Here is a 277641-nt window from a genome sequence, read left to right as displayed (position 1 = left end):
CATACCTGGTGTGTAGGAAGTTCCTGTCAGAAGGAGGGGGCACCGCAAGGGCGTCGAGGGGCGGAAGGCGGTGCCTTAGTGCCTCCCTCCTTCTGACATTGTAAAGGAACCCTAACTTTATTATTTTTTTAATAGTAAGATATATATATATATATATATGTATGTATATGTTTTTTGTCCTCAGATGAGGTTTGAAGTGTCTGTGTGGTGCAGCTGGTCTGGTCTGTCTCTGTACAGTCGAGGCTGCACCCACCTATAAAAGGTGGAGGCTCACCAGGACATGCACACCTCACAAGTTCCCGGCTCTCTCGACTCGGTTGAAGACGGGTTTCTTGGAGAAGGGGAGGGCAGTGAGGCACAGTCCCCCGTCCCCCGACGCCCCTCGCGATGCCCCTCCTTCTTCGACTAACCCTCTGCATAGGAGCCGTGAGAGCCAGGAACTTGTGAGTTTTGTATGTCCACTCAGGCATCATTCATACCTGGTGTGTAGGAAGTTCCTGTCAGAAGGAGGGGGCACCGCAAGGGCGTCGAGGGGCGGAAGGCGGTGCCTTAGTGCCTCCCTCCTTCTGACATTGTAAAGGAACCCTAACTTTATTATTTTTTTAATAGTAAGATATATATATATATATATATGTATATATGTATGTATATGTTTTTTGTCCTCAGATGAGGTTTGAAGTGTCTGTGTGGTGCAGCTGGTCTGGTCTGTCTCTGTACAGTCGAGGCTGCACCCACCTATAAAAGGTGGAGGCTCACCAGGACATGCACACCTCACAAGTTCCCGGCTCTCTCGACTCGGTTGAAGACGGGTTTCTTGGAGAAGGGGAGGGCAGTGAGGCACAGTCCCCCGTCCCCCGACGCCCCTCGCGATGCCCCTCCTTCTTCGACTAACCCTCTGCATAGGAGCCGTGAGAGCCAGGAACTTGTGAGTTTTGTATGTCCACTCAGGCATCATTCATACCTGGTGTGTAGGAAGTTCCTGTCAGAAGGAGGGGGCACCGCGAGGGCGTCGAGGGGCGGAAGGCGGTGCCTTAGTGCCTCCCTCCTTCTGACATTGTAAAGGAACCCTAACTTTATTATTTTTTTAATAGTAAGATATATATATATATATATGTATGTATATGTTTTTTGTCCTCAGATGAGGTTTGAAGTGTCTGTGTGGTGCAGCTGGTCTGGTCTGTCTCTGTACAGTCGAGGCTGCACCCACCTATAAAAGGTGGAGGCTCACCAGGACATGCACACCTCACAAGTTCCCGGCTCTCTCGACTCGGTTGAAGACGGGTTTCTTGGAGAAGGGGAGGGCAGTGAGGCACAGTCCCCCGTCCCCCGACGCCCCTCGCGATGCCCCTCCTTCTTCGACTAACCCTCTGCATAGGAGCCGTGAGAGCCAGGAACGTGTGAGTTTTGTATGTCCACTCAGGCATCATTCATACCTGGTGTGTAGGAAGTTCCTGTCAGAAGGAGGGGGCACCGCGAGGGTGTCGAGGGGCGGAAGGCGGTGCCTTAGTGCCTCCCTCCTTCTGACATTGTAAAGGAACCCTAACTTTATTATTTTTTTAATAGTAAGATATATATATATATATATATGTATGTATATGTTTTTTGTCCTCAGATGAGGTTTGAAGTGTCTGTGTGGTGCAGCTGGTCTGGTCTGTCTCTGTACAGTCGAGGCTGCACCCACCTATAAAAGGTGGAGGCTCACCAGGACATGCACACCTCACAAGTTCCCGGCTCTCTCGACTCGGTTGAAGACGGGTTTCTTGGAGAAGGGGAGGGCAGTGAGGCACAGTCCCCCGTCCCCCGACGCCCCTCGCGATGCCCCTCCTTCTTCGACTAACCCTCTGCATAGGAGCCGTGAGAGCCAGGAACTTGTGAGTTTTGTATGTCCACTCAGGCATCATTCATACCTGGTGTGTAGGAAGTTCCTGTCAGAAGGAGGGGGCACCGCGAGGGCGTCGAGGGGCGGAAGGCGGTGCCTTAGTGCCTCCCTCCTTCTGACATTGTAAAGGAACCCTAACTTTATTATTTTTTTAATAGTAAGATATATATATATATATATGTATGTATATGTTTTTTGTCCTCAGATGAGGTTTGAAGTGTCTGTGTGGTGCAGCTGGTCTGGTCTGTCTCTGTACAGTCGAGGCTGCACCCACCTATAAAAGGTGGAGGCTCACCAGGACATGCACACCTCACAAGTTCCCGGCTCTCTCGACTCGGTTGAAGACGGGTTTCTTGGAGAAGGGGAGGGCAGTGAGGCACAGTCCCCCGTCCCCCGACGCCCCTCGCGATGCCCCTCCTTCTTCGACTAACCCTCTGCATAGGAGCCGTGAGAGCCAGGAACTTGTGAGTTTTGTATGTCCACTCAGGCATCATTCATACCTGGTGTGTAGGAAGTTCCTGTCAGAAGGAGGGGGCACCGCGAGGGTGTCGAGGGGCGGAAGGCGGTGCCTTAGTGCCTCCCTCCTTCTGACATTGTAAAGGAACCCTAACTTTATTATTTTTTTAATAGTAAGATATATATATATATATATATGTATGTATGTATATGTTTTTTGTCCTCAGATGAGGTTTGAAGTGTCTGTGTGGTGCAGCTGGTCTGGTCTGTCTCTGTACAGTCGAGGCTGCACCCACCTATAAAAGGTGGAGGCTCACCAGGACATGCACACCTCACAAGTTCCCGGCTCTCTCGACTCGGTTGAAGACGGGTTTCTTGGAGAAGGGGAGGGCAGTGAGGCACAGTCCCCCGTCCCCCGACGCCCCTCGCGATGCCCCTCCTTCTTCGACTAACCCTCTGCATAGGAGCCGTGAGAGCCAGGAACTTGTGAGTTTTGTATGTCCACTCAGGCATCATTCATACCTGGTGTGTAGGAAGTTCCTGTCAGAAGGAGGGGGCACCGCGAGGGCGTCGAGGGGCGGAAGGCGGTGCCTTAGTGCCTCCCTCCTTCTGACATTGTAAAGGAACCCTAACTTTATTATTTTTTTAATAGTAAGATATATATATATATATATGTATGTATATGTTTTTTGTCCTCAGATGAGGTTTGAAGTGTCTGTGTGGTGCAGCTGGTCTGGTCTGTCTCTGTACAGTCGAGGCTGCACCCACCTATAAAAGGTGGAGGCTCACCAGGACATGCACACCTCACAAGTTCCCGGCTCTCTCGACTCGGTTGAAGACGGGTTTCTTGGAGAAGGGGAGGGCAGTGAGGCACAGTCCCCCGTCCCCCGACGCCCCTCGCGATGCCCCTCCTTCTTCGACTAACCCTCTGCATAGGAGCCGTGAGAGCCAGGAACGTGTGAGTTTTGTATGTCCACTCAGGCATCATTCATACCTGGTGTGTAGGAAGTTCCTGTCAGAAGGAGGGGGCACCGCGAGGGTGTCGAGGGGCGGAAGGCGGTGCCTTAGTGCCTCCCTCCTTCTGACATTGTAAAGGAACCCTAACTTTATTATTTTTTTAATAGTAAGATATATATATATATATATATGTATGTATGTATATGTTTTTTGTCCTCAGATGAGGTTTGAAGTGTCTGTGTGGTGCAGCTGGTCTGGTCTGTCTCTGTACAGTCGAGGCTGCACCCACCTATAAAAGGTGGAGGCTCACCAGGACATGCACACCTCACAAGTTCCCGGCTCTCTCGACTCGGTTGAAGACGGGTTTCTTGGAGAAGGGGAGGGCAGTGAGGCACAGTCCCCCGTCCCCCGACGCCCCTCGCGATGCCCCTCCTTCTTCGACTAACCCTCTGCATAGGAGCCGTGAGAGCCAGGAACTTGTGAGTTTTGTATGTCCACTCAGGCATCATTCATACCTGGTGTGTAGGAAGTTCCTGTCAGAAGGAGGGGGCACCGCAAGGGCGTCGAGGGGCGGAAGGCGGTGCCTTAGTGCCTCCCTCCTTCTGACATTGTAAAGGAACCCTAACTTTATTATTTTTTTAATAGTAAGATATATATATATATATATATGTATATATGTATGTATATGTTTTTTGTCCTCAGATGAGGTTTGAAGTGTCTGTGTGGTGCAGCTGGTCTGGTCTGTCTCTGTACAGTCGAGGCTGCACCCACCTATAAAAGGTGGAGGCTCACCAGGACATGCACACCTCACAAGTTCCCGGCTCTCTCGACTCGGTTGAAGACGGGTTTCTTGGAGAAGGGGAGGGCAGTGAGGCACAGTCCCCCGTCCCCCGACGCCCCTCGCGATGCCCCTCCTTCTTCGACTAACCCTCTGCATAGGAGCCGTGAGAGCCAGGAACTTGTGAGTTTTGTATGTCCACTCAGGCATCATTCATACCTGGTGTGTAGGAAGTTCCTGTCAGAAGGAGGGGGCACCGCGAGGGCGTCGAGGGGCGGAAGGCGGTGCCTTAGTGCCTCCCTCCTTCTGACATTGTAAAGGAACCCTAACTTTATTATTTTTTTAATAGTAAGATATATATATATATATATATGTATGTATATGTTTTTTGTCCTCAGATGAGGTTTGAAGTGTCTGTGTGGTGCAGCTGGTCTGGTCTGTCTCTGTACAGTCGAGGCTGCACCCACCTATAAAAGGTGGAGGCTCACCAGGACATGCACACCTCACAAGTTCCCGGCTCTCTCGACTCGGTTGAAGACGGGTTTCTTGGAGAAGGGGAGGGCAGTGAGGCACAGTCCCCCGTCCCCCGACGCCCCTCGCGATGCCCCTCCTTCTTCGACTAACCCTCTGCATAGGAGCCGTGAGAGCCAGGAACTTGTGAGTTTTGTATGTCCACTCAGGCATCATTCATACCTGGTGTGTAGGAAGTTCCTGTCAGGAGGGGGCACCGCGAGGGCGTCGAGGGGCGGAAGGCGGTGCCTTAGTGCCTCCCTCCTTCTGACATTGTAAAGGAACCCTAACTTTATTTTTTTAATAGTAAGATATATATATATATATATATGTATGTATATGTTTTTTGTCCTCAGATGAGGTTTGAAGTGTCTGTGTGGTGCAGCTGGTCTGGTCTGTCTCTGTACAGTCGAGGCTGCACCCACCTATAAAAGGTGGAGGCTCACCAGGACATGCACACCTCACAAGTTCCCGGCTCTCTCGACTCGGTTGAAGACGGGTTTCTTGGAGAAGGGGAGGGCAGTGAGGCACAGTCCCCCGTCCCCCGACGCCCCTCGCGATGCCCCTCCTTCTTCGACTAACCCTCTGCATAGGAGCCGTGAGAGCCAGGAACTTGTGAGTTTTGTATGTCCACTCAGGCATCATTCATACCTGGTGTGTAGGAAGTTCCTGTCAGAAGGAGGGGGCACCGCGAGGGCGTCGAGGGGCGGAAGGCGGTGCCTTAGTGCCTCCCTCCTTCTGACATTGTAAAGGAACCCTAACTTTATTATTTTTTTAATAGTAAGATATATATATATATATATATATGTATGTATATGTTTTTTGTCCTCAGATGAGGTTTGAAGTGTCTGTGTGGTGCAGCTGGTCTGGTCTGTCTCTGTACAGTCGAGGCTGCACCCACCTATAAAAGGTGGAGGCTCACCAGGACATGCACACCTCACAAGTTCCCGGCTCTCTCGACTCGGTTGAAGACGGGTTTCTTGGAGAAGGGGAGGGCAGTGAGGCACAGTCCCCCGTCCCCCGACGCCCCTCGCGATGCCCCTCCTTCTTCGACTAACCCTCTGCATAGGAGCCGTGAGAGCCAGGAACTTGTGAGTTTTGTATGTCCACTCAGGCATCATTCATACCTGGTGTGTAGGAAGTTCCTGTCAGAAGGAGGGGGCACCGCGAGGGCGTCGAGGGGCGGAAGGCGGTGCCTTAGTGCCTCCCTCCTTCTGACATTGTAAAGGAACCCTAACTTTATTATTTTTTTAATAGTAAGATATATATATATATATATATATATATGTATGTATATGTTTTTTGTCCTCAGATGAGGTTTGAAGTGTCTGTGTGGTGCAGCTGGTCTGGTCTGTCTCTGTACAGTCGAGGCTGCACCCACCTATAAAAGGTGGAGGCTCACCAGGACATGCACACCTCACAAGTTCCCGGCTCTCTCGACTCGGTTGAAGACGGGTTTCTTGGAGAAGGGGAGGGCAGTGAGGCACAGTCCCCCGTCCCCCGACGCCCCTCGCGATGCCCCTCCTTCTTCGACTAACCCTCTGCATAGGAGCCGTGAGAGCCAGGAACTTGTGAGTTTTGTATGTCCACTCAGGCATCATTCATACCTGGTGTGTAGGAAGTTCCTGTCAGAAGGAGGGGGCACCGCGAGGGCGTCGAGGGGCGGAAGGCGGTGCCTTAGTGCCTCCCTCCTTCTGACATTGTAAAGGAACCCTAACTTTATTATTTTTTTAATAGTAAGATATATATATATATATATGTATGTATATGTTTTTTGTCCTCAGATGAGGTTTGAAGTGTCTGTGTGGTGCAGCTGGTCTGGTCTGTCTCTGTACAGTCGAGGCTGCACCCACCTATAAAAGGTGGAGGCTCACCAGGACATGCACACCTCACAAGTTCCCGGCTCTCTCGACTCGGTTGAAGACGGGTTTCTTGGAGAAGGGGAGGGCAGTGAGGCACAGTCCCCCGTCCCCCGACGCCCCTCGCGATGCCCCTCCTTCTTCGACTAACCCTCTGCATAGGAGCCGTGAGAGCCAGGAACGTGTGAGTTTTGTATGTCCACTCAGGCATCATTCATACCTGGTGTGTAGGAAGTTCCTGTCAGAAGGAGGGGGCACCGCGAGGGTGTCGAGGGGCGGAAGGCGGTGCCTTAGTGCCTCCCTCCTTCTGACATTGTAAAGGAACCCTAACTTTATTATTTTTTTAATAGTAAGATATATATATATATATATATGTATGTATGTATATGTTTTTTGTCCTCAGATGAGGTTTGAAGTGTCTGTGTGGTGCAGCTGGTCTGGTCTGTCTCTGTACAGTCGAGGCTGCACCCACCTATAAAAGGTGGAGGCTCACCAGGACATGCACACCTCACAAGTTCCCGGCTCTCTCGACTCGGTTGAAGACGGGTTTCTTGGAGAAGGGAAGGGCAGTGAGGCACAGTCCCCCGTCCCCCGACGCCCCTCGCGATGCCCCTCCTTCTTCGACTAACCCTCTGCATAGGAGCCGTGAGAGCCAGGAACTTGTGAGTTTTGTATGTCCACTCAGGCATCATTCATACCTGGTGTGTAGGAAGTTCCTGTCAGAAGGAGGGGGCACCGCGAGGGCGTCGAGGGGCGGAAGGCGGTGCCTTAGTGCCTCCCTCCTTCTGACATTGTAAAGGAACCCTAACTTTATTATTTTTTTAATAGTAAGATATATATATATATATATGTATGTATATGTTTTTTGTCCTCAGATGAGGTTTGAAGTGTCTGTGTGGTGCAGCTGGTCTGGTCTGTCTCTGTACAGTCGAGGCTGCACCCACCTATAAAAGGTGGAGGCTCACCAGGACATGCACACCTCACAAGTTCCCGGCTCTCTCGACTCGGTTGAAGACGGGTTTCTTGGAGAAGGGGAGGGCAGTGAGGCACAGTCCCCCGTCCCCCGACGCCCCTCGCGATGCCCCTCCTTCTTCGACTAACCCTCTGCATAGGAGCCGTGAGAGCCAGGAACTTGTGAGTTTTGTATGTCCACTCAGGCATCATTCATACCTGGTGTGTAGGAAGTTCCTGTCAGAAGGAGGGGGCACCGCGAGGGTGTCGAGGGGCGGAAGGCGGTGCCTTAGTGCCTCCCTCCTTCTGACATTGTAAAGGAACCCTAACTTTATTATTTTTTTAATAGTAAGATATATATATATATATATATGTATGTATGTATATGTTTTTTGTCCTCAGATGAGGTTTGAAGTGTCTGTGTGGTGCAGCTGGTCTGGTCTGTCTCTGTACAGTCGAGGCTGCACCCACCTATAAAAGGTGGAGGCTCACCAGGACATGCACACCTCACAAGTTCCCGGCTCTCTCGACTCGGTTGAAGACGGGTTTCTTGGAGAAGGGGAGGGCAGTGAGGCACAGTCCCCCGTCCCCCGACGCCCCTCGCGATGCCCCTCCTTCTTCGACTAACCCTCTGCATAGGAGCCGTGAGAGCCAGGAACTTGTGAGTTTTGTATGTCCACTCAGGCATCATTCATACCTGGTGTGTAGGAAGTTCCTGTCAGAAGGAGGGGGCACCGCGAGGGCGTCGAGGGGCGGAAGGCGGTGCCTTAGTGCCTCCCTCCTTCTGACATTGTAAAGGAACCCTAACTTTATTATTTTTTTAATAGTAAGATATATATATATATATATGTATGTATATGTTTTTTGTCCTCAGATGAGGTTTGAAGTGTCTGTGTGGTGCAGCTGGTCTGGTCTGTCTCTGTACAGTCGAGGCTGCACCCACCTATAAAAGGTGGAGGCTCACCAGGACATGCACACCTCACAAGTTCCCGGCTCTCTCGACTCGGTTGAAGACGGGTTTCTTGGAGAAGGGGAGGGCAGTGAGGCACAGTCCCCCGTCCCCCGACGCCCCTCGCGATGCCCCTCCTTCTTCGACTAACCCTCTGCATAGGAGCCGTGAGAGCCAGGAACTTGTGAGTTTTGTATGTCCACTCAGGCATCATTCATACCTGGTGTGTAGGAAGTTCCTGTCAGAAGGAGGGGGCACTGCGAGGGCGTCGAGGGGCGGAAGGCGGTGCCTTAGTGCCTCCCTCCTTCTGACATTGTAAAGGAACCCTAACTTTATTATTTTTTTAATAGTAAGATATATATATATATATATATGTATGTATATGTTTTTTGTCCTCAGATGAGGTTTGAAGTGTCTGTGTGGTGCAGCTGGTCTGGTCTGTCTCTGTACAGTCGAGGCTGCACCCACCTATAAAAGGTGGAGGCTCACCAGGACATGCACACCTCACAAGTTCCCGGCTCTCTCGACTCGGTTGAAGACGGGTTTCTTGGAGAAGGGGAGGGCAGTGAGGCACAGTCCCCCGTCCCCCGACGCCCCTCGCGATGCCCCTCCTTCTTCGACTAACCCTCTGCATAGGAGCCGTGAGAGCCAGGAACTTGTGAGTTTTGTATGTCCACTCAGGCATCATTCATACCTGGTGTGTAGGAAGTTCCTGTCAGAAGGAGGGGGCACCGCGAGGGCGTCGAGGGGCGGAAGGCGGTGCCTTAGTGCCTCCCTCCTTCTGACATTGTAAAGGAACCCTAACTTTATTATTTTTTTAATAGTAAGATATATATATATATATATATATATATATATATATATATATATATATATATATGTATGTATATGTTTTTTGTCCTCAGATGAGGTTTGAAGTGTCTGTGTGGTGCAGCTGGTCTGGTCTGTCTCTGTACAGTCGAGGCTGCACCCACCTATAAAAGGTGGAGGCTCACCAGGACATGCACACCTCACAAGTTCCCGGCTCTCTCGACTCGGTTGAAGACGGGTTTCTTGGAGAAGGGGAGGGCAGTGAGGCACAGTCCCCCGTCCCCCGACGCCCCTCGCGATGCCCCTCCTTCTTCGACTAACCCTCTGCATAGGAGCCGTGAGAGCCAGGAACTTGTGAGTTTTGTATGTCCACTCAGGCATCATTCATACCTGGTGTGTAGGAAGTTCCTGTCAGAAGGAGGGGGCACCGCGAGGGCGTCGAGGGGCGGAAGGCGGTGCCTTAGTGCCTCCCTCCTTCTGACATTGTAAAGGAACCCTAACTTTATTATTTTTTTAATAGTAAGATATATATATATATATATGTATGTATATGTTTTTTGTCCTCAGATGAGGTTTGAAGTGTCTGTGTGGTGCAGCTGGTCTGGTCTGTCTCTGTACAGTCGAGGCTGCACCCACCTATAAAAGGTGGAGGCTCACCAGGACATGCACACCTCACAAGTTCCCGGCTCTCTCGACTCTGTTGAAGACGGGTTTCTTGGAGAAGGGGAGGGCAGTGAGGCACAGTCCCCCGTCCCCCGACGCCCCTCGCGATGCCCCTCCTTCTTCGACTAACCCTCTGCATAGGAGCCGTGAGAGCCAGGAACTTGTGAGTTTTGTATGTCCACTCAGGCATCATTCATACCTGGTGTGTAGGAAGTTCCTGTCAGAAGGAGGGGGCACTGCGAGGGCGTCGAGGGGCGGAAGGCGGTGCCTTAGTGCCTCCCTCCTTCTGACATTGTAAAGGAACCCTAACTTTATTATTTTTTTAATAGTAAGATATATATATATATATATATGTATGTATATGTTTTTTGTCCTCAGATGAGGTTTGAAGTGTCTGTGTGGTGCAGCTGGTCTGGTCTGTCTCTGTACAGTCGAGGCTGCACCCACCTATAAAAGGTGGAGGCTCACCAGGACATGCACACCTCACAAGTTCCCGGCTCTCTCGACTCGGTTGAAGACGGGTTTCTTGGAGAAGGGGAGGGCAGTGAGGCACAGTCCCCCGTCCCCCGACGCCCCTCGCGATGCCCCTCCTTCTTCGACTAACCCTCTGCATAGGAGCCGTGAGAGCCAGGAACTTGTGAGTTTTGTATGTCCACTCAGGCATCATTCATACCTGGTGTGTAGGAAGTTCCTGTCAGAAGGAGGGGGCACCGCGAGGGCGTCGAGGGGCGGAAGGCGGTGCCTTAGTGCCTCCCTCCTTCTGACATTGTAAAGGAACCCTAACTTTATTATTTTTTTAATAGTAAGATATATATATATATATATGTATGTATATGTTTTTTGTCCTCAGATGAGGTTTGAAGTGTCTGTGTGGTGCAGCTGGTCTGGTCTGTCTCTGTACAGTCGAGGCTGCACCCACCTATAAAAGGTGGAGGCTCACCAGGACATGCACACCTCACAAGTTCCCGGCTCTCTCGACTCGGTTGAAGACGGGTTTCTTGGAGAAGGGGAGGGCAGTGAGGCACAGTCCCCCGTCCCCCGACGCCCCTCGCGATGCCCCTCCTTCTTCGACTAACCCTCTGCATAGGAGCCGTGAGAGCCAGGAACTTGTGAGTTTTGTATGTCCACTCAGGCATCATTCATACCTGGTGTGTAGGAAGTTCCTGTCAGAAGGAGGGGGCACCGCGAGGGTGTCGAGGGGCGGAAGGCGGTGCCTTAGTGCCTCCCTCCTTCTGACATTGTAAAGGAACCCTAACTTTATTATTTTTTTAATAGTAAGATATATATATATATATATATGTATGTATGTATATGTTTTTTGTCCTCAGATGAGGTTTGAAGTGTCTGTGTGGTGCAGCTGGTCTGGTCTGTCTCTGTACAGTCGAGGCTGCACCCACCTATAAAAGGTGGAGGCTCACCAGGACATGCACACCTCACAAGTTCCCGGCTCTCTCGACTCGGTTGAAGACGGGTTTCTTGGAGAAGGGGAGGGCAGTGAGGCACAGTCCCCCGTCCCCCGACGCCCCTCGCGATGCCCCTCCTTCTTCGACTAACCCTCTGCATAGGAGCCGTGAGAGCCAGGAACTTGTGAGTTTTGTATGTCCACTCAGGCATCATTCATACCTGGTGTGTAGGAAGTTCCTGTCAGAAGGAGGGGGCACCGCGAGGGCGTCGAGGGGCGGAAGGCGGTGCCTTAGTGCCTCCCTCCTTCTGACATTGTAAAGGAACCCTAACTTTATTATTTTTTTAATAGTAAGATATATATATATATATATATATATATATGTATGTATATGTTTTTTGTCCTCAGATGAGGTTTGAAGTGTCTGTGTGGTGCAGCTGGTCTGGTCTGTCTCTGTACAGTCGAGGCTGCACCCACCTATAAAAGGTGGAGGCTCACCAGGACATGCACACCTCACAAGTTCCCGGCTCTCTCGACTCGGTTGAAGACGGGTTTCTTGGAGAAGGGGAGGGCAGTGAGGCACAGTCCCCCGTCCCCCGACGCCCCTCGCGATGCCCCTCCTTCTTCGACTAACCCTCTGCATAGGAGCCGTGAGAGCCAGGAACGTGTGAGTTTTGTATGTCCACTCAGGCATCATTCATACCTGGTGTGTAGGAAGTTCCTGTCAGAAGGAGGGGGCACCGCGAGGGTGTCGAGGGGCGGAAGGCGGTGCCTTAGTGCCTCCCTCCTTCTGACATTGTAAAGGAACCCTAACTTTATTATTTTTTTAATAGTAAGATATATATATATATATATATGTATGTATGTATATGTTTTTTGTCCTCAGATGAGGTTTGAAGTGTCTGTGTGGTGCAGCTGGTCTGGTCTGTCTCTGTACAGTCGAGGCTGCACCCACCTATAAAAGGTGGAGGCTCACCAGGACATGCACACCTCACAAGTTCCCGGCTCTCTCGACTCGGTTGAAGACGGGTTTCTTGGAGAAGGGGAGGGCAGTGAGGCACAGTCCCCCGTCCCCCGACGCCCCTCGCGATGCCCCTCCTTCTTCGACTAACCCTCTGCATAGGAGCCGTGAGAGCCAGGAACTTGTGAGTTTTGTATGTCCACTCAGGCATCATTCATACCTGGTGTGTAGGAAGTTCCTGTCAGAAGGAGGGGGCACCGCAAGGGCGTCGAGGGGCGGAAGGCGGTGCCTTAGTGCCTCCCTCCTTCTGACATTGTAAAGGAACCCTAACTTTATTATTTTTTTAATAGTAAGATATATATATATATATATATGTATGTATATGTTTTTTGTCCTCAGATGAGGTTTGAAGTGTCTGTGTGGTGCAGCTGGTCTGGTCTGTCTCTGTACAGTCGAGGCTGCACCCACCTATAAAAGGTGGAGGCTCACCAGGACATGCACACCTCACAAGTTCCCGGCTCTCTCGACTCGGTTGAAGACGGGTTTCTTGGAGAAGGGGAGGGCAGTGAGGCACAGTCCCCCGTCCCCCGACGCCCCTCGCGATGCCCCTCCTTCTTCGACTAACCCTCTGCATAGGAGCCGTGAGAGCCAGGAACTTGTGAGTTTTGTATGTCCACTCAGGCATCATTCATACCTGGTGTGTAGGAAGTTCCTGTCAGAAGGAGGGGGCACCGCAAGGGCGTCGAGGGGCGGAAGGCGGTGCCTTAGTGCCTCCCTCCTTCTGACATTGTAAAGGAACCCTAACTTTATTATTTTTTTAATAGTAAGATATATATATATATATATATGTATATATGTATGTATATGTTTTTTGTCCTCAGATGAGGTTTGAAGTGTCTGTGTGGTGCAGCTGGTCTGGTCTGTCTCTGTACAGTCGAGGCTGCACCCACCTATAAAAGGTGGAGGCTCACCAGGACATGCACACCTCACAAGTTCCCGGCTCTCTCGACTCGGTTGAAGACGGGTTTCTTGGAGAAGGGGAGGGCAGTGAGGCACAGTCCCCCGTCCCCCGACGCCCCTCGCGATGCCCCTCCTTCTTCGACTAACCCTCTGCATAGGAGCCGTGAGAGCCAGGAACTTGTGAGTTTTGTATGTCCACTCAGGCATCATTCATACCTGGTGTGTAGGAAGTTCCTGTCAGAAGGAGGGGGCACCGCGAGGGCGTCGAGGGGCGGAAGGCGGTGCCTTAGTGCCTCCCTCCTTCTGACATTGTAAAGGAACCCTAACTTTATTATTTTTTTAATAGTAAGATATATATATATATATATGTATGTATATGTTTTTTGTCCTCAGATGAGGTTTGAAGTGTCTGTGTGGTGCAGCTGGTCTGGTCTGTCTCTGTACAGTCGAGGCTGCACCCACCTATAAAAGGTGGAGGCTCACCAGGACATGCACACCTCACAAGTTCCCGGCTCTCTCGACTCGGTTGAAGACGGGTTTCTTGGAGAAGGGGAGGGCAGTGAGGCACAGTCCCCCGTCCCCCGACGCCCCTCGCGATGCCCCTCCTTCTTCGACTAACCCTCTGCATAGGAGCCGTGAGAGCCAGGAACTTGTGAGTTTTGTATGTCCACTCAGGCATCATTCATACCTGGTGTGTAGGAAGTTCCTGTCAGAAGGAGGGGGCACCGCGAGGGTGTCGAGGGGCGGAAGGCGGTGCCTTAGTGCCTCCCTCCTTCTGACATTGTAAAGGAACCCTAACTTTATTATTTTTTTAATAGTAAGATATATATATATATATATATGTATGTATGTATATGTTTTTTGTCCTCAGATGAGGTTTGAAGTGTCTGTGTGGTGCAGCTGGTCTGGTCTGTCTCTGTACAGTCGAGGCTGCACCCACCTATAAAAGGTGGAGGCTCACCAGGACATGCACACCTCACAAGTTCCCGGCTCTCTCGACTCGGTTGAAGACGGGTTTCTTGGAGAAGGGGAGGGCAGTGAGGCACAGTCCCCCGTCCCCCGACGCCCCTCGCGATGCCCCTCCTTCTTCGACTAACCCTCTGCATAGGAGCCGTGAGAGCCAGGAACTTGTGAGTTTTGTATGTCCACTCAGGCATCATTCATACCTGGTGTGTAGGAAGTTCCTGTCAGAAGGAGGGGGCACCGCGAGGGCGTCGAGGGGCGGAAGGCGGTGCCTTAGTGCCTCCCTCCTTCTGACATTGTAAAGGAACCCTAACTTTATTATTTTTTTAATAGTAAGATATATATATATATATATGTATGTATATGTTTTTTGTCCTCAGATGAGGTTTGAAGTGTCTGTGTGGTGCAGCTGGTCTGGTCTGTCTCTGTACAGTCGAGGCTGCACCCACCTATAAAAGGTGGAGGCTCACCAGGACATGCACACCTCACAAGTTCCCGGCTCTCTCGACTCTGTTGAAGACGGGTTTCTTGGAGAAGGGGAGGGCAGTGAGGCACAGTCCCCCGTCCCCCGACGCCCCTCGCGATGCCCCTCCTTCTTCGACTAACCCTCTGCATAGGAGCCGTGAGAGCCAGGAACTTGTGAGTTTTGTATGTCCACTCAGGCATCATTCATACCTGGTGTGTAGGAAGTTCCTGTCAGAAGGAGGGGGCACTGCGAGGGCGTCGAGGGGCGGAAGGCGGTGCCTTAGTGCCTCCCTCCTTCTGACATTGTAAAGGAACCCTAACTTTATTATTTTTTTAATAGTAAGATATATATATATATATATATGTATGTATATGTTTTTTGTCCTCAGATGAGGTTTGAAGTGTCTGTGTGGTGCAGCTGGTCTGGTCTGTCTCTGTACAGTCGAGGCTGCACCCACCTATAAAAGGTGGAGGCTCACCAGGACATGCACACCTCACAAGTTCCCGGCTCTCTCGACTCGGTTGAAGACGGGTTTCTTGGAGAAGGGGAGGGCAGTGAGGCACAGTCCCCCGTCCCCCGACGCCCCTCGCGATGCCCCTCCTTCTTCGACTAACCCTCTGCATAGGAGCCGTGAGAGCCAGGAACTTGTGAGTTTTGTATGTCCACTCAGGCATCATTCATACCTGGTGTGTAGGAAGTTCCTGTCAGAAGGAGGGGGCACCGCGAGGGCGTCGAGGGGCGGAAGGCGGTGCCTTAGTGCCTCCCTCCTTCTGACATTGTAAAGGAACCCTAACTTTATTATTTTTTTAATAGTAAGATATATATATATATATATGTATGTATATGTTTTTTGTCCTCAGATGAGGTTTGAAGTGTCTGTGTGGTGCAGCTGGTCTGGTCTGTCTCTGTACAGTCGAGGCTGCACCCACCTATAAAAGGTGGAGGCTCACCAGGACATGCACACCTCACAAGTTCCCGGCTCTCTCGACTCGGTTGAAGACGGGTTTCTTGGAGAAGGGGAGGGCAGTGAGGCACAGTCCCCCGTCCCCCGACGCCCCTCGCGATGCCCCTCCTTCTTCGACTAACCCTCTGCATAGGAGCCGTGAGAGCCAGGAACTTGTGAGTTTTGTATGTCCACTCAGGCATCATTCATACCTGGTGTGTAGGAAGTTCCTGTCAGAAGGAGGGGGCACCGCGAGGGTGTCGAGGGGCGGAAGGCGGTGCCTTAGTGCCTCCCTCCTTCTGACATTGTAAAGGAACCCTAACTTTATTATTTTTTTAATAGTAAGATATATATATATATATATATGTATGTATGTATATGTTTTTTGTCCTCAGATGAGGTTTGAAGTGTCTGTGTGGTGCAGCTGGTCTGGTCTGTCTCTGTACAGTCGAGGCTGCACCCACCTATAAAAGGTGGAGGCTCACCAGGACATGCACACCTCACAAGTTCCCGGCTCTCTCGACTCGGTTGAAGACGGGTTTCTTGGAGAAGGGGAGGGCAGTGAGGCACAGTCCCCCGTCCCCCGACGCCCCTCGCGATGCCCCTCCTTCTTCGACTAACCCTCTGCATAGGAGCCGTGAGAGCCAGGAACTTGTGAGTTTTGTATGTCCACTCAGGCATCATTCATACCTGGTGTGTAGGAAGTTCCTGTCAGAAGGAGGGGGCACCGCGAGGGCGTCGAGGGGCGGAAGGCGGTGCCTTAGTGCCTCCCTCCTTCTGACATTGTAAAGGAACCCTAACTTTATTATTTTTTTAATAGTAAGATATATATATATATATATGTATGTATATGTTTTTTGTCCTCAGATGAGGTTTGAAGTGTCTGTGTGGTGCAGCTGGTCTGGTCTGTCTCTGTACAGTCGAGGCTGCACCCACCTATAAAAGGTGGAGGCTCACCAGGACATGCACACCTCACAAGTTCCCGGCTCTCTCGACTCGGTTGAAGACGGGTTTCTTGGAGAAGGGGAGGGCAGTGAGGCACAGTCCCCCGTCCCCCGACGCCCCTCGCGATGCCCCTCCTTCTTCGACTAACCCTCTGCATAGGAGCCGTGAGAGCCAGGAACGTGTGAGTTTTGTATGTCCACTCAGGCATCATTCATACCTGGTGTGTAGGAAGTTCCTGTCAGAAGGAGGGGGCACCGCGAGGGTGTCGAGGGGCGGAAGGCGGTGCCTTAGTGCCTCCCTCCTTCTGACATTGTAAAGGAACCCTAACTTTATTATTTTTTTAATAGTAAGATATATATATATATATATATGTATGTATGTATATGTTTTTTGTCCTCAGATGAGGTTTGAAGTGTCTGTGTGGTGCAGCTGGTCTGGTCTGTCTCTGTACAGTCGAGGCTGCACCCACCTATAAAAGGTGGAGGCTCACCAGGACATGCACACCTCACAAGTTCCCGGCTCTCTCGACTCGGTTGAAGACGGGTTTCTTGGAGAAGGGGAGGGCAGTGAGGCACAGTCCCCCGTCCCCCGACGCCCCTCGCGATGCCCCTCCTTCTTCGACTAACCCTCTGCATAGGAGCCGTGAGAGCCAGGAACTTGTGAGTTTTGTATGTCCACTCAGGCATCATTCATACCTGGTGTGTAGGAAGTTCCTGTCAGAAGGAGGGGGCACCGCAAGGGCGTCGAGGGGCGGAAGGCGGTGCCTTAGTGCCTCCCTCCTTCTGACATTGTAAAGGAACCCTAACTTTATTATTTTTTTAATAGTAAGATATATATATATATATATATGTATGTATATGTTTTTTGTCCTCAGATGAGGTTTGAAGTGTCTGTGTGGTGCAGCTGGTCTGGTCTGTCTCTGTACAGTCGAGGCTGCACCCACCTATAAAAGGTGGAGGCTCACCAGGACATGCACACCTCACAAGTTCCCGGCTCTCTCGACTCGGTTGAAGACGGGTTTCTTGGAGAAGGGGAGGGCAGTGAGGCACAGTCCCCCGTCCCCCGACGCCCCTCGCGATGCCCCTCCTTCTTCGACTAACCCTCTGCATAGGAGCCGTGAGAGCCAGGAACTTGTGAGTTTTGTATGTCCACTCAGGCATCATTCATACCTGGTGTGTAGGAAGTTCCTGTCAGAAGGAGGGGGCACCGCAAGGGCGTCGAGGGGCGGAAGGCGGTGCCTTAGTGCCTCCCTCCTTCTGACATTGTAAAGGAACCCTAACTTTATTATTTTTTTAATAGTAAGATATATATATATATATATATGTATATATGTATGTATATGTTTTTTGTCCTCAGATGAGGTTTGAAGTGTCTGTGTGGTGCAGCTGGTCTGGTCTGTCTCTGTACAGTCGAGGCTGCACCCACCTATAAAAGGTGGAGGCTCACCAGGACATGCACACCTCACAAGTTCCCGGCTCTCTCGACTCGGTTGAAGACGGGTTTCTTGGAGAAGGGGAGGGCAGTGAGGCACAGTCCCCCGTCCCCCGACGCCCCTCGCGATGCCCCTCCTTCTTCGACTAACCCTCTGCATAGGAGCCGTGAGAGCCAGGAACTTGTGAGTTTTGTATGTCCACTCAGGCATCATTCATACCTGGTGTGTAGGAAGTTCCTGTCAGAAGGAGGGGGCACCGCGAGGGCGTCGAGGGGCGGAAGGCGGTGCCTTAGTGCCTCCCTCCTTCTGACATTGTAAAGGAACCCTAACTTTATTATTTTTTTAATAGTAAGATATATATATATATATATGTATGTATATGTTTTTTGTCCTCAGATGAGGTTTGAAGTGTCTGTGTGGTGCAGCTGGTCTGGTCTGTCTCTGTACAGTCGAGGCTGCACCCACCTATAAAAGGTGGAGGCTCACCAGGACATGCACACCTCACAAGTTCCCGGCTCTCTCGACTCGGTTGAAGACGGGTTTCTTGGAGAAGGGGAGGGCAGTGAGGCACAGTCCCCCGTCCCCCGACGCCCCTCGCGATGCCCCTCCTTCTTCGACTAACCCTCTGCATAGGAGCCGTGAGAGCCAGGAACGTGTGAGTTTTGTATGTCCACTCAGGCATCATTCATACCTGGTGTGTAGGAAGTTCCTGTCAGAAGGAGGGGGCACCGCGAGGGTGTCGAGGGGCGGAAGGCGGTGCCTTAGTGCCTCCCTCCTTCTGACATTGTAAAGGAACCCTAACTTTATTATTTTTTTAATAGTAAGATATATATATATATATATATGTATGTATATGTTTTTTGTCCTCAGATGAGGTTTGAAGTGTCTGTGTGGTGCAGCTGGTCTGGTCTGTCTCTGTACAGTCGAGGCTGCACCCACCTATAAAAGGTGGAGGCTCACCAGGACATGCACACCTCACAAGTTCCCGGCTCTCTCGACTCGGTTGAAGACGGGTTTCTTGGAGAAGGGGAGGGCAGTGAGGCACAGTCCCCCGTCCCCCGACGCCCCTCGCGATGCCCCTCCTTCTTCGACTAACCCTCTGCATAGGAGCCGTGAGAGCCAGGAACTTGTGAGTTTTGTATGTCCACTCAGGCATCATTCATACCTGGTGTGTAGGAAGTTCCTGTCAGAAGGAGGGGGCACCGCGAGGGCGTCGAGGGGCGGAAGGCGGTGCCTTAGTGCCTCCCTCCTTCTGACATTGTAAAGGAACCCTAACTTTATTATTTTTTTAATAGTAAGATATATATATATATATATGTATGTATATGTTTTTTGTCCTCAGATGAGGTTTGAAGTGTCTGTGTGGTGCAGCTGGTCTGGTCTGTCTCTGTACAGTCGAGGCTGCACCCACCTATAAAAGGTGGAGGCTCACCAGGACATGCACACCTCACAAGTTCCCGGCTCTCTCGACTCGGTTGAAGACGGGTTTCTTGGAGAAGGGGAGGGCAGTGAGGCACAGTCCCCCGTCCCCCGACGCCCCTCGCGATGCCCCTCCTTCTTCGACTAACCCTCTGCATAGGAGCCGTGAGAGCCAGGAACTTGTGAGTTTTGTATGTCCACTCAGGCATCATTCATACCTGGTGTGTAGGAAGTTCCTGTCAGAAGGAGGGGGCACCGCGAGGGTGTCGAGGGGCGGAAGGCGGTGCCTTAGTGCCTCCCTCCTTCTGACATTGTAAAGGAACCCTAACTTTATTATTTTTTTAATAGTAAGATATATATATATATATATATGTATGTATGTATATGTTTTTTGTCCTCAGATGAGGTTTGAAGTGTCTGTGTGGTGCAGCTGGTCTGGTCTGTCTCTGTACAGTCGAGGCTGCACCCACCTATAAAAGGTGGAGGCTCACCAGGACATGCACACCTCACAAGTTCCCGGCTCTCTCGACTCGGTTGAAGACGGGTTTCTTGGAGAAGGGGAGGGCAGTGAGGCACAGTCCCCCGTCCCCCGACGCCCCTCGCGATGCCCCTCCTTCTTCGACTAACCCTCTGCATAGGAGCCGTGAGAGCCAGGAACTTGTGAGTTTTGTATGTCCACTCAGGCATCATTCATACCTGGTGTGTAGGAAGTTCCTGTCAGAAGGAGGGGGCACCGCGAGGGCGTCGAGGGGCGGAAGGCGGTGCCTTAGTGCCTCCCTCCTTCTGACATTGTAAAGGAACCCTAACTTTATTATTTTTTTAATAGTAAGATATATATATATATATATGTATGTATATGTTTTTTGTCCTCAGATGAGGTTTGAAGTGTCTGTGTGGTGCAGCTGGTCTGGTCTGTCTCTGTACAGTCGAGGCTGCACCCACCTATAAAAGGTGGAGGCTCACCAGGACATGCACACCTCACAAGTTCCCGGCTCTCTCGACTCGGTTGAAGACGGGTTTCTTGGAGAAGGGGAGGGCAGTGAGGCACAGTCCCCCGTCCCCCGACGCCCCTCGCGATGCCCCTCCTTCTTCGACTAACCCTCTGCATAGGAGCCGTGAGAGCCAGGAACTTGTGAGTTTTGTATGTCCACTCAGGCATCATTCATACCTGGTGTGTAGGAAGTTCCTGTCAGAAGGAGGGGGCACCGCGAGGGCGTCGAGGGGCGGAAGGCGGTGCCTTAGTGCCTCCCTCCTTCTGACATTGTAAAGGAACCCTAACTTTATTATTTTTTTAATAGTAAGATATATATATATATATATGTATGTATATGTTTTTTGTCCTCAGATGAGGTTTGAAGTGTCTGTGTGGTGCAGCTGGTCTGGTCTGTCTCTGTACAGTCGAGGCTGCACCCACCTATAAAAGGTGGAGGCTCACCAGGACATGCACACCTCACAAGTTCCCGGCTCTCTCGACTCGGTTGAAGACGGGTTTCTTGGAGAAGGGGAGGGCAGTGAGGCACAGTCCCCCGTCCCCCGACGCCCCTCGCGATGCCCCTCCTTCTTCGACTAACCCTCTGCATAGGAGCCGTGAGAGCCAGGAACGTGTGAGTTTTGTATGTCCACTCAGGCATCATTCATACCTGGTGTGTAGGAAGTTCCTGTCAGAAGGAGGGGGCACCGCGAGGGTGTCGAGGGGCGGAAGGCGGTGCCTTAGTGCCTCCCTCCTTCTGACATTGTAAAGGAACCCTAACTTTATTATTTTTTTAATAGTAAGATATATATATATATATATATGTATGTATGTATATGTTTTTTGTCCTCAGATGAGGTTTGAAGTGTCTGTGTGGTGCAGCTGGTCTGGTCTGTCTCTGTACAGTCGAGGCTGCACCCACCTATAAAAGGTGGAGGCTCACCAGGACATGCACACCTCACAAGTTCCCGGCTCTCTCGACTCGGTTGAAGACGGGTTTCTTGGAGAAGGGGAGGGCAGTGAGGCACAGTCCCCCGTCCCCCGACGCCCCTCGCGATGCCCCTCCTTCTTCGACTAACCCTCTGCATAGGAGCCGTGAGAGCCAGGAACTTGTGAGTTTTGTATGTCCACTCAGGCATCATTCATACCTGGTGTGTAGGAAGTTCCTGTCAGAAGGAGGGGGCACCGCGAGGGCGTCGAGGGGCGGAAGGCGGTGCCTTAGTGCCTCCCTCCTTCTGACATTGTAAAGGAACCCTAACTTTATTATTTTTTTAATAGTAAGATATATATATATATATATGTATGTATATGTTTTTTGTCCTCAGATGAGGTTTGAAGTGTCTGTGTGGTGCAGCTGGTCTGGTCTGTCTCTGTACAGTCGAGGCTGCACCCACCTATAAAAGGTGGAGGCTCACCAGGACATGCACACCTCACAAGTTCCCGGCTCTCTCGACTCGGTTGAAGACGGGTTTCTTGGAGAAGGGGAGGGCAGTGAGGCACAGTCCCCCGTCCCCCGACGCCCCTCGCGATGCCCCTCCTTCTTCGACTAACCCTCTGCATAGGAGCCGTGAGAGCCAGGAACTTGTGAGTTTTGTATGTCCACTCAGGCATCATTCATACCTGGTGTGTAGGAAGTTCCTGTCAGAAGGAGGGGGCACCGCGAGGGTGTCGAGGGGCGGAAGGCGGTGCCTTAGTGCCTCCCTCCTTCTGACATTGTAAAGGAACCCTAACTTTATTATTTTTTTAATAGTAAGATATATATATATATATATATGTATGTATGTATATGTTTTTTGTCCTCAGATGAGGTTTGAAGTGTCTGTGTGGTGCAGCTGGTCTGGTCTGTCTCTGTACAGTCGAGGCTGCACCCACCTATAAAAGGTGGAGGCTCACCAGGACATGCACACCTCACAAGTTCCCGGCTCTCTCGACTCGGTTGAAGACGGGTTTCTTGGAGAAGGGGAGGGCAGTGAGGCACAGTCCCCCGTCCCCCGACGCCCCTCGCGATGCCCCTCCTTCTTCGACTAACCCTCTGCATAGGAGCCGTGAGAGCCAGGAACTTGTGAGTTTTGTATGTCCACTCAGGCATCATTCATACCTGGTGTGTAGGAAGTTCCTGTCAGAAGGAGGGGGCACCGCGAGGGCGTCGAGGGGCGGAAGGCGGTGCCTTAGTGCCTCCCTCCTTCTGACATTGTAAAGGAACCCTAACTTTATTATTTTTTTAATAGTAAGATATATATATATATATATGTATGTATATGTTTTTTGTCCTCAGATGAGGTTTGAAGTGTCTGTGTGGTGCAGCTGGTCTGGTCTGTCTCTGTACAGTCGAGGCTGCACCCACCTATAAAAGGTGGAGGCTCACCAGGACATGCACACCTCACAAGTTCCCGGCTCTCTCGACTCGGTTGAAGACGGGTTTCTTGGAGAAGGGGAGGGCAGTGAGGCACAGTCCCCCGTCCCCCGACGCCCCTCGCGATGCCCCTCCTTCTTCGACTAACCCTCTGCATAGGAGCCGTGAGAGCCAGGAACTTGTGAGTTTTGTATGTCCACTCAGGCATCATTCATACCTGGTGTGTAGGAAGTTCCTGTCAGAAGGAGGGGGCACCGCGAGGGCGTCGAGGGGCGGAAGGCGGTGCCTTAGTGCCTCCCTCCTTCTGACATTGTAAAGGAACCCTAACTTTATTATTTTTTTAATAGTAAGATATATATATATATATATATGTATGTATATGTTTTTTGTCCTCAGATGAGGTTTGAAGTGTCTGTGTGGTGCAGCTGGTCTGGTCTGTCTCTGTACAGTCGAGGCTGCACCCACCTATAAAAGGTGGAGGCTCACCAGGACATGCACACCTCACAAGTTCCCGGCTCTCTCGACTCGGTTGAAGACGGGTTTCTTGGAGAAGGGGAGGGCAGTGAGGCACAGTCCCCCGTCCCCCGACGCCCCTCGCGATGCCCCTCCTTCTTCGACTAACCCTCTGCATAGGAGCCGTGAGAGCCAGGAACTTGTGAGTTTTGTATGTCCACTCAGGCATCATTCATACCTGGTGTGTAGGAAGTTCCTGTCAGAAGGAGGGGGCACCGCGAGGGCGTCGAGGGGCGGAAGGCGGTGCCTTAGTGCCTCCCTCCTTCTGACATTGTAAAGGAACCCTAACTTTATTTTTTTAATAGTAAGATATATATATATATATATATGTATGTATATGTTTTTTGTCCTCAGATGAGGTTTGAAGTGTCTGTGTGGTGCAGCTGGTCTGGTCTGTCTCTGTACAGTCGAGGCTGCACCCACCTATAAAAGGTGGAGGCTCACCAGGACATGCACACCTCACAAGTTCCCGGCTCTCTCGACTCGGTTGAAGACGGGTTTCTTGGAGAAGGGGAGGGCAGTGAGGCACAGTCCCCCGTCCCCCGACGCCCCTCGCGATGCCCCTCCTTCTTCGACTAACCCTCTGCATAGGAGCCGTGAGAGCCAGGAACTTGTGAGTTTTGTATGTCCACTCAGGCATCATTCATACCTGGTGTGTAGGAAGTTCCTGTCAGAAGGAGGGGGCACCGCGAGGGCGTCGAGGGGCGGAAGGCGGTGCCTTAGTGCCTCCCTCCTTCTGACATTGTAAAGGAACCCTAACTTTATTATTTTTTTAATAGTAAGATATATATATATATATATGTATGTATATGTTTTTTGTCCTCAGATGAGGTTTGAAGTGTCTGTGTGGTGCAGCTGGTCTGGTCTGTCTCTGTACAGTCGAGGCTGCACCCACCTATAAAAGGTGGAGGCTCACCAGGACATGCACACCTCACAAGTTCCCGGCTCTCTCGACTCTGTTGAAGACGGGTTTCTTGGAGAAGGGGAGGGCAGTGAGGCACAGTCCCCCGTCCCCCGACGCCCCTCGCGATGCCCCTCCTTCTTCGACTAACCCTCTGCATAGGAGCCGTGAGAGCCAGGAACTTGTGAGTTTTGTATGTCCACTCAGGCATCATTCATACCTGGTGTGTAGGAAGTTCCTGTCAGAAGGAGGGGGCACTGCGAGGGCGTCGAGGGGCGGAAGGCGGTGCCTTAGTGCCTCCCTCCTTCTGACATTGTAAAGGAACCCTAACTTTATTATTTTTTTAATAGTAAGATATATATATATATATATATGTATGTATATGTTTTTTGTCCTCAGATGAGGTTTGAAGTGTCTGTGTGGTGCAGCTGGTCTGGTCTGTCTCTGTACAGTCGAGGCTGCACCCACCTATAAAAGGTGGAGGCTCACCAGGACATGCACACCTCACAAGTTCCCGGCTCTCTCGACTCGGTTGAAGACGGGTTTCTTGGAGAAGGGGAGGGCAGTGAGGCACAGTCCCCCGTCCCCCGACGCCCCTCGCGATGCCCCTCCTTCTTCGACTAACCCTCTGCATAGGAGCCGTGAGAGCCAGGAACTTGTGAGTTTTGTATGTCCACTCAGGCATCATTCATACCTGGTGTGTAGGAAGTTCCTGTCAGAAGGAGGGGGCACCGCGAGGGCGTCGAGGGGCGGAAGGCGGTGCCTTAGTGCCTCCCTCCTTCTGACATTGTAAAGGAACCCTAACTTTATTATTTTTTTAATAGTAAGATATATATATATATATATATATATATATATATATATATATATATATATATATATGTATGTATATGTTTTTTGTCCTCAGATGAGGTTTGAAGTGTCTGTGTGGTGCAGCTGGTCTGGTCTGTCTCTGTACAGTCGAGGCTGCACCCACCTATAAAAGGTGGAGGCTCACCAGGACATGCACACCTCACAAGTTCCCGGCTCTCTCGACTCGGTTGAAGACGGGTTTCTTGGAGAAGGGGAGGGCAGTGAGGCACAGTCCCCCGTCCCCCGACGCCCCTCGCGATGCCCCTCCTTCTTCGACTAACCCTCTGCATAGGAGCCGTGAGAGCCAGGAACTTGTGAGTTTTGTATGTCCACTCAGGCATCATTCATACCTGGTGTGTAGGAAGTTCCTGTCAGAAGGAGGGGGCACCGCGAGGGCGTCGAGGGGCGGAAGGCGGTGCCTTAGTGCCTCCCTCCTTCTGACATTGTAAAGGAACCCTAACTTTATTATTTTTTTAATAGTAAGATATATATATATATATATGTATGTATATGTTTTTTGTCCTCAGATGAGGTTTGAAGTGTCTGTGTGGTGCAGCTGGTCTGGTCTGTCTCTGTACAGTCGAGGCTGCACCCACCTATAAAAGGTGGAGGCTCACCAGGACATGCACACCTCACAAGTTCCCGGCTCTCTCGACTCTGTTGAAGACGGGTTTCTTGGAGAAGGGGAGGGCAGTGAGGCACAGTCCCCCGTCCCCCGACGCCCCTCGCGATGCCCCTCCTTCTTCGACTAACCCTCTGCATAGGAGCCGTGAGAGCCAGGAACTTGTGAGTTTTGTATGTCCACTCAGGCATCATTCATACCTGGTGTGTAGGAAGTTCCTGTCAGAAGGAGGGGGCACTGCGAGGGCGTCGAGGGGCGGAAGGCGGTGCCTTAGTGCCTCCCTCCTTCTGACATTGTAAAGGAACCCTAACTTTATTATTTTTTTAATAGTAAGATATATATATATATATATATGTATGTATATGTTTTTTGTCCTCAGATGAGGTTTGAAGTGTCTGTGTGGTGCAGCTGGTCTGGTCTGTCTCTGTACAGTCGAGGCTGCACCCACCTATAAAAGGTGGAGGCTCACCAGGACATGCACACCTCACAAGTTCCCGGCTCTCTCGACTCGGTTGAAGACGGGTTTCTTGGAGAAGGGGAGGGCAGTGAGGCACAGTCCCCCGTCCCCCGACGCCCCTCGCGATGCCCCTCCTTCTTCGACTAACCCTCTGCATAGGAGCCGTGAGAGCCAGGAACTTGTGAGTTTTGTATGTCCACTCAGGCATCATTCATACCTGGTGTGTAGGAAGTTCCTGTCAGAAGGAGGGGGCACCGCGAGGGTGTCGAGGGGCGGAAGGCGGTGCCTTAGTGCCTCCCTCCTTCTGACATTGTAAAGGAACCCTAACTTTATTATTTTTTTAATAGTAAGATATATATATATATATATATGTATGTATGTATATGTTTTTTGTCCTCAGATGAGGTTTGAAGTGTCTGTGTGGTGCAGCTGGTCTGGTCTGTCTCTGTACAGTCGAGGCTGCACCCACCTATAAAAGGTGGAGGCTCACCAGGACATGCACACCTCACAAGTTCCCGGCTCTCTCGACTCGGTTGAAGACGGGTTTCTTGGAGAAGGGGAGGGCAGTGAGGCACAGTCCCCCGTCCCCCGACGCCCCTCGCGATGCCCCTCCTTCTTCGACTAACCCTCTGCATAGGAGCCGTGAGAGCCAGGAACTTGTGAGTTTTGTATGTCCACTCAGGCATCATTCATACCTGGTGTGTAGGAAGTTCCTGTCAGAAGGAGGGGGCACCGCAAGGGCGTCGAGGGGCGGAAGGCGGTGCCTTAGTGCCTCCCTCCTTCTGACATTGTAAAGGAACCCTAACTTTATTATTTTTTTAATAGTAAGATATATATATATATATATATGTATGTATATGTTTTTTGTCCTCAGATGAGGTTTGAAGTGTCTGTGTGGTGCAGCTGGTCTGGTCTGTCTCTGTACAGTCGAGGCTGCACCCACCTATAAAAGGTGGAGGCTCACCAGGACATGCACACCTCACAAGTTCCCGGCTCTCTCGACTCGGTTGAAGACGGGTTTCTTGGAGAAGGGGAGGGCAGTGAGGCACAGTCCCCCGTCCCCCGACGCCCCTCGCGATGCCCCTCCTTCTTCGACTAACCCTCTGCATAGGAGCCGTGAGAGCCAGGAACTTGTGAGTTTTGTATGTCCACTCAGGCATCATTCATACCTGGTGTGTAGGAAGTTCCTGTCAGAAGGAGGGGGCACCGCAAGGGCGTCGAGGGGCGGAAGGCGGTGCCTTAGTGCCTCCCTCCTTCTGACATTGTAAAGGAACCCTAACTTTATTATTTTTTTAATAGTAAGATATATATATATATATATATGTATATATGTATGTATATGTTTTTTGTCCTCAGATGAGGTTTGAAGTGTCTGTGTGGTGCAGCTGGTCTGGTCTGTCTCTGTACAGTCGAGGCTGCACCCACCTATAAAAGGTGGAGGCTCACCAGGACATGCACACCTCACAAGTTCCCGGCTCTCTCGACTCGGTTGAAGACGGGTTTCTTGGAGAAGGGGAGGGCAGTGAGGCACAGTCCCCCGTCCCCCGACGCCCCTCGCGATGCCCCTCCTTCTTCGACTAACCCTCTGCATAGGAGCCGTGAGAGCCAGGAACTTGTGAGTTTTGTATGTCCACTCAGGCATCATTCATACCTGGTGTGTAGGAAGTTCCTGTCAGAAGGAGGGGGCACCGCGAGGGCGTCGAGGGGCGGAAGGCGGTGCCTTAGTGCCTCCCTCCTTCTGACATTGTAAAGGAACCCTAACTTTATTATTTTTTTAATAGTAAGATATATATATATATATATGTATGTATATGTTTTTTGTCCTCAGATGAGGTTTGAAGTGTCTGTGTGGTGCAGCTGGTCTGGTCTGTCTCTGTACAGTCGAGGCTGCACCCACCTATAAAAGGTGGAGGCTCACCAGGACATGCACACCTCACAAGTTCCCGGCTCTCTCGACTCGGTTGAAGACGGGTTTCTTGGAGAAGGGGAGGGCAGTGAGGCACAGTCCCCCGTCCCCCGACGCCCCTCGCGATGCCCCTCCTTCTTCGACTAACCCTCTGCATAGGAGCCGTGAGAGCCAGGAACTTGTGAGTTTTGTATGTCCACTCAGGCATCATTCATACCTGGTGTGTAGGAAGTTCCTGTCAGAAGGAGGGGGCACCGCGAGGGCGTCGAGGGGCGGAAGGCGGTGCCTTAGTGCCTCCCTCCTTCTGACATTGTAAAGGAACCCTAACTTTATTATTTTTTTAATAGTAAGATATATATATATATATATGTATGTATATGTTTTTTGTCCTCAGATGAGGTTTGAAGTGTCTGTGTGGTGCAGCTGGTCTGGTCTGTCTCTGTACAGTCGAGGCTGCACCCACCTATAAAAGGTGGAGGCTCACCAGGACATGCACACCTCACAAGTTCCCGGCTCTCTCGACTCGGTTGAAGACGGGTTTCTTGGAGAAGGGGAGGGCAGTGAGGCACAGTCCCCCGTCCCCCGACGCCCCTCGCGATGCCCCTCCTTCTTCGACTAACCCTCTGCATAGGAGCCGTGAGAGCCAGGAACGTGTGAGTTTTGTATGTCCACTCAGGCATCATTCATACCTGGTGTGTAGGAAGTTCCTGTCAGAAGGAGGGGGCACCGCGAGGGTGTCGAGGGGCGGAAGGCGGTGCCTTAGTGCCTCCCTCCTTCTGACATTGTAAAGGAACCCTAACTTTATTATTTTTTTAATAGTAAGATATATATATATATATATATGTATGTATGTATATGTTTTTTGTCCTCAGATGAGGTTTGAAGTGTCTGTGTGGTGCAGCTGGTCTGGTCTGTCTCTGTACAGTCGAGGCTGCACCCACCTATAAAAGGTGGAGGCTCACCAGGACATGCACACCTCACAAGTTCCCGGCTCTCTCGACTCGGTTGAAGACGGGTTTCTTGGAGAAGGGGAGGGCAGTGAGGCACAGTCCCCCGTCCCCCGACGCCCCTCGCGATGCCCCTCCTTCTTCGACTAACCCTCTGCATAGGAGCCGTGAGAGCCAGGAACTTGTGAGTTTTGTATGTCCACTCAGGCATCATTCATACCTGGTGTGTAGGAAGTTCCTGTCAGAAGGAGGGGGCACCGCAAGGGCGTCGAGGGGCGGAAGGCGGTGCCTTAGTGCCTCCCTCCTTCTGACATTGTAAAGGAACCCTAACTTTATTATTTTTTTAATAGTAAGATATATATATATATATATATGTATATATGTATGTATATGTTTTTTGTCCTCAGATGAGGTTTGAAGTGTCTGTGTGGTGCAGCTGGTCTGGTCTGTCTCTGTACAGTCGAGGCTGCACCCACCTATAAAAGGTGGAGGCTCACCAGGACATGCACACCTCACAAGTTCCCGGCTCTCTCGACTCGGTTGAAGACGGGTTTCTTGGAGAAGGGGAGGGCAGTGAGGCACAGTCCCCCGTCCCCCGACGCCCCTCGCGATGCCCCTCCTTCTTCGACTAACCCTCTGCATAGGAGCCGTGAGAGCCAGGAACTTGTGAGTTTTGTATGTCCACTCAGGCATCATTCATACCTGGTGTGTAGGAAGTTCCTGTCAGAAGGAGGGGGCACCGCGAGGGCGTCGAGGGGCGGAAGGCGGTGCCTTAGTGCCTCCCTCCTTCTGACATTGTAAAGGAACCCTAACTTTATTATTTTTTTAATAGTAAGATATATATATATATATATATGTATGTATATGTTTTTTGTCCTCAGATGAGGTTTGAAGTGTCTGTGTGGTGCAGCTGGTCTGGTCTGTCTCTGTACAGTCGAGGCTGCACCCACCTATAAAAGGTGGAGGCTCACCAGGACATGCACACCTCACAAGTTCCCGGCTCTCTCGACTCGGTTGAAGACGGGTTTCTTGGAGAAGGGGAGGGCAGTGAGGCACAGTCCCCCGTCCCCCGACGCCCCTCGCGATGCCCCTCCTTCTTCGACTAACCCTCTGCATAGGAGCCGTGAGAGCCAGGAACTTGTGAGTTTTGTATGTCCACTCAGGCATCATTCATACCTGGTGTGTAGGAAGTTCCTGTCAGGAGGGGGCACCGCGAGGGCGTCGAGGGGCGGAAGGCGGTGCCTTAGTGCCTCCCTCCTTCTGACATTGTAAAGGAACCCTAACTTTATTTTTTTAATAGTAAGATATATATATATATATATATGTATGTATATGTTTTTTGTCCTCAGATGAGGTTTGAAGTGTCTGTGTGGTGCAGCTGGTCTGGTCTGTCTCTGTACAGTCGAGGCTGCACCCACCTATAAAAGGTGGAGGCTCACCAGGACATGCACACCTCACAAGTTCCCGGCTCTCTCGACTCGGTTGAAGACGGGTTTCTTGGAGAAGGGGAGGGCAGTGAGGCACAGTCCCCCGTCCCCCGACGCCCCTCGCGATGCCCCTCCTTCTTCGACTAACCCTCTGCATAGGAGCCGTGAGAGCCAGGAACTTGTGAGTTTTGTATGTCCACTCAGGCATCATTCATACCTGGTGTGTAGGAAGTTCCTGTCAGAAGGAGGGGGCACCGCGAGGGCGTCGAGGGGCGGAAGGCGGTGCCTTAGTGCCTCCCTCCTTCTGACATTGTAAAGGAACCCTAACTTTATTATTTTTTTAATAGTAAGATATATATATATATATATATATGTATGTATATGTTTTTTGTCCTCAGATGAGGTTTGAAGTGTCTGTGTGGTGCAGCTGGTCTGGTCTGTCTCTGTACAGTCGAGGCTGCACCCACCTATAAAAGGTGGAGGCTCACCAGGACATGCACACCTCACAAGTTCCCGGCTCTCTCGACTCGGTTGAAGACGGGTTTCTTGGAGAAGGGGAGGGCAGTGAGGCACAGTCCCCCGTCCCCCGACGCCCCTCGCGATGCCCCTCCTTCTTCGACTAACCCTCTGCATAGGAGCCGTGAGAGCCAGGAACTTGTGAGTTTTGTATGTCCACTCAGGCATCATTCATACCTGGTGTGTAGGAAGTTCCTGTCAGAAGGAGGGGGCACCGCGAGGGCGTCGAGGGGCGGAAGGCGGTGCCTTAGTGCCTCCCTCCTTCTGACATTGTAAAGGAACCCTAACTTTATTATTTTTTTAATAGTAAGATATATATATATATATATATATATATGTATGTATATGTTTTTTGTCCTCAGATGAGGTTTGAAGTGTCTGTGTGGTGCAGCTGGTCTGGTCTGTCTCTGTACAGTCGAGGCTGCACCCACCTATAAAAGGTGGAGGCTCACCAGGACATGCACACCTCACAAGTTCCCGGCTCTCTCGACTCTGTTGAAGACGGGTTTCTTGGAGAAGGGGAGGGCAGTGAGGCACAGTCCCCCGTCCCCCGACGCCCCTCGCGATGCCCCTCCTTCTTCGACTAACCCTCTGCATAGGAGCCGTGAGAGCCAGGAACTTGTGAGTTTTGTATGTCCACTCAGGCATCATTCATACCTGGTGTGTAGGAAGTTCCTGTCAGAAGGAGGGGGCACTGCGAGGGCGTCGAGGGGCGGAAGGCGGTGCCTTAGTGCCTCCCTCCTTCTGACATTGTAAAGGAACCCTAACTTTATTATTTTTTTAATAGTAAGATATATATATATATATATATGTATGTATATGTTTTTTGTCCTCAGATGAGGTTTGAAGTGTCTGTGTGGTGCAGCTGGTCTGGTCTGTCTCTGTACAGTCGAGGCTGCACCCACCTATAAAAGGTGGAGGCTCACCAGGACATGCACACCTCACAAGTTCCCGGCTCTCTCGACTCGGTTGAAGACGGGTTTCTTGGAGAAGGGGAGGGCAGTGAGGCACAGTCCCCCGTCCCCCGACGCCCCTCGCGATGCCCCTCCTTCTTCGACTAACCCTCTGCATAGGAGCCGTGAGAGCCAGGAACTTGTGAGTTTTGTATGTCCACTCAGGCATCATTCATACCTGGTGTGTAGGAAGTTCCTGTCAGAAGGAGGGGGCACCGCGAGGGCGTCGAGGGGCGGAAGGCGGTGCCTTAGTGCCTCCCTCCTTCTGACATTGTAAAGGAACCCTAACTTTATTATTTTTTTAATAGTAAGATATATATATATATATATATATATATATATATATATATATATGTATGTATATGTTTTTTGTCCTCAGATGAGGTTTGAAGTGTCTGTGTGGTGCAGCTGGTCTGGTCTGTCTCTGTACAGTCGAGGCTGCACCCACCTATAAAAGGTGGAGGCTCACCAGGACATGCACACCTCACAAGTTCCCGGCTCTCTCGACTCGGTTGAAGACGGGTTTCTTGGAGAAGGGGAGGGCAGTGAGGCACAGTCCCCCGTCCCCCGACGCCCCTCGCGATGCCCCTCCTTCTTCGACTAACCCTCTGCATAGGAGCCGTGAGAGCCAGGAACTTGTGAGTTTTGTATGTCCACTCAGGCATCATTCATACCTGGTGTGTAGGAAGTTCCTGTCAGAAGGAGGGGGCACCGCGAGGGCGTCGAGGGGCGGAAGGCGGTGCCTTAGTGCCTCCCTCCTTCTGACATTGTAAAGGAACCCTAACTTTATTATTTTTTTAATAGTAAGATATATATATATATATATGTATGTATATGTTTTTTGTCCTCAGATGAGGTTTGAAGTGTCTGTGTGGTGCAGCTGGTCTGGTCTGTCTCTGTACAGTCGAGGCTGCACCCACCTATAAAAGGTGGAGGCTCACCAGGACATGCACACCTCACAAGTTCCCGGCTCTCTCGACTCGGTTGAAGACGGGTTTCTTGGAGAAGGGGAGGGCAGTGAGGCACAGTCCCCCGTCCCCCGACGCCCCTCGCGATGCCCCTCCTTCTTCGACTAACCCTCTGCATAGGAGCCGTGAGAGCCAGGAACTTGTGAGTTTTGTATGTCCACTCAGGCATCATTCATACCTGGTGTGTAGGAAGTTCCTGTCAGAAGGAGGGGGCACCGCGAGGGTGTCGAGGGGCGGAAGGCGGTGCCTTAGTGCCTCCCTCCTTCTGACATTGTAAAGGAACCCTAACTTTATTATTTTTTTAATAGTAAGATATATATATATATATATATGTATGTATGTATATGTTTTTTGTCCTCAGATGAGGTTTGAAGTGTCTGTGTGGTGCAGCTGGTCTGGTCTGTCTCTGTACAGTCGAGGCTGCACCCACCTATAAAAGGTGGAGGCTCACCAGGACATGCACACCTCACAAGTTCCCGGCTCTCTCGACTCGGTTGAAGACGGGTTTCTTGGAGAAGGGGAGGGCAGTGAGGCACAGTCCCCCGTCCCCCGACGCCCCTCGCGATGCCCCTCCTTCTTCGACTAACCCTCTGCATAGGAGCCGTGAGAGCCAGGAACTTGTGAGTTTTGTATGTCCACTCAGGCATCATTCATACCTGGTGTGTAGGAAGTTCCTGTCAGAAGGAGGGGGCACCGCGAGGGCGTCGAGGGGCGGAAGGCGGTGCCTTAGTGCCTCCCTCCTTCTGACATTGTAAAGGAACCCTAACTTTATTATTTTTTTAATAGTAAGATATATATATATATATATATATATATATGTATGTATATGTTTTTTGTCCTCAGATGAGGTTTGAAGTGTCTGTGTGGTGCAGCTGGTCTGGTCTGTCTCTGTACAGTCGAGGCTGCACCCACCTATAAAAGGTGGAGGCTCACCAGGACATGCACACCTCACAAGTTCCCGGCTCTCTCGACTCGGTTGAAGACGGGTTTCTTGGAGAAGGGGAGGGCAGTGAGGCACAGTCCCCCGTCCCCCGACGCCCCTCGCGATGCCCCTCCTTCTTCGACTAACCCTCTGCATAGGAGCCGTGAGAGCCAGGAACGTGTGAGTTTTGTATGTCCACTCAGGCATCATTCATACCTGGTGTGTAGGAAGTTCCTGTCAGAAGGAGGGGGCACCGCGAGGGTGTCGAGGGGCGGAAGGCGGTGCCTTAGTGCCTCCCTCCTTCTGACATTGTAAAGGAACCCTAACTTTATTATTTTTTTAATAGTAAGATATATATATATATATATATGTATGTATGTATATGTTTTTTGTCCTCAGATGAGGTTTGAAGTGTCTGTGTGGTGCAGCTGGTCTGGTCTGTCTCTGTACAGTCGAGGCTGCACCCACCTATAAAAGGTGGAGGCTCACCAGGACATGCACACCTCACAAGTTCCCGGCTCTCTCGACTCGGTTGAAGACGGGTTTCTTGGAGAAGGGGAGGGCAGTGAGGCACAGTCCCCCGTCCCCCGACGCCCCTCGCGATGCCCCTCCTTCTTCGACTAACCCTCTGCATAGGAGCCGTGAGAGCCAGGAACTTGTGAGTTTTGTATGTCCACTCAGGCATCATTCATACCTGGTGTGTAGGAAGTTCCTGTCAGAAGGAGGGGGCACCGCGAGGGCGTCGAGGGGCGGAAGGCGGTGCCTTAGTGCCTCCCTCCTTCTGACATTGTAAAGGAACCCTAACTTTATTATTTTTTTAATAGTAAGATATATATATATATATATGTATGTATATGTTTTTTGTCCTCAGATGAGGTTTGAAGTGTCTGTGTGGTGCAGCTGGTCTGGTCTGTCTCTGTACAGTCGAGGCTGCACCCACCTATAAAAGGTGGAGGCTCACCAGGACATGCACACCTCACAAGTTCCCGGCTCTCTCGACTCGGTTGAAGACGGGTTTCTTGGAGAAGGGGAGGGCAGTGAGGCACAGTCCCCCGTCCCCCGACGCCCCTCGCGATGCCCCTCCTTCTTCGACTAACCCTCTGCATAGGAGCCGTGAGAGCCAGGAACGTGTGAGTTTTGTATGTCCACTCAGGCATCATTCATACCTGGTGTGTAGGAAGTTCCTGTCAGAAGGAGGGGGCACCGCGAGGGTGTCGAGGGGCGGAAGGCGGTGCCTTAGTGCCTCCCTCCTTCTGACATTGTAAAGGAACCCTAACTTTATTATTTTTTTAATAGTAAGATATATATATATATATATATGTATGTATGTATATGTTTTTTGTCCTCAGATGAGGTTTGAAGTGTCTGTGTGGTGCAGCTGGTCTGGTCTGTCTCTGTACAGTCGAGGCTGCACCCACCTATAAAAGGTGGAGGCTCACCAGGACATGCACACCTCACAAGTTCCCGGCTCTCTCGACTCTGTTGAAGACGGGTTTCTTGGAGAAGGGGAGGGCAGTGAGGCACAGTCCCCCGTCCCCCGACGCCCCTCGCGATGCCCCTCCTTCTTCGACTAACCCTCTGCATAGGAGCCGTGAGAGCCAGGAACTTGTGAGTTTTGTATGTCCACTCAGGCATCATTCATACCTGGTGTGTAGGAAGTTCCTGTCAGAAGGAGGGGGCACTGCGAGGGCGTCGAGGGGCGGAAGGCGGTGCCTTAGTGCCTCCCTCCTTCTGACATTGTAAAGGAACCCTAACTTTATTATTTTTTTAATAGTAAGATATATATATATATATATATGTATGTATATGTTTTTTGTCCTCAGATGAGGTTTGAAGTGTCTGTGTGGTGCAGCTGGTCTGGTCTGTCTCTGTACAGTCGAGGCTGCACCCACCTATAAAAGGTGGAGGCTCACCAGGACATGCACACCTCACAAGTTCCCGGCTCTCTCGACTCGGTTGAAGACGGGTTTCTTGGAGAAGGGGAGGGCAGTGAGGCACAGTCCCCCGTCCCCCGACGCCCCTCGCGATGCCCCTCCTTCTTCGACTAACCCTCTGCATAGGAGCCGTGAGAGCCAGGAACTTGTGAGTTTTGTATGTCCACTCAGGCATCATTCATACCTGGTGTGTAGGAAGTTCCTGTCAGAAGGAGGGGGCACCGCGAGGGCGTCGAGGGGCGGAAGGCGGTGCCTTAGTGCCTCCCTCCTTCTGACATTGTAAAGGAACCCTAACTTTATTATTTTTTTAATAGTAAGATATATATATATATATATATATATATATATGTATGTATATGTTTTTTGTCCTCAGATGAGGTTTGAAGTGTCTGTGTGGTGCAGCTGGTCTGGTCTGTCTCTGTACAGTCGAGGCTGCACCCACCTATAAAAGGTGGAGGCTCACCAGGACATGCACACCTCACAAGTTCCCGGCTCTCTCGACTCGGTTGAAGACGGGTTTCTTGGAGAAGGGGAGGGCAGTGAGGCACAGTCCCCCGTCCCCCGACGCCCCTCGCGATGCCCCTCCTTCTTCGACTAACCCTCTGCATAGGAGCCGTGAGAGCCAGGAACGTGTGAGTTTTGTATGTCCACTCAGGCATCATTCATACCTGGTGTGTAGGAAGTTCCTGTCAGAAGGAGGGGGCACCGCGAGGGTGTCGAGGGGCGGAAGGCGGTGCCTTAGTGCCTCCCTCCTTCTGACATTGTAAAGGAACCCTAACTTTATTATTTTTTTAATAGTAAGATATATATATATATATATATGTATGTATGTATATGTTTTTTGTCCTCAGATGAGGTTTGAAGTGTCTGTGTGGTGCAGCTGGTCTGGTCTGTCTCTGTACAGTCGAGGCTGCACCCACCTATAAAAGGTGGAGGCTCACCAGGACATGCACACCTCACAAGTTCCCGGCTCTCTCGACTCGGTTGAAGACGGGTTTCTTGGAGAAGGGGAGGGCAGTGAGGCACAGTCCCCCGTCCCCCGACGCCCCTCGCGATGCCCCTCCTTCTTCGACTAACCCTCTGCATAGGAGCCGTGAGAGCCAGGAACTTGTGAGTTTTGTATGTCCACTCAGGCATCATTCATACCTGGTGTGTAGGAAGTTCCTGTCAGAAGGAGGGGGCACCGCGAGGGCGTCGAGGGGCGGAAGGCGGTGCCTTAGTGCCTCCCTCCTTCTGACATTGTAAAGGAACCCTAACTTTATTATTTTTTTAATAGTAAGATATATATATATATATATATATATATATGTATGTATATGTTTTTTGTCCTCAGATGAGGTTTGAAGTGTCTGTGTGGTGCAGCTGGTCTGGTCTGTCTCTGTACAGTCGAGGCTGCACCCACCTATAAAAGGTGGAGGCTCACCAGGACATGCACACCTCACAAGTTCCCGGCTCTCTCGACTCGGTTGAAGACGGGTTTCTTGGAGAAGGGGAGGGCAGTGAGGCACAGTCCCCCGACGCCCCTCGCGATGCCCCTCCTTCTTCGACTAACCCTCTGCATAGGAGCCGTGAGAGCCAGGAACTTGTGAGTTTTGTATGTCCACTCAGGCATCATTCATACCTGGTGTGTAGGAAGTTCCTGTCAGAAGGAGGGGGCACCGCGAGGGCGTCGAGGGGCGGAAGGCGGTGCCTTAGTGCCTCCCTCCTTCTGACATTGTAAAGGAACCCTAACTTTATTATTTTTTTAATAGTAAGATATATATATATATATATATATGTATGTATATGTTTTTTGTCCTCAGATGAGGTTTGAAGTGTCTGTGTGGTGCAGCTGGTCTGGTCTGTCTCTGTACAGTCGAGGCTGCACCCACCTATAAAAGGTGGAGGCTCACCAGGACATGCACACCTCACAAGTTCCCGGCTCTCTCGACTCGGTTGAAGACGGGTTTCTTGGAGAAGGGGAGGGCAGTGAGGCACAGTCCCCCGTCCCCCGACGCCCCTCGCGATGCCCCTCCTTCTTCGACTAACCCTCTGCATAGGAGCCGTGAGAGCCAGGAACTTGTGAGTTTTGTATGTCCACTCAGGCATCATTCATACCTGGTGTGTAGGAAGTTCCTGTCAGAAGGAGGGGGCACCGCGAGGGCGTCGAGGGGCGGAAGGCGGTGCCTTAGTGCCTCCCTCCTTCTGACATTGTAAAGGAACCCTAACTTTATTATTTTTTTAATAGTAAGATATATATATATATATATATGTATGTATATGTTTTTTGTCCTCAGATGAGGTTTGAAGTGTCTGTGTGGTGCAGCTGGTCTGGTCTGTCTCTGTACAGTCGAGGCTGCACCCACCTATAAAAGGTGGAGGCTCACCAGGACATGCACACCTCACAAGTTCCCGGCTCTCTCGACTCTGTTGAAGACGGGTTTCTTGGAGAAGGGGAGGGCAGTGAGGCACAGTCCCCCGTCCCCCGACGCCCCTCGCGATGCCCCTCCTTCTTCGACTAACCCTCTGCATAGGAGCCGTGAGAGCCAGGAACTTGTGAGTTTTGTATGTCCACTCAGGCATCATTCATACCTGGTGTGTAGGAAGTTCCTGTCAGAAGGAGGGGGCACTGCGAGGGCGTCGAGGGGCGGAAGGCGGTGCCTTAGTGCCTCCCTCCTTCTGACATTGTAAAGGAACCCTAACTTTATTATTTTTTTAATAGTAAGATATATATATATATATATATGTATGTATATGTTTTTTGTCCTCAGATGAGGTTTGAAGTGTCTGTGTGGTGCAGCTGGTCTGGTCTGTCTCTGTACAGTCGAGGCTGCACCCACCTATAAAAGGTGGAGGCTCACCAGGACATGCACACCTCACAAGTTCCCGGCTCTCTCGACTCGGTTGAAGACGGGTTTCTTGGAGAAGGGGAGGGCAGTGAGGCACAGTCCCCCGTCCCCCGACGCCCCTCGCGATGCCCCTCCTTCTTCGACTAACCCTCTGCATAGGAGCCGTGAGAGCCAGGAACTTGTGAGTTTTGTATGTCCACTCAGGCATCATTCATACCTGGTGTGTAGGAAGTTCCTGTCAGAAGGAGGGGGCACCGCGAGGGCGTCGAGGGGCGGAAGGCGGTGCCTTAGTGCCTCCCTCCTTCTGACATTGTAAAGGAACCCTAACTTTATTATTTTTTTAATAGTAAGATATATATATATATATATATATATATATATATATATATATATATATATATATATATATATATATATATATATGTATGTATATGTTTTTTGTCCTCAGATGAGGTTTGAAGTGTCTGTGTGGTGCAGCTGGTCTGGTCTGTCTCTGTACAGTCGAGGCTGCACCCACCTATAAAAGGTGGAGGCTCACCAGGACATGCACACCTCACAAGTTCCCGGCTCTCTCGACTCGGTTGAAGACGGGTTTCTTGGAGAAGGGGAGGGCAGTGAGGCACAGTCCCCCGTCCCCCGACGCCCCTCGCGATGCCCCTCCTTCTTCGACTAACCCTCTGCATAGGAGCCGTGAGAGCCAGGAACTTGTGAGTTTTGTATGTCCACTCAGGCATCATTCATACCTGGTGTGTAGGAAGTTCCTGTCAGAAGGAGGGGGCACCGCGAGGGCGTCGAGGGGCGGAAGGCGGTGCCTTAGTGCCTCCCTCCTTCTGACATTGTAAAGGAACCCTAACTTTATTATTTTTTTAATAGTAAGATATATATATATATATATATGTATGTATATGTTTTTTGTCCTCAGATGAGGTTTGAAGTGTCTGTGTGGTGCAGCTGGTCTGGTCTGTCTCTGTACAGTCGAGGCTGCACCCACCTATAAAAGGTGGAGGCTCACCAGGACATGCACACCTCACAAGTTCCCGGCTCTCTCGACTCGGTTGAAGACGGGTTTCTTGGAGAAGGGGAGGGCAGTGAGGCACAGTCCCCCGTCCCCCGACGCCCCTCGCGATGCCCCTCCTTCTTCGACTAACCCTCTGCATAGGAGCCGTGAGAGCCAGGAACTTGTGAGTTTTGTATGTCCACTCAGGCATCATTCATACCTGGTGTGTAGGAAGTTCCTGTCAGAAGGAGGGGGCACCGCGAGGGTGTCGAGGGGCGGAAGGCGGTGCCTTAGTGCCTCCCTCCTTCTGACATTGTAAAGGAACCCTAACTTTATTATTTTTTTAATAGTAAGATATATATATATATATATATGTATGTATGTATATGTTTTTTGTCCTCAGATGAGGTTTGAAGTGTCTGTGTGGTGCAGCTGGTCTGGTCTGTCTCTGTACAGTCGAGGCTGCACCCACCTATAAAAGGTGGAGGCTCACCAGGACATGCACACCTCACAAGTTCCCGGCTCTCTCGACTCGGTTGAAGACGGGTTTCTTGGAGAAGGGGAGGGCAGTGAGGCACAGTCCCCCGTCCCCCGACGCCCCTCGCGATGCCCCTCCTTCTTCGACTAACCCTCTGCATAGGAGCCGTGAGAGCCAGGAACTTGTGAGTTTTGTATGTCCACTCAGGCATCATTCATACCTGGTGTGTAGGAAGTTCCTGTCAGAAGGAGGGGGCACCGCAAGGGCGTCGAGGGGCGGAAGGCGGTGCCTTAGTGCCTCCCTCCTTCTGACATTGTAAAGGAACCCTAACTTTATTATTTTTTTAATAGTAAGATATATATATATATATATATATGTATATATGTATGTATATGTTTTTTGTCCTCAGATGAGGTTTGAAGTGTCTGTGTGGTGCAGCTGGTCTGGTCTGTCTCTGTACAGTCGAGGCTGCACCCACCTATAAAAGGTGGAGGCTCACCAGGACATGCACACCTCACAAGTTCCCGGCTCTCTCGACTCGGTTGAAGACGGGTTTCTTGGAGAAGGGGAGGGCAGTGAGGCACAGTCCCCCGTCCCCCGACGCCCCTCGCGATGCCCCTCCTTCTTCGACTAACCCTCTGCATAGGAGCCGTGAGAGCCAGGAACTTGTGAGTTTTGTATGTCCACTCAGGCATCATTCATACCTGGTGTGTAGGAAGTTCCTGTTAGAAGGAGGGGGCACCGCGAGGGCGTCGAGGGGCGGAAGGCGGTGCCTTAGTGCCTCCCTCCTTCTGACATTGTAAAGGAACCCTAACTTTATTTTTTTTTTTAATAGTAAGATATATATATATATATATATATATATATGTATGTATATGTTTTTTGTCCTCAGATGAGGTTTGAAGTGTCTGTGTGGTGCAGCTGGTCTGGTCTGTCTCTGTACAGTCGAGGCTGCACCCACCTATAAAAGGTGGAGGCTCACCAGGACATGCACACCTCACAAGTTCCCGGCTCTCTCGACTCGGTTGAAGACGGGTTTCTTGGAGAAGGGGAGGGCAGTGAGGCACAGTCCCCCGTCCCCCGACGCCCCTCGCGATGCCCCTCCTTCTTCGACTAACCCTCTGCATAGGAGCCGTGAGAGCCAGGAACTTGTGAGTTTTGTATGTCCACTCAGGCATCATTCATACCTGGTGTGTAGGAAGTTCCTGTCAGAAGGAGGGGGCACCGCGAGGGCGTCGAGGGGCGGAAGGCGGTGCCTTAGTGCCTCCCTCCTTCTGACATTGTAAAGGAACCCTAACTTTATTATTTTTTTAATAGTAAGATATATATATATATATATATGTATGTATATGTTTTTTGTCCTCAGATGAGGTTTGAAGTGTCTGTGTGGTGCAGCTGGTCTGGTCTGTCTCTGTACAGTCGAGGCTGCACCCACCTATAAAAGGTGGAGGCTCACCAGGACATGCACACCTCACAAGTTCCCGGCTCTCTCGACTCGGTTGAAGACGGGTTTCTTGGAGAAGGGGAGGGCAGTGAGGCACAGTCCCCCGACGCCCCTCGCGATGCCCCTCCTTCTTCGACTAACCCTCTGCATAGGAGCCGTGAGAGCCAGGAACTTGTGAGTTTTGTATGTCCACTCAGGCATCATTCATACCTGGTGTGTAGGAAGTTCCTGTCAGAAGGAGGGGGCACTGCGAGGGCGTCGAGGGGCGGAAGGCGGTGCCTTAGTGCCTCCCTCCTTCTGACATTGTAAAGGAACCCTAACTTTATTATTTTTTTAATAGTAAGATATATATATATATATATATGTATGTATATGTTTTTTGTCCTCAGATGAGGTTTGAAGTGTCTGTGTGGTGCAGCTGGTCTGGTCTGTCTCTGTACAGTCGAGGCTGCACCCACCTATAAAAGGTGGAGGCTCACCAGGACATGCACACCTCACAAGTTCCCGGCTCTCTCGACTCGGTTGAAGACGGGTTTCTTGGAGAAGGGGAGGGCAGTGAGGCACAGTCCCCCGTCCCCCGACGCCCCTCGCGATGCCCCTCCTTCTTCGACTAACCCTCTGCATAGGAGCCGTGAGAGCCAGGAACTTGTGAGTTTTGTATGTCCACTCAGGCATCATTCATACCTGGTGTGTAGGAAGTTCCTGTCAGAAGGAGGGGGCACCGCGAGGGCGTCGAGGGGCGGAAGGCGGTGCCTTAGTGCCTCCCTCCTTCTGACATTGTAAAGGAACCCTAACTTTATTATTTTTTTAATAGTAAGATATATATATATATATATATATATATATATATATATATATATATATGTATGTATATGTTTTTTGTCCTCAGATGAGGTTTGAAGTGTCTGTGTGGTGCAGCTGGTCTGGTCTGTCTCTGTACAGTCGAGGCTGCACCCACCTATAAAAGGTGGAGGCTCACCAGGACATGCACACCTCACAAGTTCCCGGCTCTCTCGACTCGGTTGAAGACGGGTTTCTTGGAGAAGGGGAGGGCAGTGAGGCACAGTCCCCCGTCCCCCGACGCCCCTCGCGATGCCCCTCCTTCTTCGACTAACCCTCTGCATAGGAGCCGTGAGAGCCAGGAACTTGTGAGTTTTGTATGTCCACTCAGGCATCATTCATACCTGGTGTGTAGGAAGTTCCTGTCAGAAGGAGGGGGCACCGCGAGGGCGTCGAGGGGCGGAAGGCGGTGCCTTAGTGCCTCCCTCCTTCTGACATTGTAAAGGAACCCTAACTTTATTATTTTTTTAATAGTAAGATATATATATATATATATATGTATGTATATGTTTTTTGTCCTCAGATGAGGTTTGAAGTGTCTGTGTGGTGCAGCTGGTCTGGTCTGTCTCTGTACAGTCGAGGCTGCACCCACCTATAAAAGGTGGAGGCTCACCAGGACATGCACACCTCACAAGTTCCCGGCTCTCTCGACTCGGTTGAAGACGGGTTTCTTGGAGAAGGGGAGGGCAGTGAGGCACAGTCCCCCGTCCCCCGACGCCCCTCGCGATGCCCCTCCTTCTTCGACTAACCCTCTGCATAGGAGCCGTGAGAGCCAGGAACTTGTGAGTTTTGTATGTCCACTCAGGCATCATTCATACCTGGTGTGTAGGAAGTTCCTGTCAGAAGGAGGGGGCACCGCGAGGGTGTCGAGGGGCGGAAGGCGGTGCCTTAGTGCCTCCCTCCTTCTGACATTGTAAAGGAACCCTAACTTTATTATTTTTTTAATAGTAAGATATATATATATATATATATGTATGTATATGTTTTTTGTCCTCAGATGAGGTTTGAAGTGTCTGTGTGGTGCAGCTGGTCTGGTCTGTCTCTGTACAGTCGAGGCTGCACCCACCTATAAAAGGTGGAGGCTCACCAGGACATGCACACCTCACAAGTTCCCGGCTCTCTCGACTCGGTTGAAGACGGGTTTCTTGGAGAAGGGGAGGGCAGTGAGGCACAGTCCCCCGTCCCCCGACGCCCCTCGCGATGCCCCTCCTTCTTCGACTAACCCTCTGCATAGGAGCCGTGAGAGCCAGGAACTTGTGAGTTTTGTATGTCCACTCAGGCATCATTCATACCTGGTGTGTAGGAAGTTCCTGTCAGAAGGAGGGGGCACCGCGAGGGCGTCGAGGGGCGGAAGGCGGTGCCTTAGTGCCTCCCTCCTTCTGACATTGTAAAGGAACCCTAACTTTATTATTTTTTTAATAGTAAGATATATATATATATATATATATATATATATATATATATATATATATGTATGTATATGTTTTTTGTCCTCAGATGAGGTTTGAAGTGTCTGTGTGGTGCAGCTGGTCTGGTCTGTCTCTGTACAGTCGAGGCTGCACCCACCTATAAAAGGTGGAGGCTCACCAGGACATGCACACCTCACAAGTTCCCGGCTCTCTCGACTCGGTTGAAGACGGGTTTCTTGGAGAAGGGGAGGGCAGTGAGGCACAGTCCCCCGTCCCCCGACGCCCCTCGCGATGCCCCTCCTTCTTCGACTAACCCTCTGCATAGGAGCCGTGAGAGCCAGGAACTTGTGAGTTTTGTATGTCCACTCAGGCATCATTCATACCTGGTGTGTAGGAAGTTCCTGTCAGAAGGAGGGGGCACCGCGAGGGCGTCGAGGGGCGGAAGGCGGTGCCTTAGTGCCTCCCTCCTTCTGACATTGTAAAGGAACCCTAACTTTATTATTTTTTTAATAGTAAGATATATATATATATATATATGTATGTATATGTTTTTTGTCCTCAGATGAGGTTTGAAGTGTCTGTGTGGTGCAGCTGGTCTGGTCTGTCTCTGTACAGTCGAGGCTGCACCCACCTATAAAAGGTGGAGGCTCACCAGGACATGCACACCTCACAAGTTCCCGGCTCTCTCGACTCGGTTGAAGACGGGTTTCTTGGAGAAGGGGAGGGCAGTGAGGCACAGTCCCCCGTCCCCCGACGCCCCTCGCGATGCCCCTCCTTCTTCGACTAACCCTCTGCATAGGAGCCGTGAGAGCCAGGAACTTGTGAGTTTTGTATGTCCACTCAGGCATCATTCATACCTGGTGTGTAGGAAGTTCCTGTCAGAAGGAGGGGGCACCGCGAGGGTGTCGAGGGGCGGAAGGCGGTGCCTTAGTGCCTCCCTCCTTCTGACATTGTAAAGGAACCCTAACTTTATTATTTTTTTAATAGTAAGATATATATATATATATATATGTATGTATGTATATGTTTTTTGTCCTCAGATGAGGTTTGAAGTGTCTGTGTGGTGCAGCTGGTCTGGTCTGTCTCTGTACAGTCGAGGCTGCACCCACCTATAAAAGGTGGAGGCTCACCAGGACATGCACACCTCACAAGTTCCCGGCTCTCTCGACTCGGTTGAAGACGGGTTTCTTGGAGAAGGGGAGGGCAGTGAGGCACAGTCCCCCGTCCCCCGACGCCCCTCGCGATGCCCCTCCTTCTTCGACTAACCCTCTGCATAGGAGCCGTGAGAGCCAGGAACTTGTGAGTTTTGTATGTCCACTCAGGCATCATTCATACCTGGTGTGTAGGAAGTTCCTGTCAGAAGGAGGGGGCACCGCGAGGGCGTCGAGGGGCGGAAGGCGGTGCCTTAGTGCCTCCCTCCTTCTGACATTGTAAAGGAACCCTAACTTTATTATTTTTTTAATAGTAAGATATATATATATATATATATGTATGTATATGTTTTTTGTCCTCAGATGAGGTTTGAAGTGTCTGTGTGGTGCAGCTGGTCTGGTCTGTCTCTGTACAGTCGAGGCTGCACCCACCTATAAAAGGTGGAGGCTCACCAGGACATGCACACCTCACAAGTTCCCGGCTCTCTCGACTCGGTTGAAGACGGGTTTCTTGGAGAAGGGGAGGGCAGTGAGGCACAGTCCCCCGTCCCCCGACGCCCCTCGCGATGCCCCTCCTTCTTCGACTAACCCTCTGCATAGGAGCCGTGAGAGCCAGGAACTTGTGAGTTTTGTATGTCCACTCAGGCATCATTCATACCTGGTGTGTAGGAAGTTCCTGTCAGAAGGAGGGGGCACCGCGAGGGCGTCGAGGGGCGGAAGGCGGTGCCTTAGTGCCTCCCTCCTTCTGACATTGTAAAGGAACCCTAACTTTATTATTTTTTTAATAGTAAGATATATATATATATATATATATATATATATATATATATGTATGTATATGTTTTTTGTCCTCAGATGAGGTTTGAAGTGTCTGTGTGGTGCAGCTGGTCTGGTCTGTCTCTGTACAGTCGAGGCTGCACCCACCTATAAAAGGTGGAGGCTCACCAGGACATGCACACCTCACAAGTTCCCGGCTCTCTCGACTCTGTTGAAGACGGGTTTCTTGGAGAAGGGGAGGGCAGTGAGGCACAGTCCCCCGTCCCCCGACGCCCCTCGCGATGCCCCTCCTTCTTCGACTAACCCTCTGCATAGGAGCCGTGAGAGCCAGGAACTTGTGAGTTTTGTATGTCCACTCAGGCATCATTCATACCTGGTGTGTAGGAAGTTCCTGTCAGAAGGAGGGGGCACCGCGAGGGCGTCGAGGGGCGGAAGGCGGTGCCTTAGTGCCTCCCTCCTTCTGACATTGTAAAGGAACCCTAACTTTATTATTTTTTTAATAGTAAGATATATATATATATATATGTATGTATATGTTTTTTGTCCTCAGATGAGGTTTGAAGTGTCTGTGTGGTGCAGCTGGTCTGGTCTGTCTCTGTACAGTCGAGGCTGCACCCACCTATAAAAGGTGGAGGCTCACCAGGACATGCACACCTCACAAGTTCCCGGCTCTCTCGACTCGGTTGAAGACGGGTTTCTTGGAGAAGGGGAGGGCAGTGAGGCACAGTCCCCCGTCCCCCGACGCCCCTCGCGATGCCCCTCCTTCTTCGACTAACCCTCTGCATAGGAGCCGTGAGAGCCAGGAACTTGTGAGTTTTGTATGTCCACTCAGGCATCATTCATACCTGGTGTGTAGGAAGTTCCTGTCAGAAGGAGGGGGCACCGCGAGGGTGTCGAGGGGCGGAAGGCGGTGCCTTAGTGCCTCCCTCCTTCTGACATTGTAAAGGAACCCTAACTTTATTATTTTTTTAATAGTAAGATATATATATATATATATATGTATGTATGTATATGTTTTTTGTCCTCAGATGAGGTTTGAAGTGTCTGTGTGGTGCAGCTGGTCTGGTCTGTCTCTGTACAGTCGAGGCTGCACCCACCTATAAAAGGTGGAGGCTCACCAGGACATGCACACCTCACAAGTTCCCGGCTCTCTCGACTCGGTTGAAGACGGGTTTCTTGGAGAAGGGGAGGGCAGTGAGGCACAGTCCCCCGTCCCCCGACGCCCCTCGCGATGCCCCTCCTTCTTCGACTAACCCTCTGCATAGGAGCCGTGAGAGCCAGGAACTTGTGAGTTTTGTATGTCCACTCAGGCATCATTCATACCTGGTGTGTAGGAAGTTCCTGTCAGAAGGAGGGGGCACCGCGAGGGCGTCGAGGGGCGGAAGGCGGTGCCTTAGTGCCTCCCTCCTTCTGACATTGTAAAGGAACCCTAACTTTATTATTTTTTTAATAGTAAGATATATATATATATATATATATATATATATGTATGTATATGTTTTTTGTCCTCAGATGAGGTTTGAAGTGTCTGTGTGGTGCAGCTGGTCTGGTCTGTCTCTGTACAGTCGAGGCTGCACCCACCTATAAAAGGTGGAGGCTCACCAGGACATGCACACCTCACAAGTTCCCGGCTCTCTCGACTCGGTTGAAGACGGGTTTCTTGGAGAAGGGGAGGGCAGTGAGGCACAGTCCCCCGTCCCCCGACGCCCCTCGCGATGCCCCTCCTTCTTCGACTAACCCTCTGCATAGGAGCCGTGAGAGCCAGGAACTTGTGAGTTTTGTATGTCCACTCAGGCATCATTCATACCTGGTGTGTAGGAAGTTCCTGTCAGAAGGAGGGGGCACCGCGAGGGCGTCGAGGGGCGGAAGGCGGTGCCTTAGTGCCTCCCTCCTTCTGACATTGTAAAGGAACCCTAACTTTATTATTTTTTTAATAGTAAGATATATATATATATATATATATATATATATATATATATATATATATATATGTATGTATATGTTTTTTGTCCTCAGATGAGGTTTGAAGTGTCTGTGTGGTGCAGCTGGTCTGGTCTGTCTCTGTACAGTCGAGGCTGCACCCACCTATAAAAGGTGGAGGCTCACCAGGACATGCACACCTCACAAGTTCCCGGCTCTCTCGACTCTGTTGAAGACGGGTTTCTTGGAGAAGGGGAGGGCAGTGAGGCACAGTCCCCCGTCCCCCGACGCCCCTCGCGATGCCCCTCCTTCTTCGACTAACCCTCTGCATAGGAGCCGTGAGAGCCAGGAACTTGTGAGTTTTGTATGTCCACTCAGGCATCATTCATACCTGGTGTGTAGGAAGTTCCTGTCAGAAGGAGGGGGCACCGCGAGGGCGTCGAGGGGCGGAAGGCGGTGCCTTAGTGCCTCCCTCCTTCTGACATTGTAAAGGAACCCTAACTTTATTATTTTTTTAATAGTAAGATATATATATATATATATGTATGTATATGTTTTTTGTCCTCAGATGAGGTTTGAAGTGTCTGTGTGGTGCAGCTGGTCTGGTCTGTCTCTGTACAGTCGAGGCTGCACCCACCTATAAAAGGTGGAGGCTCACCAGGACATGCACACCTCACAAGTTCCCGGCTCTCTCGACTCGGTTGAAGACGGGTTTCTTGGAGAAGGGGAGGGCAGTGAGGCACAGTCCCCCGTCCCCCGACGCCCCTCGCGATGCCCCTCCTTCTTCGACTAACCCTCTGCATAGGAGCCGTGAGAGCCAGGAACTTGTGAGTTTTGTATGTCCACTCAGGCATCATTCATACCTGGTGTGTAGGAAGTTCCTGTCAGAAGGAGGGGGCACCGCGAGGGTGTCGAGGGGCGGAAGGCGGTGCCTTAGTGCCTCCCTCCTTCTGACATTGTAAAGGAACCCTAACTTTATTATTTTTTTAATAGTAAGATATATATATATATATATATGTATGTATGTATATGTTTTTTGTCCTCAGATGAGGTTTGAAGTGTCTGTGTGGTGCAGCTGGTCTGGTCTGTCTCTGTACAGTCGAGGCTGCACCCACCTATAAAAGGTGGAGGCTCACCAGGACATGCACACCTCACAAGTTCCCGGCTCTCTCGACTCGGTTGAAGACGGGTTTCTTGGAGAAGGGGAGGGCAGTGAGGCACAGTCCCCCGTCCCCCGACGCCCCTCGCGATGCCCCTCCTTCTTCGACTAACCCTCTGCATAGGAGCCGTGAGAGCCAGGAACTTGTGAGTTTTGTATGTCCACTCAGGCATCATTCATACCTGGTGTGTAGGAAGTTCCTGTCAGAAGGAGGGGGCACCGCAAGGGCGTCGAGGGGCGGAAGGCGGTGCCTTAGTGCCTCCCTCCTTCTGACATTGTAAAGGAACCCTAACTTTATTATTTTTTTAATAGTAAGATATATATATATATATATATATGTATGTATATGTTTTTTGTCCTCAGATGAGGTTTGAAGTGTCTGTGTGGTGCAGCTGGTCTGGTCTGTCTCTGTACAGTCGAGGCTGCACCCACCTATAAAAGGTGGAGGCTCACCAGGACATGCACACCTCACAAGTTCCCGGCTCTCTCGACTCGGTTGAAGACGGGTTTCTTGGAGAAGGGGAGGGCAGTGAGGCACAGTCCCCCGTCCCCCGACGCCCCTCGCGATGCCCCTCCTTCTTCGACTAACCCTCTGCATAGGAGCCGTGAGATCCAGGAACTTGTGAGTTTTGTATGTCCACTCAGGCATCATTCATACCTGGTGTGTAGGAAGTTCCTGTCAGAAGGAGGGGGCACCGCAAGGGCGTCGAGGGGCGGAAGGCGGTGCCTTAGTGCCTCCCTCCTTCTGACATTGTAAAGGAACCCTAACTTTATTATTTTTTTAATAGTAAGATATATATATATATATATGTATGTATATGTTTTTTGTCCTCAGATGAGGTTTGAAGTGTCTGTGTGGTGCAGCTGGTCTGGTCTGTCTCTGTACAGTCGAGGCTGCACCCACCTATAAAAGGTGGAGGCTCACCAGGACATGCACACCTCACAAGTTCCCGGCTCTCTCGACTCGGTTGAAGACGGGTTTCTTGGAGAAGGGGAGGGCAGTGAGGCACAGTCCCCCGTCCCCCGACGCCCCTCGCGATGCCCCTCCTTCTTCGACTAACCCTCTGCATAGGAGCCGTGAGAGCCAGGAACTTGTGAGTTTTGTATGTCCACTCAGGCATCATTCATACCTGGTGTGTAGGAAGTTCCTGTCAGAAGGAGGGGGCACCGCGAGGGCGTCGAGGGGCGGAAGGCGGTGCCTTAGTGCCTCCCTCCTTCTGACATTGTAAAGGAACCCTAACTTTATTATTTTTTTAATAGTAAGATATATATATATATATATATGTATGTATATGTTTTTTGTCCTCAGATGAGGTTTGAAGTGTCTGTGTGGTGCAGCTGGTCTGGTCTGTCTCTGTACAGTCGAGGCTGCACCCACCTATAAAAGGTGGAGGCTCACCAGGACATGCACACCTCACAAGTTCCCGGCTCTCTCGACTCGGTTGAAGACGGGTTTCTTGGAGAAGGGGAGGGCAGTGAGGCACAGTCCCCCGTCCCCCGACGCCCCTCGCGATGCCCCTCCTTCTTCGACTAACCCTCTGCATAGGAGCCGTGAGAGCCAGGAACTTGTGAGTTTTGTATGTCCACTCAGGCATCATTCATACCTGGTGTGTAGGAAGTTCCTGTCAGAAGGAGGGGGCACCGCGAGGGCGTCGAGGGGCGGAAGGCGGTGCCTTAGTGCCTCCCTCCTTCTGACATTGTAAAGGAACCCTAACTTTATTATTTTTTTAATAGTAAGATATATATATATATATATATGTATGTATATGTTTTTTGTCCTCAGATGAGGTTTGAAGTGTCTGTGTGGTGCAGCTGGTCTGGTCTGTCTCTGTACAGTCGAGGCTGCACCCACCTATAAAAGGTGGAGGCTCACCAGGACATGCACACCTCACAAGTTCCCGGCTCTCTCGACTCTGTTGAAGACGGGTTTCTTGGAGAAGGGGAGGGCAGTGAGGCACAGTCCCCCGTCCCCCGACGCCCCTCGCGATGCCCCTCCTTCTTCGACTAACCCTCTGCATAGGAGCCGTGAGAGCCAGGAACTTGTGAGTTTTGTATGTCCACTCAGGCATCATTCATACCTGGTGTGTAGGAAGTTCCTGTCAGAAGGAGGGGGCACCGCGAGGGCGTCGAGGGGCGGAAGGCGGTGCCTTAGTGCCTCCCTCCTTCTGACATTGTAAAGGAACCCTAACTTTATTATTTTTTTAATAGTAAGATATATATATATATATATATATATATTGTATGTATATGTTTTTTGTCCTCAGATGAGGTTTGAAGTGTCTGTGTGGTGCAGCTGGTCTGGTCTGTCTCTGTACAGTCGAGGCTGCACCCACCTATAAAAGGTGGAGGCTCACCAGGACATGCACACCTCACAAGTTCCCGGCTCTCTCGACTCGGTTGAAGACGGGTTTCTTGGAGAAGGGGAGGGCAGTGAGGCACAGTCCCCCGTCCCCCGACGCCCCTCGCGATGCCCCTCCTTCTTCGACTAACCCTCTGCATAGGAGCCGTGAGAGCCAGGAACTTGTGAGTTTTGTATGTCCACTCAGGCATCATTCATACCTGGTGTGTAGGAAGTTCCTGTCAGAAGGAGGGGGCACCGCGAGGGCGTCGAGGGGCGGAAGGCGGTGCCTTAGTGCCTCCCTCCTTCTGACATTGTAAAGGAACCCTAACTTTATTATTTTTTTAATAGTAAGATATATATATATATATATATGTATGTATATGTTTTTTGTCCTCAGATGAGGTTTGAAGTGTCTGTGTGGTGCAGCTGGTCTGGTCTGTCTCTGTACAGTCGAGGCTGCACCCACCTATAAAAGGTGGAGGCTCACCAGGACATGCACACCTCACAAGTTCCCGGCTCTCTCGACTCGGTTGAAGACGGGTTTCTTGGAGAAGGGGAGGGCAGTGAGGCACAGTCCCCCGTCCCCCGACGCCCCTCGCGATGCCCCTCCTTCTTCGACTAACCCTCTGCATAGGAGCCGTGAGAGCCAGGAACGTGTGAGTTTTGTATGTCCACTCAGGCATCATTCATACCTGGTGTGTAGGAAGTTCCTGTCAGAAGGAGGGGGCACCGCGAGGGTGTCGAGGGGCGGAAGGCGGTGCCTTAGTGCCTCCCTCCTTCTGACATTGTAAAGGAACCCTAACTTTATTATTTTTTTAATAGTAAGATATATATATATATATATATGTATGTATGTATATGTTTTTTGTCCTCAGATGAGGTTTGAAGTGTCTGTGTGGTGCAGCTGGTCTGGTCTGTCTCTGTACAGTCGAGGCTGCACCCACCTATAAAAGGTGGAGGCTCACCAGGACATGCACACCTCACAAGTTCCCGGCTCTCTCGACTCGGTTGAAGACGGGTTTCTTGGAGAAGGGGAGGGCAGTGAGGCACAGTCCCCCGTCCCCCGACGCCCCTCGCGATGCCCCTCCTTCTTCGACTAACCCTCTGCATAGGAGCCGTGAGAGCCAGGAACTTGTGAGTTTTGTATGTCCACTCAGGCATCATTCATACCTGGTGTGTAGGAAGTTCCTGTCAGAAGGAGGGGGCACCGCGAGGGCGTCGAGGGGCGGAAGGCGGTGCCTTAGTGCCTCCCTCCTTCTGACATTGTAAAGGAACCCTAACTTTATTATTTTTTTAATAGTAAGATATATATATATATATATGTATGTATATGTTTTTTGTCCTCAGATGAGGTTTGAAGTGTCTGTGTGGTGCAGCTGGTCTGGTCTGTCTCTGTACAGTCGAGGCTGCACCCACCTATAAAAGGTGGAGGCTCACCAGGACATGCACACCTCACAAGTTCCCGGCTCTCTCGACTCGGTTGAAGACGGGTTTCTTGGAGAAGGGGAGGGCAGTGAGGCACAGTCCCCCGTCCCCCGACGCCCCTCGCGATGCCCCTCCTTCTTCGACTAACCCTCTGCATAGGAGCCGTGAGAGCCAGGAACGTGTGAGTTTTGTATGTCCACTCAGGCATCATTCATACCTGGTGTGTAGGAAGTTCCTGTCAGAAGGAGGGGGCACCGCGAGGGTGTCGAGGGGCGGAAGGCGGTGCCTTAGTGCCTCCCTCCTTCTGACATTGTAAAGGAACCCTAACTTTATTATTTTTTTAATAGTAAGATATATATATATATATATATGTGTATGTATATGTTTTTTGTCCTCAGATGAGGTTTGAAGTGTCTGTGTGGTGCAGCTGGTCTGGTCTGTCTCTGTACAGTCGAGGCTGCACCCACCTATAAAAGGTGGAGGCTCACCAGGACATGCACACCTCACAAGTTCCCGGCTCTCTCGACTCGGTTGAAGACGGGTTTCTTGGAGAAGGGGAGGGCAGTGAGGCACAGTCCCCCGTCCCCCGACGCCCCTCGCGATGCCCCTCCTTCTTCGACTAACCCTCTGCATAGGAGCCGTGAGAGCCAGGAACTTGTGAGTTTTGTATGTCCACTCAGGCATCATTCATACCTGGTGTGTAGGAAGTTCCTGTCAGAAGGAGGGGGCACCGCAAGGGCGTCGAGGGGCGGAAGGCGGTGCCTTAGTGCCTCCCTCCTTCTGACATTGTAAAGGAACCCTAACTTTATTATTTTTTTAATAGTAAGATATATATATATATATATATGTATGTATATGTTTTTTGTCCTCAGATGAGGTTTGAAGTGTCTGTGTGGTGCAGCTGGTCTGGTCTGTCTCTGTACAGTCGAGGCTGCACCCACCTATAAAAGGTGGAGGCTCACCAGGACATGCACACCTCACAAGTTCCCGGCTCTCTCGACTCGGTTGAAGACGGGTTTCTTGGAGAAGGGGAGGGCAGTGAGGCACAGTCCCCCGTCCCCCGACGCCCCTCGCGATGCCCCTCCTTCTTCGACTAACCCTCTGCATAGGAGCCGTGAGAGCCAGGAACTTGTGAGTTTTGTATGTCCACTCAGGCATCATTCATACCTGGTGTGTAGGAAGTTCCTGTCAGAAGGAGGGGGCACCGCGAGGGCGTCGAGGGGCGGAAGGCGGTGCCTTAGTGCCTCCCTCCTTCTGACATTGTAAAGGAACCCTAACTTTATTATTTTTTTAATAGTAAGATATATATATATATATATATATATATATATATATATATATATGTATGTATATGTTTTTTGTCCTCAGATGAGGTTTGAAGTGTCTGTGTGGTGCAGCTGGTCTGGTCTGTCTCTGTACAGTCGAGGCTGCACCCACCTATAAAAGGTGGAGGCTCACCAGGACATGCACACCTCACAAGTTCCCGGCTCTCTCGACTCGGTTGAAGACGGGTTTCTTGGAGAAGGGGAGGGCAGTGAGGCACAGTCCCCCGTCCCCCGACGCCCCTCGCGATGCCCCTCCTTCTTCGACTAACCCTCTGCATAGGAGCCGTGAGATCCAGGAACTTGTGAGTTTTGTATGTCCACTCAGGCATCATTCATACCTGGTGTGTAGGAAGTTCCTGTCAGAAGGAGGGGGCACCGCAAGGGCGTCGAGGGGCGGAAGGCGGTGCCTTAGTGCCTCCCTCCTTCTGACATTGTAAAGGAACCCTAACTTTATTATTTTTTTAATAGTAAGATATATATATATATATATATGTATGTATATGTTTTTTGTCCTCAGATGAGGTTTGAAGTGTCTGTGTGGTGCAGCTGGTCTGGTCTGTCTCTGTACAGTCGAGGCTGCACCCACCTATAAAAGGTGGAGGCTCACCAGGACATGCACACCTCACAAGTTCCCGGCTCTCTCGACTCGGTTGAAGACGGGTTTCTTGGAGAAGGGGAGGGCAGTGAGGCACAGTCCCCCGTCCCCCGACGCCCCTCGCGATGCCCCTCCTTCTTCGACTAACCCTCTGCATAGGAGCCGTGAGAGCCAGGAACTTGTGAGTTTTGTATGTCCACTCAGGCATCATTCATACCTGGTGTGTAGGAAGTTCCTGTCAGAAGGAGGGGGCACCGCGAGGGCGTCGAGGGGCGGAAGGCGGTGCCTTAGTGCCTCCCTCCTTCTGACATTGTAAAGGAACCCTAACTTTATTATTTTTTTAATAGTAAGATATATATATATATATATATGTATGTATATGTTTTTTGTCCTCAGATGAGGTTTGAAGTGTCTGTGTGGTGCAGCTGGTCTGGTCTGTCTCTGTACAGTCGAGGCTGCACCCACCTATAAAAGGTGGAGGCTCACCAGGACATGCACACCTCACAAGTTCCCGGCTCTCTCGACTCGGTTGAAGACGGGTTTCTTGGAGAAGGGGAGGGCAGTGAGGCACAGTCCCCCGTCCCCCGACGCCCCTCGCGATGCCCCTCCTTCTTCGACTAACCCTCTGCATAGGAGCCGTGAGAGCCAGGAACTTGTGAGTTTTGTATGTCCACTCAGGCATCATTCATACCTGGTGTGTAGGAAGTTCCTGTCAGAAGGAGGGGGCACCGCGAGGGCGTCGAGGGGCGGAAGGCGGTGCCTTAGTGCCTCCCTCCTTCTGACATTGTAAAGGAACCCTAACTTTATTATTTTTTTAATAGTAAGATATATATATATATATATATGTATGTATATGTTTTTTGTCCTCAGATGAGGTTTGAAGTGTCTGTGTGGTGCAGCTGGTCTGGTCTGTCTCTGTACAGTCGAGGCTGCACCCACCTATAAAAGGTGGAGGCTCACCAGGACATGCACACCTCACAAGTTCCCGGCTCTCTCGACTCTGTTGAAGACGGGTTTCTTGGAGAAGGGGAGGGCAGTGAGGCACAGTCCCCCGTCCCCCGACGCCCCTCGCGATGCCCCTCCTTCTTCGACTAACCCTCTGCATAGGAGCCGTGAGAGCCAGGAACTTGTGAGTTTTGTATGTCCACTCAGGCATCATTCATACCTGGTGTGTAGGAAGTTCCTGTCAGAAGGAGGGGGCACCGCGAGGGCGTCGAGGGGCGGAAGGCGGTGCCTTAGTGCCTCCCTCCTTCTGACATTGTAAAGGAACCCTAACTTTATTATTTTTTTAATAGTAAGATATATATATATATATATATATATATATGTATGTATATGTTTTTTGTCCTCAGATGAGGTTTGAAGTGTCTGTGTGGTGCAGCTGGTCTGGTCTGTCTCTGTACAGTCGAGGCTGCACCCACCTATAAAAGGTGGAGGCTCACCAGGACATGCACACCTCACAAGTTCCCGGCTCTCTCGACTCGGTTGAAGACGGGTTTCTTGGAGAAGGGGAGGGCAGTGAGGCACAGTCCCCCGTCCCCCGACGCCCCTCGCGATGCCCCTCCTTCTTCGACTAACCCTCTGCATAGGAGCCGTGAGAGCCAGGAACTTGTGAGTTTTGTATGTCCACTCAGGCATCATTCATACCTGGTGTGTAGGAAGTTCCTGTCAGAAGGAGGGGGCACCGCGAGGGCGTCGAGGGGCGGAAGGCGGTGCCTTAGTGCCTCCCTCCTTCTGACATTGTAAAGGAACCCTAACTTTATTATTTTTTTAATAGTAAGATATATATATATATATATATATATATATATATATATATATATATATATATATGTATGTATATGTTTTTTGTCCTCAGATGAGGTTTGAAGTGTCTGTGTGGTGCAGCTGGTCTGGTCTGTCTCTGTACAGTCGAGGCTGCACCCACCTATAAAAGGTGGAGGCTCACCAGGACATGCACACCTCACAAGTTCCCGGCTCTCTCGACTCGGTTGAAGACGGGTTTCTTGGAGAAGGGGAGGGCAGTGAGGCACAGTCCCCCGTCCCCCGACGCCCCTCGCGATGCCCCTCCTTCTTCGACTAACCCTCTGCATAGGAGCCGTGAGAGCCAGGAACTTGTGAGTTTTGTATGTCCACTCAGGCATCATTCATACCTGGTGTGTAGGAAGTTCCTGTCAGAAGGAGGGGGCACCGCAAGGGCGTCGAGGGGCGGAAGGCGGTGCCTTAGTGCCTCCCTCCTTCTGACATTGTAAAGGAACCCTAACTTTATTATTTTTTTAATAGTAAGATATATATATATATATATGTATGTATATGTTTTTTGTCCTCAGATGAGGTTTGAAGTGTCTGTGTGGTGCAGCTGGTCTGGTCTGTCTCTGTACAGTCGAGGCTGCACCCACCTATAAAAGGTGGAGGCTCACCAGGACATGCACACCTCACAAGTTCCCGGCTCTCTCGACTCGGTTGAAGACGGGTTTCTTGGAGAAGGGGAGGGCAGTGAGGCACAGTCCCCCGTCCCCCGACGCCCCTCGCGATGCCCCTCCTTCTTCGACTAACCCTCTGCATAGGAGCCGTGAGAGCCAGGAACTTGTGAGTTTTGTATGTCCACTCAGGCATCATTCATACCTGGTGTGTAGGAAGTTCCTGTCAGAAGGAGGGGGCACCGCGAGGGTGTCGAGGGGCGGAAGGCGGTGCCTTAGTGCCTCCCTCCTTCTGACATTGTAAAGGAACCCTAACTTTATTATTTTTTTAATAGTAAGATATATATATATATATATATGTGTATGTATATGTTTTTTGTCCTCAGATGAGGTTTGAAGTGTCTGTGTGGTGCAGCTGGTCTGGTCTGTCTCTGTACAGTCGAGGCTGCACCCACCTATAAAAGGTGGAGGCTCACCAGGACATGCACACCTCACAAGTTCCCGGCTCTCTCGACTCGGTTGAAGACGGGTTTCTTGGAGAAGGGGAGGGCAGTGAGGCACAGTCCCCCGTCCCCCGACGCCCCTCGCGATGCCCCTCCTTCTTCGACTAACCCTCTGCATAGGAGCCGTGAGAGCCAGGAACTTGTGAGTTTTGTATGTCCACTCAGGCATCATTCATACCTGGTGTGTAGGAAGTTCCTGTCAGAAGGAGGGGGCACCGCAAGGGCGTCGAGGGGCGGAAGGCGGTGCCTTAGTGCCTCCCTCCTTCTGACATTGTAAAGGAACCCTAACTTTATTATTTTTTTAATAGTAAGATATATATATATATATATATGTATGTATATGTTTTTTGTCCTCAGATGAGGTTTGAAGTGTCTGTGTGGTGCAGCTGGTCTGGTCTGTCTCTGTACAGTCGAGGCTGCACCCACCTATAAAAGGTGGAGGCTCACCAGGACATGCACACCTCACAAGTTCCCGGCTCTCTCGACTCTGTTGAAGACGGGTTTCTTGGAGAAGGGGAGGGCAGTGAGGCACAGTCCCCCGTCCCCCGACGCCCCTCGCGATGCCCCTCCTTCTTCGACTAACCCTCTGCATAGGAGCCGTGAGAGCCAGGAACTTGTGAGTTTTGTATGTCCACTCAGGCATCATTCATACCTGGTGTGTAGGAAGTTCCTGTCAGAAGGAGGGGGCACCGCGAGGGCGTCGAGGGGCGGAAGGCGGTGCCTTAGTGCCTCCCTCCTTCTGACATTGTAAAGGAACCCTAACTTTATTATTTTTTTAATAGTAAGATATATATATATATATATATGTATGTATATGTTTTTTGTCCTCAGATGAGGTTTGAAGTGTCTGTGTGGTGCAGCTGGTCTGGTCTGTCTCTGTACAGTCGAGGCTGCACCCACCTATAAAAGGTGGAGGCTCACCAGGACATGCACACCTCACAAGTTCCCGGCTCTCTCGACTCGGTTGAAGACGGGTTTCTTGGAGAAGGGGAGGGCAGTGAGGCACAGTCCCCCGTCCCCCGACGCCCCTCGCGATGCCCCTCCTTCTTCGACTAACCCTCTGCATAGGAGCCGTGAGAGCCAGGAACTTGTGAGTTTTGTATGTCCACTCAGGCATCATTCATACCTGGTGTGTAGGAAGTTCCTGTCAGAAGGAGGGGGCACCGCGAGGGCGTCGAGGGGCGGAAGGCGGTGCCTTAGTGCCTCCCTCCTTCTGACATTGTAAAGGAACCCTAACTTTATTATTTTTTTAATAGTAAGATATATATATATATATATATATGTATGTATATGTTTTTTGTCCTCAGATGAGGTTTGAAGTGTCTGTGTGGTGCAGCTGGTCTGGTCTGTCTCTGTACAGTCGAGGCTGCACCCACCTATAAAAGGTGGAGGCTCACCAGGACATGCACACCTCACAAGTTCCCGGCTCTCTCGACTCGGTTGAAGACGGGTTTCTTGGAGAAGGGGAGGGCAGTGAGGCACAGTCCCCCGTCCCCCGACGCCCCTCGCGATGCCCCTCCTTCTTCGACTAACCCTCTGCATAGGAGCCGTGAGAGCCAGGAACTTGTGAGTTTTGTATGTCCACTCAGGCATCATTCATACCTGGTGTGTAGGAAGTTCCTGTCAGAAGGAGGGGGCACCGCGAGGGCGTCGAGGGGCGGAAGGCGGTGCCTTAGTGCCTCCCTCCTTCTGACATTGTAAAGGAACCCTAACTTTATTATTTTTTTAATAGTAAGATATATATATATATATATATATATATATGTATGTATATGTTTTTTGTCCTCAGATGAGGTTTGAAGTGTCTGTGTGGTGCAGCTGGTCTGGTCTGTCTCTGTACAGTCGAGGCTGCACCCACCTATAAAAGGTGGAGGCTCACCAGGACATGCACACCTCACAAGTTCCCGGCTCTCTCGACTCGGTTGAAGACGGGTTTCTTGGAGAAGGGGAGGGCAGTGAGGCACAGTCCCCCGTCCCCCGACGCCCCTCGCGATGCCCCTCCTTCTTCAACTAACCCTCTGCATAGGAGCCGTGAGAGCCAGGAACTTGTGAGTTTTGTATGTCCACTCAGGCATCATTCATACCTGGTGTGTAGGAAGTTCCTGTCAGAAGGAGGGGGCACCGCGAGGGCGTCGAGGGGCGGAAGGCGGTGCCTTAGTGCCTCCCTCCTTCTGACATTGTAAAGGAACCCTAACTTTATTATTTTTTTAATAGTAAGATATATATATATATATATATGTATGTATATGTTTTTTGTCCTCAGATGAGGTTTGAAGTGTCTGTGTGGTGCAGCTGGTCTGGTCTGTCTCTGTACAGTCGAGGCTGCACCCACCTATAAAAGGTGGAGGCTCACCAGGACATGCACACCTCACAAGTTCCCGGCTCTCTCGACTCGGTTGAAGACGGGTTTCTTGGAGAAGGGGAGGGCAGTGAGGCACAGTCCCCCGTCCCCCGACGCCCCTCGCGATGCCCCTCCTTCTTCGACTAACCCTCTGCATAGGAGCCGTGAGAGCCAGGAACTTGTGAGTTTTGTATGTCCACTCAGGCATCATTCATACCTGGTGTGTAGGAAGTTCCTGTCAGAAGGAGGGGGCACCGCGAGGGCGTCGAGGGGCGGAAGGCGGTGCCTTAGTGCCTCCCTCCTTCTGACATTGTAAAGGAACCCTAACTTTATTATTTTTTTAATAGTAAGATATATATATATATATATATATATATATATATATATATATATATATATATATGTATGTATATGTTTTTTGTCCTCAGATGAGGTTTGAAGTGTCTGTGTGGTGCAGCTGGTCTGGTCTGTCTCTGTACAGTCGAGGCTGCACCCACCTATAAAAGGTGGAGGCTCACCAGGACATGCACACCTCACAAGTTCCCGGCTCTCTCGACTCGGTTGAAGACGGGTTTCTTGGAGAAGGGGAGGGCAGTGAGGCACAGTCCCCCGTCCCCCGACGCCCCTCGCGATGCCCCTCCTTCTTCGACTAACCCTCTGCATAGGAGCCGTGAGAGCCAGGAACTTGTGAGTTTTGTATGTCCACTCAGGCATCATTCATACCTGGTGTGTAGGAAGTTCCTGTCAGAAGGAGGGGGCACCGCGAGGGCGTCGAGGGGCGGAAGGCGGTGCCTTAGTGCCTCCCTCCTTCTGACATTGTAAAGGAACCCTAACTTTATTATTTTTTTAATAGTAAGATATATATATATATAGATATGTATGTATATGTTTTTTGTCCTCAGATGAGGTTTGAAGTGTCTGTGTGGTGCAGCTGGTCTGGTCTGTCTCTGTACAGTCGAGGCTGCACCCACCTATAAAAGGTGGAGGCTCACCAGGACATGCACACCTCACAAGTTCCCGGCTCTCTCGACTCGGTTGAAGACGGGTTTCTTGGAGAAGGGGAGGGCAGTGAGGCACAGTCCCCCGTCCCCCGACGCCCCTCGCGATGCCCCTCCTTCTTCGACTAACCCTCTGCATAGGAGCCGTGAGAGCCAGGAACTTGTGAGTTTTGTATGTCCACTCAGGCATCATTCATACCTGGTGTGTAGGAAGTTCCTGTCAGAAGGAGGGGGCACCGCGAGGGCGTCGAGGGGCGGAAGGCGGTGCCTTAGTGCCTCCCTCCTTCTGACATTGTAAAGGAACCCTAACTTTATTATTTTTTTAATAGTAAGATATATATATATATATATATATATATATATATATATATATGTATGTATATGTTTTTTGTCCTCAGATGAGGTTTGAAGTGTCTGTGTGGTGCAGCTGGTCTGGTCTGTCTCTGTACAGTCGAGGCTGCACCCACCTATAAAAGGTGGAGGCTCACCAGGACATGCACACCTCACAAGTTCCCGGCTCTCTCGACTCGGTTGAAGACGGGTTTCTTGGAGAAGGGGAGGGCAGTGAGGCACAGTCCCCCGTCCCCCGACGCCCCTCGCGATGCCCCTCCTTCTTCGACTAACCCTCTGCATAGGAGCCGTGAGAGCCAGGAACTTGTGAGTTTTGTATGTCCACTCAGGCATCATTCATACCTGGTGTGTAGGAAGTTCCTGTCAGAAGGAGGGGGCACCGCAAGGGCGTCGAGGGGCGGAAGGCGGTGCCTTAGTGCCTCCCTCCTTCTGACATTGTAAAGGAACCCTAACTTTATTATTTTTTTAATAGTAAGATATATATATATATATATGTATGTATATGTTTTTTGTCCTCAGATGAGGTTTGAAGTGTCTGTGTGGTGCAGCTGGTCTGGTCTGTCTCTGTACAGTCGAGGCTGCACCCACCTATAAAAGGTGGAGGCTCACCAGGACATGCACACCTCACAAGTTCCCGGCTCTCTCGACTCGGTTGAAGACGGGTTTCTTGGAGAAGGGGAGGGCAGTGAGGCACAGTCCCCCGTCCCCCGACGCCCCTCGCGATGCCCCTCCTTCTTCGACTAACCCTCTGCATAGGAGCCGTGAGAGCCAGGAACTTGTGAGTTTTGTATGTCCACTCAGGCATCATTCATACCTGGTGTGTAGGAAGTTCCTGTCAGAAGGAGGGGGCACCGCAAGGGCGTCGAGGGGCGGAAGGCGGTGCCTTAGTGCCTCCCTCCTTCTGACATTGTAAAGGAACCCTAACTTTATTATTTTTTTAATAGTAAGATATATATATATATATATATGTGTATGTATATGTTTTTTGTCCTCAGATGAGGTTTGAAGTGTCTGTGTGGTGCAGCTGGTCTGGTCTGTCTCTGTACAGTCGAGGCTGCACCCACCTATAAAAGGTGGAGGCTCACCAGGACATGCACACCTCACAAGTTCCCGGCTCTCTCGACTCTGTTGAAGACGGGTTTCTTGGAGAAGGGGAGGGCAGTGAGGCACAGTCCCCCGTCCCCCGACGCCCCTCGCGATGCCCCTCCTTCTTCGACTAACCCTCTGCATAGGAGCCGTGAGAGCCAGGAACTTGTGAGTTTTGTATGTCCACTCAGGCATCATTCATACCTGGTGTGTAGGAAGTTCCTGTCAGAAGGAGGGGGCACCGCGAGGGCGTCGAGGGGCGGAAGGCGGTGCCTTAGTGCCTCCCTCCTTCTGACATTGTAAAGGAACCCTAACTTTATTATTTTTTTAATAGTAAGATATATATATATATATATATGTATGTATATGTTTTTTGTCCTCAGATGAGGTTTGAAGTGTCTGTGTGGTGCAGCTGGTCTGGTCTGTCTCTGTACAGTCGAGGCTGCACCCACCTATAAAAGGTGGAGGCTCACCAGGACATGCACACCTCACAAGTTCCCGGCTCTCTCGACTCGGTTGAAGACGGGTTTCTTGGAGAAGGGGAGGGCAGTGAGGCACAGTCCCCCGTCCCCCGACGCCCCTCGCGATGCCCCTCCTTCTTCGACTAACCCTCTGCATAGGAGCCGTGAGAGCCAGGAACTTGTGAGTTTTGTATGTCCACTCAGGCATCATTCATACCTGGTGTGTAGGAAGTTCCTGTCAGAAGGAGGGGGCACCGCGAGGGCGTCGAGGGGCGGAAGGCGGTGCCTTAGTGCCTCCCTCCTTCTGACATTGTAAAGGAACCCTAACTTTATTATTTTTTTAATAGTAAGATATATATATATATATATATGTATGTATATGTTTTTTGTCCTCAGATGAGGTTTGAAGTGTCTGTGTGGTGCAGCTGGTCTGGTCTGTCTCTGTACAGTCGAGGCTGCACCCACCTATAAAAGGTGGAGGCTCACCAGGACATGCACACCTCACAAGTTCCCGGCTCTCTCGACTCGGTTGAAGACGGGTTTCTTGGAGAAGGGGAGGGCAGTGAGGCACAGTCCCCCGTCCCCCGACGCCCCTCGCGATGCCCCTCCTTCTTCGACTAACCCTCTGCATAGGAGCCGTGAGAGCCAGGAACTTGTGAGTTTTGTATGTCCACTCAGGCATCATTCATACCTGGTGTGTAGGAAGTTCCTGTCAGAAGGAGGGGGCACCGCAAGGGCGTCGAGGGGCGGAAGGCGGTGCCTTAGTGCCTCCCTCCTTCTGACATTGTAAAGGAACCCTAACTTTATTATTTTTTTAATAGTAAGATATATATATATATATATATATGTATGTATATGTTTTTTGTCCTCAGATGAGGTTTGAAGTGTCTGTGTGGTGCAGCTGGTCTGGTCTGTCTCTGTACAGTCGAGGCTGCACCCACCTATAAAAGGTGGAGGCTCACCAGGACATGCACACCTCACAAGTTCCCGGCTCTCTCGACTCGGTTGAAGACGGGTTTCTTGGAGAAGGGGAGGGCAGTGAGGCACAGTCCCCCGTCCCCCGACGCCCCTCGCGATGCCCCTCCTTCTTCGACTAACCCTCTGCATAGGAGCCGTGAGAGCCAGGAACTTGTGAGTTTTGTATGTCCACTCAGGCATCATTCATACCTGGTGTGTAGGAAGTTCCTGTCAGAAGGAGGGGGCACCGCGAGGGCGTCGAGGGGCGGAAGGCGGTGCCTTAGTGCCTCCCTCCTTCTGACATTGTAAAGGAACCCTAACTTTATTATTTTTTTAATAGTAAGATATATATATATATATATATGTATGTATATGTTTTTTGTCCTCAGATGAGGTTTGAAGTGTCTGTGTGGTGCAGCTGGTCTGGTCTGTCTCTGTACAGTCGAGGCTGCACCCACCTATAAAAGGTGGAGGCTCACCAGGACATGCACACCTCACAAGTTCCCGGCTCTCTCGACTCGGTTGAAGACGGGTTTCTTGGAGAAGGGGAGGGCAGTGAGGCACAGTCCCCCGTCCCCCGACGCCCCTCGCGATGCCCCTCCTTCTTCGACTAACCCTCTGCATAGGAGCCGTGAGAGCCAGGAACTTGTGAGTTTTGTATGTCCACTCAGGCATCATTCATACCTGGTGTGTAGGAAGTTCCTGTCAGAAGGAGGGGGCACCGCGAGGGCGTCGAGGGGCGGAAGGCGGTGCCTTAGTGCCTCCCTCCTTCTGACATTGTAAAGGAACCCTAACTTTATTATTTTTTTAATAGTAAGATATATATATATATATATATATATGTATGTATATGTTTTTTGTCCTCAGATGAGGTTTGAAGTGTCTGTGTGGTGCAGCTGGTCTGGTCTGTCTCTGTACAGTCGAGGCTGCACCCACCTATAAAAGGTGGAGGCTCACCAGGACATGCACACCTCACAAGTTCCCGGCTCTCTCGACTCTGTTGAAGACGGGTTTCTTGGAGAAGGGGAGGGCAGTGAGGCACAGTCCCCCGTCCCCCGACGCCCCTCGCGATGCCCCTCCTTCTTCGACTAACCCTCTGCATAGGAGCCGTGAGAGCCAGGAACTTGTGAGTTTTGTATGTCCACTCAGGCATCATTCATACCTGGTGTGTAGGAAGTTCCTGTCAGAAGGAGGGGGCACCGCGAGGGCGTCGAGGGGCGGAAGGCGGTGCCTTAGTGCCTCCCTCCTTCTGACATTGTAAAGGAACCCTAACTTTATTATTTTTTTAATAGTAAGATATATATATATATATATATGTATGTATATGTTTTTTGTCCTCAGATGAGGTTTGAAGTGTCTGTGTGGTGCAGCTGGTCTGGTCTGTCTCTGTACAGTCGAGGCTGCACCCACCTATAAAAGGTGGAGGCTCACCAGGACATGCACACCTCACAAGTTCCCGGCTCTCTCGACTCGGTTGAAGACGGGTTTCTTGGAGAAGGGGAGGGCAGTGAGGCACAGTCCCCCGTCCCCCGACGCCCCTCGCGATGCCCCTCCTTCTTCGACTAACCCTCTGCATAGGAGCCGTGAGAGCCAGGAACTTGTGAGTTTTGTATGTCCACTCAGGCATCATTCATACCTGGTGTGTAGGAAGTTCCTGTCAGAAGGAGGGGGCACCGCGAGGGCGTCGAGGGGCGGAAGGCGGTGCCTTAGTGCCTCCCTCCTTCTGACATTGTAAAGGAACCCTAACTTTATTATTTTTTTAATAGTAAGATATATATATATATATATATGTATGTATATGTTTTTTGTCCTCAGATGAGGTTTGAAGTGTCTGTGTGGTGCAGCTGGTCTGGTCTGTCTCTGTACAGTCGAGGCTGCACCCACCTATAAAAGGTGGAGGCTCACCAGGACATGCACACCTCACAAGTTCCCGGCTCTCTCGACTCGGTTGAAGACGGGTTTCTTGGAGAAGGGGAGGGCAGTGAGGCACAGTCCCCCGTCCCCCGACGCCCCTCGCGATGCCCCTCCTTCTTCGACTAACCCTCTGCATAGGAGCCGTGAGAGCCAGGAACTTGTGAGTTTTGTATGTCCACTCAGGCATCATTCATACCTGGTGTGTAGGAAGTTCCTGTCAGAAGGAGGGGGCACCGCGAGGGTGTCGAGGGGCGGAAGGCGGTGCCTTAGTGCCTCCCTCCTTCTGACATTGTAAAGGAACCCTAACTTTATTATTTTTTTAATAGTAAGATATATATATATATATATATGTGTATGTATATGTTTTTTGTCCTCAGATGAGGTTTGAAGTGTCTGTGTGGTGCAGCTGGTCTGGTCTGTCTCTGTACAGTCGAGGCTGCACCCACCTATAAAAGGTGGAGGCTCACCAGGACATGCACACCTCACAAGTTCCCGGCTCTCTCGACTCGGTTGAAGACGGGTTTCTTGGAGAAGGGGAGGGCAGTGAGGCACAGTCCCCCGTCCCCCGACGCCCCTCGCGATGCCCCTCCTTCTTCGACTAACCCTCTGCATAGGAGCCGTGAGAGCCAGGAACTTGTGAGTTTTGTATGTCCACTCAGGCATCATTCATACCTGGTGTGTAGGAAGTTCCTGTCAGAAGGAGGGGGCACCGCAAGGGCGTCGAGGGGCGGAAGGCGGTGCCTTAGTGCCTCCCTCCTTCTGACATTGTAAAGGAACCCTAACTTTATTATTTTTTTAATAGTAAGATATATATATATATATATATGTATGTATATGTTTTTTGTCCTCAGATGAGGTTTGAAGTGTCTGTGTGGTGCAGCTGGTCTGGTCTGTCTCTGTACAGTCGAGGCTGCACCCACCTATAAAAGGTGGAGGCTCACCAGGACATGCACACCTCACAAGTTCCCGGCTCTCTCGACTCTGTTGAAGACGGGTTTCTTGGAGAAGGGGAGGGCAGTGAGGCACAGTCCCCCGTCCCCCGACGCCCCTCGCGATGCCCCTCCTTCTTCGACTAACCCTCTGCATAGGAGCCGTGAGAGCCAGGAACTTGTGAGTTTTGTATGTCCACTCAGGCATCATTCATACCTGGTGTGTAGGAAGTTCCTGTCAGAAGGAGGGGGCACCGCGAGGGCGTCGAGGGGCGGAAGGCGGTGCCTTAGTGCCTCCCTCCTTCTGACATTGTAAAGGAACCCTAACTTTATTATTTTTTTAATAGTAAGATATATATATATATATATATGTATGTATATGTTTTTTGTCCTCAGATGAGGTTTGAAGTGTCTGTGTGGTGCAGCTGGTCTGGTCTGTCTCTGTACAGTCGAGGCTGCACCCACCTATAAAAGGTGGAGGCTCACCAGGACATGCACACCTCACAAGTTCCCGGCTCTCTCGACTCGGTTGAAGACGGGTTTCTTGGAGAAGGGGAGGGCAGTGAGGCACAGTCCCCCGTCCCCCGACGCCCCTCGCGATGCCCCTCCTTCTTCGACTAACCCTCTGCATAGGAGCCGTGAGAGCCAGGAACTTGTGAGTTTTGTATGTCCACTCAGGCATCATTCATACCTGGTGTGTAGGAAGTTCCTGTCAGAAGGAGGGGGCACCGCAAGGGCGTCGAGGGGCGGAAGGCGGTGCCTTAGTGCCTCCCTCCTTCTGACATTGTAAAGGAACCCTAACTTTATTATTTTTTTAATAGTAAGATATATATATATATATATATATGTATGTATATGTTTTTTGTCCTCAGATGAGGTTTGAAGTGTCTGTGTGGTGCAGCTGGTCTGGTCTGTCTCTGTACAGTCGAGGCTGCACCCACCTATAAAAGGTGGAGGCTCACCAGGACATGCACACCTCACAAGTTCCCGGCTCTCTCGACTCGGTTGAAGACGGGTTTCTTGGAGAAGGGGAGGGCAGTGAGGCACAGTCCCCCGTCCCCCGACGCCCCTCGCGATGCCCCTCCTTCTTCGACTAACCCTCTGCATAGGAGCCGTGAGAGCCAGGAACTTGTGAGTTTTGTATGTCCACTCAGGCATCATTCATACCTGGTGTGTAGGAAGTTCCTGTCAGAAGGAGGGGGCACCGCGAGGGCGTCGAGGGGCGGAAGGCGGTGCCTTAGTGCCTCCCTCCTTCTGACATTGTAAAGGAACCCTAACTTTATTATTTTTTTAATAGTAAGATATATATATATATATATATGTATGTATATGTTTTTTGTCCTCAGATGAGGTTTGAAGTGTCTGTGTGGTGCAGCTGGTCTGGTCTGTCTCTGTACAGTCGAGGCTGCACCCACCTATAAAAGGTGGAGGCTCACCAGGACATGCACACCTCACAAGTTCCCGGCTCTCTCGACTCGGTTGAAGACGGGTTTCTTGGAGAAGGGGAGGGCAGTGAGGCACAGTCCCCCGTCCCCCGACGCCCCTCGCGATGCCCCTCCTTCTTCGACTAACCCTCTGCATAGGAGCCGTGAGAGCCAGGAACTTGTGAGTTTTGTATGTCCACTCAGGCATCATTCATACCTGGTGTGTAGGAAGTTCCTGTCAGAAGGAGGGGGCACCGCGAGGGCGTCGAGGGGCGGAAGGCGGTGCCTTAGTGCCTCCCTCCTTCTGACATTGTAAAGGAACCCTAACTTTATTATTTTTTTAATAGTAAGATATATATATATATATATATATATATGTATGTATATGTTTTTTGTCCTCAGATGAGGTTTGAAGTGTCTGTGTGGTGCAGCTGGTCTGGTCTGTCTCTGTACAGTCGAGGCTGCACCCACCTATAAAAGGTGGAGGCTCACCAGGACATGCACACCTCACAAGTTCCCGGCTCTCTCGACTCTGTTGAAGACGGGTTTCTTGGAGAAGGGGAGGGCAGTGAGGCACAGTCCCCCGTCCCCCGACGCCCCTCGCGATGCCCCTCCTTCTTCGACTAACCCTCTGCATAGGAGCCGTGAGAGCCAGGAACTTGTGAGTTTTGTATGTCCACTCAGGCATCATTCATACCTGGTGTGTAGGAAGTTCCTGTCAGAAGGAGGGGGCACCGCGAGGGCGTCGAGGGGCGGAAGGCGGTGCCTTAGTGCCTCCCTCCTTCTGACATTGTAAAGGAACCCTAACTTTATTATTTTTTTAATAGTAAGATATATATATATATATATATGTATGTATATGTTTTTTGTCCTCAGATGAGGTTTGAAGTGTCTGTGTGGTGCAGCTGGTCTGGTCTGTCTCTGTACAGTCGAGGCTGCACCCACCTATAAAAGGTGGAGGCTCACCAGGACATGCACACCTCACAAGTTCCCGGCTCTCTCGACTCGGTTGAAGACGGGTTTCTTGGAGAAGGGGAGGGCAGTGAGGCACAGTCCCCCGTCCCCCGACGCCCCTCGCGATGCCCCTCCTTCTTCGACTAACCCTCTGCATAGGAGCCGTGAGAGCCAGGAACTTGTGAGTTTTGTATGTCCACTCAGGCATCATTCATACCTGGTGTGTAGGAAGTTCCTGTCAGAAGGAGGGGGCACCGCGAGGGCGTCGAGGGGCGGAAGGCGGTGCCTTAGTGCCTCCCTCCTTCTGACATTGTAAAGGAACCCTAACTTTATTATTTTTTTAATAGTAAGATATATATATATATATATATGTGTATGTATATGTTTTTTGTCCTCAGATGAGGTTTGAAGTGTCTGTGTGGTGCAGCTGGTCTGGTCTGTCTCTGTACAGTCGAGGCTGCACCCACCTATAAAAGGTGGAGGCTCACCAGGACATGCACACCTCACAAGTTCCCGGCTCTCTCGACTCGGTTGAAGACGGGTTTCTTGGAGAAGGGGAGGGCAGTGAGGCACAGTCCCCCGTCCCCCGACGCCCCTCGCGATGCCCCTCCTTCTTCGACTAACCCTCTGCATAGGAGCCGTGAGAGCCAGGAACTTGTGAGTTTTGTATGTCCACTCAGGCATCATTCATACCTGGTGTGTAGGAAGTTCCTGTCAGAAGGAGGGGGCACCGCGAGGGCGTCGAGGGGCGGAAGGCGGTGCCTTAGTGCCTCCCTCCTTCTGACATTGTAAAGGAACCCTAACTTTATTATTTTTTTAATAGTAAGATATATATATATATATATATGTATGTATATGTTTTTTGTCCTCAGATGAGGTTTGAAGTGTCTGTGTGGTGCAGCTGGTCTGGTCTGTCTCTGTACAGTCGAGGCTGCACCCACCTATAAAAGGTGGAGGCTCACCAGGACATGCACACCTCACAAGTTCCCGGCTCTCTCGACTCGGTTGAAGACGGGTTTCTTGGAGAAGGGGAGGGCAGTGAGGCACAGTCCCCCGTCCCCCGACGCCCCTCGCGATGCCCCTCCTTCTTCGACTAACCCTCTGCATAGGAGCCGTGAGAGCCAGGAACTTGTGAGTTTTGTATGTCCACTCAGGCATCATTCATACCTGGTGTGTAGGAAGTTCCTGTCAGAAGGAGGGGGCACCGCGAGGGCGTCGAGGGGCGGAAGGCGGTGCCTTAGTGCCTCCCTCCTTCTGACATTGTAAAGGAACCCTAACTTTATTATTTTTTTAATAGTAAGATATATATATATATATATATGTATGTATATGTTTTTTGTCCTCAGATGAGGTTTGAAGTGTCTGTGTGGTGCAGCTGGTCTGGTCTGTCTCTGTACAGTCGAGGCTGCACCCACCTATAAAAGGTGGAGGCTCACCAGGACATGCACACCTCACAAGTTCCCGGCTCTCTCGACTCGGTTGAAGACGGGTTTCTTGGAGAAGGGGAGGGCAGTGAGGCACAGTCCCCCGTCCCCCGACGCCCCTCGCGATGCCCCTCCTTCTTCGACTAACCCTCTGCATAGGAGCCGTGAGAGCCAGGAACTTGTGAGTTTTGTATGTCCACTCAGGCATCATTCATACCTGGTGTGTAGGAAGTTCCTGTCAGAAGGAGGGGGCACCGCGAGGGCGTCGAGGGGCGGAAGGCGGTGCCTTAGTGCCTCCCTCCTTCTGACATTGTAAAGGAACCCTAACTTTATTATTTTTTTAATAGTAAGATATATATATATATATATGTGTATGTATATGTTTTTTGTCCTCAGATGAGGTTTGAAGTGTCTGTGTGGTGCAGCTGGTCTGGTCTGTCTCTGTACAGTCGAGGCTGCACCCACCTATAAAAGGTGGAGGCTCACCAGGACATGCACACCTCACAAGTTCCCGGCTCTCTCGACTCGGTTGAAGACGGGTTTCTTGGAGAAGGGGAGGGCAGTGAGGCACAGTCCCCCGTCCCCCGACGCCCCTCGCGATGCCCCTCCTTCTTCGACTAACCCTCTGCATAGGAGCCGTGAGAGCCAGGAACTTGTGAGTTTTGTATGTCCACTCAGGCATCATTCATACCTGGTGTGTAGGAAGTTCCTGTCAGAAGGAGGGGGCACCGCAAGGGCGTCGAGGGGCGGAAGGCGGTGCCTTAGTGCCTCCCTCCTTCTGACATTGTAAAGGAACCCTAACTTTATTATTTTTTTAATAGTAAGATATATATATATATATATATGTATGTATATGTTTTTTGTCCTCAGATGAGGTTTGAAGTGTCTGTGTGGTGCAGCTGGTCTGGTCTGTCTCTGTACAGTCGAGGCTGCACCCACCTATAAAAGGTGGAGGCTCACCAGGACATGCACACCTCACAAGTTCCCGGCTCTCTCGACTCGGTTGAAGACGGGTTTCTTGGAGAAGGGGAGGGCAGTGAGGCACAGTCCCCCGTCCCCCGACGCCCCTCGCGATGCCCCTCCTTCTTCGACTAACCCTCTGCATAGGAGCCGTGAGAGCCAGGAACTTGTGAGTTTTGTATGTCCACTCAGGCATCATTCATACCTGGTGTGTAGGAAGTTCCTGTCAGAAGGAGGGGGCACCGCGAGGGCGTCGAGGGGCGGAAGGCGGTGCCTTAGTGCCTCCCTCCTTCTGACATTGTAAAGGAACCCTAACTTTATTATTTTTTTAATAGTAAGATATATATATATATATATATATATATATATATGTATGTATATGTTTTTTGTCCTCAGATGAGGTTTGAAGTGTCTGTGTGGTGCAGCTGGTCTGGTCTGTCTCTGTACAGTCGAGGCTGCACCCACCTATAAAAGGTGGAGGCTCACCAGGACATGCACACCTCACAAGTTCCCGGCTCTCTCGACTCGGTTGAAGACGGGTTTCTTGGAGAAGGGGAGGGCAGTGAGGCACAGTCCCCCGTCCCCCGACGCCCCTCGCGATGCCCCTCCTTCTTCGACTAACCCTCTGCATAGGAGCCGTGAGAGCCAGGAACTTGTGAGTTTTGTATGTCCACTCAGGCATCATTCATACCTGGTGTGTAGGAAGTTCCTGTCAGAAGGAGGGGGCACCGCAAGGGCGTCGAGGGGCGGAAGGCGGTGCCTTAGTGCCTCCCTCCTTCTGACATTGTAAAGGAACCCTAACTTTATTATTTTTTTAATAGTAAGATATATATATATATATATGTATGTATATGTTTTTTGTCCTCAGATGAGGTTTGAAGTGTCTGTGTGGTGCAGCTGGTCTGGTCTGTCTCTGTACAGTCGAGGCTGCACCCACCTATAAAAGGTGGAGGCTCACCAGGACATGCACACCTCACAAGTTCCCGGCTCTCTCGACTCTGTTGAAGACGGGTTTCTTGGAGAAGGGGAGGGCAGTGAGGCACAGTCCCCCGTCCCCCGACGCCCCTCGCGATGCCCCTCCTTCTTCGACTAACCCTCTGCATAGGAGCCGTGAGAGCCAGGAACTTGTGAGTTTTGTATGTCCACTCAGGCATCATTCATACCTGGTGTGTAGGAAGTTCCTGTCAGAAGGAGGGGGCACTGCGAGGGCGTCGAGGGGCGGAAGGCGGTGCCTTAGTGCCTCCCTCCTTCTGACATTGTAAAGGAACCCTAACTTTATTATTTTTTTAATAGTAAGATATATATATATATATATATGTATGTATATGTTTTTTGTCCTCAGATGAGGTTTGAAGTGTCTGTGTGGTGCAGCTGGTCTGGTCTGTCTCTGTACAGTCGAGGCTGCACCCACCTATAAAAGGTGGAGGCTCACCAGGACATGCACACCTCACAAGTTCCCGGCTCTCTCGACTCGGTTGAAGACGGGTTTCTTGGAGAAGGGGAGGGCAGTGAGGCACAGTCCCCCGTCCCCCGACGCCCCTCGCGATGCCCCTCCTTCTTCGACTAACCCTCTGCATAGGAGCCGTGAGAGCCAGGAACTTGTGAGTTTTGTATGTCCACTCAGGCATCATTCATACCTGGTGTGTAGGAAGTTCCTGTCAGAAGGAGGGGGCACCGCAAGGGCGTCGAGGGGCGGAAGGCGGTGCCTTAGTGCCTCCCTCCTTCTGACATTGTAAAGGAACCCTAACTTTATTATTTTTTTAATAGTAAGATATATATATATATATATGTATGTATATGTTTTTTGTCCTCAGATGAGGTTTGAAGTGTCTGTGTGGTGCAGCTGGTCTGGTCTGTCTCTGTACAGTCGAGGCTGCACCCACCTATAAAAGGTGGAGGCTCACCAGGACATGCACACCTCACAAGTTCCCGGCTCTCTCGACTCTGTTGAAGACGGGTTTCTTGGAGAAGGGGAGGGCAGTGAGGCACAGTCCCCCGTCCCCCGACGCCCCTCGCGATGCCCCTCCTTCTTCGACTAACCCTCTGCATAGGAGCCGTGAGAGCCAGGAACTTGTGAGTTTTGTATGTCCACTCAGGCATCATTCATACCTGGTGTGTAGGAAGTTCCTGTCAGAAGGAGGGGGCACTGCGAGGGCGTCGAGGGGCGGAAGGCGGTGCCTTAGTGCCTCCCTCCTTCTGACATTGTAAAGGAACCCTAACTTTATTATTTTTTTAATAGTAAGATATATATATATATATATATGTATGTATATGTTTTTTGTCCTCAGATGAGGTTTGAAGTGTCTGTGTGGTGCAGCTGGTCTGGTCTGTCTCTGTACAGTCGAGGCTGCACCCACCTATAAAAGGTGGAGGCTCACCAGGACATGCACACCTCACAAGTTCCCGGCTCTCTCGACTCGGTTGAAGACGGGTTTCTTGGAGAAGGGGAGGGCAGTGAGGCACAGTCCCCCGTCCCCCGACGCCCCTCGCGATGCCCCTCCTTCTTCGACTAACCCTCTGCATAGGAGCCGTGAGAGCCAGGAACTTGTGAGTTTTGTATGTCCACTCAGGCATCATTCATACCTGGTGTGTAGGAAGTTCCTGTCAGAAGGAGGGGGCACCGCGAGGGCGTCGAGGGGCGGAAGGCGGTGCCTTAGTGCCTCCCTCCTTCTGACATTGTAAAGGAACCCTAACTTTATTATTTTTTTAATAGTAAGATATATATATATATATATATGTATGTATATGTTTTTTGTCCTCAGATGAGGTTTGAAGTGTCTGTGTGGTGCAGCTGGTCTGGTCTGTCTCTGTACAGTCGAGGCTGCACCCACCTATAAAAGGTGGAGGCTCACCAGGACATGCACACCTCACAAGTTCCCGGCTCTCTCGACTCGGTTGAAGACGGGTTTCTTGGAGAAGGGGAGGGCAGTGAGGCACAGTCCCCCGTCCCCCGACGCCCCTCGCGATGCCCCTCCTTCTTCGACTAACCCTCTGCATAGGAGCCGTGAGAGCCAGGAACTTGTGAGTTTTGTATGTCCACTCAGGCATCATTCATACCTGGTGTGTAGGAAGTTCCTGTCAGAAGGAGGGGGCACCGCGAGGGCGTCGAGGGGCGGAAGGCGGTGCCTTAGTGCCTCCCTCCTTCTGACATTGTAAAGGAACCCTAACTTTATTATTTTTTTAATAGTAAGATATATATATATATATATATATGTATGTATATGTTTTTTGTCCTCAGATGAGGTTTGAAGTGTCTGTGTGGTGCAGCTGGTCTGGTCTGTCTCTGTACAGTCGAGGCTGCACCCACCTATAAAAGGTGGAGGCTCACCAGGACATGCACACCTCACAAGTTCCCGGCTCTCTCGACTCGGTTGAAGACGGGTTTCTTGGAGAAGGGGAGGGCAGTGAGGCACAGTCCCCCGTCCCCCGACGCCCCTCGCGATGCCCCTCCTTCTTCGACTAACCCTCTGCATAGGAGCCGTGAGAGCCAGGAACTTGTGAGTTTTGTATGTCCACTCAGGCATCATTCATACCTGGTGTGTAGGAAGTTCCTGTCAGAAGGAGGGGGCACCGCGAGGGTGTCGAGGGGCGGAAGGCGGTGCCTTAGTGCCTCCCTCCTTCTGACATTGTAAAGGAACCCTAACTTTATTATTTTTTTAATAGTAAGATATATATATATATATATATGTGTATGTATATGTTTTTTGTCCTCAGATGAGGTTTGAAGTGTCTGTGTGGTGCAGCTGGTCTGGTCTGTCTCTGTACAGTCGAGGCTGCACCCACCTATAAAAGGTGGAGGCTCACCAGGACATGCACACCTCACAAGTTCCCGGCTCTCTCGACTCGGTTGAAGACGGGTTTCTTGGAGAAGGGGAGGGCAGTGAGGCACAGTCCCCCGTCCCCCGACGCCCCTCGCGATGCCCCTCCTTCTTCGACTAACCCTCTGCATAGGAGCCGTGAGAGCCAGGAACTTGTGAGTTTTGTATGTCCACTCAGGCATCATTCATACCTGGTGTGTAGGAAGTTCCTGTCAGAAGGAGGGGGCACCGCAAGGGCGTCGAGGGGCGGAAGGCGGTGCCTTAGTGCCTCCCTCCTTCTGACATTGTAAAGGAACCCTAACTTTATTATTTTTTTAATAGTAAGATATATATATATATATATATGTATGTATATGTTTTTTGTCCTCAGATGAGGTTTGAAGTGTCTGTGTGGTGCAGCTGGTCTGGTCTGTCTCTGTACAGTCGAGGCTGCACCCACCTATAAAAGGTGGAGGCTCACCAGGACATGCACACCTCACAAGTTCCCGGCTCTCTCGACTCTGTTGAAGACGGGTTTCTTGGAGAAGGGGAGGGCAGTGAGGCACAGTCCCCCGTCCCCCGACGCCCCTCGCGATGCCCCTCCTTCTTCGACTAACCCTCTGCATAGGAGCCGTGAGAGCCAGGAACTTGTGAGTTTTGTATGTCCACTCAGGCATCATTCATACCTGGTGTGTAGGAAGTTCCTGTCAGAAGGAGGGGGCACCGCGAGGGCGTCGAGGGGCGGAAGGCGGTGCCTTAGTGCCTCCCTCCTTCTGACATTGTAAAGGAACCCTAACTTTATTATTTTTTTAATAGTAAGATATATATATATATATATATGTATGTATATGTTTTTTGTCCTCAGATGAGGTTTGAAGTGTCTGTGTGGTGCAGCTGGTCTGGTCTGTCTCTGTACAGTCGAGGCTGCACCCACCTATAAAAGGTGGAGGCTCACCAGGACATGCACACCTCACAAGTTCCCGGCTCTCTCGACTCGGTTGAAGACGGGTTTCTTGGAGAAGGGGAGGGCAGTGAGGCACAGTCCCCCGTCCCCCGACGCCCCTCGCGATGCCCCTCCTTCTTCGACTAACCCTCTGCATAGGAGCCGTGAGAGCCAGGAACTTGTGAGTTTTGTATGTCCACTCAGGCATCATTCATACCTGGTGTGTAGGAAGTTCCTGTCAGAAGGAGGGGGCACCGCAAGGGCGTCGAGGGGCGGAAGGCGGTGCCTTAGTGCCTCCCTCCTTCTGACATTGTAAAGGAACCCTAACTTTATTATTTTTTTAATAGTAAGATATATATATATATATATATATGTATGTATATGTTTTTTGTCCTCAGATGAGGTTTGAAGTGTCTGTGTGGTGCAGCTGGTCTGGTCTGTCTCTGTACAGTCGAGGCTGCACCCACCTATAAAAGGTGGAGGCTCACCAGGACATGCACACCTCACAAGTTCCCGGCTCTCTCGACTCGGTTGAAGACGGGTTTCTTGGAGAAGGGGAGGGCAGTGAGGCACAGTCCCCCGTCCCCCGACGCCCCTCGCGATGCCCCTCCTTCTTCGACTAACCCTCTGCATAGGAGCCGTGAGAGCCAGGAACTTGTGAGTTTTGTATGTCCACTCAGGCATCATTCATACCTGGTGTGTAGGAAGTTCCTGTCAGAAGGAGGGGGCACCGCGAGGGCGTCGAGGGGCGGAAGGCGGTGCCTTAGTGCCTCCCTCCTTCTGACATTGTAAAGGAACCCTAACTTTATTATTTTTTTAATAGTAAGATATATATATATATATATATATGTATGTATATGTTTTTTGTCCTCAGATGAGGTTTGAAGTGTCTGTGTGGTGCAGCTGGTCTGGTCTGTCTCTGTACAGTCGAGGCTGCACCCACCTATAAAAGGTGGAGGCTCACCAGGACATGCACACCTCACAAGTTCCCGGCTCTCTCGACTCGGTTGAAGACGGGTTTCTTGGAGAAGGGGAGGGCAGTGAGGCACAGTCCCCCGTCCCCCGACGCCCCTCGCGATGCCCCTCCTTCTTCGACTAACCCTCTGCATAGGAGCCGTGAGAGCCAGGAACTTGTGAGTTTTGTATGTCCACTCAGGCATCATTCATACCTGGTGTGTAGGAAGTTCCTGTCAGAAGGAGGGGGCACCGCGAGGGCGTCGAGGGGCGGAAGGCGGTGCCTTAGTGCCTCCCTCCTTCTGACATTGTAAAGGAACCCTAACTTTATTATTTTTTTAATAGTAAGATATATATATATATATATATATATGTATGTATATGTTTTTTGTCCTCAGATGAGGTTTGAAGTGTCTGTGTGGTGCAGCTGGTCTGGTCTGTCTCTGTACAGTCGAGGCTGCACCCACCTATAAAAGGTGGAGGCTCACCAGGACATGCACACCTCACAAGTTCCCGGCTCTCTCGACTCGGTTGAAGACGGGTTTCTTGGAGAAGGGGAGGGCAGTGAGGCACAGTCCCCCGTCCCCCGACGCCCCTCGCGATGCCCCTCCTTCTTCGACTAACCCTCTGCATAGGAGCCGTGAGAGCCAGGAACTTGTGAGTTTTGTATGTCCACTCAGGCATCATTCATACCTGGTGTGTAGGAAGTTCCTGTCAGAAGGAGGGGGCACCGCGAGGGCGTCGAGGGGCGGAAGGCGGTGCCTTAGTGCCTCCCTCCTTCTGACATTGTAAAGGAACCCTAACTTTATTATTTTTTTAATAGTAAGATATATATATATATATATATGTATGTATATGTTTTTTGTCCTCAGATGAGGTTTGAAGTGTCTGTGTGGTGCAGCTGGTCTGGTCTGTCTCTGTACAGTCGAGGCTGCACCCACCTATAAAAGGTGGAGGCTCACCAGGACATGCACACCTCACAAGTTCCCGGCTCTCTCGACTCGGTTGAAGACGGGTTTCTTGGAGAAGGGGAGGGCAGTGAGGCACAGTCCCCCGTCCCCCGACGCCCCTCGCGATGCCCCTCCTTCTTCGACTAACCCTCTGCATAGGAGCCGTGAGAGCCAGGAACTTGTGAGTTTTGTATGTCCACTCAGGCATCATTCATACCTGGTGTGTAGGAAGTTCCTGTCAGAAGGAGGGGGCACCGCGAGGGCGTCGAGGGGCGGAAGGCGGTGCCTTAGTGCCTCCCTCCTTCTGACATTGTAAAGGAACCCTAACTTTATTATTTTTTTAATAGTAAGATATATATATATATATATATATATGTATGTATATGTTTTTTGTCCTCAGATGAGGTTTGAAGTGTCTGTGTGGTGCAGCTGGTCTGGTCTGTCTCTGTACAGTCGAGGCTGCACCCACCTATAAAAGGTGGAGGCTCACCAGGACATGCACACCTCACAAGTTCCCGGCTCTCTCGACTCGGTTGAAGACGGGTTTCTTGGAGAAGGGGAGGGCAGTGAGGCACAGTCCCCCGTCCCCCGACGCCCCTCGCGATGCCCCTCCTTCTTCGACTAACCCTCTGCATAGGAGCCGTGAGAGCCAGGAACTTGTGAGTTTTGTATGTCCACTCAGGCATCATTCATACCTGGTGTGTAGGAAGTTCCTGTCAGAAGGAGGGGGCACCGCGAGGGCGTCGAGGGGCGGAAGGCGGTGCCTTAGTGCCTCCCTCCTTCTGACATTGTAAAGGAACCCTAACTTTATTATTTTTTTAATAGTAAGATATATATATATATATATATGTATGTATATGTTTTTTGTCCTCAGATGAGGTTTGAAGTGTCTGTGTGGTGCAGCTGGTCTGGTCTGTCTCTGTACAGTCGAGGCTGCACCCACCTATAAAAGGTGGAGGCTCACCAGGACATGCACACCTCACAAGTTCCCGGCTCTCTCGACTCGGTTGAAGACGGGTTTCTTGGAGAAGGGGAGGGCAGTGAGGCACAGTCCCCCGTCCCCCGACGCCCCTCGCGATGCCCCTCCTTCTTCGACTAACCCTCTGCATAGGAGCCGTGAGAGCCAGGAACTTGTGAGTTTTGTATGTCCACTCAGGCATCATTCATACCTGGTGTGTAGGAAGTTCCTGTCAGAAGGAGGGGGCACCGCGAGGGCGTCGAGGGGCGGAAGGCGGTGCCTTAGTGCCTCCCTCCTTCTGACATTGTAAAGGAACCCTAACTTTATTATTTTTTTAATAGTAAGATATATATATATATATATATGTATGTATATGTTTTTTGTCCTCAGATGAGGTTTGAAGTGTCTGTGTGGTGCAGCTGGTCTGGTCTGTCTCTGTACAGTCGAGGCTGCACCCACCTATAAAAGGTGGAGGCTCACCAGGACATGCACACCTCACAAGTTCCCGGCTCTCTCGACTCGGTTGAAGACGGGTTTCTTGGAGAAGGGGAGGGCAGTGAGGCACAGTCCCCCGTCCCCCGACGCCCCTCGCGATGCCCCTCCTTCTTCGACTAACCCTCTGCATAGGAGCCGTGAGAGCCAGGAACTTGTGAGTTTTGTATGTCCACTCAGGCATCATTCATACCTGGTGTGTAGGAAGTTCCTGTCAGAAGGAGGGGGCACCGCGAGGGCGTCGAGGGGCGGAAGGCGGTGCCTTAGTGCCTCCCTCCTTCTGACATTGTAAAGGAACCCTAACTTTATTATTTTTTTAATAGTAAGATATATATATATATATATGTGTATGTATATGTTTTTTGTCCTCAGATGAGGTTTGAAGTGTCTGTGTGGTGCAGCTGGTCTGGTCTGTCTCTGTACAGTCGAGGCTGCACCCACCTATAAAAGGTGGAGGCTCACCAGGACATGCACACCTCACAAGTTCCCGGCTCTCTCGACTCGGTTGAAGACGGGTTTCTTGGAGAAGGGGAGGGCAGTGAGGCACAGTCCCCCGTCCCCCGACGCCCCTCGCGATGCCCCTCCTTCTTCGACTAACCCTCTGCATAGGAGCCGTGAGAGCCAGGAACTTGTGAGTTTTGTATGTCCACTCAGGCATCATTCATACCTGGTGTGTAGGAAGTTCCTGTCAGAAGGAGGGGGCACCGCAAGGGCGTCGAGGGGCGGAAGGCGGTGCCTTAGTGCCTCCCTCCTTCTGACATTGTAAAGGAACCCTAACTTTATTATTTTTTTAATAGTAAGATATATATATATATATATATGTATGTATATGTTTTTTGTCCTCAGATGAGGTTTGAAGTGTCTGTGTGGTGCAGCTGGTCTGGTCTGTCTCTGTACAGTCGAGGCTGCACCCACCTATAAAAGGTGGAGGCTCACCAGGACATGCACACCTCACAAGTTCCCGGCTCTCTCGACTCGGTTGAAGACGGGTTTCTTGGAGAAGGGGAGGGCAGTGAGGCACAGTCCCCCGTCCCCCGACGCCCCTCGCGATGCCCCTCCTTCTTCGACTAACCCTCTGCATAGGAGCCGTGAGAGCCAGGAACTTGTGAGTTTTGTATGTCCACTCAGGCATCATTCATACCTGGTGTGTAGGAAGTTCCTGTCAGAAGGAGGGGGCACCGCGAGGGCGTCGAGGGGCGGAAGGCGGTGCCTTAGTGCCTCCCTCCTTCTGACATTGTAAAGGAACCCTAACTTTATTATTTTTTTAATAGTAAGATATATATATATATATATATATATATATATATGTATGTATATGTTTTTTGTCCTCAGATGAGGTTTGAAGTGTCTGTGTGGTGCAGCTGGTCTGGTCTGTCTCTGTACAGTCGAGGCTGCACCCACCTATAAAAGGTGGAGGCTCACCAGGACATGCACACCTCACAAGTTCCCGGCTCTCTCGACTCGGTTGAAGACGGGTTTCTTGGAGAAGGGGAGGGCAGTGAGGCACAGTCCCCCGTCCCCCGACGCCCCTCGCGATGCCCCTCCTTCTTCGACTAACCCTCTGCATAGGAGCCGTGAGAGCCAGGAACTTGTGAGTTTTGTATGTCCACTCAGGCATCATTCATACCTGGTGTGTAGGAAGTTCCTGTCAGAAGGAGGGGGCACCGCAAGGGCGTCGAGGGGCGGAAGGCGGTGCCTTAGTGCCTCCCTCCTTCTGACATTGTAAAGGAACCCTAACTTTATTATTTTTTTAATAGTAAGATATATATATATATATATGTATGTATATGTTTTTTGTCCTCAGATGAGGTTTGAAGTGTCTGTGTGGTGCAGCTGGTCTGGTCTGTCTCTGTACAGTCGAGGCTGCACCCACCTATAAAAGGTGGAGGCTCACCAGGACATGCACACCTCACAAGTTCCCGGCTCTCTCGACTCTGTTGAAGACGGGTTTCTTGGAGAAGGGGAGGGCAGTGAGGCACAGTCCCCCGTCCCCCGACGCCCCTCGCGATGCCCCTCCTTCTTCGACTAACCCTCTGCATAGGAGCCGTGAGAGCCAGGAACTTGTGAGTTTTGTATGTCCACTCAGGCATCATTCATACCTGGTGTGTAGGAAGTTCCTGTCAGAAGGAGGGGGCACTGCGAGGGCGTCGAGGGGCGGAAGGCGGTGCCTTAGTGCCTCCCTCCTTCTGACATTGTAAAGGAACCCTAACTTTATTATTTTTTTAATAGTAAGATATATATATATATATATATGTATGTATATGTTTTTTGTCCTCAGATGAGGTTTGAAGTGTCTGTGTGGTGCAGCTGGTCTGGTCTGTCTCTGTACAGTCGAGGCTGCACCCACCTATAAAAGGTGGAGGCTCACCAGGACATGCACACCTCACAAGTTCCCGGCTCTCTCGACTCGGTTGAAGACGGGTTTCTTGGAGAAGGGGAGGGCAGTGAGGCACAGTCCCCCGTCCCCCGACGCCCCTCGCGATGCCCCTCCTTCTTCGACTAACCCTCTGCATAGGAGCCGTGAGAGCCAGGAACTTGTGAGTTTTGTATGTCCACTCAGGCATCATTCATACCTGGTGTGTAGGAAGTTCCTGTCAGAAGGAGGGGGCACCGCAAGGGCGTCGAGGGGCGGAAGGCGGTGCCTTAGTGCCTCCCTCCTTCTGACATTGTAAAGGAACCCTAACTTTATTATTTTTTTAATAGTAAGATATATATATATATATATGTATGTATATGTTTTTTGTCCTCAGATGAGGTTTGAAGTGTCTGTGTGGTGCAGCTGGTCTGGTCTGTCTCTGTACAGTCGAGGCTGCACCCACCTATAAAAGGTGGAGGCTCACCAGGACATGCACACCTCACAAGTTCCCGGCTCTCTCGACTCTGTTGAAGACGGGTTTCTTGGAGAAGGGGAGGGCAGTGAGGCACAGTCCCCCGTCCCCCGACGCCCCTCGCGATGCCCCTCCTTCTTCGACTAACCCTCTGCATAGGAGCCGTGAGAGCCAGGAACTTGTGAGTTTTGTATGTCCACTCAGGCATCATTCATACCTGGTGTGTAGGAAGTTCCTGTCAGAAGGAGGGGGCACTGCGAGGGCGTCGAGGGGCGGAAGGCGGTGCCTTAGTGCCTCCCTCCTTCTGACATTGTAAAGGAACCCTAACTTTATTATTTTTTTAATAGTAAGATATATATATATATATATATGTATGTATATGTTTTTTGTCCTCAGATGAGGTTTGAAGTGTCTGTGTGGTGCAGCTGGTCTGGTCTGTCTCTGTACAGTCGAGGCTGCACCCACCTATAAAAGGTGGAGGCTCACCAGGACATGCACACCTCACAAGTTCCCGGCTCTCTCGACTCGGTTGAAGACGGGTTTCTTGGAGAAGGGGAGGGCAGTGAGGCACAGTCCCCCGTCCCCCGACGCCCCTCGCGATGCCCCTCCTTCTTCGACTAACCCTCTGCATAGGAGCCGTGAGAGCCAGGAACTTGTGAGTTTTGTATGTCCACTCAGGCATCATTCATACCTGGTGTGTAGGAAGTTCCTGTCAGAAGGAGGGGGCACCGCGAGGGCGTCGAGGGGCGGAAGGCGGTGCCTTAGTGCCTCCCTCCTTCTGACATTGTAAAGGAACCCTAACTTTATTATTTTTTTAATAGTAAGATATATATATATATATATATGTATGTATATGTTTTTTGTCCTCAGATGAGGTTTGAAGTGTCTGTGTGGTGCAGCTGGTCTGGTCTGTCTCTGTACAGTCGAGGCTGCACCCACCTATAAAAGGTGGAGGCTCACCAGGACATGCACACCTCACAAGTTCCCGGCTCTCTCGACTCGGTTGAAGACGGGTTTCTTGGAGAAGGGGAGGGCAGTGAGGCACAGTCCCCCGTCCCCCGACGCCCCTCGCGATGCCCCTCCTTCTTCGACTAACCCTCTGCATAGGAGCCGTGAGAGCCAGGAACTTGTGAGTTTTGTATGTCCACTCAGGCATCATTCATACCTGGTGTGTAGGAAGTTCCTGTCAGAAGGAGGGGGCACCGCGAGGGCGTCGAGGGGCGGAAGGCGGTGCCTTAGTGCCTCCCTCCTTCTGACATTGTAAAGGAACCCTAACTTTATTATTTTTTTAATAGTAAGATATATATATATATATATATATGTATGTATATGTTTTTTGTCCTCAGATGAGGTTTGAAGTGTCTGTGTGGTGCAGCTGGTCTGGTCTGTCTCTGTACAGTCGAGGCTGCACCCACCTATAAAAGGTGGAGGCTCACCAGGACATGCACACCTCACAAGTTCCCGGCTCTCTCGACTCGGTTGAAGACGGGTTTCTTGGAGAAGGGGAGGGCAGTGAGGCACAGTCCCCCGTCCCCCGACGCCCCTCGCGATGCCCCTCCTTCTTCGACTAACCCTCTGCATAGGAGCCGTGAGAGCCAGGAACTTGTGAGTTTTGTATGTCCACTCAGGCATCATTCATACCTGGTGTGTAGGAAGTTCCTGTCAGAAGGAGGGGGCACCGCAAGGGCGTCGAGGGGCGGAAGGCGGTGCCTTAGTGCCTCCCTCCTTCTGACATTGTAAAGGAACCCTAACTTTATTATTTTTTTAATAGTAAGATATATATATATATATATATGTATGTATATGTTTTTTGTCCTCAGATGAGGTTTGAAGTGTCTGTGTGGTGCAGCTGGTCTGGTCTGTCTCTGTACAGTCGAGGCTGCACCCACCTATAAAAGGTGGAGGCTCACCAGGACATGCACACCTCACAAGTTCCCGGCTCTCTCGACTCGGTTGAAGACGGGTTTCTTGGAGAAGGGGAGGGCAGTGAGGCACAGTCCCCCGTCCCCCGACGCCCCTCGCGATGCCCCTCCTTCTTCGACTAACCCTCTGCATAGGAGCCGTGAGAGCCAGGAACTTGTGAGTTTTGTATGTCCACTCAGGCATCATTCATACCTGGTGTGTAGGAAGTTCCTGTCAGAAGGAGGGGGCACCGCGAGGGCGTCGAGGGGCGGAAGGCGGTGCCTTAGTGCCTCCCTCCTTCTGACATTGTAAAGGAACCCTAACTTTATTATTTTTTTAATAGTAAGATATATATATATATATATATATATGTATGTATATGTTTTTTGTCCTCAGATGAGGTTTGAAGTGTCTGTGTGGTGCAGCTGGTCTGGTCTGTCTCTGTACAGTCGAGGCTGCACCCACCTATAAAAGGTGGAGGCTCACCAGGACATGCACACCTCACAAGTTCCCGGCTCTCTCGACTCTGTTGAAGACGGGTTTCTTGGAGAAGGGGAGGGCAGTGAGGCACAGTCCCCCGTCCCCCGACGCCCCTCGCGATGCCCCTCCTTCTTCGACTAACCCTCTGCATAGGAGCCGTGAGAGCCAGGAACTTGTGAGTTTTGTATGTCCACTCAGGCATCATTCATACCTGGTGTGTAGGAAGTTCCTGTCAGAAGGAGGGGGCACCGCGAGGGCGTCGAGGGGCGGAAGGCGGTGCCTTAGTGCCTCCCTCCTTCTGACATTGTAAAGGAACCCTAACTTTATTATTTTTTTAATAGTAAGATATATATATATATATATATATATATATATATGTATGTATATGTTTTTTGTCCTCAGATGAGGTTTGAAGTGTCTGTGTGGTGCAGCTGGTCTGGTCTGTCTCTGTACAGTCGAGGCTGCACCCACCTATAAAAGGTGGAGGCTCACCAGGACATGCACACCTCACAAGTTCCCGGCTCTCTCGACTCGGTTGAAGACGGGTTTCTTGGAGAAGGGGAGGGCAGTGAGGCACAGTCCCCCGTCCCCCGACGCCCCTCGCGATGCCCCTCCTTCTTCGACTAACCCTCTGCATAGGAGCCGTGAGAGCCAGGAACTTGTGAGTTTTGTATGTCCACTCAGGCATCATTCATACCTGGTGTGTAGGAAGTTCCTGTCAGAAGGAGGGGGCACCGCGAGGGCGTCGAGGGGCGGAAGGCGGTGCCTTAGTGCCTCCCTCCTTCTGACATTGTAAAGGAACCCTAACTTTATTATTTTTTTAATAGTAAGATATATATATATATATATATGTATGTATATGTTTTTTGTCCTCAGATGAGGTTTGAAGTGTCTGTGTGGTGCAGCTGGTCTGGTCTGTCTCTGTACAGTCGAGGCTGCACCCACCTATAAAAGGTGGAGGCTCACCAGGACATGCACACCTCACAAGTTCCCGGCTCTCTCGACTCGGTTGAAGACGGGTTTCTTGGAGAAGGGGAGGGCAGTGAGGCACAGTCCCCCGTCCCCCGACGCCCCTCGCGATGCCCCTCCTTCTTCGACTAACCCTCTGCATAGGAGCCGTGAGAGCCAGGAACTTGTGAGTTTTGTATGTCCACTCAGGCATCATTCATACCTGGTGTGTAGGAAGTTCCTGTCAGAAGGAGGGGGCACCGCGAGGGCGTCGAGGGGCGGAAGGCGGTGCCTTAGTGCCTCCCTCCTTCTGACATTGTAAAGGAACCCTAACTTTATTATTTTTTTAATAGTAAGATATATATATATATATATATATGTATGTATATGTTTTTTGTCCTCAGATGAGGTTTGAAGTGTCTGTGTGGTGCAGCTGGTCTGGTCTGTCTCTGTACAGTCGAGGCTGCACCCACCTATAAAAGGTGGAGGCTCACCAGGACATGCACACCTCACAAGTTCCCGGCTCTCTCGACTCGGTTGAAGACGGGTTTCTTGGAGAAGGGGAGGGCAGTGAGGCACAGTCCCCCGTCCCCCGACGCCCCTCGCGATGCCCCTCCTTCTTCGACTAACCCTCTGCATAGGAGCCGTGAGAGCCAGGAACTTGTGAGTTTTGTATGTCCACTCAGGCATCATTCATACCTGGTGTGTAGGAAGTTCCTGTCAGAAGGAGGGGGCACCGCGAGGGCGTCGAGGGGCGGAAGGCGGTGCCTTAGTGCCTCCCTCCTTCTGACATTGTAAAGGAACCCTAACTTTATTATTTTTTTAATAGTAAGATATATATATATATATATATATATGTATGTATATGTTTTTTGTCCTCAGATGAGGTTTGAAGTGTCTGTGTGGTGCAGCTGGTCTGGTCTGTCTCTGTACAGTCGAGGCTGCACCCACCTATAAAAGGTGGAGGCTCACCAGGACATGCACACCTCACAAGTTCCCGGCTCTCTCGACTCGGTTGAAGACGGGTTTCTTGGAGAAGGGGAGGGCAGTGAGGCACAGTCCCCCGTCCCCCGACGCCCCTCGCGATGCCCCTCCTTCTTCGACTAACCCTCTGCATAGGAGCCGTGAGAGCCAGGAACTTGTGAGTTTTGTATGTCCACTCAGGCATCATTCATACCTGGTGTGTAGGAAGTTCCTGTCAGAAGGAGGGGGCACCGCGAGGGCGTCGAGGGGCGGAAGGCGGTGCCTTAGTGCCTCCCTCCTTCTGACATTGTAAAGGAACCCTAACTTTATTATTTTTTTAATAGTAAGATATATATATATATATATATGTATGTATATGTTTTTTGTCCTCAGATGAGGTTTGAAGTGTCTGTGTGGTGCAGCTGGTCTGGTCTGTCTCTGTACAGTCGAGGCTGCACCCACCTATAAAAGGTGGAGGCTCACCAGGACATGCACACCTCACAAGTTCCCGGCTCTCTCGACTCGGTTGAAGACGGGTTTCTTGGAGAAGGGGAGGGCAGTGAGGCACAGTCCCCCGTCCCCCGACGCCCCTCGCGATGCCCCTCCTTCTTCGACTAACCCTCTGCATAGGAGCCGTGAGAGCCAGGAACTTGTGAGTTTTGTATGTCCACTCAGGCATCATTCATACCTGGTGTGTAGGAAGTTCCTGTCAGAAGGAGGGGGCACCGCGAGGGCGTCGAGGGGCGGAAGGCGGTGCCTTAGTGCCTCCCTCCTTCTGACATTGTAAAGGAACCCTAACTTTATTATTTTTTTAATAGTAAGATATATATATATATATATATATATGTATGTATATGTTTTTTGTCCTCAGATGAGGTTTGAAGTGTCTGTGTGGTGCAGCTGGTCTGGTCTGTCTCTGTACAGTCGAGGCTGCACCCACCTATAAAAGGTGGAGGCTCACCAGGACATGCACACCTCACAAGTTCCCGGCTCTCTCGACTCGGTTGAAGACGGGTTTCTTGGAGAAGGGGAGGGCAGTGAGGCACAGTCCCCCGTCCCCCGACGCCCCTCGCGATGCCCCTCCTTCTTCGACTAACCATCTGCATAGGAGCCGTGAGAGCCAGGAACTTGTGAGTTTTGTATGTCCACTCAGGCATCATTCATACCTGGTGTGTAGGAAGTTCCTGTCAGAAGGAGGGGGCACCGCGAGGGCGTCGAGGGGCGGAAGGCGGTGCCTTAGTGCCTCCCTCCTTCTGACATTGTAAAGGAACCCTAACTTTATTATTTTTTTAATAGTAAGATATATATATATATATATATATGTATGTATATGTTTTTTGTCCTCAGATGAGGTTTGAAGTGTCTGTGTGGTGCAGCTGGTCTGGTCTGTCTCTGTACAGTCGAGGCTGCACCCACCTATAAAAGGTGGAGGCTCACCAGGACATGCACACCTCACAAGTTCCCGGCTCTCTCGACTTGGTTGAAGACGGGTTTCTTGGAGAAGGGGAGGGCAGTGAGGCACAGTCCCCCGTCCCCCGACGCCCCTCGCGATGCCCCTCCTCCTTCGACTAACCCTCTGCATAGGAGCCGTGAGAGCCAGGAACTTGTGAGTTTTGTATGTCCACTCAGGCATCATTCATACCTGGTGTGTAGGAAGTTCCTGTCAGAAGGAGGGGGCACCGCGAGGGCGTCGAGGGGCGGAAGGCGGTGCCTTAGTGCCTCCCTCCTTCTGACATTGTAAAGGAACCCTAACAATATTATTTTTTTTAATAGTAAGATATATATGGACAGTGAACATTTTAAGCCCACTCGGCAGCGACAGATGGCCACCCCTTCCTGAGCCTGGTTCTGTCGGAGGTTTCTCCCCGTTAAAAGGGAGTTTTTCCTCCCCACCGTCGCCAAGTGCTTGCTCATAGGGGATTTTTTTGGGCTTTTTTTTTTAAAACCAACTGCTGATAAGTTCACTGGCATCAAGTTTAGGAATCTGCAAACATTTAAATGGATAATTCGTCATCAAGTGAGGAATGATCCATTTAAATCATATTTGAGAGTCACATATATTTGTATATAAATATGATTTGTTGGACAATAAGGCCAATCACAGACTAATTTGGACAATTGGGAAAAATTAAATAACTAAAAAAAAATGGATAAAATGCATGTGTCATTGTTTCATATTGATTTCAAATAACATACCATTTGATTTCAACATATTTTTTTTACACTTGCAGTGGTGTTATTTTGTTATGATCCTGTTCATTTTAAATCTAAATCTAAATCATCTAAATAGAAATGGAAAACTAGAAAAATTAAAAATATAGCTTTACTAATCTGAAAGTTATTTGTCATTGGATCCATCATTCCCACAGTGGAAACACATCATTTCATATTATGTTCAATTCAGTAGTTAAAAGTATAAAATTTAATAATGTCTATTTTTAGTTTACTATTTTAATAAACACATTTTTTAGTCTTTTAGAAACACTAACATCCTACATATCCAAATATGAAGCAATGTTTTAACTCCCATTTACATACAGACCTGTGGCCAACTTTATAAACCATTTTGAATTTTTTCCAGCTGAGGCGTTCAAAATAGATATACTTTTGATTGTCACAGTGTAATTTGGGCAGCTGCCTGCCTAATATAACATAACATCACCACAATATTTTACATTAAATGAGGAAATGTATCTTTGTTTCCTCAGCTAAGACTGCTTTGCTGCTGTAGCTTGTGTTTACATGTATGTTGAGAGTGACATCTGATTTAAAAGCAAGAAGCAAAAGCCACTGAGCACCATCAGTCAGCACAGAGGCAATGCTACAAATTTAAGTAACGAAGGTCAATTCTTTGTGTGTGTACATGCACAGAGCACATGTGCACACGGTTGTGCAGATTAACTCACAGATGTATATGACAACTCACGTTTGTGGCATTGACATTGTTTTCCAATCTTAAATGTAATACATACATTTCCGTCATTGGCCATAATTCTTGCAAGGAAGGGACTCAAAGGTCACAAGTTATTAAATAAAATTTATTAAACACACCATTAAAAGAAGTTCACTATTCACTCCTTAAACATCATAGCTAGCAGCAGTTATTTATATCTATGAAAGAGAGAGCTTAATTGTTTGATTAAGCTTGACTGGAATGTCAGCTCCACACTGTGGCTGGTTGATTAAATAAGTTGGGGGAGCAAAAGTAAAATGAGCTACTTGTGGGATACTATTTAACTTGGGTTGGGTTGGGTAAGCTGCTCATTTTATGCTCATTTTACTTTTCAGATGCTGTCAAGCCTGGCAGTTTGGTGTAATTGTTAGCCTAGTAATTCATAGTAATATATTTCTCACACACAACCTCAACCTCTGCCTCTCCATGTGAGCAGAGACGCAGCAGCATCTTGTTTCTACAGGAAGCCTGATTAAAATGTGAGGCATTTATACGGTGTACAAGATTAATAACAAATATTCACTGTCTGCAAACCATACCAGGGTGGACTATTCGTTTTCCCAGTGGGTCACACGAAAAACTGAGACTGGTGTGGAGGCTCAAACTAATAAGCTGAACTCAGTTCTAATCAGTATTAATTTTATTTCTTCATAAACTGCTACTGGCATGAGTGCATATTACAACTTCACTGCCACAGTATTCCTTGTTTTCCTTACACACAGACCTTATAGGAGGTAATTGAGAGAAAAAAGAGGGGAGGATGGAGTGGGTGAGTAATGTCATTAGGTGAGGTCATTTGGGATATTTTTATGGCAATGAAGCGGAAAATTATTGAACTTTAAACTGGATACATTTAAAATTGCATTGTTTTTCTGATGCAGCTTGTATTTTATGCAAAACATGTTAAATCTTGTGGGAATGTTCACTTTCAATACAGTTCAGTTATGCAGTGCTGAGTGTCAGACATGCTAAGGTAGCGGTCCCCAACTCTCGGACCGGTACCGGTCCGTGAGTCGTTTGGTACCGGGCCGCGAGAGTTGAGGCTCAGGTATGAAATGTGTGGTTTTCAGTGTTTTTATCAGTTTTCAGCGTTATTTTGTTATCGTTTTTATCGTTAACTCAGTTTTCCTGGGTCTTTTCACGTGTGTTATGAATAAATCTTCTTTTTTTCGGTACCGGTACTAGTTTTATTTTGTTGTATTTATCCGCGACACCTTAAAGGCTGGTCCGTGAAAATATTGTCGGGCATAAACCGGTCCGTGGCGCAAAAAAGGTTGGGGACCGCTGTGCTAAGGCACATGTAATGAAATAACTTGTTTGAGCTTTTGTAAAGAGTTCATTTCTAAATGTTTACACAAATGAGACTTCTCACCTTGGTTACTGTTTCAGCTTCACAAAGGCTTCAGTGTTATAATGAAGAAAAAGGAGCATCACTTCAATACATCAGCCGTGTTGTCAGTGATGTAATTTGAGATTTTGCTGGAAGAAGGAGATGTGAGTAAGGTCTTTATGTTTCTGCTTGGACCTTCTGTCCCTGCAACCCAAACCCAGATAAGCAGCAAGATATGGATAGATGGATGAGTAGATGTCCTTCTGACATAATTATGTCATGAAGAAACATGAAAAAATAGTTTAACCAGTGCACTTTAGGTCTTAAAAACATGAACAGTATCTCTTAAATATATGCATCCATTTTTATCTCAAGTCTCAAGCATTTCCTTAAAACCATATCAACACAATCCAGTGAAGTGAATTAACAGTTTCTCCAAAGACAGCTGCTACATGCAAAGGAATCAAAATTCACAATGCCATCTTCTCAATTCTGTTGGAAAAATATGTCCCATAATTTTTTAAATGGTTAAGAGACAGAACAAATAACCATGTCTAATGTAGCATCTGTGATTTAAACAAAACACAAAACTGTATCAGTTTTCAATTGAGTACGTTTTGTATGATTTTGCAAATTAAAAAAAAAGCACCATGATCTACTTTAAGGAACACAAGCAGGATATTTTGGAGTGACCTGACTTGAAAACTCTGCAGGTGGATATTAAAAATGCTGCATCTTCTGCAAAGCAGCCTAAAAATATCCAACAACATCAAAAGTGCTTCACTGAAAAGTGGGTGAAATTTTTTTAATCAGTAATGAAAAGAATGCACAAGTTGATATGAATATCACAAGGTCTGCTAGCTAAGGGTGTTGCAATCTAGAAACACTGTTGTCTCTTCCTCTAACTTGGAGCAGTTATCATCACAGTGCAACTTCACCCTCAGCTCTGAGCAAAACTGCTACAAAATGTGCATGGTGCAGAAAAGGAGAGAGGCGATGGATGTGTGAGGAAGAAAACAGGATTCAGAAAAATGCTGAGCTCTGCAGGCTTCAGGAGTAGACTCAGAGTGCACAACCACAAATGGTTCTTTCTAGTTGGAGCTCTTTTCCCCTCCATACATTACTGAGGTGCTGAACCATGGTGGTGGTCCAGACCTTTTTTAATTTGTGCCCTCAGCCCTGGGGACTTAGTGACTGAAAGACTGCTAAACCTCTACTGGTCACTGTAGATAGTCGCAAAGGAAATAATCTGAACTGTTGAGCTGTTTTATCATAACTGAAAAACATGCAGTAGCTAGGAAGAAATATTCTCCATTAGCATTAATTTAAAAAACTGAGCACAATAAGGTCGGTTGTCAGAAGAAGCAGGCTCCCTGGCACACCGAGCTGAAGACATGGTCTCTCTTCTCATTTGACCTGTGCACAGTGGACCATAAATGAGCTGTTTACTTTTTTATCTCTACAATATCTCAGGTAATATCTACATTTGCATCAAGTGAGGCAACAGTGCAGTTTCTCTCCTGTATGGATTCTCTGATGAACAGACAGGGGCACACTCGGAACAAACACTTGTTATGTCTGCCTGAATGTTTTGTCATGTTCGCATGTATTATGAGGTCAACATCCTCTTTAAAACAAGCACAGCAAACACAGCAGAAGTTTATCTCAGTGTGAGATTGTAAATGATTAGATATTCTTCATGGATGTTGCACATGCTGCCAAGTACTCTTCAGAGACAGCAGCGACCTGACTGGAGGCTCCGCGGCATGCCTTCATCTTCTTATTCTTTATTTACATGTGCAGAAGCAGAGAAGTCTGATTCCAGCAGTGCATGCTGGGAAACGCTGTCTGTAGACTGTAAGCACCATTAGTCAACGCTGTGCGCGAATGCTCCCCTCCCGCCAATTTCCTGAGATAGACTCAGGGGCGTGTGGAGCAGACATGCAAAAAGATCCAGTCGCACCAAAGCATTATAGAATACAGATACATCAAAAGAAATACCATCACAAGTCACAAGACTCAGAACACAAAACTACCAAGAAAATCTGACGTTGGAGAATTATCATTAAACAGTTCGCAGCGTTCCTCACAGCACTCAGTAGCAATTAGTCCACATTTGCTCCGTGTTTTTAAACAGTTTGCTAAAGAGATTTAAAAGCCTTTTCAAGGACATTTTAAAAGTTTGAAACCAGTCAGCTAACTTTTGACAGCTGTACCGACCAGTTTCCTCCAGTCTATGTAGCAGACTGTTTTATCCTAAAAGAAAATGGAGAGAGGAGACGGACGACAAAATGATGTTGGTGTAGGGGTCGATGAACTCCATTTTACACTGCTGCAAATCGTTCTGTTGTGCGGTCTATTGATTGAAGAAAACCTCTGTGTTCTGGGTCAATTTATTAATCGGCTGCCACATGATATTGACGGGGACAACCGTCAGAATGACGAGGAAGAGGAAGATGAGGAGGTGGTTGATGTTCCAGTAGAAGGCATCGAAAGAAATCCATCTCTAATAAAAGCAGCAGGAACAAACCCAGGAAACAAATACTCAGAAGGAAAAAGTGAAAAACAATAGCGTGTCCCATCCAGAGCAACATTTGGAAATTTGACATTTCAAATCTACACATGCTGCTCCCTCTGGTGGTTACTGCACTACATCCAGACCTTTACTGAGTTTACAGAAAATGTTGCACTGATGAATTATGTAAACAAAGTAACACAAAGTAACACAATGCCCTTTCAAATAAATATGCTAACAGTAGACTAAGCTTTCATTTTTCTTTCATTAACTTAACTATAAATTAGCATAAATAAATATCAGACACCTAATTAACCTGTTAAGCCCCAAAGGGCTTTCTGAGCTTCCTGCTCAAAAATGACATGTCCAAAATAAATGGAGTATTTCTCTGCAATTACAAACTGTAAACAATCGTGGTATCAAAACAAGGCTAACACTTGTGAGATTCCATCAGAGGTGTAAATATTACACCAGATGTTACTGTGTGAAAGTTACTGAGGCTGGAACACAGAAAAAGTAAGTAGATCTTTTCCTTCACCTAATTTATTTATTTATTTTTTAGCATATAAACTCTTTAAAATGTGCTTTTGTTCACATTTTAATCCACTAAGTCAGTAATAATCAACATATAAACATCATCTGTGCAAAGATGTATGCTTCTGAAGTGAAACAGTGAAAAATGACTGCACTTTTAATAAATACATATTCAGGCATTCTGCAGTTTGTCCAATTTTGGAAAACTTTGGACACCATGTGTGCTGCCATACAGCAGAAATGATCCCCAGCGGCCTTTTATTATCACACTAAACCTTGAAGAAGGCTAAATCTTGCATTGGAGTAAGTAGTTCGTATCTCTCCCACACGTTTCATTAGATATTAGTGAGTATCAGAAGCATGCCATCTAGTCTAACCTCCCTGGTACCTCTCCTAGCCTGTGCAACATGGGCTTCCTCCCATCTGTAGGGTTGCAGGGAGACCTAATGCTTGCTTCACCTTTACATAATATCACCCCTTATCATAAAACTGAGTGACTTCATGTCTGTCACGTTCCTGGGTCTATTGACCCAGCGTTTTGAGGTTTAGTTTATTTGGATGTTATGTTTAAGTTCTTTAGGTTATCTGAGCTCATTTGTTTATTTCAATTCCCCTTGTGTCTTCTACAGCTGTGTTTTAGTCTCCCTTTGCCCTTTATGTGTTCAAGCTGTATGTCTTATGTCAAGTGTCTATTGTCATGTCTGCGTCGCATGTTTCCTGTTTTATTTTGAAAGTCTGTGTCCTATGTCAGTGTAGTCAGATCTGCTTCCTTTGTCTCCTCATGTCAGTCTAGTGTCAGCTGTTTTCCCCGTGTGTTTTCACTCCCCCTAATCACCCTTGTGTGTATTTAGTCTGTGTGTTTCTGTTCATTCTTTGTCAGGTCGTCTGTCGTTCACGGCATGTTCTCCATACCATGTTTCTAGGTTTTTCCATGTTCTTTGTTTAGTTCTCCCAGTTTAGGTTTATGTTAATTTTGCTTCGGTTTGCCTTGTCCTTTGTTTTTACCTTTTACCGGCCTCATTAAACGGCTCACCTTTTGTTAACATTCAAGTTTTGTTCCCTGTTCCTTGGAGTCTGCGTTTTGGGTCTTTTTTGTCAACCCCTACAGTCTGCTTTGGCCAGATTGTGACAATGTCTAATTTTTACAAACATTAACTGAGCACAAAAAGTGAGACAGTTAGTGCTTGGTCATTTTTTTCTCTTTGTTGTAAACATGCTTCTTGGCAATAAATCTTATACTGCTGGAAAGCCTGTTTATTTCCCCTCAAATGGTGTCACATTTGTAAGGAAAATATGGGTTGTGGCCATGAAAAAGTAGGAGCCTCAGTAACATGTGGAAGAACCATACACAGCCACAACAGCCTGGCACCTCCTCCTCATGCTGGTCACCAGCAGTGTGTGACTGAGGTTGCGTTGGTCACTGTGTTAAGTGGAGTTGAAATCAGCCATCAACATGTGTGGCCTTGTTTTGTTTGTTACATTTTTGGAAAAACCAAACTGCAGGTACAGAGAGTGTTTCAACAACAGCATGTCATCGATATCTATGATTAACTACTTATTCCAAGACCAAACCAAGTTCCCAAATAATATACTAAAAGATATTCTGAGTGTAGATAACATCCGAGATGTGGGGCCTAAATACCCCCATTATGAAGTTTTACCAGAGTATTGCACTCAAGCTTGTATCTTGTTCTGACTTCCACAAGTTCATTTTTAGATCAGATTTATCCTCAAGCCCCAAACACAGTCATTTTATCCTGTTTTCCTACAACAGAAGTTTTCTACACTTACACGACACATTTTGACACACTGAATGCTTTTATTTTCAAACGTGTCAATCCAGGAAAGCCAAATGGAAAACATAAAGTATAGATCTGATTTGAACAATAGAGTCAGCATCTAAGTAATCAAAAGGTTTTTAGCCCATGAAGCAGTTCAGCAAACATGTAAAGCAGCAAAAATGCACTTTAGGTAGTAAAGTGTTTTAAATAACCAATTACTGATGAAAGACTCACCCTAGTTTCCTTAAGTTAATTTATTTTATTCAGCCAGAAAGGAAAAATAAATCATGAGGAATACTTTAAACTTTATATAAAACACTCATGGAGAGGTGTGAACATAAACCAAACAGCCAACAGGTGGTATCTACTAAGTGACAAATGGCGCCATCTTGTGGCCTCTTTCTGTCACTATAATTCATTCAAAGCTTGAATTATGGAATTTGTGGAAAATGCTTCACCTGTAAAAGTTTAAAAGTCACCAGTGACATTTTTCCCCAGCAGAATGTTCAACAGCTTCATCAGAATGAACCAAAGTCGATGACGTCACAAGAGTCAGAACACAGAGCTACCAAGAAAATCCATGACGTTCATCTCTGCATCGTTTAGTTTGGATGTAGTTGGTGGAGAAATATCATTAAACAGTTTGCAGCGTTCCTCACAGCACTCAGTGGACACTGGGCTTGGACACAGTCAAATCAGTATGTGGGATAGCTGGCTGCTCAAATAAGTGTTCTCCTTTTTCATACCAGGCTCATCCTCCAGCTGTGATTCCTCCCCTGTTCCCTTTTTTTTCTTTGTCTACTGTAGTTATTTTATAAACACAAAATTAGCTCAGGTTCAGAGAACAATTCCAAAATCTTGATGGTAACAAAAATACCAAAAAATTGTTCTTTTAAGCTGTATAGCCAAGATCTTTTGCTGTAAATGACCACATCCGTTGATAGAAGTCATTTGTAATGACAGGTAAGAACATTTAAGAAAGATGAGGTGGAAGAGGAAGGGTTAGATCCTTCACCTTTTATCTTTGCATTTTTATTTTCATTTTGTTGTAATTCTGAGCATTTTGTTGTTCCTTTTGGTGTTTTGGGAAACTGTAAATATTGACCAAGAGACAATAATAATAATAACATAATAATCATAATTATAATAATTAATAGTATTAGAACATTTTCCTGTTTCTCTGTTTCATGGGGGCTTTCGTCCTGGGTTTCTCTTGTGTGTCCAGTAACCTGATGTACTGAGTGCGTGCAGCTCTGTTTTAAATCACACTAAAAGTTAGGATCTGTACGAAACACCGGAGATGTTTGACTAAATATCACCCCGATATTTAAAGCCAGCATCTTTAAATGCATTTGCAAGATAAGGATTTTTTTGTGGAACATTACTTCCAAAAGGGAGATGGAGAAAAGACAGAGATTAGTAGATAAATAGAAATAGAAAGTATCTGTACTTACTCCCCCGGCTACAATCAGTCATGCTTGCCATGAGGGTGCAGGGTCTGGATGTGCATGCACACTTTTGATTAGCAGCTGACTCTTCTCTGGCTAGGAGTCAAACTGCCTGTAACAAAGTTAGAAAATGCTCTGGTAATGTGCTGTCTGGGGCAATTTGTCCGTGACAGGGTCGCTGAAGGTACACTGGTCCAGACTGAGTGTTATTCAGAGAACTCCAAAGAAAAAAAAAAGCAAATTGAAGGATGCTGATGCCTGTCTTGTGAGACAGGTACGGGGTTTCAGTGATCCAAACATGACCCTGTGTGCCCATTAAGCCTAATAACTGGTTTTGCCACCCTTGGAATAAAAGAACTGCAGTTAAGTGTTTGTAATAACTGGCAATCAGTCTTTCACATTGCTGTGGATGAATTTTGTCCGGTTCTTCTTTGCAGAATCGTTGTATTGCAGCCACATTGGAGGATTTTTGAGCATGAACGGCCTGTTTAATGATACGACAAAGTGTTTCAGTCTGATTTAAGTCCGGACATTCAATAAAAGCGCTCAAAAACCTTCCTTTTTAAATTTTATTTAATTGTATTTTTTTTCTAGCCATTCAGAGGTGGACTTGCTCGTGTTTTGCATATTTGTCCTGCTGCATAACTGAAGTGTGCTCTTGCATTTTGTATTCACTCGGGTTATTTTTGACCAGCAAAGAAAATTTGTTTAATGATTTGGAAAATAGCAAAAAACTAACAAAACATTAATTAATGAGGAATGGGCCGAATCCTTTTTTTCACACGACTTTATGCTTTGTAAAAATGTTTCTCTTAAAATGCTTAAACCAGAATTAACTGAAGATCACTAAAGACATTACAGTTACAATACAGAGCATGAAACTGATATGGATTTGTTGGACTATTTAGTACTATACCTTACATTACACAAGGACCACCACGGTAAAATCTGCTGCCTGGTAGAAAATAAATTGCATAAATTAGCCTCATTCTAGAATTGGAGGACAACTTAGGCCTAATCTTTGCTCAAATACACCATACATACATACACCATTCAAACTATTGCAAAGGACAATAGATTGTGAGTTGTGAGTTTAAAAAAGCATTCATGATTATTTTGCATGTTAGCACACATATAAGAAACAAATATCGACAAAATTAAAAAAAAAAAAAAAAAAAACAATGTAAAAATGAATAACTTATATAAAAATGATATATTTGGCCTACAACTTTTGGGAGTCCTCAAGAACTTTTTTGTATTTTAAATCATATTTTGGACCAACTTAAAAAAATAGGTTTACATTTTGTCTCTGGACGAGTATAATTTTTTTTTTAAATGTATGTTTTTATTTTTCTGTGCATGGACTGCTTTCAAATTCAGGGGTGGGATACAAATGTTCTGCAACTGTAGAATTAACCATTAATAATCTGATGTACACCTTTAAATACGTGATTCTGTTGCATAAATGACATGTGTTAAATAGCCAATGCAATTCAAGCAACTTTTTTCTGATTTGACACAGAGGAAGTGCAACTGTAAATAAATAAATATTAATGCAGACGGAAAAAGCTGTCTTTTCAGGACAGGTTACAAGCCCAGTGTCTTATTTTGGTAACACTCGGAACTCATGCATTTAATTCCGGCTGGCTTGCACTGGTGTGGAAAAGATGGCTGCTTCGGCGGCAACGGCGAGTTCTTCCCCCGGTTTGTGTCCAAATTACGCTGTGATTTGCTCTTTTCTTGAGCGCTACGGAGCGTTGTTGGACTTGCCGGAGCTCACCTTTCCTCAGCTGGAGAGGTATCTGCAGGACACATCCTCAGGTAGGGTAGTAAAAGGTCCCGCTGCTCACGGGGAGGAGGAGGAGGAGAGACTTCACCGCTGCATTAATGATAATGGTAGCGAGCTAGCACGTAGCAGCTAATGTTAGCTGGCTGTGTGTTATTGTGTTGGTTTTTTAACATTCTCCTTCACTTAAATATAACTTAACTCCGCCCTGAAGCTGCCATTCGAGGTAGAAAACACGTCTGTGCTCATTCTGATCGTTATTCAGCTGCAAACGGGCCGAATTATTCGAGGTTTTCTGTCACTTTTTTAGCTTTTGAATTGGGCTTAATTTTTTTCCAAGCAGCCTTTATCTGCCGTTGTAACGTAAAACAACACAACACGCACACAAACATGCGGCCGTGACAGTGCTCGCGAGGCGGTGAACGTGGAGATAGCTCACGCAGCGCGGCGTGGATTCAATTAAGTGGTCTCCGAAGGTGTCAGTGTGTGAAACGAGCACGGATTTGTGCACTTTATTTACACTTAAAATATTTTGCCTTGTGGTGCTTCGCGCAGCTACCGTCAAGCCACACAAAAACAGAGGACAAATGCGTAGGCGCTTTCAAAATAAAATAACTTAAAGCCTTAGAAACGCAATAGTTTTGCTGGTTACTGCGGAACTATATGCGCGATTTTATGTGAAATTAAATTAACTGTGACTTTTATTGTTTCCAAACTCTTAGCGATAACCACATCATAGAAAACGGTGTTTAAGAATTTCACGGTAATTAAGAAATTGTTCTCTTCTTCCGCTCTCGCTGCTAATTGTGGTCGACTTGACTGTTTTTCTTATCCCGTTGCGTCGATTAGCGCATGCGCGTCCTCATCTGAAAGTGTTCCTGATTGAGTGTGTATTAATTAGCATGTGCCATCACCTCGTGTGTTTTAAAAGGACACCACGGACACATTTTTTCTACGTTCGATATTCCCATTAATTATTGACAGTTTCAAGCTCAATGCTTTTATTTGATTAAAATTAGACTTTTTAAAAATATATATACTTAAAAAGTATATACTTTTTCAAATCGAGGGAACAATATATGTTGTTATAAGGATACAGTGTGTTGTATTTCTCCTAGAGGCCTTCCAGTGCATGTTGGTAAACAGAAAAAGGCAGGCATGTGTAAAGAATAAACTTGTTTTATGGGAAAAACAAAGATAAATAAGGCTCTGTAATGTGTTGACACTGACTCCCGCACAGCGAAGGATAGCAGCAAGAGTGAAAGAGAATGTTTACAAGGCGGTAGTGAGACGTGCTATGATCTATGCACTAACAGAAAGACAGGAAGCAAAGCTGAAGGTGCGAAAAGTGAGCAGGATGGGCAGGATTAGGAATGAGTACATCAGAGGAGAGGCACACCTGAGATGGTTTGGATATGTGCACAGAAGGGATAGTGGATATACAGTGGGGCAAAAAAGTATTTAGTCAGCCACCGATTGTGCAAGTTCCCCCACTTAAAATGATGACAGAGGTCAGTAATTTGCACCAGAGGTACACTTCAACTGTGAGAGACAGAATGTGAAAAAAAAATCCATGAATCCACATGGTAGGATTTGTAAAGAATTTATTCGTAAATTAGGGTGGAAAATAAGTATTTGGTCACCTCAAACAAGGAAAATCTCTGGCTCTCACAGACCTGTAACGTCTTCTGTAAGACGCTTTTCTGTCCCCCACTTGTTACCTGTATGAATGGCACCTGTTTGAACTCATCTGTATAAAAGACACCTGTCCACAGCCTCAAACAGTCAGACTCCAAACTCCGCCATGGCCAAGACCAAAGAGCTTTCGAAGGACACCAGGAAAAGTATTGTAGACCTGCACCAGAGGGGGAAGAGTGAATCTACAATAGGCAAGCAGCTTGGTGTGAAAAAATCAACTGTGGGAGCAATCATCAGAAAATGGAAGACATACAAGACCACTGATAATCTCCCTCGATCTGGGGCTACACGCAAGATCTCATCCCGTGGGGTCAAAATGATCATGAGAACGGTGAGCAAAGATCCCAGAACCACACGGGGGGACCTGGTGAATGACCTGCAGAGAGCTGGGACCAAAGTAACAAAGGTCACCATCAGTAACACACTACAACGGCAGGGAATCAAATCCCGCAGTGCCAGACGTGTTCCGCTGCTGAAGCCAGTGCATGTCCAGGCCCGTCTGAAGTTTGCCAGAGAGCACATGGATGATACAGCAGAGGATTGGGAGAATGTCATGTGGTCAGATGAAACCAAAGTAGAACTTTTTGGTATAAACTCAACTCGTCGTGTTTGGAGGACGAAGAATACTGAGTCTCATCCCAAGAACACCATACCTACTGTGAAGCATGGGGGTGGAAACATCATGCTATGGGGCTGTTTTTCTGCCAAGGGGACAGGACGACTGATCCGTGTTAAGGACAGAATGAATGGGGCCATGTATCGTGAGATTTTGAGCCAAAACCTCCTTCCATCAGTGAGAACTTTGAAGATGAAACGAGTCTGGGTCTTCCAACATGACAATGATCCAAAACACACCGCCCGGGCAACAAAGGAGTGGCTCCGTAAGAAGCATTTGAAAGTTCTGGAGTGGCCTAGCCAGTCTCCAGACCTCAACCCCATAGAAAATCTGTGGCGGGAGTTGAAAGTCCGTGTTGCTCGGCGACAGCCCCAAAACATCACTGCTCTCGAGAAGATCTGCATGGAGGAATGGGCCAAAATACCAGCTACTGTGTGTGCAAACCTGGTAAAGACCTATAGTAAACGTTTGACCTCTGTTATTGCCAACAAAGGTTATGTTACAAAGTATTGAGTTGTATTTTTGTTATTGACCAAATACTTATTTTCCACCCTGATTTACGAATAAATTCTTTACAAATCCTACCATGTGGATTCATGGATTTTTTTTTTTTTACATTCTGTCTCTCACAGTTGAAGTGTACCTCTGGTGCAAATTACTGACCTCTGTCATCATTTTAGGTGGTGGAACTTGCACAATCGGTGGCTGACTAAATACTTTTTTGCCCCACTGTACTTGACGAAGGATGTGGAAGAGGGAGTTTCCAGGCAGTAATTAAACAGGAAGACCACAGAGAAGGTTCACTGATGCAGTGAAGGAGGATGTGCAGATGTTCAGTGTGGTTAGTGAGGATGCTAAGGATTAGGTGAGATGGAGGCAGTTGGGCTCCTGTGGTGACCCCTATAAAGAAAGTAGGAGATGAAAATGAAGTATGTCAAATATTAATCCTATTTATCTGCGCATTTTTGACTTCGTCCTACATTTTATGTTAAGTCAAAGGCTTTTTGCTTTGTTTTTGGTTTAGATGGTTTGCTGCAGATGCTCTGATAAATGATTCTTTTGTTGTCAATTAAAACTCTTCATGAGCATCAATCAGAGCGAGCATCTCTCAGACTTGGTTTGATGTAAATATTACAGAGGGGAAACACTTTCATTGCAAAATAATGTTATAAAATAAAAAATGTATTTAATTAATTAAATGTGAGCTTTTAAAAAATGTAAACGAAGATGAAAAGATGAAGTTAATATCAATAAAATGGGCAGAAGTTCAGTAAGAAAAACATACAAGAATCAGGGTTTTTTCTTCTGCATTCACATGTTAGAAATTGTCAAAAGGGCCATATTTAGCATGAAAAGCCCAATAGCGTTACATAGACATTACATACATTGTTGCCTGGCTGTTTTTGTCTGCACTCTGGTTTTTTTTTGATCAGCTTTTCCCACGATGCAATAAATTTCATCTCCAGTCACAGCAGCTGATGCTGTTACCTGACAGTGTTACTTGCTTTACGGCTGTTTTACACTCTCCTCAACAGTTGTAGCATCACACCTAAAATGCCTTTCGGACGCTAACGGGTTTCTCTGTTTTATTGTTTCCGCAGTTCCAAAGCTGCTGGTTGATCTTCACATTAAGTTGCTGAGGAAGATTGGCAAATCGGTGTCTGCAGACAGATGGGAGAAGTATCTCGTCAAGGTAAGCGGTTGACACGCAGCACAAAAGAAAAAGAAGTACCGCCACAGTGTTTTGGCACAGGACAATCTAGAATATTTATTTAACATTTAAAATAAATAGCGCCATATTCAGACAGCTCCTACTCCATCCAGAGTACCTAAAAGGGCTTCTTTCAGGAAGCTGAAATGTTCTTTCAGACCATTTTCTTTCTGTACTTTCACGGCCATTAAGATTAGCCAGACATCCAACCCCCCGCCTTTTTTTTTTTAAATTTTTTTTACATTTATTTATTTATTTTTTTTGTAAACAAACAGCTTTCCAAAAACGTGCTTTTTAATAGAAAATACTTCCCACATGGTTAAGCAGATGTCTGGTTTTATAGAGATCATCTGGTTATTTAAAAACAAAAACAAAAACAAAACTTTAACGTTGCAGCATATCAACTTTGGGATCTACTAAACTGGGACTAGGTTGACAAATTTGGAAAATAAAACCCAGTTTAATAATCTGATGGACAGGTCTGTTTTATCAGAGAGACCCATCCTGCAGTAACCACTCTAGGAGCCGAAGCTGTTTGCATGAATAAACGGCAGTAATCCCTGCGCTCAGAGTAGAAAAAGGTACTCAGGGGGTGATGTCAGCAGGTAGCATCAGGGTAGCAGGGTGGGCTCGTAATTTTTGCAAGGGGCCGCAGGAGAAACTGTGGCTGTTGTGGAGCCCACACCAATAAGGTGCTCAATGTTAGTGAGATGTAGATGTCACTGTTAGACAATGAAAATGTGAAGCAGGCATAGTAAAGTCATAATTTAATCAACAATTGAGAACAAAATGTGCATGTTTTTGCAAAATTATAAATATGTTATATTATAAATTATGCAAAGTGCTGTTGCTATTTTTGCTCCAATTACATCTTCTGCAGGTATTCAGTTTTTTTGTTTTGTTTTCTTCTTGTTAATTGAGAGAAAATTGAGTTGTTGGTTTTTGTTGATTTTTTTTTTTTTTTTTTTGGCTTTAACAAGTGCTTTAAAGTCAGGTGCAGTGTCTGAGGTGTAAATGTGGGCAGGTGACTGTGACTGAGAGACCATCTGTGTCTGGATTAAACTTCATTACTGAGAACGATTGTTCACATATGAAGGCAAATTCAAAGAGAACCAACATCTTTTGAGAAGGTCTCCTTATGTGTAGAAAGTTTTCGGCACCTGCTGTCTACCAGTTACAAAGATACCAGTTTCATTTATGGTTTCATTTATTTCTCGTTATATTACATCCACTTCAGAAGGCCAAACATTTTCCTGTCAGATTTGAGCAGCCATTGGCTGGAACACCTGCCAGTTTGTCCCATTTCAGCCATAGCCCTTCCAAGCAACCGTTTACCTCTGTGAAGAAGTCACAGTCCCTTTCACTGAGTGCACTGCTGCCAGTTCCTCTGTGATCTTAAGTCTGTTGCTTACCACATATAGAAAGATCCTGTGTAGACAGACAGCACAACTCTCATCCACAGTCAAGGAGAAAAAAGTCACAATAGTCTGTTTTGTTTTTAAACTGGAGTTCCAGATTTCCTGCAGTGTCCTCACCTCAAGCAGTCTTGTTATGGTTCAGCTGGATTGGACACATTCTCAAATGCTTCTTCTGAAAACTTCTTGTATTTCTGGGTGTTTAGTCTCATAATGGTGATTGAAACTGCAGTCCTTAAACCCACCAGTCTGCTGTCCACAGACTAAACTCACAGCTTGACCTCCGACTTCAAAAGTCAGTGTTGTTGATTAAAAAAATCTTTTATTAGAGTGTATTTACAGTGATGCTGCATTTGCTTACTCACACATGAGAATGTAAAAATAAATGATCAGTCACCTTCAAAATCAAAGCAGTAAAAATGTGTTGTCCTTTCCCACAAAACTGCAAAAAACAGTAAGCCATTCTTTGATGGATACTTATCTTTGAATCCTAATTTCACACTGGCTGGTCAGGGACAGCCAAAAGGCCGAATGTGCCCCACAGGATGTACAATGCCCGGGTCTGCTTTTAAGATAATGTTTTTTAGTAGATTTAAAAAAAAAAAAAAGTACAGGGACGGTTGACAATTTAGAAAAAATGAGGGAGAGGAGACAAATGGTCCCAGTAAACCAGCATGTGATGCTCTAAGGTGGTCGCCTCTGTTATTGTTTGCTATAACAATAAAGAACAGTTAAACACAAACATGCAAAAACACATAAGCACAAAAACACTGTGAAATAAAAGAAATGGGCATGACACACATTATGGCAATGTTTATATGTAAAATTTATGTTTTAAATAATCAGAATAGAAGTAACAGTTTTGACTGGCCAACCTCAGCCTCTCACTCTTGCTTTGTGTTTATTTCTCTGACCAAAAAAAGTAACCATTGTTATATTAAGACTTGAGAGCCTGAAATATCATCTTTTTTTTTTCTACTGTCTCAGAAACATGACACTTTAAGTCATCTAAACGGAGGCTCTTATTTATTTTTTACTTTTTGTACTCAAGAAGTAACTGTGTACCCTCTATTAATTGACTAATGTCTCCAGTTTGACTTTTTTCTGAAAATAAAGGTTAAGCATGTGATGTATTTTAATGCCACTTTGTTGTGTTACTTGTTTCCCTTGCAGGTATGTCAGGAGTTCAACACAACCTGGGCGTGGGAACTCGAGCAAAAAGGATACAAGGAGTTGACGGTGGAGTGCAAGACGGGGATACTTAAAGTGAGTTTTTTGTTGTTGGTGGATGTCAGGATGGCCGTCCGGTTTCCTCTCCCCTATTAGATATTATAAATGAACATTTTCTCCTCCACTGGCCCGCTTTTACACACCTGTGTACATGCTGCAGGTATCACCCAAACATAGACGAGTGGGACAGCTGCAAATAGAGCAAAGTTCTCAAGAAGTCAGATTTAAAGATGTAGGCAAACATGTATTTTAACTTAATCTCCACTTGTTGCTTTGTAAAATAAACCAGGGGTGGGAGGAAGCAGCTAAAAAAGATTGCCTTTTGTCTAGCTCGAGTCGAAGTACTGGTTCTTCCCAGTGTAGCTTCATCAGCTCTCCACCTGTTGAAGGTTCTGGTTGGGGCAGAATGCAGACTGTGGCCACATAGTCAAACTTTCTGTAAGAAGTCCCTGAGCGAATGAAGTGACCCAGAAGTAGAAGCGTGGTAGCCTTTATAAGACCTGGTTGGGTTAATACATAGTGACGCAGTATCAAACTGTCAACGTAACTTAAGTGATTCAGTCCATGTAAATGTTAAATAATGGTGTATTTTCCCTTTCACACAGGCTGAGGTTTTGCACCTTCAGCTGAACCACGAATATTCAAGTTTCTGCTCTAAAATCTTTTAAAAATATAATTCTGTGCCTCTATGAGGTAGTTTGACTTTGTTTGTGTTTGAATAAACTTTCCTTTATTGGGCCTTTCTTTTTTCTGCAGTATTTGTGTGAGTGTCAGTTTGACGACAACGTCAAGTTCAAAACCGCCATCAACGATGAGGACCCAGATAAAATGCGCCTGCAGCCAATCGGCCGGGACAAAGACGGACAGATGTACTGGTTTCAACTGGACCAGGACAACAACGTGCGCGTTTATGTGGAGGAGCAGGATGACTTGGACGGGTCATCGTGGAAGTGCATCGTCAGGTAAAACGGACAGAAACGTCCTGCAGGTGTGAAATAAACGTTTGTTTGTTTTTATGTTTTTAAATATGTGTTCGTCTCTCTCCTTGCAGAGATAGAAACGATTTGGCCGAGGTTGTGGCTCTGCTGAAGACGCAGATTGATCCTGCGCTGTTGAAAAAAGAACAGGAAACGAAGCCTGAAGGTAAAAGAGTTTTTCAGTATAAAAACCAGCAGTTACAATTTTCTCTGGATTGCATTTTTAGTTCAGATTGTTGCAGAAATGTTTAGACTTCATTAGGAACCTACACCTGAATATTTGAATAATAATATCTTTGATCAACATGAGCTGCTGGCATAGCGCACGCTCAGAGCAGTGATTATCACACTTCAGTTGACCTCTCTTGTGCCAGTTGGATCATAATTTTCATACCCCCTTAGCAGCCGCCCCCCCCCCCCCCTGTTTGTTTGTTTGTTTAGCGCTTTACTAGTCCCTAAGGACCCCAAAGCGCTTTACACATTCAGTCATCCATCCATTCACACACTGGTGATGGCAAGCTACATTGTAGCCACAGCCACCCTGGGGCGCACTGACAGAGGCTTGGTGGCGTGGTGCCCATGTGCACTTGTTTCTAATTTAATGCTGGTGTATATACTTTTCTCCTTCATAGATGTGTCTTATTATCTATATAATTATATAATCATCATTATCTATATAAATATATAAATTTGGAATTAATCTACTAAAAGTATGGTTTGTGGAGGCCACCATCTTGACGTGCCATCTTGAATACAGTGGCTGTTTTGCTGTTAACGTTTTATGTTTGTTACTAGAGACTGGCCACATGCGTAGTACACCAAAGGTGAAGAGGAAGAAAACTCGTAAGCATAGATATGTATTATCACCTGAGAAGGAGGCCAGCATCTGAGTAAAAGCTCAAACTCATCTCCTGAACTGAAATCAGGGCTTTAAAACAAAACATGCTCGCTTATTCCTGATATTGTCACAGCTATCAGCAGATTAGACCTGTGAGCCTCCCGTCTCTGGTCGTTTGACAATGAGGTGGTTAAACAACAACAGCAACTGGTTAAATGCTAACGTTATGTCAGCTAATGTCAGGCTGGAGTGTCCTATAAACCGCACCTTACACTTTATTTGCTAAGTATCTGATTCCAGCAATGTTAGATCCAGTGGCTAACAGCAGCTAACCGAGGCTAACAATGGCAAAAACAGCAGCGCGTACCAACAGAAGTTCAGGATAATCTCAACAACTCACCTCAGTATCGCTGTCAGAAGTGAGTTCTGCTGACTACTTGACTTGTATCGGATTTTCACATAGTTTTACGTCCCACAGAGTAAATGGATGAGGACACCAGTCTACTCGCACTTAGATTAATTGAAGCCAGAGTTCTTTGTCCTACAGTGGCCACCGTAGTTGGGATTATGTGCTTAAATGGGAGAAGTCAGAAAACAAAACTCTGTTGACTTTAATGTGCAATCTACTGACACCATTGTGTCTTTAACACTAGATTATCTATGTTGATACATTTCACATGTGCACAATGATAAAGAAATTTAATGAAATTCCAAATGATGTGATGGCTTGAAATATTGCTTCAGACTGTAGAGGCAGAAAAGAGGTGTCACAACCAGAGTAAAGCTTTATTTATAGTAAATGATAAACAGACTGGCACTTACTTTAATTAATCACTCAAAGCTTTTACTACAAGTCTTATTCATCCAGCCACACACACACTCATACAGCAGTACTGAGCACCTTGTCTAACACTAATGAATGAACTGGGAGCACCTCAGGGTTTGGCATCTTGCTAGTTTAGACATAAGCAGTTTTCTTGTTTTCATAACTTGGATGACAAGTATAAATGTAAACAAGGAAATCTTATACTCCACAAGGATTTAACGCAGTAAAATAATTTAGCCCTGCGACAGACTGGCCTGTCCAGGGTGTACCCTGCCTCTCGCCTGTGGTAGCTGGGATAGGCTCCAGGCTTTTTTTGTGCAAAGTCTTATATGTTGAATTGAACTGAGTATGTCATCTGTTCAAAGCCTCTCCCAGTCAGTGCTGTTCTTTCTGCCTGTCTCACTGTACATGATGTTATTAGCACAAACACTTTAAAATGATCATTTAGGACTTTAACAATAATACAGACAGCAATGTAGTCAAACATCTCAGTTAGTTTTATTGGGAATTAACTTTAACCTCTTAGGCTCCCAGGAGTTTTCTGAGCTTTCTGCTTGGAAATGAAATGACCAAAATAAATGAAGTATTTCTCTGCTATAACAAACTCTGTGTAAACAGTCTGGGTATCAAAATACAACTAACACTTGTGAGATGTCATCAGAGGTGTAAATAAGTTACTGTGACTCAAACATAGAAAAATTTTGTTTTTTTTATTTCACTCACCTAATTTATTTAAAAGTATTTTAAAGCATATAACACCTTTGAAAATATACTTTGGTTCACATTTAACTCCAGAAAATCATAAATTAAAATATGGATATTACCTGTCCACAGATTCATGGTGACGTAACTGCTCTTTTAACTGTTTGGTGTCTTTGCTTTGTTTGGTGGTTGTAGAAATGGTTTACACGAGCTTTTAGCTGAGATTCAGAGGTTTCTGCAGACACTACTTATGTCAGGACTTATATTTTTGACGTCTTGTTATAACCGATTAAACACAATCTCCTCCCTTTTGCCCCCATTTTTGGGGGTGTGGGTGCTTAACTAGTTACAAACAAACAAACATCTGTCTCCTATTTTTGTGTCATATAGGAAAGAAGCATCAATATCTGATGAGAAGACTTAATTTAGCCTTGCTGTGTATTATTGTGGTGTTTGGGGCAGTTTTCTTGTTTTGTGGGGTGGTTGTGTTTTTTTCCCAAGTGGAGATGAATATCTCTAACAAGTTGATTTGTTCGCGTTGCACATTGTAATTTTTAAGAGAAATGTGTTTTTTGAGTTACACTATATGCATATAAAGCAACAATTTCCCTTTTTTGGTATTTATTTTGTGTGGTGCATTTTTCTCTGTTTTAACAAACGGGAAAGAAAGTTCATTTAACTCGACTTAAGATGATTTGTTTTAATATTTACATGGTCTTACTGAGGTGATGCAAAGTGAAACATGCATTCTTTTTTTAGGTAATGTGCTGGAAAAGCTTGAAAATGGACCTTAAAAGTTTTTTAAAAAGTGCTTGAATTTGACCCTGAAAAATGTGTATGAACTCTGTCAAAATAAACCTCATATTAATCGACATTATTCTACTTACTTTGAGTATTTAAGTACATCAGAGCTCCTAATAGCCATTTAATCTTTTTGTTCTCCTTTTTTTTTTGTATTTTGTTACAGGTGAGACCAGAAAGACTGAAGATACATCAGATGAAGACAGCAAAGACTCCACCAAGTCAGTCTCTCCAAAGCCGGAGAGCATTGAAAAAGTAACACAGAACACGAAATCTGAAAATTCAGAAGCAAAATCTGCACTAAATGGTGTCATTGAAGGTAAAGCGGAGGCAGAGCTCGACTCAGAAAATGTCAGTAAAAAAGCCCAGAACATCAAAGAAGAGCCGATGGAAGTTGTGGACACTACATCTAACTCAAGTGAACAAACACCGGCCTCTGAGACGTTGTGTACATCAGTAAAGGAGGAAAAAGGGGAGGAACCGAAGAAGTCCAGTGCAGAGGAAATGCAGCAAGCCATGAAGAATGACCAGCAGGCCAAGATCCCTTTGAAAAAAAGGGGAATGAAGTTCAGTGAAGACTTTGATAAAAATAATGCCGTTATAGTGCAAAATCCATCTCTTTCTAATCTGAAGGAGGCTGCAAAAGACAACTCGACTCCTGACCAATCAAAGAAAGCATTGAGTATAAATGATCATATTAATGGTGAAGTTACCCAATCAGAAAAAGGGTCACCAGAGCGAGTAACAGAAGCTGTGGAGAAATCTGTCGACATTAAAGAGAACGACGCTCCGACCACCAACGAGGAGGTTAAAAAGGACGAGCCACAGGGAGTCACCTCACACCAAGCGGATTTGGAGAAGAAAACTCAAGATGAAAAGGAAACGGAAAAAAGGGAAACATGCGAGTCTTCGCTGCCCCCGACAGAACCGACACCTTTATCTAAAGAGATAAATAATGCAGCAGAGAAATCCTCTAATCACGAAGAGCACGAAGAAATGAAAGAATCCAAACCAGCAGACACAGAGGAGTCTTGTAAGGTGAACAAGACAACATTAAAGGAAAGTCATAAAATATTAACTGCTGATGAGTCAGGGAACCTAAACTTAAATCATGAAGTCGAATCCAAAGAAGCCGAATCAAAAGTTTCAAAACAACCAGAGGAAAAGCTAGACTGCACAGACATGGACACGTCCGAGTCGAGTCAGACTAAAGAAGCCGAGGCGCCCGAAAATATAACGCACAAGCAAACAGATACGAGTGACTCTAAAGAGACTGGATCATCTGAGGGTAATGTAGAGAAAACTGATAGCTTTGCTCTGGAAGAGAAGCCTGAAAGCTGTAAGACAACAGAGACACAATCTGCAGACACACCAGAGAAATCTGTAGACTCTGAAACCTCGGAATCAAAGTCTGTCACTAAAAAAACAAGTGAGAAAGCGGAGGAAACAGCCAACACTAAGGAGAGTGTGGACCAGCCTGTTATCGAAAAGGTCGACAAGTCAGACTCATGTAAAGCTGCAGAGAAGCACGATGGCATCAAAGATGCAGAGATGGCTCCCACAGTCTGTGAGACAAAGACAGAAAAACCAGAAGATGGTACGGTACGTGATGCTTCCAAGATAAGCGACTCTGTGTCTGGGCCTGTGGCTGCAGAGGCACAGGGCGCAAAACTCGATGTGACAAAACCACAAAAAGATGACAAAGCTGACATGAACTCTGTCGCACAAAAGCCAGCAGAGCAGCCATCTGAAAGGCAGGATAAAACGTCCAGCCCTGTTGAGAAGACGGATACCTCAGATGAAAAACCTGAGACTGAACAAGAGAAGGATTCTGAGAAAAACCCCAGCGCAATCGAGGCAGAGCATCCATCATCAGATAATAAAAAGGATGCTGACAGGGAAAGTGAAAAGGACACTGATAAAGAAAAGCTTTCAAACTGCAAAGAGGACTCCACAGCAGATGAACTCTCAAAAACTGAGGAGAGTAAGGGCAAAAGCGAGGATGTGGACTCTCAAGCGAAAAAAGATGTGGCGAATGGCAGTGAAGCTCCAGCAGATGTTCAGGAGGAGGATGTCTGCCGGAAAAACAAGCGCCCAGTCAACCGAAGGAAAGTTGAGCTCCAGCGGGAGGAGCGACAGGGGGACTCAGAGTCTGACACAAACGTGGGGAGATCCCTGCGAAGATCACCGAGGATCTCTAGGCCGACGCCAAAGGCAGTACAGATCCAGGACAAGAAGCAGGAGAAGTCGCAGGCGCCTCAGAAGCGCGACGAGGAGAAGGGTGAGAAGGAAAAGTGTGAAGACGAGGAGGACAAGGAAGAGGAGGTGGTGAAGGTCGTTAAGAAGAAGCCAAGAGAGAAAAAGACGGATCAGGAAGGCCAAACCAAACCCAAGGTAAGACCATGCATTCATTCCATGCACTGTATACAAAAGATGGACATAGACACTGTGACATTATTCCACATCTGAAACTTAGAGGTGAATGAGAAACTGAGGGACACTCATGATAGTCAGGAGTTAAGCCCACCCTAAGGTGTAACCTGCTTCATCAGCCTTTTTGACTTTTATTGGGGAATTTAAATTGATGACCATAAGAAAAAATATTAAGACTTGAAATGTCTTTCCTGTAGATTTCTGTAGTAGTGGTTTCTACCTGGTGGGCCATGAAGGTCCTGCAGTCCTTAAACTTGGGAATAACCTTTTTTTGCAGCCAGTGGAGTCGCCCTCTGCTGGCCACCAGAAAGAATGGAGGCTTAAGGTACTGCAGCCATGGCTTTGTCCATCTTTTATGTACAGACTGGTCATTTTCCAGATTGCACAGCTCTATTTTTCCTCCGTTAACATTTTCATTACTGCTTGTTTTAGGCGAGAAAGAGGCGAAGGGTTCGGTGGTCCAACACTCGGACGCGCCGCAGAAAGAAAGACTCGGAAGACGAGGACGAAAACAGCGACGAGGAGTCCAGCGAAGAAGACGAGAGCGAGGAGGAAGACGACAGCGATGAAGACTACAAGGTTGAGCGTACAAGAAAGAGGCGGAACCGTAACCGAGAAAGACGAAGCTCGGACTCCTCGACCTCATCCGACGAAGATCTACCTCCCAATGACGACCCTTGCAAACACTGCGGTCTTTCAAATCACCCAGAGCTGGTGGGTAACATCTGTAAAATCTCACCCGCATATATTTATATTGAAAAGAGACTCAAATTATAACAGCAAGGAGAGACTGGAATATTATCCAGTAAGGTTTTAACAATGAGACTTTAAGGGTGTTATTGAATCAGGGGGCAGTTTTTAGCCGTGAGGTTGGAAAAGAAACAAGTCCTGAGGCTCCTCCTAGTGGGGAGAAGGCAGAACAACGCTTTTTTTTTATTTATTTATTTTTGTTAGATGTAAATATAGCCCAACATTTAATATCAGTACAAATATGAGAGGAAACTAGGGCAGCTGGGGAGTTCTTCGTTAAAGTCTGAAGCAGAAAAACGCCTCCTAACCGACAGTGATCTCACATAGAGTAGCATCGTCACTTTTGGCAAGCAGGAAAAAACAGCCACTGATTTATTTCCTCATTACTGTAGTTTGATTCTATGGGTTGTGCTAACTTTGCACTCTTCTTTCTTTGTTGAGAGAAATGCTTTTGTTGTGTTACGATCTGCCTGTATCTCTTTCTCAGATCCTGCTGTGCGATTCGTGTGACAGCGGCTACCACACAGCCTGTCTGAGGCCTCCGCTCATGATCATCCCCGATGGAGAGTGGTTCTGTCCACCCTGTCAGCATGTACGTACCAGTCAGTGCACTCAAAATTAAATGTATAGTTAGCTCAGTGTTTCTACATCTGTGGGGCGTCAACGACCGGGAGGAAAAAGACAGCGTAAACCACAAGTAAATGTGTTTTTAATGTAGATTAAAATAATGCAACAAGAGTCCACTGACGCTGTTTTTCACGTTTTTTTTTTAAGAAGTCTTAATGATGGCTTTAAAACTTGTGTGGTGTTTGATATCATGACGCTGAAGTGCAGTTTGAGAGCTACTGGATTAACTAAAGTTCAAATGTATCACTCGCCCCCCTCTGTAGAAGCAGCTCTGCGACAAACTCGAAGAGCAGCTCCAAAACCTCGACGCTGCTTTGAAGAAGAAGGAGCGGGCTGAGAGGAGGTGAGACAGTTTGTGTTTCAGCTGCTGTTGAATTTAACAGTTTGTTTTACTTTGAAGCCAGTGGTTCCCAGTTTGGGTATGACTTTGAACCATTCCACATTACATACATATTTTTAAGGAAGGTAAACAGTCCTTTAGACGGTCTGCGTTTCCGCTGTGGCACAGACGTAGCAACAGCATCTTCCCACAGAATTGAGTGGAGATGGACAAATATAAATACAATACAATTTGAAAGTAAAATTTAATCAATTTTTGTTCTATTTCCACTCTCTGATTTGAAATCTCTCTGGACTTCAGCAGTGGTGTAACAGGTCTTTCCAGAAAGCAAGAAAAAAAAAAAAAAAGCCTGCACCTGTTAACTGTTAGTTTTTCACCTGGCTTCATTTGGAGCTTGTTGCGGTGGTTTCCCGTTCAGTTGAGGAAGAAGGATTTTGTGAACGCAACCTACTTTTTGCCTACAGTGACGTAACGTGACAGGAATCATTTGTAAGTCAAATGGTGATTGGTTGATAAGTGGGCTTGACAGGAAGTAAGCAGCAGTAGAGTTCACCATAAAGGGAAAGCAATTCACAAAAATGTCACAGAGCTGCTGCAGAGTAAATTTTTTCATTGGTTTTAACATTTTAGAAGCTAAAACAAGAATATCCCACAGGCATGTTTCTCTGTACATTTTTGACACTGCCCCCTGGTGGTATTATACAGCTGTGCACAAGAATAGTGCACACCCATGGTGTTGCCTTGAAGGTGCAGTACTCTCAAAAACCATTTTATTTCCTGTGCTGGAAAAGATCTCAGTGTTATGTAGTGTTATGAAAATCCTGTCCACTTTCTGTAGATGTGTATTCCAGCTTTTACTCTGAAATTGCAGCTCATTAGATTAGATAGAACTTTATTTTTTATATATATATATATATATATATATATATATATATATATATATATATATATATATATATATATATATATATATATATATATATATATATATATATATATATATATATATATATATATATAAAAAAAAAAAAAATAGGAATAAAAATACAAGTGAATTGCACATTTCAAGTATTGAGTCTATTGCACTGTTGACTATTTACAAAAGGTATTGCACAGTGAGGTGAAGAGGCACTACAGCTTAGTTGTTCCCCCCTCCTTTGTCCTCCTGTTTCCCCTCCCTCTCCCCTCAAGAGAGGAGTTAAACAGTCTGATGGTGTGTGGGACAAAGGAGTTTTTAAGTCTGTTAGTTCTTGTCTTTGGGAGAAGCAACCTGTCACTGAACAGACTCTTCTGGTTGTTAATGGCCGTGTGCAGAGGATGCCCAGCATTGTCCATAATGTCCATCAGTTTCTTTAATGTCCTTTTCTCTGCCACTGTCACCAGAGTGTCCAGCTTCATGCCGGACACTCTGCAGTGCTTTGCAGTGCAGTGCAGTGCTTTGCAGTGCAGTGCAGTGCTTTAACTAAGCACTGCAAAGCTTTTACAAGTTTGCACTATTTGACAAACAGAGGACACTCGGATTAACTTTTTTGTGTGATCATCTTACTGTGTTTTTCTTCTCCAGGAAAGAGCGTCTGATTTATGTTGGAATCAGTGTCGAGAACATCATCGCGCCCTCTGTGAGTACTTAGTGAGGTCATGGGGTCTTAAATAAAAACAGAAAAAAACATTGACTGCTGCTGATGTTTGTGAATGTAAGTGACGCTGAACTCTTTCCAGGTTGAGGTCGAGGAGGAAAAACCAGAGATCATTATCAAAGAGAAGAAAGAAACAAAGAAGAGTAAGAGCTGGGGTCGGAGGTCAACGAGGGCGAAGAAAACCATCAGCTACAGGTACGAGACATACTATTTTGCTGCATGTTCAGGCAACCAGTCCATATCAGTTGATGTTGATGACATCAGTGTTTGTAGCTAGTAGCCAATCACGGATAATATATAATTTCTATAGAGCCGTAGTCATCATAAGAAAATCTTGCCTACTCCACAAACAGTTGATGGCCTGGGTTTGTTGGATAAATGGTAAATGGCCTGCATTTGTATAGCGCTTTTCTAGTCTCTAAGGACCCCAAAGCGCTTCACACTACATTCAGTCATTCACCCACTGGCGATGGCAGCTACATAAGCTCGATCTGCCACAGTGTGGGGAGTTACATCTGCCTGCCAGATGTTTTCTTTGGGGGGGGGGGGGGGGGGGTTGTTTTGTTTGTTTGTTTGTTTTTTACCCTAAATAAATCATAAAAAGATTACCTATTATTTCCAGTATCTAGAAAATAAAAAATCGTAAAAGGTTTTGTTTACTGAAAACAGACCCTGGTCGACATGGGGGGTGCTGAATGTGCATCTGTGTGAGATAAATGTTATCACATCTCTTTTGCTGTGAGCCATTTAGGGTGTTTTCACACCTATAGTCGGTTTACTCTGGCCCAAATCAGTTTGTAAACTTCTAGCTTTTTCCTTTGATTTGGTTTGTTTTCACACAGAGAAAATTCTACGTTAATGTTCAGTCTGCTTATTGGCCAGGAGTGTCTGGGCTCGACCAACAAAAGTAAACAGGAACAGGAAGGTGCTGTGTTCTGGGGTACTCAAGAAAACGGAGAATTTAGGTTCATTTCAAAGCTCGTTGCTAGCCTGTAAAGACCTTTGCAGCTCTGTAGTAGTTTTTATTTTTCTTTTCTTTTCTTTTTTTAAACTCAAACTTGTAATGTACACCTAGTCGCACCTAGTAGTTGGTTCGGATCGCAGTCGGATCAGGTTTGCACCATAAACAATTGTGTTGACTTCATTTGAAACTGCATTAATCCCACCCCCTCTAAAAACTCTCCGTGCGGTTGTTTTGGTCAGCACCTGAGTGCGATTGCCAAACCACAGTTTGATTTAAACGGACTAAACGCTGCAGGTGTGGAAACACCCTTGGAGTCAGTCGGCAGTTGGACAGGTGATTGTGTTATTATTGGCAGAGACGCATTTAAATTCTCCAGGCAGCAAAAAATATTCTTGTCTGTGTTGATGTAAACTTTGCAGATTTGATGAGTTTGACGAGGCCATCGAGGAGGCTATCGAAGAAGACATCAAAGAAGCAGAGGGTGGAGGTAGGAGGAGAAGAAACTGTACTGTGTACTTTGCTGAAAATATTTCTGGCTCTGAAGATCAACCCAAAATCTGAAGCTCATTTAACATGTTGTATCCGTCTTGTTTGTAATGCAGAAGAATGTAGCAACTTGTCATATTTACACAAGAAGCGGTTCAAATGTGAAAGATGTGAAGTTTTTAATATAACTGAGGAGTTTTTGCAGGAGCGGGTCGGGGTAAAGATATGGCCAACATCACAGGGCACAGAGGGAAGGATATTTCTACCATCCTACAAGCCGAGGAGGGCAAGGAGAACGGCCAGCCGCCGCGACCCAGCGCCAGCCAGCGCAGGAAAAAACGCCGGCGACTCAACGACCTGGACAGCGACAGCACCGTGGACGAGGAGGAGAGCGAGGAAGAGTTTCGCCTCAGTGAAAGGTACAGTTTGACTTTTGGTTTCCAATCTCATAAATCTGTCAGTTTTGTTCACCAGACGCTGAACTCTCTCTGCGTTCGCTTGTTTGCTCGGATGCAGCTCAGAAGAAGAGTTTGTTGTGACGGACAACGACACGGAAGCTGAATCGGAGGCCGACTCCAACAACAGCGACTTTGGCAGCAACGGTAGCGGTAGGCATCGAAAGTCTTCGCGGAGCAGACTGCTGACATGCAGACGGAGCTCCAGAAAGCGGCGGCGACCGAGAGGGTACTCGGATGATGAGGAGGACGAGACGGATGATGAGGATGAAATAGGTATATCTGTTTTACGTTATACTCTTTTTACTTATTCTCTAAAACCTGAAATAAAGAGATGACTACAGGTTAAAAGGTGCAAGTTGTAGTTGAGTTGTCTGCCCCACAGAGCATCTTTGCTTATAACCAGAAGCTTCAGACCTTAGATCGCTTCTGAAACGCTGCTATTACAGTACTTAAACCCAGAAATTACTCGCAGAGACTTAACACAAATATTTGAGGTTGGAGCCCCCGGTAAAACTATAAACAAGACTAATGATAAGCTCAACTAGTAACTAGTACACAAAACTGCAAAGAAAGTTAAGAGAAAAGACAAGTGCTGGTGCAGGAAAGAGACCCAGCATTAACCCTGCTCTTGATGGTGAGCCTCCTTAGGATGAACTACAGAAACAGAGCAGGTTAAAAAGGGGATGCGTCTGGGTACACAAGCAAGTCAGAATTACAGTTTAAATGTCTGAGCACAATGTCATTTAAAATTTGTTTCTAAGAATATTCCTGCTGCAGGTCATCCTCTGATTTTTAACCGCTTCTTTGTTGTTTTTTGTGCGTTTCTGTGCAGTGACCGAAGGCTCCAGTGAGTACAGCGACAGTGATCTGGATATGAGCCGCCGGCGGTCGAGGCGAAGCCAGAAGAAGCAGGTTAACTACTGCGAGACGTCCGAGTCTGAAGGCTCTCAGGCCGAAACCAACCAGGCCAAAACGAAACCCAGACGTCAGCAGGAAAGCTCCGACAGCGACGGTCAGTCAGAAACACTTGAGTGATTGATTAATCTATTTAGATTAGTAATTAATCAGATGAGTTAAAAGTGTGGAGAGCAACTTTGGTTTCCACTAATTTATCTTAAAATATTTTGTGACTTACTGTTAAAGGTAAGAATAAAAATCAAACTTTCAAACTCATTGGGTCTGTATTAATAACAAATCCTTTAAAACAAATACAAAAGTTTGGTGTCTTTCTAAAAAAGAACTTTTTCATCCAGTTTTGATAATATTCAGCAGATTGCAGTATCTAAGCTTTATTAACTCCTCCTGTACCCATGACATCTCTTTGATCTTAAAATAGTTAAGACCAGAGTCACCACATAAATCACACCAGCTTAGAGACTGGTTCATGACCATCCGGCACACCTGCCATTCACGAGGGAAAACTTCCGTGTAATTGCTCTGGATGCTTGCACATTTACCGTTAGTAGAGGTGATGGACTTACAAACGGAGCTGCTCTCTGAGCTGTAGTGAAACTCAAAAGTATGACCCAAATCATAAACTGAGAAAGTTGCATAACTTTTACTGCGAAGGCGAGCTTTTACTGGTGACCAGGAGTAGTACACCTCAGTCTCCTTGTAGCCACACCTATGGTATCAATTTTAAAAAGTCTTTTTCTTTTTTTTAAGTTGACCTCTGACCTCTCTGAGATTTTAACTCATCCAAGATTTTTGGTAGTTTAGTTTTTTAATAGTATCAATTTGAAACTCCTATGTGGCCTCATTGTTGATTTGGTGAATGACCTTTTATGGGTGAGGTGTTTAAAAACTGCAGGCAACCCCAGCAATCTCCTAGAAACCAAAGCAATTGTTGGTGCTTTTTTCGGTGCAAAACAGTCTTCGCATCCAATTTCACCCTGTGAGATGGCAGACAACTGTCAAGCAATGAGCTCTTGATGTCATGTGAGAAACTTCATTTTTAACCCTGACAAAGTGCATTCACTTTCAGCACCATGGACAGCGACAGCAGAGAAGTGTTGGTTTAATGCAGTCTTTTAGAGATGAAGCTGTTTCAAACTCTTCCTCAATTGATTTTATTTAAATTCTGACTGTTTGACTGACACACACACACACACACACACAGTCTTATTTCATTATTTGCATCAGTTTTAAGTTGCTGAGTTTTAACTGATTGAAAAACAAAACGCGTAAATGAGGCAATGTTGACGTGAACATGATTGATGACAGCAAGACTAAATGTGACTCTTGTTTTCTCTTCCCAGCAAGTTTCTCCAGAGACTCCGAGGAAGATTCGAGGGATTGGAGGTCGAATAGAATCTCATCGGAGGAAGATTCCCGGCAGCGACGCAGACGCCTAGCGCTAAAACGCAGGAGAGCGTCGGAAGATGACGACTCCGACGAGGACTCGGACGAATCTTCGGAGGAGGATCGACCCATCCGTAAACGAGTGAACCGCATCGACTCGGATGACGACGATGACGAGGAGCAGCAGGAGGAGAAGCCGAAGGAGAAGAAAGCAGAGGAGGAGTCAAAGGGAACAAATGCATTGGACTGTGGCCTGGTAGAGCTGCCGCCCGCCAACGGGCAAAGCCCCATAAAGAGCCTCGAGAGTATCATCAACCGGCCCGCTGCCACCATCGCTACCATCACCGCTCCAGGCATTATCCCACATCTGGAGCCGCCCAAAAGCATCAGTGCCACACCGGCTGCTGCCATAGCACCAAACGGGCTGGTGGGGCAGGACATTGCGGCACAGGACGATGACGAAGACGACCTGTTAGGAGTCACAGACCTCGTGGACTACGTCTGCAATAATGAACAATTGTAAAAACAAAAGTGGTGTACTGTTTGTTTGGTTTCTTTTTCTTTGTTCTTTTTTTTTTTTTTTGGTGGTATTGTATTTTTATATTGCTTAACTTTATTATTCCCTCCCATGCCAACAACTCCTCCTCCATGTCCGTTTTTCTCATGTCACCTGGAAGCCTGGACCCCACCCCCACACCTCCAGTGTGACGCTGTCCCCATGGGATCCTGCAGCCAATAAGTCCACCAACATATCATTCCTCATTTGTCTGGAAATAACCAGTTGACCCGCCGAAGCACCGTCGTCCCCCCCGGTTGTCGTCATCGTTGTCCTGTTTTCAGTTTTGGTTTTGATCACTTTTGGCTCTGAAACTGGGGGAAAAGTTAGTCTGTTTGAAAGCTGAATAACTTTAAAAAAAACAAAACAAATCATTCCATAATTGGCACCAAGTTCTGGACATCTGTTTATCATTTTATGGCTTTTTAAAGAAATGCAATCATGTTGATTGAAACGCACTTCACCGGGCAGGGTTAGATGAGATGATAGACGCGGCCGTTTAGCTCTGCACAAACACGGCGCGATGAGCTACAAGAAAGCGGGTTTAGCTTGTTAGTCTGCTTTAATTAACCAGCTGGCACGCTGACCTTTCACAGCAGCTTTTAGCACCAGATGTTTTTTTTAACGTTAACAAACATGCTTCCAACGTTACAATCGACGAAAGCCGGGGCAGTCGTGGTGCGGCACTAATTTAGAGGTTTTTGTTCGTTAATACTTTTAAAACAATGTATGTTTAATTTCCTAAACATGATATTTTCAGTCAAATCCACCTGTGGGCATTTTTAAAGCTCTTTCAAGCTCACTAATTAACCCTTTATGGCCCGTTTGTTGCAGGTGGATTTTCGGTTTTTAGGCTTTGTGCTGCGCTAACATGAGCTACTGCTTCATGTGAGGGATGTATTTGATAAGTTATTGGTTCTTTCTGATCATATCCGGTGTGTATTTTGTTATTAAACCACGCCCCCCCCCCCTTTTTTTTGTCAATGTTAATCAGTCAAATATACCCCCTCCTTTTCATCGTATGAAGGTGTGAATGTATATATGTGACCAACCTTCGTTCGTCCCCCCCTTGAACCTAATTTTTTGTCGTTGAATGTTAGAGTAGCTTTTGTATATTGTATACATATATAATTATTTTAACTACACGCGCACTGCCATCAGCATCAGAGGTTGAACTTTCAGGTTATAGTTTGTTTGGAGAAACCAAATCAAAAGGTGAAACTCTCCTTCCCTCCTGATCCAGACTAGCCTCTTCTCATCGCTTTCATGTGATTCATGGTTTCAGTAAATCTATTTTTTTTTGTATATCTAAGCATTTATTTGTTGTTGTCTCTTTGAGGAAATAATGTAAAGTGTCTTATTTTCTTTGTGGGTGGAGATGCCTGCAGGTCTTTAGATTTTTAGTATCTTTAAATGGATGAAGGAGTGTTAGGGTTTACATTAAAGAATGGGGTTAAAATATCCAGAAAAAGATCACCTAGTTGAAGCAAAATAACTCCCTGGTTTGACTTTTTAAAAACATCCTTTGAATATATATATTTTTTAATGTAGACATAATACTCCTTCGTTATAAACAACACTCGGCTCTGAAAGCCTGTTTTCTCTCTTATTCCACTCCCCTGGATCTTCCTGTTTCCTCTGACATGAGCCGTTTCCATAATCCTGAGCTCAGGTTCGGATCAGATCAGGATCATGAAAACCAAACTGTTTTAAAGCGATGTGTCGGGTTGCAGGGGAACAGGGGGGGAAAAAGGCAAACCAATGACTTCACTGACCTCTGCTGGAACCAGTCTGTGTGTATATCTGTAGTTTTTGCTGTAATATATTTAGAGGCATTTTTTTTAACCATGGAAAAATATATCGAGCAATTCTTTGGGATTGCATGAGTTTCTTATAGTTTTCTTTTGTAGGGAAGTAATATTGGCACAACAGTTTTTGTAAGAAAATCGCAAAAAAAAACCCTCTGGCATGCTTTCAGGATCTCCTGACCTGGTGCATTTGTGCTGAGGGACTCGTGAAGTAGGCGTGTTAATTTGCAGTGAAACTGCATACGGGGTAAGCATGCGCTGACTTGCTAAAGCTCGAGGGGGAAGAACGGGACGTCGCCGTGGAAAATAATCAAGGACTGAGAGGGAGTGAAGCCTGTTTGTAAAATATTTTGTAAATTAGTCTCAGCATGGTCTTCAGAGGATAAACCACTATTTATCATACCGTTTTGATACTGGCCACGGCCAAAATGACTTCCAAGACAAAAACCTATACGTGCTGCTTGCACAGCATAGGCGTCTATACACGATATTTAGCTTTTAGATTAGCTGGGCAGAATATAGAAACCCGGTTCTACAGACGTAACAGAGGTGCGTGTCCTGGTGGGTCGAGACGGAGCAAAGGAGTGTCTGTGTGCTGTGTGTAACCCTGTTAATATTCTCCACAGAGATAAGGAGAATGTATAAATGTGTATCTCATGGTTATGAAATAACCCGTAGCGAGACCTGCATAGGGATGGAGAGAAATAAAAGCTTAATAAAGAGAAAGAGGAGGTCGGTGCCAATGACTGAAGTGTTAACAGTTTCCTATTTACCTCATGATGAATCTGGGAGGAAAGACACCCTGTCCACTGTGTATAGATCCTTGTAGACTGGTTGGTGACGTTTTGTCCGCTCCCTACATTTTATTTTATTTTTTTTGGTTAACTTTACTGTTATTTCTTATGAATCCGATCTTGTACATTTGTCATAATAAAATGGGTTTTAAGCCTGATGTCGACTGTGCTCGTTTTACAAATGCAAAACATGCACAAACAGCTGACCCTTATAACGCTTAAAATACATAAATGATACATAAGAAAATAAAAACAGGCTAGAAACGAGTTGCAGTTGCACCCTTTGTTGTTTGAGCTGCCAACAAGACATGAACATGTACCAAAAAGCCCTTGACCTCCCTGCCTCACAAACACATAAATAAATACTGAGCCCACCATAGAAAAACATTAAAAACTGAATTAAGGAAGAAGAGACTCCCTGAAAACATTAAATAACTGCAATAAAGCACAATGTATAATAAAGCAGTCTAACCCTGGAGTGTTTATCGAACCTTGTGGAAATTTAAAAAAAGTAATTAAATATAAATTTGCATATATGAGCTTTAATTTCTGTCATTTTTGCTACATCTGACATTTTATTGTTTAGCTTAAATAAACATTAATATATAAAGGGGTTAGGGTCAGCTCTTCAGGATGCCTTTTCCACAGACGTAGGTCACAGTGACATAAATTGTCTCACTGTGGGTTTTACCGCTGACTTTGGGGAAAATTAAAAGCCCCGACCTGGAGGTTTCTGGTCCTAAAGTGCAGACGACCAAGGTTTAAAAACAGCTTTGTTAAATCTGTTGTGTTGACGCTTCTAATAGGCCCATAATATAAAAGCAGTTCAGATCCTTCACATGACTGTCACACTATTGACTATTTTATGTATTTTATGACTATTGCTCCTTTTGTCTTTTTTTGCGAGGTGACCTTGGGATTTTGAAAGGCGCCTTCAAATAAAATGTATTATTATAGTTATTATTATTACTAATTATTCCATCTCCAGCTTAAGTCACTTTCTCTTAAACAGGAAAGGCTTCTGAATCAGCACAGATGAGCGTACAGATACTTCACAACTTCTCCCAAAATTCAGAAGTTCTTTATCAGAGAGTTTGGGAGCTCTCTGAAGATCCCCAGTATTAGACTGCACAGCTGCAAATATTTGGTGGTCTGGTTTGTGTTTATGCATTCACTTGCCGACCAAAAGATCACCGGATCAATAGCAGCCAGACACACAGATCCTCGTATCTCTTACATAATAAAGCATGAAAGTCCACTTAAAGCTCAGAGCCACATAAAGCTGCTCGTCACCATCGTAAACGCTGCTGAGATAAAATAATCTCTCGTGTCATGAGAGTGAGGGTCAGAGGAGTTTGTTGCGGCTGTGAACTTTAGCACCACTCTTCTAAAACGGCACACTGTGAGATAATCTGTAACCACGTCAGCAGGAGGAAGCTTGTTTACAAACCATCGAGCACGTGCCGCTCTGTCAACCAAGCAGCAGGTCTAAAGGAACGCCGTGCATTCGTTTAACAGGCTGAGGGGCCGAAGGTCACATGTTTGTCATCTGTTCTGCGCTGACGATGATCCACGCTGAGGAAAAACGGAGACGCTGGTGTTGGGCATTTGTTTGGAGAGTGTGAGACGCCTGAGGAAGAGGAGGAGGCGGCGGAGGAAAGGACACAAAGGTCGTGTTGTGTAACCAGCACCATGTGAGCCATGGTTGGGGGGGTGGGGGGATTTTATTGGATCTCTGTTTCTGATAATCCAAACCTCAGAGAGAGGAGATTAACCGTCACTTGGTTGTGTGTTTCACTGATGAAAAGACCCCAAATGACACATTTACTGTATGTATGATATATAAACTACACTACACACATTCTAGGCAGATTTGTTTGGCTAGTCTTTGTATTTATCCTCAAATTGGATCTAAATGACTACAATTCCTCATCCGAGGACCCACGAATGTCTGCATGGAAACTTCCCTGCCACCTTCCAATAAAAACACAGCATTTAACATTTTTCAGACATATTTTTAATCAAAATACTGCATTTAAATTACAACATTATAGAAAACCACTATACATTTTGTTCACAGACAAATGTTTTTAAACCACATTCTTATTTAAAATAATTATCCCAGTTTTACAATCAGAAACTGTCACTGTAGAAGTTTTTTAAGATCAATTGTCTTTATGCACAGAAACTTCAGATTCAGTGTTGTGCCCCAAAAATAAAACACCAAAGTCCCACCAGCACCACATACAGTATAATTCTAGCACCTGAACCTTTAAATACAGTAAACTACCAGACAGACGCGTTAACGAGCCAAACGTGAGATTAAACCAATAAAAGATCAAAGGTTTAGTCACCCAAAACCAACCATCACCATTAGCATGTCCTACAACTGAGGTCCAGTTTTCTTTAACATGCTACATGAAGTAGAAAAGCAAGACATCTGAAGGTTTAAGGCTTTGAAAACATGGTTAATAAAACCAAACATCTGCAGTCCTTTTCTCCAACAACACCCAGTTTGGCAATAAGAGTGAATTAAACACTTTTATAATGTTGTTTTATGGCATTTGGAGATTGTACGTGGCTGCATGTGTCTTAAATTCTTTCTGCTGCTCTCTTATTAACGAGAGATTGCCACAGCTGATCCATACACAGAATAACCTTCCAGGCACAACCTCAAATGGATTGGAGTCTTCTTCTGGTCTCGAACCGGGGATCTTTCTTCACACCTCTGAAAACATGTCCTGATATCAGTGATATCAAGCTTAAGAAAAGCTTGGAATGTGGCTCCCGCAATCCAGAACAGACCCAGGCTATTGTACTCCTAATGGCGTGCCAAACCAAAATAAATGGAAGGGTCGTGCAAGCCGGATCCATCCGCTGTGGTGACGCTCATGGGAAATAAGGGAGCAGCATAAATAATTAAAGTCATGAATCTACCAGACTTCATAGAGAAAAAGATACATTTTAGTAGGTGCACCATCACACCTACTTGTTTGCATATTAACCACTTAGCTGCTTGTGCTCTGTCCGTATTTTTAAAATCTGTGCGCTTCTGTTGTTCTTCAGCTTCGTCACATGTGCGATGACATAAGCACAAATATACATTCAGCTTAATAGTGCATACATTCATCGTTGTTGTGCTTATGACAATTTTCACGTTATTTTTTGGCAATACTTTAAATATTTGTGCTTAAATCTTAAGACTAAGATTCATGAAAATAACTATTGATAAAAATGGCACTAACCGTGCATATCCAGGGCTGTTTTCCTGTTAAATGTAGGGCAACTAGAAAATTTATGCTTTTTGGTAGCTGCAGTGGTATTATAGCTAACATTTAATTGCACATGAAGAAAGAAGAATTAAGATTTTAGGTCAACCTTAAGCCACAGAATGCATATGTTATTTTTAACATTTAAAATAGTGTTTTAACAGCAGGTTTGAGCCTCTGTATGAAGCACATTTGTCATCTTTTAGTGAGAAACTGAAGCCACTTTTGTGTTCCGATTAGCTGCCAGCTTTCTAACAGTGTATTTGACATCTTAGCTGACATTTGCTGTTCAGTGACAGTAAAAGTGCGTTTTACCCTGACAGTACCCACACATTACAGTGTGTATTGTTTTTTTATGTGTTCACAGACATTTTGAAGGTGAGGCAACCCTGCAGTGCAGCATTAATAACAAAAGAAAAACAAAAGCTGGCTGTGCTGCTGTTATCCGTTAAGACATGAGGAATAAAACAGGCACGGCTTTTCCCCCTCGCACCTACTGGGTCTTCTTTTTCTGGATGGCAGGAACGTCCAGCCCAACGGTACTCCCACCAAACAGGAAAGGGATGATCTTCTCAAACAGCAGGATGCAGCTCACCACGCCTGCACACACACGTTAGACACAGGAAGTTATTTTGGTAACAACAAGCAGACATATGTCAGGTATGAGTCGTGCATTTAAATGACAGGCCAAGCTTCTTTATTTAGAGGACAGTCATCCTAATCGAACCATGGAGTAGCTTGTAGAGCAGGTCGGTCCTGAGCGCTTAGTCAGTTATCTTATTTGCCGAGAGTTAGAAAAGACAACAAATACCACACTCACATCTAAAAGTGGACATGAGATCATAAAGAGTGGACTCCAGTCTGCTGCTTACCTAAAACTGGTCCCAGCCAGTACACAAAACAGTACTCCAGGTAGGTGTGGCCGCTGCAGGGGAACTGAACTGAGAAGGCCAATACTGGGTTGAAAACGGCTCCGGAAATCTCTCCACCTGCACAAAACAAAAGATGGAAGAATAATTAATTTACTTTATGGGCATGGAACCATCTACACTTTTAACCCACATGCTGAGGAGGGTAAATATGCATGCTTGCTGCATTTAATAATTGCACTTTTGCAAGAACAAAGGCTGACAGGATGGTTTAAATTCTGGATTTAGTAGGATTGTGATCAGTATTTTAGTTGTGCCGTTTAGATCTTGATTTCTTGTAGGTCTATGTTGTGGTTCCCAGGACAGTACAATGTTTCTGACAGAAACCATGGCAGGGTGATTGCCAGTATTCATGTGCAGGATTGTTCTTAACATTAAAAAAAAAAAAGAAAAAAAAAGAAAAAAAAAAGTTTTCCGGGTCTGTGCGGTGTACGGGGCACAAACTGTGACCCTTTCTATTTAAAGGGGGTTTCATTTACTTGTTTAGACTTGTGAAGAGTAGGAAGTGCCCCTCATTAACACACCTGCATAAACTGCTGCCGTTACAACAGCAGCGATGAAGTGCACCTGGAGTCTTTCGTCCAGTTTGTGGACGTGCATGCAGGCAGCCTGGAAAACGAAGGCGCAGGCCAGCTCCACCACCGCGGCCTCCAGCAGCGTCCCGCCTAGGGGATCGAAGCACCTGAAGTCAGTGCTCTGGTGCTGCAGGTGAATGTCGGAGAGACCCTGCGACCACACGGAGGCGACATAAGACTGCGAGGCGACGGCAGCTGCGAATTGGAGCATAATGAGGACGCCGGCCGCTCTTAAGCTGCGGGTCCCGCGGCACACACTCTCTAGAGCCGCGGTGGGGTTACAGGTCGCGTCCTGGAAAGTTACCAAGTGGACAAGAGTCACCGTGTAGGTGAGAGCCAGGCCGTAACTGAGCTCCAGGTGGGCCGAGTCTCCCAGCAGTTTGAGTTCATGCGTGCAGCAGCAGAGCTGGAATGTGGACGCCGCCTCCAGCAGGTAAATCCGGTAATCTCTCGGGAACACACGCGCTGCGGAGCGGATCAGCTCGCTGAGGAGCACCGAAACCCCCAGCACCGCTACGGAAACCCACAGGTAGGTCATCTCCCGGCTCTTCACTGCCCCACACGGTCTGACCTCAATGCATAAGCCGCTCCTCGTGACGGGGCAACTTTCAGGACTTATCTGTCAGAGTAAAGTCTACTTGATCCACGCTGCTGCGTCAAGGCGCACGGATTGAGACCGCCTTCAAAATAAAAGTGGGGATTTGAATGCCTGATAATTAAAAGTATTTAGAGTCAAAATACTTAAGTGCCAGCGAGACACCGCTTTGTTCCACATTTTCAGTCAGAATATAAGCATGAAAAAAAAACTCCATAGAGGTGTAATATGTTTTCGTGGTAAAAAGAAATAGATAAATCCACAGTGACTTTAAAGGCCAACTACTAAAAGTGGGCAATAAATGGGGAGCTGCAGTGATTGGCGGGATTACTTACAGCAAGCATCCTTATCAAACCGGCTACAAGAGTCAGCCTGAGGGCACTTTCTCTTTCAGTTTGTAATTCGATGTTTTACAACACGCAGTTCTAATTTACTGTATTATTCTTTAAAAAAAAAAAAAAAAATCTAAACAAAGGAAAACCGGCACATACCTGTGACAGCATTAAAATCTGTATAATGTAATGTAAATGCAAAAAAAAAAAAAAAAGGGGTAAAAGCACAAAAACACAGAATATTAATTATAAACATTGTAAAACATGACTGATCTCTGTATCGAGTCTGTTTTCACCGAGTCTCTCTTTAGATATGATGCAGTCACCATTTCTCCCATTCAAAGCTCAAACGTGGGGACAGTCCTCTTCTTTTGCTGCTGTAACTTTCTATGCAGTTCATGTTCCTGCTGATCACACCACACATGCCTGTAAAGGCACATAGTTCCATGCTCTTTCTGTAAGAAATGCTTTTCCAATATGTGGCGAGGTTTTGTACAAAACCAGAAAAATGTTAACTATACTCACACACTGCTCTGGCTTCCTTCAACAGCCCAAAGACACGAATGTTAGCTTAACTGGTGATTCTAAATTGGCCCTAGACGTGAATGTGAGTGGGAACGGTCTCTTTGTTGGCCTTTAGATGGACTTTTGCAAGTCAGAATTTTTGGATTAATAATGACATTAAATGTCCACCACTTTGGAGGGCCCCGAGTGCCAAAACGAATTAAATAAACGTATAATTACATATTTAATAAAATGCGTCAAATTACAATGGGAAATTGATTAAATATATAATTATGATTCAATTTAATTAAATATTTCCAGTTTTAATTGATACATTTAATTAACAATGTATTTGTTCATGTTGGCACTCATAGTCCTCTGTAACTACGAACTGGTCTGTTCCTTATAGCGCTTGGTTCCATTTCTGTCTACAAAGTGTTAAATAACAAATAACAAAACAAAAAACAGGCATGATTTCATCCACTAACAGGCAGGGTGGAGTTACTTCAGCTGACACAGTTAAAGGTGGGGTGCACCCCAGACCTGCTGACTATTAATTTTCCTGTTTGGCCTCGAGTTATTTTTAGTGTCCCATAGGAACCCATGCTTTATTTTGAAAAGTCAAATCAGGAATGGGGAGGTAAATATTTTGAAGGGCTTAACATTTGACCTCGCTACCAGTGAGAAGTTCAGGCAGAGGCATCGGAAATCAGACAGTTCATTGAAAACCTGTTCTGACAGGTTTTAAACATCATGCAGGTGTGTGCACATGAACTGTAGCAGGAGAAAGGCATTGGAGCACCTTTCATACACCCTGTGCTAATATCCAGGGTGCAGTGGTGGTGATCCTCTACATGTAGAGGGGGGAGTTCCATGTTTTATGGATATGGTGTTACTGTGTAAGAGAGAAGTTTTCAACAGTCATGAAAACTGGTTTTCTGTTTGCACAGCATCCTTTGACCTATATTAACTGGCCACTTTAGTTGGTATACCACGCTAGTGCCTGACATAGACTCAGCAACGTTCTTTGAAACACACACAGATTCATCAGGTGAACATGCACGATGTTAATCTCCTGTTCCCCATCCAAACAGGTCAGTTCTGATCCTACCATCCAAAAGTCACAGCAGAAATGGAGGCCCATCAGATCAGGCAACATTTTTTGTCCAGTGTCGGTGAACTTGCCTTTGAGCTTTTCTTTTTGCTGGCGTGGTCTTCTGCCGCTGTAGCCCCTCTGCTTCAAGGTTCTACATGTTGTGCATTCAGACTGTTGTCTTTCTATTGGCTCAAAGTGGTCTGGCCATTGCCCAGAGAGCTGCCACTCACTGGATAAATGCCAAGCATATCAGCAGGTTCTGAAATACTCAGACCAGCCTGCCACGTGTAGTCACCTTTCTGCCCCATTCTGATGCTTAGATTGAATTTCAGTAGGTCCTCTTGACCATGTCTATGTAAGACTTGCATAGATGAGATTTAAGTAATAATTCTATCCAGCTGTGCTTATTTCTGCTTCAAGGAGTGAATGGGTTAAATGCAGAGAGGAATTTCCCCACGGGGATCAATAAATAAAGTATACATTATCAATATTTGCCCCCAGTGTTCCCAAAAACACTGGATAATTGCTCCAGGTGGCTGCAGTTACGCTAATGCAATATAAAAATGGAGTACACTGACATTGAGATGTAAGATTTGCATAATAAGTAATAATTCAGACAGACAGTAATAATATACCGTCTGTCTACATCCCTCTATCCTTTCTCCAGCTCACGTGGTGAGCTGTACTTCGGTTTTCTGTACTAGCTCCCTTTACAGGCCTCCTGTGTCCACAACCATAATGCTCAGCCATAATCGTTGCCCATTATTCTAATTAGTAACTCACTAACCTCATTCTTCAGATACCAATTTTACCAATCCCTGTAATAAGGGCAAAATGATCACATTTCTACTTCCGGACCTAATAATTTCATTCCTGTGCCCTGTAAATCACAGCCTGACAGTTTAACAGTTATTGGCCTTCTTAACTGCAGATCTTTGTCCAATAAATCTTTTACTCTAAACTATTTCCTTATTTTTTTGTATTAAGCAGATTTGGCTGGGGATTGCTGCCCCCTTGTGGAACTTTGTCCACCCAACAATTTTTAAAGAATTAGTTTGGTCCATTGTTTATCAGCAGCCTCCTAAATCCCGCTCTGAATTCTCAAAGTTCTGAAATCTGCTTTCATCTGATCTTACATTTAATCTAATTCTTCTAATTGTGCAGCTCTTGATAATGTGGCCTCCTTAAAATCCAAATTTGCTCCAGTCGTTCTTTTACCTTGGATCAATGATCATATTTGTCATCATAGATGAGAGAGCAGAAAAGCTGAACCTAGATGGAAAAAACCTCCATGTGGGCTACCAGCACACAAAGTAGTTATTAACCTCGTTCAACTGACTTAAAAGATGCAAGAATATCCCGTTTCTCTAGCTTGATTAGCAATAATAGGCACAACCATCAGTTCCTGTTTAACACCATCGACAGGGTCTGGTGTTGATGATCATTTATGTAGGTTTATTCAACATGCCAAGTATTTGTCTTTCTGTGCAAGAAAAGCCTACACACAGTGTGATACAATTTTCTATATGCATTCAATAATGTGAGAAAATTTATATCAGAAGTTCCCTTCGGGTGCTGCAGTGTCTTTAGAGTCCAAAGGCATGCAAGTTGCCTGAAGTATACATTTTCTAATGGTGCATCAAAAATACATTTCAACCAGGGATGCGGAGTTATTATCTATCATCTGGGTGCATGCCAGATTACTTAAAAACAGCCACTGTCATCTGTTAACTTAAAAGAAAAAGCATTGACTACAGGCCCATTTCCAAACTTCTAATAATTTTTAAAATCCTCAAAAGCTGTGGCCCATCAGTTACTTGGAGTGGTTGAGGGCAAAAACACATTTTCATATATATTCCAGTCAAATCATTGATCATACCATTCACTCTGACAGACTGGAGTTGGATTGGTTTCTCTGACACTTCTTTAAAAAGACGTTTCATCATATTTATCAAATATTTCAGAAATCATATTAATAAATGGATAGCCTCATCAGTGACCCTCGGGGATGAATTTCTGGACACATTCTTTGTATGCATTTCTTACATTACTATGCAGACAATATGCAGTTATTCTTTTCTGTTAAGACACAGATTAGATTACTGACACTAGATTACTGCAGCTCATGTTAAACTGAACAAAGCACCAATTACCTGATTTCATCTGGTTCTGCTGGACTCCTGACTAGTAGCTGGAAATCTGTTTCCATTTTGCATATTAAATGTTATACGTGACTCCCTGCGATCCATAAGATCATTTTATTGTTTATACATGCAGATTGTTTTATACATGATTTTTTTTTTTTTTAATTGTCTAATTATATTTTTTGTCCTTACCATTTTTCTAACTGGTTCTTAATGGTTTTGAAAATGCATTTTATTTTATTTTATATCAGAATCAACCTTTTGGGGCTTAAGGTTAGGACTGATTTTTAATTGAGATGCTGTGGTATGATCCAAAAACCCGTAACTCATCCGATCAAGAGATCCAAACAATTGAACGTATTTTAGTTTGATGGGCAGCAACAATGAATGCCTGGAGGAAGTTTGCAGTGTTGGACATCAAATAGACTTTAATGACCAGTTTCCCTGCATTTGACATTTGCATCCTCACGTGTCGCTCCCTCACATGATGTCTGTAAAAGCTCAGGCCTGCAGTACAGAAGTGCTATTACCATGGTGGGATTAGTTGGGCCGCTGCTGCTTTGGTCTGGAATGTAAAATGAGCTATTCCATCCATTAATTACTGTTTGATTAGCATTTCAGCGATGGAAAGAAAATGAACTTTGACTTAAAAAAAAAATCTGCTAAGTAACATCTCATCAACCTCCGCTTTACATTATATAAAGGCTGAACTCAAGCTGCTTTACACTCTTACATTTTCTTTATGTTAAATTGAACTAGACTATTTCTACCATTGTCCTTCACATGCTGCTGCTTGTGATCTGCCTGACTTGGCATTTCCTATTTGTGCAGAATTTGTTAATATTTACAAAGTCTGTCCGGCAGCTGCAGTGGGAGTCTGCCCACCCAGTGGGAATAAAAGTTCAAGCAAAACAAGATGAACTACTAGACATTTATTCTGTTTATGGTGTAAAAGCAGCTATTTATCTGCTTTAAGAGGTTCATGTAAACAAAGCTCTATCTGCGGGTGTACAGGGTGGGCCATTTATATGGATACACCGTAATAACATGGGAATGGTTGGTGATATTAAAGTCCTGTTTGTGGCACATGAGTATATGTGAGGGGGCAAACTCCTCAAGATGGGTGGTGACCATGGTGACCATTTAGAAGTCGGCCATCTTGGATACAACTTTTGTTTTTTTTCCAATAGGAAGAGGGCCATGTGACACATCAAACTTATTGGTAATGTCACAAGAAAAACAATGGTGTGCTTGGTTTCAACGTAACTTTATTCTTTCATGAGTTATTTACAAGTTTCTCTTTGTTCACAGCCATTGACATGTCGAAGAGGTTAACACGTGAGGAGCAGATCGAAATTGTGTTGATATCTGGTGAACGCAGTAACCGGGTCATTGCAGCAGATTTCAATGCAAGACACCCTACGAGACCACCCATCTCCCATACTACAGTTAGCAAACTGCTTGCTAAGTTCCGTGAAACTGGTTCAGTGTTGGATTTGCCAAAATGTGGACGCAAGAAAACTGTCACTAATGAAGAAAAACATCAGTGGCTGTCCTAGCTTCATTCAGCAAGAGCCCACAGTGTAGCACTCGCCGCATGTCACTGGAGAGTGGCATTAGTCGAACATCCCTTTGGCAGATATTAGCTACTCACAAATGGCACCCTTACAAACTCCAGCTACTGCAGCATCTCAACGAGGATGACCCAGATCGGCGCACAGAATTTGCAGAACGGGCAAAACAAAAATTGGAACAGGACCCTCAGTTCACGCAGAAGATTTTGTTCAGTGATGAGGCAAACTTTTATGTGAATGGTGACGTTAACAAACAAAAACACCACTATTGGTCTGACACTAACCCACATTGGATGGATCCCTCCAAGACTGTTGGACCAACAAAAGTGATGGTTTGGTGTGGTATATGGGGTACGACAATAGTGGGTCCATTCTTCATCAATGGAAACTTCAAGGCCACTGGATATTTGAAATTGCTACATGATGATGTGTTTCCCTCTTTATGCACTGAAGCTGGCACGTTCCCTGAGTTTTTCCAGCAAGATGGTGCACCACCACATTATGGGTGCCAGGTCCGAGCATTCCTAGATGAACAGTTTCCTGGAAAGTGGATTGGTGGTCGTGGGCCAGTTGAATGGCCCCCAAGCTCCCCCGATCTGACCCCCTTAGACTTTTATCTTTGGCACCTGAAACTACGGATACTGGATGCCTGTGCTGGCATTTCTCCTGCGGTGTTGCTATCAGTGTGTGAAGAGTGGGAGAAGAGGGTTGCATTGACAATCCAACACAATGGGCAGCACATTGAACACATTTTATAAGTGGTCAGAAGCTTGTAAATAACTCATGAAAGAATAAAGTTACGTTGAAACCAAGCACACCATTGTTTTTCTTGTGACATTACCAATAAGTTTGATGTGTCACATGGCCCTCTTCCTATTGAAAAAACAAAAGTTGTATCCAAGATGGCCGACTTCTAAATGGCCACCATGGTCACCACCCATCTTGAGGAGTTTGCCCCCTCACATATACTAATGTGCCACAAACAGGACTTTAATATCACCAACCATTCCCATGTTATTACGGTGTATCCATATAAATGGCCCACCCTGTAGATGTTAGTGAAGGAATCACTTTGTTTGGGCTTTAACTTCACTTGATATTCAGAAAGCAGAGTTCCTGTCTGGACCGGAGAGATGACACATTAGCCATTCAGGGGGCGGAAGAGCATGAGATGGAAAGCATGACCAGACTCGGGGGTGCACTGCAATCCGATGAAAACTCTGTACAGACTGTTAACTGTGTCATTAGGAAAAAATGAATCCGGATGATTCAGGATGATTTTTTTCCCCTTTTCTGCTCTCGTATTCAGAATGCATTCACCCCTTAGTTGTGCTGCTGAAGGACTCTCCTCTTGTCACTCCCCTAGTGTTTTTATGCCATCTATTTGTCATTAAATTTTTCTCTTCTCTCTCTCGTGAGGTCTGTGCTCTTTTCCTCTTCTTTACCTTCACCTCCAGATGGAGCAGATCCTGACCCTCACTGAACTTGCTGCTCAAAGATCATCTATTGTTCACTTAATAAAACTAAAGCACCTTAAAGCAACTGCTATGAACGTATGCAAAATCAATATAATTGAATTTCTACAGGTTTGCAAACAGATGACCAGCTATACAGATATTCCAAGACTGTTCATTGATATTGGAAAGGAAAAAAACATGCTCACCTAAATTTTTCTTCTGTTTGTTAATATTTTGTCGTTTATTGTAAGGAGGAGGTGGTTCAGAGGAAGCGGGAGCTTGTTACCATCATGGGCTCATCTGATCAGAATGAGAATGAAGTCATCAATCACTTACAGGTTTCTCATTTAACTGAATAATCAGTATTGAAGGACACACATGGACTGCTAACTCTGAAAAGAAACAAAATTTGATGTAAGTCATTCATTAAATTAGAATACGTGAACTGAGGAGACCCAAACAAAAACTCACCTCAGCTGACACCCATGTGGGAAAGAAGGAGTGAAAGTGAGCTGTAGGTGAGTGCAGTCCTTATATAATGTGTGACAGGTGAGTGCAATTAAGGGCAAGCACCAGACCCAATCAAGTGTGAGGAAAAGAAACAAGGTGAATTTGGTGAAGTGAGTGAGTGCGCTGAAAGGTGAGTCTTTACAACATTTATCATGGTTTCCTCATTTTTTTTTCATATAATGTAAAACAAGCTGATTATTTGTACAGTTTTATGTATAAAATACTTAAACAATAAATAGTGGGTTTGTCTTTCTTGAGACCCCCATCTCTGACATGAAACTGGATGAATCACCTAAATTATAGTGGATAGTAGATGTTTTCATACCAGTAACATTGCTAGCCGGAGTAGCCTGGGATGGACTCGGATTGATCTTTCAGTGACCTGTGAAATTAAAGATTTATACATGTGTCTCTTAGGCAGTATCATTAGAAGTCACAGCATACATTTTCACTTCTATGCAGAGTGACACTAAAAAACTATTTCATGCATTTATGACTTCTAGGCTGGACTACTGTAATTTGTTATTATCAGGATGCCCTAAAAACTCCCTGAAAAGCTTTCAGTTGGTCCAAAATGCTGCAGCAAGAGCACTGACAGGGACTAGAAAGAGAGAGCATATTTCTCCTATATCGGCTTCTCTTCATTGGTTTCCAGTTAAATCCAAAATAGAATTGAAAATCCTGATCCTCACATACAAGTTCTTGAATCATCAGGTGCCGTCTTATCTTAATGACCTTGTAGTACTGTATCACCCCATTAGGACACTTCGCTCTCAGACTGCTGGTTTGCTTGTGGGTCCTAGAACAGACACATCTCTACTTTTAAGGCTAGGCTTAAAACTTTACTTTTTGACAAAGCTTATAGTTGGGGGTGCATCAGGTGACCCCAAATCCTCACTTATGCTGCAATGGGCTTAGACTGCTAGGGACTTCCCATGATGCACTGGGTGTTTCTCCTGTCACCCGTTTTCACTCACTATGTGTTCATACACCTCTCTGCATTTTATTATGAGTTATTATGAAACTATGGCTCTCTTCCACAGCATGTCTTTGTCCTGTGTTCCTCCCCTCAACCCCAACCAGTCTCACCTGATTCTGCTGGAGGTTTCTTCCCACTTTCGCCTAAGTGCTTGGTCACAGCGGGTTGTCTGATTGATGGGGTTTCCTGTTTTCTCTGTGTTACTGTTGGGTCCTCACAATATTAAGCGCCTTGAGGCGACTGTTGTTGTGATTTGACGCAAAATAGAATTGAGTTCCTTTACAATAACTGCCCAAATAAATGTTTAGAAATAGTTCATTCATTTATTTCTTTATCTATTCGCTTATGGGACCCGTGTATTTTAAAGCCCGCCTGCAAACCAAGCTTTCCTTGGGATGACGACGACGATGATGATGGTCGCAGTGTCTTTCCACGACTGCGGCAACAGGTGGCGGTGGATGACACAGAGGTGCAGGACATCAACAGCAGTAAAGCAGAGGAACAGTTACAATCTTCTCATTTCCGTGTTAATTTCAAAATAAAGCCGCTCTGTTGCCTCATACTTGCAAATATTTACTAAATATTCTCGATACATATAAAATCTCGCTATGGAGTGTAAATAAAAGCTAAATGGCGAAAAAATAATGCACAAGATTGTATAAAACCGGTAAAATCCTACTGCAGACGTGTGTGCCTGTATTTTTGAAGGCAGGGCCTTTCCCCTGGTCCCCGTGTTAGTAATTCCCGCTGACTTGACCCGTTTTCCGAGGCCGCCACCTCCGGACGACTGCACACTGCGGCTTCTTCTCTGCCGTTTACCCGGAGGGAGAACCGGCCTGGAGGTAGGAGATCTGTCCTTACGACATAACAAAAAACAGGCTGAAGTGGAAGCTGCACAGTGTTTTTGTAACGATCCGCTGCTCGCTTGAGCTCTGAACAGGTCCTCAGGTGCCGTTCTTTGTTTTATGGAGCGTTCATCACCAGAGTGCGTTAAATAAATGTACAATTTTAATATTTTCATGCTGGTTTGCGAACGCGCTTAGTGTGCTTTACTCATTTAGCACTTTTTATGATGAAATAGTCTAAATCTTTAATTCGGCCACGATACAACACACGAAGGAAAGTGTTAAGTGAATCAAAAAAGTGAGATTTGAGTCTGATTAAAAGTTTGCAAGATTTAGCACCATAATCCCAGATTGGTTGTCTTTAGTTTCGTGATGACTGGTGGATATATTTTGTCATGTCATGTTTTATGATTTCCAGGAAGTGGACCCATGACAATCTGCCATGAAATGCCAGTGATGCTGAAATCAGGAAACAATTGTTTCTTTTTTTAAATACTTGAATCAGTTTCATCTGTCTTCACTTTATTTCAGTCAATACACAAGCGCACTATAAGTAAATCTGTCTTAAAGGGGGGAAACACAACTAGTGAGACTTTCTTTGTTCTCCTGTAGTGATAATGACCCATTTGAGTATCATATGTGAAGAAGCCTGCCAGTGATGGACAAAACCGACCAGTGAGCTGTGTAACTTTAGCTTTCTGGGAGCTGAGCCCAGAGGAGTTAGACGGTTTCTCAGTGTTATCCTATTAAAAAAAAAAAAAAAAAAACCCCAAACAAACCACAAAACAAAACAAAAAGACAGTAAATAATAGCTCAGGTTTAGCTTGCACACATTGTATGCCACAATATACCCTAAAAGTGATGCTTTAGTAGCTATTGGACAATTTCAATGCAAACTTAAGACCCTTTTAGCCTCTGCTTTATACCTGTTTTACTTGATTTGCCTCTTTTCTGATGTTTTAGCTTGGATTTGAATTTGTCTGGTTGTCTTAGTCGATTTTTCTTATTTCTGTGTGCGTTGGAGCAGGATGGAGGCTGTGGCAGTGTGTGTATGAGCCATGGCGTCTACATTGTCGCAGTGGTTTCGTAGCCTTCGTGTGAAGTTGCTGCAACGTTATGAGCACCAGCCTTTCGTGTCATGTTTGGCTGGTTTGTACGGCTGCCAGTGGAAACACTACAAGAGGAGTCAGCCTGAGGGCTGCTGCTGCAACAAGGTCAGGAAGCAGCAACACAAGAGCCACTTCTGCTCCAGCCAAAGTCATCTGTTTATTATCATTGGAATTAATGAATCATACTGTGGTTAAGTTTACAGGAGTTTCAGTGTTTTGGGTTTTTTTTATTTTAAGTTCTAGTGTTCCTACCAAATTTAAAGTCCAGGGAAACTGAATGTTTTGGAATTTATTTTTTAAAGATTGAATATAAGAAATCAGCACAGAACTCTAGGCCCTATACGTAAGTTGTCTCTGTGGCCCCCTTTCCTTTCTTGAGTCATTCAGTGCTCTGAAAAAGCATGTACCTCCTTCCTGTTCTCTTATTTTTTGTTTTGCATGTTTGCACCCTTACATGTTTCAGATCATCAAATTTTAATATTAGACAAAGATAACCGGAGTAAATAGAAAATTCAGGTTTAGGGAAAAAAGCTCTCTTAATCCACAAAGGCTCAAATATATACATACACTCACATATTTGAATAAGTGGTCCTGAAGGTTCAACAGTGTCCTTTAAGCCCTATTAACTTCTAATTGGTGATCATGATTGACTACAGTTGGTAGTTGTGAGCATAAAAAGGATTTGTTTGACAGCACTCAATGGATTGATGAATACTCAAAATAATAGGGAGCTGCAAGAAAATATGAGATCTGGAAGAAGGGACTGTGCAGTGGTTGGAATAGTGAACCTCCAAATTCTTCACTTTCACTTCAAATCAACAACCAACAGGACATTGATCCCAAACGCACAACAAAACTATTTTTGGAAGGGATAAAGCCGGATGGAACAGCCTTCCCAGAGACCCGACCTCAACCCTTTTGAAATTTTGTGGACTATGTCTAAAAGCCAGGTCTGTGCAACAAATTCAAATTAACTCAAAAGAGTTGTCAAATATTTACCCAAAATTGTGCCAGAAACTTGTTGATGGATATCAAAAGGATCTAGTCGAGGTACAACTTGCTAATGGACATTTAACCAAATATTAGTAGGAGTCTATGTTTGAGCTGGTATATATACTTTTGACTCTGTGGGTTAGAGGAACACACTCAAAAATTGAAACCTGTGCACCCAATTCTTTTTCTAAAGCCATCTAAAGTTGAGATGCTGTGTTTGGAAAGAGAGGAGTAAAAGCACTCAAAATATGCTGAAAAAAAAATGCTGAATAATTAAATTTAGAGACACATGTGGTCAGCAACATGAATTTTATCGTCAAACCAAACAGCAAACAGGAAAAAAAACACTAATAAATCGTTGTGGGAGAATATAAGTCAGCTACAGTTGGAGGAAGATGAAACAAATCAATAAAAGGAAATGAGGTAAGGGTGATGTTGATTCTTTGTTTTGTTTTCTGCAGTTATTGATTTCAGTATTTGCATTTCTACAACTGTAAAAGTCACCAAATGAGAAATAATTTTCAGACATTACAGTTAAACAACTTCATTTCGCTTTTTTATTGTGCTGATGCTGAACAGAGCTGTCGGTTGGAGCTCCTCTGTCTCTGTAAAACTCAGAGGAAGTCTTAAAATGCCACGGAAACAGAGCAGTAAACAGTGCGGGGGGCTGGATTTAACTCGGGGAATAACAAAAACAAATTTCTCTCATTGTTTTGTCTCCTCTGTCATCAGTTGGAGGGTGCTAGCTTTGCTGTGCTTGTGGCGGCTTTCTGCTTGACGCTGCTGTTCCTCTACTTCTGGGGACAAGCCAAGAATGACTACAATGACTTTGACTGGTGGGTGGAGCGACTCCTGCACTTATAGTACTGTCGTAGGTAAACATAGAGCTGTTCACATTAATCTGCTGCAGGAATCATTGGTGCTAAATTTACGTTCATATGTCTTTGTTGACTGAACATGTAACAAACGTTTTTCTGCCTTCATGTCTGTTGTGCTTCCTCTCATTTGGCTGAAGGTTTAACTTCGGGAACCTGGGCTTCTGGTTCCCGTGGTCTGTGGTGCTGCTGGCTGTCGCTGTGGTCTTCTTCACCTACGTCACAGTGCTTGTGGTGAGACACAAACGCTGCATTGGCTTTTCATCTCTCATCTCGATTTCTTCTACTTGTCTTTTTAGCTGACTGGATAATTTATCCAAGTGGTGTCAACTTTTTACTGTTGCTTTTTTTGTCTTATTTTGTAGTGTTTTTGGAAAGTTTTTTTTAGAAAAAAGTCTTATTTATTTTTTTTAACCACAGATTGTTCATTTAAGTTCTCTTTTATATTTTATTGATACAACAGCATTAAAATAGGAACCTCAATCACTTTTAGTAATTTCCTTTCAAACACAAATTTGAAGCAACTGATCGATTGTTTAAAACCCGAAAAATGAAAGCAAACACTTAAATATTGTATATATTTAATCCACCATCACTGAAATTAACTTGTAACTGCAATTGTTCGCGCCAGCAGCCGCCCAGATTTGAAACATTCACATTCTGTTCACTTCCTCATCCTCAGGCCCTGCACCGACTATACAGGGAGAGAGAATAATTAGCACTCTGGGTGTACCACTCACCCCAGCTGATGCCATGCCCTTAACCATCCTACCCTATCTCTCTCCCACAAATCATACCCTCCCCCCACCATAAGTGGATTCATGGGAAATCGATTGATCTGCAGCCCCGCAGCAGTTTTATGCTGGTGTTTTCACTCATTTCTGGGCTACTTTGACATTTTGACACCTTTGCTTTGCTGCAGAGTTATGCAAGAGATCAATTTATTATTGCTCTCATAAATATGCAGGAAAAGCTGGGAGGCTGTTAGTCATTAAGAGTGGAAACATGGGAACCAGTAAGCCTGCCAGTAAGCCCTGTTCGTAGTACAAAAATACACCTATCAACATTTCTGCACGCTTCTGAGGTCACTAATCGCTCCTGTTTGGGATTTGCATATTTTCCCAGTACTTTGAATTCTCCAGGTAGACCAGCTTCCTCCTGCAGTCCAAAGGCACGCTCATGAAATCAGTCATAAATCGGCCACAGGCCAGTGAAACTGTGGTTATCAGTCTTTCCGTGAGGTAGTCTAGTTATGTCATGCAACTTGCCTTTCTTTTTTCTTACCCAACAATCAGTCCCTGGTTTTGCCGGAGACCTCCTCCTGTTAGCAGGGAGCTCCTCCCCACTGTAACCATAAAGGGCTTCTGCAGGGTCTTTATCATACAACATAAAGCTGCTCGAGACAGCTGCTGTGAAGTGGTAGATTAGAAAGCAAGTGCGTAAATGGTTCCAACATATAACTCCAAACTGATGTAACACTTTCTTCATCTGCAGATGAAATACATGTTAGTTTCAAAATTTAAGTGGGTGTTTGTAAATTTAAAAGAAACAAGATTCACTGTTTGTGTGTTTACTAAATCGACGAGCTCATGAGAACCTGGCCAGATCATAAGTGTGAAAGCAGTTTTACAAAGGCAATGAGAGGTCAGGTTTTTATATAAACTCTGCTCTGGCTGCTTTAAACTTTGCCAAGCGCCGCCCTTATGCATTCATGTGACGTTCCTGTGTGCAAGAGGAGTTTTATGTGCTCATCTTTTAACCCATAACCATGCCCACTATGTTATGTTGTTATCTTATGTCCTTTCCTGTTTCGTGTGCTACAGGAACGTTACAGTTAATGATAAAAATAGTGCAGAACCAGAACACAAAGAGCACAAAACAGGCTTGTCTGAGCACAAAAGTCAGTTTTATTATGGGAATTTTAAAGCCAGTACAGAAATGCAAGCCCTTTGGTGAATGCATTTATTAACTATATCTCACATAGACTTTGAACTATTCCTCAGACTAGCTCAGGCTTTGCCCAGAAAGTCTCATCATCTCTTCCCAAGTTTATTTTGTCTGTACTTTTCTGTCTCTGCAGCTGCTGGCTGTGTGCTTGCTGTCAGAGGGCCAGAAGCTTTATTTACACTGGAGCCACAAGGTAACTCAGTGATGTGTCTCATAGTTTTTATGGAATGTCGGGTCAATGCAGTGTCACTGGAACTGGTCAGCAGCTTTTTCATAGATTTTTGTTTGCAGACTTCAAATACAATTCTGAGCTCAGACATGAATTTCTGCACAGTAATTATGGTGGATAATTACTGTCAGTCTTAAAGGGACTTTTCTTTATTTTCTCTGTTAATTTTACTAAAGTGGTCATAGGCAATAGTTCTTCAGGCTTTCTGAAGGTCTTTCAAAATTCTTCTTTGAACGCTGGCTGACCTGACATTTTCACAGGGATTTCATTTATTTTTTGTTAAGCCACTTAACATGGACCTATGAATCATTCAAGCACAGTAAAATCACCTAACATATGGGGATGATCTAGTATCTACACATAAAAGAACCGATTTTAAATGATATCTTTTAACACTTTGTTACTAGCAGCCTGTGGCAAAAGCATATTATTTGTGTCCCCATTACTTTACCTGGATCTATGAAAAATTCCAAAGATAAAATAGTTTCCGTGTCTGAAAGTCTTTTCCTTAAGAAGTAGGAAAAAGAGAGAGAGAAATCTGGACCTTCGGTTGATTCATCGACTGCTCATTGAAGTCTATCAGAAAAAGTCTCAGTGGAAAGATGGCCGTAACGAAGCCGTTCTTAAGGAAGGTTAAAAAGGCTGAGATATGCCACATTACACAAGAGCTGGACTGAAAATTAGTGGCAACAGGTCTGATGGAGATACATTTTTGCTTCAAATCGTCAGTAAGTACAGAGGAGGTCAGGATAGAGAGACAACAGCGAGTGTCTTCAGCTATATTTAAAACACAGTGGATGCTCGGTCATGGTTTAGGCTGCATTTGACCATAGTGGTGTTTGGGACCTTTTCAAAACCAGTGGAAAACACCATCAGATTCTAATCCACCATGAAAAACCATCTGAAAAAACACACTGCTAGTGCAGTAAAAACATACTTGGATAGAAAAACACACAGTGGAAAACTATACTATCCATGTTTGTTGTTCTCCTTATATTCACCCAGACATCATCCTTAAAATTGACCTGCTAATTCTTTTCTCTGAGCTTATTAGGATGTTTTATTCACTGGATGCTAAAGAAAAAAATCACCAGAATGAATCAATTCTAGTCAGTGTCGCCAAATGAAGATGTTTTCTATCCATATGAAACATTTTTCATGTTTCTACACGTTGACACTGTTTTTTGCAGATCGGGATCCTGGTGAGCCTGACGGTCTCCGTCATCGCCATGGCCGTCTTGTCCAACCTGTGGAGTAAAGAATGGAGGACGCTGCTGCTGTCCTTCCAGGTGACGCTCTTCTTCTCCTCCTTAACGTAACTTTTTCTGTGTGTCTATGATTTCCACTTCTCGTGTTAGATTTAACTAGATTTTTTTTCCCCCTCTTGTTCATGACCAGGTAACAGCACCTTTCTTACATGTGGGCGGAGTCTTACTGATGACATCACTGGCTTGGCCTGTTGCTTTGCATTTCTTTCGCATGAAAAGCACGGGTGAGTCTCAGACATGCTTTTAAAATATTTGGTTTTATTCTGATATATGAAAAGATGATAAACATAAAAACTCATATTTAAAGTAAATTGAAAAATAAGTTTTCAAGAAACACAAGAAAAGCACAATATGGGCAAAATACACTCAGCAGACACTTTCTTAGGTACAACTGATCAACTAACCAATTACATTAGAGCAACTCAGTGCATTTAGGCATGTAAAGGTGCTTAAGTGACTTTGAGTATTTCAGGAACTGATGGTCTTACTGGGATTTTCCAACTCATCCAAACGACCTCACAACACTTTCTTCTCACCTATACATCCACGAACTGTGAAGCAGGTTAGAAAAATACTGAGGGGAAAAACACACACACACACACAGATTCCTTCATTTATTAGTTAGGAGCAGTTGTTTTTAATTTCTTTCTCTTCGTGTTTATGCTTTATATTGTGTGTTTGTGTTTTAGTACGGCGAGGCCTGATCATGGCCGTGTACCTGACCGTCCTGTTGTCCCTCTACTTGATTCCCCTCGGGTTGTATTCTCCTTGTATCAAAGAGAAGGGAACCCTGGGCCCTGCACCGGCTCTCATTGGCCACAGAGGAGCCCCTATGGTGAGCAAAAACACAGTACACAGTCCTGTACACTAAAGTGAGAGAGCAGCAGTATTTCAATTGTCCTAGTGTCACATGTGACAAAGTAAAACAGAGAATTTTTCTTTCTTTGTAACAGAAATAAGCAGATTTTGATTTTCTTTTCTTAAACAAACAGTTACTGTTCATGAGAGGAAAGGATTTTTTACATGCTGTTGTAAAACCTTTTGGTCTGTAAAAGAGTTTTAAGCCTGAATGTGACACAACATAAATGAGTGTAATGTGAAATATGTTCTTGGGCACCGCTCAGGCCCTGAACTGACACAAAAACAAAGGGAAGCTCACATCCTTCGTGTGTTTTGTTCAGAGCTGAGAGAAAGTCCCCCGCATGCACTGACTGCTACTGCAAGTTGCTGTTCTCTGTTGATCTCATTCTGCAGCTCGCTCCAGAAAACACCCTGATGTCCTTTGAGAAGGCGGTGGAGGCTGGGTGTGACAGTCTGGAGACGGATGTCACCATCAGGTCAGCGAGGAGCTCTCTGCGAAAGCATGTGTGTTCAATTATGGTACAATGGCCCTGAGAGCCCAGTGCAATGCAGCCTAAACAGTATTTAGAAAACATGCTGCAAAGTGACAAAGCAATCACATGTCAGCAGCTTACTTTTTCACATAATCACTGCACAGTCTCAGTTATTGTAAAACACTTTCAAAACTCTGAGCAGAGCACCCTGGGCTTTATTATGCAAACGGCGTCTTATTGACTTTGTTCTGTGTGATTTTTGTTCTGTATTTATTGCTCATTTAGTAACTGTTATGTAAAGTGTATATTTTGAATAACTTGTTCAGCACTTCGGTCAGCTGGGGTTATTTAAAATGTCCTATAGAAACAAACGTGGCTTTAAAACCGCAACCAAATACGCAGATGCTGCAGAATCAACAGTGGGCGTGGCCAACGACTGTCTCGATTGATCATGTGACCAAACATTTGTGGATGTCTTGCCATCTTGTTTCACTTCCTGTTAATTGTGGTGTTTTTTCTGCTGATGACTGATCTGATTTCAGATTAACGTTACAAAATGTGAACTTCTAATTGCAACAGCTGCAACAATGAACCACAGTCTTCTTTATCTAATAGTATAACATTTCTGATTCCTGCAGCGTTGGCTCTATTACTTTTGGTTCTTTTTGTGGCGGACACTTTTCTACCACATGGTATTTAATTATGTGTAAAATACAGTCAGATCCAGTGACATTTTTTGTAGTTTTGCTTCTCTAAACCAGCTCAGATTTAAAACCATTCAAGACTGTTTAATGCTTAGATCCATTTTGAAACGCAGTCCTCCATTTTTGCAATTGGACAGTTGACTGATACGCAGTATCATGGGTGAGAGCTGTTCTCGTCCTTTTAGGGAGATAAAAGATCTGAAGTAGATTCCAAATCTGGTATATTTTCACTGGTACATTCAATATGAGATCCAAAGAGATACTGCCAACGGTTGCTCCTGACTGAGCCTGGTTCTGCCGGAGGTTTCTTCCTGTTAAAAGGGAGCTTTTCCTTCCCACCGTCGCCAAAGTACTTGCTCGTAGGGGGTCATCTGATTGTTGGGGTTTTCTATGTATTATTGGTCTTTACCTTACAATATAAAGAACCTTTAGGCAACTTTTTTAATTGATTTGGACGTCACTCATTAATAAACTACTGTTATGAGTGTTATCCCTTACATTTACAAAAAATATTGTTTATTAAAGTCGAGTATAAAGAATAAGAATCAAAGTATCCAATAAATCTAATGATAATCGACTTTTTGAGGAATTCATTGGCATTTTAAATTCCCCAAGTTTGTGTAATCGTGAATGTAAAGTATTGATAAAAGAATTTGAGCATTTGAGCCAGTAGCTCTCTACATACATGCTCACTGAAGACCAAGCACTTAGCCAGGTCTCAGTGAACCCTATTAAACTTTAAATACAATAACTTTTCAGGCAAGCTGACTTTTCTGTTTCTGAAAAGCTCCCTGCCCCATTTAGAGTCTCATACTGTTGTCCTGTCCTTGTAGTTTTGATGGAGTGCCTTTTCTGATGCATGACTACACTCTGCAGCGGACGACCAACATCCATGAAGTTTTCCCAAACCGGACCAATACTCCAGCTGCCAGGTTTACCTGGAACGAGCTGGAGAGCCTGAACGCTGGGGACTGGTTCCTGTCTGTGAGTCTGCCATTTAATGACCTTTCCCATGATAGTCATAGCTATTCTCTGATGTTTGAAAAATGTAACCAAAGAAAAAAAGCTCTAAAAAAGTAAGGAAGAATTATTGATTTTATTCACTGCATGTTTGAGGGGTCAGCTAATAACCTCTCTGATATTCTTTTACCTGCTGTTTGCCGTAGATGGGCTCAGAGCACAGCTGCTAATCTTTTCTATTCAAATAAGCCATTTGAAGTGTTTTGAGCATGTCTACCTGACACACTGGGGCAAACTCAGGGCATGTTGGAGAGATTGCATCACTTGGTTGGCCTGGAAATGCGTCCCAGAAGAGGGTTAGAGCGGGAGGAGGTAGCTGGGGAGAGAGAACCCTGGCCCAGACTAGAATAAGTGGCAGAAAATGGATGTACGGATGTAATGAAATGCTAAAAAAGAAAAAAAAGATTGCTTGTTTACTATATTCGAGGTTTAAGAGTGTTACTATAACTACAGGAGGGAGTTGAGCATGTTTGGACACAAATGAATTCCTCATGACAACAGCCAAAAATGGGGGAAAAAAAAATCAGCTGGCCAATGAAAAGCATATCACATGTCATATGAAATCACTGTATTGATTGGTTATTGATGGTCACCCCCTGCAGCACAACCCATTTGGCACGGCTGGCTCTCTGAACGCAGACGACCGACAGCGAGCTGGAAACCAGTCGGTCTGTAGCCTGCAGGCCTTCCTCCAGCTGGCAGCTCAGACGGGCAAACTCGTGATCTTCGACCTCTATCGGCCACCCAGAGATCACCCTTTCAGAGACACCTGGATCCAGCGCACGCTCGAGGTCATCCAGAACGAATCATCCATCCATTCCTCACAGGTGAGGCTTATTTATTTCTCTATCACCAGACTCCACTGTGAAATGTTGTAATTTAGCATTTTACCGTTTGAAAAGAGTAAAGAGTGCAGTTACTGTGAGTGAGTAGTAGGTAACACTGCTTGCGTGCCATATCTAGGTGCTTTGGCTGCCATCAAATCTCAGAGCTCTGGTCCAGGAACTCGATCCTGAGCTCCAGCAGACTTCAGGCAGTCGGCTCCCTCTAGAGGAGCTCCAGAGTAACCACATCGTCAAACTCAACCTGGACTACACTTCCATGTCTGCTGAGCTCATCAGGTAACACAAGTGTGTGTGTGTGTGTGTGTCTATACTGTCCTCCTCCTTAGTTTAGAAATATTCATGACTTTCTCCTCTCCTGTGTGTAGGGAGTACACTGCAGTAAACATCACCACAAACTTGTATGTGATCAGCCAGCCGTGGCTCTACTCTCTAGCCTGGTGTGCTGGAGTGCATTCAGTCACCACTAACGCCCCCCAGCTGCTCAGCACCATCAGTTCCCCTTTGTTTATCATGGTAAGTTCAAGCAATGCGCTTCATGTCTGACATCAACCTGTTCTCTCTCTTTCTTACTGCAGATGCTTTTATTTTGAAACACCTGACCTAGTGATGATACCATATAGTTAGGAGTGGGGAGTAAGGGTACCAATTTTGAGGTAGTTTGGATGAGGTGCGGTTGTAGTATCATGTAGTGGGGCTTTACCTTTTATGGTCCAAGCTGCTGAAGCAACCTACCAAATCACATCAGTCATCCAGTATAATCAGGGATTAAACCAAACTCATAGTAACTCCTATTTAACCTTCAGTAGTCCAGTTTCTGGTTTTAATTATTATTTTACCCTATTCCTGCTTGTTTAATCGATTGCAATTTTTAGGTTCTAATAATTGTTCATGCATGCGTGTTTTAAAGTATCCTGCGGTTGAGTGTTTTATGTTTTTTATCTGTAAAAACACAACGTACACTGTGTATATCGTGAGCTTGTGCTACATAAATAAAGTTTTGCTTGCTTTTGTTGTTACATTTGTTTCTTATATCTGTTTTAATACATCATTTAGTCATCTAAAGCACTAAAACACATCTGTAGCATGCTAAATTATGTTATAATACACATTGTTACATATCATTGGGCAATTCTTTACCAGAGAGGTGTTGAAATCTTTTCAAGTGTGTTCTCGGCTTTGATTAACTCTTGATATTTCTTTTTATAGTACTACAGCCGGCAGGCCTCCTGGTCGATTAAGTGCTTGGTTACTTTAACTTGCAGCACCATCTTGTGGTAGAAATGAGTGCTACAAGCTTTATCAGGGAAGCTTTTAAACCATATTTAATCACAGGAATTTGCAGTAATTATCAAGATGATAAAAGGAATGATAAAATGAACTGTGGTTTTATCTGTTACCTTTTTATTATTGTTTCATGTGTGAAAGATATTAATATTCACCTGTTCACTTCCATACGGTCTCTTCTGATCTGCTTCTCAGAGTCCCGATGAGTACAAACTGATGTGGATTCTTACTGATCTGATGTCCTTTGTGCTGATCCTCCTTATCTTCTTCTTCCACAGGTGGAAAACACACACACACACGCACACACACCTACCTCGCATCCAATACATCCAACCTGTATTCTGATGTAATCGCGATGTTTCGCTCTCTATCAAGATGAAAATGTGTTTTCAGATGGAGAGAGAGAGAACTGGCCTTCTGCACGGGCAGCAGGATCAAGTTGGAAGGTGGCACTTACAGCAAATTTAAAAAGGGTAACTTACCATAAAATAAACGTCAGACTTAAAAAAAAAAAAAAAAAAACTAGAAGAAAACTGGAGTCTAGATATGTGATGCACACAGACATTTTCATCTCTAGGCTAAATTAAAATCACCCCATTGAGAGTAAACAATGATTTTTTTTTCTGTACTTATATAAAGAATCTGGTGTTTAAAACCCCATAAATACATCAAATAAAGAATCAACTAAATGGAAATATAACCATCAGATTGGTTAAATTTCTCAATAAAAAATGAATTTGTCATGAACTATGCACTTTGTATTTATACATGTAGAAAATGTAATATAGTATATATTGGGAAATTGCCATTATAAGGTTGTTTACAGACTTAAACTGATTTATTTTCTTACAGTATAGGTTTTCACAAAGGTTTAATTATGAGATGAGGAAGTAGACGTACACTGTAATCAGTGCAAAACAAACAGGTCTAACATCTTATTTGCAATGCAAATGCAATGATTATAAATCAACAATTGTTTTTCACAGTTGCAAAACATTTTTGGGGAGTCCTGTGTTAATACAATGTGATGGAATTAGTGTGATTTGTGATTATTTCTCATCTACCTCCTGTAGTTTAAGGAGCTGGTTTGATGTTTCACTCTGAGGACCGAATTAGAGGACTGAAAATGTTAACAAGCAAAAAGAAAAAAGAAAAAAACACAACCAAGTGTGTGTGTATAATGTTTCCAGCTTGTGAAAAAAATGAGGATTTAAATTTTTTTCATGGGGGTGTTTGAACTTTTGGTCAGAAAAACCAAAACATCTAAGATGCCACCTTAAATTATAGAAAACTACTTTTACATTTTTAATTTATAGTTCATTTTATAGTTTAATACACCCTTTAATAACTCCATGACCTTTTCTATAGCATCTTTCATTCTATATGAAGTCAATCAGTACCTCCCATCTGAACCCCTCAGAATCAGCTGATTGGTTTTTTTTTTTTTATGACAACTTTAGTATATTTAATGAAGCCACACAAACTTTTACCTTCATACTAAGAAAGTATTCCAAGAACACAAGGCTAGGTTGGACTCATTTTTTCAAACAAACAAACTGCAGATAAATCAATTCCCACTGCCACAATATGTGTATCATATCCTGAGAACCTGCCTCTTTGAAGCTAAAAGAGGACACCCAAAAACATGAGATATCATTGGAAAAACCAGCATGTCCTCTATAGAGCACATCATCAGGACTTATTAGGGTAGCTCAATTAAGTCAAAAGATATAGACCAAAAACAAATGTTCATTACAGCGGATATAAATGAATAGGACTCGTCTTATGAGGATATAAGTGCATAAAATTGCCATATGTAGCAACTTAACTTAAAAACTGAAAATTCATATATGCAAATGGGAGTTTCCAGAAGGATTTTTCTGGTCCAGGCTTTATGGGGCTAAAAACCCAACATTTTGACTTATGGACAGCTAATTTTTCTTTCTTCTGACTATATCTTCTCTCTCAGAGCTGAGTGATATCTGGTCGGTCTCCAGTGGGAACTCAGCAGCGGAAAGGATGCCCAGCCTGGCGGCTGTAACAGAGCACTATGTCTGCTGAGCCTTCGAAGCCCAATCACACACTGCCAACCTCGAAAAACTGTCTTAATGAATTAAAGTGTCTGAAACAATGCTTCACTCTTTATTTATCTGGTTTAGCGTTTTAAATAATTTTACGTTAGACTTAAAATGATTAGCAACAGCTAGCAGCTTAGTTTAGCTTAGCACAATAACTGGAAACACAAGGGAACAGCTAGCCTGGCTCTGGCTAAAGCTAACAAAAATCCAGTGTCTTATTAGATGGCACTTGTTAAACCTTTCCCACAGGGGCCGTTTTAGTCAACCTGATTTTATATTCCTCTATTTAAATTAATGAGAAACTCTTTATATTGAGCTGTATTAAACAGTGTCAATTAATCAGGCGCGCTAGTAATGTAAGCCAAAAGCTCAGACTCCAGAGCGGTTAGCTCAACATGCTAACTTTTTTTCAGTGGCAGAAACAATCATCGATACTAATTTGGTTATCTAGATTCTAGGACACAAAAGGTAAGCCCACCTGCTGTTCAAACCTTCTGTTTGTCTTAGGAAGCCAGTCAGAAGACAGTTGGCTTAAATGGGATGAAGCTAAAACGGCATATGAGATGTTTTAACAGAGTAACTACAACAACAACTAAACTGTGGAGCTGAAAATGAGCCAAATAGGACCACATTATAAAAACTTGGACTTAACTAATTTACAGGTAATGAGCATTAACTGAGTAGAATATACATTGTTAAGAAGCGCTAAAATATTATGGAGAAAATTTTGTTTCAGAAGTGTCACAGGTGTATGGTATGATTTTGAGTGCTTATAATTGCCTGTTACATTTCACAAACAACCATTTTAACACATTTGATTATTTAAAATGTGTATGTTAGAACCTGAATAAATACTGATAATGTATGCACACATTTTTAAATTAAACATCACAAATAAGATCATTTTTGCATTCAAATAGCTTTCTGTAAAAAGCTCAATCTTTGAGTATACCTATTTGTATTTGTAAGAGATTACGTTTAATTAAAATGTTGCAATTTATACATGATTGTAAGGATATAGCTTACAAGTAAATATCAGAATGAAAGTTAATTTACAGCTGGTACTTGGATGTCTTTGATCATGCAGGAAAAATTCTCTGGCATCTAAAATCTCATGTTGCAACCACACAGGACTCTTTGGAAAATGTTATTTATTATTTCTACAACATAAGATATGTGGTCATATGGATGAAATAATTTCTGCTTCATAAACATCATCCAGAACAAACATAACTCTGTTATGATTTACAAATTAATACTAAATTCATATATTAAAAAAGGAAGCGACAAATACGAATCATTTACCAGCTACAGTACACATGGAGACACTGAAAAAAAATCCCTACTGGATACAAAGAGTGCTTGAACTTTGTGGCACACACATGGGATGCTAACGATGAAGTAAAAGCAACATTACTCGTATTTCCTCCACATCAGTGCTATGTTCAAGTCCAGATAGTGTTCACAGGTTTGGAGATTGTTCCTGATGTGGTTGAGGTTGACTGTGAAAATTGGCAAAGTGTAACAAATCGATCAAATCAAAGAAGAAGAAAAAAGGAACACATCTGAAATGTACAATTTTTTTTTTTTTAAATGTCATAACGTTGATTTAATAGCCTTGGGACAACTGTAAGCATAAATAAGAACACTACCTACAAGTTAAATAAACAAAAAGAACCAGACGACTAATGTTATGGGGAGATGTTGCTTCAGATAGCCATAGTTAAAAGTCAGGGATGAATGAAGCATCACAGAATCTCTTGGGATTATAAAGATTTGGGTACAATAACGGCACAAATTAATCCATTAATTCAAAAATAATGCAGCATCATTTTGACTTGACCTGCAGTCAGTCCGGTGGGGTTCCAAAGGTTCAAGTAGAGTCATCATTGATATTTATTAGTCCTTTATTTATCTAAAAAAAATCTCATTGAGATTAAAAATCTCATTTCCGAGAGAGACCTGGCAAGTATTAAGTCTACAAACTTGTGAGTTGTGTAAATATCAGATTTCTAATGTTATTAGTCTGCCTAAAAACATATTTTTGTGATGAGGTTAGTGGCATTTTCTTTTGAGCCAACACAGACGCTCTGAGGCGGAACACCTTTTCAAATTTTGAATATGCAGATAAAAAAAGTAGCTCCAGAGAAAATTCTGCTCAGAAAAGGTTTGGAAACGCCCCTAACGTCATCAGAAAAAATATTGTCATGACCAAACTAGAGATGCAGAGGTAAAATTTGGCAGTTTTTCTGTGAGAAATATCATTATTGTAGTATTATTGAAGGGTCTGTACCTTACAATATAAAGCGATTTGAGGTGAGAGTTGTTTATCTAAATGAACTGAAGTGAATTTAGGAAGTATATTACGATCCTTGAATTTTTCAATGGAAAACAGACGGTGAGACTGGGAAATTTTCTTATATTGGATCATTTTTTAAATGTCTGTGAAGGTTCTCAGTCATCCAGGTCATTGTAGTTTGAGGAGCTTGGAAAGAAAAGCATCTGGAGAAACTTAAAGTCCAGATGCTTTTCTTTCCAAGCTCCTTAGATCAGTTTCTAAAGAATGAGTCTAAATTGTATAAATGGGAGTTTGTTCATGCCTTTAGGATTCTAGTTGAACTTTTATGCCATTTTATATTCTTAATGAATTATAATCAAGAATATGATCTATAAAGTAGAAGCAATTCAAAGATCTGAAAAATAAAAACTGTTGATTTGACACAAGAAGTGTGCACGCATAAATCTCGTGCATACCTCTCTGCGTAAATATCACCAGGTCCAACATAGCAAGATTTCTTTGAGACTTTATGGAAAAGTGACCAGGATGCTTCTTCAGATTTGAAACCGGCATGTTAAGATGGAGATTAATAGGACAGAAAATGATCTAACTGCTATTTCTTTTCTAACAGAAACACTAAAAATGACTGGCTCCAGATTTTTAATGTAGTGTTTTAAGGATCGGTTCATCGATGACGCCAAACAAGACATTTAACTGTGCTCCCCTAACACAGTCAAACAAGAACAGTTGCATTCATCACTTTCAGCCTATGTAGGACCAAGTTCCTACTTAGTGACACTTTATAAATACAAGCCCAGCTGTTTCAGTGCAGATGTTAATAGTATAAAAATCTTTTTGCACACTTCAGTCAAGACATGTGAAAAGTGGTTTCATTGAAAGTTGAACGTGTCACACTTTACAGCACAGAGAATAAACGTCACTGCTAATCACTGCAATTACACAAAGTCCAGCTTCAGGAAAAAGTCATTTAAAGGCAGCGGGTGAGTTTTAAGACAGGACCGATGTTATAGTGTGAAAACATTAGAGCGTCACAGTCAGCCATTAGCGCGTTTTTTACATTCTGCCGTGTGGGTGTTTGTGTCCAGCTTCGATCAAATGGGATCAATGACTTTCCAGCCTTCTGCTCACTTGCTGTTGCCCCGGGACGTTCGCTGTTTGGTCATCGTCGTCAGCATCTGGCTGATGTAAGAGGTCAGGAGGTCGTCCATTTTGTAGCCCTGATGGATGAGAATACATTAATGATTGCTTTGTGGGATGTGCGGCTCTTTTCACTGTATAAGGATCTATTATTATTCACACAAGATCACTGATTTGATTTTCTCATAAGTTTTCCTGTGACGTTAGAACTGTTACTTCACCCCTTTTCTCTGAGCTGTAATCAAGTTTGAAGTTAAAAAGAGAGCACAGGTAACCATGCAAAATCGTTTCAGACACCACACTCAAAAAAAACTTGATTACACATGAAATAAATGACTGATTCAAATGTGAACGCAAAGATTTTGCTTCCTGCAGAGCGTGTAATCTTGTTGGTGGAACACGTGATAAACGAGAGAGTCTACAGAAAAGACTGACAATTAAATCTGCTGGCACGCTGCTTTCACTGCTCAGGCTGTGCATAATCACATTAAAAGCAGCTTTGTTTGGAAAGCTAAATGCTCACACTCTTTGTTTCATGTTACAAAAACTTAAGAGCTCACCAGGGACGTTTCACACAGCAGCTTGCTGCCTCGCACCAGGTTTCCAATGGTGATGTGAAAGTACGTGTTGCCGCTGCTCCAGTTGGAGATCTTGGTGAAAGGGTGAGTGATGAGGATGTCCTACAGGAAATTTTGATAAGCCGGATAAGAGAATAATGCAGTGCTAAACTTCACATACAAACAAATATTTGCAGGTTTAAATCAAAAACTAATTGCGAAAAAAAAGTGCTTTGAGTGCTCAGATATTTAATTCAAAGGAACAGCTGCCTCAACGTGCTTTATATTGTAAGGTAAATACAATACAATAATACAGAGAGAAACTACAGTAATAGAAAAAGGCACCAACAATCAGAAAAGCCCCTATGAGCAAGGACTTGGTAACAGTGGGAAGGAAAACCTCTGTTTTAACAGGAAGAAACCTCTGGAGGAAAACAGGCTCAGGGAGGTGCATCTATCTGCTGTGACCAGTTGGGAGTGAGGGGAGGGAACAGAGTAGCAAAGCGCTCTATCAATACAGATCGATTTAAATATCAAAGATAAACGTGTTCCACCTTAGACTTGGGATCAATCAGACTGACTCCATGTTTGTTGATTGCTATCAGGAGGGTTTCTGGGTAATTAGAATCAGTTGTTTGCTGCAGAAAAAGCAAAACAGAAAAACCAAAAATGCAAAGTTTGTCCCAGTGTTGTGCAGCTTTTTTAAAAGTGAAAGTAGATAAAATAGAGCAGGAAACAGTGAATGCAGAAGTTCCAAGCTTTCATAAACTAACGAGTCTCTAGCGTCTTTACCTTGACTTCGAAGAAGGCCGAACCAAACGTGGGCCACTTGTAAATGATTTTGAGGAAGGAGAGTTTGGCTTCTTCCCGAGTCTTCCCTGAGTGCTTGTTGAACAGTGACACGATCGACTGAGACACAAAACAACAGGAAGATGAAACACTCATTCACTCTTTTTGCACACAGACTTGTAAGTGATTACCTGTAAAAGTAGCAAGCAGCTGTGGGATATGTTTTGGATTTTAATGTTTTCGAACTCCCAGAGAGCTCTGAAAACAATAAAGCCTCTTTTTGGGGTTTGGGATGACGTCAGAGAGACAAGCTGACGTGCTGCTACAGATTTAAATCTCTGCATATCGCCTGGTGATTGTCTCGAGTTCTTTTTAATCAGTACAATCAGCACACAACTTTTAGTTTGTTTCAGTTTGATAGATCATTTTAACTCATTTGAAACTTAAGTACCTACGACTGATTAAGGAACGTGTATTTAGCAGCATGGCTCAGGCCGAGACTCCTTTTTCAGGCCTCTAAAAATAACATTTTTCTGAATCCGGTGCTTCAAAGGATCCTATAAAAACACACGAGGTCGGCTCTTTTGCAATAAAAGCTCCTGCATAAAACATCTGAGTCACCTAGAAGTTTTAATGTGCGATTAAAAGTTTTTGTCTCACTAGATTTCCACGACAAGTTCAATGTAACTTTAGTGTTTTTTACTTGTTGGTTAAAACTTTAACTGCCTAGCATAGGAGCCAAAAAGCACCAATCGCCAGACCTTATTTCTGGATTTTTGAACGAAAGCATGAAAACATCTTAAATATGTAACTAGAGAAAGAACTGTGATCACCGAGGAAAGGTTATGAATGAATGAACACCCGAGGATTAAATCCAAATCTGATGTTTTGAATTCTGCATCTGTGGCAACAAACTGAAGAGGAAATTATTTTTGAACATAGTCATCATTAGCCTGAGGCCATTCCTGCATCCAGACATTCAGTTTTTTACCATTTTTAAATCTGCGCGTGCTCACCCGCTTCCAGTCGTCGGGCGACAAATGTCTGATCTGGTCCTGGGGGACGAGCTCCTTCAGGATCTTGGAAATATTGTGGAAGTGGGATTTATCCTCCTCAAACTTCACCCTGTAGATCAGCGCTGCCAGCTGGTGCACCTCCTCCTTTGAGCACTTGTGGTAGCCACGCAGATACTTCGGCAGCTCCTGCAGAAAAAGACAACAGCTGGTAAGAAACTGATACCACACACAGATTTTCTTTTTTGAAGCTTTGCACAGCTGGAGGGAAGATAGAGACAGAGAGCATGATTCAGAGTTTAGTCTACACCATCCATTCTACATCAGGCAAGTTTAAAATGTTTTATCTCAACATTTAATCAAGTAAGAGTAACCAGATATACTGATACTGCAGAGGGACTAACCTGGTAGTAGTGGAAGATGGAATCAGCCATGGAGTCCTTTCCAGGAAGTGTATTAGTCCACAGCTTCTTCATGAAGAACACCTGGTAGGTCAGAGAAGGCACTACACCTGCACACAGCACAAAGGTGAAAAGACAAACTGGTAAAGAAAGAAGAATCAGCGAGAAGATCAAAGATAATCTGAGCTTCAATCTGAATCTGATCTGATGGGCTTTACCATCTTTTACATGTATGGCTTTCTTGATCCAGTCAGTCAGGTGCCTCACAAAGTCAAAGAAGAAGTCGCCGTCAGGCACGCTGATGACCTGGAAGTAAGTGAAGGATTTAATTGTGTAAAGAAGATCCATGTTGAATGGCTTCAATGGTAGGCATGATCCCTTTTTCCTCAAAAATAAAGCTATTATTCAAAGTAAAAAGTTACGACTACATGTAAACTAATCACACGTACAGGCAAAGTCTGTACAGATGAAAGTAAAGCAAAAAAAAAAAAGTTAAATAAAAATAATTACAAGCAAACTGAGCAGTAAAGGACAACCTATGAATACCCCCCACCCAAAGAACTAACGAGTACTGAGAGCTGCAAAACCAGCGAGAGAAAAGCAAAATGACCTCAGACTGAAAACCACCTCAGAATGATTTCCAGAAACAAATCCACACCACTGAAGATGAAAACTTATCATGCAAACAAAAAACAAAATATAAACACAAAAGGAACCAGGAAGTCACGGACTAACAAGAAATCAATTAACTGATTACAGAGAGGTGGTAGAAGAACTTAAAAATCCAGAACCACTGAATAAGTAAATAACATGACTACAAACACACAAAAAGAATGATTAACAAATACAAAATAACACACAAATCAAACATCTGCAACGAGACCCAAAACAACCAAGAGAAGACTCACAATTACCACAAAACAGGAAGAGGGTCAAACCAGTAGGATGCAACATAAAAACAAACTGACTCCAAATTAATGAAAAATGACTAAAAATGTTACTTTTTATGAATCTGAAACAACAAATTCTTGGTAGAGAACCAAAGGTCTACCAGAAATATGACAGCAGAGAGAGCAACAACTACAAACAGCACAACAGGAAAAGAAAAGTCATCAGCATAGAAACAGAAAACTATGGCTTTTTTTGTCTAATCTGTCTATTTGCTGCCCCTGAGCTGAGCTTGTAGTGAATACGTTTGTACGATCGGGCTGCGGATGAAGGCGTCACCTTGTCAGTGATCTTGACGAAGAGACTGAAGCCCTCGGAGGATTTGAGCATCAGACGTCCGGAGATGTTGTGGCAGAAGTCTTTGGCTTTCGTGCTCGACTCCACCTCAAACACCTGTGAACACAAACATAAACCAAAGTCAAGCTATAAGCAGAATATTTAGTACATGTGCAGAAAAATGTGAACGATGCAAGTTCACTGTTTATTTAAAGAGGTGGCACGTCTCAAATTACAGTTTTTTCCCCTTAGTGTACAAAATGCACAGTTGTAAAATACCACATAACAATGTACTTTTTGAATGTTAGTCGTAACTGACCTCGTCTGAATCGTCAGGGAAGTAAACTTTGTGGAAGATTTGAGTCGTCTTGTGCTGGATGGCCTCCACCTCCACCAGGTGAGGAGGGTACTTCCTTGATCCGTTTCTAGCACAAAGGGCAGTGAGGATGAATAATGAATAAAATATAATAAAAAAAAATTACTAGGGGTAAAAATTGTAATTTAAAGCAACCATTTAATCACACACTGGGGTAATATGCACTATAGTTTCTGTAACTGAGCTGTATGAACTAGCTGGAAACTAGAGGCTGCTTGCAGGTGCTTCTCAACTGAGCTAAAAAAAAAAGTGGTGTGAGACTTAAACCTGTAAAAAGCAGTAGTGAAGAAGTTTTAACAGGCGTTAACAACAACTGTGTGCGTTTGTGTTACCGTAAGGCTTTCTGCAGCCGCTGCATGCAGTCTGGAGCCAGAGGATAGTGTTTCTTGGCTTGCAGAAACTTCTGGACGTGAGGCAGCAGGATGTTACTGGGAGGAAACAAACCAGTGCAGAGCCACAGCAGCTCCCAGCCCTTCTCCTCACTGTACCTGCACACAAACACCATGACAAGGTAAACAGTGCACAAACTGAGGGTCAGGATTTTGGCTTTGTGGCACAGGAAAGAAAGTGTCCTTTAGTGAGAAACATCTAGAAGTCAGAAATTTTCTATGCATGCTCATATTCCATCATGCTTATATCATTATTTTCTTGCTGCTACCAGGCATATTTATAAGTGTGCAGGGATTTTGTTTCTGGTGACGGTACAACAGGCGAAAATGTTAAACACCAGTCTCTGTGTGGACAATGAATACAGTTTTGTTTGCTTGTGTGAATTTAATGAATTTCAAGTGGCAAAAAAGACTCTAAGGGTGCTGCAGAGACTGTGAAAGAACCGCTGGGGTTACCAGGAAGGTGCATGTTACAGATGTAAGAGATGCTTTGAGAGTGATCAAAGTGAACACTCACAGCTTAAACTGTGAACACTGAGCTAAAATATTGATTATAGAAGAAGAGATAGAAGAAAAGACTGTTTTTTTCTTGGACTTACTTAATGTGATTGTCTGTTAGCTGTTTGAGAATCTGGCAGAAGATTTCGTCTTTGAGCGGCTCGGCCTTCAGGGCTCCTTCGAATATCTGATCGGTGAGCTCGTTGACAGAACGCACTCGTTTGGACGGGTAGTCGCCCATATACTTCATCACAGGTGCAAACACAGTTAAGGACCATTCACATAACGACAGGCTGGTACAGGTCAGGCAGTATGGCTGACTGGAAATAACCAAGCAGCAAACTTCCTCTGATGGCCACTTGGCTGGCTCCAAAAAACAGAGTTCATCTCTATAAACTCATGTTAAAATTACTAACCTACCAGCATTAAAAAGCATGTTTTCTTTGTATAGAGCAGATTAAATATTACAGTTTCAATCGCTACAAAAACAGCTAAACCTTTGCTAGCGATGGAGCAGTCAAGACCAGCTTATGATTCCCATCAAAATCACAAACAACAGTGAGTAACTTTCATGGGGGGTTTGGTCGACAGGCGTAACTGCAGGCTTGGATGCCTGTAACATCCATTCTTACCAGTAGCAGTTTATAAAGAAACAAAATTAATATTTATCAGAACTGAACTGAGCCCTTCACAACACCTCCACTTTCTCATATGGTCCCTTGGGAAAGTTAATTACCTGCTCTGATGTAACAAAAGCACCAGAGGAAAAACGCAAACGAGAAAGCCAAACATATGATCAATCACGCCCTCTCCTAAAGGATATCTATGAAGGCAAGGCAGGCCTCCTGGGAGAGCTCGTCGTGAGCCAGGACTTTCTTCAATAGAGGCTGTTTGAGAGGCTCGCGGGTGCAGCTCCACAGACGCTCCTTCCCTCGAGCTTTCGAGATCACCACCCTGCTCAGAGTACTCTTTGGAGGAGGCCTGAAGAACAGTGGTTCGAAGAAACTTTCACACATTTTTTTTTAACATCATTTGTACTTAAAACAGCCTCACATTAGACTTAGTTACCTGAAGTAGTCGTAGGAAAACTCCTCCAGAGTGTAGGCCTTAGATTTATCCTCTTGGTCCGAAAGGTTAATCTGGGACAAACCGATAGACTCGCGCCTCTGATCAGGAGTCATGATGACGAGAGCCTGAGAGACAGTAAAACAGGAGGAAGATTGGATTTTTTTCGCATTTGACCCTTCCAACTGGTTAATTCAGCAAAGTACATCAACATATTTCAGAGCATTTTCTAGGAAGAAAAAATTCTTTTGGGAAGTTAATTTTCCTTTTAATGAGCAGCCAATACCTGGAGTTCAACAACCACATCTCTGTCAAAACCTTCCTTTCAGAATCCATGAGTTTTTTGCTTTTAGTGTGTGGTTAAAGCACTTTTTTCTGTTACAGTATACCAAGCAGAAAACTAGTGATGTGCTTTTGATGATAATACAATGTGCAAATTCAATATTTCTGTAATATTTTAGTGTTTGACACTTTGTAGACAGCCATTAAACACAGCTGGCTGCACAGAGAGACTAGCATATATTTATTTTTGTGTTTTTTGTTAATTGGGAGAAAAACTGCTAAAAAAAAATGGTGGACAGCTAATAGCTAACAATTGGAGAGACAGCAGCTGCTCACATGGTGCTTTAATCAGGTTGTTTTCACACGTGTTGAAAATATATGTGCAGTGAGGATTTTTTGTGTGTAAATTTTAATTAGTAGATGACTGGCAGTTTGGTTGACATTAATTAAAAAAAAAATAGCAAAGCTGGAGTGTTGACAGGTCAGATCAGCATTTACACAGTTTAACCGTCATGGTCATTTTTATTTTAAAGGATTTGTTTGACAGCACTCATTGCATTGGCCAATACTTACAATAGGAAACTTCAAGTAACTTCAAGAGAATTTCAGGTTTACACAAGTTGGGAAGGCCTCTTGGAGCCATTCCTGAACAACTGCAGTTTCCAAAACCATCAGTTCACATAATTGTATGTAGGTACAAGTAGGGCTGGGCTATATAATACCGTTCACAGTAATACCGGTATCATGTTGGGCAACGATAAGAAAATAAAATATCGCAATAGAATATGGGTAAAACGCGCATGTGCAGTGCCTTTGTTTTCATACGCATATGCCGGAAAAAGCATGGCGGCAACGGAGAATAAGAAGGGCGAAAGCAGATTGTTGAATGAAACGGATGAACCAGAATTGGTTTGTAAAAATGCTGCAACTTCACAACAAAGCACTATTTTTGGTAGAGTATGCAAGCGGGCCGTCGTTATTACCGTGTTGTTTGGAAAATACGGCACACTTAAAATAAATCCTTTGATTTTTCTGAAAGTCGACAGAGCCCCTTATAATCCCGTGTGCCTTATGTATGAATTCTGGTTGTGTTTACTGACCTCAAAACGATTTTATGTCGTACATGGCGCTCGTAAATCTGTCAAATGCTTTAGTACGACTTTGCTAAGCTACGAAGCCGCACCGCTTGATGGATTGTTGGAGCATTACGGCTACTGTAGGCAAGAGCCTCGTGGAGTGATACGTACTGTGCTTCAACATAATATTACCGTATTGTCTATATAACCTCTTTTTAAGTTTTGTGGATATTATACATGGTTATCCTGAGGATATGTCGGCCAATTTCCACTGGAAATGCCTTTTGGTTAAACTGTCAGCAAGGAATTTGCATTTGCACTGTTAAATTTTTATATAACTTTAATGCACATAAAAAACAGCTGTTTGTTTAAGTGAAACTACATTGTTGGGTTTTTTTGCACTAATAAAAGTTGTGGAGTTGTAAAGTATTTTGTCTAGTGTCAATTATATCGTCAGTTATGTCGTTATCGCAAATTTTCTAATGCATATCGTGATAAATGCTTTTGGTCATATCGCCCTGCTCTAGGTCCAAGTTATTCGGATATGTAACCATGTTGCCAAGTTCTAGAAGAAGACCCAAACTGTCACCCTCAAAAATGAGAGAAAACCGGTCATGATGTTCAGGAACAATCCAGGAACCACCAAGGTTCAACCTGTTTCTATGTGTTAGCCATGCGACAGAGTGGCAGCATGGCTGTGTACCTTGCTTCTCGCCCTAAGACAGCTGGGAGAGGCCCCAGCGCCCCCGGGGCCCTAAATTGGATATGTGGAAGAGAATGGATGGATGGATTGAGAAAGTACCAAACATTAAAGAAGCCCCTGACACCTTCAAGCCTGACAGAAATTTGCTGCTGCACACATGGATAATTCAAATGCCTTAGCTACAATAACCAGGTATATCTACACACTGTTGCACAGGGACATCCTGAAATCACTTACACTGGAAGAACTGGTTAGACTTCTAGTTCTGTCCTGTAAAAACAACCTGCTGGATTAAAAAAAAAAAACATTCCAGCAGAATCTGGAAGACAGAGATTATTTTTCTGACTGCACTCACCACTATATCATACTGTGGTCGGGTGATAGTAGGTAGCACATAGACACAGTCAGCAGGGAAGTCCCCTCTCTGTTTGGTTCTGTCATTGACGCCGTGTGCCCAGCCAGAGTTCATCACATGCTCTCCGTCATGTTCGTCCAAGATGATCAGATCTCCTTTAGCAAAACTCAGGAAGTTGGAATCTACCCCTACTGCCGGGGAGATGACAAACAGATTGACCATTCTGCTCCTAAAAACACCTTTTTATTTCTAATTCATCAGTGAATCTCACGTGGGTTCAGGCAGTCTAGCAGGCCCACCACATATTTGGACCTCTTCCTTAGACCCTCGAGGAAGGAGACCACCAGGTCGCGGATGTCCTCTGCATTGTTGGAGGTGAACGTATACTCGTCTCCTTTGATGGTGGCCAGAGTGAAGCTCTGTCCCTGGAGTTTACCCCCTCTGCAAAGTTAAACTTTGCTTTAACCATGATAGTTCAAAATATGGACAAGATGCAATTCTGACAAGCAGAAGATCCCTAAAAACTTAAAAATGATAAAAATATATTTATTAAGTAATGCTTACAATCATTTGTATCAGCACAGAAGTGAAGAAAGTCTTGTTTGAAATTAAACGTTATATATGTAAATATTTTTTTAACGTATTAAAGAAGTATTAAAGAATGATACCATCTCTGATTATCTTGGTTGCATCCAAAATAGTGTGGCTTGAGAATTAGCAAAACTGAATTTAGCTAGCTAGGTTGAGGAGCAAACCCTGTTTATTCTGGCTAATGTTAGCTAAAATATAGCATGCCTGCTAGCATGTGCTAGTATTCAGTGATTTGAGTCCCCATGACAGAAATGATTGAACACCTTGAATTTTCCACATCTTGTTTTGGGATGAAATAAAACAGATTTAATTTAGATGATGCTTGAATGTCATTTTAAACCAGATATGACAAATCAGAAACCCTTCTTATACTTCAGGCTTACATAGCTTACATGGCTAGCAACTTGTCAATCACAAGCTAGACCTACTCCAATTCATACTATGACCTATTCTCCCATTTTATCTAAATGGGATGTTTACAAAATACACATCATGCTCTGTTCAACCAGAGGTGAAAGCAACGATTAAGACCATGAACTCATCAGGGAAGGTTTTTCTGAGGTCATAAAGCAACACAAGACAGCCATTAGGCTGTTTTCTTATAGACTCTACATAATCAGATTTCTTCAGCTTCAGATTTAGAAGTTGTTGTGGGAAGACGCCATTAATAACCAAGATTTTCCTGATGTTAAGACAAACAAATCGATTGTTTGTTTGTAGAGAACCTTTAAGGTCAATATAAATGCCAAGAAACCAGCAGCAATTAATTCACTTATTAACTTTGTACAACTCAAATATACTTTGTATTTTATTTTGGGGTGCCTGTCATTTGGTGCATTTGTGGCTGTTTGTCATACCTGCTGCTGGACACAGCCATAATCTCTGGGAAAGAGAGCTCGAGAAGGACCTGCTCCTGTTCATCCACAAAGTAAACGCCGGTCCAGTTCACCGCTACGATAACGTCATTCTTGGGCAGGCTAGGCCCTGTGAGCAGATGTGGTCACATCCATTAAAAAATATCCACAACCACTGATGGGAACAAAGCATTTAGTAGTTTAGAAATAGGTACAGTGTTTTACCAACCAGAGAATTTGAAGGCCTCGTAGAAGCGTGAGAAGAGTAAAGGCCACTTTAAACGAGCAAAATCCACCACATCCTCCTTCACCTTCTGCGTGTTTACCCTCCTTTTAATTTGTACTCCCTGCACAGTGAGCTCTAGTTAGATTCTCCCAGAAAACAGCACAAAATTAAGACTGGTTTTCATCACTTGACCAGAAGGTACCTTTTTATGGGCGCTGATGATGAGCTGAACCCACTTCTCTGCAGTCTTAGTGGAGGTGATTTCTCTGTCGGGGATGTAGGACGGAATGAGGCTGAGCAGACGATCCTGGAGGACCTCGGAGCCGTAATCCACGTAGTACTGCTGAGAGGCCAGTTCTGCCAAGTCCTCCTCCTTCAAGACAGATACAGGGTGAAGCAATGGTCAGGAGAAAGCAAGCCCAACACCTGAAACCTGCCATCAACTCTTCTTTCAAGTAGATAAGATCATATCAGGAGAACCAGATGGGCTGATCAATATACAGTACTGTGCAAAAGTCTAGAGCTACCCCTCCATTCTGTATATTTTGTAAATACGAAGTAGTTGTCTGTTACTCTGCATTGGCCCTGCAGAAGACTGGTGCCCTATCCGGCACTGGATGACGACCCTACGATCGGATAATAAAACTGGAAGAACAAAGAAGGATGAGTAGATCAAAAAGCTGCAAAACTAGCTCAAGCTCTTCTGTCACGGCAGCCCTCTGCATGTCCCCCATCCTCTTTGTCTTCAGTCTGGCAGCTCCATCCTTTGTCCAATATCCACTATCCCTCCTCTGTACATGTCCAGACCATCTCAGTCTTGTCTCGCTGATACACTCAAGGCCTTGTCTTATATTGTTATAACAAAATGCAAACCTTGAGGCTTTAAAGTGCAAATTCCAGAAACCAGTGGGTGATACTACTGTCGTTACAACCATACATTACATAATGGTGCTTATAAAGTGCTTTTCTACTCTATTTAAATGCTCAGAAACCTTTCTTACTACAAGACTCATTCTCCCATTCAAGTGGGTTTAATGTAATATTCACACAGTCATACTCCAGTGGATCCATATGGATCCATCAGTATCTCACCCTCTTTTACACAAAGCATGCAGAGTTGCACACAGCTCAGAGGCTCACCCTCTCACAGCGGTACTCTCCGAATTTCACCCCCCGGACGATCTGCTGATAAATGAGGTTTGTGGCAACGTAGTCCTCGGCAGGGTTGTGCCAGGGGCTGAAGATCTCCTTCCTGAAGAACAGCCTCCAGGGAGCATTCCTCTCCTGGGCGCCCTGCTCCTTTGCGTACTGCTCACACTGCGAGATGGCGTCCATGACGTGATCGTTACCGCTGCCCAAAGACGACACCTGATGAACACATACTTGCAGTTAAATAACTCCATGACATCTGAACAAACTGACTAAATGTTTTCATTTTAAAAAATATTGTTTATTTAAATTTAGTTTCAGTTGGTTCCAAGTATTAGTTTGATCATTTCACTTAAGTTTGTCTTCCGTGTTAGATTTAGGAAATTCATAATACACAGGTGCAGACGTCCCAGATGAGCACCAAAGCACGTTTTCTGACAAACGTCTTAGTTATAGTTAACTGTTACAACCTCGCTGTCAGTAGAGCCTGTGTTTTACCTTGTCAAACAGAGCTATGTACAGCGAGAAGCCAAAGCGATCTTTCAGGCTGATTTTGTCCGCCAGTGCGTTGCACAGCTCGCTGGCTGTGGTAGCCGAATCTGCGAGGAGTGTCTTTGTGGTGCCGTCCATGAATGTCACGGGGAGCATGATGGGCTTCTTAGACTTTGTGGCCTGGAGGGAAAAACAATGAGACTCGTGTTCAGACAGGCAACAGTTAAGATGTCCTACAACTCTCTGATGCTCTGAGAGACTGCTATGACACCACAGACTGGGATGTGCTCCTGAGCCCACATGGTGAGGACATAGAGGGGGCGACACACTGTCTTACAGACTACCTCAACTTTTGTGTGGACACAGTCGCCCCTGCTAAGACGGTACGGTGTTATCCTAATAACAAACCGTGGGTAACACAGGAAGTCAAAGCTGTCCTCAACATGAAGAAGAAGGCTTTCAGGAGCAAAGTGAAGGAGGAGATGAAAGCAGCACAGCGGGAGGTGAAACGCTGCCTGAGGGAAGCAAAGGACACCTACAGGAGGAAGGTGGAGCAGAAGTTGGAGAGGAACAATATGAGGGAGGTCTGGAATGGTGTGAAAACCATCACAGGCCACAACACCAAGAAAAGCACAGTGGGGGGGACTGTGGAGAAGGCAAACGAACTCAACAACTTCTTCAACAGGTTTGACCAGCCCACAACCCCCCCACCCTCACCTTTACTACAGAGTCCTCTCCCCACTCTCCTGCCTCCCTCGCTTCCCCCCCTTCCTGACACCATGACACCCCCCTCCTCCAATCCCTCTCTCAGCAGCAAGACATCTCCCCCCCTCCCCTCCTCCCAAACATCTCCCAGTGTCACAGTGGATCAGGTCAGGAGACAACTGAGGAAGCTTCACCCCAGAAAGGCAGCAGGCCCAGACAAGGTGTGTCCTAGGATGCTAAAGGCGTGTGCTGCTGAACTTGGGGAGCCGCTACAACGAGTCTTCAACCTCAGTCTGCGACTGGGGAGAGTGCCCGCCCTATGGAAGACATCCTGCATCGTCCCGGTCCCCAAAAAGAACCGGCCCAATGAGCTGAATGACTTCCGACCGGTGGCACTGACGTCACATCTTATGAAGACTCTAGAGCGGCTCTTCCTCAACTTCCTCTGACCACAGGTACAACATGCCCAGGACCCACTACAGTTTGCATACAAGGCGGGTGTCGGAGTGGAGGATGCCATCCTGTACCTCCTACACAGAGCCCACTCACACCTGGATGGGGGAAAAGGCACGGTCAGGATACTGTTTCTTGACTTTTCCAGTGCCTTTAATACCATCCGGCCCTGTATGCTTCAGGAAAAACTGAACAGGATGGAGGTGGACCCCTGCCTGGTGGCCTGGATCTCCGACTACCTCACCGACAGACCACAGTACGTCAGGCTGAAGGACATCACGTCTGACACTGTGGTCAGCAGCACAGGAGCACCACAGGGAACTGTGCTGTCCCCTCTTCTCTTCACCCTGTACACCTCTGACTTCTGCTACAACTCTGAATTATGCCATATTCAGAAGTTTGCAGATGACACGGCCATCATGGGGTGTATCTGGGATGATCAGGAAGAGGAGTACAGAAGTCTGGTGAGGAACTTTGTCGCATGGAGTCACACAAACCACCTGCAACTCAACACCTCAAAGACTAAGGAACTGGTTGTGGACTTCGGGAGGTCCAGAGAAGGTCCACTGCCGGTTCAGATAGAGGGGGAGGAGGTGGAGGTGGTCAACAAGTACAAGTACCTCGGGCTGTGGGTGGACAATAAACTGGACTGGTCATGCAACACAGAGCACCTGTATAAAAAAGCCCAAAGCCGACTGTACTTCCTCAGGAGGCTGAGGTCTTTTAACATCTGCAGGAAGCTCCTGAGGATGTTTTACCAGTCGGTGGTTGCTGGAGTACTTTTCTATGCTGTGGTGTGCTGGGGGAGCAGCACAGCAAAGAAGGACTCATCCAGGCTGGAGAAACTGATCAGGAGGGCTAGCTCTGTGGTCGGCATGAAGCTGGACACTCTGGTGACAGTGGCAGAGAAAAGGACATTAAAGAAACTGATGGACATTATGAACAATGCTGGGCATCCTCTGCACACGGCCATAAACAATCAGAAGAGTCTGTTCAGTGACAGGTTGCTTCTCCCCAAGACAAGAACTAACAGACTTAAAAACTCCTTTGTCCCACACGCCATCAGACTGTTTAACTCCTCTCTGGAGGGGAGAGGGAGGGGAAACAGGAGGACAAAGGAGGGGGGAACAACTAAGCTGTAGTGCCTCTTCACCTCACTGTACAATACCTTGTGCAATACTTTTTGTAAATAGTCAACAGTGCAATAGACTCAATACTTGAAATGTGCAATTCACTTGTATTTTTATTTTTTATTCCTATTTATTCTATTTATCCCCTTTGTATATTTTATTTATATTTGTCTCTGTATTTATATATGTGTGTGTGTGTGTGTGTATATATATATATATATATATAACAATTCTGTAACTGTAACTTCGGTCGTTGCTGTGCTTTTTGGAAGTCGAATTTCCCAGAGGAACCCACCCGAGGGATTAATAAAGTTCTATCTTATCTTATCTTATCTTATCTTATCTTAGCTATACAGCATTGTGGTGTTATAGGCTCACTTCAAAATATAAATATTACAACCTCTACCATCCAACCACCTGTAAAAAAAAAACCATTATTGATATTAAAGATAATTAACCTGTAGAAAACCACAAAAAGAAGAGATGAAAAAGTATACAAAGTATAAAAATTCAAATTTAATTTCAGTTTTTGATCAGTCATTACAGATTTAAATTTTTTGTTGAGGTCTTTAATTTGTGATGTTTGATTGTGGTTATTTTGTTTTGTAATTATTGGTTTTGTGTGGAATAAATAAACTTTTATCCTTTATTTTTGATGTCTGCCTCATTGTGGTTACTGAATAGGAGAAAGAGCGAGCTGCCTCCTGAGAAACACGAGTCAGAAACTGACAAAGAAGGTCAGAAGGTTGCTGCTACAGTCCTCTTGATCCAAACTTTGATAAATAAATTTAAAATTAAAGAAGGACCAATGGCTTCTTCCGGATCACACGAGTTGATGTTTTAATGAGAATTTAAGAGAGAATAAATATAGTAAAGAACACTGAATTTTAATAAACTAGCTACATTTAGCTGTTTTTTGTAAAGTTTTACAGTTTACGGTAATTTGATGTAAAACATCGTCAGGCTTTCTAGATGTTTCTTCATGTATGTAATGTAACATTTTAAACACCTGAAAAACAGTATAAAAACTATCTTAAAATCATCTCCGTTTTCAAACCAAAGTATGAAAACCAGTGGAATGATATGAAAATATTTATTATAATAAGCTCTCAGTTATTTTCAGCTAATTCTAGTTTCTAATATTTAATGCTGATATTTATTACAGTTATATAGTTATAGATGTATTTCAACAAACAGTTATTATTTAATACAGATTTTAGCTAAACTGGACACTCCCTCAGCACACAGTGAGCTTTGTAACTGTTACTCAGTGATAACAGTGACAGCATTAGCTACATGCTTTGCAAATTCCTAAAAACCACAAACAGAACAACAAACGCTGATAATCCCATCAATTTACTGTTGCAAATGCTTCCAGTTAAAAGATGAGACACTTGACAAACTGGATTCACTGGACTTGACGACACAGAGCAGAAAGATTTTTGGCACCTGCAGTTCCAACCAAGACGGTGGCTGCATCCGAGTGCGGTTGACAAACGTCCTCCTCAACCTCTCCTCGCAGTAGGGAGCATAACCCGGAGGACCGTTTTTCAAAAATGTCCGTAGATACTGATAAAAGAGCAGAGAGAAGAGAAATATTCATCGTATTACTGACATAAAGGCCGTTTACAGCCCTGAGCAGTTTAAAGGTTAAAGGTGTGACATACCAAAGACATACCAAAGGCACTGACACACAGCATTATATTTATTCTGTTTACATAAATGAAATCAAACTCATAACTCAATTTTACTCAAATCAGTCAGGAAAAAAAGTTAATTAAAAGTTTCTAAAGCTAAACGTGATTTTCAGATGTAATATTTTGTTTTGAGTCAGACCAGAAAACTTTTGCTATGTTTTTTTTTTAAATGAATTCTTGCAATGATCAAACTGCAGATGAAATCTTTGAGATTCTCCCTTTGACTACTTTATTTTAAGCTTTTACTTCTTTGAGGACTTAAACTGATTCTCAGCCATCAGACCTGCTGATGGTGATGGTGGAGACGGACAGACTACTGTTTACTGACTGAATGCGAGTGGATCGAGTTATAGATCTGTCCCATCTGCTCTCCTGGACTGAAATCCACTGCCGGAAAACAAAAGATTATATCTTTGTTCGTAGTGTATATGACTTTATCTTTTACACATGTCTGCTTTGGATTAGCTGGCTGACCAACATTAGTAAAAAGGAAGAAACATTGTTAGGTGGCTGATTAGAAACATCAGCCACATTTGAAACCCGGTCGTGTTTTTTTTTTTGTAAATTTCTGTTGACATGCTTATTTATTGCAGTTTACCATTATTTCTTTATTTTATGGTCAAATTTAAATCATCTGTAATATATTATTATTAAATGAATTTTCTTTTTGTTCCTGACCTTTCATGTGCAGTACAATTACATGGATGAAAATAATGGTACTGCAGGCGGCATAGGGCCGAAACAGTGAGTACCACAAAACACTTTAAACAGGCAGTGGTGGGCAAATATCAGTAACGTGAAGATACAAGTGAAAAACTGAGCGTGTAAAAGTGCAAAAATGGTGACACTGCAGTTACAATTGTGGTTATTTTTTTCCCATTTCAGTTTTTAAATGAGTTGCAATTTTCACCAGTTAACCGTGAGGTTTTATCATCAAGTTTCCCATCAGAAATACGTTTCTTACTTTGACGAACTTCTCGGAGGGGGCGAAGCAGCCCACGCAGAGGGACAGCAGGATCCAGCCGCGGGCGTGGCTGCTTTTGGACGGGTTCTGGCTGAGCTGCTTGCAGATCTGACAATAGATCTCGTCTCTGAGGCAGAGGACAACATTCAACAAACAGATCAGAGGCCTTCTTCAATACACGAGACAGTCACCACAGCTAAATCAAATTAGACCCCATTTAAAAAAACTTTCCAAAGAGGATTGCGCAGCATCTGGATGTAGGGACTGTGTTCCTGCAGCGAGGTGATCTATCGCCAAATATTCCATACAGAACATACTCCAGGTCTGCTATGCCAACAGCATAAAATGGTTTCTATTTAACACTGTGTCTTTAAATTGCTAAAGCCCAGTGAACCCGAGCTCAACAGATGCTGAGGCAGGACTCCTCTGGCAGTTTCTAAGACCCAACAAAAAATGGAGAGTGACCAGGTTTTGTGCTGAATCTGAATCATTTCTCTGTTTCTCCAATATTAAAAATTCTTTCTGTTAATAATTTTAATAAATTTTACTTTGGTTTCCAAATTATCTTCCCTTTTTAACTAATCATCCCATTTTGTTTAAATATTACCGTTTATAGCATTAGTTATTAATTGCTGAGTTACAGGAGATTTTCTGTTTTTGCCTTATTTGTGTTCCGTCTTTGTGAGAAATTTATTTTTCTTTTCCTTTAAGTTTCTTAAACTGTGTTGCAGCATCTCGTATGTGGGCTTCCTCTAAGATGTGAATTAGAGTCTCTAATAGTTTACAAAACCATACAGTGGAAAGTGACTCTCTGTGAAGCAGACAGGAGGAGTATATGTCTGCAGATTATGAGACCTTTAATTTTGACTGTTCTGAACGGTTGTAGTAAATGCACAAGCCAGAATCATCTCAATAGCTTTAACTTAATAAGACATACTTTTAATAATCATGGTATGAAAGTAAACCTCTCTCCACACTAACTATTCAAGCTCCACACTCACAGGAGTAACGCTCTCCACACTTGAATTTAGCCGAAAAAGCCATCTGATTTCAACAAACCTATTCATTTCAATTCAAGACAAAATCTACAATCAGAATAAATCTTGAAGTTTTTCATCAACTCCAGAAAGCAAAAACATCAGTGCGTCATTTGCTTGGTCCAAAAACATCGATAAAGCATCGTCATGCTGCCGCAAGCAACATCTTCATCCCTCACTGCTGCTTCTAGGAGCAGCCTCTATTTAGTGCCGATGACACTCATGGGTCACCTGAGGGTGGGCCGCAAGATGCCGTTGCCGATGATGAAGTGAAGTTTCTCCAGGTTGGAGGTGGGTCGGTCCTCCAGCATGCTGTTTCCCTGGAGACTGTAGTCCCCCTCTGTCAGCCGCCTGGTGACCTGCCATCAGCGTTACAGAGAAAAGCATTAATTTGAAGGTTTTGAGCTTAAATTTGCAGAATCCAAGAAACGTTTGGATTTTTTTTTTCACTCTTTGGGCTATAGTGGTAAAAAACTTCCCAACAAGAAGTCTACCCCAGCTGTTGTGGTTAAGAGGTGGGGTACACCCTGGACTGGTTACTGATCCATCACAAGGCTAACGAAGAGAAAAAACATGGGCCCTCACATCCAACTGAGAACCACCAGGTAACCTAACAGGCTTGTCTTTGGATCTCTATGTTATCAAGTCAGACATTATCTATGTAGGTACAGGGAAAATATGCAAACATTACAGCAAATGTAGGATCTGTTCAAGGTGAGGCAACAGTGCAACACTGCACCGGTGTGCCACCTTCAGTTTCCCGGTGTCCAAGTGTCCCAGTGCTTGAAAAAACCCCAAACAGTTATGCCTATAACTTCTGTTCCCCGAAGGAAAGGAATGAGGTACAACACAAATAAGATGGGATATCACACCTCTGCATGTCCTGGCTGAAGAAATCTCTATTAGCAGCTTTAAGGCAGATGACCTGTGATGACTGTGATGACATGCACACAGGCTCATCTGCACATATAGCCCATCATCACAATGATCCCTCAGTTCGATAGCAGTCTTCACCAAGCCAAGTTGGGGCGGGGCATAGCGGGGCAATCTTGTGTTGTACCCCGTTCCTCTCCTTCAGGGAGCAGAAGTTATAGGCATAACTGTTCATTCCCTTTCAGTTGATTGACTCGGTACAACACATATAATATGGGACACATATACACACCCCATAGAACAGCCACCAAACTGGAGTCACCACTGACGGTACTGACTACACCGCCATTTTTGTCCAGGTTCTCCCATTTCTTTTGTTTAAGTTAACACTCTTTTAAGGTTTGGTTATATACTGTTATCACGTCACCCTATGATTAAAAGTGGAAAACATGGGACATGTTAAATAAATTATTTACTTAGATCAGCTGAAAAGAAGTGATGTGTTTCTCACCTCCTCAGTGATCTTGGACTTCCTCTTCAGAGTGAGTGACACGAGTTTATGCCTGACGCTGTTCCTCTTCTGGCTGTCTATGGAGCTGTTCTGTAGGTACAAACAGGAGATGACATTTTGGAGGCTCTGACCTGACAATCTGTAACGACTCATACAATCCCCAGCATCCTCTCACCTCTCCCTCCACCTGCAGCTCCTGCAGCTCTCGCTTGTAGGTCCTCTTGCCGAGGGTTTCATAGATCTTTGTCATGACGGGGATCTTCTCGCTGCCGTCGTTGATGACCATCGGGCATTTGGGTTCCAGGAGGTCGCCCATGAACCTCAACACAGTGATCCATACAGCTAAAGCCGCCTGGAGGACAGGTCAAATATGGCCAATAAGAAAAACTTTTTTGAAATCACCTGATTTTTCATTATACACGTTAGAGTGATTTCAAAATTATTCTACAGCATTATCTCTGATTTATAAAAATAAATAAAAAATCACCAGCTTTGAGACTCTTTTTCTGTAGGTTACAGCCTATATTGTAGCACCACTAGCAGTCAAGAGTAAAGCATTGTAAACATTTTAGTAGGCCAGTGTTTGAAGCCCAGAGGATTTTAGTTGATCATTCACATGTCTGAACTCTGACTTTCTGCTAACGAGGAGTTACAAGGTCCCTTTGTGTAGGTGTGACTGTTTTGCCGTCTCAGTAAGAACTTTCTAAGATGATTGGATTGTGTTATGTGTTATAATAAGAAAATTAACAATTTATTCATACCAAAACTAAACTGAAAAACCAACATTTTTGGTGATATGGTTGTGTTCTCTTCTTTTTCCAGAAAAAGGACAAAAAGCGTGACAGTTTAACTTGGTTTTTTCGCCCAAAACATATTCGTAATCGGCTCAGCAGCCGGTACGTGTGTAAATCTGCTGAGCCCATTAACACATAATACGAATAACTTAAATAGATGATCGGGGGCTGTAAAAGGCTTTGGGATTGAGATCGAAGGTCAGCCTCACCAGCTGGTCTCCTTCGTCCTCGTGGAAAAGCAGAGGTTGTTTCAGTGGCCGTCTGATGTAGGTGTGGATGGAGACACCCTGGAAGTAGGTGGCTGCAAACTTGGAGAATTTATACTCTGACAAATCCTCCTCTTCCTCGTCAGGTAACGGGGGAGCCTCGCTCAAAACCTCCTCTTCAGCTTCCTCACCACAAGGCGTGTTTTCCAAATCCTGAGAAACAAAATGATATGTGAGAGAAATTTCTAGGAGACAAAAAACAGAAGAGCTGAAAGGAGAGTGAAACATTTAAATCAGCCAAAAACCAGAGACCAAAACACTGAACACTGTTCTTGGTGAGGACCAAACAAACCATTCACTTCCTACATCTAAATAGTACTAAAACCCTCAGTGTAGACTAGGACCATGGCATCACTAAGTCTGAGGTGGAACCTGGTGGTGTCGACTGGACAGAAACAGAATGTCTCAGAGGTTTACTATTGGACTCCGGGAACTGCCTGCATACTTTTACCACATGAGCCGGAGCATTTCCGTGGACCAGGAGGAACCCAGGACCCACTACACCAGCATAGGGTCTGACATGGGTCCAAGGATTACATCCTGATACCGAACAGCAGTCAGGGTCCTGTTGCCTAGCCTGTAGAGGTCTGTGCATCCCTCTGTGGATATGCCTTACCAGACCACCATTGAGCCACTGTCATTTGTGAATGATGTTGCAGGCAACATGATTGGACCTTTTCACATCTGTCACATGTGCTCAAAGTGTGCTCAAAGTGAATCTCATCTGTGAAACGCGCGGGGTGCCAGTGTTGGTCCTGCCAATTTTGGCTTTCTATGGCAAATGTCAGTCAGGCGCTATGATGCCAGGCAGTCAGCACAGGGCCCAATAAAGGAAGTCAGCACTCAGACCACTCTCATAAAGTTTTTTCAGATTTTTTTGGTCAGACATTCAATTCAATTCAGTTTTATTTATACAGCGCCAAATCACAACAACAGTCGCCTCAAGGTGCTTTATATTGTAAGGTAGACCCTACAATAATACATACAGAGAAAAAACCCAACAATCATACACTCAACAAAAATATAAACGCAACACCTTTGTTACTGCTCCCATTCCCCATGGGATGGACGTAGAGACCTAAAATTCATTCCAGATACACAATATAACCATCCCTCCCAAACAGTGGTCACAAATCAGTCCAAATGTGTGGTAGTGGGCACATCTGCTATATTGAGATAATCCATCCCACCTCACAGGTGTGCCACATCAGGATGCTGATCTGACATCATGAGTAGTGCACAGGTGTACCTCAGACTGCCCACAACAAAAGGCCACCCTGGAATGTGCAGTTTTTTGCGCTATTGGGGGTCTGGGGACCCAGAACCGGTCAGTATCTGGTGTGACCACCATTTGCCTCATGCAGTGCAACACATCGTCGCATGGAGTCTATCAGATTGTCAATTGTGGCCTGTGGAATGTTGGTCCACAGTTGGTCCACTCCACTTCAATGGCTGTGCGAGGTTGTTGGATATTCGTGGGAACTGGTACACGCTGTCGTATACGCCGGTCAAGCACATCCCGAACATGCTCAATGGCACATGTCCGGTGAGTATGCTGGCCATGCAAGAACTGGGACATTCTCAGCTGCCATCTGCCCTGAACAATGTGAACCATGATTCATCCGTGAAGCGCACACCTCTCCAACGTGCCAGACGCCATCGAATGTGAGCATTTGCCCACACAAGTCTGTTACGGCGACGAGCTGGAGTCAGGTCAAGACCCCGATGAGGACGACGGGCATGCAGTTGAGCGTCCCTGAGACAGTTTCTGACAGTTTGTGCAGAAATTGTTTGGTTGTGCAAACCAATTGTTCCAGCAGCTGTCTGGGTGGCTGGTCTCAGACGATCTTGGAGGTGAACCTGCTGGATGTGGAGGTCCTGGGCTGGTGTGGTTACACGAGGTCTGCGGTTGTGAGGCCGGTTGGATGTGCTGCCATATTCTCTGAAACGCCTGTGGAGACGGCTTATGGTTGAGAAATGAACATTCAATGCACGGGCGATAGATCTGGTTGACATTCCTGCTGTCAGCATGCCAATTGCACGCTCCCTCATTGCTTGTGGCATCTGTGGCATTTTGCTGTGAGACAAAACTGCACATTCCAGGGTGGCCTTTTGTTGTGGGCAGTCTGAGGTACACCTGTGCACTACTCATGATGTCAGATCAGCATCCTGATGTGGCACACCTGTGAGGTGGGATGGATTATCTCAATATAGCAGATGTGCCCACTACCACACATTTGGACTGATTTGTGACCACTGTTTGGGAGGGATGGTTATATTGTGTATCTGGAATGAATTTTAGGTCTCTACGTCCATCCCATGGGGAATGGGAGCAAAAACAAAAGTGTTGCGTTTATATTTTTGTTCAGTGTATGACCTCCAATGAGCAAGCACTTTAGCGACAGTGGGAAGGAAAAACTCAAATTTTAACAGGAAGAAACCTCCGGCAGAACCAGGCTCAGGGTGGGGCGGGGCCATTTGTCGCAAATGGTTGGGGAGAGAGAAGGAAGACAGGATAGAAGACATGTTGTGGAAGAGAGACAGAGATTAATAACAAGCGTGATTCAATGCAGAGAGGTGACTGAAGAGTGAGAAAGGTGACTGAAGAAGAAAAACTCAATGCATCATGGGAATATCCCAGCAGCCTACACCTATTGCAGCATAACTAAGGGAGGATTGAGGGTCACCTGATCCAGCCCTAACTATATGGTTTAGCAAAAAGGAAAGTTTTAAGCCTAATCTTAAAAGTAGAGATAGTGTCTGTCTCCTGAATCCAAACTGGAAGCTGGTTCCACAGAAGAGGGGCCTGAAAACTGAAGGCTCTCCCTCCCATTCTACTTTTAAATACTCTAGGAACAACAAGTAGGCCTGCAGTGCGAGAGCGAAGTGCTCTAATGGGGTGATATGGTACTACAAGGTCATTAAGATGAGATGATTATTTAAGACCTTGTATGTGAGGAGCAGGATTTTGAATTCAATTCTGGATTTAACAGGGAGGCAATGAAGGGAAGCCAATAGAGCAGAAATATGTTCTCTCTTTCTAGTCCCCATCAGTACTCTTGCTGCAGCATTTTGAATTAACTGAAGGCTTTTCAGGGAGTTTTTAGCACATCCTGATAATAATGAATGACAGTAGTAGCCTAGAAGTAATAATGTGTGAACACATTCACACCAGTGGCCTGCGGGAGGTCATTTTGTGGCTCTGGCAGTGCTCATTCTGTTCCTCCTCGCACAAAGGAGCAGATACTGGTCCAGTGATGGGTTAAGAGTCTTCTATGGCCCTGTCCAGCTCTCCTCAAGTAATTGCCTGTCTCCATGTTCTTGACATTGAGATAGGAGACACAGCACACCTCTTGGCAATGACATGTATTGATATTCCATTCTGAAGGAGTTGAAGTATTCATGCAACCTCTTTAGGGCCAAGGATATTATCTTTATACTATTTCCATCATAAATGCATGCAGGGGCATGCACAGATTACCAGAAATTAAGGAAATTACATATTTGACATTTCCTGGAAAAAAATCCCAAGAACCCCATGTGTCCCCCTCAAAAACCGGAGGGGGGAATCCTAGCTAATGGATGATTTAATCAGACATCTTTTCTGGACTACAAAACCCACATATACATACTTCAAAACCAGCTGGTGCCTGTCCATCCTGGTTGGGCAGTGGCCCGGAGTTCCCCAAGAAACCAAACATACGGTCAACCATGTCCGAGTGGTTGACTGGCTGCTCCTTCTCCCTCTCCATCTGCTCCAGCAGCTCCTTCTTCCTCCTCGACTCCTCCTTTTCCTCCCGCTCCCTGTCCTCTTGCTGCTGTGCCAGCTGGATGAGCCGCTCCTGGTGTTTCCTTTCAGCCTCAGCCTTCGCCCGCCGAACTGTCATCTGGTTTCGCAGCTGCTCCTCCTCAGCCAGGCGCTGGCGCTCAGCTTCCAGTCGATGCTGCAGCTGTAGAGGGAGGTGAGAGGAGGAACAGAGGGACAAGAGTTCACAGAGGAAGATGGAGCATTATGCTTACATTTTCTCTGTTATCTTATTGTTTGTCTTGCTCTCTATTAACTGTTAGTCAAAACTAGAGTAGACACTAATCTACCAAATCATTATCATTAGATAATAGTCAACAAAGATTATGAATATTGTTTAAAGCTGAACACGACATGAAGTATGAGCTATTCACAGAAGAATAAATCTAAACTTCTACACACTAACATAACCAACAATGAATAAAAACAGTGCAGAGGTCAACACTGTAACACTCTGACACATGAACATGTTTAACATGATAACACGCAGCAGCAGCCGCCTCTGGTCTGTCACCCGCTCTGCTGCGGTGCTCCTAGAGACCTCACGCTCTTCGCTTGAACTGCAGACATGTTTGAGAATATTACAGTTCCCCGAACATTCAATTTAATAAGAAAATGAGATTAAGCAAACATTTACAAAATACAATATTTTATTTAACAGTCTTCAGGGGAAAAAATCATATAAAAATAGCAATTTTACCCTGAAAAAGTTGAAAAGCTAACAAACATTTCCATAGTTTACAAAAGCAGTTTTCACACATAAATTCTGGACAATTTCCTGAGACTCAGGTCAGGATATTACCCACATTTATGCTCTCAAAGATGTAGCACACAGGGGAAAACAGTCTGCACCGAGCAACTGGAAATACTCTGAGAACCAGCATGTCAGCGCCGGCAGGTTAAAGACTGACCTGACTACATGGGACATTTGCATTCTCACATGTGAATCCATCGAATCGTGTTTATCACAGCTCAGAGCTGCAGTGCATGTATGAAAACAGCTTTACAGACTTTTATATAAAATCGGTGTAACATAATGTGTTAAAAATAGTTTTATGGTGACATAATTTAGGCCAACAGAGTTTAATACAGAAAGAATAAATGTAAGAATATATAAAGACAAGTGAAACAAAACTTTGCAAAAGATCTAAAAAATTATTTAAACTCACACTAACAAATCCTGGCTCAGAATGGGCCTTTGAGCCGTGACTACCCTAAACCCAATGAAGGCCAGCAGAGGCAACTCATGTGACCTAACCAATCACATGATGTGAGGGTGGCTTGGCAACTTCCAGGACCACCACCAAGATGACAACCCCACTCAGAGTTAAATACCCAGGACTAATATTTTCATCTTATGTCTGACCACATGATAAACCAAACTGTCCAACCTTTATTCCAAGACGGCTGGACGCTGTGTAAAATGTAAATAAAAACAGAATCCAATGATTTCTAAATGTCATAATCCCATATTTTATTCACAATAAAACACAAAACAAATCAAATGTTTAAAATGAGACATTTTACTGTTAAATGAAAAATATTAGGCAATTTTTAATTTGATGGAACCAACATGTCTCAAAAAACTTGGAGAGAGGGGGAAAAAAAGGCTGAAAAGTAAGTGGCAATAAAAAGAAACATATAGAGGAAAATCTTTACAACTAATCAGCTTATTTGGCAACAGGTCAGTAACATGATTGGGTATAAAAAGAGCTTCTTAGAGAGGCAGAGTTTATTGGGAGTAATGATAGGCAGATGTTCTCTAAAAATTGCATTTCAAAATAAAGTTCCTCAACGTAAAATTGCCAAGACTTTGAATATCTCATCTTTAATGCACATTATATCATCAAAAGACTGAGAAAAATCTAGAGAAATCTCTGCGCAAGGGACAAGGCTAAAAATCAATAATATGTCTATGATCTTCGGGTCCTCAGGCACCACTTCATTAAAAATATGTATGAGTCTGTCATGGAAATATCTGCATGATCTCAGGAACACTTTCAATAAGTTGGGGTTTTACATTATAACTGAATAAATTACATCCTAACCAAGCATATTTAAAAAAAAACACATACACACACATTAAACATTTTCATTGGAATGACAGGGATTTCCTTTTGAATCAAAAAAAGAAATAAAAAATAACTTACAGTGGTGGGGTGGTCGCTTTTTTAAATAAAGCCTGACATGACTGATACAAAAATCAAAAGGTAAGATTCAATTATGGATTATTTTGCTACTTCATTGAATCATTTTGCTCATTGTAGCAAATAAAATTATTGGTGATTAGAGGCCTTTTATTTATCAAAGGATGAAATCAAAAGATTTTTGTAACGGCACGCTGACGTTTATATCAACTCCCTAATTCTTTAGTGGCTGTTGTCACAATTAAGTTATTCACATAATTGCTATTCTCATGACAATGTGAAGCCAGAGCCACCAGAGCAGCTTAACATAAAGAAATAGTTTTTTTCTGAAGGTAACAAAATCAAAAAGTGTTATTTTAAAAATTATTTTAGCATTAAATAAGATAAATGGCACTAATAAGCGAGTTATATGTTTCTGACTGAGATTCATTTGGATATTGTTAGTACAGACTGTATACAAAATGCTGATCAGCCACAGTGTTGATAACCACTGCTTACTAAATAGGACTCTTAATGTGATCTTAAGTTACAAAATTGACATTATTAAACAAGGCATAAAACTAGTGACTGAGGCCATAAACTCATCAAAAAGGGTTTAATGAGATCATAAATCAAAAGAGGCTATGAGGTTTTTGCAAACACAGGACCCCCTGCTCTGGTCATTACAAAAAAAATATGGAGGTTTAAGGCACTTCTGCATTGGCTTCACTTTTTGGAGCTGGTAGCTATGTAGATCTATACTAAGTCTGTAACTTTTGAACAGAAGCTACAGGTGAACCCTTTTTTTCCACTTATTATGCTAAGCTAAGCTAACTGGGTAGACTTGAAAATGATATCGTCTGTCTCTTCATCAAAGTAACAAACTTGTGTTCAGTTGCATCTAGCACAGATAAAATATAATAAAGACGCCATATTATCTTTCAGCTCCATCTGTCAGTCTGCCCTCAGGACCAGTGTTCTCGTCTTCCTGACCCGCCTACAACATGATTTAGGTAGCAGTAGTAAATGTAGTAACTATTTACCTCTGCCCTGAGCCTCTGGCAGAGGCGTCTGGCTATCATGCCCCTGGTGTAGGCCTGGATGGTCAACACGGCACGAAGACGCCGCCAAAATGCCTGCCGGATGAGGAAACCGCGGCAACGGGCTTGGATGAGAGTCACACGAAGGCGAGTCGTCCGGTAGCTTCGGTAGTACTTCCTCGACCTGTAGACGGCCTGGAGACGCAAGAAGCCGGACTGCATCTGAAGGAGGGGAACGCGTTTGACAGGTCAGGGATTATTGTTATGTATTTAATTTGTTTTTTGTTGGTGTTGTAATTGTTTATATTGGACACCGTGTGCTGAGGCTCGCACATGACTACATCTTGGGGAAGGAATGTTTTCATATGTCTTTAACATTTGCAAGAAGCAAGATTGTAAAAACGACCAGGCTCAATTTTATGCAACTTGGAATAAAATAAAGAAAGAGCTACCACTGCACTCTGTCTCGTTTTAATCTGGTTTAAGACGACCTTGCAAATTTGAAAACAAAAAACAGAGAGAACAGATGAAAATTGGAAGAAACAAATACATACTGAGGCTTTCAGAATATTTCAGTGCATAAAAAACTACAGAAAAACAGGCTGTAGATGTAGACAACTCACAATTTGGTAATTCTTTCTGCACCGGTAACCCCTCCAGACCTTCTGAATAACAGTCACAGCGCCCTTCAGTCTGAGGAAGTTTGTTCTTGGAGGAGTGACAGAAGGAAACAAACTAGATTTCAAACCTTTATCTTTGTAGGTTAAGACAGAAATCTCTTTTCATTACTCCTTTGCTTCACGCTGTGGTAAACCAAAGATATGTATATATCCTGGACCTAATTTTACACTTTAAGGAAGAAGAGAGCATTATTCCAATGAGCTACAAACACTTTTGATATTTGGGAATCGCCTACAAGTCGCTTACCTCTCTTTAAGCCCACGCACAGCCTTCTGGATAAGGATGACCTTGTCGGTGATGGCGTTGTCCCTCTCTATCTCCAGCTGCATGTCGTGGTGATCCTGAAAGGAGACAAAGTGGCAAATAAAGAAAAGAAAAGTTATTAAATTATAATATGCAACAAAAAGGCACAGTAGAGCTCTTTTGCCAAAACTATGTTTAATAACTTAAATAAAACACTTGAAATTATCTTTATAGGAGCTCGTGTTTTTTGCCTTGGGGACCCATACTGAGACAATTCGTCTAGAGGGAACAAACTTGAGCTATTAAAGTAAAAAATGTTCTTGGTCATCAAAGTTTTTGGTGATTTTGCTTTTATTAGAAAAGAACAGTAGAAACAGCCAGGAAGTACAGCATTTCTACCTAGTGTATACCCTAACCACATACAATTGACCTGCTAGGATGGTTTGCCCCCTCAAAGTGTCTGGTTGGGGATGACAGCAGTGAATGTCATTGACTGATTGAGCATGCTTGTGTTTTCTCTTTTTGCTGCTATGCTAAAAAGAACCTGCAAAATCAAAAAAGTTTATTGAGCTGCAGAAGAAATCCTGTGATAAATGAACTAAAGACCTTGTTCAACATTTACACAGATGGACACTGCAGTGAGCTTCATTAAGAAGGTCTAAAACTTTTTTTAAGGCAGAAAAGCCTTTTGCTACATCACCAGGAGCCTAAACTGTCTAATATTCTGCCGAATATTCAGAAGTCTTTGGATCAAGGCCTCAGTAAGCTAACTTTCACATGAGGAAACCAACCTTTAGAAAGATTTTAGTCTTTCCAATCTGCCAGTCATCATGTTTTCCCAGCCGGGCCTGGACTATTTGCTGACAGGTTCCCCGTAAGTCCTCCTGGAAAGAAAAAATGAGAAATAATGACTCCTGACATGAATTTGTACTTTGTTTTAAGGTTTATCATTAAGATTTTCATCAGAATTAAGGAAACGTTGAATTACAGTCAGTTTAACTCTTTCGACCTTAGACACCTACTGGGGTAACCCTCGTTTCTCTTCTCTGAACTTTCTGAGCTGTCATATTAGATTTCCTGCCTATAAAACAAAATGACTGATGTCAGGGGGATCTTGGAAAAATCCAGAACAAACCACAACTTTACTGATATATAGTAAAAAATGTCAAAACTCATCATTAACGCTACAGGGGAGGTCATCAAATGTTGTCTCAATGGGGGAAAGAGTTAAGAAGGTTATGTAGCAATGTGTCAGTTTTAAATTTAACAAACATCTATTAAATATATCCAAATATATTTTTAAGTAAGTTAATTTAAGGTCAAAATTCATTAAAGACAGCTTCAAATACTTTCCAAACCATATTCACATTTTTAAACAAGGGTATGCTGCTGTAAATATACCGTAATTATATTTGATACAAGACTGGAAGCTCAAATAGCCTCTACACCGTGTTTTATATGCTGTATTAATGTGGATATATGCTCTAAAAATCCATCATTCTGTAATCTAAGTAAAAGATTCTTTAATAATAATGATAATATCTCAGCTAAAATAATCTGTCAGGACTAAGCAGTGAAACAGATGACTGATTTTAATGTTGACCTGTATGTGAGCAGGTTTGACGCCAGGCATCAGGACTCGGTAACGATCCACAAATTCGGCGAAGGTGTATCTGATTGGATAACCCGCCCGCCTAATCCGGATGGTCTCCATCATGCCAGAGTAGCGCAGCTGACGAACGCACAGCTCTCGATCAAACAGCTGAGAAGGAGAAACAAGCATCCAGTGTTAAAACGTGAGTTAACCCTTTTCTGCAGTGCCTCCTGATTTGCAAATGAAGGCTTATAAAGGTTTGGGGTTCAAACCAAAACTAAATCTACATCATGCTAAAGTGGGTCACACAATCACTGGTGAGCTATAAGCTATGAATACGTGAAATTAGAAGCTTACAGGCCCAGTTTTATTTTAGTTTCAAACTAATGTTTGTGATGCTTGTGTTTTAGACCATTTCTATAATTTCAGGAGCGTTAGTTAGCTTATCGCAGCTAACTACGTTTCAGGAAGATAGTTTTCCCAGCCAAAATATAGTCCTACTGATAGTCTTATGTTACTGCAATAATACTTTTTATGACTTTTTATGACTGTATGTTCAGCATTACGAGTGTTGAGTTTTTCATGAGTTTACCTTCAGATAGAGCCAGCGTTTTCATGCTGTAATAAGCTTTTATGCCGGGTATATGCTAAGCTAATTTAGCATCATCAGTTTTCTCATTTAACTCCACAACTATGAGAAAGTTTAATATTTATATATATATATATATATATATATATATATATATATATATATATATATATATAGTGTATATAGTATATAGTGTATATAGTATATATATATAGTAAAGAAAACTTTACTATATAACAGAGACAGTCTGTTTTCACAAGGGGGCGGTGCTATGCCGTGGCTGCACTCTGAACTAGGGTGACCAACTCTTTTCCCCCGGACATGTCCACTTTTCACATTCTGTCCGGGGGGATTTAAGAAGTTATATAAGTCATAACATAAGAAGTTATGACCTGCAGTCTATCTGGGTCAGATATAAACCAAGTTTAGGTGGAGTTTATTTTCGTTGTGCTGACATTTTACAGTCAGTTACAATAACTCGTACTGCGTGCTAGCTAGCATGACGGAGTTTCTATACAGCTGGGTGGGTGCTATGTTACTGATAGTGATATGATATCGGTTTGGATATGTGGCGAGATGGAAACATGAAGATGAAACCAGGAGATGTCCTTACTGAATCATCAGAGCTAAACAGGTGATGGAGAAACAGGATTACCTTTTAGGTGACATGAATGAGTTGAAGGGAAGTTCTGAACTGTTTCTGAGAGACAAATAACACCAGGATCCTTTTCTATGTAGCTGACAGCTGGTAACTGTGTCAGGGGCGGGTCTAGCAAAGTTTTGCCAGGGGGCAGGTAGGGCATTAACAGGGAGAGGGGGCACAAGGAAATACTTTTCTTTCTTATTCTCATTTAAAATGTCTCACTTTTATTAAATAATTATCTGAATCTTACAAACAAAGTTCTTATCTGATGTAAAATGTATAGAAATCATACATATACCAACAAGACTGTACATCACTGTCACAACAGTGTTCGTTTTCATTCAAAGGCTTTATGGCTTTTCCTATAATACCTGGTGGGCCGGTCTCTAGTCAAAATGCCCTGGTCAAGTTTTTGTCCCAGTCCAGCCCTCATACCGACCCAGTACTGGTAATTCTTTTTATGCAGATGAGGCATTATTTCTGTACCATTATTTAATTCCAGAGGTTTTTAAGTTATTTTTTTTTGCACTTGTTGACTTGTAAAAGCCTATATGACATATTTTATTTCACAATTAATTAACCACACAGAGAAGGCATCGTTTAAATATGTTAAAAATGTTTCTTTAAGCAAGTTCTTCATGACTGAGCTAAGTGTCCTCTTTTTTTGGAAATCAAAATATGGTCACCCTACTCTGAACATATCTCTGTACTCTGGGGCATCGCAACACAGAAGCGCATACATAGTAATAAATCACGCTCACCATGGGTTTTTTAAGTTCGTTGGGTTTTATACAGCGAACGAAGAACGGCTGACACACACTGAGCGTCCTCATCAGCAGCTCCAGAGATCGTTTGAATTGACTGCTCAGAGTCGGGGAGCGCTTCCTCGTCTCAACGCCCTACGAACGCAAACACATACAAAACAGATAGTTTCAGAATGTTTGCACTGCAGGTAAAGACATGCTATTGATGCTGCTGTAATGGGACATCACAATGGTATATAAAACACCCTAAATGGGAATTTAATTTTGAACCTCTACAACCATAAATAACCAGTGGCTTCAAACTCTTAAGATCCACAAAGCAAACACAGATTGCTCTCACGTTATTTCTATTGCACACGACGGACAATTAAAAGAGGAGACAACACAAAATCTCTGACACCAGTTGTCACTGTGATCCTGTGAGTAAAGCCAAAACAAAATTAGATTTAAACATTTTAAAAGCATGCAGGAGTTTTCGTCTGTATGCAGAACTGCCTACTGTGTCAGAGAGTTTGGAAGATTATTTTTCATTAACTTCACGCCAAATTTCCCCTCATCAGCACAATGTTCCCCTCTGCTTTTGGCACACCTGTGAAATAAAAAGAAGGGCTGAGAGGGAGCAGAGGGATGCTGCTAAGCACGTCATGGATAATTGGACTCGGCTTAAGAGAACACACACGGGGTTGGAGGGACCACATGTGGCTAAAGGCTGGTGATTACCTTGGGAGCAGGTGTGCTGGGCTGCTGATAGCCACATAGAAACTGATTTCAGGAGGAAAAGAAAGAGGAAAGAGAAAAGAGAGCAGAGTGAGAGGAGGTGTTTGTCATTAGGAGAGAAGCCGAAGGAAGGCAGAAGACACGCACGATGTTAACAACACCGGTCTACAGATTTAAAACGCTTCAGAAAGAAACTGAAAATGATGCAATGTGTTAAAGTAGGGTTGCTCGGCTATGGTAAAAAACATATTCATGATCATTTTGATCAATATTGTAATTTCATAAGTACATGGTTAATCTAATTACTTACAAGCTTAAACATCATGCAATTTATAAATCTTTAAAACAAATTAATAAAGAGAGAGGTGGATGCGGTGTGGGACATCGGGTCATCAGGTAGGGAGCTAGGACCTTTAAGCTTGCCTCACAAGGGCAACTCACAGTCCCTGCAAAGCTGCAGCCACACCAAAGACAGGGGGTGGCAGATGTGCACATCGTGGGAGATCTGTGCAGTGGGAGAGTGATGGAAAGCCACAGTCTCATGTTGCTGACAGGGGCCGGGTAAAACAAAGGCAGCTGCTCAGGCTTAATGTCTTTTACTTCTTCTACCTACTGCTCTTGACCAAAGGCTCTCTTTCTGTCATTGTAGCTCAAGCTGAACAAACAATCGGTGAGGCTGAACTCTTCGAGAGGCGTGAAGGTGCGCTGCTGTAAAAGCCTTCATAAGTTTGCAGTGAAAATTAATCCAAGAAAGTAATAATTTCTTCCAGCTCAAAGCCAAAATAATAAATAAAGTGAATGTCGATTATTTACCAACCCAAATAACCAAATAACAAAACAGAAAAAAGATACAACATACAGTGTCATGATTTTAATGCATTTGTTGGTCTCACCATGGCAACATCAGCCTGGAAGATCTGCTTGATGAACTTATTCTTGGACGAGTGGACGAGCTGAATGATGTCAGTGTGGAGGCTGTCTCGGTTTTTCTCCAGGAAGCCTGAAAGGAGGGCGTAATGAGAAAAAGCAAGACAGAGGACTGATTATATCTTATTTGAATCAACATTTTTACTGCACTGATTTTTGCACAGAAATTTATTTACAAAAAAATACCACTATATCTTGGTCATGTTTTCAACACTAAATTGAACTGAAACGTTTTAATCAATATCTTCTGTGAGTGTGACAACTGCTAACTTGCTTGAATGACCTTTTCAGATTAAATGAGAATGCAATGATTTTAAAGGAACAAGCTAAACTTCACACAGCAGCACAGTATCGTGCATGAGCAATATTCAATTAAATTTTATTTATATAGCACCAAATCACAACAGTCACCTCAAGTTGCAATACATGTATTTAAGAGAAGTTTAGGTTTTGCATTCACATCAATTTCCAAACAAACTCAAACAAACCAAGGGATATTTTCCTGAGGATGAAACGACATGTTAGTGAATTCTGTTCAAAGCTGGTCTGCATGTTGTAGCTTAGAGACATTAAACAAAGTGAGGTTAAGTTGTTAAACTTAACCTCCTAGGACCCGAACTCTTCCACGGCATGCATTTTTCATTTCTCTTTGATATTTGGGCATATTGGGAACCAATGAATGTAAAAACAAAGAATTACCAGATTTTTTTTTTTTACCTGATTTTTGTTTCTAAGAAAAATGAGAGCCACGTATGAGGATATTCATTTAAAATTTCGATAGAACAGTAGCATATAATGTCCTCGTAAGTGGATATCAGGCCCTTGTAGAGCAAAATTGAGTATTTTGGTCTAAATAACCCAAAATGGGATGTCCACATATGTGGACGCCAGGTCCTAGGAGGTTAAAATTAAAAAAATAGTTAATCCACACCGGAACCAGCCACACAGGACAAATAAACACTGGGAATGGGGCTGGTCCTGAGTTAAGGAGTGTGTTGAAACTGATGATCAGCCACTAGTGGACATTCCAGGCTGTGGTTGTCTAGGTAACCCTATGTATTTACCATGGTCTCATACGTCAGTCAACACTATCCTTCACTCTCATGTGTTGTGGCTTCAGTGTCTTGTCTTGAAGTTGAGAGGCCAATGGGCGGGTCCCCGTAGTGCCCGTAGTCACTTAAAGTCGCTGAATGTAATTGACTTTCAGTGGCTTCTGGACTAGGGATGGGTACCGGTATCATTCAATTCAATTCAATTCAATTCAATTTCTTTATTGTCCCACAAGGGGAAATTAGTTTAGCAGCAGGAGGATAAGAACAAACAGAACAATACTATAAAACAATAATAACAATAATGATAAAAAATTCAAGGACAATTATTTGCCATTAAGGAGACAAGACGCAGTAGGGATAAAAGAGACCTGGAGTCTTTTAGTCCTCCTCGGAGGTACTCTAAAACGGCGGCCGGAAGGCAACAACTCAAACTCACTGTGAAGTGGATGGTTCACACAATTAATAATAGAATGAGCCTTTCTAAGCACATTTCTATTGTAAATGGCCAAAAGTCCATCTTGCCAGCGCCCTGAAATTTTGCTAGCAGTTTTTACCAGAAGTCCCAACCGATTCTTGTTCTTCACCGTTAGGTTACCAAACCAGGCAGCGATACAAAAAGACATCACAGATTCGATAAAACTTCTATAAAACAAGGACAACATCTCAGATGAGACGTTAAAAGATCTCATTTTCCTTAAAAAGAACAGTCTTTGTTGAACTTTTTTAGTAGTGGCATCAGCATGAGATTCAAAACACAGTTTATGGTCAAGTACCACACCTAGATATTTATAACTCTCAACGATCCCAATATCGGCAGTTTTAATGATAGTGGGTGATGAGCTATAAGAGGACTTCCTAAAATCAATAATCATGTCTTTAGTTTTTGACACATTAAGTGAAAGGAAGGACTCATCACACCAATTCACAAAATCATCTACAACCTGTCCATGGCCTGACTCGTCCCCCACTAGAAGACTGACGATCACTGTGTCGTCAGCAAACTTCAGGATGTGTCTGTTTGTGAAATTGCTGCGACACTCATTTGTGTACAGAATGAACAGAAGGGGAGAGAGGCAACAACCCTGGGGTGATCCAGTAGAGGAGGAGAGCACATCAGAAAAGACATGATTTACCCTCACACATTGTGACCTATTAGTCAGAAAGTCTGTCACCCAGCCGACCAGACTAGTGTCAAGCTTGAAATGATTGTAAAGCCTGTCAGCAAGTAAGAGGGGTTGAATTGTATTAAATGCAGATGAAAAGTCAGCAAATAATAATCTTGCATGGGTGTGGGGGGCCTCAAGATGCTTATACAAGAGATGCAGGAGTGTGACAACAGCATCCTCCACACCTCTCCCTGCTCTATAGGCAAACTGGAAGGGGTCAAGATGGTGTTCAACATGCATTAAAATCTCCTTCTTAATTATCTTCTCAAATGTCTTCATCACTAAAGAAGTCAGAGCCACAGGCCTAAAATCATTCAGTGCCTTAGGAGAACTGCCCTTAGCAACAGGGACAATGATCGCATGTTTCCAAATTTTAGGTACTGTCTGTAGCTCTAAAGAAAGTGAGAAGATATAGTGAAAAATCCCACTCAGCTGATCAGCACAAGTTCTCAGTACCTGTCCACAGATGTTGTCAGGTCCAGGACTCTTGCTTTTGGTATGTCTAAAAAGATTAGCTACCCCTGTCTCATCAATACAAATAGATGGGGGAGTGATGGTCTTTTCCCTCAGTGTGCTGGTCTGCCTAGAACAATCATAGTTCTCAAAACGAAGGTAAAAACTGTTAAGACTGTCTGCCAGATGTTTGTCAGAGGTAAACCCCTCTAAGGTAATGCTGCTTTTACCTTTCGTCTGTAGCCCTGCCATTGTTGGCACCGGTTCTGACATAAACGGTAGTAACCAGACCGAAAAGCAGCGCACATTTCAGTGCTTTTTTCCCTGAGATGTCATACACTTTGGATTCTAGCCAATCATTTTACCTTTCCAAGGATAGTAGGCGGGCCCAGGTACGTACATTCTTTTAGAGCAGAACTACAGCTTAAAAATGCCCAAGACGAAGCAGTCAAAATTCTGGCTGTACTCCACAGCAAAAGATGCAAACTCAGCAGCCTGCAACAAGTGCTTTAAGCTGATACTGTGCAAAGGAGGTAACACCTCGAATCTGATGAAACACCTGGTGACGCATAGCAGGTTTTTTTTAAGCCGAGAAATGCGCCGTATTTGATAGCTTGCTGTGAGACCTCACACCGGCACATCTACTGCCGGTGTGGAGCCTGTTATCGGAACCGGAGTTAGCAACATCCCCCCAAGAACCCGAAGAGGAGAGTCCTGGCCCCTAGCCCTGCCAGTGTAGCAGAAATGATGACGGATGATGATGGCAGCAGCAGCCGTTCTTCTCTGGGTCAGTAGCTTAATGTTGTTCGTGTGTAATTTACGTTGAGTAGGCTAATCACGTTATTAAAATAATGCACATAAGGTGAACTAGCAAACACCATCGTAGTTACATGCGGCTGTCTTCTTGTTTGATGGCAAATACTCCCTTCACCCTGGCCAATAAGGCTAAAATTACCAAAGAAAAAGTGGAAAACAGCTAAAAATGAGAGGTTTTTGGACAAAGTATGTGTTTTTTCCATTGTTTAATCACTGCTTCCAGCCAAGAGTGATACCATATATGACCTATAGCTGCAGAAAAGGCTAACATTGTTATTTTTTTTTACAAACAAACAGCTAAACATAAGAGGTTTTTGGACAAGTTTGTGTTTTCCATTCTTTAAGCACCGGTTCGAGCACCGGTTCGAGCACCGTTTAAGCACCGGCAACGTTTCAAAAGTACCGGTTTGGCACCAGTATCGGATAAAACCTAAACGATACCCATCCCTACTCTGGACGCTACATTGCTGCTAGTCACTTCCTGTGTGGATGCCCTTTTAAACTTTTCTCAACTACCAATGAGTGTGAAGGATATGACATTAACTTATGACAAGTTGGTAGACATGTTAGATGGTTACCAGGCAACCAGAGCCGACTCCCAGCATCAAAACGATGCACGATGAGTGAATCGCTTCCTGTGTCGATATCCCTTAAGACCGGAACATCTGGCTTAAATGATTTCTTTGTAACTATTCTTCTGGCATCTAAACTCTAAATTCTTGCTTTGATTTTTGCAGATGAAGAATTTCTGATTGAAACCGATATTTATCCTTAATATCCTCTTTAATGTAATTCTGAGTGAATCTTGTGAAACAAAGTGTTCATTTTTGGACCAGCTCAGAGTATGTGATAATGATTAGTTTCTCCAGCAGCTGTAAGAGCCTGAGAGGTGAGAGCTCTGGTCAGATGTGATGAAGCATCTATTAAGACTGCTGTGGCCAAACACCCTCCATGAGACCCTCATCCGAACTGTCTGTGCTTCCTCAGAAAAAACTTCTTCAGACCAAAGTTATTTTTTAATCAATATGATCTTAATGTGCCTGCTGGTAACTTTCCCTACTGACCTTTTAAAAGTAATAACTCGGGAAGAACACATTTGTTTTGAGGAAACAAGAAAAATCCTGTCAGGACAGGTTGATTTCAGAATCAATATCCTCTCAGTGTGCCTGCTGCTAACTTTTCTGAATGACCTTTTGATAGAATGTTTATTTCACCCACTTGATTGAAAGACTCGGGAAAACAACCTTCAAAGGCCAAATTAGGGTCTGGAGTTACTGGAAATTTATGCTTCAGCGGGAAATCAACGTTGTAACCTGATGTGCACCTCCCTAGAAATGTAACTACACGTCAGGTCTATGCAACTTTTGTGACTGGTCTGTTCAGTACAGTCGATTCCTGCTGGCATTTTTAAACGTATCAGTGAGAGAATAAAAATCATTGCTTCAATATAAGTTTAAATCAGACAAACCAACACAAACAGAAAAAATCTGATGAACAGGGACGTACCTCTGGTCTCGTAATGTACCACTCCTGCAAAGTGCTGGATACCAAACTGGGTTTCGTAGCAGTTTTTAGGAGGAATGTAGTTGGAGTTGAGCTTGTGCTGAGAGTTGAGCTTATACAGCATCGTAGCATCAGTTCCCTGAAAAGAAAAAAAAAAAAACGCACATCAATCAAAGCCAAATTCAGTAAGACTTATCTTTACAAGTATCTACTAAATATCTGTTGCACCTTGGGAAACTTGCTCTCTTCATCTATGAGGGAGATGATGTTCATGGGTTTGTTGGCGATCATGTCCAATGCATCCTGGTTGTCTGTGAACTCAATGTGCTGCCAGCTGATGTCCTCCAGGTTGTATTCTTCCTGCTCCAGTTTAAAGACGTGGCGGACAAAGAATTGCTGCAAGTTCTCGTTGGCGAAGTTGATGCACAGCTGCTCAAAACTACAGTGGAAAAAAAAAAAGATGACAGCGTTAAACTAATAAAGTAGCATAAATGATCTACAAAAACACTCTTTTACACAACTTCTCACCTGTTGACGATAAAGTTCTCAAAGCCAAAGATGTCCAGCAAACCGATGGATCTTCGGATGATGGTACTCTCGCAGGAAGGAGGTCGGTATATGGCAGCATTAATCTTATCCACTATCCAGATAAACAACCTCCCGTAGATCCCCTGGATGACAGAATTCATGAACTTTGCTGAAGCAGACTCGCTCACCGCCTCCTAAGTGTGCTTCTTCATCACCATCATTGTCTTCGTTGTACGGCAACGTCATTAGCGTCATTAAGGTTCGGAGACTCCCAAAAATATTTTCCCACAGACCCTTTCCCAGACTTCACTCCAACATAAATACTTCATAGTTATTAGGAATGGGAAAATGTTACACAATTACCACCAAAGGTGTAGAAATAACAAGCAGTGTCCCATCCACCAGCATAGGGGGGTAAGTGGAGGGACACATTTTAAGGTAAGCCAGCACCTTCCAGGTCTGTGTGTGTATCGCACCTGTGCAGGCTCTCCTAACCAAGCTCCATAAAACCATCATGACAGTGACAACAAATGTCCATGCCTTGTAATATTATCTAGGGTCTTAAATTCTCGCCTGCTCTGCAGAATAAGTGAGTCTTGCATAGTTGTACATGAACGAGCTCTCCAACTTGCAGGTAATGGCTAAATTGGCTCTTTAGCTCACAGCAGATCTCCTGGAGAGTAAGTCAAGGACTCTGTTACCAGCTATAGCTGTAGAGTGTGTCTGCAGAAAGACAGACTCGTAGAAAGAAGAAGTTGGATTGTCTGGAGGACAATCACAACATGATCTGTGAAAGACTTGGTGATTACGTGTATTACCTCTAAAACAGGACAAAATCTGTACCTTAACAAAGGCGTCCCTGACATCCAGGCCTTGCTCCACACTTAGAGGGGTGACAACACTTTCACCACGTGTGATGAGGGTTCGTGTCGTCAAACACACCATCACATCTTTAGGCTCCACCTACGGTTCACAACGACCAACAAAAGCATCACCAAAAAAACTGCCAGATATCAATTTGAAAGAGATTTAAAGCCACTCTTTTCTAAGGAAGAACAGTAAAATGGTTGTGTGTCAATCATGTGTGTGAGAACAGTTACAGACCTCCATAAGCGACGCAGCGGTCACCAAGTCAGGAGATCTCACAACCACACAGGCGTCTAAATTATCATAGGTACGAGCTGAGGGAAGCAAGACAGAACATCGTTTTCTTCACAGGTTTGTAAAGTTTGCAAATTTTCTGATTGATGCTTTAGATTTGTGTATTCACGCACCCTCGAATCGCAGGTTTCCCATATGCAGGATGGCAGCCAGAAGCTTGGAAATCTCCCAGGTTTCTGTCTCGGTGAACATGAGAACCTTCATGGCTGACAGGATGCTGGAATAATCACTCAGGTCGTTACGACCGTCACACTTTGTGCAGCTACCCTGTGATATAAAAGAAATCCAACTTCAGGTCTGCTGTTTATGAGCAGAACCAGGCCAGCGGCTCCAGGTAACTGCAATGTGGCTTAATGGGTTTCACCTGACAGCTCCGAGTGAAATGCTCTGGGAAGCAGCTACGTGCTGCTCTTTATCGGAAACGGTAAATTAACTTTACATTATTATTATATTACTTATGATCCCTGAAGCTTTGTGCACAACATTTACTGCACCATTTATGTTTCTGTACTTTAGCTTCATTTTACCATCAGGACACAAGGGCACAGTCTTTTTCCACTCACTGTTTTTATTGTAACCTCATGCATTAATTGAGACATACTTTATTATGATTGGTAATTTTTTCTTTTACTAAAATAACACTTTGTTAATCCTTTGGTTGTGGAGGACCGGAGAGGGTGCACTACATACTGGAGCAAGAACATAAAGAGCTTTAAAGACAAGAGAGTGATTTTAAAAGCAACATGTAAGCTGAAAGGCACCAGTGTGTTCTCTCCTTCCAGGCCCAGTAAACACTCAGACTGTAGAGGTTTGAAATATATTGAGGTTAATTAAAAACATTTTTAATAGAGCAGATAGCAGAGCACTGCAGTAGTCCACCCTGTTATAAACAAACAACACAGTGATGTTCAAAGTGCTAAACTCAGCTGTATGATGGGTACATCGATTTCTTAATTACTCATTTTTATCACTAAAAATGAGTAATTAACTGGCGAGACTCACCATAGTGAGGTAGGAGTAGTCTGTGGCAAGGCCCAGGCCCAGCTTTGACTTCATTTCAGGAGCCATGCCCTTCAACATGCAGTAGAAAATATGGTAGTTTCTCTCATTTGGAGCCTGCAGGAGCAAGAAAGAAGCAAACCCTGTATGTCCGACACACAATATGCTATGCACATGTAAGCAGCATCTACGTGATACTGTTTACGTATCATAAAGAGTATATATTATTAATCTTGGACCAGTATTTATTTTTTTTGTATGTAATATGTCCACATATGCAGGGAGACTGAATAGTTCATCTGCCCCTGTTTAATTAATGATAAATAAATGACTAATTACACACTTTGATTCAGCTGTGAAGAGTTTGATTGTAGCTTGCCTCCACCAGTGTGTGAATGTGTGTGTGAATGGGTGGATGATTGGGTGTGTAAAGCGCTTTGGGGTCCCTAGGCAGGACTAGTAAAAGCGCTATACAAATACAGGCCATTTACCATTAAATATAACAACTCCTGTGAGCACCAAAGTGAAGGCAGCTGCTGTATAAACAAATAATAAATGACAAACTAGTAAAACATTAAGACAGGTGAGACTCCCTCCTGTTAAAAGGGAGTTTTTCTGATTGTCTGATTGTTTGTGTTTTCTTTCTACTATCGTAGGGTCTTTATCTTACTACCTTACAACAACTTAGGCAACGGTTGCTGTGCTTTGGAGCTATATTAATAAAACTGAATTTAAATAAATTGAAAATAATCACAAACCCAAACAAACAAAATCACCATCCAACGTCTTGCAGTTTTAGTTAAATTAATAATTTAATTCTTCAATATTTATTGCAAATATGTGCACAATATCTTCTCTATTTGTTTATTATTTGGCTAATGTGTCATTTATTTTAGTAGTAAAAACAGTCATCATATAAACTTGAGACTGTATGTCTGTCATTGATGTCAGACTTTTGATTTTGTAAAAAAATATTAAACTGTATTTATCTAAGGTTTAGAAGCAGGATCACAACTGCTAGACTCGCTGTCAGATAACCTCTACCCAGGAGCAGCCATCAATCTTCACTCAGCCCCATCCCAAACTGCATTCTCAGGTCTAGATCATTGCTTACCATCCATCTGTCTACAAATGTTGACTAATTGTGGTTGGAGTTGTGAAAGATTTAACATATTTAATCTGGATCTGGTTTCTCACCTGTCGACACACGCGGGACTTCTCCAGCAGGTACTGCTCTATTTTGGCTCCTTCAATGGCCCCTCGCTTGTTGAAGTGGATATCTATGTACTTCCCAAAGCGACTGGAGTTGTCATTTCGAATTGTCTTGGCATTGCCGAAAGCTGAAGAAATTGACAAACCAGACGATGAAGGTGACCCATGACACTTTCTTCCATGTTCACTGTCCATTCGTGGACTGAAGGTGATCTTTTTTGGAGTTTAATGCTTACCTTCGAGGATAGGCGTGGCTTCTAGGACTTGCTGCTCTATCCAGGAGTGCTGCCCGCTGATGGCAGCGAGGAACTGCAGAATCAGCTTTGTGCTCTCAGTCTTCCCAGCTCCAGACTCACCGCTGCCTCATAAAGAAAACAGTGACACAGTCATGCAATAAACATGATGATTTCATTACAAATAAACTATTCAAACAGCAGCAGCACACAAAGGATACTAACTATGACCAGCCTTTTTAACCAACAGAGGCTTGCAGATTAACTGCAGAGTTTTTCCTGTTTAGAAATGGCGCACGTCCATCACTTTGAGTTCTTATGAAATGATCAAGCACAAACCTGATGATGCAGCACTGGTCCTTGTTGTTCCGCTGCATGTTGAAGTAACAGTTGTCTGCGATGGCGAATATGTGCGGCGGCATCTCGCCGATCTTCTTATTGGTGTAGAGGCGGATCTGGTCTGGAGTATAGATGGGCAGCAGCTGGTAAGGGTTGACTGCTACCAGTATTGAGCCTGTATACGTCTGCAGACACCCAAAGACAGACGAAAGTCGATGTTTTAAACATGAGATAGATCAAAAACTCAGGGACAAAATATGTGAATCAAACACTACTGACAGGGTATAAAACAAAATTTTATGCTCTCCAAAATATATGAGATGATTATAAAAATAATGTCTCTATTATTCCTATTTAGTGGTCTTAACTTTGACTTACTAGCATTTCTAAGATTGGGTGTTTTACAAGTACAAATGCCTGTTTCTATCGGTGAACCTCCGGTCAAACAGCAAGGAAGGGACGTTCTGTTTTATTTATAGCAACAAGTAAATGCTGCTGTTGCTGGGCGCTTAAGATACAAGTAAACAGATTAACCTGAATAAGACCTTAACTGGGCCAAAGCCAGTGGTTACTGCTTTGCTGAACACGCGAGTAAAAGGCCTGGAAGTTACAGAAACTAATTGCACCTCAGGCGATCGTAAATGCAGCTGCGTTGGTGCCACAAAGGGAAACTTACGTAGATGACGCATTCATTATAGCGGATTAGCAGGTTACGGAGGATGCCAGCTTCATTGAGGTCACCCAGACGGATCATGTCCTCCACCCCATGTATGGAGGTTGGGTGCATGGGTTTGATGTTGGTGGCATTTTGAGGGGAAATCCAGTGCTCCTGCATTGGTGAGGAATGAGGAAGCAGATTAGAGGAACAAAGGCCTCAAAAGCCACATGAAGTCACACTGACTCATCCTTCTTTGACGGAAAGAATTAATTGGCAGTTTTGTGTCATTTTAAAAGGACAAAAAAATCTCTACGGTACCTGTCATATAAACAGATTGAGGGTACAGTGGTGTTTAGACGGGGAATGAAAAACAAAAAACAAAACAAAAAAAACTTAAAAAAAGACAAAACAAAGTTCAAAAGCCAAAGGAAACCATATCGGGAACACACTAGAAACAAGAGATCAGAACACAGTACAACGTAACAAAGAACACAGGCAAACTGAGGCTAAAAATACACATGACACAAGGAGGTAAGTGGAAACAGGAGGGGAACTAAACACAACTGAACACAATTAAGTTAAATGACAGAAACTAGAGACAATGCATGGGAGACTAAGTAAAACACAAACTAAATAGAAACACTGAACATGAAGCGAGAAACTGATGGATCAAACTCTAATACAAACAGAAGCTCGAACTAAGAAACAAGGGCTCAAAATACTAAAGGAACACATGAAGAAAAACGAAAGTAATAAGTGAACTAAGAATGAAGCAAATACTCAAAAAAGTTCAAACCATTTAAAACCCATGATCATGAAAAGCATTACAAATTATTGGACGCAGATTAGGTTTAATGGTCTAATACAATACAAGTGTGCAACAGCAAAACACAGTCTGAGTTTTGGACTCTGAATTCAGGTCTATTGTTAACTATTCGTGATTTATTTAGAATCTAAGCTTGTGCGTTTAGAGCTCTTAGTTTATAAATTTCAGATTTTTTTCCTCTGTTTTTGGCCTTTAGTTCTTATTACTTGTGTTCTCTGGTTTTTGTCGTATCCTGTCATCAAGTCCTCGCTCTGTGTGTGTATATAGCGTCAGTCCACTTTCAGTCCTTATCACAGTATCTACGCAGTCTCCCTTGTTTTCATATTTGAAAAACCTAAATTCTAGTTTCTCTTGTTTATGTAGTCTACCTTGGAGTACTGCTTTCAGGTCCTTCCTGCTTTTCTGCAAACTTACCCGGCCTTCATCATCCAGAACCTGGATCTGTCCAGAGTCGCACAGTTTGACCACGGCTCCCACGGGGACGTCAAACTCCCGGCCCGTTTTAAGATCCAGCCACACATAGTCCCCCTGGATTACAAAACTTTAGTTAAAGACTGCAGGAAGTAATAGAATAACATCATAATATCAGAGTAAACTGAAGCTGAATGATTTTTTTTTATCTCCCTGGGGAAGTTCAGAGCACTTGTTAAAAAAAATCTGTAACCAAAGATGTCAACTGTTTGTAATCATATAATTTCTTATCTCATACTTATACTTTAACTCTTTTTATTCCTAGATGTTATTTTGAAATTTGAGCAGAAAACATCAGGTTTTCCCCGTAACAGCTGCAAAACCTGATGAGCTGCATGTGCCTTAGCTGTACGTGACATTTGTTATGGTCTCCTTGTCTGCATTCAACTATTTGAATATACATGTTGGATAACCAGGAAATATCAGTTGCACCACACACCCAGTTACCCAGTTTTTCAGCTGCCAACTAGTTACATTTTTGAGGATTTAGTCTGAAAAAAGGATTTAAACTTGACCACATCCACCAGGAAGGCCATGATGTAACACTGAGACTTAGGTAACCCTACGTAACAACAAATAAGGCTTAATTTTCCTGAGGTGGAACCAACACTTAGCAAAAACCATGACTGAGCAGGTTGCTACAGGAGGTATTAAAAATCTACAAAACAGTCAACCAATCATGGCACTGACTGTGCCATTAGACATACTATGAAAAGCAAGCCCCCTGGAGATGAACACAGCCGACCCTAAAAAAGTGCATTTATCATCTTAGACGTGTCAGCACAGAGGTCATTTTGTGTTTTGCCAATGAATGACAAACACGAGGTGTCATTTAGATGTAAATCAGAAGGGGAGCTGGTATAAACCTCATCATAACACTGCAGCACGATGCTCAGCGTTCATCCCCACAGTCTAGACTGTGACCTTAAAGATGCTATTTTTGCTTCCATTTAACAACATCCAGATGTCTCCCACTCGAATGAGATTCATAGCCGTGGCTCTGAGCTGAGATTGAAACGGTGCAGGAGTGTCTGAGTCGTGCCCTGCAGGACTCTCGGGGGAGAAAGGCACTGGCATCTAGTTATTGAAAGGGAAACTATTGATGGCCTGATATGAGGTAACTGCCCAGCTTTTTCTATATTTAGTGTGTCAGGACTGTGGAGCTCATGCTGAATAAATCATTCTTGCTCACAATTTGATTTTCGGTTGTTTCTTTTTACATTTTAATTTAATTTAAAATCATTAAACCTGCTGGCTGGCCCACCATAACAAACAAACATTCCCATAAGACACTAAAATGTCAGGTTAAACTGACCTACTTGCATGAGTTGATGCTAAAGAGACCTAAACTATGCTTTTTGTGTTAAAGTAGTAGAGCCACAATCTGGATTTTAAGCCGATCTTTTATGAACAGAGGCACTGGCAAGGTTGATGTAACGATTATGGCCTCTCATAATAATAATATGGAAGAAGAAAATGAACGAGTTCAGTAACCTTCCACCCTCCTTCAATAAATCCCAAATGATCCTTCAGACAGACAGTAAAAAAGTGCTGCCGTGCTCAGATATTCACCTACTGACTTCTGAGCCCTTACAAAATTGAGTTTAATTTTCCCTTCTTAAATAATCAAACACAGAATACTGTGTATCAAGTTTGTGGTTATGGCAGAGGCTTAAGTCATTAGGGAAAGCTCTGTACCTCAGTAGAAAATCAAAAGAAACCATCATAATACAAATGCACTGAAGCGTGATCACCCTAACCTCAACTCTAACCCTCAGCAAAAATAACTTCTCCTGAGTCTCTGCGATTAGACAAAAAATAAAATCAATGACAAACAAAAAGAATTAAAAACACTAGTCTGTTTAGCCTTTCTCTAAAAAATAATATTATGGTAGAGTCAGCATCTAAGAAGACTTAGACCTCAGACAATTAAAGCATCTGATATGAAATAACTTGAAATTTCAAATTATTTTCTCAAAATTTTGAGATAGTAACCCAAACTTTTGACTTATGGATCCATGCAAAAAAAATTTTCTCCACTGGCAAAAACACTGGTCCACTGGTCGCTACGTAAAAATCTTTTGGCGAGTAATGCATTGAAAAGTTCCTTGTAATTGCTTTGTTCTCCAATATATTTTTTGTTATCAACTTGGGTGCAAATACTCTCCAAATACTCGCAGAGAGGTAGGGAAACTGCAAAAAGTATGATGCAAACCAGAAACTGAGACTCATTTCCTTCAAAGTAAAATCTGTGCCTCTCTGCTACAACAAATAAACTGCTGATGTCAATGTCTAACCAGGTCCCATTACAACATGGACACCAACAGAAACTCCACCTAAGTTTAAAAATAATAAATATCAGCAAAGGAAAAAATATTACCTGACTTTTTACATTAATGTCCATCCATAATTCCCACAGAACGTTTGTACAGAAACGAACTTAAGAACTTACTTTTAATACACGGACAGGACAAAGAGGTTGGAAGACATTCAGAACCATTTGGTACAGGACCCACCTGTTGCAGAATGACCATGGTTCAGCCTCGTGTTGATTCCAGGTCATCAGAAGTCACCATATGAGGGCTCTAAAATGAAACCAGTCACAGACATCACATTAACTTTGAGACAACAGACTGCATCTACTTCGTATGTATGAATTACACATTTTTATACACACAGTTTGAGGGAAAGTCACCAAAACAAAGACTGTTCAACAGGTTTTTTTGGATAACGAGATGAGAGAACAGATGAGGGGGGAAAAAAACAGGATACACAAGTTTTTCATGTTCTTTGCCACGTGGGGTTGAGACCAAGAAAAAACAACGTCTACTTTTAATTCATTATGATATATTATGCTTTTTTCCACCTCTATACTATTAACTCTACTCAAAATAGGCACTTCCTCTCATTTTAAGCCAGCTTTCCTTTGATTTGCTGCTTCCCCCAGTCTGAAACGAGCTGAAACATGGATGATTTTTGAAGACTAACAGTTGCCAACACGAGAGTATGTCAGCATTAGCAATGTACACAAAAGATATCTAAGTTTATATTGTTGTCAGCCTGTGCTGCCATCATCAACCCCAATTTATTACAAACCATCTACAGTATTTTTACAGGTGCGTAAGATTGAAGTTATGACTGCGTTCATTTATATTTGGAGCATTTAGGAGCAAATCTAAGCTGTCCTGACACAAACAGCTTCTTATCACCTACAAAGCTGTTATGGTGAACATTTTTGGCTAACTCCCACCAATACAGAGCAGTATTATCATTATTATCATTCTTTTAGATTCATGTTGAATTGTAGACTCTGTTTTAGCTTTGTTTGAGCCTCCACCCATTCCTAATGAAAACATGTCAGTCTATAGCTTCAAAAAGCTCCACTGATCTCAAAGGGCAATGGACTGCATTTGTGGTAGAGCTGTGTGCCATAAAATCACTACAAAAGTTGCAGAGACTGTGTACACCAGACACATTTCGTATTGCACACTTAAATAAACTAGATCAGAGACGTGCTATAGTTCGTGATGGGTTTTAGGAGCCATAAGAGGTCTGAGATCTAATATGAGGAGGTGAACAAAAAGTCTGATCACCATCAGTCCTTTCAGAGCCGAGACACACAGTCCTGTGGTTCAACCAGTGAAGGAAACAGGGGGCGGGTGCAGAGTTTAAAGGGTCTGATAGGGGCTGTTAAAGGCTTACTGGGATTCCTGGGGCTAATCCCATCGCTTAAGTACGAGGCATAGTTGTTGCAGCTATGATTTTCCTTCCACATGAGGCTGTCTTACTGTTTTTGTACTCATTTATATTAAAGGTGATGTGGCTGTTACATATAGTGGGATACGTGTTTATAGTGGCCTTTTTGTTTAAGGAACTATAGAAGAGGAATTGTTAGTCTTTAAAGGTTTGTATTTTGTACTGACTATAGCACACACAGAAAAACTACTAGAGTATGAGTGACACAAGGTAATTAAACAAGGCGAGGTTTGGAGCTGTTAGAAAACAAATAGATTGGTTTGAATTAATAAAGGCAGGATGAATGAGGTGGGCGAATGGAGAAATAAAACTAAGATGACTGCTTCTCTGCTAATTCATTCTGAGGAGAAACAAACACGTTAGTAATATAAATAGCCTGTGTGGCCAGAGAAGAAACACAATGACCCAGAGGATATGAGTGATGAAGATAAACCATGTCACGGGGGAGGGGCTAAATCTACTAAATACCCATTGGAGCACTAATAAATCTATTAACATTTATTTAGACTGCAAAGAAAACTGTATTAAAGTCTGATTATATGCACATAAAAAATAAGCTTCATGTGGTGAAGTGAAGCTACTGAAGGGCAATAGAGTTGATATACAAGTAATTACCAGTCACAATATGTTCAGCTTAGACCAAGACAGAGCTTCTAATCCAGAACCACAGGGTGCCAATCTGGCAACTGTCCCAAACACAGACACTTAGCTCTCCACCTGACTTTACAATGTGGACTGGAGTCATCGTGGCCTCACATTTTTCCAGTAGTTTTTATTTAAATTTTATTTTAATTATAAGTATTTATTCAAACACCTTTTCTCTCTTTTTTAAGAGTGAAAGAGAAAAAATGTAATAAAAAACAGGAACGGGACTTAGTAAAGATATAAATACAATTAAACAATAAAAAGAAAATAAATAAGGTACAGTAAGTAATGCAAAGGTACATTTGGGAAAACTATGATGTAATGTCATGGAGAAGGTGACTCTTCCATTGTAAAAATTAGTCTCACTTTATAATACAGCGAGCAACTAAGGGCGTAATCCCACTGTAATCAGACAAATTTCAATGCATTTTATTTGAAGTTACATGTGATTATAGCTCCTGAAAAGTAGGCAAACTAGAATAAAGGGGTCCTTAGTGAAGTTTTTACAGGAAAAAGGAACTTACTAGACTGTTATGTAAATGTAAGTACTGTGCAAGTTGTTTTAAGTAATGCACATGCAATTTCATGTTATTTTTGCAGAAGAACAAACACTATTTCCCCCTTTTTTTTTTTTTACATCTTTATTTAGTATTCATTATGTTATTGTGCGTGACGGATGTTCTATTATTCAACTGTCCTGAAAAATGCAGTGTATTTACAATGTAAGATGAAGAAATTGTTTGTTTTACTGCAAAATTACCTCAAAATGAAAGAGTACTTAAATTACTCCCAGATTAATTTGTTTCCTTTCCTGTGAAATACCTGAAGTTATACAACATTTAAAGCTACTTATACACTACTAAAAGCATTAACAGGCTGATTTCTGTTGACATATGTTGACAAAAAAAATAAAGAAACCAAATAAATTTCTTGTGTATTTTTATGTTATTTAAATTTTGTAAGTACACACACTGTTTATGTTTTTACTAATATTCCAGTTCGCTAAAATATTTTCCTCACTCAGTTTTAGTTTTTAGTTTAGTTTTCCGCTTACGTTTCTAAAACCTCTGAGGTTGATCTGTGAAAAGGCAGCGAAAGACATCCCTGTTTACTCTGACAATTTAATCAAGTGTTTGCAGCAGTCCTGCTTTTATGACATTTACTTTTCAGGTTTTCAACTCTTGCACAAATATTAACCACCAATTTTATTTTCTGTGTTCTATTGTAACTTTACTCCAAAAGACTTGTACGTCAAATTTTGTGAACTTTTATGTCCTGTTTTCTTTTTAAAATGCTGCTTTGTTTAAATGTACTTTGCAATTCCTGGGTGTAAAAAGCAATATATAATTCAATATTTTTTGCCTGCTTACTAACACTGCCTTGTTTAATAAAAAAGTAATAATAATATAATAAAGGATCCAAACCATTATCACAGTAACCTATGTAACTGACATGCTTTTGCATTGAGCTGCTTATGAAGAGGATGCTGTGACACAATGTGATCTGTTGGAGGTAATCCCCATTTATTCTGATAGCAGCAAAGGATAAGCAACATCATGTAAGGAAACTGCCTGACTTTGAATTTCTGTGCAGAAACAGCGCAAAAGTTGTCTCAATTCACCAGAACCTGAACATATTTATGAGTGAGACATAATACTGATATATTGGGGTAACACTGAAAATAGGAGGGAAAAAATAAGTACAAAAAGTTCCTAAAGTAGAACCTAAATCATTTATAGGGAGAAATAAAAGAGAAGATAAAAGTGCTGTGGAGCTTAGAGGTCAGCCAGGTATATGAAATACTTTAGTAGTTCAACAGATTTTGTTCACAAGAGTACAAGAAATTTTACAACACCACTTAAATCCGTATCATTAAATTCTTCTTCTTTCATTTGCTCCCTGTTGGGGTCACCACAGCAGATCATCTGCCTCCACCTCACCCCTGCCTCACACAAACCCTCTGCATGTGCTCCTTCACTACATCCATAAATCCATCCTTTGACCGACATATCCACTCTCCCAACTCTGTACATGTCCAAACCATCTCAGCAGTCCTTCCCTAACTTTGTCTGCAAACTGTTCAACCTGCAAACATTAGGCTCATAAACAGGTGAGAAAATTGATCATGAAACCATGAAAAAGTAGGCCAGTCTTGAAACTACAGCCTCTTAAGAAACAAACAAAACAAAACATAACAACCCTCATTGTTGATATATTTTACCAGATCAAAAGCCGAAGTTGCATAGCGTATAACAATCATTGGGGAAAGGTGTGTCCATCATGCATCGTGTGACAATTCTAAGAGTTTAATGTGCTAAAAAAATAAAAAATCATGTTTTTGTATTACTCTTATGGGTTGTGATAGATCTCCGCTGATTGCTCATTTTAAAAAATGCACCATTTTTAACTACTGGTTACTACTGGATAACATCATTTCACCATGATGCTGGTGAAAAACAAAATCACTTCTTCTTAAATAAATGACATCAGCAATAGTGTATAAAAAAATGTAAACGCTCTTATCTGTTCTTTTGTTTATTATTATACATTTTCTGCCGAGTTTGTTCTTGACTTTTTTTTTTGATAGTCCCTCGACTTCTCTTCCATGATTACCTTCAGCTGTGTTCCCCTGATGTTTCCCATCTTCCCTTTTGTATAATTAAACCCTCAAACTGCTTGTGTTCTTATTCTGTAACACTGACTGTCTGAGCTTTTTATCTGCCGGTGAGTTTTCCCCTCATCTGCAGTCTGGAGTTTTGGACTCTGCCTTTTGTGATAGGGAGTACTGCGGCATCCCACCTTCCCACAGCCTTGCTGATAGATGCTAGGATATTTAACTAAAACTAAAAACACGAAGCTCATGTTTGTGGCTTCAGAGGAAAACGCTTAAAAATTCAATGCCAATGTTGAGATATTCTAATCTGCATGAAATCAGGGCACTGAATAGAAAACCAACATTAGCGTCGTAGTTAATGAGGCTACAAACCGGCTGATAGGCCACAAAAGGCTGACAGATCTTGATTGAATAATTAAGCACCTGCCAGGTGTTGTTTGTGTCTTAGTCTTATAATCAGCTGTCACTGGGCAATTTTTTCTCTTTTTTTTCACTTGCCAAAATCTAAAAAAGTTTACTAATAGAAATTGCACATAACATATTAACTTTCCTGCTGTTTTTCTGCCTAACAACTATTTCTTCAACCTCTTCTTCTTACGAGACCCAGAGTCACTCTGGTCTGAGATTTTCATGTAACGGCTGAGAGAAATCTTTAAGTCCCCGGCTGCTAATCTGTGTGTGTGGCCTCTAATGCTATTCGAACAAGTGTTTGCACAGCACATGCGTCCGCTGTGACTCACATGGCAGGGATTCACAGGCTCCGGCGCACAGGGGCGCGCAACGTTCATCATTGATCAAGAGAGTTCAGGAGACTCATTTCCATGAGGTCAAGTGCTTCAGTGTCTGCAAAACACAACATAGGAGAACCTCAAAAGTCAATAAAAATACTCAAACGGGGCACGTCAGCAACATCTAAAGGTACTTTTTACTCAGCTGTTTCCCTACTTCTAGGATCTACCTTTTATATGTCAAACATATGGTGAGCCAATAAAATTGATTAAACTGTGTACATTGGTGCCAATTTGACAAACCGCAATCATATAGTTCTCTAAAGACTGCAATCTCTGAGAAGGCTCATGTGTGTTGTATGTGTGCACAAATGATTTATGTGGTAATGCATTCAAGCATGGCCCAATCCAACCCACCGTTGGGTCACAGGGTGACAGGTACGGTTCACCCTAGAGAGGTCACCCGTCTGCCGCTGGTCTTCTAACTTCATATTTAAACTGACCTAAATCTAAAGCTATTTAAACTCTTTACAATGAAGTTGTAAAGGCCCAACCCTTTGGTTTGCTAATAAAAAATTATTTTTTTTCATATAATAGTGTTAGATATGTTTGCTCTCTTGGATCACAGGCAGACTCGCTGGTTCAACTTTGCAACTTCTTGGTGTTTTCCTCACGTATCCCATCTTGATTTTGCATAAAAATTAAATTATTGAGCTCTGAAACAGCTGTTAAATCCCCCCCAACTCAGAATATCTACACTTGTGGTTGAAAACCATCCAAAATGTGCTAGAAAAGGAGCACCTTGAGTAAAGAGCTGAAACAATCAATTAATAAGTTTGGGGATTATCAAATTAAAAATGCCATTCTCTAGTTTCAGCTTCTTCAATGGGAGAACCTCCTGCTGCCATAATTGAGTTTGAAAAGCTCTCAGCGTTTGACGTTTGTATTCACTGCTCCTCTCTAACCTGCTGTAATGCATGAATGATGTTCCTCTGTGCCGCTTTCATTGGTTTTTGCTCTCAAAGAGACACTTAAAAACGTTCCTATGTGACAAGAGGTGATCTCTAATCTAATTTAGAAGAAACCATCCAGACTTCATGGAATAAATACACAGTGCAGCCAGATCTATTTATTTTGAGGGAAACACAATGGCTGCTTTAAGTGCTGGCACAGGACAAAGTGAGCAATAAGAGGCTTTGGTCTAAAGCTATAGCAGAGCAGCGGCCCTCTGGCCTAATAAGCCCTCAGGCCTCGACCCATGTTTGTCTGCCCCACTTACCTCTCAGCACAATTCATAAGATCCACTATTCTTCTCTTCTATCCTCTGTTGTCTTCTGCCCAAAGTTAACAGGATGGCTGAAGAAGGGCTGGAGAAGAAACTGGAGAATTAAGTAGTTTTCTCTGCTCCTGTCGTTTTCTTAGATCTTTCCAACAGACTTCTGCTCTTCTGGTTGCGTTGTGGTCGCAGCCTCCTGCAGGTGGCTTGCAGCCCTCTCACAGTCTGATGTCTGGGACAGTAACAGGGCTCTCGAGACTCTCTTGCTGCGTCTCATTCATGGCTGCTGATCCTGATTAGCTGGGAGGGTGGAGCCTGTTGGTGGCACATACTGTACAGGGATCAGCTGGGGGAAGGAGGTGAAGAGGGAGGTGAACCAGGTCATGATTTCCAAGTTCTGGTTCTGGAATGAATTTTAAAGGGAATGCAGATCGTCTGATGCGCAGGTTTTAAATTGTGTAGATTATCTGCCTTTTTGTGTCTTGTTTATGATCAGAACCTCCCCTGTGTCCCTTTGTATACTGTTTAGACCCATTCATCTAACCCGAGGGTGCAACACACAGTGGTGGGTGAGGTCTTTCAGGTTTGTAATGAATCTCAGTGCTCCATGACAGATGCATGCATGCAAATAACACTGCTTTAATTCAGCTCTTAATAAATATATTATATATGGCAGGGGTGTCAAACAAAGTCCAGGGCCAGAATCAGCTCAGCAAAAACTCCGATCTGGCCCACTGGAAGGCTTTGGAAAATATGAAGTACATGGATTTTGCACTTTGAACTGTATTTTCTTAAGATTTACAGAATTTTCATCACCAAACAGGTACATGATGGATAAACAATTAAATGACAGAAAATGCTAAATAGGTAATTTCTACCATAGGAAAAAAAGAAAAAAAAAGATTATAAATACAGGCCAGTGTGGGCATTTTACACATCATGTAGCAGAGGCACACTGTTGAAATTGTACTTAATTCACTCATATTAAGATATTTCAAGGATTAAATGTTTAGTTAAATTTCTGCACACTGGCATAAAGTGGAGTTTCACTAGTCCGCCCACCTTAAGGTCAAAGTGGGCCGTATGTGGCCCACGATGTAACATGAATTTGACATCCCTGATACATAGAGTAACATTGTTACACGTAACTGTATGAAGGGATTCCATCATATTTTAATCTGAAAATATCTGGCTTTTTAAATTTCCTGTTCTGAAAACTCAGTTTTTAATTTCTGTCATGGAGAATAAAAATCAGGCACCGGGTGAGAGCTCAGCCTATACTTTTATATAACACAGTGAAGTTCAATTGATTATTCACAGATTTTGTTATTAATTATTCATAACATAGGTCCAAGTTTTCTTGTCTTCTTCCCCGTTTGCCTGAGTGTGTCAGAGTGCGCCGAGCTGATATCAGGCCACTTTTGTGTTTCTTAGCAGAGAGACCTCCTTAAATGATCATGTGTCACAACTTCACCGTTTATTTAGATTTATTTTAATAGTTTAAATATATTTCAGCAAAACTTCTGCTGTGTGATGATTTCAGGAATCATCAACAGCTGATACAGAGTGTCTGAAAGGACCCTAAACTAAGAAACTATGACTCAGTGTTCAAAGGACTGAATAATCCACTGTATCAGTAGTGTAGATATCAGTGTCAGTATTGTGTTGGATCGATATTAGAGGAACAGGATCGATGCTTTAGTTTGGTCTTTTTAGTATAGACATTGCTCTTTTTTCATGAAAAGGCAGCTCTGTTTGTGCAAGCATCGATCCCCCCATGCATTCACACGTTCTTTACAACAGATTTTCTTTACTTAAGGCTGTAATCTTTTTCGTATTTTATTCTCCAGAGCAGGTTTTGTTTTTATAGTGGCTTCCTATCTGCCTCTTTTTTCTAATTAAATTGGTGTAATGTGATGGAGGTCTTTATCATTCGGAAAATCTATAAAATTTACAAAATTACAATTGTATTCCGTTACGTTACTCAATGAGAGTAACATATTGTGAATACTTTGGATTGCTTAATATTTTATCATGCTTTTTACAACTACATGAATGCACTATTGCTGTGGTAAAGGGACCTCTGGCTAATACGATTCGGTGTTGGGTTTGTAGCCGAAAACTAGCTTTACTTTGTCTGGGTCAACTTTGCTAGCGAGAGACAAAGGCTGCTTATTGTTTCGGAGGAAAACACGAACACAGTGTACAGTCGAGTCTTACTTACAACTGGGCTCGTCAGGCACTCTTTTTGGCTGCAGTGGTTATTATTATATTTACATTCTTCCGTCTCCCCTTTCTAGTAGGTCATTTGTTGAATAATCATTTAAAAAAAATATTTCTTCACGTCATTATGCGTGAAGTAGGGGTGACATGGGCTGCGAGATTGAGACACAGGCATTATTAGCCTCTAAATGCGTGTTTCGTTTGGGTTTAGACCAGCGTGAAATTACCAAAAATAGACAGGGCATAGCCTACCATATGAAACAGGAAAAGACCGCTGTATAATCTATCAGTTTCAACAACGTAACTGTATTCTGAATACCACCTTTTTAAATGGTAAGTGTAAATACGTAACGCCGGTACATGTATTCCGTTACTCCCCAACACTGCCCGTGTCTATTTGTTGTACTAAACTGAATTTTTAAATGCTGTAAACAAAAAAGAAAAAAGAAGAAGTACTCACCTTTGAGTTAAATTTGCAAAAATTGCAAAAATTATGACAGACCCAGAATAAGTTTTCCCGTTTTATTTCAAAGTCATGCCACAAGTTGACATTAAATACAAAAGAAAAAATAATAATTTCAGATCTTAGCTATAAAATAACCACAGTGTAACCGAGAACCAAATTAAAACGAACAAGTGTTAAAAAAAACAGAACAAAAAGTAAAGCTCACGCTGAAAAAGAAGACACAGACAAGCACACAGTACAGAACATACAGCACGGCTCTCTGATACCTAGCTATCAGTAAACACGGTAGTTGGGAGTGGATATATAAAATTAACAAGGTTATAAAATACTGATAAAAGATACTTGTTATAAAGACCATAGCATTTTCTAGAAGAGTCACCATGCAGTAGGTATTCCAGTCTCCAGTTAATAAACAGCAGAAAAATACAAGAATCACAAGCTCATTCCTTGAGTGGACAAGACTTCGAGCTCAGATTAAAAATGTCAGAGTGTCAAATTCGGTACGGCCTACATGATGCTGTCGTTAGGATGAACGTGATATCTGGTGCAGCCGCTTCTCGACTCCAATTTAGACTCATGCAGCAAGCTGACGAGGCTGTAAGATCAGCACGCAAGCAGTCGTTCTGTCTAGAAATGATAAGCGCTCTAAATCCAACATGTTTTCACTTGATTCCTACTTCCATTGAACCTTGTGTGCATCATGACTGCAGGTGTCTTCGCTCTTCTTAAAGATTTGGGAGCCTTAACTGCTTATTCATACCAGAGAAGAAGAGAAGGATGACTTAAGAGATGAGGCTCACTCAGGCTCTTTTGTGCTGAACCATCAGCAGTCCTGACCTCTCATCTTCATTTTCCCTCTCTCCGCCTTGCATCTATGCTCTCCTAAACCTTCTTTATCTCTGGATTGTTCCCTTTCTGCATGTATGAAAGGTGTGCTTGATCATTGTGTAGTCCTTTCAATTTCACAAAACACCTGCAAACTGCTTGAAGTCCCCAATCAATCTATGTCATAAGTTTCTTATGCCCCTATTAGAGGCAGGTGACTGGCACTTGGACAATGACACAGATTTTGTAATTTTGTTTCTCTACACCACCTCAGTGAATTTCTACATCAAATAATCAAGATGTGACTAAAGTACAGACTTTACTAAAAGGGCTGTATTAACTGTTCAGGACATTTTTATACATAGTTCCTCATTTCAGAGGCTCAAAAGTAATAGAACAGTTGATTGATGAGCTGTTCTGTGGTTTTTCATGACAAATCAAGCAGATAAAACATCCTAAGAACCTCCAAACTTAGGATTCAATCAGACCCACATTTTTTTGTCACTACTTCTTTTTTTTAACCTATCAAAACATGACTTCAGAAACCAGTGGGTGATCATCACATCACAGAAGCTACATTCATATTTTTTAATCCTAAACGTGTTGGTAAAACTACTGTGCAGTGGGCATGTCTGACTTCCAGAAGAATCGAGGCCCTGTAGTTTATTGATGATGGGACTGCTGATAGAAGTAGCAGGATGATATAGTCTCTGCACGAATGGATAATGGCTCAAAGCAAACCCCAAGAGTAAGAAAAGTTTCTGAAATAATGCAATTCTGTTGTTAAAACTCTTGAACTAAAGCTTAAAGTCTGCACTTCAATCACACCTTGTTTGCTTGATTTTAATTCCACTTTGGTGGTGTACAGAAGTAAAGAAACAAGATCCGAATACTTATGGATCTAACTGTAACTCACACAAGGCATTATGGGAGAAGGAATAAGGGAAACAATCGGATTCCTTTACACATTCTAGCTGATCACTAGAGGTTGTGAACACAAAGTGCATTCACTTGAAATGAGTGTCTAGGATATAAGCATCCACCAGAAAGATGGATCTCATGATAAAAACTAATAAGTCAAGTTCCTGCTACTTTTATATACATACTGTATACTGCTGGATACTAAATACAAAATATTAGAAAACTGGTTACTGTTTCCATGCATGCAAGTGTGCAACACAAGCCTTTTACTTCACACAGTATGTTTATCAAAGTAGCAAGTGGGTTTTTACGGCACTCTGAGAACTGAAAATGAACACTCTGTGATTCGTGGTGGCGCGAGCAGATCTGAAGTGTTTTTGCTACATGCACTGGCATTTTTGGATTCGTACAAAAGTCGCCGCCGCTGTGACTAATTCGGCTTCATTCAAACAGTTTCTTCAAACCTGCTTTGGCGTGGCCATGCAGAAAATCTACACAGAAGACTGATACGCTTTACAGCAACTGTCAAAAAAAAGGTCCAGACACTCCAACAAAGCCTGGTCTGTGTAAGTGTGTGCTTGTGTTTGTGTGTGCGTGTGTCTGTGTGGTGGTTAACAGTGAAAGCCATTAAACACTTTTGGCAAAAGGATTACAATGTGCAACAATTACAATGATCGACACGGTGACAAAAGGCAGAAACAAAACTGAGCATGTAGTGAGGAACAAAAGCATTTGTCCAACTCAAACACTCCATCACCCACAATGCATCTCTTCAAAATAAAACACCTTTTTTTTTGGCACATGAGTTGGGGCTCGGACTCCGTACTCTTATGATTGCTAAATCTAGTGCCTAAATACTCACATGTGTCGCAGCTGTCAACTTCAGTGTTAGCCGTTATATTTCTGCGTCACTTCTGTATGAATAAAGAAACAGCCGGAGCCGCGAACCATTGATTGGAAACCTCATAGTACAGAACTGGCATCACCTGAAGGGACACTCAGAGGGAAATAAAATCCAGGTTGGCTGATGGGAAACTTGTACTTCTGAATAAAAATAATGTCCTGTTCAGTCCCTGTCAGAGTTGATGAAAAATAATCTCCCTTCACTTATCTGCTGTTATACTCAACAACAAAAAAATAAGGGCCATATCTATCCATCCATTTTTCCTAACTGATTATCCGAATCCCAGCTCTCACTAGGTGAGAAGCGAGGCACACTCTGGACAGATGGCAGGTCCATCGCAGGGTTAACAGAATCTACAGACACGCTGAGGAGCTCAGGCATTTTTAGGAATTAGACATAAGAGTAGGAGAGAATCTGGTTTGGTCATTTCTTGTCTTCCAAACACATCCACAGTCATCCATTTCCCATTTAACATACACATTTGTGCAAGAAATGCCAAAGAAATAGGAATCATAGATAAGGAACACTGCTGGGCAACAAGCAATGCATTTCGTGTAACCTGCAGTAAACAGACTGATGATTGGAGAGGGGGAGGGGGACCATATGGGCTAATTGAGTCCCATGTGATTTGTCTGTAAGCAACCTCATTGGTTAAAACACCAAAACTACAGCCCGTCACAGCGACATGTTTACCAGGAAGAGGGTATTTGTCTGATTCCAGCTTATATCTTTGTATCTTATATCTTTCATATCTGACAACTACATTTCACTCATAGAGAAGAGGCTGTGTTTTCTGAAAAATAAATCCCAAGCAAAAAATTTAAGACCCAGAACACTGACATTTGAGGTTGCAAAAGCATTTCCAGAATCCTCACATCTCGAACCATTTCAACAAAAGATTTTTAGTCTCCTGCACAGTAAAAGAACAATAAAAAATTACTTTCAAGCTATTTTCTTTCGTGAAGCCTTGCCAATTTTGTTACTCAGCATCAGCATAGTTTCTTATGAAGTCTGGTTAATTTTGCATTTATTTAAGAAGGATGCAGGTCATTTACATAGTCTGTATATAAAGATGGAAATGGACACGGTTTAGTTTGTAGATTCAGCATTTTTGAAGCCTTCACATCAGAGTTTTGGCCACGACTATGGTATTTTATTGGAGCCAGAATTTAGAAAAGACGATGGAGGGGAGCTTTTGGATAACCCATTAAAATGCATCAAAAGGCACCAAGAGCAAAAACAAGGTCGAGTGATTTAGTTTGGTGGCGGTGAAGTCAGACAGCTGCTGACTACAGCTGTTGTCTGCAAACAAAGCGACCACATCCCTAAATTTTAAGCATTACCAAATCCAAACAGGTGAGTTGAACATTCACCTCGCATTCATTCGATATGAAGACAGAAATCGTGTTCTGGACTATACACACTTTCTTTTTTAACTCTGTAAACCTGGGCATTTTTAACAGAGCACAATGACTCGTTTTGGAGCCCCAAGTGGCCGATATATGAAATGCAGTTTTTGCCTTAATGCTTTTTTTCTAATTTACATCTGCAACTTAAAGGTTGAAAATTTTTATCGTGTGGGAAAAACAATATTTGGTGGTTAGAAAATACTTTAAGGATTCAGAAAATACCCAAAAGATCAAAAGATACTTCTTTTTCAGGAAAAATAAAAGCTCTGTATCACAACACCCGTGCACACATTTGGCACTGATAATCTTCCGCAATAAATTCATTTATCTGAGCTGTCTGATTTTTTTTAGCACATAGACAAAAATGATCTTTACACTGTTTTGGACAAAGAGAAACTCATTTTAACCAAACTAAATTAACCACAGCTGGGACTTCACTGCCTTGCAGTAGGCCACTCTGTGTGAGGGAGGGGGAAAGCCTTCTTTGTTTACCCAAACACCTCTTTTTCACAGTAGGTGTTGGTTAGGAGGGAACTCTGCATCGATACCACTGAAGAGCCTGCCTTTATTTAAACAAGTTCAGGAGCCAAACATAAAGTGGTGAAAGCTGGAGTAACCTCTGCTCTTCCCATAGTCACAGGTTCCAACTTCAGGATCAATTTTATGTTGCAGAGCTTGCCTGTTTTCAGAGAAGTGCATGGAACTGATTGGCAGAATAAAGAGGAAATACTCTGCAAATAAAAACCGGCAGGCTGTCTAATCTCACACTGCTCTGCACTTACAGTCTCCAACACTGGCTGTTTGCACTGTTAACACGCTTCAGATTCAGTCTCATGTTACATGACGTTCACTTTCTCTCTGAGCGAAACCAACAAAAAGACCACAAAGAAGAAGATAAATAGCACCTAAATAGTTGTTGACAACTGCTGCTAATGTTCACAGATGCTAGAGGCATTATGAATGCATCACTGTAGTACAAGACACAACTGCTTCAAACAGACTGACATGATCAGACTGACATGAGGTGCATTTAAGTGTAGACATGCTCACTGCTCAAAACTAGCATTTCCAAGACTTCTGAGATAGAAAGAATAAATATATAGAGTAACAATTGAACAGTACAATACAAGGCTGTGGATATCTTGGAAAAATAACCCATGCAAGACACATTTATAAAGATGCTGTACACAAACATGTGTGACCACTTAAATGCCATGAGTGACAGTTCAAGTCATGGAAAAGGGCACTGAAAAAAAAGGGGGTGGGGCTTGATATTTTTTTTCTGAGAGATTAGTCCACTAATGGTTTACATTCAAAGGAAAGGTCTTAAAAATAACCATAAGTTACATTTTTCAAATTTTAAGGGGAAAAACATAATAACCAAAAGTTTATAAAACTTGGATTGCACTTTTGAAGAGAAACAAAAAACACAGGCTGTTATTTTCTGTCACAAGAAGCCGACTGGATGGTAAAAGGTCGGATCGGATGGCCACATGATCTACGCGAGAAATGTCATCAGAGAAAAGATTAAACTGTACCAGTGTTGGTTCAATATTCAAAACCATCTGAATTCAACAGTTCGTCCGAGTTGTTTTCCTGCTGTGGAGGCAAAGCCAGGAACAAGGCGATGGCACAGGTTGTTTGGCAGGACGTCTCCTCTGCTAAAGCACTCCTTTCTCTCTCCGTAGTCTCCGAGGGTTTTTCTTTTTACCCCTCAAAGCTAAAGAAATAAAGTGCAAGGTGTGTTTTTTCCCTTCAAAAAAGGTCCCTTTTACTATTCGGTTCACACCTTTCCTTTGTGATCTTTTTCTTTCAGGTATAACATGACATTCACTCAAACACACACACACACACACACAGTCTCACACACTCACGCTTGCAGAGCTGCTGTCTTTCGGGATCACGTGGCGTGAGTCTTTGGCCCGGGCCGACAGACTCAAGTCAGAGGAAGCGTCAGGCAGTGGTGTTGCCGTTAAGAGATGATGTGGCACAGGGGGTGGCGGTTTGTCGCTAGGCTTGGGCCGGGCCGGGCCAGGCTAGGCCGGTTTGAAAAGGGGGCCTGGCTCCTCTTTGGTCCCATAAAGCACTTGATTTATGTCAGGGTGAATCTTTGCACTCCACTGGACAGGAAAGATGTTTGCATGGGGAGGAGGAAGGGGGTAGCACTATCGGAAGCACCGGCTGCTAAGCTACGACTAGAGAGATGTGCAGCACAGGCAGAGAGTTTCGGGGTTTTTTCGTTTTCTTTTTAAAAGCCATGCAGTTTAGAGATCGTCCATAGCAGCCGGCGACGGAAAGCATTCTCGAATGATGCTAGTGATGGAAACCGGGAGGCAAGACTTCACACACGCGGGTGCGCTCACAGAACAACACAGAAAAAGCACTGAGTCGAGGGGAGAGAAGAGCTGCTGTTGGCTTTGAAGTCCAACGCAAAAAGTGACAGACTGCTGCATGCTCTCCAAAGCACCAGCAAACTGCTGAAGACTTGAGGTGTCTGGGTGGTTGGGCTGGCTGGCTGGGCGGGAGGATTATTCACAGTCATAAAAGAGCATTTGGGAGACAGAAGCTGATAACACGATGGCAAAAAGCAGGGCTTAATGCAAACTTTTAGAGACAAAGAAAAAACTAAACCAAGGCTGTGCTAAGATAAATAGTATTCAACATAACCCACCTCCCCTCGTCTCCTCAAAGAGGTGAGACAAACTCAGCCTTAAGGCAATGCATAGCCCTTGGAAACAGTGGCACATGCATGGAGAGTGCAGAGATGTCTGCATATGTATTATATTCATGTATATGTGTGTGTGTGTGAGTATAAGAAGAAATAAAAACAAGTCTGTAATTAAGGGTCAGAACAGCAAAAAAATCTGATAAAACTTCATCAGTTTCTTAAACTGTTGCTCTGATAGAGATTTCTGCTACTTTAAGAACAAATTTGTGACTGATGAACAATTTTGACAGGAATGTATTTAAAAATAGTCTGTACAACCCCCTGTACAGCTTCCATCAGGATATACAGTTGCAGGCCTTCAAAAATAAAACCCTGTGAAGCTAAAGGAAGCAAAGGAAAACAGAGACACACAGAGCACGCAAGCGGCAGGAAAAAAAAGACACAGTGAGCTCCCGCGACGGTTAAAAGATGAACGGCGAAGGTGAACGGCGGGCACGGTTCGTACGCCACCTTGAGCTTCGATCATTGCAATCGTATAAACTGCCGCTTCAGATGTTGGTGAGCGTGGTGGACGTGATGAGGCGCACAGTGAGCGTGCCCGGGAGGTCATTGTCCTGGCGGCTGCCTTTGTCGCGCAGGTGAAGCGTGTGCTGCTCCTGGCGCTCGTTGGGGTCGCTGAACAAGATCACCTGACCCAGGAAGGTGTCCACGATCATGTTCTTGTTGTAGATCTGTTGGCCACTCAAGGGAGGAAGTCAGAAAGGAAAGAAGGAAACAAAAAGACAAAAGGCAGTAAGCACAAAAAAGGAGGAATCAGCAAAGGAAATACACCAGAGAGAAAGTGACAGAAGAAAGAAGACACTAGGAAGGAGAGAAGTAAAACACTGAGGAAACAAGGCAGCACGAAGAAATATTGAACCTTTTTTTCCGTTATTCACTCACACAGGTCGTTTGAAACTTATATGTCAGAGTATCTGTTTAAAAATTAAACCACATGTCACAAACAGCGGTCCCCAACCTTTTTTGCGCCATGGACTGGTTTAATGTCAGACAATATGTTCACGGATTGGCCTTTAAGGTGTTGCGGATAAATGCAACAAAATAAAATGATACGACCAAGACAAAAACTGTGGTATTTTGGAAATATAATAATAAAAGTGAATTCACTGTGTAACTGTGTAACTTTATTAGCAGCATCCTGCTGAAATGCGCCAAAAACATTGAAAGTAACATCCTCCTCTCTGACCCTTAATGCTCTCTGGTCGCTATGGTAACGTGTAAATATTTCGTTCAAAATAAGACACACAACTACAACACGGGAAAAGACCCAGGGAAACCGAGTTAACGATAAAACCCCTGAAAAACATACATTTCACGACCGAGCCTCAACTCTCGTGGCCCGATACCGGTCCATGGCCCAGGGGTTGGGGACCGCTGATTTAAAACAATAAAACAAATATTTCTGAAATCTATTAAAAGCTTGTTTAATAGTAAGAAAATGTCATTTATTAAATAACAAAATGAAATGAATAAACAGTCCTTATTCACACGTTAACCAATAAACATAAAGGTAACTGTCTCTCAGTGATTGTTTGACATTTTATAATAGTAAAAAAAGGGATACTGTATTCATACATATACACACATTACTATGTAATTACATCGTATGAGAGTTTATTAGTTCAACAAAAGGTACAGCCACTTCAACGACAGTTTCACTAACCTGGACTAACAGCAGCTAACATCAACAGAAATGGCAGTGCTACCAACAGTTCACCAAATCCTCAACAGGTTCTCTAACTCTGCTTTCAAAAAGTTTTACAGCCTCTTCACAACTGAGGAAAACAATGGAGTGACAGCCTTCAACAAACAGGGAAAAGCCTAACAGTCAGATCCATTTCAAACAGTAGTACAAACAGGTCAGCCGGCCACAGCCATCATCTCTCGTCTGTCTGAAACATGTTTGTCCTATAGCAGCCACAGTAGCTAAGATTATGCACTTAAATTAGAAGGGCTAAGAAAACACCTCAGTTGACTGCAATCTGAAATCTTGAAATCCTGAAAACGTGGGATGTGTAACTGGGATTAGAATGACTGAATTTCCAAAGTAAAAGCGAGGGGACTGGCCACGGATGAATAGTGAAAATGATAAAATGAATCATTAAGTACACTTGGGTTTTTAATGGAGCTCTACTGGACAAATTAATAAGCTCAATGAAGGTCTCCTTACTCAGTTTTGAATTGATCTGTCCATCTTTTAGATTGTTTGGTGAAAAACAACATGAAGGATACCTCATGTGATTGTCTAACTCTCTTATTTATTTAAATGAATGATGTCTCTCTCTCTGATGCTAACAGTGTGTAAATACAGATGATTTACCAGCTCTAATGCCCACTCATGGTTTCATTTCACTGTGTTACAAATAAAACAATTTCACAGCTCTAAACAAGCAAATCCAACATCGTATTACTATTAATAACCTCCCTCACAAATACACTGGTTTACACGTGTCGCCTGATATGGAGCCTGTAACTGATTAGTTATGGATGCTCTGCAAACATCCTTAGCAGCCTCATTCTCACGTCCCGTAGGCTCAAAGAGAGAGTTGATAAAGGGAAAAAGGACTGAAAATGAGACAAGCGATGAAACGCTGTGAAACTCTGCATGAAGACGTTGCCGCGGGACTATCAACCCAAATTATTCCTGCAGCTAGCTCCCACTTTTCTGCAGCCGTCACTGTCGACTGTGTATTTAGGTTCTTGCTTTCACTTTGCGAATACTTAAGATGTTTTGACATATCTACAAATATAAAAAATATATTATTCATGCCTAGTAGATCGTCTACATCATGTACTGAAGGAGTCAATTTTTTTTCAACTTACAAGACTCAAATTTCCCACGTGTTCGGTTACAAAATGCTAAAACACACACACATACAGCGCTGTCACACAGGATGTCAACGTGAGACCAGAGAGCGATGAATGTGGCGAAACGTAAGGTTTTGCAACGTTTTATTTCAACATATGTAACAGCTGTAACTCCTGAACCACTTGCTCGATAAAAGAATTCCAACAGTTCCCGAAAGCAGCGGGGAACTGTTGCTTTTCAGTGATATCAGGATTATTACAATAATTCCAGGAACAGTGTCGCAGCAGCCTCGCTGAATGTGGCGCCCTACCTGGGATTACCATCACGACCCTCATATCACTGATAAAGCACAGAGTTGATGCTTTCAGGAACCGTTGGAATTTTTCAATTGCACCAATGGTTCAAGAATTACGGTAGTTAGATCTAAATGTTTTACCTAATGGGTTAATAACAGTTTGATGCCCCTGAGGAAAACTTAAAATTTGTGATTATGAACATTTATTTCTCAGTAAATGTGATCAATTCTTAGTATTGGATTTTTACTGGCTGGATAACCCTGTATTTTGAATTCTACTGCTACTTTTTGTTTGTGTACAGCGTATATTATGTCTGCATAATAACATGTTTGTTCTGTAGGTTTATTTTTATTTTCTTTATATATAAATTATTTTACATGTAGTGGCAATATGAACATGAGCTTTTTCCCTTTTCTGGAACATTGTTATTTTCCTTTTATAAAACACCTGCTGGTGTTTAAGTTTTTGCACATTTTCCTTTGATATAGGTGAGTTTATGCTTTAATCTGATGATTTTTAAGACCCTATGTGGGTTATATAACAACTCAAATGGCTAGTATTTAATTTAGAGTGACCATGTGTTTGTCAGAGCCTGATGAAAAGCGGTTACAAAATGGTCTGATCGCAGAATAAACACACAGTATATAGCAAGACTTCCTAGACTTTGTTTTCTCATCCTGTTACCTTGATTTGAGTTTAGTGAAACTATGCAATGAAATCCAAAGTAAGCAAACAGTAACCTTTTAGTAACCTTATAGCTACTGTTCAGAAGATGTGCACTTTACATTTTGGTGCCATGTATAAATGTGAAAGTTGTCAAAGGCCACTGGCCAAAAGCTGTAGTTTCTGAGGGATAAAGAACAAATCAAATTTGAAGTTGCATTTTTTCTTCTTCAACCTTTCACACTACGGACTGCAGAGTGACAGCTCACCTCGATGTGGATGCCCTCCTTGGGCTTCTTGCGGTAGAACAGGCCTTTGATGTCAAAGTTTGGGCACCGTGTGTCCTTATGAACTGGTGAACGAACCCTCTCTCCTTCACAGGTGATGATGACGTAGGGATCTACAGCTGTCAGAAAAAAATGAACAAATATCTAAAAGTTTAAAATAGCTCTGCCGGGATAAAACCAGCAAAATGTCAAAAAATGTATTAATATAGTACACTGATAAATAAAAAACAGCCACAGAGGACATTTTTATTAACAATGTGCATTTTGCTGATAATACCTCTGGACTTCTACATTTGAAAATACTATTTAATTAAAAAACAGCAACAAAAAACTAGTATTTCTGCCTCCACTTATGCTTTATAAGTATGTACAAAGCAGTTAAAGTGGGCGCTCGATGATAGTATTGATACCAATGTTGGTATTGGTATCGGACTGATACTGGCATTATGAATTGATACTTTGTTTCTATCCTCTGTTCAGCATGTAGCCCACTGAACTGAATAATTTTGTGGGAAAATAAAAACATGCATTATGAAAAACATCTGAGCCCTTTTGTACTGACTGTCAAATCTAATTTTATTAAGAGAGGTGGAACTAAAGTGCTTTAGAGACAGACACATGGTGGTCATTAAATGTGTTCAGGATTTGGAAACTCATTGATTTATCTCTTAAGTCATGACACACTGCTATCCCCTACATAAGCTAACTTTATAAATTTAAAGTAAAACCAAAACTGGCCCTTGTATTTACTTGGTATCGGAACAGTTAATGACCCCCTGTCGAGTGGCTCCTTACTGTAGTGGTTTACACATTTGCCTAACAATTAAAAGATTTGAACAGTTTTATCTCAGGAAGGGTAAAAATAAAGTAAAATCTGTCAAATCAAACATGAGGAGCTGCTCGCTCTGGTGGCTCTTTGTGGAGTAAATGTAAATAAAGCTCGACTTTTTGGGGGATGGTGTACACTGACTGCTCAGCGCTGATTTACTTATTTAACAGAAGCATACTATAAGACGCTACAATCACATGAACCTTTGTGTTAAAGTTACAGCAGTTAGTTCACACGCACGCACAAACACACACATGCACACACACACAGTAAGAGATTTAAGCCATAACTGCGGCACACTACAGGCTGTAGACACTACACTAGCTAAATAATCTCAGCGGGTGGTGCTGAGGTACCTCGTGCTTTGCTCTGGGCTCTCGCTCTCTTTTTGGGATTGAGGCAGTGCAGCTCTGTGGGTTTTCACAGCACTTCATCATTGACATGCAAATACAAAACACAGCACTCAATGTCAGGCAAGGTTACGTCTGCTACGCACCGACTGGAGTCCTCATACCGACCTCCATTGGAGTCCTGTCCCTGCAGACCCTCAGCGTTCAGTACATGGACCTGAGTGACCAGCTGAGGGTAGCCACACATCCCCGTCCAACATGTCTGAGGAGGCTCGTCCAGGGTCAGCTCTCTGAGTAAGATGAAGACAGCACAGGTACATGGATGTATGAACACAGATATGCCTCATGTTGGAGTGTGACAGGCCTCTGTAACGCTGCCAGTGCTTCAGCAGCAGGTTCTGGTCGGCAGTCCCAAAAGCAACAGGAAATAATAGGTGAAAAATTATCTACTATCTGTTACTGTGCTGATGTATCAACGCAGCGTGAAGCAGTCCTTCTCTTAAGCTAACATGAATGAATTCCTTGGCAGAATTTCTGTGGTTGTGTTATTACAGGAATCAATCTGGTTTAATGGGTGTAAATGTAGGACTGTAACTGTCCTCATACACTGTATAAATCATTTTTAAAATTAAAGACAGGAAAATATTATATATAAATTATATATATTTTATATTAAGACTTAAACAGTGTTTATAATGGCTGAAATACAGACATTCTGGCTTTGAGCGGAAGAGTATACTCTAAGCAGGACACCAGCTTCAAACGGCCTAAGATAAAACTGGAAATGTGCAAAGCACCTAACAGCAACAGTGGGTCTAAGACTGATATGAACAAAGTGCATTGTCCCATACAATTCCACTATTCATTCACTCTCACATTCACACAAGCTACAATTGTAGCCACAGCTACACTGGGGCAGACTGACAGAGGCGAGGCTGCCATATCGCGCCATCGGCCCCTCTGGCCAACACCAGTAGGCAAGTAGGGTAAAGTGTCTTGCCCAAGGACACAACGACCAGGACAGAGAGCCCGGGGAACGAACCGGCGACCTTCCGGTTACAGATGCGCTTCCCAACCCCCTGAGCCACGGTCACCCCGACCTTGGAAACCTAAACCAAGGTAGCAATCAAAATAAGCCGGGGAAGATACCTGAAACCCAGGCATAAGATGATTGAAATAAGCTAGACAGGACAACACTGGTATGAGAAAATCAAAATAAGCCAGGCAAGGAAGGAAGCTGATAATAAACAGGTCAGAACAACACAGAACCAAGCATTAAGCATTGTTCCCCTCATTAAGCCCATGATTTGTCCAGATGTGTAGGCAGATGTTTAGTGTTAACTATTGATTAAATGGGAGGTCTTGGAGCGAGTATTCAAAAAAATTACTTCTTGCAGAAGTAACTGTGTAAAGTGACTGACAGGAAGTACAATTTCATCCAATAATGTATCCAATTGCATCAGCCTCTGACGAGACTCTAAAGATGTAAAGCCTCCGAGTGTAGCTCTTTACATCCACATGTAAGACTATCATACACTTACTTGCAGTCTGAAGGCACATCAGTGAAGACACGGAGCAGGAAGTCACCCTGCTGCCCGGGGTCAAAGGTTGTGGGAATGATGACGTAGCGGCCCTCCTTCAGCTCCTTCCTGAGGAAGACGCAGCGTGAGTTGATGTAGATGGAACCTGCTACTTTCTGCTGGGCTGTGTGCATACGGTACTTCCGATTTAGCTCCACCTGTGAAGGAGAAGATCCAGATCTATCACAGGTTTACTTCCTGGTTCCGCTTTGTGAAGATTTCTCGGTTACGTGTGGGTGTTTCTACCCTGTGGATATCGAAGCCTATTGCGAGATTTTCTGATTTGCCCTCTTTTGGTGTGGCTCTCTTCTCTTTTTGCTGTAAGCAGATCAGCACCTCGTCCTCCACCTTCTTCACATCAAACACATACTAGGAGGAGAAAAAGAGGACGGTGCATCACAGTCCAGCACTGATCACACAGTTCTTAAAGACAAAACCACGACATGTACCGACCTGAGGGTTCTGCAGGAAGGTGGCTTTGTGATTGATGCAGCCTCCGGATCGGTTGCGTAGGGGATCCTGCCGGTGGACCCAGGAGCCCCTCATCACCTCCTCCTCCCAGGTCTTGTGGATGCTCAGGTAGGAGGTGTTGATGAGGCGGCACAGGATCAGGTCAGTGAAGTACTGGCAGAAGTCATCAAATGTCATCCTGCAGGAGGGCAGCAGGAAAAGAGGAGAGAAGAGAGCAGAGAGAGTGGATACCAACTAGAGGAAAAAGCTTGAAAGAAGAAGATCTTGAACAGGTACAAAAGCAGAGGAAACAAAACCAGGAGCAAAGCAAATGGTTAGGATGTACAGAGCTGAGATAAAATGAGCCTAAAGTTTGAGTGCCGAGGGCTTCTGAAGAAGAACTGCATCATTTTATTTGACACGATGAAGATAACCTTCTTAATCTTATTTCTAATTTGACTTCTTTCTTTAGTGATACATGCAACAAAGCAACAAAGTAATAAATAAACTAATAAATGAGCTTAAGCCAGGCTAGCTTATACTCTTGATGCTTGGCTAAACTACCCACCTGTAGGTGAGATACAGAAATTCATTAGTTTCACTGTAAGAGCTATTCATATATCAGAGGTGATTTGAAGGCCTTATTCATGTCTCTGCCTTCCCCTCATCATTCTGAGGTTGGTGCCAAAGAAAAGGACAACACAGAAATGCGTATACTTTTAGACCATGTTTAATTGCTTAATTATCTTTATGCGGTTCATTTACATCACAGGGAATTAAACAATGAAAAACAGGAAGAAGTGCGTTTCACATTCTAGTCTTCCCAGAACAGCAGTTCTGAAGTTCAACCCCTGAAACAGATACATTTCACATTGGTCCTAACCTTGGGTTTGTCAAAAATATAATGTCCGTAGTATGAGCATCTACCTTTGTGACATCAAACATGATAGGCCATCTGCTTTAGCTTTGGATCAAAACATCAAAAATCTCAGCAGGAAGTAAAATAAGCTCAAAATGTCAAACTGTTCCTGCGGCCCAAACATCAGTGCCTGAAAATAAAAGTGCTGTAGCCTTTTTTTAATGTAACAAAATGACTGTGGGTGTATTTTTTTCAGGCTCTCACCAGAACTCGCCGTCGTCCTGTACGGTGACGCCCAGCTTTTCTCTCTCACTCTTGCTCACCTTGTTCCACTCCTCCGAACTGCAGGGAGCAAAAACAAAAGAGCAAACAGGCTTTTATGTGAAATGAGCTTTTGTTAGAGGTAGACTTTAATTTTGTTGTATAAGTGTGTCAGATTTTAGTAAAAGGCCTCACTGTTTCATGACCTGAACCCATTTGGACCTGCTCTGGGTGACGTCTGTAGTTGACACGTTATCTTCTGTCTCATGTGTTGGTTTTACACAACCCCTGCAACAGAGCCCGGGGGGCTCAGGTGCTGCACATGGAGGGGGGATCCTTGAGCATTATCTTTTTGAGCTCATCATTTGTGACAGCTAATTTCCCCCTGCTCATCATCAATTTATTTCCTCTGTGACGGCAGCACACATTACAGGAGCCTTCACAACCTCTTGCTGGATAAACGGCACAAACGAAACACCTTTAAGCCTCTAAAAGACCAACTATAAATGGACCATTGGGCGAGCAAAAATCAAGCCTACAAATGAGACCTCAAAAAATAATGTCTGAACACGTAATTATACTTTCAAGTAACCAACATCCAAGATTGTTTTACTGTTCTCATTCAGCTTAGGTGCTGCACAGAGCCAACTGCTCCCTGTTGAAGTCTAGTATGACACTGCATTCGTAGTGTGGAGATGAAAGCCCACGTCTACCTGTCAGAGCTGCTACTATCAGCAGGGGGAAGTGCCAGAAATATGTACAACAATCAGTGGGAAGACAGAAGTCGACATCCATAAAGAACTTCTTTGTAACAAATGAAAATTGTCCCTGCAAATGCTTCTTAAGCACGATTTATTGATCATCCCTTTCCTGGTCGAGTCAGCATTTGACTTACATAAACCATGTTGTGGTTAATACTATAATCACCCCAAAAGAGCACTTTGCTCTCAGACTGTAGGCTTACTTGTGGTTGCTAGGATATTTAAAAGTAGAATGGGAGGCAGAGCAATCAGGTTTCAGGCCTCTCTTCTGTGGAACCAGCTCAAAGTTTGGATTCGGGAGACAGGCGCCTTGTCTACTTTTAAGATTAGGCTAAAAACATTTGTCGTTAGGGCTTAATCAAGTGTATCTGAATCCTCTTTTAGTTAACAGGCCTATTAACTAGGACTGTTTCTTCTTCACGCTTGTCTTCTCCATCACCCGTGTTTAGACATTTCTCTGCATTTAATCATTAGTTATTATTAAACTCTGGCTTTCTTCTTGCCCATAGGGGGTCGTCTATTTGTTGGGGTTTTCTCTGTATTACTGACTTTACCTTACAATATAAAGCAACTCGAGGTGACTGTTGCTGTGATTCAGCGTTACATACTGTAAATAAAACAAAACAGATCTACTCATCCCTGCGTTACCATACTGTTTTATAAATCCTGCCCAAGTCTTTAATTGTGAGGAAAAACCTGCAATCTGTTGCTTCAAACATGTCTTTGTCACTCGAAATATTTCAATTTTTATTTTCTGCTACTTTCAGTGCAAAATTTCCTTTCATAGCTAACCTTAAGTTACCCTCAGAGTACTGCAAATAATCCCTAAGGGTAATAGTAAACACATTTACACAAGATTAGCAGATTTAAACCATACAACTTTAATTTAAGATGCGTACAGTCATACTAGTAAAATAATATAATCAAATCAAATCAAATCACTTTTATTGTCACATCACATGTGCAGGTACATTGGTACAGCACATGTGAGTGAAATTCTTGTGTGCGAGCTTCACAAGCAACAGAGTTGTGCAAAATACAATAATGTAAACAAGCAAAATACAAGAATGGCTACATCTGAAACTAATAAATATATGTACAATATATAATATAATAGTATATACATCTGCCTGCTATGAAAATGGTGGGACCTCAAATATGGGGAAGAGGAAAAACATTTAAATTATTAACAGAATATTATAAATATTAATTGCAAGACTTATAACGACCACAGCTATAAAGTTTATTTCTGAGTAGCTGTATCGAGTTCAGACAAATGAATTGCGCGCGCGTCTCTCCCTCCTGAGCTCTATTTTACAGCACCAGTCGTGGTATTTATTACCGTGTGAATCATACCTGCACATCAAGGTTTCCTCTGTATTCAGTGCTCAGGGGAAACACAGGTGTTTTACTGGATGCATTAGCTCTGTGTTTATGTCTCTGTTTATGATGCCCTGACAAACGTCCAGCGGTCTGTCAGCCACCATTTACAGTAACGGGTTTTATCAAACCATGAATGAATTATTCAGCGACAGTGAGTGAATGATGAGGGATGACTCACGTCTCTTTAATAACAGCTGTCTCTCTTTCAGCCTTATCAATAATTCAGAGTCTGTTATTATCCGACTTTACCGGCTCCCTGTTTGTTTCACCGAATTTGCCTGTGCACGATTCAAAGACAGAGACGAGGAGCAAGCACATTTATTTTTCCGTTTTACCCACTCCTGAGCTGAAACATTTTTCTCGAGGACGTCTGAGCTGCTTTCATAAACAAGCGGCTCTCCGACTGGGCTGAATTTAGCCGTTCTTCTTTGCTCAGCGGCCCATTAGCTTGATTGCATTTCCATTTTTCATTGTCTACATGACATTTCCCATTGTCCTCTTCTTTTCTCTGTGTCCTGGACCTTATGTATGGATTGCTTTCTGTTCGGTCGTTTGGCATTTAATCATTCGTCATGTTACGTCTCTTAGAAACCTCGTGAGTCAAATTCTGAGGGACTGGCGCACTTTGACATTTTCAATTTATGTAATTGGTTAAATTGATCGTGACACGGTCACGTATCCTATTACGGGCAAAATACATTGTTTTGGGAATGCTCCACATCTGACTCACAGAGGTAAGATGTCTGCTACGAGTAATGATAGATGAAGACAGCTCAATTACCTTTAACAGGGTAGGATTAGAGACTGAGGAGCTTCAGTAGTTTATCTTCCTGCCTGCAGGTGGCAGTGTTGTGATTACCTGTCACTCCAAGGGCCACTCCACTCCTTCTCCCCCCAAGGGTTCCTCATGCGGATCATGTGCAGCTTCTCCGACTTGAAGAAGGCCAGCAGTCCGTGACCTAGCCGCACCTTCCGTACATCTGTCACGGCGTAGGCGTGGCCTTTGACCAAACCGCAGTCCAGCCGCGCCTCCATGTCTTCTATTGTGGTCGCCTGGAAAGCAGAAAACACAGATGCCTCTGTCAGTCTAGACAAAAGAAAAGAATGCTAACAAACAAAGCTAACACACAAAAGCAGTTCCTCTGGTGGCCACTTGAGGCAGTCTACAAAACTATTTAAGGGACCTCTTAAATGTGTGTTTGTGCTGTTGTTCCTTTAAAGTCTTTTTAAAGGAATTCTCACTAGTATTATCCCATCCCTGAGGTTTGTGCTTCAGTTTTGGTTAGTTAAAAATGTATTTTCTAGTATTTAATAGTCTGTTAATTAGAACTAATTATCAGCAGTGGTGATAAACAGGGTGATAGAAGAGGTCAGGCAGGAGTATCTGTGGACTACGATGTTTGCAGATGACACTGTGATCTGTGGTGAGAGGAGGGAGCAGGTGGAAGACAGCCTGGAGAGGTGGAGGTATGCACAAGAGTGATCGCCCCATGGTCGGAAGGTCGGCGGTTCGAATCCACTTAACGGCTACCCTGAGGTACCCCTGAGCAAGGTACCGTCCCTACACACTGCTCCCCGGGCGCCTGCTTAGTGGGCTGCCCACTGCTTCACTGAGAGAATGGGTCAAATGCAGAGAAAACAAGTAATTTCCCCATGGGGATCAATAAAGTATCCATTAAGAGTATGAAAGTACGTAGAAGCAGGTTTGAAAGTTGAAGATGCAAGGAATAGAGAGATTTTAAATACCATCCAAAACAACAGACAGTGCACCAGAGAGGTGAAGAAGAGAGCCGAGGCAGGGTGGAGTGGGTGAAGATGATTGTCATGGGGGATTTGTGGCAAAAGAAGAAAGGACAGTTTGCACATACAGAGGGCTGGTGTCACAGAGGAGCACGGTAGAAATAGGACAGGGTGAGATGGAGGCAGATGATCTGTTGTGGCGACCCCTAAATGAGGCAGCCGAAAATATTTAGCAGATGTGTGTGTGTGTGTGTGTGTGTGTGTGTTCCACCTGTATAGTTTATGAATGCAGCTTTGTTAAATGCTAGGTGGTGTTAGCTGATTTATAAGCTTCTGGCTCTAAACCCCCCCATCATGGTGGCAGACAAAATGCTAACGCTGGAATGTGGAAATGTAGTGCAAAACCAATGGGTGACATCATATAGGCTATGTCCGTCATGTATACTGTCACGGACCGCCATGTCAGTATGTTCAACTTACATACCAAATATGATCAGTTTTGGTTAAAAAAGAGCGACGAACAAAATAAAGCAAGCTGCAGGGGCCAAAAAGCTAGAAAAAAAGGCAAAAAGGTGAGACTTCAAAAAGCTCGAGTAACCAACATCTGTTATCTTTTACATGAAATCTATGCTCGCAACAGCTTTTACTATTTTGTTCTTGCATAGAGGTGAGTCGGCTTAATGTTTTATTGGAAGAACTGAGCTTTGTAGAAAAGCTGCTATATTGATGTCTTAACAGATGGTGGCAGGAGAGCAGTAATTCTCAGTTTACTGGAGGTTCAGACAGCATAAAAGATGGACGTAGCCTCCTGGTCTTAAAAGTTAAGCACCTGAAACCTGAATTCTTAGGTGCATCTTGTCCTGTACCCCCCAGCCGGCCCCGACAGATGGGAAAAGGAGGTTTCTCCTTCCCGCTTGCTCACAAAGGGTCGTCTGATTGATGGGGGTTTTTTTTTCTGTTATTGTGAGGTCTTAACCTTAGAATCTCAATCACCTACAGGCGACTCTTGTTGTGATTTGGCGCTATATAAATAAATAAATAAATAAATGCAATTGAATTTAATCTTTTTAAAAGGCCAGCAGGGGGCTGCTTATCTTATTGTAAAAAGACTTGGTTATACAGAAGTTCATGGGAAAATGGCCCTCAGCTCCCTCTGGGACCTCAGTGAGCACTTTCCTGATGGCTTTATGGGCTCGTGCTCTAGTTTCAGATCACACTGAATAAAACATTAAGATCATCTTGCAAATTACAGTAACCCACTGCTACTTATATAGTATCTTTCTACTCCGTTTTGAGTCACTTGCTGATATCTATACCTAAGCACTTTTATCTAACATTTACACACACCCACATTACAATGAATGCATCAGGGTATTCAGAGTTCAATATCTTGCCCAAGGATACATCAAAATGTGGACTGTAGGAGGCGGGGATCGATCCACCAACGTTCTGATTGGTATACGAACCGCTTTAACACCTTTTAGTGTCAAAAAGACAGGATTATCAATGCTATCCTCATTGGCCAATGACTGCCGACGTCAGTCAGATCCACACTTCATCATCTTTAGTTTCAAAACATCAAGATGTCAACGGTGAAAATGCTCAGCTCGAGGTGCAGAACAGGATTTCAGTAACGAGTGGGTGACATCAGAGTGGCTACATCCATGTTTAAGGCTGTCTATGCTTCAAAATGACAGTCCTAATAATAGTGTCTTAGCATAGACTCTATTAAGATTTATTTGACCCATTTATTGTACTCAAATTAGTCTGACTTTCTACTTTCCAATGTTGCAAATAGCTGCAGTGAATATTTGTTATTTTTCCTCCTGAATATTTTCAAGGGCTTGCTCAAAGGGAATGTAAAGTGCCCTGAAATGAATGTTGTTGTAAGGCTGGTGCTATTTAAGTGAAAATTAAATTGACCCTAAATGAGTTCCAAGAATAAATTTTACTAACAGCAAAAAAAAAAAAAAATAGGAATGAAAGACCGATTTCTGTCTCCTTAAATTATTCAAATAAAAACAGAAGCTCTTGCAAAAATAATAATTTCCTGTGCTCAAACACATATGAGCACACACACATATAACTTGTAAATTAGAGCCAGAAAATAAATACATAAAATAAAATAGAGACTCAAAGAAACTTCATACACAGCCCTGAAGTTTGACTGTTGTTGCATTTCCAGCACTAGTACCTTACAGCTACAGTTATGTGTCGTCAGGGTGCAAAAACCTTGTGTGTCATTTCAGTATAACTAACAGCAGAAAAAAACCCAAATTAGTAACAGAACGTGATTTTAACTGACTATTCACGTCTTTACATTATAACTTTAATACAAATGGCCATAAATTTGTCCTGGTTTATAAGTGAGTTTTTATTGGCTTCTCTTTTTCACTGGAATGGACCGTTTATTAATCCCCACATTAAAACCTGCTTTTGCTAACAGGAAGCCTATAACAATACCCGGGTCTGGTTCTTCAAATGCTGAGGACAGGAAAAGACACACAGGCAAAAATCTGAAATGTTGCGCACAATGGCACCTCGTTCGCACATTAATTATAGCACAAAGTTGAAGAGCCTTTGAGAAGAGCTCATTCGGAGATTCTGAGATGGCTGCTATCTTTGCCAGACAATTGAATGTCTTTGGAAAGTCAGTCACGACAGGCAGAGGTTGGTTATTCATCCCTGGATTTTAAATCAGAATAGAAAACGTTCTAATTATTAAAGGGCTCTGGGGAGGTCAGCTGTGGGTGATTACACAATTTTCAGACAGCAGGGTTTTGAATGCTGTTGAAATGCCAAGTGCGAGCTTCTCGATGGCTTTGTTTCAAAAGTCAGGTGCTTGAATGCGTCTTTAAATTGCACTCTACTTCTGTGCTATTGCACCTGGATAAAGTGCGAACAGCAGAGACTGACATCCTCTGACTATTGGAGTGGGATGAGGTTTAAGTTCTGACTAAAATTACTCCATCAGCCGGTTGAGCTGCAGTTTAGACCAACATCTTTGACTCTGACCTCCAGTAAGAGAGTTTTTGTGCAGTAATTAGCGCATTAATTACTGAAGTATGGCCAGAAATTGAACTGTAATCCAAATTTTAGTCTTAACAAAGAAAATCAGCTTTGCTTTGAGGGCTGTGTTCAAGGTTTTCTTTTGGTGCTTCATATTCATATATGTACATCCAACAAACACAAGCATGTTAGAATAACTGGTGATTCTTAGCGTGTTCTTTAAGCTGAACCTTTCGCACGGTTCTTACCCTGATGGAGCAGCTGATGAGGCCGTCTCTGTTGTGGACTTTGAGCACGCGTTCAAACAGCTGGTTACGGGCCGCCTCGTCTGTGGCCATCTGACCCTCCAGCAGGTCCACGGGCTCAGAAACACCACCCGTGAAGTCCACCAGTGCGTCAGCCGTGTTCCCCCCATCCAAAGCCTCGTAGCAGCCGTAAACCCTGCAGGAAGAGGGAACTATTTCATATACAGTTCCTATTTTTTTGGGACAGTCGCAAAAACAGGTTACTTCTGACTGGTTAAATGTGGTAACAGAGATAAGGCCATGATGTGTTTTGTTTTTGTGTTATTTATTTAGAGAATTTTCCAATTTAAAATCGAGTTACAGATACCGGTTACAATTAAATGACTAAGTGTAAGCAATAAAAATAGTTCAGCAAATCTATAAAATCAAACTGACGTACAAAATACTGAGAAAATGGACATCACATCGAACTGTGCAAACACATCTTTTAACCGATTTATCTTTTTTCCATGAAAGAACTAAAAGAGCAAACTTGTGCATATGAATGAATGTTGATCTCTGGAGTAATCTGCCCACAGATGTGACTCATAAGAACCTTTTTAATATGAAAGGCACAAAAGAACCGCTGACCTTCATAAAGTAATGCACTTTTATTTCCAGTCTGTTTTTTAGCTGTCTTATGCTGTTGACTCTACAACAGATTGTAGAGTTTTATGTTTTTTGTTTAAAAATCACAAAAAATATGCCATATTCACAGGTGTAGCAACAGAAATTTACACTTCATTGTTTTACACTTAATTCCTGCATTTTATTTAAATTTTGCTTTCAAGCTTATGGTAAAAATGTCTATTTATTAATGTCCAAAAAAAGGCAGAGAGTGTTTTCCGCATAGCTTTAAAATTATTTTTGTTATTTGATATCAATGCTGAGTCATCCACGTCTAAAAAATGATGTACTCTTGTGTCATCTTGTGTTTTATGAAGGACATAATAAATCTTTGTATCGGGCTGCTTTTGGTGTTTTTGCTTCGTGGACAGAAACCTGCTGAAATGTGCTCGTCTCGCCTGTTCACTGATAAATGATAAACGTTCAGCACAGTTTAACACATCTTACAAATTTCTGTGTTATGGGATGATTTCTAGGAATAATGAATGTATCTGTGATGTTAAAAAAACTGTTAATGACACCAATATGTGACCACACCCTTGGTGACTCTGTACAAGCTTCATAAATCTGACTCCGATGGATTTATAGTCGAGTTTAAGTAAAATCTGCTGCCTCTGATGCTCACTTGGCATAGGCTTTCTCCACCAGGGCGCTCCAGAACTCGTTGCTGTCGTTGGAGTGGCAGTAGACCAGCTGGTTGTCCACCGTCGGTAGCCGGTCATCAATCACCACGTCCACCCACTCCCCAAAGCGCCAGAAGCGAAAGTGGAAAATCCCAGCGTAGGAGTCTGGTTTTTCTGTATCCCACTCCTGCTCCTTCCAGTCTGGAATGACCTACATGGTGGAAGAGGACAGGGGAGCAGAGGGGCAGGTAAGCCAAACAAATAGCCGTTGGTCCATGGAGCACAAATAATATCATAGTGGAGTGGGCAGGTGAAGCGAGACCACCGTCCCCCTCATGTCTGCTGTTGCGTTCAGGATTAGGGGACAAATTTATAACCTTGGCTTTCACAGTCATAAATCCAGCTGTAATAGGACATGGGTGAGAGGTAATAACTGTTTGACTGCAGTGTGTGTGTGTGTTTTGGCTGCCTGCATTTCCTCTGGCCCAGCGAAATGCCCATAACCAGACTCCATTTTGTGAACTGTAGTTAGTTTTTTCACAGGGGAGGTAAAACAAATACACGTATCAGGAATTTCTTGATGACCTCAGAGCCCAGAGCAGACACAGAGCAGTGTTTCCTGCACAGAGACGTGGCTCGGTAACCCAACTTTGAGAACTTTTAACCTCCTTTTGACCAAGAGAGCAACATTACCTGCAACTCATTTATTAGTTTACAGTCCTCTTATTTTCAAAGTTCAAAGTTTCAAAGTGCTCTTCCAGGCTCAGGTCCCTCAGGTCTTTGATATCTTTCAGCTACGGTGAGAGACACTGACTCCACCATACTGGACTGAAACCGGTCACGGCAGTCGTCCTTCTGCTCTGGAGAGCCCCTGTGTGCTGGAGGGTCCCTTTAACCACACCTGCAGCAGGTGAAGAAGTGTTGCACCTACAAGAAGCTCACAATGTCTGCCACCACCACCTTGCAGTCTGAGACAGTGGCGCTGGAGTCAGTCCACACAATGGAGAGGCAACTAAAAACTGCCCTAGTATCACAAAGTGCATATAGTTATCACTTAACTGATTTAAGAAAGCATGCACACGTGTATGAATGCAGGACTGCACATGTAAATATGTATTTGATATATAACTCGCCATTTACAATACTGACTCAATGCAGGCAAAAAAAGCTTGTATTTCAGTCTTTCTTTAATAATGAAACCATCTATTATCTTAATCACACCCAAATTTCCTAAAAAAGTGCAAACCAAAGTTAAATGACAACATTTTTTGACTGATATCGATTAAAATAAAGAAATATCTGCAGCAGACAGGTTACAGCCTTTGTTAATATTATGGTATTTCTATTATAGCCTCTCACTTCCTGCTGCAGGAAATCAGTCAAACAGCCAAAATAATGTTAATCCCAACAGACTGCAGACAGCAGAAATAAACATGTTTACATCCTGGTACAAAGAAGAGCTTTGTTCTCTCCTCCTCATCAGCTGCTCTCAGACTGATTTGGTTCTATAACTCACATATTTAAATGATGATTATCTTCATACTTTCTGCAATGAAATGAAATCAGTGACCGGACAACATCCAGAAACGTACAAGGGGACACAAGTGATTTCTGAACTATAGCGTGGTGTGATTGCTCTCATCTTTTATGAAATATCATTTCACTGTGATCCCACTGCGGCTCAGAGTCATAACGGAGCACCTTATGGACACCAGAAGTGACCTGCAAAAAGGGTGTCTGTGAAGCCTCTATCAGCATGAATACAGTCTCCAATAAAACCTGCAAATGATGCAGAGAGCGACAACATGTGTGACTGACTGTCCCAGCGGGAGTTCTTGGAGATGTCAGGGTGCGCTAACTGAACAGCAGTTACTGTCAACCCTCTCTGCAGGAGGTGACACCCACTGATGGAGAGAATCTGGCCCCTCCAGAGCTCTGAGAGGCAGCAACAGCTCCTTTTTACAGGCGAGGAGAAGGAAGAAACAAAAAAAACTAAGCACCACACCACAGAGTCATTTCGTAATCCTTCGGGAAGCAATCTCTCTTGCACTCCACCTTCGCTGCTACTTAGTCTCTGTCTCTGCAGTGTGCATCTATCTCAGCTTTCAGCTGGGCAGTGCTGCTATACAGCAGCTGAACTCTGGAGGGAAAGTGACCCAACGACTGACCAGAGACACAAGCACAAAGCGTCGCGGGTTTCCCCTGCTGCCACATAAGAGGAGTGAAGAGGCTTTCTTAACACTCCCTTCTTCTTATCCTCAGATGATAGAAGCCCACCCATTACATGCGAGGGACCACCTGACTCTTACTTCTGGCATTCACATTTGTTTTGCCACTCATGCAGGCTTCCAAAATCTAGACGACACTTCATGCAATAAATGTGTTACAGTTAAGAATCTGTATCTAAGGAAGCAGAGACACAAACGAATGTGACAAACACTATTAAGCACAGCTCCCTGAAGGCTAACCCTGCACTGTGGTTGCATCTTGTTTTCTCTATCTCCTTCTGTAGTTCTAAGTAAGACCCGCCTCTACTATCAGTAGTACACACTCATGTGTAAGCCAGCAGAAAGGAGCGGAGCACAGGAGAGCCTGGACAGAGATAAATTATCTTCGACACAGCTGCCGATCTAATCCAGCCTTGCAGTTGGTATTGACCTCTCTGCCTGTCAAGGTGTGCCCTCTGAGCATGTCTAAAGAGGTGAAGCTGCCCTTCCGGCTGGACGTGGAGCTGACGGAGGTGATGCGCCTGCGGGTTCAGTCCCTGCAGCAGCGCGGCCAAAAAAGGCAGGAGGGCGAGCGCCTGCTGCAGGGCAATGAGGCCGTGTACCGGCTGGACTTCTCAAACCAGTCCCTCCAGTTCTTACACTGGAAGTTGTGGCTGGCCCAGCCGGGCCGCCTCACCATCATGGGTACCTCGCAGCTCTGGACGCCTGACCTCACCAACCTGATGACCCGTCAGCTGCTCGAGCCGGCAGGTGTTTTCTGGAGAGCAGCGGGCGATGGGGACGACGCGCCGGTCCAGTGCTACGAGGCTGACGCTGACGAGTTCGGTGAGAGGATCGCGGAGCTGGCCAAGGTGAGGAAGGTGATGTACTTCTTGTTTGCATTTTCAGAAGGCTGCAGCCCAGAGACGGTCGACTGCTCCATCACCTTCACAGTGGACAAATAAGACTTGGCGTGTATGATCTCGGACAGATACTTGGACTCATCTTCAGTCCTTGTGTGCTTTCAGTTGAGGAACCCGCTACTATAAAGCCAGCCCTCTGTCTCCTTTCATGATTCCTCCCCTCTAAAATATCGACACAGGCCATATGACATCCTTTAAGGACTCAAAAACACTTTAGTGATCAAAACAGGTTGTTGTTTCATAACTTTGTATCAGATCATTGAAATAAATCCAATCATTCTAAAAGGCGTATCTGCATTTTCTTAAGTGCTTTGGGTTTGAGTGTTGAACAAAATTGTTATCCCATCTCTAACTCACAAACAGCCAGCCCTGAAGGGTTTGCTGGAGCCGATTCCCACACGAGATAATGCATAGAGACAGTGTTTACTTCTGTGGATGGGTGCAACTATTCCCCAGCGGACGAGGGGAACAGGTTCCTGCCACCTCATCGGTCTCTGTCTTACATGGTGACCCTGACAAACAAGTGAGGAGATGCATGTGGATTTCACCTCTCTGCCTCCTCCACTTCTTCCTCCTGCAGGCTCGCCCTGACTGCTTTCAAACTGCCTCAGGGGATGAAATGCTAACTGTGAATGAGAAGACAAGTGTCTGGAAAAGTGTGAGAGAAAAAGGAAAATAACCCAGACGACAGGAGGATTTAGACTCGTTTCTTGTCTGTACAAAGCGTGTGACTAACATGCAACTCAGAGGCTCGGTTTTGCTTAAAAAAAAAAAAAATCTAACTCTGCATATTCTCAAGAGTCTCAATTAAATCGATCTTGCCAACAGTGTTGAATGCATGAATATGAATTTTCACCGACTGTCCTCGTTGGTATGTCTTCTCTGCTCACTCTTTCCTGTCGCCCTGTGACTGAGAGGTAAACTAATGCACCAGAGAAATAAGCCCACCGGTCATCCCATTATCAAGTGAGGATTTTTCTCATTAACACAAATAAAAGAACATCAAAAATTACAAGTTAAAATATTTCCAGAACTATTTGAAAGAACTTTAAAAGCTGGCAGCTTTTTGCAGGTAATTAACTGGTACAAAAGTACAAAATGTTTTGAAGTAGGATCTCCAGGGAGATGTGTCTGCTCCTGGGAGACTTGGACCATTTACTTGTTTTGCTCTCACAGGAAGTAAAACTAGCAGGAAACTAAGTAAATGAGGATGTCTATTCTCGCTTACAAGACCTGACACTGGCTACTTAATGCATTCAAAAACTGTGAATTAAGAATAAAGGATTCTAAGATTAAAGCCTAATTTTTCATGAATTAAATGAATTATCTTGCCCAAAAAAGAAAAGATAAATAAACCTGTTACTTTGTTTCCTGCACATTTACATTTAAATTCATGACATTTTTATATGGTTAGCTTTTAGATGGCTTGAAAGATGTCCCAGCTATACTTTGTTGACATATTTTGGTTTATAGGGAAAACTTAAACTAAGCATCCACCTGGAGCTGATCTGGACTTCCTGTGTGACGACCGGTTAGTGTTTCGGCACTAGAGCCCAATCAGGTTGTGCGGTATGCCTATCACCCCCCCCCATGAGATTAGTAATAACTGCTAACCACAGGTACAGAGGGAGTCAGTAATGTCTACTCATTAATGTGGCGCTATCCACCCTCCATGCTACACGACAAAACCAGAACAGGGCTACTGCTACTGAGAGAGAGACTAACAAGGGATTTTTTTCCACATTGAGCATGAAAAAAAAAAAAGAATGTAGACTATATGAGTGGGAGCACCCCAACAGCTAAAACGGTACATAGTAACAACTAGCTCATTCAGTCTCTTGATATATGTGTAAAATGGTCCACCTGTCTCTCCTCCAGTCTCCACCACGACCTCCTAACACACAAACACAAAAAGCACAGGAAAGGACACAAACCTGTATGTCTGTGGAAGCACAACCGCATTAAATCTCTATTAAAAAGAAACAAAAATCCTCCTCCTGTTTACACTTGTTTTGAGGCAATGACTGCAAGTGTTGGTTATATTCAAAGGTGCCGACATGAAACCATAGCAAGGCAGATTATTTCAAATAAGAATAATGAATTTCAGTTTACTTCAATAAGTAAGGAATCACATGAACCCAAATAAGTAAAACACTTGTTGACAGTGGGAAGGAAAAACTCTCTTTTAACAGGAAGAAACCTCCAGCAGAACCGGACTCAGGAAGAAGAAGGAAGACAGGGCAAAAGCCACACTATGGAAGAGAGCCAGAGATTAATAATAGCTAACGATTAAATGCAGATGCAATGTGTATAAACACACAGTGAGAGAAAAGGTGAGTGAAGAAGAAACACACAGTGCATCATGGGAAGCCCCAGCAAAATGTGTCCCTATACATTTTTACTCAATAAAATGTGTCCAAAATGAGGAATGAAGAAACTCTGGTTCCACGACAGAGTCAGTAATAAATGTTTTAAAACCTGGATGTTTTTTTTTTTTTAAAAAGTGTATTATAATTTATTATGTAACAAATTCTAATGACGAAGAACAAGAAACAAGAAAAGAATGAACAAGTGGCAACATCTTGGAAAAAAAACAGCGGATGCTGATTGGAAGGTTCCTTTAGCAGCTGCAGGCGACGCTCACTGAGGGGTGGCAGCATGGAGCGGATATTTTCCAAATGACCCTACGTGTCTGTTTTCTTTTCTGTTGAGCTGTACTTTCTTGCAGGTGCTGATTGGAGGGTCATCTGCGGTGTAGACGACACCTGGGCCTGTGCTGAGTATGCTCCACTCCATAAAAACTTCCTCCTGCCTGCAGATTATTTCACGAATTTACTTCCTTTTTTCTCCACGTTTACCATCACACAAAGCATATGTGCTTTACATTACTAACATACTGTTATTTAAACACTGCATCTTCTTGTGGTTTTTTGTAAGAAAAAAGAAGAAGATGTTTTTCTCAAGTCAAGGTGCAAAAAAGAATTTTAAAACCTCAGTGTGACAGAAAACAGACAAAAATCACAAAAGAAATGTTAACCTGGTTTGAATATTTTGATACTGTTTTGAAACTGAAGGTGCTCTAAAATTAGGTGCAGTTACCTCGTACCGTGCCCGAGTATGATGGACCCTCTTCTGGTCTGTGTTTACACTGACTACACTTCGTTTTGCATCTGAAATAGTCTCTCCTGTTCAGGCAGGACACAGTTGAGTTTATGATTTACAGCATTTTGTGGCTTTACAGGAGCAATTCTGGAAGAAGTGCCACACTTTTATATGCCTACAGCAGCCCTGAGAGGTCAAATACACTGGAACTTAAACACCTTGTTTATTTTGTAAGTTACCTGACGTGTCCAGTCTGTCCTAGTCTTTATGTTTTTGTCCTCAGCATCTCCTGTGAGAAGTCAGTTGCGTCCCCGTGTCTGGTTTCTGTGTCCCTGTTTAGTTCTGTCAATTTAGTATGTCTTAGTCCTTGTCCCAATGTTCCTGCTTTACTTTGACAGTCCCTTATCTCATTAGATTCAGTTCATCTGTTTCCCCAGATGTGTTCACTCTGTCCCAATCTCCTCTTGTGTATTTAAACCCTACCAGTTTTCTATTCTTTGTTGTTTCATCCCTTGCAGTTTGTCTTTTGGAAGATTTGAAGGTTTGGTTGGATTATTTGTTCTTGGCTTTCATCTTGTTTGTTTTGTAAGTGGCTCAGCAATAAAAGTTTTAGTTTTATAACTTCTTTGCCATGTGTACGTGTGTAGGCAGCACTCCGAAAACTCTATTTTAGTAGAACTAAAAGACCGGGTGGGCTCCAGAGGCGAATGCAGGGAAAGCTACAAATTTCACACAAAACGTAATTCCTGTACTTGTGTGCATGCATTTTAAAATTGCATTAAACAAGCCTACAAGTGCACCTATCATTTCAGAACGCCACCTGGGACTTCAAAGAAAGGCCTACTGTGGTGATAATGCACCTACAGGTGTCTGATAACAACTGCAATGCACCAGAAAATGGCCTGTGAATTTTAGCTGTTAAATTACAGGAACAATTACACTGCAGGTGGATGGCAATAATCAACACAAACATGCATTCAACAAGCTCAGGTGGATTAAGGAAGATTTACAGTGATTCTAATCAGACATGTGCATCATTTAAAAAAAAGAAAAGACATTAACAAAGTAGGAAAAACCAGAACAAAATAATCAGCCAAAACTAAAGACCTAAGAAGGGAAATAAGCAGAAGACATGCTGTTCCTTGAGGATGGACCTGATCAAGCTGCCATGTAAGCATCCCCATGTGTACTCGGCCTAGTTCCACAATACAGCATTTCTCTAGAACAGGCTGAGGCATCTTGTTTCAAATCCCATTAAACCTCACTAATCATTTTGTTTCCTCTATCAGCACGTGAAAGAACATCTCAGAATCATTCTGACGCCAGAGACTTCAAACCGGCTCAGCACAGTTCAAATAAACTGCTCTTTATTGACAAAACGCTGCAAGTTTGTGTGCTCGAGCTGGTGATAGTGGATGTGTGATGCCAATCAGGATGCAAACACTTGTTTATTTAAATCTGTGTTTAAAAGGCTTCAAATTGACTTTTCATTGCAGCGAACTACATCTCTGAAAGTAAGGACAGCTGAATGAAGCTCTCTGCGGTCCATTTAAAGATCTCCAATGCACCTTTATTCAATTAGCAGAGGTAGTAAACATTGGATGAAATCTGTTAAAGCACTGTTGCATCTCCTTACAACAAACCACACTGCTGGACAACAGCTATGACTGATTAATAATGACATCCACTTTGCTGCATGTCACCCCCCCCCCGTCTTTTTCACCTATTACCCATCTTATCAAATAGAATCAAAATGCCTAAAAATAAATCTTGAAAAAGACACCTGCTAAGGCTGATCACAATGCAAAACGAACACGAGAAAATCAGAAGAATATCCGATTTTTTTCTGCATAAAACTTTTTTTTTTCCAAATTATAAATCTGCCATAGATGTCACAAAAACAGAAGTTCCACTTGTGAATTAATTCTGGATTTTTATTACAGTGAAAAAACATACTAGCGGCTGCCAGTGCTACCCCTGAGCCTCCTAGTAGATGCACCAATGAAAGTCTTAGGTGACACACAAGAGCACAAGATTTTCAGAAAACCTGACCTCTGACCTTATGAATTTTAGTAGATACACATATGGTTTTTTGATGAATTTGAAAGTCCTACGTTGCCTCGTTTTCGAGTTATCGCATTCACAGACTTGGATATCCACACCGCCTGCCAGTCACAGCGCCAATAACACTCCATCAGCGTTTATGGCTGAGGGGTACAAACGTCTGCATTCACTGGTGAAGTAGTCGCCACTACAAGCTTGAATAAGCCTCACCAGAGCTAAAATGCTAATATTGCTACAGAGCAGGAACCTCTGAAGTCAAAGTGGAAACGCCAAAAACTGCAGTTCCTTCAGTCAATTCTAAATTTTTAGATTACTCACTGATTTAAACTGTATTCAAATCAGGGCTATTTTGAGTGTCAGTTGCATACCTTTTGAAGCATTCAAACAGGTAGGTGTATTTGAATGCTAGCTAACCAGTAACATTTTAAACTGCATTATAAGAGCATTATAAGTCTTGTTGCTTTTCCTTTTATGAATTGGCTAAAAGGCAGACAAGGCACTGAATCCCGAATAGTAGTCTATGTTGTAGGTTGTGTAGGCTCTGTGATAGCAGGTTATATAATTGTTATGTGAGTGTATTTCGAGCCTTGGCCTCTTCTCCATGGTTTGATCATTCAGGTTAGCTGAGGGGGTTTACCATGCATACATTAATGGAGTGCCAGCAACTCTCCATAATGCACAACGTGTGGTCCAAACACAAAAACCACAAATGTACTCTCCAAAGCTGTTGTGGTTCTACAGCACAAACACACACCCAGAAGAGGAAAAGAAACAAGAAGAAGAGATAAACAAGCAAAACAGGTTCCTCTGATTTAAATTGAAACCACTGGATGCAAATCGTGTCTTTCTGTTTTTATTTTTGTTTTTGTTTCCATTTAAGTCTTACTTTGGGGAAAATGTATCACACCTCTGAGCTGTATTGAATAACTGCCCAGACACATTGCAAAGATGGCTGCTAAGTGACAGGATTTGGTGTTAGAAGGGCTTACACTGATCAGGCATAACAAAACCGCTGTCAGGTGAAGTGAATAACATTGATTATCTTCTCATCATGGCACTTGTGGCACATATATCAGGCAGCAAGTGATAATTTTGTCCTCAAAGTTGATATGTTAGCAGCAGGAAAATAGGTAAGTTTGACAAAGGGCCACACTGAGATGGCTAGACAAGCTGGAGCCCTTGTGGGGTGTTTCCAGTCTGCAGCTATCAGAGGCAAACCAATGACAGGGTTCTTTTTATTTTTAGTTATTTAATTTGTCCAATCACCTTTGAGCCCCTGAAATGAAGGGACTGTACTAAAAAAGATGCTTTAGTTCCTCACATTTTATCCACTCTTTGTTCAACCCACTGAATTAAAGCTGTAAGTTTGCACTTCAACTGCATCTTAGTTGTTTCCTTTAATAATTCAGTGTTGTAATGTATGGAACCAAAATTAGATAAAAGTTGTCCATGTCCAATGTCCAAATATTTATGGACCTAACTGTATTCTGTCTTCTTACGGCTAAGTGTGCCCCTGCTTGCTTTAGCAGTGCAGAAACGCCTCTGCTGGTTAACCATGTAAAATAATAATAAAAAACCCCTCACTAATAAAAACCCATTCAGAGGACATCCATCTAGCCTTAGTGCTTCCAGTCTGTCCTCAGAGACTCCACATTAGACTCCACCATTCAGACGTCTACTGACTGATGCAGTCTGGTGTTTACTTCTTATAGTAATGTTTCCTAATGGATGCTTAAACACAGTCGAGCATATGATGCATCCCTTTTTTCCAATGTACTGTGCACACTTTTGCACAGGGACTTTCTCTCTTTAACTATGCCTCCATTACCTGGCCGATCCTCAACCAAAGGGTTGTGTGTGGTTTGTTTGGTAATGCTGGCAACTGTTCAGTGAGAAGAAGTTATCTGACAAAAATGGACACTCAGCCATTAGAGGGAGCAAAAGAGTACAGCAGCTTTCAACTAGCAAGCAGCTGCAGTCACTAGTTTATTCGGTTTTAAAGGAATAGTTCAATATTTTCACAAGAGGTGGAGAAATGCGTGGGGAATTGGAACTTGAAAAATTACAATTTATAACACTAAACATTTATAAAATCACAAATCTGAAAAGCATGCTGGGTAATACTAGCTAGCTAGGTGGGTTTCTTGCTACATTCAAGATCCAAAAAGACATGGATGAAAATCAATCGTGGCTCAACTTGGACTGACTGTAAACAGTTTGCAAACACACTGCAATCAGTTTGAATCTGAACAATTTGTCTGCGACTCGTCTCTTTGCATTAAGGAACTCAAATTCAACTATCACAAACCGATAGCAGACCGACTCCATCTTATTGCTGTTTATCGCCGTCTTGATCCACCAAACTTGCTTTGAAGATGACTGAGTGGTTGAAGCAACGATTTCAAAGTTACATTTCCATAATCTTAAAAAGATCCTAAATGTATACCACCCATAGCTAATAACAAGCTTGGTCTGGAGTTTAAAAATACCCCCACCCACACTTTGTTTAAAATCATTTAAGTGCAGATTTACAGTAACAACAGACACAATGCAAACCAGAAGTGTTTCATCGGTGGGTTTATGTCTTCAGGGTTTAATACAACATTAATCCAACCTTGTAATCAGGAAAAAAGGCAGAGGAAAAAACATGTTCTTACCTTTTGCCACAAAGACTCTCGGGAGGCCAGGCTGGAACACGCTGCGACAAACCAGCAGTTACCCAGCTGTCCCTGATGCAGATCGTGTGCACTGATGCCATCTACAAACAGGTGAGGGTCCTCACACAGCTCCTACACTCCCAGAGAAAGACAAAAACACTTATGAAACACGCTGCACAGCCAGTACATGAGTAAAACCCTTGCAGGAACTCATACTATTATTTATATGTGTTTAAAAAAAAAAATTTTAATGCGGGAAAAAAAAGCAAGTTATTGTTTTGAGGTTGAACCGCCTCTAAAATGAGGTTTCTGGTTAATAAACTGTGTGTACAGCCCACAGTACAAGGCACAGAGGTGCATAAATAGGTTATTGAGTTCATGAATCAGAAAGAAACCATCTGTCCTTATGCATCCATGTTTCACAGTCATGATCTTCTACCCAGGAGTCGGGAGTGGGGGGGGGGGGGGGTGATGGGTGGGCTGTGTGCATTTGTGAAATCACATTTGCTGCGGCTGCTGTGTCGAAGTCCATTTTCTGGCACAGTGTGTACAGACAGCCTATTACCACTAACAACACGTTCAATGAGCTGCTCACGCTTTTTCTCCTGCATGTAAACTGGACTCTGCACATCTATCGGCACGCACAGCCACATCTTCTGTGGGGCGATTACAAGAGGCTGTGTGCTGTCAGTGGACACTTTTACTCTCGTCCATACACGCTGGCTACACAAGGTTATCTGCACCTTTTAAAAATCAAATGCAATCCCGTTTCCAACAAATCTGGGTCGCTGTGTAAATGGTGAATTGAGTGGCATTTATGGAGCTTTTCCACTCTCACTCAACACTCACACAGTTTGGAGTTCAGTATGTTATCCAAGGACACTTTTTTTTTTTTTTTTTTACTTTTTATTTTCATTTTTTAAATTGAAAACGAACAACAAACAAACAGAAACAAACAATAAAAGACATTTACAGTTATGGGACAGAGTAGGTATCATCAACTAGCCAAAGCTTGACTGGCCATTATGACCAAAAAAAAAAAAAAAATTCTCAGGAACACACTCTAGTATCTTTATCTTTCAAACATAGCCTCCACCCTCTGAGGACCGAACACAGACGGGCGTATTAATAATAATAATAAAAAATAATAATTATAATAGTAACAGTATTGGTAATTACAGAAATTTAAAACAAAAAAACAAAACAAAAAAAAAAACAAAACAAAAAAAAAACAAAGGAAACAAAAAAAGAAAAGAAAAAAAAAAAAAAGAAAAACATATCGTGTGAACCCCTCCCACCATCCCCCCACCCCTTTACCCCTGTATGGCTCTCAACTTCATCACATTCGTGTATACAAACAGCCCATATTTACACCCGTCTATACACAAGAATCAGCACAACATTCAAGAATTCTGATCAGAAGGATCAATCAGGGTAAACCCAGAGGAATTTACATCATCTCTATATTCTGTCAAGTCCAAAGACGATAATACTGAAAGAAATGGTCCCCAAATTTTTTTAAAGGTTCCGTATTTCCCTTTTACACTATGCGATATCTTCTCAGGTGTACAGTAGGATGCTAACTCATTAATCCAATATCTCAGTGTTGGAGAATTTTCAGATTTCCAATGTGTCAGAATACATTTTTTAACTGCAGTACTCGCAAGTAAAATAAAATATTTCTTGTGGTAATCCACATTTATAGAATCTATATCACCTAAAATCCATAGTTTTGGGTCCATTTCGACTTGGATCCCAATTACCCTTGAAATTATTTCAGTAGTCCGTCTCCAGAACTCCTCTATTACTGGGCAATTCCACAGCATATGAAGAAGATCACCATCTATCACCTTACATCTCAAACATTTGGGAGAGTAATTAATATCAATTTTATGTAATCTGTAAGGTGTATAATATGTCCTGTGGAATATATTAAATTGCATTTGTCTATGATTTGTAGAAATTAACATGGTCTGTGCCTGTTCCATTAGATGGTACCATTCTACCTCTTCATAAACATAGCCCAGATCTGCCTCCCATTTTCTTTTCAGTGACGTTTTGTTGTAGTCAGGTAATTTTTCATTAATAATAGTGTATATTGAAGATACTATTCCTTTTATTGACTTCCATGGTTTGGTGCAAAGATGCGTTTCAAAAGGACTTTCTTTAGGAATCTCAGGGAATGTTCCTTTAGTTTTTTCTTTGATCCAGTCTCTTATTTGTAGAAATTTAAAAAAATTTTGGTCTGGAAGTTTAAATTTTTCCTTTAGTTGTTGGAAGTCAATAAATGTATCATTATTATATAGATCGGCAACAGTTCGAATATTTCTATCCTTCCATCCCCGCAATATGGAGTCGGAAATATGATGGGAGAGATCAGGATTGCCCCATAGGGGTGTCCTTCTAAGAAAAGAAATATTTATTTTTAGAAGTGAGTGGGATTCCTGCCAGGCACGGAAGGTGTTTAATATTATCGAATTATTTGTGAGCTTAGATAAACATTTTTTCGTACCTAGAAATGGGACGTCTTTTAATGATATGGGATTCACCTCATATTGTTCTATTGGAACCCATCGAACCTCACTCCTCTCTGCATATAACCAGATCAATATTGATCGATATTGGGAGGCCAGATAATAATTCCTAAAGTTTGGTAGGTTGAGTCCTCCCCTTGAATAAGGGGCCTGTAATGAGGAGAGTTTAACTCTTGGGTTTTTCTTTTGCCATATGAAGGAGGTTATAAGTTTATTTAATTCTTTGAAGAAACTTTTTGGAACATTTATAGGGAGACATTGAAATAAATAGGTAAACTTAGGCAAAATGTTCATTTTAACAACATTAATTCTCCCTATAAGGGATAATGGAAAATCCATCCATCTCTGTATATTAAATTTAGTTTGCTCCAACAGTTTAATATAATTTAGTTTGAATATTTTATCCTCAGATTTACCAATTTGTATGCCCAAATATTTAAATCCATTGTTACACCACTGTAGTGGATCTGTAAGAGCTCTAACACGATTATCTTGTATATTTAATGACATAATCTCACTTTTAGTATAATTTAACTTGTATCCTGAAGCTGCACTATATTCTTTAAGACAATTCATTAATGAGGGAATTGACTTGAGAGGGTCCGTTATATACAGTAGGAGGTCATCTGCATATAGAGAAAGTTTATGTTCACTTGTACCGAATTTGATTCCAGATATAGCAACATTAGTACGAATGGCCACTGCTAGTGGCTCGATCGCAATCGCAAAGAGCAAGGGAGAACTTGGACAGCCTTGTCTACAGCCTCTGGTTAAGGAGAGGGTGTCAGAAAGCACATTATTTGTTATAATATTGGCTTTGGGGGCGTTAAAAAGTATCCTAACATAGTGGGTGAACTTTTCTCCGAAGCCCATGGCTTCCATTGTCTGAAATAGAAAGTTTGGTTCAATCCTGTCAAATGCTTTATTAGCGTCCATGGAAATTATTAGCAATGGTTCTTGATTTTTTTGAGCGGCATTCAATATGTGGAGCAGGCGCCGCACATTAGCTGCTCCCTGTCTGTTTTTAATGAAGCCTGTTTGATCGGCATTTATTATCTTAGGCATAATGTCTTCCAATCTATGTGCAATTATTTTAGATAATATTTTATAATCTGCGTTTAAAAGGCTAAGTGGTCTATAAGAGTCACATCTCTGTTTGTCCTTGCCCGGCTTTGGCAATAATGTAATTGTTGCATTTTCCAGTGATTCCGGTAATTTCTTATTTTCTAAGGCTTCTTTAATCATATTTGTAAGTGGTGTCAATAATTTGTTAGAAAAGGCCTTATAGTAATCAGCTGAGAATCCATCTGGTCCAGGGGTCTTATTATTTTGTAAACACTTGAGGGCTCGAAGAACCTCCATCTCCGTTATATCTACATCAAGCAGTTCTTTGTCCTCATTATATAATTTAGGAAGGGTTATTCCATCTATGAATCTTTTTGCAGCAGTACCATCGACCCCTTGCTCAGATTTATACAGATCTTCATAAAACCGTTTAAACTCTGCATTTATAAGTACTGATTCATCAAGAAGTTTATCATCTTCCGTTAGAATTGTCCGTATAAATTTCTCCGATGTTTCTTTCTTAATTTGCCAGGCCAGTAATTTACTTGTTTTGTTTCCAAATTCATAGTAGTGATATCTTGTTCTGGCCATAGCTGCTTCTGCTCTATTGGTGCATAAATTATCATACTGCAACCTTGCTTTTATTAATGTATTAAGACATTCTTCCTTTTTGGTGGCAATATATTCCTGTTCCAAGTTTTTAATGTCGGTCTCCAATTTAGATATCTTCTCTCTGACCTTTTTAGCCTTATTAGCCCCATATGACATAACCATACCTCTCATATAAGCTTTAAGCGCTTCCCAAATATTAGCATGTGAGGAAGAATTTGAATTAGCATCTAGAAATATTTCAATATTAGTGTTCATGTATGAAATAAAATCAGAGCCTCCTAGCATATAATTCTTGAACCTCCATCTGTAGGTTATATTTTGCGATATATTGGTAGCCCAGAGAAGTTTAATGGGATTATGGTCTGAGAAAGTAGCTGCTAAGTAAGAGCAGTCTATCACTGTTGCCATCATATTTTGTGATATAAGAAACATATCAATTCTTGAGTGCGTATTATGTACTGGAGAAAAAAAAGAAAAATCCCTTTGACCTGGGTGGAGGTTTCGCCATACATCAATTGCGCCTATATCCTTCATACCTTGGTTCAATGCAGTTGCTGCTTTGGATAAAGAAACTGTTTTAGGTGAGGACCGGTCCAAGGAGGGATTTAGGACCATATTGAAATCTCCACCCACAATATACTGTCCCTCAATTGTAGCCACTTTCATTATTAAGTTATTGAAGAATAAAGGGTCATCATAGTTGGGCCCGTATATATTTACCAAAGATATCTTATTTCTATTTATTTCACCATTTACAAGTAGGAATCTGCCATTTTTATCCTTTTCAACTGAGTTTAGTTGAAAGTTCAAGTGTTTATTAATAAGCAGGGTGACTCCTCTTGCTTTGGAGGTATATGATGAATAAAAAACATTGCCTACCCAATCTCTTCGTAATTTTAAATGTTCAGCGTCTGTAAGGTGGCTTTCCTGGATAAAAGCGACATCTACATTTTGCCTCTTTAAATATGTCAACATTTTTTTTCTCTTAATAGGTGAATTGATCCCTCTAATATTCCAAGATATACAGGTTATATGACCCTTAATTTAAGTTCGGTATAGTAAAATTCTGTACATGGGTGTAATGGTAGGATATAACCTAAGCCAATGAGCTATCTGAACAATTATATAAGTATAAGAAGAATTTTTTGTAAGAGACCATACATAACCCCAAAACATTAAAATAAAAACCTGCCTCATAAAACCCCTATAACAAAACCACATAAGGTAGGTAATTCAACAAAACAATGGTGGTGGCCCAGGCAGTTGTTAAAGTTAAAGTTCTAGCCACTCTCGGTAATATATAAACAGCAAAGTATTAAATTTTAGCAGTCGGATACAGAACGTAATTACGTCGAAGGACTTTCTCTTTGTCTCTGAGGTTCAGAAACTTAGCAATGAAGGGCCGTGGTCTATCAGACTTCTTCCCGACACGGTGTGCTCTTTCAAGGGTAATGTTTGATGTAAAGTTGTCATTCCCCAGGATTTGTGGTATAAATTTCTCCAAAAATCCCACAGCGTCATGGCCTTCTACTTGCTCGGGAATGTTCAGTATCCTTAGGTTGGACCTTCTGCTGCGGTTCTCCAAGTCGTCGATTTTGTCCTTGAGTTGAGTTGTCAATTTCTCCACTTTATCGGTGCGGTTATGCATTTCCTTAATGTCGTCCTCGTTTGTACTTACTCGTGCCTCCATCTCCTCAACCTGCTCGGAAAGCGTGTTAAGAGAGGATTCAATTTTCGTCAGGGTTATTTGTATATCAGCCGTTTTTTTGTCAATATGTTTTGTAAGTTCCTCTTTAGTTTCTTTGATAGCATTGAGTAATTTGCTAATTGGCAATTCCTCCTCCCCATCCGCCATATTTCTTGCTGCCAATGCGTGCTGGTATCCCGTAGTTTTTGTCGTTTTCTTTCGTTTTGAGTGTCGCAAATTATAATTTGCCATGCAGAAGTTTCTTTTGTTACTTTGCCTCTTGTTATGGTCAAAAATTATATAAGGGCAAGTTAGGATAAATGTAGATTCCTGGGCCCACCGCCGGGAGCTCACGAATGCACGTCTACTCTCGTCTGCTGTCAGCCATGATCTAATCTGTCTTTCCTATTCAAGGACACTTTGACATGTGGACAAGAGGAGTTGGGGCTGAAACCACTGAGCTTTCAAGTACTAGAACACCAGCTCTACCTGATGATGACAGCAACATGAGATGGGCATGTTTACCACAGTGTTGCCTCACCTCTGCTTTTAAAGACTCTCTGTAAGCGTTTGGGAATTTACTGAAATGGGTGCCAACACATAGGAAACACTTAAAATAAGGCAACAACAGTGTCAAATTCTAGCAAGCTTGAGAGTTAATGTGTAGTATGATCACCTTTATTCTTCAGCACAGTTTGAACTCTTTAAGACAAGATTTAAGACAAGAATTTCGTTAAGTAGTCTTCAGGAATAGTTCTCCAGGGTTCCTGAAGGGCATTCAAAGATCTTTGGATGCTGGCCGCCTTTTGTTCTGTTCTCTGTAAACATGATCTCACACTTCTTCAACAGTGTTTAAGATTATTTTCATGTTGAAAAATGAAGCTGCTGACAATCAGAGACTGTCCAGGGAGACTGTGGATCAAACGGTGTTGTTTTGTTTTATTTTTTTACTGGGATTTTAATTCCATCAATTTTCACAAGAAGATGGAGGCCCTCCTGAATCCTGCTGATCCATGTTTTTTCTTTGCATGGTAGTTGTAACTTTTACAGCAGCAAACTAAGTTCCCTGACACTCTTTCTATTGCAGCTCAATAATAATGTAGTGATAGTGGGGTAATAATATGGAAATAGGAAGCTATTACTACTTAATTATCAGGACAATGCCTGAAGATAACGATATGGAAACAAATATGTTAGTAATAGCAGAGTAACATTTTTGTAACAATATGATAACCAGCTGGCAAAGAAATGGTAATATCAGTGCAGCACTGAGCTGTTGAATGCAGGCTTTTGGCTTATCAGCCTAATTTAAGTGGGACTCTCTTTATCTTTTAATGATACTATGCACCATAGATTTTACAATTTTCTCTTACTTCATATTATTCTAAACATTTTCTGATTCTAACCTGGCGTTCTATATAATATGGCAAAACAAAACAGTTAAAAAATTATTACACAAGGAAACAAGCTCAAGTAAATAGAAGAAATAAAATAATGGAGCACAATAACAAAAAACCTAAGACAGAATAAAACAGAAACAGGTGTTTCATGGAAATTCAAAGAAGAGTTTGTTTTGTATAAAATCATCTAATGCACTAACTCCAAGCTTTAATTTAACCTGATACAAAATATGAGCCAGCTTCATTTTTACTGCAGAGCTGTGCTTGCAGTGTTCTGGGTGTGAAGCCTGTCTGTTCTCTGCTCTCTGCTTTATGGGACCAGAGGGTCGATGAGCACCTCGGCCATTACTCAACAGGCAGCAGCAAGCATGGGACCACTTAGCAGCTCTTTATCTTTACACACTGGCAGCACTCAACTAGGGTTAGAAAAGTAAAAGAGGGGCCAGGAGGGAGAGAGCATGGTGCAGGTTGAGCTTTTAGATAGGCAAAATTTAGAAAACGGTTACACTCGTTTTACACCTGCGTTACCAATTCTGCAGAATCCACATTTAGGAAAGATGTGACTGATGCTTTTTAGTTCACAGTAACTTGTGTGCATCTGCTCGCCAGATCTGACTTTAATCATTGTTAGTTTTCCTTGACCGTATTTAGTTTTCCACTTTGCTTCAGTCCATTTTAAGTGAGCCCAGAGAAGATGGTGGTGTTTCTAGATCATGTTCACATCTGGCTTCTTCTTCGCATGATAGAGCTTTAACCTGCATTTGTGGACAGCATGGTGAACTGTGTTCACAGACAGTGGAAGTGTTCCTCATTTCATGCAGTGATTTCCACGACAGAATCATGCCTGTTTTTAATGCAGTGCCAACTGAATGCCTGAAGATCATGTTTATCCGATATTGAATTATAGTAAGTGTGGAACTTTGTGATGTTTTGGACCTTTGTTTGAGAAAATTTTCTCTGGACCTTCTTAAATTCTAATTGAGTATCCCTGTAATAGATTAATATTTAATATATTACCAGGTTAAGTTCTATTGATCTTGTTTATAGTCACAAGGTATGATTTTTTTGAATATGTAGACTTTTCTGTGAGCCACACTATGTGGACCACCTACACATTACACCTACAGGAAACCCATGCCATGACGCTCCCGGCACACAGTTTCTGTGCTGATGTTAATGTCATAGGACGTCTGGAGTTCTGCAGCTCATTTGGAAGTTAAAATATTTACATGCAGGTCTTTTGGTGATACACATACCCAGCCACCAAGAAGAGACTCTAAACCTGAGGCAAATCCCGGTAGTCTGCATACTGTTTTACAGTCTAAACATGGCAGCTGAACAGAGACTTAAAGCGTGTGCCCTAGGGGTGATTTTAAGTATGACTGAATCAGCCCTCTAATAGCCCATCCAATGTGGGCTGGGACGGCCTCAAGCACACCATTTGACTTTAATCATAAAGATTAGTGCTATTATCAGCCTTCACGGCTCATGTGCATGTATATAAAGGCAGATCACAGCATACAGATACACACAAGTGTGTGAAGCTAAAGCTTGCAAGCGTGTGCACACACACAGGACACAATAAGGTCAGTCATTTGCTGACTCTGCAAAGCTGTATGCTGCAAAAGCAAACTTTTAATCTGAAGCAGAGGCCACTGCAGTGCTCCCCAGAGGCCTGCAGTCTCTACCAGCAGGATCCTCTCACCTTACACTGACCAGCACCAGAGCTTCCTGTCTGAAATCTCTCTGTACGTGCAAGTCGGCAGAACTTTGTGAGGCAATGTTTTGATGTTGTTCTGTGAAACTGTGTCGGAGTTAAGATATCTAATCACGTTTCTTCTCCCTGTCCGCAACAACATTGATTGGTGGAGTCTGAGCAGCGGCGAGGGCTCCCTGTGGTGGCCTGCCATCCAGGGATTGGCTCAGGTGGAAAAGTAATAGAGTATTGATCAGTGCCCAGCCCTGCAGTCTCTGAAGTAATGTGAATATTGTGGCTGAGCACAGCCTAATCATTTACCCTGCCATTGAGAACCTTTCAACCGGCTTCATAGCCCTCCTCAGCGCCATTCATCAGCTGGTAAAGGAGACATGAGCCACGAGTGCAAAAACCCAGAGAATAAAAAGTGCAATCCAGCAGTGAGAATCCAAAGTAACCCAACATTTTAGAAAAAAATGAAAGCTTGGATTATTTACACACAGTTTTTGCCAGTTTACATTCTTCTTCCCTACCTGCATTCCTTGGCACTACTAAACTGTCACCACTTGTAACAGTAACGGCTGCGTCCATCACCACCTGCTTTGGCAGTTTGGACCAGCTGAAAGGACAAACTCGTGTATGAAGTTTGAATTATTAGCAGTTATTGATGTTCAAGGATGAGAAATAGCAATGGTTCCTAGTTACCCCTGTACAGGAAGTCAGGACCGAGGTCAGCGTTTCTGATGCTACGATTATTACCCTAGGTTAGGCTATGCAGAGACTAACTTAAGCCGGTATCAAGGACTCTCACCTAGATCTGCTTACATCCAAATGCCGACCCGCCCCCCACAATCCTCTGACCCGCCCCCCACAATCCTCTGATGATAACAAACTACCAACCCAAACAGTTAGGTACAATGCCTGCTAACAGCAGCTTTCCTCATTATAGAAAGATAAATTGGCTGAAAGTTATTACAATAGTTATTCAAATAGGCCCCAGGGATCTTTTCATTTTCAAGGACCAGAATAACCTGTAAGAATTAGAAGACCATTAAAATACTCCTATACATTCTAACCTTACATGAAGACTCGAGAAGGGAATGCCCACAAATTCAAACTTTAAATGAAGAGTTTAAATAAAATATCCTATGTGAAAAAAAGCTTACTGCTAGATGTCAGTATATTGTGAATTGTAGTCAAGTGAGTTCTGCTTGCGTGCCCATCCTAATTCCTAGCTACAGTGGGCGCTGTAGGACAAACATGTTTTAGTCCCCCAAGAGAAATCAAAAACACTAAATGTGAACTGTACCTCGTAACAGCTGTGGCCAGCCGGCGTATTTCTGCTACTGTTTGGAACAGATTTGGATCTACACAGGAGTTTTTCCCTATCTGTGGAAGCCAGTCAGTCCACTGTTGATCTCAGATGTCAATGCATCCACGTTTACTCTAGGAGAGGCAGTCAAACATTGTGAAAGGAGTCCGATATGGATCAATGAGTCAGAGAAGCCATACTGAAGTGAGTTGTTAAGGATATGCTGAACCTATTGCATATAAGAGAAAAGGTTACTCGATGCAGAGCTGGGTCAAAAAGACCGAATCAGAGCAGAATCAGGAGATGATCAATTATAAATAACGCTAAAAACATTCTAATCCTAAACAGCGTCTTTGACCTAAATGTAAACTTGAGTTTGCAGAAAAGAGCTCAGTACAATGAGTGTGCATACAGTATTTTAAATTAGCTTTTGTCTGGAACCTCATACATTTTGATTGCTCTGAACATTTCATTCTCTCATAGCCACTCTGCTCCTAAGTAATTTGATGTTTAACTTCATTATCGTGCACTCTCCCTTGAACGAAATGCTGCACTAAGAGCTTGCAGAGAGAACAGAATCAGCTTTTGTATTAACAAGTTAAAACAGAGCTCTGCTTTGTCTTGTAGATTTTTGGGTCAGCTACATTCTTTACTTTTTTTTTTTTTTTAAAGGATAGATTGCACCAAGAAAAACCACAGCAACAATCACTGGTAATGCTATGGGAGATATTGATCTGCAAAATTGGTGGTGAAGTCCCAACTCTTTTGAATGCCGCTGCACTCATTAATTCAAGTCTGGCTCTATGCAAGCACCACCCACTGGCAGGTAAAAATACTACTTTATCAGATAGTACTTCATAAGGGGACCTATCATGCTCATGTTATCTCGTACTCAAACAGCAGGCATTGTGGAAAGGTTAGTTTAGGACTTAGAAAAAGATGATCAGTGTTATTCACTGCATCTGTCAGTGTTTTAAATGTTTAATATTAAAGGATGATTGGTGTACAGGGAGGTGCTTTTACAGATTCTTGAGCAAAATTAAGAAAATCCCCAATAAAAATCACTAAAGCACATTATTTTTGCTTTTTGTGAGCTTCAATAAAACCTTTAAAAATAGCTGGGCTAAAAATGTCCTGCTCCGGGTTCCTAACCTTCTCACATAAACCGCTGTCAGTGACGACACAAACCGTGTGCTGGCAAAAATGAAAAGGATGCTCCTCCTGCTTTCTCTCCCTTTGACTTCTTCCAGTTTTCCGTCTGCATGACTGACATCAGCACAGACCAAAACATATAATCTGTGTGACCCAGTTTCCATGGCAATGCACGCTGGCTGCATGCTGCAGCGGTACACAGGCAGAAGGAGGTTACAGCATCCAGAACCACGACGTGCTGTGAGAGGAGGATAACAGCGGCAGGGGACTCGGCTCAGTAAATCCTGAGGCCCTACATCTGATATCATCCACCACCGAAAGACACACGCGGTGCCAGCTTATACAGGAGACTAGAGAGTGCAGTAGAGCAATGACTGATTACAACTGATGTTAGTGTTGAATTATAAATGTTTAGTCTTTCTCTATGTCACAAAACTCTTGTTCTGCAAGCACCTTTGGCACTGATAACTCCCCAATGCGAGTGTTTTTACAGGTGCAAACACTGCTCACTATTTATGTCCAGAATAAAATATTGCTGCAGGGCATCGGCTGTGCCTCACTGACTGTCCAGGGAATAGGTTGTTATTTACACGCATGTATGCTGAGGAGTAAATTATTCTGAACATATAAACTGTGAAGTTGTGGGTAAAGTTTCTTGTATAAGAATTGAATTCAGATTGCATTTTGTAGATTTACCAAATTGCATGCTCAGACCCCAAATTTTAGCTCTTGTTGTATTTGCAACAAGTTTGCAGACGATACGATAGTCATCGCACTTATAACTGCTAACAATAGGCATGCATACAGGGACATCATCATGAATCAATAATAACTTGGTCTTAAACATCACAAAGACCAAAGAGATATAGATGTAGGGCTGCAAAAAAAAAACAAAAACCCACACACAGAGCTCATGGAGTCTTCAGCTTTAGGTTTCATCTTGCCTGGAATGACAATACCTCAGCAGTCATGGGTAAGGCACAACAGTGCTTTCATTTCTTAAGGAGGTTAAGGAGAGCCAACTTCGCCTAAAACTGCTTGTCAGCATTTACAGATGCACAATAAAGCGATCTGTGTGACAACCTGGTACAGTAGCAACACCAAAGCTCACAAAAAGGCCCTCCAGTGTGTCATGAAATAGCACAAAACATCGCCGGCACAGACCCATGCATCGCTCGCAAATCTCTACAAGAGATCTCTACACACCCTCGGCGCCATTCGGGTAAGCTTCTCCCCGTCTTTTCAGAGCGCTCCACACACACACACTGAAACACAGCATCTTCCCAAAAATCTGTGACACTGCTGAACTGTCAGTGACTTCAGTGCAACCCCAACGTGCAGTATGTTCAGTTTCACACGTTTACTTCCCTGATATGTATATATAAACTGCACAAAGAAATCAAACCACAAATGTCCATTAATGAAGTTAAGGAAGCTCCTTTCCATGCATGGAGGGTTTCACCTCAAGTCCAGGGCCCTGAGACTTGTTAAGAGGAAGGAAGGTCTAGTGAGTATCAGAACCACTATCCAGGATAAAACAACAACGATCTATGAGTACATTAGGAAAGCGGCCATGGCTGATAGTGTGCTTAGTAAATACCTCAGGCAGCAGAAACCTGAGAAAAAAGAGGAGTAAGAACAGGAACCATCAAGGAAGAACAGGTCCCTGCAAGGCATGTACCACTGACAAATAGAAGAAGTAGCTGACGTCAAGAAATCCTACCAATGACTGGATAAAGCTGGACTTAAAGACAGCACAGAGGCACTAATCATGGCAGCACAGTAACAAGCTCTAAGCACAAGATCCAGGCAAAACCTCAGGTGCAGACTGTTCAAAGATCCCCATGAAACAATCCAGCACGTACCAGCAGGGTGAAAGATGCTAGCTAGCAGGGCATACGTGGAGCGGCATAATCAAGAGGCTTACATGGTAAGTCCTGAGGTCAAAATGGGATAGGGTGGTTGAGAATGTCTTGTATCTAGAAGGATTTTAGCTCAGTCAAAGTGGTGATGGCTAACCAACATAGTACATAGTAGTTGTAGATAAGCAGAGGAAGATGGCTGTAGTGATAGATGTAGCGATACCAAGTTAACATCTGGAAGAAGTTACACAAGAAATGAAAAAAAAAAAACTACCAAGGGCTGAGAGCGGACCGATAACAAAGCAATAAAATCAATGATTAAATTTGATTATTAAAAATCTGCTATCCATTACAGAACCATTACAGAAACATAAAAAATGATTTTGACAAATATATACACGTCTTTTTATATAAGTCAATAATTTATACTTATTTAGATGTTACACATCATGTGAGGTTAACAGAAATCTCATTTTATTAATACCATAATATTTTGAACTACAATGAACTGCGTATAATTAGAATTAGAAAGTAGAATAATTTAAACTTACATTTAAAATGTAAGTGTGGAAAATGATAAAAAAATTCAATAATTCTACCGCATTAAGAGTTAGCAAATAGAGCTTGTAACTGTGGGTTAACACATAGATTTACTGAAACTACATGTAGCACAATATTTATAGAAATAGTAATTGAATGAAAATATATCAATAATAAAAAATAAGAAAGAGTTAATATGGAGTTAATATTTAGTAATGGTAGCTAGCTATATAATATCCAATGCGCAAAGTAACTCAAACACTTGTATTTATCTACTGCAATCATTCAATATTTACATGTATTTAGTTGCATTCACACTTAGACAGTTCATCCTCATTTCATGAAAATCTGGGTCAACCCCATGGAAATACAGTGATAAATGTTACTACTACCAAGCACCAACAACAACAGTTAGTTAGCAACATCTTAGCACAAATTATTTCCAGAGATTCAAATGCACATTGCTCCCACATGTCTTTCAGTGGGTGAACTGATCTTGGACCAAGAATAACAGCTTGTTACTCCTTCTGTGCGAACATACATGTTAACACAGGTGTCGAACTCCAGGCCTCGAGGGCCGGTGTCCTGCAGGTCTTAGATGTGTCCTTGATCCAACACAGCTGATTTAAAGGCTAAATGACCTCCTCAACATGTCCTGAAGTTCTCCAGAGGCCTGGTAATGAACTAATTGACCCAGGGTGAGATCTAAAACCTGCAGGACACCGGTCCTCGAGGCCTGGAGTTCGACACCCCTGTGTTAGAATTACTGGAGCTGCTTTTCTACAGGCATTTAAATAATACAGGCAAAAAAAGAGGTCAAATTTCAGTGAAGCTGAAGCTTATTGAGACTTCTTACTGGTAGAATTGGAAACACTGGCCACAAATGCTGATTGGTTGAGTCCAGAAATGTTTGTTGTATTTAGTGTGCCTTAAAGGAATGAAAGAGTTAACTGTAAAAAAGTTAAAGTGGTGGTTAGGAGTGTTCGGTACCATTTATCATATTTGAATCTTCTCTGATATTGCAGAGTTTGTATTCTACCTAAACCAGCTTGAGTCTGTCTTTTTTCTTCTAACGAAACTTAATAATATCTACCATCGTGGTCAGAAATGTACATTTTTTCAACAAGACGAATGTCTTGGTAATTTGAGGCTTTTAATGATTTGTTTGAACTGTTCTTTTTCCATGGTGGAATGATTGTACAGTTTTATTATTTATTGACAATTCATATCTGGACACAGACACTTTACGCCTTAGCAGTTTTAAAACTAAACAATACCTAAAAAGCACCAAATGTGTTACTCGAAACCAAGTTTTTATGTCATTCTTTATGGTAATTATATTATTAGCCAATCAGTAACCAATCCATGAGGTTTGTTTTTATCAAAATATAAGTACCGAAAGTAAAAGTAGTAATTACTAAGAATAATATGCATTACAGACTATATTATTTAATCTTTAGATAATTATTACATCACTTTTGATTTTCAGCTGGAGATTATTTTAGTTTCTTATTAACTGCTGGGTACTTCAGCTATAAAAATATAGTGTAACATATTTTTAGATCATCTTATCCAAGGGGCAGTGCCCCTCTGTTCGCCCCCCCCCCTCTCCCCCCTCTGGACACGCCCCTACAATCCAGTGATTTCATCCAGTACAGCACAGATATCAACACTCTTGTTTGGTTCAGTGCTTACCTGTAGATACTTTTCCTCATACAAAAATAAATAAATGGATTTAAAAATGCTAAAACACATTTCATTAGCAGTTTGGTGAACTGTAAAATTAATACCTGTATATTTATATTCATCAGCAGCAGTAAACCTTTAATGCTGCACTTTTAATCAGATTTATCAGTTTTTGTTTTGCTGAAACAAGCCGACCTACCCGAGGCCTCTTCCAGACGACACGTCCGATCCTGTTACCCTGGTAAAAGAGCGAGTCGTCTGTGGCGGGGAAGCGGGGGTCCTCGAAGAGCAGGCCACTCTGCAAGCACTGCCTCTTCAGGGTGGAGTACTGCTGCCCCTCGAAGGCCTTCACTGAAGTGAACATGCTGCAGCCCTGGAGGACACAACGCAGATGGCAATGAAGTACAGATCTGCATCCTGTCATCACACCACCCTCCTCTTCTGTCATTGACTTTCACACACACATTTCAGCATCCTCTCTGAAAAAGCACCATCTTGTGTAATTTCTGAAAATAAATTTCCTTCCTGCTCATCTGGTTTTCAACTCACAGTCATCCCAGCAGACTGACAGCCGAATCCAGCAGACGGTAGTACCTTAGCAGCGAAAGCTCTCAGTGGAAACAGAAAGTCGATGTGCGCTGCTGCCTTGAGCACAGCCAGGCTTCACTGGGTCAAAATGATTAATCTGTCAATTCACTGATATCCTCCTGGGCCTAATTATCACTGCTATGCATTAAAGGAGTCACATATACATTGATCAGCTTAGGGCAAGCAGGGGAACCGGTGAGTGAGGGAGGAGGCAAACTAAGAACTATTGAAGGGATAATCAATACTGAAACACTGAATAAATGGCACACCGTTCCACATATCACTAACTGCTTACTTAACATACATCACTAGGCTACACATCGATACAAAATGAACAAAATAAAACACTTACACATTTATTTACACATTAAGCAAACACAAAACAATGTTATAATTTATTTGGAGCCACATTTCTTCCATACTAATGAATAAAATACTTTTCTTCATTCTTTTTAGCTCCATTTTGGTCTCCACCAGCGATTTAAAAATATCTTGTTTTCTAGCTGTTCGGAGCTTCCACCTCACACTTCTGTCTGTTACGCATTCACACTTCAGATTAATATTATTCACAGTGAAAGCAGTCAAATATCAGTATCAGCCCCAAAATGTGTGGTATCGCTAAGCCTCAGAGCTCAAATTTCTGAGCATCAGCACAAGTAAAAATATAATATATGCCACTTTCAGGTAGATATGGCCCCTTATTGATAAAAGACACAATAACCAAAGGTGACATCAGTCACAGCTAGAAGTGCATGTTTTCTTAGCAAATTACTTATTAAATGTGATCTATTATTATCGTATCCACATTCTTATTTTTGGAGTTTACTAGAGTAGCTTTGCATCAACTATGTGCCTGAAATAGTCATATTAGCGATATGGCTTCTTAATGACATCATAAAGAGCCAAGAGTAGAAAAGAACTGTCTGAAACAGAGCCTTTTTGACTCACAGAGATTACTTACACATACATTGTACATATGTGTAACTTGAGCCTCCGCCACTGTAACATATGTACATGATAGAAAATAAAACAACAAAGTACACAAGGTCAACTTTAAAAGTCTGACTTTTAGGACAAATCAGCAATATCTAATAGGGTTTTAATCTTACCGACTGTTTTTAAATAACTCATCATATTTATTAGTTTTACTGTCAGAATGTCAGAAACAGGTAGCTATCCCTTAGCACTGGACTCAACACAACTGACAACTCTTTATATTTAATTAAAACCTCAGAAACAGTCAATATGCTTTTCAGATGCACAGAATTATTCATGTCTGAACTTTTCATGGTCAGCAATTTGCATATGTCCTTTTCTATCAGTGTCACATCATAATCAATACCTCTGCCAGCAGAACTATTGACAACTTATGAAATCAGAGCCTCGCTGTAAGGCATTTAAGGCAAAATCATACTGGCTGATTAGAAACTGAGTTTATTGACTGGTGATAAAAATATATTTTCTTATTTTGTCTGACGGCAGAATTTTTAAATTATTATTGATTAACTCACCTTATTATTTACCCAGTTACAGTGTCACAAAGTAGTTCCTCTAATGTTTCCTGAAAACACTTATCGTTGCCAAGTTCTTATATTGTCTCACGTCACATGTCTAATCATAATAAGCTAATCTAATATTTCACACATTAAGAAAAGTTTGGAAATAAATATCCAAAGTCTTAATGGTGCAGCTTAACCCTGCGTTATTAGACCCTGAACACTTATCAACTAATAAAATGACTGCTGGCAGGAAGAAATGTAAACAAAGAAATATCAACACCAGGAGAAAAACACAAATATTAATAATTACAGTTGATGCTGATAAACACTGGATTAGTGTTACTATGGTTGTGGTCAGAAGATAATATGCACTCATCATGGACATGAAGGTCCTGATAATTTGGGGCTTTTGATTTGATTTTGATTAATTCCTTGAACTGTTCTTTTTTTCAAGGGTGCAATGATTGAACAGCATACATCTTTAGTGACTTAAAATAAAATTGGGTGCACAAGTTCAAATTTATTTTGGATTTTCTATAATCCACACAGGATCAAAAGAACACAGACTCAAAGATATGCATATACTTCCACATATTTGGTTAAATGTCTCTGTGCATAGACCAGACACTTATGGTAGCCATCACCAAGTTTCTGGGTGGCTATCTGACCTTTGACCTCTTCTTGGCGGAATTAATAGAATTTATTGAATTTTGTTTGTTTCCTAGCATAGATGTGGCCTAGCATGGTTTGGGGCCTTGGAAGTGTTATTCTGCAAGCTTAATGTTAGCCAGTTGTATCCATTCTAAAACCAGTTTTAATACGTGTTTGGAATCATTACCCTGTCTGAACAACCAAATCTGTTCACATTTTATCGAGCTGATGAGCTGAGGGGAAGCTGAAGTGAAGAATTTGGAGGTAGTCCTTATGAGTGGGTTTTGATAATCGATTTTCCGATTAAAATCGATTCTAGCTTGAATAACGTGATATCGATTTATTAAAATTTTAAATAGAAATTTATTTTGCCGGAAACGCCAGAATCTCAGGTTAAATTTTGACAACCACCGAACAGCTAAAACAGTAAATGAGACACGGATACACGGTACACTGATTCTGCACAAAGAGGTTAACACAAAGCACAGACCTGCCGACGCATCAGAATCAGTGAGATGTCGGCTTTCTCACCCGATGGCACATACACGGACACGCCATCGGGGCTGAGAGCCGACATCCCACTGTTTCTGGTACGTCGGCAGTCCGGTCTTTGTGTTTACGTCTTTTTTGTGCTAGATTCTGAAGCTGCAGGTTTCATCACTATCCAACCAAACCAGCAGCAAAAGAAGATTCAAACTATGCTTCACATTTAGCTTCACATAAACATCGCAATGAATTCCCTCTTACTCTTGCTGTTTTGCTTCCACCACAATAAAATAACACTTCATGCACAACTCTCTCTCTCTCTCAGTGTACTTCAAGACAGTTTCCCATCTAAAAATCTCTGTTTTCTGCATTATTTGCTTGCTTATTACCCGCCAGTCTACCATTATGTACAGCGCTGTCGGCCACTGTTTTTTTTTTTCTTTTAATTTAACTGACTTCCGACAAGAAAATCTCATGTCTGCTGTTCAATACTGAAGAAATTTAACAATTTTAAAATTATGCGAAATTGCAAAACGCTTAGCCGTGTCTCTAATTAAACCTCTGTAACTTTGCTCTGCTTCACTTCAGCAGCATCTGGTAATGTTTATATGTTGATTCATGGTTTTCATTAGTTTTTGTTGTATTGCAGAATATTTTTAAGGGTTTCTGCTATAAAAAGCCAGGCCAGGAAAATCTCCTTCATGTTTTTCTGTTTTATGCTCAGTTACTTTGACGCAACGGCATCTGCTGTGATGCTTACACCTTTGATAAAGTCTCAGAAGTGTCAGCTTTCTTTTTATAGATATAAAAATATGGATATGTACTAATAAATGATCAGAATTATAATATTTCTGACTGTCTGAGGCAAAATTTCCCCGATTCAAATCGAATCGATCGAATCAAATCGGGACCTTGTGAATCAGAATCGAATCCAATCTAGAAATCAGTGACGATACCCAACCGTAGTAGTCCTCCTTCATTTATATACTGATACTAGCGGCTACAAAACAGCCCCAAAGCATGATGCTGCCAATACTATGCTTGACAGTCGGTACAGTGTAAACCTAAAGCATCACTCTATAAAATATTTAAGTGAGGGCGTGCACATATTTGAGCCTGTATGTTTTAGTTGCTTATACTTGGCAAATCAAACAATACACATAACCTGTCAGATGCACTCTCGGGTGCATTATGAGAGCCTGCTGTTTTAAAGCTAACACGTTCTGAATGCTAAAAAGACACCAGTGTATTTTTTTTTTTTTTCTTTTTTAAATGACATCAGAAACAGCAGTATGCGACATTACGTGATGGCAGAGCTTCAGTTCATCCTTTGTCTTTTTTTTTTTTTTTTTTTTTTTTTTAATAAATAGGACAGGGGGAATGAATGAGAGAAAGAGGGGGAGAGAAAGAAAGAAAACCAAAGGGGAGAAGAGACGGTGAGAAGGGGGGGGAAGAGAGAGAGAAAAAAAAAGAACTCCTGGGTCACCTGTATGGAGAAAAAAAACAAACAAACAAAAAAAACAAACAGAGGAGACAGCAAACAACAAAGAGCAACATAATAATAGAGAAAACAAAGCACCATCACAATAAACTAGCTAGTCATAGATATCAATATTTACTAAATAATAAACGATATTGTGCAGCACGCAAGATAGACAGCGCACAGTGTGCTTTGAGACAGCAGCCAAGAAAGCTTTAGTCCGCGTCTGTGAATACCCATGTGTGCATACCTGTGTGGATCAGCATGCTTGCATTCCAAAGGTTTCTCCATGTAATGATCTGCTAGGGAGTGTGGGGGGGCCACAGCCCCGTCCTCCAGGGTGTGAAGTGGGTATGGAGGAGATCAAAACTCCAGACATCCAGAGGCCCCCAGAACACAAGAGACCATGGAAGACCAACAGAGGGGCAGCCGCGCCACTGTTCCAGTAAGAGCTGAGGAGAGTCCCAGATGAGGGCTCGCCCAGCAGCCGCGGAGCAGAAGTCAGGGGGAGTTGCAGTGACGCGCCCGTGAGCTCCGCCGGCCCCCAGCTGCGCCTGAGTGACCGAGCCCCAGGCCGAGAGGCCGGGGGCACCCCACCTCCAAAGGGGCCCGAGCGAGCCCCAGGCCCCAGGCCCCGACAAGCGGCCGCCAAGGAGTGAGCCGGTGTGTACCTGGACGCCCACCCCCAGACACAAAGAACCACCAACACACCGACACCTGAGGGAGTCCGCCACCGGCAGGGGAAGTGGTGGTGGGTGGAGATAGGCCTCCAAACCTTGGAGGGCCTGAGGTGTCCCCAGAGAGGTGGCGTCTGATACCCAACCTGACATATAGACACAGACATACGGGCACACACAGGCTCAAACATCCATTCCCACCCTCATACTCTCATATGCACTCACTCCACACTCAACCAACGTGGAGACAGACATAAAGAGACGCTGTACACACAATCACACTCCCCAAGCGTACTCTACAAACCGGGTCTAGGTACCCTTGCCCCTGGAGGGGGGAATTGCACCCAGACCCAGGTGGTGTTACCCTTTTCCCTGCGGTGGGGAGAGGCAGACCACCCCGACTCCGCAGCAGCAGGGAGGCCCCACACCCCAGACCGCAGTCGGACGGCCAACTCCTCCTACTAGCCCTCCCGCTCCAGCAGGCCGCAGAGAATGGGGGTGAGAGAAGACTCCAAACCTCCCTCCACCCGCTCATTGTAGTGTTGATGCATATGTGTTCTAAGGTGCAATTAAAACCCAGGAGGGCATGGAGCTACCTGCCAAGGAGCAGCAGGTAAGCGCATAGTCCCTCCTGCTAGCCCTCAATGACTAAGTGTATTTAAAATTGAGAGGTGGGCAACGACGCCAGGGGTGAGGTATACACCCTGATGGTAATTTGGACTCCGTGATTGTGCCCACCCCCAAGATCCTATATGTATGTGTAATGAGAGTGTGAATAATGTGAATGTCTAAGTTGTGGGATAAAATTGAGGCAGAGGCAGCCAGAAGGGGACAGGGGGGGGGGGTAGCCTCCTCTGCACCCTGGTGACATACCCCCACTCCAAGGCCCTGCATGTGTGGGTGGTTGTGGAGGAGCGGGAAGAGGGAGGCAGCTGGAGATGGGGAGGGAAGGAAGGGAGGGGCAGGTAACCCCTCCCTGGGGCCAGCTCCCCCGCTGACCCCAGTAGGCACTCCCACCCTTCGCGACCCGCCAGGGAAGGGGGGCCCAGGCCCATCAGACCGGGGCCCAGTGCAGTAGCGCCCTCCGGCTCCACAGAGCCCTGGACAGTCCACCCAACCCCACCACAGAGAAAACTGCACCCACCCCACCATCCACACATCTTCCAGACTACATAAGACGGTAAACGCCCAGGCTGAGATCTTCCTCCACCTCTCCTGTATCTCCCCCTCCTGCAGAGAGTTCCTGAAGAGAAGAAAGCTCCTGCAAGATGTGACCATCCCCCCCACCAGTTGAAGAGCCCCCCAGGCGGCTCGACGCACCGGCGGCAACCTGCTCCAGGGCCGGGCCCCCATGCACCCACCCGCCCACAACCCCGGCAACACACCAACCAGGACCCAAGCCCCCGAGGCACCAGTGTATAATCCGGCTGCTTGAGGCACTCGAGTCTTTGTAGGGCTCAGCTTTTAAGTGACGCTGTGCTCCAACACAGAGTCAAGGGGGAGATGTTCAGATTAAGTGGGAGGGCTTATTCCGCTACAGCTTTTCAAATTCATCTTAAATCATCTTGAAACTCACAGATGAAATGCTCTTGTGATGTTGTTTGGATCATACTGCAAACTGAAGTGTGCGGAGAAAAACCTGCTCAGAGAAATGGAAATGTATCCCTGTTAAACTTGGTACTGAACCAATCTGCATCTGAACAAGGTCAACTCTGAAGCAGTAAATCAGCATTTTCTGCCGTAAAATTACCTAATACATTCAACAACAACTGAAGACTGGAGAACAAAACATGTGTGCATGTGCCGGTGGTATTAATGTATAATGTAAAATGTCTCAGTATTTCTCAGTATAGTATAGTAATAAAACCAAATCCTGCTTATGTCTCTTTATGCCAGATTACTACGCAGCACTGCTATTAACATAAAGTGTTTTTTAATTGGGCTGAGATGACCTGTTCACCTTCCAGCAGTGCTCAATGACATCTAATATCTTTGGGAAAATGAGGAGAACAGAAAATTGAAAGCAGCCCCACTGAAAGTACGTCAGCAGCTAAATGAAATCTAACCACAGTACCTTTCAAACATTATTAACCTGAAGGATTTAAGGACTAACTTTTTCTGACACTTTGAGAAATCTCATGCTTTCAGCAGACATTCATGTGTTCAAAGCAAACTTTAAACATCCTGCTGCAAGTGTGGTTTTCAGATATGTCACATTACCTACAGCCTGTATCTGATTAGTCTCTAACCTTAATTAAAGAAAATAGCCAGTAAGTTCACTTTACAGGAATTAACAAGCTATCTCACTCTTGAGTGAGTGATAAAGTAAATTCCTGGGGGAATGAGGAGGTCGCAGTTGGAAGCAAAGTCTGACAGATGGCCTGGTGACTTGGCTCGTGACTGCAATGGGGAAAACCATGCTGTCATCTGGCCTCTGTGGACTGCCAACAGGATCACCTGCAGAGAACGAATCCTGAGAAGCTGCTGGGCTGCATTTCTTCACTACTGTGGCAAGAACAGCAACAATCACTGCTGAAAATTAAAGCTGCAAGGTTTCTACTATGATTATCTGTCAGTATGTGGCACATTTAAATCTAATTTTCAAACAAATTCTCTGTTCCATGAAGCAGGATGATCCATAAACTTGATGCCTGCACTTCCCATACAGTCTCCTATGCTGGTACATTTGCTATTTTAGTACTTTTGCTTCTTTTTATTCATCTGAGAGAAAAACTACTGCTTTAATCCGCTACTGGATAATCCATCCATACATTTTCTGCCGCTTATCTGGGTTCGGGTCATTGGGGGACACCAAGACGTTCGCAAGCCAGCTCAGACATAATCTCTCCAGTGAGTCCTGGGTCTGACCCTTGGCCTCCTCCCAGTAGGACATGCCCAGAATACCTCACCCAGGAGGCTATCAGGTGGAATCCTAGTCAGATGCACGAACCACCTCAACTGACTCCTTTCGATGTGGAGGAGCAGCGGCTCTACTCCAAGTCCCTGTCGAATGACTGAGCTCAGCCACTTCTTCTCCTGGTAAGACGTGCCCAGAACACTAAGCCATCCTCGTCAGATGCCCAAACCACCTCAGCTACATTCAGCTCCCTCTTCACCATAATGGGCCGTATCTAATGCCCCTATCACAAAATCACTTTCCAATATAACTATATGCACATATACACTCACAAATACCCAACCCATTTGATAAATACACTCTAAAGCTGCAAAAATCTCCGTCCTGATGGCAGTACATCACCATCACTTAGGGTGGCTCACCCCCTTTCCCACCACTCTGGACTAACATAGTTGCATAGAGGGATCTCTGTGTTGTTGTCTTGCTGCTCCTCCACATCGAAAGGAGCCAGTTGAGGTGGTTTGGGCATCTGACAAGGATGCCTCCTGGGCGCCTCCTGGGTGAGGTTTTCCGGGCATGTCCCACCGGGAGGAGGCCCCGGGGCAGACCCAGGACCCGCTGGAGAAATTATATCTCTCGGCTGGCCAGGGAACGCCCTGGTGTTCCCCTGGATAAGCTGGAGGAGGTGGCTGGGGAGAGGGAGGTCTAGGCTTCTAACTGCTGTTTAACTGACACAGGTAGCAGGAACTGAAAGGTGAGGACTTAAGATTTATTTCAAAAGGATCACTCTGACTGGTTTATTGGAATCGCCTCTTTCTCTCTGATTGATAAATGATGAAGATCATCATTTATCAATGCAGGTCTGGTTCTTTTCAAGCTCCCACAGCTTTTACTTGAAGTATAAGCCTCGGGATCCTTTCTTGTAAATGACACTTGTGGTTTTCATCAATTGCTAAATATATATTTTAATTTACATCCTTGGAACAATCCTGTGTTGCTGTGTCTTCCTGATCAGTCTAAAATTAAAACTCATCTTCTTTGTTTGTTTTTTGGACTGTTACCTATACACACATCAATCTGACATGAAGCTGAACTGAGCTGAACTCCAGTTCTGGCACAGATAGAGGATGAGCTAATGGGCCACTGTAGCCCCACTGTAAAAGTAAATCAGGATTATTTAGTACTGTCAATCTTGCAGAGCTCTCTAGCAGAAGAATAACAATATGAACCTAAAAATGAGATTAATAGGCCTCTCTTTAACAGTGGTTCTGTTCCATTAAGTGTCCCCCTGAGCAATGACAGCGAATCAGTGTACACAATAGCAGGGCCCTCCCTAAGTGGAGCGCAACCACCATTAATGCACATGTGATTTTCCCGTAATGACATTTGAAAACGTCTGCTTTGAAAAAGGTCTACTGGTGGCCACAGGAGCTCTGATGTGGAAGAAATGCTGTTGGACTGCAGGCAGATGTTTGGGAAGACGTGCTTTATGATGATTTAAGACTTCAGCCCTCCTACGAGTGCGGAAAGAAAGCAGATGGGAGGTTTCTCCAATGGAAACTCAGTAAGAACTGCCTACGCTATGGGAACAAAGGGTGAAGCAAGCAAGTGGAGGCAGGGCAGACTCTGGTAGTCATCAAGAGGCTAAAAGCAGCCCATTTGGTTTCTCTGCCTCTTCAGAAATTACAAAGACAACACAACCAAGAAACTGTGAATATTAGGAAGATGGCATTTCCATCATTCAATAGAATTATCAAAATTTAACCATTAGAAGTGACCATGGCAGATTTTGTTTGGAAGTGAAAGCAGTCAGAATGAATAAATGAGGTAAATCCTGATGCAGCTGAGGAGGAGTGTGGAGGAGGAGGAAGACTTTTGAAAGGACAAAATGACAGTTAAAGAATTCCCAGCTGACACAAAGCACAAATCTCTCCCCCAAAACAATGGAGACATGATTAAGAAAACGACGGCTCATGCACTGGAGAGAGGTGAAACGCTGGAGGGAAAAGTCATCCAATCAGCGATCAATAAGAATGAGGAAACAAAGGGCCCTTTCTGACAAATGTGAGCAACGCTGATGTAATAACAACATGTTGTTTAATGCATTGCTTCCAGCAGCAAATATTAATCTTCAACTGCGCTCTAAACTGTTGATCTCGGAAAACAAATTATTCACAATGCTCGCTTTTTCCTCATTTCTGACACTGGGCTTGTTCCCCTGTTTGTTTACACAACAGTGTTAGAAGCCTGACATCTTGTGAGGTTACAGATTTTGGTGGAGAGGCCGCGGAAGTGATAATAAACTGATTGCAGTCCCAGAATGATCTATGATCTTCGCTGTGAGTGAACAACACACATGAGCAAATGGCTGAATTCGAGCAAAGGTGCAGACTGCCAGCTGCCCTTGCTTCATTGTGCTATGCCTGCATTACTGAGCAGGAAGAGCTGCTGGTCAGCAGATGTCAACATTGATGTCATTCGACTGGTGCTGCCCAGTGCAGGCTGAGGTATCGCAGAGTATCGATGATGGCAAAATGGCAAGATTTTGACATATGTGAATGCCAAACTAATTGAAAAAATAAATCTGCGGTTGGGTTATTATTGTAATCCACACTTATTGATTATTCATTAAGTTACCAACATCATGCAGATAACTGAATTCAACAACATGTTTTTTTTTTTGCAGTAATTTTCTTAAACTTCATTTATAAGAAACACTGTTAGGCTTCCCCCAGATTGATCTTACTGTAGGAATGCTCTCTTCTGCTTACATGAACCAAAACATTAAGCAAGTTTGAGCTTTAAGGAGGGGGTGAAAGAGCACCGCTGTTAAAGAAGCAGGGGCACTGGATTTATAATGAGAAAACACTGACAGCCCTCTAGTGAAAAATGAATGCAAAGAGTATCGCATTATTTTGTTTTCTGACTCGAGCCTCCTTCTGTCGAGCCTCTTCTGCAGCACCACGAAGAGTATTCGTCTAAGGACCACGGAGAGCTCCTGTTACACAGCACTGGGTGGGACCATTGCTGTGAATCAATCACAAAAGAGTCAATCTTTGTTCGCGTTCCTGGACACAAAATGTCACGTGTTTTTCTTGATAGTCAACAGGGATTTGTGGGTAATGTATTTTTAGCAAAAAGTCTGGCATATTTTCTTTCTGCAGCTTGTCCAGATAAATTCGGGGGCTGTGTCACCATGTCAACCAAGAAATCTGAGCTTTCAAATCATGACATTTCTAAACACTAACCCGTTAGTGTTTTAATCCATAAACCTAACCTAAATTTTTAATAATCACAGCAACCTATTTTAAGTTAATAACATATTAAAAATAATCAATGCAGACTCATATTTTTTAATTTACTAATTTCAGTTTTGTGGCAGATGCATTAAGCCAGACAGAAATATCCTTCACCAGAAGAATTTCAGGACTTCTGCTTAGGAAGAAAGTCAAAACTTCCAAAGATTTAAAACTAAGAGATATAAAACTCATTTGTGCCATCTGCTATAAGTAAATTCATTTCATTGGAATGAAATAAATTAACATTTTTGTGCATTGTTGGTTTTAATCACACAAGCTGCTGCGCAACAAGTTTCCCTACTTGGGAAAATAAAGTGAAGTCAAGTCAGGTTCTACATGATTTTTGAGTCCTTGAACACGTTTTCTTCAGCAGTACGCCCTCATATCTACAGAATGCACATTTTCCACTTGCATAGGAAAAAAAAAATCTGCATTTGGAGGTTTGGTGGGTTGGTGATGGAGTGAATCGCTTTGACGCTCATGCCAGAGACAAAAGTTTACTTTTTTGATAGCTTATTAATAAAAGGATTTCATTTGGTTTCAGGACATAAAACAAAGCTTTACAATGTACAAAAAGGACCACTTCAGATATTTTCAATTATAGAATAATATCTAAATTATACCAACAATGAGGAGAACAGGAACTACAGCACTATATGTTAAACAGAAATGGGAAAAGTAACGCGTGAGTATTTCTGAGGATGAACGGTTGCAAATACGGAGACACAACAATCCACTACATCATCACATACTTCAAGAGAACGCGGTTTTCGAGAATTCAGTACAATTTTTTGAAATTTTGGTGATTGCCAAATACTGGGCTTTCATATACCAAGGTACCATATTTAGGTAATATGGAAGGAAATATTGTGTCAGTAGAAGAGAAGACAGCTTTAAAATCTTGTTAGTAGTAGTAGCCTGTAAGAAAGCAATCACAAAGCGATGCCACAAGCCAGATCCACCAAGGCAAGATGAATGGCTGAAAACAGTGAGTGAAATATTTGTTTTGGAGCGACTGACTCTGATCAGTCTGATAAGACGGAGACTGAGAGAAATGGAAGAGCTGGACCAAATTCAAGTATCAGTGACACAGTGAGGGATGAAAAACTACACAGTCAGGTTTAGGAAAAGATAAAGGTTTGGCTTATAACACGGTTATAAAGTAGTTATCAGGTCTTATAAAGCAAAAAATACTTACACATTCATGCTAAATGATAAAAAAAATGTTTGTTTTTATCACCACTTCATGCTTTGCTACAAGTCTGTACTAAAACAATTCAAATGAAGTCATGTGTAGATCTCGAAATGCAGTCTTTGCACTCCTACAACTTCCAAATGAGAAGTTTTCCTGTGTGTCAGAGTAAATTCACAAACAATGACTCTACTGTACGTTTTGCTTAACCTTACCCACACTCAGGTTCTTCTTACTTTTAGGTAAGCTGTTAAGTCTGTAGGCATATTTCCATTTAATCTGTTAGCAAATTAGGAGCTTGGGGCACGCCTGCCTTCTTCTGTGGATTCTTGATAGAGGAACCAATGAAATTACCTCCATATTATACCAGCAAAGAGACAGAGAGTTCCTTTAAGAGCATTAATGGTTAATGTTAAATAGACTGGTTTTTATATAAAGCTTTTCTACTCTACTTAAACACTGAAAGCGCTTTCCGCAAAATGTCTCATTCCCCCATTCACACCCAAGTGCTAGCATTTACGCACAGCAATCTAAGGACCACGGACAGCTCCTGGGACACAGCACTGAATGGCAACGAGTCTTCTAAGCTAGTCAGAAAAACACGTATCTAATCAGATCTGGGGGGAGAAGGCATCACTGAATAATGATGTGCAAATGAGTCCACACACACCCAGGAATCACAGTAAGAGGCTGTTCTTCTGTTCTTTTAGCTGTTGCTCACGACGCATGCAGGAAATTCACACACTAGAGATGATAAGGGTGTATGTAGAGCAGAAATGCAGTGTAGGTGGGCTGTAGCGTAGTTAACTTAAAGAGTGATGTGAATATTGCACGTTTCCATCTGGTTTTGTATGGATAGACAACACTTTGAGTCACAAAAACAAAAACAACAACAACGGAAAATAAAGATTATTGAACCGATTTGAGCTTAAGGCCGAGGCACCCCACAGGAAGGATGTGGTGAATGTGTGGTCAGATATCAGAGTGTGTTCAGGTGGATCTGGATGTGGTGGTGGTGGTCAGGAAGTGACTGATTGAGTCTGCTTCTGCTGACAGACTGATTACGCTCTGAAGTGAACAGGGAGGAGTAATGCACCAGAGCACCACGGAAAGAGAGGGAGAGAGAGGAGAGGGAAGGGTGTGCCAGACCATCCTTCATCCACCGCCCCCACCTCTCTCCTGCATCACGGAGGAGGGCTATCCCAGCTTCCCCCATCCTCCCAGCATCGTGATCTCCCCTCTGCAGTATCTCCTTGTGCTTCTGTGGGCTTGGCCGTAACACACAACACTTATGCCCAAAGTCTACCCAGGCCAGACTGTTTCACTTTTAGCTACTCATATGACACTTATATGATGAGATAGATAAATGTTACATTATGTGGTTTTTAATTATTATAAGGTGTTAGTTAAACCCGACAAAAAGCTGACATTTTGACCATTATCTTCTCTTTAATGAACAATAATGGCACATATGAAGTAGCGATTATTGGGTTTACACAGTTTACCTGGCATGAATCGGATTAAGGGTGAATGCCAGTAAAAACATGCTGAGAGTGTCCACTTTTAGACCCTGAAAGCTGGCAAGTGGTCCAAACATAGACTATTAATGTGCATCCACTCCCCTCTGGGTTCTCTGCAGAACAATATAGTTGTGCAATTACTAATTTATTACTCCGAGTGGAGTGGGGGAGAAAAACAGGCAGCACAGAGTCACGCAGAAAGTCCCTGTTTGAGAGGTAAACTTACTGAGAAAGGCTTTAATTTTCCAGCAGGAGCCATTACTACTGATGTGAGTGATATTTGGTGAGGGTAACAGCAGCTCGCTCAGATATGGCTCCCACACAGATTTACTGCAACTGTGGCTGTGCATTGTAAATATGAAACGAGAAGGTAAAAGACTAAGCACCTTTGAAACAGTGGATATGCTGCAAGCCCTGAAATGCACAGGCAAGACCAGTAAAGCCTGGAAGAGCGGCTCTCCCGTCCAAGATGCACAGTATATAGCGCTCTTTTTGCGCAAAGTAAAAGCTGCTTTCACACCGGTGCAATACGAGTTCACTCCCACCCCCCATCCTTACCTCTTGTTATCGGCTCGGCAGCCCTGGACACAGAGGCCGTGTAAATCATACGACAAGTAAGTAACAGGATATCGAATCTACCGAGATTTAACTCGCTGATCGCCGACTCTCCATCTCCGGCAGCCCTTCACACAGCGCCTGCCTGCCAAGGGGGAGAGCAGCCTGAAGCGGCTTAAAACAGCACCCTCACCTGAACCGAGGCCTCTCCCGTGGCAACGTGGGTCTCTCTCGGGTCCTCCTCCGCAGGGGGGGAGCGGGCGAGGGAGGAGGGGGATCCAGCCGGTCCGGCTCTCGCTCTCCGGGGCTAGGGGGGGTGGGGGCTGCTGGGATTCCTCTCCACGCGCTCCCTGGTCCGCCGACGGAGCTCCTCTCTCCTCCTCTCCTCTCCTTACCCAAGCAGCGTCAAGCTGCGGATGGAAAACGAGAAGTTCCGCTCTCTTGATTTCAAAATAAAAATTTTTTTTTAAAAAATGTACACACATGACCTGTAATATAGCCAGCGAAACAGCAGGGGGCGCCATAAAACAACCCCCAGCCCCTAATTAAGATGACCAGGAGCTTAACGTTTACTTCTAAAAAATGAATTAATTACAAAATAAAAATATGTAATTTTTCGCACATTATATTGTGTATTATATTGTGTTTGATTTAAATAAAAGGACACTTAGTCTTTAGTTCCTTGTCCTTTAGTCTTTCTTTCACCAAAGCAAATTTTGCCCATAAGTCGCTAGCAAGTGCATGCTAATTGGTACATTGTGCCATTTCCAAGCCATAACTCGACTCAAAGAGCAGTTAAACCATAACATTAACTACTAACTGAGTAGAAGCTGATTACCGTGGTCGAAGGCGACTGTTATCAAGATGGTAAAAATATCCTGGACAGGTGCCAGCTTCATGCCTGAAATCAAAATGGCAGATACTGTGACGTCCATAGAGACAGGTATTTTTACTTCCCTATTCGTCGGCTTAGTTATTGATATTTTAACTTTGAATTATTGTCTGTATATATTGCGCTTTTGGGATCTTTTAAAGTGTTTATCTTGAACTGACAACTTTGGTTACACTCCGTACTCACTTCTGTAAAACACCAAATTTTTAGCTGAATTTCCTTTTCTACCTCATTTTCCACATTTAGCCGACTTTTTCTCGGGAAGAAATAGCACCTGATTTGTTAGTTCTACCAGAGGGTTTGTTAACACCGCGCTTCAGTGCGTTTTATTTTGAAGGTACAAATGGGAAATTGTGTATCTCCTTTGCTTCCTCGTAACGGGAATCCTCAATATTGGGCTGTACACAGTGCGCATGCGCTCAGTTAACGGGCCTGCTGTAATCCCCTTTGTCACAAATAACAAGAGGACGCAATCTGCTGTAATTAAGGAAACCTATCCGCCCAATTACAGGTTTCCACTTATGTAACAGTTAAGGTCATTAAAACAAAAATAAACACAGCTAGGTTTATTTGATATTTCTCTTTACAAATTAAAACACAAGATCTGTGCTTTGCAAAGTGCAATCGTTTCATCAAAAAAGCAACAAATTCACGCAGTAAGCCCTCAATTTCAAATGTAAAGCAAAAGTATTGGCGAGGAAACTTAAT

The 277641-nt window shown here is 43.9% G+C and overlaps 6 protein-coding genes across 16 annotated transcripts; 3 read left to right on the top strand and 3 right to left on the bottom strand.

The window, feature by feature from the left end:
* The first annotated feature begins 98362 nt into the window (after nucleotides 1–98362).
* On the top strand, nucleotides 98363–122643 carry rsf1b.1 (remodeling and spacing factor 1b, tandem duplicate 1). Of its 2 annotated transcripts, XM_086309450.1 has the most exons (17): nucleotides 98363–98552; nucleotides 102433–102524; nucleotides 105131–105223; nucleotides 105944–106149; nucleotides 106239–106330; nucleotides 109498–111725; nucleotides 112042–112089; nucleotides 112197–112478; nucleotides 113002–113106; nucleotides 113405–113484; nucleotides 115046–115100; nucleotides 115201–115313; nucleotides 116502–116569; nucleotides 116774–116987; nucleotides 117085–117299; nucleotides 117859–118038; nucleotides 119285–122643. In XM_086309450.1, exons 1-17 carry the CDS (start codon nucleotides 98399–98401, stop codon nucleotides 119848–119850), a joined length of 4791 nt encoding a protein of 1596 aa, XP_086165576.1. In that variant the 5' UTR covers nucleotides 98363–98398; the 3' UTR covers nucleotides 119851–122643. The 2 variants fall into 2 exon arrangements, with proteins under 2 accessions (XP_086165576.1, XP_086165575.1); XM_086309449.1 differs by lacking the exon at nucleotides 112042–112089 and having other exon boundaries at nucleotides 98364–98552.
* A 1842-nt stretch (nucleotides 122644–124485) lies between these two features.
* Nucleotides 124486–127890, bottom strand: LOC147321156 (aquaporin-11-like). Its single transcript, XM_086309464.1, has 3 exons — nucleotides 127208–127890; nucleotides 126627–126743; nucleotides 124486–126354 (listed from the first exon to the last, which is right to left on the bottom strand). The coding sequence occupies exons 1-3, from the start codon at nucleotides 127794–127796 to the stop codon at nucleotides 126248–126250; spliced, it is 813 nt and encodes a 270-aa protein (XP_086165590.1). The 5' UTR covers nucleotides 127797–127890; the 3' UTR covers nucleotides 124486–126247.
* A 9239-nt stretch (nucleotides 127891–137129) lies between these two features.
* On the top strand, nucleotides 137130–152567 carry gdpd4b (glycerophosphodiester phosphodiesterase domain containing 4b). Of its 2 annotated transcripts, XM_086309462.1 has the most exons (16): nucleotides 137157–137291; nucleotides 138322–138508; nucleotides 140129–140232; nucleotides 140412–140505; nucleotides 142352–142411; nucleotides 143638–143736; nucleotides 143846–143939; nucleotides 144405–144550; nucleotides 144970–145052; nucleotides 146587–146737; nucleotides 147376–147600; nucleotides 147737–147894; nucleotides 147984–148131; nucleotides 149098–149180; nucleotides 149296–149375; nucleotides 150872–152567. In XM_086309462.1, the coding sequence occupies exons 2-16, from the start codon at nucleotides 138353–138355 to the stop codon at nucleotides 150961–150963; spliced, it is 1773 nt and encodes a 590-aa protein (XP_086165588.1). In that variant the 5' UTR covers nucleotides 137157–137291; nucleotides 138322–138352; the 3' UTR covers nucleotides 150964–152567. The 2 variants fall into 2 exon arrangements, with proteins under 2 accessions (XP_086165589.1, XP_086165588.1); XM_086309463.1 differs by lacking the exons at nucleotides 149098–149180; nucleotides 149296–149375; nucleotides 150872–152567 and adding an exon at nucleotides 148825–149077 and having other exon boundaries at nucleotides 137130–137291.
* On the bottom strand, nucleotides 152115–208709 carry myo7ab (myosin VIIAb). 4 transcript variants are annotated; one of them, XM_086309451.1, is made up of 50 exons: nucleotides 208455–208709; nucleotides 207188–207290; nucleotides 201949–202017; nucleotides 199376–199489; nucleotides 198154–198306; nucleotides 197478–197662; nucleotides 197142–197263; nucleotides 196891–197033; nucleotides 195697–195810; nucleotides 194808–194961; nucleotides 194638–194714; nucleotides 194377–194496; nucleotides 193534–193676; nucleotides 193234–193444; nucleotides 193009–193144; nucleotides 187982–188088; nucleotides 187092–187133; nucleotides 186369–186506; nucleotides 184385–184543; nucleotides 183573–183665; nucleotides 182785–182879; nucleotides 182481–182565; nucleotides 181861–182079; nucleotides 178519–178836; nucleotides 174830–175039; nucleotides 174002–174178; nucleotides 173827–173916; nucleotides 172674–172801; nucleotides 171406–171532; nucleotides 170194–170313; nucleotides 166463–166636; nucleotides 165956–166183; nucleotides 165018–165188; nucleotides 164819–164936; nucleotides 164593–164719; nucleotides 163416–163585; nucleotides 163145–163335; nucleotides 160732–160856; nucleotides 160487–160644; nucleotides 159765–159918; nucleotides 159109–159264; nucleotides 158720–158825; nucleotides 158404–158517; nucleotides 157395–157482; nucleotides 157180–157286; nucleotides 156779–156964; nucleotides 155766–155882; nucleotides 155528–155611; nucleotides 154977–155096; nucleotides 152115–154496 (listed from the first exon to the last, which is right to left on the bottom strand). In XM_086309451.1, exons 3-50 carry the CDS (start codon nucleotides 201964–201966, stop codon nucleotides 154404–154406), a joined length of 6585 nt encoding a protein of 2194 aa, XP_086165577.1. In that variant the 5' UTR covers nucleotides 201967–202017; nucleotides 207188–207290; nucleotides 208455–208709; the 3' UTR covers nucleotides 152115–154403. The 4 variants fall into 4 exon arrangements, with proteins under 4 accessions (XP_086165577.1, XP_086165579.1, XP_086165580.1 ...); XM_086309453.1 differs by having other exon boundaries at nucleotides 163145–163332; XM_086309454.1 differs by lacking the exon at nucleotides 187092–187133.
* A 2473-nt stretch (nucleotides 208710–211182) lies between these two features.
* Nucleotides 211183–277264, bottom strand: capn5b (calpain 5b). Of its 6 annotated transcripts, none has more exons than XM_086309459.1 (16): nucleotides 277120–277264; nucleotides 276880–276942; nucleotides 276235–276451; nucleotides 261437–261610; nucleotides 245692–245823; nucleotides 234741–234949; nucleotides 233453–233645; nucleotides 229315–229508; nucleotides 226315–226392; nucleotides 225195–225390; nucleotides 224988–225110; nucleotides 224703–224899; nucleotides 223330–223451; nucleotides 223168–223221; nucleotides 221965–222101; nucleotides 211183–218598 (listed from the first exon to the last, which is right to left on the bottom strand). In XM_086309459.1, the coding sequence occupies exons 4-16, from the start codon at nucleotides 261599–261601 to the stop codon at nucleotides 218416–218418; spliced, it is 1983 nt and encodes a 660-aa protein (XP_086165585.1). In that variant the 5' UTR covers nucleotides 261602–261610; nucleotides 276235–276451; nucleotides 276880–276942; nucleotides 277120–277264; the 3' UTR covers nucleotides 211183–218415. The 6 variants fall into 6 exon arrangements, 3 of the variants coding, with proteins under 3 accessions (XP_086165585.1, XP_086165587.1, XP_086165586.1); XR_015131316.1 differs by having other exon boundaries at nucleotides 218462–218598; nucleotides 223308–223451; XM_086309461.1 differs by lacking the exon at nucleotides 223168–223221.
* Nucleotides 237322–238127, top strand: ompb (olfactory marker protein b). Its single transcript, XM_086309465.1, has one exon. It carries the CDS (start codon nucleotides 237428–237430, stop codon nucleotides 237908–237910), a length of 483 nt encoding a protein of 160 aa, XP_086165591.1. The 5' UTR covers nucleotides 237322–237427; the 3' UTR covers nucleotides 237911–238127.
* Nucleotides 277265–277641: the final 377 nt, after the last annotated feature.

Source organism: Aulonocara sp. 'chitande type north' Nkhata Bay, linkage group LG10 (assembly GCF_057382095.1).
Source record: "Aulonocara sp. 'chitande type north' Nkhata Bay isolate Kocher_YH1m ecotype deep benthic linkage group LG10, A_spYH_male_GT1.1, whole genome shotgun sequence".
In the NCBI taxonomy this organism is placed as follows: Eukaryota; Metazoa; Chordata; class Actinopteri; order Cichliformes; family Cichlidae; genus Aulonocara; species Aulonocara sp. 'chitande type north' Nkhata Bay.
Note: the sequence above shows the minus strand (reverse complement) of the source record. Positions and strands in the feature narration are given on the sequence as shown.

Excerpts from the sequence above, each read along its gene's own strand:
- ompb (XM_086309465.1), top strand. The coding sequence starts at position 237,428 with ATGTCTAAAGAGGTGAAGCTGCCCTTCCGGCTGGACGTGGAGCTGACG.
- rsf1b.1 (XM_086309450.1), top strand. The coding sequence starts at position 98,399 with ATGGCTGCTTCGGCGGCAACGGCGAGTTCTTCCCCCGGTTTGTGTCCA. Across the intron at positions 106,331-109,497 it reads ACAGGAAACGAAGCCTGAAG|GTGAGACCAGAAAGACTGAA; the intron begins GTAAAAGAGTTT and ends ATTTTGTTACAG. Across the intron at positions 116,570-116,773 it reads CAAAGAAGCAGAGGGTGGAG|GAGCGGGTCGGGGTAAAGAT; the intron begins GTAGGAGGAGAA and ends GAGTTTTTGCAG.
- capn5b (XM_086309459.1), bottom strand. The coding sequence starts at position 261,601 with ATGTTCACTTCAGTGAAGGCCTTCGAGGGGCAGCAGTACTCCACCCTG. Across the intron at positions 225,391-226,314 it reads CAGGACGACGGCGAGTTCTG|GATGACATTTGATGACTTCT; the intron begins GTGAGAGCCTGA and ends GCCCTCCTGCAG. Across the intron at positions 225,111-225,194 it reads CCTTCCTGCAGAACCCTCAG|TATGTGTTTGATGTGAAGAA; the intron begins GTCGGTACATGT and ends TTCTCCTCCTAG.
- LOC147321156 (XM_086309464.1), bottom strand. The coding sequence starts at position 127,796 with ATGACCTACCTGTGGGTTTCCGTAGCGGTGCTGGGGGTTTCGGTGCTC. Across the intron at positions 126,744-127,207 it reads AACGGCAGCAGTTTATGCAG|GTGGAGAGATTTCCGGAGCC; the intron begins GTGTGTTAATGA and ends TGTTTTGTGCAG. Across the intron at positions 126,355-126,626 it reads CTGGCTGGGACCAGTTTTAG|GCGTGGTGAGCTGCATCCTG; the intron begins GTAAGCAGCAGA and ends GTGTGTGTGCAG.
- myo7ab (XM_086309451.1), bottom strand. Across the intron at positions 159,919-160,486 it reads GGCCTGCCTTGCCTTCATAG|CTGTGATGAAGTATATGGGC; the intron begins ATATCCTTTAGG and ends CTGTGTTTGCAC. Across the intron at positions 159,265-159,764 it reads CTAACAGACAATCACATTAA|GTACAGTGAGGAGAAGGGCT; the intron begins GTAAGTCCAAGA and ends GTTTGTGTGCAG.
- gdpd4b (XM_086309462.1), top strand. The coding sequence starts at position 138,353 with ATGGCGTCTACATTGTCGCAGTGGTTTCGTAGCCTTCGTGTGAAGTTG. Across the intron at positions 140,233-140,411 it reads GACTACAATGACTTTGACTG|GTTTAACTTCGGGAACCTGG; the intron begins GTGGGTGGAGCG and ends ATTTGGCTGAAG. Across the intron at positions 148,132-149,097 it reads GTTCCCCTTTGTTTATCATG|AGTCCCGATGAGTACAAACT; the intron begins GTAAGTTCAAGC and ends TCTGCTTCTCAG.